The 287,553-nt window shown below is 37.0% G+C and overlaps 7 protein-coding genes across 13 annotated transcripts; 3 read left to right on the top strand and 4 right to left on the bottom strand.

The window, feature by feature from the left end:
- Window positions 1–5,738: 5,738 nt before the first annotated feature.
- LOC105254440 (transcription factor SOX-5) lies at window positions 5,739–151,867 on the top strand. 4 transcript variants are annotated; one of them, XM_025411959.1, is made up of 13 exons: window positions 5,739–6,060; window positions 7,047–7,089; window positions 49,715–49,809; window positions 51,695–51,831; window positions 52,299–52,704; window positions 116,458–117,192; window positions 123,148–123,367; window positions 145,640–145,921; window positions 146,194–146,569; window positions 147,570–147,794; window positions 148,205–148,252; window positions 148,415–148,567; window positions 148,792–151,867. In XM_025411959.1, the coding sequence occupies exons 5-13, from the start codon at window positions 52,550–52,552 to the stop codon at window positions 149,289–149,291; spliced, it is 2,694 nt and encodes an 897-aa protein (XP_025267744.1). In that variant the 5' UTR covers window positions 5,739–6,060; window positions 7,047–7,089; window positions 49,715–49,809; window positions 51,695–51,831; window positions 52,299–52,549; the 3' UTR covers window positions 149,292–151,867. The 4 variants fall into 4 exon arrangements, with proteins under 4 accessions (XP_025267744.1, XP_019884072.2, XP_011261415.2 ...); XM_020028513.2 differs by lacking the exons at window positions 51,695–51,831; window positions 52,299–52,704 and having other exon boundaries at window positions 148,792–149,291; XM_011263113.3 differs by lacking the exons at window positions 5,739–6,060; window positions 7,047–7,089; window positions 49,715–49,809 and adding an exon at window positions 51,398–51,533 and having other exon boundaries at window positions 148,792–149,291.
- A 3,239-nt stretch (window positions 151,868–155,106) lies between these two features.
- On the bottom strand, window positions 155,107–157,806 carry LOC105254441 (DNA-directed RNA polymerase III subunit RPC3). 2 transcript variants are annotated; one of them, XM_011263117.2, is made up of 8 exons: window positions 157,584–157,806; window positions 157,233–157,419; window positions 156,975–157,096; window positions 156,737–156,873; window positions 156,303–156,543; window positions 155,874–156,236; window positions 155,413–155,773; window positions 155,107–155,327 (listed from the first exon to the last, which is right to left on the bottom strand). In XM_011263117.2, exons 2-8 carry the CDS (start codon window positions 157,374–157,376, stop codon window positions 155,193–155,195), a joined length of 1,503 nt encoding a protein of 500 aa, XP_011261419.2. In that variant the 5' UTR covers window positions 157,377–157,419; window positions 157,584–157,806; the 3' UTR covers window positions 155,107–155,192. The 2 variants fall into 2 exon arrangements, with proteins under 2 accessions (XP_011261419.2, XP_011261418.2); XM_011263116.2 differs by having other exon boundaries at window positions 157,579–157,806.
- An 859-nt stretch (window positions 157,807–158,665) lies between these two features.
- Window positions 158,666–193,546, top strand: LOC105254444 (N-alpha-acetyltransferase 15, NatA auxiliary subunit). Its single transcript, XM_011263119.2, has 11 exons — window positions 158,666–158,829; window positions 159,120–159,467; window positions 159,568–159,702; window positions 159,804–159,948; window positions 160,036–160,293; window positions 160,392–160,702; window positions 160,788–161,069; window positions 162,582–162,795; window positions 191,857–192,050; window positions 192,295–192,403; window positions 192,524–193,546. Exons 1-11 carry the CDS (start codon window positions 158,773–158,775, stop codon window positions 193,030–193,032), a joined length of 2,562 nt encoding a protein of 853 aa, XP_011261421.1. The 5' UTR covers window positions 158,666–158,772; the 3' UTR covers window positions 193,033–193,546.
- On the bottom strand, window positions 163,791–177,004 carry LOC105254443. The gene is made up of 2 exons (XM_011263118.3): window positions 176,609–177,004; window positions 163,791–167,132 (listed from the first exon to the last, which is right to left on the bottom strand). The coding sequence occupies exon 2, from the start codon at window positions 167,130–167,132 to the stop codon at window positions 163,956–163,958; it is 3,177 nt and encodes a 1,058-aa protein (XP_011261420.1). The 5' UTR covers window positions 176,609–177,004; the 3' UTR covers window positions 163,791–163,955.
- Window positions 193,547–196,733: 3,187 nt separating the features above from the next.
- LOC105254445 (deoxycytidylate deaminase) lies at window positions 196,734–198,061 on the bottom strand. The gene is made up of 4 exons (XM_011263120.3): window positions 197,723–198,061; window positions 197,376–197,614; window positions 197,007–197,220; window positions 196,734–196,902 (listed from the first exon to the last, which is right to left on the bottom strand). Exons 1-4 carry the CDS (start codon window positions 197,743–197,745, stop codon window positions 196,800–196,802), a joined length of 579 nt encoding a protein of 192 aa, XP_011261422.1. The 5' UTR covers window positions 197,746–198,061; the 3' UTR covers window positions 196,734–196,799.
- A 4,587-nt stretch (window positions 198,062–202,648) lies between these two features.
- On the top strand, window positions 202,649–228,785 carry LOC105254446 (growth arrest-specific protein 2). 3 transcript variants are annotated; one of them, XM_011263124.3, is made up of 10 exons: window positions 202,649–202,879; window positions 203,419–203,745; window positions 213,573–213,960; window positions 222,596–222,720; window positions 223,000–223,141; window positions 223,672–223,912; window positions 224,788–225,049; window positions 225,812–225,937; window positions 226,208–226,294; window positions 228,256–228,785. In XM_011263124.3, the coding sequence occupies exons 3-10, from the start codon at window positions 213,741–213,743 to the stop codon at window positions 228,325–228,327; spliced, it is 1,275 nt and encodes a 424-aa protein (XP_011261426.1). In that variant the 5' UTR covers window positions 202,649–202,879; window positions 203,419–203,745; window positions 213,573–213,740; the 3' UTR covers window positions 228,328–228,785. The 3 variants fall into 3 exon arrangements, with proteins under 3 accessions (XP_011261426.1, XP_019884076.1, XP_011261425.1); XM_020028517.2 differs by lacking the exon at window positions 228,256–228,785 and having other exon boundaries at window positions 202,650–202,879; window positions 226,208–227,514; XM_011263123.3 differs by lacking the exons at window positions 203,419–203,745; window positions 228,256–228,785 and having other exon boundaries at window positions 202,650–202,879; window positions 226,208–227,514.
- A 1,255-nt stretch (window positions 228,786–230,040) lies between these two features.
- LOC105254447 (septin-2) lies at window positions 230,041–232,541 on the bottom strand. Its single transcript, XM_011263126.3, has 8 exons — window positions 232,430–232,541; window positions 231,813–231,930; window positions 231,358–231,694; window positions 231,161–231,272; window positions 230,861–231,053; window positions 230,645–230,772; window positions 230,379–230,552; window positions 230,041–230,272 (listed from the first exon to the last, which is right to left on the bottom strand). The coding sequence occupies exons 1-8, from the start codon at window positions 232,526–232,528 to the stop codon at window positions 230,099–230,101; spliced, it is 1,335 nt and encodes a 444-aa protein (XP_011261428.1). The 5' UTR covers window positions 232,529–232,541; the 3' UTR covers window positions 230,041–230,098.
- Between the last annotated feature and the right edge of the window lie 55,012 nt (window positions 232,542–287,553).

Genomic DNA, 287,553 nt, shown 5'->3' on the forward strand with positions numbered 1-287,553 from the left:
AGCGGGAAAAAAATCAACGCGGTGCTCCTCAGAAGCTGCAGCGGCCATAATTGCTCCGCTCATGTAACGTCTTACTCTCCGCGTCGATCTGAATTACTAATCGTCCTGTTCCTTGAACAAGCGAGCCAACGAATCGGCGACGGTCGAATCACGCGGGAGTCGCTTTTAAGGAGATACGCGTTAGAGGCGCGATGACGGGGTGACAGGCGAAATGGATGGCGCGTAATTGCGTGCCACGATAGCAAGAAGCGAGTAAATTTACGGACGGCCCGGCTGTAAATTGTTCGTCGGCGAATTGTGCGGATGGATGTTGGTACGTGAGAAGTGCCGGCGCGTCAACGAGGCGATTTAAACGGTGCGAGCGTAATTGCTGATTAATGGAAGAGAATCGCCGATTTCTTACTTTACATCGCTCCAATAATTCTAAATAGAAAGGTAGAGCTAGCGGAACAGTGCGGTCTACTTTTTGTTTGTCACTCAATTAAATAGATAATTCAATCTTATTTTATGTCATTTTTATGACAGTACATGCTTATTATTAATAGCAATCAATAGAAAATACCTTATCTGACAGGTTAATTATTATTAAGATTCTTTAACGTGAATCAGTTTTGAGAGGGCATTATAAACTCTATATAAAAGAGACAAAAATATTAGAAAATCCATTAAATGTATATCGCTATGTTATATTACCTTCATTTATTTGAGATATTTTTTTCTTTCTTTAAATTAAAAAATCAAAGATAGGATGATATTTACAATTCAAGATAAGCATGTTTCAATAAAATAAATCTCGTTATTTTATCAAAATATAGGTTAATAAGATCACGCCGACAATTTAAGATGCTCGAGATAAATTTAAATATTGAAAGTAATATTTAATTTCTTGCCGTAATTGTCACTCTTCTTGGAAGCAAATATCTAGATATAAATTTATCAGAGCAAGATTACACCAGTTTGAATTCGTTAATATTTTAATGTCTGAAATTTCGTTTTTCTACAAAGTATACCGTACGAAACACTACAATGCAAATAATTTACAATAGGAATCCAGGCAAACATGCACAATTTAATTTCCATCTCCATGTGCAGAAAATGACTCATATATATTCTCTCTCACATCGCCTACACGCGCGCGATATCTTGATCGTGCGTGACACTAACAATAAATAAAAAAAGCTAGCTAGCTGGATTTGACGTTCTTACTGTCAATCGTACGTAGGTGCGCCGAATGTCTGTTACTCGCAGACGAGTGCTTACGATGTTCGTGACATCCTAGCCACGATTAACATATTAATGTTATGGTAACGGATGCTTCTCGTGCGATTCTTCGAATGCATCTCTCGTTTGAAAAAAACTCTTCAAGTAACGAGCGAGAAAACCACTGATTGACGTGAAATACACGCGTATAAATCGTCGCGATAAACGATTCTTATTTATTAGATAATGATGGATAAAAAGATGCTTATCACAGCTTCATTAAAATTTAGAACTGTCTTGAAATTGTGTCACGAAAAATATATTAAACTTACACAGATATTTTCGGTTAAACAAAGCTTCTGATTTTTGGTATATTGTTTATTTTTATTTAAAAAGATATATTCGAAAATATATTATTTCATCTTTATCACGAAAGATACTTGGACGCACGAGAATTTTAAATATTTATATCGCAAATATTTTTACTGTTCCAAAATCTTGACGATTTAATCTGTATATATCAGTATCTAGTGCAACATTATTTTTACAAACATATTTTACGCCAAGATTAAAATAAAAAAGAATTTTTAAGACTCACCGGTATGATGTGTGAGGCAGCAGGAATTGTAGTACACAAATGTTAAACACAAGTTATAGATATTTAATCTGTAACAGAAAAATATACACAAATTATAAAGCAGTGTAAAAATAATTCAAATTTATTCAAAAAGTAAGTATAACTGAACTTGTTATTCAGATATTTAATAATGAAAAACTACACAGTGTTTGCGGGAGAAAAAAGAATTAAATATAAAAATTTAAACATAAAATTTTATGAAATTTTTATTTTATGAAGTTATAAATGCGCTTACCTGATGGTTGTTCCGCCATTATTCGACGTGGCTCTCGGGGCTCCTCCTCCTCTCTGATTCCTTTCATGTCACTCGCGACACATTCGCGAAAACAAAATAATTAACTACGATCGCGCGGCACTTTTCACGGCACTCCCGATATATGCGTATATATTTATAATTCATATTCGCGGAAATTAAACTTTTTTGAATAACTTTATTTTAATGTTACGCGCATGAAACTACGATTCCATAAAGTTTTCACGATGATTGTTACAAATGTTCGCATTATGGGTAGTACATATATTACTTTCCGTATGCGACGATCGCCCGACACTACTTTTTTCGACACTCCCGAAGAGAGATATACACTAGATATACTTGCTTACAGACATTTAGTTTTAGTAATTTAAAGTTATATAATTCAGATGTGATGAAATGGCAAACGATTTCTATCAATAATTGACTGTAATTCCTTTGATACTCACGATCGCGATTTTATCCGCACTGTAAGCGACGCCATGAACTTTTACCCGCACAAACGAGGCAACTAAACCTAACTTCTGACGAATCATCTTCCACTATCACTCATTAGTACCAACTGTGACATGTTAATTTTTCGAACGCTAGTTATTTTTATTGACGTGATAATAACACCCATGCAAAAAAACGTAACATTAATACATGTATATATTAAATATAGAACGCGAATATCATAAAATAGTTTTTATTACTAATTATTCCTAAGCTTTAATATATATATTTATACTTTAATATATTTATTACTTTAATATATTTATTACTTATATCTTTTAACACACACACGCACATACAATACACAATATTATATAGATTGTGTAAGTAACGCATGACACTAGCGACAGGTGTTAATTTCGCGATAATCGGGACGATACTGCGTCAAAAACTATGTATTTAGAAAAATATACATGAAAGAACGCGTGAGAAGGAGAGGGGGAAATGTTCGGAGTCTAGGCCGAGCGCTTTGTTTACAATTCACAGTGACGTCATATACCTGCTAATTCTTTCGAAGACAAGGGGAGGTAAGCCGTAAGAGGAAGGAAAGGGAGAAATTTTCAGTCTAGCCCAAACGCTTTATTTACACACACACACACACACACACACACACACACACACACACACACAATATCATTGTGGCGTAAATACAATTGCTAATCTCGAAATATGCTGACATAAATTAATACATTAAATATGTGATAATTGAAAAAGGTAAATTCTCTCTCTCTCTCTCTCTCAAACTTTTCATAAAATTGGAGAAACGTCTTTTTCTTTAAGAATGTTTCTGTCCTCTTTAAGTACATACTTATCTTTTCCTAGAAAAAAGCAACCTTCCTTCTATCTTACCTCGTTTCACAGAATTACCATGTTCGATGTATTATTTTATGCACTACATTTTTAAACGGATTAGTATTTGTACTCGCGCTACTATACATATAGTAAAAACGCCGGGCTCGCTTCCGAGAATCTCCTCGCGTTACATGCGGCACACTCGCATTTTTCAGTTTCTCGCTTAGTACTGTCTCGACTATCGCGAGGGTTAGACCGAGTTTTTCGCGTTTCTCATCGATGTTATATCCGAACGCGTTATTCACATCTATAATACAGCATCAAGAATGATAAATCAATTACCTGACAAACAGAGCAACTCATGTGTTAATGATTTGTGATAAAAGTTAATAATCGTGTTTTATATTCGGCATGTGCGTATGTTTAATAGAAATTCCCGCTCAAACGATTCATATAATGAGCTATATTCAAGTGTAAAATCTGAACGATGCAATCAGCCTATCAGAATCGGCGAATATGATGGTTGTCTATGTTTCGCACTCGTCTATGGTAGTCGTACATCGCGTCCGATAATGCGTCGTCGGAACATCGATTACAGTGCGGATTTAATCGTGTCCGAATATCGTGAGTGGTGAAAAAAAGTATCATCGTCATTATCAGTGCATCATCATAATCAATGCTGCGATTGCTGTACGATTTATTATCTTGACACGGTACGATTTATGATCATAAAATCTTGTCTCATCTCGCGCATAACCTATCTAACGGTAACTCTACTCAGTAATCGTTTTTAAGTTACTGAGAGTAAAAATTGTCTAGGGGGGTAAAGATCTTCTATGAATAAGTGTTTAGTATCGAAAATATCGAGAAAAGTATCTGAGAATTGTCGTATTATGTGTTAGATAGTATATTTCGTCGATTGTGAAAATGCGACAATTTTCTATGAAGTGAACTTCGCACGAATTCGTAATCTTGAAGCATTGCGTGTTAAAGTTTAAATTATAGAAATAATCTTTACGTCTCAAAATGTGTAATATTTTGAAAGATTTCATAAAGTTTCTTTAATCGCGGTTAAATTTACGCTCTACGCACCGCGACAATACTAAAATTTTTATTGCAAATGGTATATATATACGCGCGTATTTTAAAACAATTTTATTTTCTTTTTTTTATTTTCTTTGTTTTCCTTTTCTCTCTCTTCTTTTAGACACAAAGTAAGTAACAAAATATATAAATTAAAATAAAAAATAAATACCCGAAGAATGTTATATCCGCAAATTTATATAATTCTGCTAACTATTCGCGTAATACATTTTATAAATTACGCGTAAAATATTGCGCTTTAATTAATCGCCGATATAAACGTCAAATTTTTGCTATGCAATTGATGGATAAAAATATATATATATATATATATATATATATATATATACATTGTTTTAATTATTACTGTAATTAATTAATCGTTATTAATTAAACATGTCGCTCATTTATCATCTTACATACGTAATTTTGTCAGTGATGGAAAAATTAAAAAATCGGCAATACTTGTATCTTTAATACCGTGCGATATTATACGAGTAAGGTTAATAACTGGTTAAAGTGTGATGAATCGTTGTGCAAAAATATATACAATAATTGTAGGAAATACATAACGCATTAAATATCTCTTCGTATTTTTGTCGCATATTTAGAAAAATAAATGTGATATCGTACTATACTAGAATTGATAATAGCTAAGTAAAATACGGTTGATTGTTCGAAAAATATATAATAAAATCATAGGCAACAAATGTTTGACTTCCTACTTGTCATGCGATCGTAAATACAATAAAAAAAGTCGAGCGCCGAATTTTACGACGTTAAGCGCCTTATGTTTACATTCAGTCGCTTTGTTGTCATTCGGACGGCGGAACCCAAGTAGGCAACAGCGTGAATCGTTTCGTATCACGCAGTATCATTTTAGACGCGATCGGGACAACTATCGAACAAACAATTATATTCTTTATATATCTTAGCTTATGTATCATTTTTTTAAATTAGTTTAACATTAATTCTATATTCGTGTATATTTGTATCATAAAATTTCAAATTATTTTTTTAATTTTTCAATCATTAAAAAAACATTGCATGTGAAAGACAAATCGATTTTGCGACTTTAATTAAGTTTTATTCGTAAGCTATATTCATAGTTAACAATGTGTATTTTGATATTTTCGCGGCAATTTTTTTTGTATAATGAAAACATATTTTCGGGAATTAGATGCTTTGTGTATTTAGTTTTACTTTTTATTATCTTTAATCACTTATGTTATAACGCGAGATACAAAACATAAAATTGTCTTAAAATTGTCTTAAAATGGTCTTAAAATTAGCATATGTACATTCGTTAACAATGGAAATTTTCGCGGTAAATAATGTATGAATTTGTCTACGCGGTTTTGCATATAAGTATATCGAGTAGAATGACAATAATATTTGCCTGTCTATTGAAATATATAATAAAAAACGCGTCCATTTTCTCGGGAGTGCGCGTACGATTTTCGGGAGTGACGTACAAAGTGACACGATTGTAATAAAGTGCGTATATAAAATATTTGTCGCGAGTGTGAGTTCAAAAAAAAGATAAAGAGAAAAGGAGGAAGCTCAAGAAGGGCATCGGGCAACGATGAAGCAGCTTAAGGTGAGCAATTTATAATTTATTTTATTTTATTTTATTTGTTTATATTTTATTTGTTTATATTGCGTGTAATTTTATCGCGATTCAATTTTGATATTATTATATAACATTTACACAATATATTTATATAATACATTTAGATAATATATAATATTTACATTATATATATATTATATAATGTACATGTGTAAAGAATTGTATATCCTATATTTTATTTTAAAATATTTTATATAGTATGTCTAATAAAATTATTATTATATATTTAAAATTATTATTGATATTTTTTTATAGATACATAAAATTTCAATATTGTATTTGAAATTTATATATGTATTTATATAAACAAAAAAATAAATATAAATAAATTATTTAGATTATTTTTATATCAATAAATAAATTATTTATTGATATAAAAATATTAAATTTTTGTTTATTATATAAAAGTATATATCTAAAAGAAAAAATCTTTTATAAATTATGTAATATTTTATTAAATATCTACTTATAAATAAAAAAAATTTTAAAGCTAAGCACAATGCTAATATTTTGAAATTCTAAATTAAAGAAAGAATTGATAAATAAATATATACCGATATATCAAGGGACAGAAATTAGAATGGAAAAACGCAAAATTTAAAAAAAATTGATAAATATTATATAGCGAACTAACGTTCAAACGCGCAAGTGAGATTTCGTAATTATGTATAATGTTTATTAATTTCTTATTTTGCAACATATATAAAGTATATAATTAAGAATCGTTACATATAAACAACAATGCGCTATTTTATAAATATTATATATCGTGCAAAAATTGTTATGATATTAGTTATCTCTAAAATATTCGAATGAAAAAAATAATAAAAAGAAAAAAACACAGATACTTTAAATGTATCTAATATGTTTTAATAAAAGGATACATTCGATTAAAATATTAATTATCTTAAATAAACCGCTTTATAATTTGTATATATTTTCATGTATTACAGATTAACATCATGTATCACAACTTCGCTGTTGCGCATCGTACTGGTGAGTTCTATATTGTTTTTGTTTTTATCTCGAGATAAAATATATTTGTGAAATTTATATATCAAATATGTTTATAGAATTTTATAAGAATAAATAACACAAAAATGTATTTATTATTTATCTTTATATAAATTGTTTGATATCTGAGAGAGAAAATTTATTATTTAATATTTAATAAATAAAAATATTTAATTTTCTGTTTTTGATAATTAAATGCTTATAATTTTGAATATATTACTCAATTAGCAATTTTGCTAGAAATTTAAATAAAGAAAATAATTTGAAAATATTAGTAAAGCGAAATATTAAGTCAATATGTATAAAATTAAATATCAAATTAATATAAAGTTAAATTTTAATAAAAAGATTGTGAATAAAGAATATCAAGCAAACATGCAGTAAAAATATTCAAAATAGTTTATAATAAAATTCTATAAACAAGATTAAATTGGTTTGAAATGAGTATAATATTAACTTATTATTCATAATTATATGCATGTACTGCGGAAAATGAACGATAATAGCAGAAACTCGTTTCAGCTGAAATACTTTATGGTAGTTTTAGGATTATTGTAATTAATATTAATTACTAGAGCGCATTTTAATGTTAGTTAATATTGAATCTATTTAATTGCGTTCGGGACAGATTTCTCTCGGTACGCGCCTCGATATCATTGATTCGCGCAATCATAAAATGGCAATTAATAACATGAAATATTTGCACCCAATCTGTCGCGATAATTCGCGCTCTTTATAAACTAGTTGATTTCTTTGAATCTCTTACAATTCACGCATATCACATTATTAATAATAATCAATGTAGGAAAATTTTTTGTGCATTTTTTTTCTTCACAATGACAAGTGACGCGACAAATGACAGACATGTGTATTAAAAGAAGAGTCGGGTATTACACCTGTCTTGTCTCACCGAATGCAATAACACGGGAATTCCGATCCAACGATCGCGAAAGTATCTTCCCCTTGCGTTTCTCTTGCGACTTGTTCTACCATCGGGAACATAATGCCACGCGGAGCGGATACTCATAATGCCCGGCCAACTTGTTGAGATGTAGCCCGGATAGTGTTTCAATCGCCGGGCCCCCCCAGACCACGAGCATCGACAATGATACGTGCACATATGCAAAACGTATTACAATATTGGATAGCGGGGCTATGCATCACGATAGTCGAAATAAATCACCCGGCAACAAGTACCGACGTGTGGCTAAGGAAGTCTTAAATAATTTAGCAATTTTTCGACGCCACGACCTTAAGGTCACGTCGAGCATCGCGTAAATCCCTTTGGCTGTGGCTTTTAAGGCCCTTCGCTTTTTTCCCTCCTCGCAGCAAGTATTGCGCCGACGTACTGAAAACCGAGGGAAATCGCGTGTTTGCTCAAAAAAGCGCGTATCCCACGTACTTGTGTCCGCGATAATAAAGAGTCGTGCTTCGCGTATACCGCTGGAACGCTTCTCGCAAATCGAGCAATAAAACGTCGCGTACTGCGGCGAATATTATGTAAGCGTTTCAGCATGCAAAAATTAAACCTGTCCCTTTGCCTAGTTTACTCCTCTCGCTAAAAGCTCAAAAGCAACGAGAAAAATTTCTATCTTCTTTCACTAAAGAAATTTTAGTTCCCGGCGCGTTTCATCTTTTTTGTTTATATTAAAATTGGAGATACATAAGTTTCCATTTGCAAATGTACAGACTGCTGTCCACTTCGCTAAAATCAATATTAGCTTTTCTTCTCTGTGCGTACGTATTAACATTAATTTAAAGGTAAAGCACGCTACTATTAGGAAATTTTAGAAAATATTATATTTAGAAAGAGAGAATATAACGGTAAAAAATCAAAATTACATTTGATTGAATACCGTTGTTGATTTTCGAGCATGTAATTATCTCACGGACATATAGAATAAATAATTATCACATTGAAAAGCTATAATTTACTCGTTTATACGAGATTGCAACATGACATAACTAACATTGTGTCTAAAGACGATAAAATGCCACTTGATCTCTTGACTATCGCTCACGTGCATGTACGTATTCTGTGCTCTCTCCCTTTCTCTTCCTCTGCCTTTCTTCGCTCTCTTTCTTCTACCTACTTATAATGGCCAAACACATAATAAGGAGGGCAAAACGCGAGGCTGTGGTACGCGATATGTAGGACGGACAACAATGGAGCACACCTGAGTACGAGCCGGTGCGTTTGTGATGGCTTTGGGGAGGTAGAAGGTATCGCATGGTGCACCGGTATGAAATTTAGGGTAGGAGGAAAAAGAAAAGGAACGGGAAAAAAACGAGAGAGGGAGGGGACAGACTTGCATGGAGAAAGGCACAAGAAAAACGTAACAATGCTTTCAGCCACTCTGCTGCTGCTTCTTTTTCTCGTTTTTCTTCTTCTCTTCTTTCTCCTCCTTTCAACAACGGTTGATGCTACCCCGTGTCCCTTCTCCAGTCTTTCTTGTCGACGAGTTTGGGTGCCAATGCAACGCTCTCCGATTTGTTCGCAAAACACCGAATACAGGCGGTCACCTGGTATGCCCGGCATTGTTCAACACGCGTGTGCGTGACTTGTCTCACTTGCGTTTCTGTCTTCTCGCAGAGTCGATCTCGACAGAATGTTGCGTTCTTTTGCGGATGATTAATAGAATTCTCTGATACATATATATATATATATTTTTATAGTAATAAATGTCACTGTATTTAAGAACAAATGAAAAAATGGTCTCTTTAAATTTATACTCGTGTAGAAAATTATTTTACTAAATATAAAAGCTATAAGTACAATTTTTTTTTTGTTAAATTCATCTTGACTTCATTTATTTATATTCTTTATCTCAGGAATATCTACCTAATAGCTACGCAAGTGTAGCGTATTTAACTATATGATTCTTTAAATGTATTTGGCGTTATGTCTACAATTCTGCTTGACGCCGTTAATAACTTCCCTTTGATCAATTACTTCTCAAGTACTTTCGACATTAATGTTTTTCCACCGCTGCGAGAGATCATTAACCATTGCAGGCTCGCTGCTCCCGACATTAAAATTTAAAACGGCGGTGATATAATTACGAGCAGCGGCTGAGATTTGCTCTTGCTGAGAATTCTTCTGAATCGCCACTAATACCGTACTATGAAAAAAATTAATAGTTGCGTCTAAAAAAACTTTTATAACATACAGATACATATGTATGCATAGATATGTATGTGTATTTATTTGTGCATACATACATGCATAAATAAATACATAATGAATAAAAAATATTTTATGGGGTATATTCGATAGGATATAATATTTTTAATTGTTATTGAGATTTTTACCGTAGACAAACATTCTGATGTTTACGAAGCATGTTAAAATGTTTATGTATATCTACATTCCGCTCTTCAACAACATTGACTATGTAAGAAAAAATTCAGAGAGAAGTAGAAAAGAAAAAATGAAATATCTGCCTTCGTTCGCAAAAGAAACATCTATGTATGCATAGTCTGCAATAATATAATCATTATGCATTGGCATATCGTTGTGGCGACTATACTTAATTCTTGTAAATTATATTAATCCTGCTATTAAAGTCGCGGTGAATGAGAATTACTCGCGATGGAATGCTGTTGTAGAAGGAGAGTTCCACACATGCTCAAAGTGTACGCGGGATTCTCGGGCAAATCGTGTAAGAGAGACTGGACGTAATCTAAAGTGTACGTAACGAAAGAAGCTTTCACGCGGTATCGGATTATTGCTCGACTAAATAACTATCATCGACAAAAACGAACGTTGCTAATGAATCCGAGAGCCTTATGAAATCACGAGATATCTCAGTCATTCATAATTCGAATTCAAAAATGAGTTTTTTTTATTTGATAAAGGAGCTCAATCCAAGGAAGCTTTGATCCAGATTAAAGTAATAAAATTGTCATTGTATTTGCTTATAATATAACTTTTTATCTGCTAACGTATATTACTAGAAAACTTTGTTAGATATCGCTTACAATTGTTCTTTGCGCACGCAAGGATTATAACAAGAGAAAGGTAATCAAACCTCCAGTCTCTTAAGTGGCGCTCTTTTCCCTTCGACGGTGTCTCCTTCTTGATGCAGCGAGATAGTTATTTCCTGTCTGTCCATCCGTGCTACGTGACCCTCAAGGCCGACATGGATACGATATGAGTGATCTTGTCGGACGTAAGATGAAAATGCAGCTTCCTTCGATTAATATTTGCTTGAATTTATGATTCGAAATAAACGCACGTGTTGCGTCCGGTTACATTTTTATCGACGGAAGCTGTTATGTCATGTTATACAATGAATCTATATAAATCGCGTCGTGTACGGCTTGCAAGTACGAGTCAAGGGTTATGCGTCAACTTAAATAAGAGTCGGATCGCGTAACGGTGCTAGTTGAAAGGCTCTTCAATCCAAACGTCGTTTACAATTCTTTTTTCCATCCAGTCGTAACTTAACAGAATTTACGTTTATTTTAACTTGCGATTGTACGACGATCAATATAATCCTCGAAAAACTGCAAAGTGCAGTTACGATCGGTCGACGACACGGATTTCGTCGGTGAACAATACGCTACCACGATGCGTATATCGCGTGATGGTACGGTCATAGTTGATAGTAAAAATCGAAGCAACCTGATCCAAGGGACCAAGGGTCTGTTGTATAATGGGAAGGCTGCCCTTAACAATCATGTAAAAAGACGCCGGGCCGTTTTAGATTGAGGAATATTGAGGCATTGTGAGGCTGCACGGTCGGCATGCGTGTTCGTATGCGTGTGTACGTTACGTGCGTTGACAATGGGAAGCCCAGTGGGTGCGTTAATCCGGCGTGTGTGAGGCTGGACTGTGGGAATATTTCGTGGAGAGAGAGGAATAGAAGGAAAGAGAGAAAGAGAATGAGGGCGGCGGCGATGGGATGGGGGAGAGGAGGAGAAGGGTAAGGCGGTCTTGCCTCTATTGTTGTATCTCGGCGATACTATCTGCCGGTACACGCGATGCCTCTGTCGGCTCGCCGACAGTGTTGACTCGCGTTTAAAGTCTCGTACATTTGTGTGCGAGCACGCTCCTCTCTTTCTCTTTCTCTCTGACACGGGGCTCGGCCGGCAGTAATTGCCGCGAACGACGTACGGACCGACGAAGAGTCGAGGCAGTGATCGTCTCGCGGACAGGTCTCTCCGTTTATCAAAGTTGCGCGGCGCACCTTCATCCGGAATCGATAAACTCATTGTCTACCATAACTCGCGATCTCGACTAATGTCTAATAATGGAAGAAGGAGACTCATCGGAAGCGTCACTCGCGTGAAAAATGAAAGGAAAGGCGCGAAGACAATCGGAAGATGAACGAAGTTTGTGAGTCATTCTATGCGCATGATTTTCTCATCAATATTAAATTCTTTTCTCATCAATATTACGTTATCGATTATTTCGCGAAATGCTTTCAGCGACATATATCAAGTTATTTATGGAAATTATCGCTAAAAACGGAAGAAATATTATTTGCAGCAAAATTTTTTCTTTGAAGAGAAATTAAGTCCAAACTAAGAACTCGAACCGTCCACTTTTTTTTGTTTATTGATAATACAAATTTGAATATTAAATTTTGCATTAAAATTTCGTAGAATCTCGAATAAACGAGAGAGAAATAATTGTTTCTTGTATGCTATATAATCTTATATTTAAATGACTATATATAGTAATATAAATTTACTATCCTAGAGTAATTATTTTCCCAAATGTTTAATTTATTATTTTCATTATAATTTATCGGTGAAAAAATAATTTTATATACACGTGTGCAGTTTTTCAAGTATTAGTCTTTATTTCTTATAACTACAAGCAACTCTTGGCTCTCTTTTTCGACACCGTTTCCTTATCGAGGGTTGCAATTTCATCCTTTTGGTCGAGTGGTTTCGAAATTCCAGCTCTGACGGGCGACACCCAACGACGTCTTCGCGCCTGTTAAGAGTCTCCGTTCTAATCTCGAGAGCGGATATCGAGTCGGTGTACTATGTCGCTGGTGATCGGTCAGAGGATCGCTCTCTCGGAAAAGTGGCCGGATATTTTTGTAGCCGTTGAACGTGGGAATGATTTTGAGACAAAAGCAGCGGGTGGGAAAGGGTTGGACGAAGATGAGAGAAGAGAGGAACCGGGCACCTGGACGCCTCCCCGAGAGGCCAGTCCTCTTGATGCGCGAGCGTGCGGGCGAGAAGATCACACATACACGCGTATACAAAGCTCTCTCTCTTGTGACTGCCTACGAGGGCGCTCACGATGCAACACACGTGTCGTCTCGTGTATGCACGTTCATGCAGTTTGTAACGCGCGGAACAGGTATTCCCCCATTGAAATAAGGTAACGTCGCGAATATGAAATATACCCCCTTGTACAACTTGATAATCCGTGGTTACCATAAATCCTGAGTGATTATCCGCGTGTCTATTTATAAGCCTCATGGCGTCGCCCTCACCTTCGCAAGCCTCATCCCCCGTCTCCCTCGCCGCATACCACGCATCTCTCCCCTGTCTATCTCTTTCTTCTTTGTTCAGCTATTCTCCCGGTATTCTCGTTTTCTTCTCGACGATGTCGAGCGGGATCTCGAAAGAGTTCCAACGTTCCTACGTATGCGCGTGTCATGATTTCCATAGTGCGTGCATAAGGCTTCGGAGATACGCCCGATAGGATTAATCGGCTTACGACGAAAGCTACGTTTTCGCGTCGAGAAGCGAGAATGATTTGTTGTTGGACCGTTTGTCCGCACCTGCGACAAAAATGTTGATTGAACGAAGACGTAGCGTGAAGAAATCGTAGTGAGGGCAATAAGAAATAGACAATCATAATAGGCAATAAGAAACGGCGCGTTCTTTTCTCGTAGAATAATGCATATGTGCGCGGGGCATAAAAATACGGCCGAGATTAATTGCCCAATTCTAAAGAATACAAGTGAATTTATAGTATGAGGACAGTTAAATAGAGCTGCGAGAGGCGGATATGTCTTGGCGCGAGTTCACAATCTAGCATCACGCGAGGCTAGAGAAAATGCAAGAAAATGTATTGAGTCAGAAGATAATAAATAATTCAGTTTGATATACGAGCTCCAATATCGCGAGATCTCACCGCGTGCCGTCCGTATACGGATATGTGCGAGTGGGTTGTCGCACATTTTGCCTCGTAGACAGATATGTGCATATCGATCATTCTGGATGCATTGACAGCTTCATTCGCGAGCATATTCCGTGGAATTACACCTCCGCATCCGAGTCCCCTTGCTCTCCTTAGAGATTTCAGAATATATTAAAATACCTTCTCTTCCATAAGATGACACAAACTTATCAAAATCAAAACTGTAACAACGCTCGTTCATAGCTTCATTATTTTCTACCGTTTTATCTCTACGTGAAAGTGTGGAAAATATTGCTTGTAATGATAATTTAATTTAATTTAAATAATTTAATTTAATTTAAATTTAATTAATTTAATTTAAATAATTTAATGATAACAAGAAGTACTTGATATGTATCAATAATTTGAAAGAAATTTTATTTAAAAAAAAGAAAGAAATTAGTATTATATTAGGTTACATTTGATATCATGCAATGTAAAATTATTTTCTCGTGTTACATCGAGAGTATTTCATACTTTAATATTACAATATCTAATTCATATTCACTCAAATTGTTGAATGTGAAAAGATCGCGTAAACAAAAGAATTGCCAAGTAATTCGTTTCCATTTATGAATAATTAATTAATATGTATTTTACCGCGCGTTAAAATGCGTTAATATCCAAGATATTACAATGCGAAATTCAAATGTAACAGCGAATAGTTTGAAACGAGAGGTAATCGAGCGTCGATCTATCCGAGATAAAGACGGCGCTAAGCGCGCAGAATGATTTTCGGTTCGCGTGCGTTGAAGAGGTCAATGCTGAGAGAAGGCGAGGAAACCGGGAGTATAACATCGTCGCCATAGGCACTGTGCGGCAAGCTATTAAAAACCCAAGTTATGAATGAAAGCCGGGGCTGAAATAGAATGGCATGTCGGGTCCCGCCCACAGGAACAGGTACGAGCATCACGACTACGCACAGCCTCGGCTGAGACCAGAGTGTCAAAAGATTCCCAAATAGCTGCAGACGATTACCGAGTGTGATGCGCAAGTCGCCGCCTCGCGCGCGCAGAACCGGTAGTCGAATCTTCGGATAATTTAATTACTATGCACATGTCAAAATCAACTTGTTCACGTCAATACTCGTCGCTGGAGCTCTATAAAAAAAGATTGTACGGTAGAAATGTTTGCATAGGCGATTCATCGATGTGTTAAGAGTTCGTTATACGCTTCTTGACGCGTTTAATATTCTTCGGGAAGACAAATTTATAGAGTAGATTTATGAAGAACTTTGTAATCGAGCGTAAAATATATACACGCGCGCGTACGAAGTGTAAAATTCTTTCTAAAATAATCTCATTGGAATGTGATTATTAAATACGATATATTTAATAATCACATTTTAATTTTTTTCATTAAAGTATATTAAAAGCAACATTTTTTTTCAATTAAAGTACATTAAAAGCAAAATGTTTTTCAATTAAAACATTAAAGGCAAAATTTTTTTTCAATTAAAGCACGTTAAATTTTCAATTAAACACAAGATGAGCATTAATTCGGTGATAAATACATATAAAAATTATAAGTTGAATCGAAATTCGACGTTAAGATTTAATTTCTGGAAGGGATGCGATGTCCGACTATCTGTCACATTCTTGACGTTAGCAGCCGGTATCCGGAGAGCCGGTACTCGAGCATCCTGACGATTCAATTAGGATTCAGGCACGCCAGCGAAGGTCCGGATCTCCTCTTGCCTCTCTCACCATCTTTTTTTCGTGGTATAATCGATCGCCGATTTCACAAGAGATCCGACCGATCGTACGCGTGGCCGTTGATATATGAAGTTTAAGAATCAGATATAAGTTTGCGTAAGATATCAGCGGATTTTCAAAATAGTTTAAGTAATAAGCTCATCGAGAAAAAAATGATCTCTCATTACCCACAAATTATTAATTTTAAATATAATTCAGCTACATATCGTGAATTTTTTAATTATATCATTAATTATCTCGATAGTTTACGCGAATTTTTTTCTTTTGATTTATATCTACATGTCGTTGCAATGAAACGAACAAGCTCGATGTTACGAGGACAAAGATCTTTAATCGTTGGGGAAGGGATTCTCGCCAATTATCCCGAAGTGTTATGTTTTACGCGCGAACAATGTCGGGAGTGTTACGTTTAATCAATCGCGAGAAGAAAACCCAGTACTACTACGTCGCGCACACAGACGAGTCGCCGACGAGACTAAGGAAGTGGGACCAAAGCATCGGACCAAGGGCTGAAAGCCTCGATGAAGCCATCGTCGAGAAGCGTCGCGGGGACAATGGAGCAATCAATAGGGTAATGTGAGGACACTTTATCGAATTATCGATGCGGTCGACACTGGCGTACCTACGGTCAATGGACACGGGTACCCTGCTTTTCGAACGAACCCTTACTCGCCTCATCGTCTCTCTTCCTCTCTCTCTCTCTCTCTCTTGTCTCGCTCTCTCTTACCCGCGTCTATCTCTCTGCCTCGCTCCCTCTGGTCACCCCGTAGTCCTCTCTTTGCTGCTTTCAATCTGTCTATCCGCGTCTCTTTCTCGCTGGTTCCCGTCAATGTTCGGCGACTGATAGAGCCGGAGCATCCGCGCCGTAACAAGCTCAGTCGCCCTTGACACTTTGGGCCGTTAATGTCCGAGAAGCACGCGATAAATCCGGCCCCGAACGAAGGCGTATTTCCATCTTACCGCGGTGCTATCCCGGGAGTGTCCTTCGGTGCAGGAATGAGTGCCTCCGCGGCATATGTCATCTCTCACACTCGCTAAAGATACTGGTTTGTACGCTTGTCCTATTTCTGCACGGTATGTTCCTACCACTTGCGACTCTTGCATCAAACAAATTGCAAAGTCCTCTTTTTCTCTTTGTTTTCCTACCCTTTTAATGAAATGAAAATAATTAATAGTCGTTGCATGTGACACGTCAACCAATAAAATCGATCGATCGATTTGTAAAACTTGATTCCACAAGGTTTATCGTTTCTACTCTTCCAACACATTTGCTCATATATATAAGTTAATTCCTCTAATCTCCAATACATAAATCTATTTGTCCAATTGACAGGGAATCCGTAATGCAGAAGCGTCGCGGATGACAAGACGCAGCTAGAAAATCCGGTCATGAGTGGGCTTCGCGCCCGAGCGCGGCGAGCGTTAACAGGGACGGTAGTGGGCCGATATTTTTACGCGGACTCGGTGTCACATATTTCACGTCAGTTTGACTGGGATTTTTTCTCCGCGTCTTTGTATTGAATATCGTCTCGCGCGTATATACATGCATGCGCTTGTAATTGCTGCGGCCGGTCTTCGGTGTCCTTATCTTCTTCGCCTGGTCTCGCGTCGTCCCGCGTCGCCCCGTGTCGTGTCCCGCGAAGCACGCTCGATTGACCGCGTGTGAGAACACGATATCGCACGAATGAGTTATGATCCCTATTCGTGGATTTGCATACCGATTCATTATGCGCCGGTGGAACTGAAAATTGGAACGCAACGTGGCGCAACAGAATCGCACGCTGCATGTGGAACGTCGAAGGAGGGCGGCAGCAGAAACGATAAATCAAAGACCTCCTGCCTCGCGTGTCCCTCTCTCCCTTCCTCCGCTTCGCCTCTCCCTTTTCGCGAACCGTATGCAAATCGCGCTCACCTTAATGGCGAACGATGCAGCGGTCCAGGGAAAGAAAGGATGCATCACGCGTCCGAAAAACTTTCCGCGCATGGCTTTCCGCGCATGAGGTTATCGCTTCGAATGTGCGAATTCTCTGCTCGACGAAGGCCGTATGCACAGATGTACTAAATTACGTACAAACAAATCACTTTGGCACGATGTGCGCAAACACAGTTGCGTAACGCTTCGACGTTGGGTAATTCGATTTATATAACGGTAATGCTATTGTCGACGCACGTTGTTCTGTCTCTCAGATTTGGAGGAATATTTGATAATTGTTAGAGTATTTTGTTGCTCCGTTTTTCTTCAACGTATGTTAGCAGTTATCCACGCTATATTCTTGACCGGGAGTAGGATCGGGAAGATAAAATTTAATTTAATTATTATTACAAATTATTCTCAACACAATAGCTTCTTGTTTTCTCCAATAGTTATCTTTTGCTCCATCAAAGAAATAAAAATAGAGAGAGAGAGAGGAAGAGAATACAGAGCAATGGTAAGAATGAGAGAAGCATTTTCGAAAGACGGATGAACGGATTGTCTGAGATAAGAGGAGATGACAGGTGAAATACGTGGGCAGAGACGAGACAGATAGGCCGATACATGATGCTGTTTACGTTGATATTCTTACAGCTATATTTTCTCTTTACCGTTTATTTCTTTCATATATATATATATATATATATATATATATATATATATATATATGCTCATATTCATTTATGATTCACTAATTCTTAGAAAAATCAACAGAAAAAGCTATAAAATATACGATCATTTGTGCATCTCCTTTCAACCTGTTATATACATTATATATATGAAATGCTTGTACACAATTTCTATAAAAAAATTTACTTTGAACATTTTATAAATTTTTAATATCAATTTTCTTTTAATTAGTAATATATTTAATATATTGCACAATTGTTTATATTAAAAATAAATTAATCGAAATTATATAGATGATGAAAAATGTTATACTATTCGTTCCAACATTGTCTTGATCCAAGTCTCGTCAGTTAAACGGAAAGCATACATACAGATCAATGAGAGTACGTATCGTCCGCGAACAATTCGTCATTCTGGCCTAAACGATGGCAGCGTAGATAGAGACAGAGAGATGAGCTCGCGCGACTGCGTTAAAGCGCACGTATCCGCGGTTAAACAGCAACGGCAGCGGCATCGGCAGCAATACCAGAAGTAGCAGAAGCAGCAACGGACACCCCTCCATGACTGCAGGCTGTCTATCCTTTCGTCTCTCCTCTCTCTTCTCTTACTTCCTCTTCGTCAGCCCCGGCCCCCTTTGCTCTCTCTTGTTTTTCTCTCTGCCTCTCTCTCTCTCTCTCTCTCCCTTTCTTTCCCGGCCTCTCTCGCTCTACCTCGATCTCTCCCCGTCACCGTCTTGCTCTCTCCGTACCTTCTCTCCCGAGTCTCTTTAGTTTTGTGCGCTACCTGCCTGCCTTGTGGCTCGCTCGTATCGTATCGTATGTAAGTGAAGCGAGATGCTGTGCGCGGGACGAGACGCGGCCGGGGCCCCCAAGACGACGGGTTAGCTGTGTGTGCGGCACGGCATGGCGTTGTCTCCTCGCGTGTAGGCACACGGGTCTCTCACACGTGCTCACGCACGTACGCACATCGCGCGGCGTGGCGCGGCGCGGCGCGATATAACGGGGAAGACGAAAGCACTCTCGCGCGAGGGAGACAGCATGCCAGAGTGGACGGGTACGGGCCCGTACACCAGGCTCCAGCCGACACATACAGGTGCGTAAACGTGCTCTCCCGATTCCGCTCTCGCGATCGCGTGAGCGTAGTAGGGTACGTTGTGTGCGCGAATGAGAGAGAAAGGAAGAGAGAGCGCGTACATGTGTGTGCGTCTGGGGTACCGCGATTGTGTGCGCGGCCGGTGCACAAGAGCGTGGGCTCCCCTTCCTCCGAAGCCACACTCCACCTCCTCCTCTCGGTCTCTACCTCCTTCTTCTACCTGCCGGCCCGGCCGACACACATGTGTATGTGTACCTTGGTCTTCAGTGTAAGATCTGAACCAGCGGAGAACGCACGCTATTGTTATATCATTATCATTGTCATCGTCTGTGGCCGTTCGTTCGCGCCCGTTCCCGCCGCGGCGGTATACCGTGAATATTTCGCGTCGACGCTCGTATGGTACCGCGAGGGTGGTTGAGACGAAAATCTATTCCGATCTGCTCCAATCGGTTGGCCACGCGCGCATGTACCGGGCGCCGGGTGTGAGCCAGAGAAACGTTCCGCACGCATGAAACGTGTAGTGAGAGATCCATCGCATCTTCGATCTCGCGGCCGATACGCGGATCTCTGCAAAATCGAATGACGACATGGGATGCGTACTGGTACCGCGTTCTCTGACGGTACGTGATAGTACGTCGGAGTAAACACGTGGAAAACACGACAGCATCCGTCGATCGTCGTCATTATCATCGTCGGCATCATCGTAATCTGGAGTCTCTTGTGGAGATTTATCTGCAAGTGATTTCTTAGGAAAGGACGGCCTTTCAAATTTTATTTTCCGTTAAGAAAGTTTGTAGATTTTTTTGTTAAGAAAGCGGATTGTCGAAGAATATCGTGTGTGTTAGATCGAACACGTTCGTGTCTATCATCCGTATCCACAGAATTCACACAATGATCGTAATCTAAAACGTCTATCATCGATCGACGTTGAGTCTGTAACTAATCGACAGCGGTCGGATGTAATCGATCAAAAAGTAGATCAGGATTAGAAGGACCCGATGACGGAGAGGAAGCGGAGGAGGCTTCGAATCTTGACAGACGAGAAGGGCAGAATAGGTTGGAAGGAAACTATGGATGATGCTAATTAAAGCGATTAGACTTTGGGGTTAATTGTTCTGGAACGCCAAACTCTTGCATGATCCCACGTCGATACTGCTGTCGTGCTTGTTATCTTCGTATCCCTTGAAGCAGAACTGAAAGGGCAAACGATCCACAACCGGGCCAATTTGATGAGCCTTGAATCTTTGTTGTTACTTACACAAAGCTGATCTGACAAGATTATTTGATCGTAAACGAGACATTGGGTTTGATATCTACCCGAAAATTGTGGTGTTAATTGCCTGTGTTGTAATGCCATTAGCTTTATTGACAAGACCAACTGTCAAGAGCTTTCTATTTCGGTGGAAAACGTTATCGATCTTAAATATTTTTCTTTTCTAATAAAATAATTCTATCCAACTACTCTATTATATCTACAATTTTCTTATTTTACTATTTATATCTACAATTTTCTTATTTAATGTTAATTTTTCCTTATTTCTATAGTGATTAAATTAAAATTGTTAATAATAATTAATCTCTTAATTTTACAATAATCACTTTAAACATGATAAACGCGTAAAATCAATTCGATATATTACACAATCGATATGATCTCGATGATTGCTCAATTAGTTTTAAACGTGAGAATACATAGTGTATCGTGAAAGATTCGCCTGGTTTGTCTGGCTTTTTTGTGACCGCGCGTGATTAGTGCGAAATCTCTGATCGCCCAGAAACGTGAACTATATCTATAGTGTGGGTGAAACACCTTGACGAAAGTGCAGGAGCTTTATAAAACTTTGTGTCAGGTGCCATCAAAAAGAAACAGCAAGCTAGTGCGTTTTATTAGAAATTGATTACGCGGACGAGTAATCGTGATGACGAGTGATTCGCACAATAGATTCGCTTCGCTTGTTAGGAAATAGCCAGTTGAAACTGACGGTAAGCTGCAATTTTACTATAATAATCTGGCTTGTAATGAGAAATATTATTTTGAAAAATATCTTTATTTTGATTTAATTTCTTTTTCACTTTTTGTTAATTAATACGCGATTTCATATGCGAATAGTAATTCTATGTCTCGTTGCATCACGCATTTCGTCAAAGGTACATTACGTGAAAGATACAAGAACAGATTAATCTTCCGCGGACGTTAGTAGGAAATTCTTCGTGTCATTATGTCGGGAATAATCTCGACTCTCGTTGCGCGAAAAGGAGGCGGTCCCTCAAAAATGTCAATTAGGCGCGAAAGCAATTCGCAGAAGCAGTCGATCTCTCACGATGGCATCTCGCGCGCACGGATTCTCAGGTAATAGGATAAATGGAACGATAAATCGTCCGCGATTGACAAACATCGATAATCGATCGGCGACGCGCACCGCTGTGAAACACGGCGAAAGAGAAACGATCATTGTTCAATTCGATCGGTTATCACGCGCACGTGATCGGCGGCGGTCCGATTGATTCCCCGCCGCAAATAGCAAGAATTGCGCTCTCGCTAAAAGCGACTCGGTCACGTTTGCGATGTAGCTCGACTCATGACGCGAGACAGATCTCGATTCGCGGCAGCGTTTTTGGCGCTCGTTGATTCGTCGAAACTCGCGAATTATCGAAGTAATCGCTTAAGCGCTCTCGCGACCGCGGAATGTCGCGCAAAACGCATACGTCCGTTTCTTCATTTCCTTCAGGAGACCGTTTCTCGTTTTGGTAGACTGTGCCCGTAATGGGGCCCCTATCGTAATACGCTGCTTATTTTAATTAAGAGCACGCAACCGCTTAAACGATCGCGGCTGCTACCGTGTACGGAACAATCGTCAATGGGATTGCGGTTACGATCGCGACGATCTACGCTTCGCGTAAGTGGCTATCGGCGCATCGCGACTTTCTCGTACTTTGCGTTTGTCTCTTCCACGTGCTTGCGGTGACGCACTTAAATCAGCCGTGTCGCCGATAGACGTAGAATAAAGAAAACGATGATTACGCTCGGCAAGTTGCATCTGTCGGTTAGATTGTGTTCCTCGAAAGAACCCGTAAGAGTTTGTGCTCCTATCGTTGCATCTTCCGCGCAAATTTATTAATATTAACTTATTATTATAGCCACACGTGGAGCGCGCGAATCTTATCTCTCCGCGACCGGACACGTCTGATAGTGATCAGAAAGTACAAGAGAGAGAGATAGGCGTGAAATGTTTAGAACGAGCATACTGGCTAAGAATTATTGCGATCTTACCGATTGTTACAATGGGCGAAATGTGAGAAACGTATTAGTCTTCTTGCCGCGTGTGTGTGTGATTACATTTTATAATCCTGGCACAATAAATTATTAATCAAAGTGTTTAATTATATGTTTCTAATGCAACTAGAAATTTCCCGAGACTTAACGGTCACTGGAAATCACCTATAGCCCGTGTGTTATTATGTTCCATTACACGTACGCGGATACCCCAGATATAGAATGTGCACAATGTAGTTGCGTCGAGTTATTAAGATCCCGTATCGCAGCATTTGCAGCCGGAAATTAAGATGTCGAATGAATGTGACGACGTGGCGTTTTCATTTTACACGTGTTCTTCTTTCATAGGCGCTCATTGTTTCACTTGCCTCTGTTCGTGGCTCTCTTTTGTTCTTTTATTCTTTTTTTTTTCAATTTAAATATACAGGTAATATAGTAAATTTACGTATAACCGGATGTAGTTATCTTTGACACCTGCCGCAAGTCTCGTATGAATTTCTTCGTTGCACGTTATACCTGTTGCGAAATCGTGTTCTCTCGCGTTGCGTACAGTTGATAGCGGTCATTTTTAGTGGCCATAATTTTTACTTAAAAGGAGTAGCTGTCAGCAGTGATTTGGGTACCGCGTGAAGCGCCGCTTTTATTGTACGCACGGGAGGAGACAGTCCAATTAAGGGCACATTTGTATACTTAAGTGCACCGATATCGATGCATAAATCGGACCAGGCTCGACGATTTATAGCTCCACCGAATGTCGTAAAATGTCTACCGCGAGATACGCACACGGGGAAGCCGAACCGTCCTGTTCTTCGAATCCTGGAATGGATACAGATATTTAGGCAGAAGATGTACAGAGCGAATTGCAACGCTTCTTTGATAAATCTATTGAAAGAATGACATTTAAAAATATCTATTTAGTATTAGATAGAAAATGTTAACAATTATCTTTAATATCATGCAAATTTCCATTAAATATATCTAATAATAAATATTTCCTGCATCGGAAAAGGAGAATAGATATTTTTATATGCACGTTAAATAATAAAAAAAAATTGATTCATGTGTTGAAAAGACGCAAATGGTTTTTTTTATGATATATACTAGCTTTTAATTATCTCGCAATGGATACATCTGACAAAAAAACTGACTTTGAATATCGCTAAAGTTGTCAAGGAAACGTCTCCCGTGTTTACCGCGCGCAAAGCCAACCCCCGAAGCACGCAACGTTAAACCCTTTACGCGCTGCGTCACAAAGGAAAGCGAGTCGTTGGTAACCCTTACAAGATGATTTTCCCTCTCTCTCATTCTTCCGCGTCGAAATGTATGCGCGTGGCCGCGATGTAAAGTATATTTCCCTTGTCGTAAATCTTCTTCGCTTGTTTCTCACGTGCTCTTCAACGATCAGCGTTGAGTTACGTCGGTATTTCTGAGAGCCGTTTCGATGTGTTAGAAGCTCGTAAATGTTCAAAATGAAATCCTTTAAAGAGCGCGGCATATTCATTTTGTACGTAGCAATTTGCATGTAAATCCGCTGTGCTTGAACATAAAGACCATGGGATATCGTAATTTTCCGCATCAAGAGTGACATTTTTCATACATCGAGCAAAGATACGCCAATTTCTATTGTATGAAAAGTCTATTTCTCTGTAAAAACATTGTTTATTATAATAAATTATCTAGCGTTTTGACGTTTGGCTTAAGAGACTTTGAATATCGCCAAAAATTATCGTTTTAAACATTTTACGTTACACATTTTTTACGAAATAATAAAATCAAATGCTTTAAATTTTTTTAATATATATATAACAATCGAGAGATCTATATAATTTTTTTTTCAATACTCTTGACAGAGCTACTTTCGAATCGGATACGTTTGATCAATCATACATATCGAGATTTCTCTCCGAATCGAGCAATATTCTCATTTAAATATAGCCACGTGTCTGCGCTTCTTTGATTTGTAAAGGCGCGTGCGATTTGATGCCAAAAGCATCGACATCGAATTTTTGCGAAACAGGTGGTTTTATCCATATAACGAATACAATACGGACTCGTCGTTCGCGCAATCTGTCTTCGTAGCGAATCTTGTTCTCCTTGGCATGGAAAATACAGGCATGCCCTAATAGAGTTCTTTGTTCAAAATCGAACCCAATTGTTACGGCCGGTTATTCAGAGTGGAACAATGTCCGGTCAACCAGTTTGTCTCGAAACGCATGCGTCCTGCGTCCTGCGTCCGCTGATCGCGGTATGCATGATCTTATCTCGCAACCCGAAGCGAAATGCAAATTGAAGTTTCTTCGCATAATTGGTCCTCTTTAAGCGCTTACCTATCTGAGAAACGCGCGTGGACGAACGAATTAAGTTTGTCGTCATTTTTATCGAACGTTGACGTGAAATATAAATATTGAAATGCTCAATAATCATAACACCTTCTCAAAGTGCACGCGACAAGTTGATTATCTCGTTACATCGCATGTCCGGTCGCTATTTACTCGGGAAATTTAAACCGAAGTTGCGTGTGTTTGAGGCAGAAAGAATTGAAACGCTTTAAAATAATTATACAATTAATTCATATTTCAGTCACTTAAATTAAACAATTTTAAACGATGTAGATTGCATTGTATATAAAATATTTCGGAGAGAACGTTGAACATTATCGAAATCTGAGCGTTATGAAAAAGAAATTTAGTTTTGATAATTTTGCATGTATATGTTCATCATTTATACTTGGCGAAATGATTCGCGGCAAAGTTACCTGACCCGTTCGCCCACCCGGCCTCATCGAAATCCCCCATTCCACGAAATAAATATAAAAGATCAAAGCAATATTCACGGATTTAATGTCCGTGGGTTCGACCCATAAACGAGGCAACCGATGCTAGCTGGGAAATAAAATGAGGTGGGCATTCTCCCCGCATTCACGATAGCTTTCATATTATAGCCTAAGAGACAACACGCCCACTTGACGATTATCTGAAAACGATTCCGGTTCTCTCGTAATATCCGTATCTAAATTATATCGAGATTAGTTGTAATTAAAATTAAAGTCCTCGAAAGCGCAATTGTGTCTGATTAATGAAGCGTATTTTTTTTATCTTGATCGATGATAAAATTTTCCAGTTTGTGTTTTTATATCGAAACACGAGGCGCGCCTTTATACTCGACGAAATAATATATTTCGCAAAAAAGCGACATCATATTTTACAAAATAAAGTGCAATTTTGCACGGTGCGCGATACACAATCAAATCAGGGATCCGTGAATCTCCAAATGCATCTTCCCATTTGAGACCCCTCCAAATTTCCGTCTAACCCGATGCATCTACCTGCGCGCGCAGAACATAACCTGCAGCTGCTTACGCTATCGATGAAACGGTCATTGACCCGGCGAACAGGTACCCCTTCAGCCCTAACGAGTTTACTCCTCGGGCCCCAGAAAATGTCAACGAGAGCGAGTGTCAACGGATCGCCGATTGCGAGCGGTCATTTGTGCGGCGATCCTTAAAGGGCCACTTCCCCCTGTTCCTCCCCGTTTCCATTTTGCTCTTTGCAAAGCACGATTTTTTATAGTGGCGAATCTGGCCTCTGGAATCCCGAGGCATTTATCGGTGGAGTTAATACAGGTGAAAGAAGAGAGAGAAAGAAAGGCCGCGCACGTTTTCTCGTCGTAGTTGCCGTTGTCGTAATGAAGCGAGCTCTCCTTTCCTTTCATCTCCTCGTTCTCTTTCTCTCCTTCTTTCTCCAAATGAATGGTTGGCGTTTCTCTGCCGTTCGGCGAAACACGTTGGTTTCTCGACGAAGAGAGGTTATTCCTGATGGGTGGAAGGTCGGTATCATCGAAAGGGGTGAGAGAGGGAGGGGAAAGGCCAAAGGAAGAAGGCAGGGCGACGGTGGGCCTAATTAGTCAGGGATATATCTGGAATCTCATGGAGGCTGAGTTTTGTAGGCCTCCTTCAGTTTTATGTACGCAGGCGGATTTCTCTCGTGGATTAGCATACAAATCGATTTAAACTCGAGATAAATAGCCACTCACAGGCTCCTCACACGGAGCCGACTTCGGGCATTATCTTGTCCACCGACGAGATTAACGCTTAATGCTTTATACTTTACAGCCGGGGAGCCTCCCCGCGCTGCCTCCTGCGGGTACCACTATATACACTTAAGTACGTACCTGCGTTTTGTCATGACACCGTCGAGTGGCTCTTCATCTCTTCCTCTTTCTTTCTTTCTCCCGTCTCGGTGTCCGCCTCGCGCGTTTCACGCCAATGTTCCTTCGTTACCTCCGCGTCGCGACCGATCGGGCAAACTCGTTTCCGATTAATCGAAACGCCGGATCATCGTTTGTGCAATGACGGCACGCCAAGTGCGGCGGATCGTTTACACTTTACATCCCCGATGGATTTCACGGGAGTACCCGCGGACGTTCTTTACGCACGCACGCGTGACGATACTGCAACGTTAACGCCGATAAAATGATTCCAACACATGCTATTATCGTGTTACGCGAGTTTATGCTTTGTCGCGCCGCACTACATTATCTAGTAGACACGCGTAGCGATCGTATCGCGCTAGCCTGATTAATGTGAAGAGGAAGGATAATTTGCATATACGTCGAACAGAATTAAAATTCGACTCGTGACTACGCTTCTCGATACCCTGATCTCGAGTGTCGCGAGAACACGCGGACTTTCGCGAAGTATTATATACATTCGTTAGCATTTTATGACGGTTTTACGCCCGCTTCTGTAGCATTTACCGCTCCTAATCGCCGGCATGCTAATAGTTACATTAACGTTTCGGCGCTTTAATGATTATTATATCCTTCCACTTTCCATAAGCGGAAATACAATGTTCGTGCGCGTAAACGAGTAACGAACTTTTGTATCGCTCGTAACGAAATTATGTTATTGGATCGTATACCGTGGTTATGCGTTTCAGAAGCATTTACAATTTCAGGAGACAACGGTATTTTTTATTATTGTTCCTCGTAGCGGTTTTATTACTCGGCTGATCAAAATCGCATCAATTTTATGATTACGTTAAAATGGTCGATTTATGTATTTAGCCTTGAATGAATTATTCGTCGAGTATAATGCGAGCGTGCCGACTTTAGTGATAGAAGAGGAACGAGTTTCGATGTCGCATCCGATTTCTCCGGGATGCACAAGGTGTTCGTTGTGTTTTAGCGGAATATTTCGATTATTCATGACGATTCAAGGTTTCGAATAGCAAATGTCGTTTGGATAGTCATTAAGGAAACGCGGATACATGTGGAGATACGAGAATCGAATTTCCCATGAGATTAGTTGTATCGCCGAAGAAGAGAGAGAGAGAAAGAGAAAGAAAGTTGCTCGTTATACCTTACTCTTTTATACTAATTTATACCGTTATATCTCCTTATACTCGTACGGAACTTGTATTTTTTAATTGGCTGTTGCGTAAAAACTATAAAACTGATTCTCTTCGATCAGTATATCCATTCTTTATATATGCTGTAGCATAAATTTCCTTATAAAAAAAATTTATCGAAATGTATGTCATATGTCACCAAATCCATTATTTATTTGATTAAATTAATTTTATGGTTTCCATTTTAATTTTATGATTTCAAGATTATTATCTTCCAAATTTTTACATTAATTACAATTTTTTTTATATTGGCGATACATTTTTATTGCTTTATATCGAAAAGGCAAAAACATATTATACTTGCAATGTTAAAATATGATATTGTACGATGGTATTTTTTTGAGAAAAAATAAGCTAACATTAAGCGAGAGAGGCCGTAAAACAAATCTTCTTGTTCTAACGATTATCATAATTTAGTTAATTAAGAAGAATTATTGGAAACTGCAAATAGCCTAAAGGCTGTTTAGATGATGATATCATGCGGTTATGCTTAGTCGCCGTAACGGAGAAAGAACTTATTAAGCGATTATACCATTCCACTTGCGTATTTAACAGAAAGTAATTTTCGCTACGGGCACCACTCAACGTCGTGTTATCTCCGTTGTTTATTCATTTTGCGTTCGTCTGTTGTATCTAATAAGGTTACGATCTACAATAGAATAGCGTGCGCTTTCGCGGACGTTCGTTAGCGCAACTGTTCAATTAGCGATTACTCTGTTTGTTCCGAAATTATCATCTCGCGTGTCCCGATGAAATCATTAACGGCCGACTTTTAGCTTCGCGGCAAGCCGTCGAATCGCCCCGATTGATCTAACACGCGATCGTGTTACAAATACCGGCCGCGCACATAATAAGGACGGCGGGGCTGTATTCGGGCAATTCGCATGGCATGCGTCGACTAATGAGCTCGCGATACAAAGATTTCTAATGCGATTCCCGATAGCCGGTCTCGGGACAATAATGTCAGCCCGTCCCCGATTGCTTCGTAAAGCGCGCGAGGCAGCCGGAAAGAGAGGCGCAAGTGGGCCACTCTTGAAACGGATGAGCAGGTGAACGGGCGTAAATCAGGGTAGACTTAAGTCACGGTACGGAAGGGGAGAAGATGAGAGATGGCAGAGAGAAGAGAAGGAGAGAAAGGGAGGACAGGAAGAAACGAAGGATAAAGAAAGACGTCGAGATGCGAGACAGAGCGAGAACGACAGAGGACAGAAGGAGGAGAAAAAGACGGACAGGAGCAGAGCAGTTCTTACGCAGCGCGGAGGGGACAGCAAGATTGGAAGCGTCCGAGGCTGGATCGAGACCAGCTGCTGTCACCGACCTGCCTGGTAGACAGCCGGATTATTGCACGAAGCCTCCATGGACCATGGACGCGCGCTGGCTCCGCTACGTGTCCATAGCAGCGAGGATGCTGTGGTCGATTTTGAAAGACGACGTGGAAATCACACGCTTACTAAATCCGGATTTTACGAGTGAAAGCGTCTTTGAGAAATGTCGTAGAATTTGCATATAGAGATTGACCGAGCGTCAAAAGTAGTCTATTCGCGAATATATATTCGTTCCGGACATAAACAATTAAGGCATCTCGAGATGTATCATTTAGTAATTATCTGCAGATACCTCGTTGACAGCTTGACATAGCAATGAGATGAATATTGCATCTCGCGCTATTAACGCGCTATTAATATAAACTCTTGGGGACATCGTTAAAGCCGCGCGCCGATGTACGGTGCCGTAACGTTCGCACCTTGCCGATCGAATTGTTGATTGCCACTTGACCTCGCGGTATCTCGCATCGCTCCCGCGTCGCTAACGATACGGCTCAAAGCCGCAAGTGAGACCGAGTACTTTCAGTACAGAAATGAATGTTGAGAGAAGGCGCTAAAGCAATGGAGAAACCGTCGCGGCTAATAAATCTCTCTGCTTACATTCCCGGCACATAATGCGGCTCCGCCGCGAGAATTATGCGCGATTGATAAGACGCGGCGCAAAAGTGTAATTTACGACATCGTTCGCACGATGTAATTGACTATAAATGAAATTGTTAAGGGGAGGCTGCGTGCGGTGTCAACCCGTCTCGAAGTCGATACCCAGTCAAACGCTTTGCAAAGTTTTGCACGCGACTTTATCGGCCTGTAATTTAGCGGAGAACATTTCCTCTGACAGGCACGTATAAAATCCTTCATGCACGATAACGTATCCAAGTAGATCTCACTAATGCGAAAATATGAAGCACCGATACTATCTTCCGCACATGTGAAGGGAATATCTCGAAATATCTCTCGTGTTGTGGACCACGCTTTCGATCGGTAGCGTGTTTCTTTTCGCGTGACGAAGTTTAATTTGGAAATCCCCTTCTCGAATATGGATAATGCGCCGAATCGGTGCTAGGCGGGCAAGGTGTTGAAGCTCGAAGGGGCTCGTATTTTTGTCGCCGCCAGAACAACTCGTCGTCGTCGTCGTCGACGCGGCGTGCCCCTTTTCGGGCACGGTGGCGGTAAATCCGTATCTTTATGAAACGCCGTCGGACATTGCTGCCTATAGTGGCTTCTTTTGTTCGGTTAAATGTTCCGTAGCTCCGGGCCGGCTGCTCTCGATCTCTCTTTCGCCTCCATCCGTCGATCCGGCATGCCTTCCACCGCGTTTTCTTGTGTAGGCATTGTATTTGGACCGCGCTCTCTCCGACACTTGTATCGATCTTTTTTTCCGCAGTGCTACACGTGTTGCCAAAATTAAAATTAATTATTATTCTGAAAAAAATATGCATAATTCTTAAAAAAATAATTGAAAAAAATGTGTTTGATGTGATTTTTTTAAACGAACAGATTAGAAGATATAATAATAGGTGATCCTTATTGGACTTCCAGTGTCACTAAGGGTTAATATTCGGAGAAAGTGTATATATTTTATGTGGCATTTAGCAGTCTCGAGAAATCGCGCGCCTGTGGTCGCGAGTGTTTTGCGAGCGATTTTACGGCTGCAGATAAGAGCCGAAAGTAAATCTGACTCAACGACGTAATTATGAATATTTACGCGTTATTAATTTATTTCTAGGTGAAAGTGAACATTACGTAAACAGATGCTGGCATAACGTTAATCGAATTATCTTTATCTATCGGACTTTAAATATTCGACAGTAAATATTCTTGCTAAAGATGACATGTCATCAAAAAGAAATTACAATAATACATACAAGTAAATTTCGATCTTTCACTTACGAAAATCAACGCTAGCCCTTTGTGGAAGCTGTTATCCAGCACTTAGATATTTCGTGTATCCATGTAAAGGCCCCGACGATCCAATCTTATCGTGACGAGGGACTCTGAGTTCGGTCGGATCCCATATAAATTATTACCACGAATTTCGAAACACTCTCCATCTCCATCTCTTTTTCCTCTCTCTTTTCTCTTTCATTTCGAGGCTCGCTGTCTGTTTCTCCAACAATCTGGTAGGAATTTAACGCGTTACGATCGTCGTGGCGAGGAGACACTGGAGATGGGGGAGACGGCACCTAATCAAAGAATGGCGGTAATCACCGAAAATAATGTCCCAACATTTCGTAGACCTTTAAAGCCTACGTACACGGCCGGTTTGAGCAACCGAGACGCGATGGGCAATAAATTGTTGGCACCTACGCGCGAATGCTGCGCGCTCGTCTCTTTTCTCTCTCTTTGTCTTGTTCCGCTAAGACGATTTCCGCTTTGTCCGTCCTTCTTTCTAGCCTCGTCGGCCGATCACCGATTCGAGACACCTTAAAACAATAATGAGGGGAGAGCTCGTTGTTAATGCGTTGCCTTTTTGCGCGAGACATTTCGTGACAGATGGGGATAAATTTACGGGCGGATGTGCCGTATCGACGACGTAACTTTCTTCGCGACGATATTTCAATCGCGGGCGACATTAAACGTGCGCGACATGAAAATTACGTCAAAATCGCGCGACATAAAAAGGAAAAGAATACGGTCGGTCGAAAAAGCGTTCCTTCAATACGTCGTGTTCGAATAAAAGTTGTTTTTCGAGCAATCGTTAAATACAATATAGTTTTATTATACAAGCAATGGACAATCGTATAATGAGCACATCATGTAACGTTTTTCGAAACTGACTATTACAATGTTTTATTCTTATGCTTACAAAGAAATATGCGAAAATATATGCGCATATGAATATACGAGACGACTTGAAAAAGATGTGATATTTTATACCTAATCGGTAAAAAGCTACGTAGACCTATTGTATAAAATACGTAAATGACTCAATGTCTCAATGTCGCGCGAAATATGCATAAAATCACTCACAAAAATTGAATTTGTATTGATAATAGCATATGAGTTAAGCTGAAAATAAATATATAACTGTCAATGTTCACATTGCGTTATATTCTTTTATGCGTTTCCGCAGACAATAATGACTGGCAGACGTTTTCATGAAAACGTGTCTACAAAATTGCACATTTTGTAGACACATCTATACAAAGTAAATGCTTTGAAAGGACACATGAGACAGTCTATGGATAGAAACAATATTTCTCTTTCAGTCGCTTTCTTTAAGTCAGATCAACGCAATTGAAAACAGACATTCTGTGGCATAACATAGAAATAGCTTTGAATTCTAAATAAATTTTATCAACGTTACTGTGTGTATTATATAATCATTTATTAGAAAAAAATAAGTAAAAACTGATGTAATATTAAGAAAATATTGTATAATACTAAAATAATTTCTTTTTTATTTTTTAAGCTACATATCCGGTATCAATTAATAATATTCGTTAAATTATTTAATTTCTGTTTGTGGATTACGGCGCAAGAAAATATTAGCAATTATCCAAAGTCGTTGTCTGGAAAGGAAAGCAAATATTAGTTCCTCGTCGCATCGCCGCCACTCGAGAGACGCAATTATCGGATATTCGTAAAAAGACGAAAGAAGAGGGCAACAAGACGGGCGTTGATGCGACTGATACCGTTATAGCGCAGCCTATAATAAAGTAAATAAAGAGTCCAACCGAGAGAGAGACAACTTGACTTTCCGCTAAGGTGAATCGTACTTTTATTTTTCCCTTCGTTCAACGGAGTAGGGACGAAAAGGAATCGCACACCCTCGAACCAGTTCGGAGGCAGCGCAACCTATTCGTTCTCCACTCGTTATCCATTATCATTCTTGATATCATTTGTTGATTATGTAATTGACAGCCACATTAGCGACAGTAAAACTCTTCGTTCTTTCCTAATTTTATCGGCCACCTGCCGATTCATCACACTATTCATGTCGCTATTCCCTTTTACAAAGTTCTTTTTACACTTGAAAGAATTGTCAGCAAATATAAAGATAAAATCATTTGTGAGCACACATTTTAAATATTCCGATAGAGTTCAGGTTTCATCCCTTCTTTTAATCTTTATACCTTTAAATGTTTTAATAATTTTTTATAGAATCCGCAACATTACGAGATCCTCAAAAAAATTTACAAAAAAATGTGAAAAGATGTATAAATCCTTATTCTTAATTATAAAATCATTAAAATTGCAGGATATTGGTCGATTATTTTATTTTTCTTTATGTATCAATCTTGTGAAAAAAAACGTAATGTTTATGATACTGAAAATAATATTGCTTTTATAGAGAGATTTTCTTATATCATTTTGCCATTTTTCTTTGAAGAAAAGATATGTGAATTGCTCAATCTCACGATATCGTGTGTTTCGTATTTATATATCATTACAAAGTAAATTATTCATGAGCATTAATTTCTTGACATTTCATTGAAATCGAAGTCTTATGTGGCAGGGAAAGTAGACATTTTCGCGTTACATAAGAATCTATCAAATCTGAAAATATGACTATTTATTTTTACAGGTAATAAATTTCCGGTTTAGCAGCTATTATATTGCGAATTATTTCCTCTACTTTTCTCATTGGATGCAAATGGTTTTTTTTTATAATAGTTTTTTCTCGTGCATAAAAATACATTACGAGTAGAAACAGCGATAGAAATATACCGTTAAAATTGCTCATAAATGCGCGAAATCATTTTTATAGTGCAAATTTCGTTTTCTTTCAATCTAGTAATAGGTAAAACTATTTTTAATCACTTTTATTAATGCGAGTGTTTTGAGTATCAATATTTTTTTCACACAAGAAATTATCCGATTTCAGTTAAAAATTTGTAATATACTATATATGTATAAATTGTAATATACCATAAATGTAAATTATAATATACTATATGTAATTAAACCAATTTTATATCTAATACGATCGCTATAAAATAGTCTTAATTCGATAATTTAGATCTATAAAGAGATAAACATCTATTATGTTAATTATATTATATTACTTGATGTTTCCGGCGAAAAGGCGGAAATGATTATTACACAGTCTGAAAAAAAAAAACATTTTATCTTACACTGGCAACTATTCAGCATCTGTAATAAACATAATTAAATATTCAGAAACAGTTTATTAGTCAGGGAAAATTTTGACAAACAATGTTTAAGCTATTATATAAAATATCAAGAAGAAAGATCTATTATTTAATTTCTCTAGGCATTTTAATCAAGTATATTATTCTTGAAGACAATGTGCATTGCAATACGGTTTTTCGCGGCACGATTTATGCCAGCTGATCACGCGACGAAACCCCATCAGTATTTGCGTGCGTTAATCGCTCACGTATGCTTCGACGAGAAAGGATTATGGACATGAGAAGGCCATATCGCATGTCGTCGCTTGACGGGCGCGACAGTTACCCCGTCCAATTATCATCCAAGCCGTGACACCTGCGGCGAGTCGGGCCGATCCTTTCTAGCGAGTCAGACAGAAGCTACGCGCATTAATATCCTCACGCCCGGCGGCGCATTGTTCTCGTTAAATAGGGCGAGAGTAGTGGCTCCGCGAATCGCGATAATCACCGGCGTGGCAGCGGCGGTGCATCTGCATACAAGCTGACCAGCGCCGAGCCGAGGACGAACGAAGCGAGCGAACGGAGCGGAGCGTCCGGTGACAACGGATAAGGGGATCAGTCCGTAAATGTAAACTTGAACGAGCGGCGCAAAAAGTGCGCGACTCTTCTGCGTCGGGCGAAGGGCCGTTTGTCTGGGTAGAGGCCGGAACGAGCGGAGGCTCCTCTCTCGGGCTCTTCTCTCCCTCGTCTCGACCCCGGTGCGCGCTCTCGGCTCTTGTGCACTCGGTTCCCCGATGCTCTTCTCCGCCGCTTGTAGTGTCTTCCTCGCCTTGCTTCCCTCGCGCCGTTTCTCTTCTTCCGTCTCCCTCGCCAATTCTCCGCCCTCCTCCTCCCTTCCCCGTTGCTTCCCGTCTCCGTCGTCTCTGTGTATTTCGCTTCTTGCGCCGCTCGTACGCTCATCTCCATTCCGTCCACGCCGCTCATCCTTTTTCTCGCGGCGGTCGCCGCGATCCCGGAAAACGCGCGCGCGTCTCTGAATCGCCTTGCTCGTTCGCTCTCAGCCGCGACCGACGAGGCTTTCTCTACGAAACGTCTGTTTCGAGAGCCGTTTAAGGGATACAACGCAGAAAAGACTTTTATGAAAAACATTTCTCTCTCTCTCTCTCTCGCTCTCTCTCTCTTTCTCGATGCTGCACGCGTATACGAAGGAGAATTGAATTATGTGCGGAAATTTGGTTTTGTAGTTTTTAGTTTTAAAAAATGAAGTTGGGGAAAAAATATTATTTTATATGTGTTAATATTAATACTAAAGGAAAAATATTGAAATTGAAATATTCAACACATTTCAGTGGTTTTTCGAACCTCATTTCTTAAGCACGCGTGAATAATTAGCTCGGATAAGAAACGAGCATGTTGTCAGTCTTTTCTCTTTACACGCTTTATTAACTCTCTAGTCTAGACATACGAAGGATACGAACACAGAAGAGCTATTGTGCGTGTTGTTCGGCATTCATCTTGTATGCCTCTGTAAGCTTTTGCGAGTGGGCATTTACTCGACAGTACGCAATCTCGTTTTTAACTTATAATTATGCGTTGCACGTTATAGAAAATAATATTGCCATGGTATGTGCCTGCTAAAGCAGAATATGTCAGATCTTTTATCCATCATTAGAAACAAAATTATAAAATGTCACGGCCGTATACGACGTAATCATATTCGATATGACAATCAAATTGTCGAGAATCAGCAAATACTCTTCCATATAACCAAGTCCAGGAAACTATATCTTCGCGGTTTTTCAATATTTTATCGTAAGTTTGATTTTTTTCATTGATTCGCTCGTTGAATGTGATTTAATATCGATGTATATCCGTGACATATTCCGCGTCCCCTTCCTTGTTTTCACGTTTCTTTTTTTATACGCTACTATTTTTTACATCGTACTTCTTCCGGCGAGAAGGCAGCAAAAGGCAGCGATGCAGTCGGTGGAGGAAGAGCACATTCGGTGAATTGAATTATTTAAAGCTCGCGCAAGAACAGGCGTCTTTTATGAGTGGCTCCACACAATGCCGGCTTTGTGCCTCTCGGATACACGTGTTGCGTCCGCGCGTTCACGTACGCGGCGCGGCCGCGTCGCCCGGCATGAATGTGCTAATAATGAAGGTAAATTTGTTCCGAGGAGTCATTAATTAAAGTATTTTGTAACAAGGCGACGTCCGCCGCCGTGCGCATCGCCGCGGTCTCTCCATCCGGGCTTTCTTTCCACCCTGCGCGCGCGTTACATAACACACGGGGCGGTTGAGAGTTGCCGTTGGAGCAACCAGAATTGCCAGGGTATGCCCATCCCTCGTAACCTTCGGACAGTAGAAATAAATGAATGTACTCTCAAATGGCTACAATGAAGACACATGGAACACGATTGATGGTGATGTTTCTTTGAAAGAAAAATTATTCATATTCGCGCTTGTTTAAAGGAAAAGACCGTAACTCCGAAGCATTCTGTATATACGTATATGTACACGTGCTCGTAGGGTGTCTGTGTCGTGTGTGTATATATGCGCGCGAATAGATGAGAGCCGGTGGCACAAGAACGGCGTATAAATAAAAGTGGCGATCGTAGAATTGCTAATGTTTCAAAGAGAGATATTATTCTTTTCAGAAGATGACAGGGCGCGCGTCACAACGCGAGACTTTTCAGAAAGTCGTTAGAAACGGGATGGGGAATTGAAAAAGGGCGTAAGGATGACGGAAGAACCGCGACGATGGCTCGACGTTGGCGGTGGTGGATAGTGGGATGGCCAACATCTCGTGTTTTCTCTTTGCACGGACTTGCGTGGATACACGTGTACAAGTCCGCGCAAGCGAACTCGCACCGCCATACTTAAATATTGCTCACCGAGACATTCTGCATATATGTATCTGTATATCTATATACACAACGCACACGCGCGCACAAACGACCACAAACGAGCGAGTTTGCGTGAATACATTATATGTGTCTATACAAAACAAGCGGCCACCAGTAATTCAAAGGCCCCATTCAAGGCTCTGTCTCTATTCTTACTCTCGCGTTTGTAAACCATTTCATTTGCCCCTCGCCGAAGCGTATACTAATAACTAATAAGAAACTCTGCTCCCGGACTTTTAACCGCGCCAACAACGTATCACGGTACTGCCTTCATTATACAAATAACCAATGTGCGGCCAACAGTTGCTTTAATATTGTCTCGACCAGCCGGGAAAGCAATAAGGGAAGCGTAGGAAGTTGATTCAAAGTGTAAGACACTATTCACTTTTGCCACGCGATGTTTCATACGTAAGGGCGTTCTTGGATGGAAAAACGACAACAAGGCAATCATAATATAAAAAATTAATGAATTAATTTGATTTGTGGAGAAATATTTTGTGCACTGCTTAGATGTTGATCATCCATAGTACATTATATATAAAATAGTTTAATCCATCAAACTTTATTACAGTTTTCCAGATTGCTTTGTTTTTTTTAGTCTCCGTGATCTAGATGTGTTTCGGTATATCAAACTTAACGATATTCATTATCAATCAAAATTAAGCTTGTACTATACACACATATTTCATTTTTAACCGCTACATTAAAAATTTTTGTATTATGCCAATAATACAATATGTGCTAGAATGATCAATGTTGAAAATATAGCACAAAGAAACAATTTTAAGATAATGGTTTCATATAACTTAAATGATAAATTTTTCATATAACTTGTATAGGATATGTGTACTTATATGTGTATTTTATATGATACTACTACTTATCAGCAAGGGCGATCTATCATCGACGTCATTAAGATATCTTTTTCGCAGAAAACGCAAAACTTACGACATACATTACTGATGTTTTATTCATAAAATGATCTACAGTCTACTGGTTTTACCAAATTAAATAAATATATTTATTTAATGAATTTTGAGATAAAGAGTTTTAATAAGAAAATATCTGATCTTTTTTACAATTAATGTTATACTTGTTGGCCTAATTAAAGTATAATAATAATGTGCATTATTAGGTATCCCTATAGAATATATTTATAAATAATATTTATAAATATTTATATGTTCTTTAATTGTTAGATAAAATCGTCTATACAAATACTGAAAGCGTAATTTATATTGCCCATGTTGTTAAATTCATATTTAATTACATAGCGTATTTTATATCTTGCGTATGTTATTAAAAATGATAATAAAAAAAGTGATGGAAAAAGTATTACTTTAAGCATCGTTAAGATTAAAAAAGATTTTCGACATTTCAATAATTAAATTATTAATAAATATAAATGTAAATAATTGATTATATACAATTAATCTGTTTTCATGAAAATTGATTCTTTCTCGTAAAACTTTTGTAATCTGCTAAAATGTGGAAAGAGAAATATATACTGCGCGAGAGTAAGATTTTAATCTATTTTGCTGCCAAAGTTAATAAACGGGCGTGAAAAACGAGCTCTTGTAATTACAGACACTTAATTTGCTCTTCACGGAAGAAAGATTACGTGTCTATTTAGATGATATCACGATGAAACCATTGAGCGTCGAATATCTCGCGCTCACTTTTCGATAGATATCGACTTAGCGAGTATGCATTCATGTTCCATCGTAAGACTATGGACATCGCAAACGTGAAATCGCGCTGGTATGCGAGTTACGTCATCTGCGACGCCATCAGGTGAAGACACGCTCGGGACGACGAGGTGTCCTTGGTGGACACCTGTCGGGACTCCCCGTCGACGGGACGATTATCGAATGACGAGAGCGAGCGCAGTTACGAAAGCAGGGTTTCGGAGGAGCCGATGTGATCTGAGGCAGGTGGGGCAGAATGAGGGGAGAATCACCCTCTTGCACTCCAAGTTCGATGAAATTTCAGTCCGGGCCGAGAGAAGATCGGCCGGTAAATTGACGAAGGGCGAATGCGCCGGAGGCGCCCTCTCCAACCCCCTGCCGCTAATCCACCCCTGCCTCTCCCCCCGCCCCCGCACAGAACGCAGTAAGCCACCGACCGACTAGATTGACGTCAGACAGAGGAAACGGCTCCGCGCCTAGTGATTGTCATTTTCCGGCTTGCATCCGGACTGCATGCTTTTTCTCCGTTCGCGCTCTTTTCCTCGCGCGCCTGCTCGTTAATTATTTTTTACGATTAAGTGCGCCGCGTCGTCTATACGCCCGTTTCGGAACAGGATACTGATTGCCATCCCGCCGTAGATCGTTCTCGGCCTCGGGAATTGTCCCAAGCTCTCGAGTTCGATTTGTATTTCTTTCCTCTTTCGTTCTTTTCACGCGATTAAGTCGATTGCCGGATCGTATAAAGAGTTAAAGGGACGCGTCTCTGTTATTACAATATAATTTGTCTTAATCGTTTTCTGAGACGTTCCGTGATTAATAAAATTTATAATTATCCAAGGCGATGTCTAAAGGCAATGTCTAAAGAAAAAAAAACTGTCTTTATTCCTCGGATATAATCGTAGATTTTTATTTACCGGAAGATAAATTTATCGAGGCTTTTTTAGGGTGCTAAAAATACATTAAGCTATAATTCGAGTGCGGTCTGGCAAGACTTCCGTTGCGGAAAAAAGAATGATTCTCTTGGCCGAACGTTTGTTCTTCGTGGTAAAGGAGCAAGCAGTGATCTCTCAATGGAGAGACTCAGCTCCATAAATAACCCTCGCAACAAGGATTAGTTCCCCTTTTTCGTCCGGTTCATTGTAAATTAATTACCTGGAAATGAGAAATCTCCGGTATACATTTTTCTCGGCCGTCGACGCATTCAACGGGAGATAAAAGCCGTTCTTTGAGCCTGATCGCTTTTTCATCTATATATCGCGAAATAGTATCGTTCGCTAAGACTGAAACGGTAAGACCGAAATGTTTCGACAGAGTTGTTGACATGAGATGCACATGTGTTAGGATAAATTGATACCTTTGCATCACACAAATAGCACTTCAAAGTCTACAAACCTTTGCCGTCAAATGACGACCTACGAATTTATGTCTCTGATTGAATCAACACAACGGCAGACGCGTCATTTCTAACATCAGTCGGAGTCTATTTCGCTCGAATATTTTTTATCGTATTATCTTTGTACATTGAACCGATATTAGAGACACGAAGATACTGGGAATACATATATACGATACACAGTATACTCGTATACACAGAGAGATGAAAGAAATTGCGAAGAAAGCGCATACGCGAATCGACGACGGTCGCGACGAAAATTTGCAAGGTTCTACTAATTGAATTAGAGAACGATTGTTACCCGTCCTACGCGACGTATATACGCAGATGCATATACGGAGACGCGATTACGGAGGAGTCTCGCGCGTTTCAACGCACATATCGGCGCCTACGCAACTGCGCGCCGGCCATGGTGGAATTTTCACCTGCTCAAATAGTGCCCGGACCGTCAAGCTCGCCGTGTCATTGTGTTTGCATTATTATGTTAATCACAACGTGCGGCAGTAACAATACGTCAACCTCGATTTAGGAAGCGGCTCGAAAAGGAACATATAGCTGAACAAATATTAACTGAGCAAATCATTAGTTTCCTCCTCGCCTCCTCCTTTATGTCGGACGGCGTTTGTTCGAGGAGTCTCGAGGCACACATACATACATACATCGTGCCGTGCAATACATTGATTTCGAGAGACTCGTGAAGTAGTCGGCCCCATAATTTGCAAATTAAGCTTAGCTATTTGCGATGCTACCAAGTGCCATACCTGTGAAACCGCGGATAATACACAGCTCGGACGATTGCGCAATTGTGTAATTTACACATTTTTATTCTTGTCTATCCTTCGCGAATACAATTCAATACAAAATCAATATTTGAAAACATCGAAAACGTGCAGTACCAGGATAAAATAAGATACAGAGAATAAGATGTAGAGAAGGATATTTTTACTCTCTTGTCCGATTCGCTTAAGTTCTATTCATATACGTTGGTAAATTTAAAAAAAGGAGACAAAAATAAAATTTTTATTACACAAGAGAGCTAGAATCAATAGCAAATTCGCGAAAAATATGTTTAAAAATAGCGATAAAATCTATAGTAAACATCAATTTTTAACATGTAACAAATATAGTCGAAGATGTACATACATCCGTATAGCGGAAAACCAGCCGCTCGAATAAACACAAGCTATTAGAGCGACGTTCGAACAAATCGCGCGTGACCGGAACACCGCGGTACAATTAAACGAGGCGAAGCCGAGTCGAACGAGAAGGAAACAAGAACGTCGCATCCAACGGCGAAATGGTCCTCGACCGACTAATGACGACGCGCGGCACGCGTCGTCGATACGCCGCGAAAAAAACGATATCGATCGTGAATCCACCGATGCGAGACGCGCTCGAGAGAGACTCGTGGCCGCTAATCACGTTAGCATAGCACTGCTGATCTTTGTACGGCGGCCGAATGAAGGAGCTGAAAAGTGTACTCGGCGGTGGGTCCACTTGTCGGAAGGAGCACTCTATGCGGTACAACCCGCCGCGAATCTATTATAATACGCGAATTCCCATCGTCCGACTCTATTGGGATCGACTTTACTATGGCTAAAGCCACTGATTCGAATTCTGGCTTTGAAAGAATTTTTTATATTTATTTTTATGTAAAAAAAAACAGATAAAATTGATTCGATACAGTGAAAAAGGTATCAATTTTATTTCATTTCAAAAATAAATATTTCGTTTGTGCGATGTATCAATGTAATAATTTTCGTCAGGTATTAAGAGTGGGGAGGCATTTTAACCCTTAGGTTTCTCAATGCAGGTTGATATTATCGTACTTTTCTTTCTCATTCCAACGATAAGTCCGTTCCTCGCAAGCATCCCTCTTTTATCCCCGTCCATCCCGCTGCGACGTGTAACGCAATTACGATTGTTGTTTGAATGAACAATCAAGCACCCTCGAGGCGCGCCTCCAATCATTCAATTTCTGTTCAATCGACTTCTCTGCTCTCGCGCGCGCTGGCAGTCGGTTCCCGCGCCCCTTCCTTTCTCCTGAGAGTCATCGCCGTGTCGGAAAGAGACGGAAAGAAAGGAGAGACAGGGAAAAAGGGGTCGGCGCGTCGAAGGATAAAGAGAGAGTGGGCGACGAACGCGCTCGGTCGCGGGGAGGACTGGGGTGCGGGCCCGCGATTATTGTCGCTTTCCCGACTGACAAAGTAACTGCGCCGGAATACTTCTTATTTCCTGCCGCTGACAGGGCGCGTATTACGAGAAAAGAAAGCTAATAACAGCCACCGCGCCGCCGTCTCGTTCGGCTACCTGCATTGACAGGCGCGCCTCGCAAACCCGTCCCGGGTTACATGGCCGTCCCCGACTCCTCGGCCCCCTTGGCCCTCGCTATTGATTTGTGCTGGTGGAATCGGGTACGCGCGCGTGTGTAGCGGGGACGAGCCTGTGAAACCCGGTTATTAGTTCCCTGCGGGAGAGCGGACTTCTCTCTCTCTCTTTCTCTTTCATTTTTTTTCGATTCTTAGAAGATACCGTACGAAGCTTCTCGAATGAAGATGGAAAAAGACGGAGAGTGGTCGAGAGGCTGCCTATTATTTCATCCATGATGTCACTGCCAAAGCGTCGCGGGATGTTAACATGAATGTGACGTCGCAAATCGTCGATAGGCTATTTACGCGATGGTGCTGATATCAGCCGCGGGGAGACACGCGATTAACTTGGTCGTAAATGAAGAGCCGGTCGTAATCTCCATAAAATATGAATAATGAGAGGGAAACAATAAATTTCTTAAATAGGAAAAAACACGGACACGAGCGGTAAATTTTTTTTTTTGCTTCAATTAATCTTTCGTAATCTGTATAAAAAGATAGACATTAATCTATTAAATATTCCATTTTTATTTTTATGATATCAGTGCTAGTTTCTAGTAACGTATTAATTTAACGGGAAACTTTGTAGTCAAAGATTAAAAAGTAATTATCATATTAAAGCGAAATCGTAATACGTTTTGATGTCATACGATTTCTTTTCCGGATTCCGAGATTTATATTTCGATATACGCCGTTAATATCCGTGTCAATAAATCGAAGGTAGATCGGCCCGAAACTTGACAAACCCGTTTGAATCATGGGTTTTTATATCGCAATTTAAACAGTTAAAGAAAACTATATAGTATACATGTTGTTCAAGCTTCTACGTCATCGTGAAGCGATATGGTATAAGATATTTTTTTTCTCATTCCGATTTTACTTTTCTCACATTATATCTTTTGCGCGTTCACAATTTGTACCTCTTTAAATCTCCAGTAAACATAACGATCATAAAGTGCTAACAACGTTGCCTTAATACTAAGCGTTTCCACGCTTACCTCATAAACCTCTACGTTTCATGGATTCCACGGAACTTTTACGGTATCGTTAGTATGCCGAATTTATATACGCCTCTATATAATATTCCGCGAACAAGACACAATTTGTGTCGCGCACGGACCCACTAAACGATAAAAATAAGGTGCAAGAAGTAGCCCTCTCTCGAAGGGGATGCATCCGCATCAAAAACGAATTCTTATAAATTAAAAAAACAAAATTCTCGTTCGCGCGAGGTACAGAATGTAACGGGTTAATTATCGTGTTTACACGAGAAGTACAGTAACCAGCGATTCCTTGGAGTACAAATACCGGTAACTTGGTTAAGGCGAGCGCTCGCGTTCGGATCTAGAGCGGAGACGCCAGAGGAAGGAGAAAAGGGGGGGGGCGGACACCGAGACGGGAGGAGAAGGAGAGAGAGAAAACGGATAAGAGACGACAGTTCAGAAGAGAGGAAAAGAGATTCGCGACGTTTGTGTGTGTTGTTGTTTATATGAATACCTGTACATGCATACATGTGGCGACCGATGGCGAAGGGGCAGCCGGTAGCGAGGGGGGCGGGAGGGGCCAACGGGTGAACAGGTGAACGGCCTGCCGCGTCCTTGCGAGCCACCTGACCACACCGGCCGTGCCGCCACCACTCGGCCTCTCCAGCATCCTTCCAGCGGTTCGGACTCGCCTCTTCCAACCGGCAAACCTCGTTCGTCCTACCGGGCTTCTCTACCTGACCGATCGCATACATTTACGGCTCCCCTGTGCCGATTCCCGCGAGTTCTCCCGCGATCGCTTCTTTGAATCTTTGACATGCCATTCTGGTTACTCATGACTTGTCACAAGTTTACCGTAATCAGTATCGAACTCAAATACGGATCTCGTCGCTTGATCGATGGATTCTGAAGCTACACTATTTATAATAAATCAAGACTCATGTTATCCTTCTGAACATGTCTTTTAATTTTTATACAATTGTCCAAAATATATTTTAACATATAAATATGTATAATGTTTATCACAATTCGAGTTTAATATCTGGATGAAGATATTACAGGTATTACAATGATTTATAATGATAATTAATACTTACAATAAGTAAATTCTTATGTTTACAACATTATAAAAATTTTGATAACAATAATATACAAATATATATCAGAATAATACATATAAATCTTTACCGTAATCAGTATCGAATTCAAATGCGGATCTCGCCGCTTGATCTCGTTCATGGATTTTGAAGCTACACTATTTATAATCAATCAAGACTCATTTTATCTTTCTGAACTTGTCTTTTAATTTTTATACAATTTTCCAAAATATATTTTAACATATAAGTATGTATAATGTTTATCATAATTCGAGTTTAATATCTGGATGAAGATATTGTATTACTCATACAATGATTTATAATGATAATTAATACTTACAATAAGTAAATTCTTATGTTTACAACATTCTTATGTTTTATTGTTGTTATAAAAATTTTGATAACAACAATATACAAATATATATCGGAATAATATATATAAATCTTTAACATATTTAAAAATTTTAAAATATAAAAGTAAAATATTCGCGATGCAAAAATAATTTCATTATATTTTTGCATTCGGCAGTTTCAAGTATTTGTTTCTCGCAACTGTATCCAAAAGTTACCCATCCTTTATATCGCATGCTTCCTTATTTCCAGAATACGCGCCCACGCATTATTAGCATGTTACTGCGATATCTTACCTTTTTCGGGAACTTCATGTCTGTTCCAACTTGTTTACTTTTTTCATGTAACATACACGATACAATCTTGTATCTTTTGTATCGATTGTAACGATATTGATCAACCATTTAGCATTTATCCGTAGATATTGATTGTTAGAATCTTTTTACTTTCTAATGAGCTATTTATAAAACACATTTTATCTATCTTTACGATATTTATAAAATACATTTTATCTTACACATTTACACATACATTTTTACGATACATTTGACGTCAAGCGATTTCTACATCTCTTTACTATACATTATTTAATCCAGTATTAAATTCTTTTTTATTCTCTTTTATCTCTTTTTTATCTTAATGTTAATTATTTTATAAATACACCTGAAATTAACATAGTCTTTTTTTTATTTTATGTATTATAAATCTATGCAATGTTTCGCTCTTTCTGTTTTCATTAAAAACCATATTCTTTCTGCGTCCAATCTAAAGATATTGACAAAATCATGATAAAGTCAAATAATCTCCACTGTAAATTATTATAATTGTTCGAATCCATAATAAATATATAATCGTGAAAATTAAAAATAAAAGCGATATCTTTTTAACGATGAAGTGAGAAAGATGCTTGATAATGTCTAATAATATTGATAAAATCATGATAAAGTAAATAAAAATCATGATAAAGTATAATCTTCACTGTAAATTATTATAACTGTTCGAATCCATAATAAATATATAATCGTGAAAATTAAAAATAAAAGCGATATCTTTTTAACGAAGAAGAGAGAAAGATGCTTCATAATGTCTCTTCTTTTTACTGCTTATTATTATTAAAAATTTTATAATGTGCAGGCGCGTGTGTTGCGTATATAAAAATACAATTTACTTACATATACTAATTGCCATTGTAAGTAATTATAATATATGCTTCTAGATATTAAAGCCGATGTGGGATGGACATTATACATGTAAAAATATTTTTAAAAACTATGTAAGAATTAAAAGTTATAATTTAAAAAGATTTTATATCGTGGTATAGATACATAATTTGTTGCTTTGCGTTTTTAACACGGCGGGAAATAAACTGCGGGATATTTATGTATTCATGATAACGTCTTCTCTCTCGATATGTCGAATCTTCATTATTGCAAAACACTCGCCAAAACATCGCAAACTTTTATGCCTTCTGTGCGTTTATATCCATCCGTTTTCGCGTAATCCAAACTGATTTTATATACACTCTCGGAACGTACCGTATGTCATTGACTGCAATCTTTTCCCTCTCGCAGGCCGATGCTTCAGTACCACTTTCTTAACGGGTCGAAAGTAGTTATTTAGCGTCTTTATGGCTCCTCACTGCCTAGAAACTGTAGTGCGCCTGCGGCTGTGTGACTTCCACGCTTGCGAATTTATTAGTATGATATTAACATAGTTCGATCACTTATTCTTATCGTTATTCTTATTATTCGCCGATTATCATACATATTTTTCTACATATTTTCTACATATTTTCTACATATTTTCATACATATTTTAATCTTTTTGGTGCATATTTCTTTTCATTTAATTTGTCAGACGTATTTTACGTTTCTTTAATTTGTCACGATATAAAGAATATATAAAGAATATAAAAAGAAAAATTTTATAATCATTGAAAAATCATGAAACGTAAAGTTTTATTGTTAGGTAAACCTGCATCAATGGATTGTAGTTTATCTGACTTTTAAAGAAAATTAATTTGTATTACGATTTAGCAACGTCACGATTGCGCGAGTGTTGTTTTTATTTCACGGATGATTGAAACTCAGTTGGACGATTACACGCTTCATGATGGTATCCTTTCGAAGCATGTAACCAGTATTGGTTCGACAGAGATCGTAGGTTACGGAAAGATCCTTAGGGCTAATGATCCATCACCTCCTGATTCTAAAGTCCAAAGTGGCTACTTAACGACTTTACAGCTGCTTACTTATTCGGTAACGCCCACGTGTCACAGGTAAACCACATCGACGCGCTTGCGAACTGATCAGCCGGTCTATTAATAGAGCGGGAGCTACCTGCCTATCTTTCGGAATGAGAAATGATACGGGTCTACCTATTTTCGAGAAAAGAGCGGTTAAAAGTTAACAGCTTCCGTTCATCGAATCGCGTGATGAAATATTTTTAACGTTTTTATACGCATTATAAAATCAGATATTTTTAGTTTGCAAAAAATTTGATAGATCTACCTTTCAAATTTAATTAATATGATAGGTATTATTCAATTATTTTAAATTGATAAAAAATCGATTATGACTAGCAATTTGAAGGTTTTAAGATATAACCGCGTGATGATCATTTAATAAATATCTGACGAAACCCTTTTTGATGTCATTTTCTTTAATATTTGGTATTAAGAATTGCAATGGTATTTTTATAATGAATCACAAATTATAAAATGCTTTATTTTGCCACTATCTATGATATATGTGTACAATTAATAAATAATAATAATAATTGTAATAATTATCGTAATAATAATCGTAATAATAATCGTATAAATAATTATAATAAAGTATATATTTTATTACAATTATTTATACAATATATTTAATAAAATAATTTCAAGCATTTGTTAAATTTAAACACTTTTTTATATGATTATAAATTATGGAAGGGAGAGAGAAATGTTTAGTGAACATTATATTTTCTCAAGACTCATTTAACATCGTCGGATTCCATGCGGCGGTAGGAATGCCGACGTTTCAACTCGAAAACATTAAACCATAGAAGCCGTTCGGGAGAGAAAGAGAGAGTAGCGAAGCGGAGAAGAAAAAGACAGTGACGTAGTACCTGCGTTCGAAGGAATCTCGTGTCATCTACCAGGTTCTTCTCTCCTCCTACCTCTGAATCATCGTCCTTTGTCTTTTTCCAGAATCCTTCGTAACCTGTCAGTAACCAACCGCAGATTGCCGATCTTTTGACTTTTATAAAAATGAATTCTAGGTAGCACATTTAATAAAATGTATGTTTTTTCTCATTATGGAATGAAAGGCGTTATGAGGCCATTATGATGCAGGATACACTCGCATTATCTCATAATTGCGAAAATTCATAAATTAATGTAGTTATTGTAGTATTGCTATAAAAATGCAAATTTCTATAATTTCAGTAGAGATATTGCGGTGCTTTAATTATCCTTTCTTTACTTGCGACTGGATAGATTAAGATTGGGAAGCATTAACACATATTCATTGCTTAAATTCTTTATATCAGTTTTGTTCTTGATGAAACTTCATTTACATTTACTTATTTATATTTCCTTTTGCGAAAAAAAATCTGCAACTTATAATTCTTTTTTATTCTGTTTCTTGTTAGAACTGTACATTATCTATGTATATTACATTATCTATGTATATTTCTTTATATTTTTGAATCTTATTCTTTTTATTTTACTTTGAATAAATCCCAATCCATTTCAATTCTACAATAATGTTAAACACGAATTGATTGATTGATTTGCATTCAATGAGATGCTAATACATATCTTGAGCTTTAAGCTCTTCGATTATTCAAACACATATACTATATATATGTTAAAGATCCGTGTATAGTAATAAAAAAAATAACTAAGTTTACTTTGATATGTAAAACTCATTTGATGATTATAAAATTTAATATTCGATTATCGCGTACTATTCTTTACCGTTAATAAATTTTATTGTCAAGTCAATAGTTTAACGAAATTTGAGAAGAAGTTGTGATCACTCGCGCGAGTAATAAAAATTGTAAGAATATTAGAGAAGTAGAATTGGAAATGTATTACGCGCCAGAGATTCTATCGAAGATTAACCAGCGCGGAATGACGTTTCGCATTATTCATCAAGCTGACCAAGATTTTTTTTCTGTCCGCAGGATGGTGCGCTTCCTGATGTTCGCCATAATTGTACGACGGTGGACGGGGTCGATACGGCCGTAAACCCGATCAGCTGGAAGGAGATTCGAAGCCGGTAAGTACAAATGACACCTGCTTATTGTGCTTATTCATTCAGGATGTGGCTATCCAACCGTGTACAATGTGACTTAATGGGGAACCTATAAAGACCTTTAACATTAACTATGAAATCTATCATCGCGTACAGAGTCCAACTATATACCAATGCGATTTATCGGCGATGTAACTTATTCCCCCAGCGATGCATCTCTGCGTAGCATGTTCGTAGCGTGTTCGTACTCGCTTATCGAGCTGTTGCACTTGCATACAAACGCTTGTTACAAGCGTATTTCAATTGAAATCGTGTTAACGTAATGATATAATAGTACTTTAAAACTTTAAAAATCTCAGATACAATCTCATCAAATGGATTCTCATAGAATCTACAACATTTGACTCCGCGTCTTACATTTCTCTCCTCTCAATTTTATTTGCGTTAGACAAAAAGGATTGACATTTTATCTGTTGAAGTGTTAGGGTTATCTTATTCCGTTCTATGAAATTATTAGATAGAAAAAATCTACAAAAAATTGTCATGACATAGGGAAGAGAGAGAAAGATAGTTATGATATATCACTTCACTGTACACCTTCGGATACTGATATGCTATCGAAATGATTTATACTTTACACGATTACTCTTGCGAGCGATCGATCGAATTGTACGCGATACGCACGTTGTTTGACAATGCGAAACGTGTGAATATTAATACCTCAGGCGAAAAATAGAATTTACTACTATAAATAGAATTTACGTAGAATCGCGCACGTGGCAGTATAAATGAGCGACAGAAAAATACTCGTCATATACTTGACTTGATGTTCGAGCTAAGTACATATTCAAACATGCGTGGACAATCACGAACGATGGGACGCGATTTTGCCGGGACAATAAGTCAATCCATTTTCAAGCTGCGCAAGAATTGCCTGACAAAAAAAGAAAGACCCAAGCTGGATATAGTTATTGCGAGTGCACACGTGAACAGGTCGATCCGGTCGAGTGAGATCAAAAGAGAGATGCGGAATAAAGAATGAAAAGAGAGAGAAGAGTAGAATGGACGCGAGAAAGAAGGCAGGGGGTCTGCGATGGCGACAGGAAAGAGGGGTGGGAGGGGGGAAAACAGAAACGTATACGATGGTATCGGGGGCGATAAAGATGTGAGAGAGAGAGAGAGAAAGAGAATACCAGAGACATAGAAAGAGAAAAAGAAAGAGGTGAGGATGTCATACAATAATCGAACCCATTCGTAGCACAATGTTTACAAAAGAGCGATATCTAATCGGCGAAATGCTCGTCGAAAAGTAAACCGAGAACAGGGTGGAGCACAACGTGTCATCTCCCTTCGTCGTTCACGGCCGTTTTCGTCCATCCGTCTCGCGCTCGCGAGCGCGCGAACGGGTTATGCGCGCCGCAGAACCTCTCCTGATGGCAATACCTGCCGCGCGCGGTGAACAACACACCTCGTTCGGTGATATCTATATATATATACATATATACACGCATTACACTACTTTGTATATCAGCGTGCATGTGCACACATACTTGACGAGATGCGCGCGCGCGCGCGCACACACACACATACGCACACTCGCGCCGGTCATCGCGTATTGGCGTATATACCATCGTCGAGTATTGTATAATGCAGCCATTGATAGCCGTCCTCTCTTTCACGCACGCGATATGCTGCAGTCGTTGCAACCCGTGTCCGGTGACAGCCTCCAGTGTCCAGTCTCCCTCCCGGTGAGTGTCCACAAGATTTATTTTCCCAGGCGATATATACGGGGTGGCGAAATACGTACGCGCTCTCCCACCGCGAAAACGGAAAATTCGGCTCGCGACTCAACTCCTTCGCGTACAATCGTAAGGATCAAGCGAGAATAATGATTTGCCGCGCGTTGTAGGTTTCAGGACGCAACGAAAAGTGCGATCTAAGCGGAAGTACTATTTAGAGGTGTACTTTGTGGGTTGGATATTCTGCGTTTTCATTGTGTATCGAACATTCAGATTCTTATCTGTCATTAAGAATGGAAACGATTAGGTACGTAAAAATCATAGTTTAACTAATTAGCGCGTATTAGCAAAGATGCAAGCTGGAAAAGAAAATTAAATAATAATTATTAATTATTGCATATTGAATTTAAAATTTATTAGAAGAATTTTGTTTAAAGTCTGATGTAACATATAATGATGAAATGAAACTAAAAATTTTGTATTTTAAATTAAATTTTAAAAGAATAGACTAGTCGATAAAATAAAGTATCAGTTCTTAATTAATTTCAAGCAACTTTGCCAGCATGCATTTAATTTTACATTTAATGACAAAGATATTTAATGATGAGAATAAATTTTTACTATGAACGGATGTACCGTTCGGTCAATCAAAATTGTATGAATGAAAAATGCATTGCAAAAAATCCATCAACAACTGCAGTAATAAGCATATATTTTATACATTGCATGAAACGTTCTGGAAAACGTGTTTTTACTTTACAATTCGCTTTCCAGTCTGGCAATCTGTACTGTATTGCTCCTGTACACGATGAAGCGGAAGCGAGTTACCGTGAGCTTACGCAACGTTCAAGTTCCGTCATTGCTCGCGTAAGACCGACTTGAGGCAAGAAACGTGGCGAGAGTAAAACTCGCGGCTTTCGCCATTAATCGCGTACATCGGAGGTATCGTCGTTATTTTCTCGATCGCGATTTCGCCGTCTCTCCAGTCATCGTCTCTCTTTCCAGACTGTCTTTCTTGGGACCCCATGGTACTTAACGAGCAGATCACTTTCAGTTACGGCGATATAACCACAATCAATTTACAAGCCCAGCGAACTGCCGCGATGTCAGGCGCGGAAGATTGCGATCGCCATTGCGATGACCAGTTCGACGAGAGAATCATTCCAACGATCTTTCCTAGGTAAGTGACGAGTTATGATTTGCCGGGGAAATATTGAAAACGATCGGGAACAATCGGGACACCCGTTGAGTCGCCGATCGCTCTGCCGTTTGAAATTGCGTAAACGGAATTGAATTACCGTCCGCTGCGAGAGAACGCGAAATTCGCGTGCACGGTTCGATTTATTGGACGATCGTTGATGGATAGCCACCGAATGGTTGTCATTTTGCGGACAAAAAAAAATTGTCGACGAGATCTTCATTCGATCGCGCGCGGTGGATGATTTTATCGTATTTTGATTATCCGCGTTTGTGATTACGTACTTTGCAAGTTTTAAAAATATTTACGAATGTTATAAAATATCAAGATCACTCTCGTTTCTTTAAATCGCGGACATTTTCGTACAGTGATGTATAATGCGAATTTACAGATTTCTCGAACATCGATTTCCATTCCCGAATACGGATGTCGCATCCGGCGCGATATTGACATGCCGCTACCAATGGCGGAACGCTAAGTAAATAGCGCGCAGCTACGAGTATCGTACTGGCTATGCCAGTATCATCGTTCCATCTAGCAATTGTCAATAAACTTGTATCAGCGTATCTCCCAAGCGATGATAAAATGTTACACGGTTTAGCTCGAGATTTTCGACGGTAGGAGAGAACGCTGTTTAATCTTATCGCAGTTTTTGTGCAAATAGCACAATGATGATTACGCAATCACGCGCATCGCGAATGCCTGATGCGAATCATCGCGCTTCCGCTAATTTCGTTCCTCCATTTCTTCGAGAAGAAAAGCAGGTCGAAGCGACGAGTGCGTTAAATTGAAAGTAATTTGGGCGCGACGACACCTCAAAGACAAGTTATCTCGGTATATTCGTATAACCTTGAGCGAAAAATGATATTTTTCTCGGGATTTGTTGGTCGTAACTTTGACTCTCTCTCTTTTACGCGATTATTAAAATTGTTTCGCGTGAAAAGAGAAATCAGGAAAAAGAGAAGCGTAGGAATAATCCACATTCTATCTTGTTTGTGTCTTTGAAGAGGAAAAGAAGCGCACCGCAGAAATGCAACAAAATGCGCCGCTACACGTGTTTGCGAAACACGACGTGCACCGAAATGACACGGCGAGGGAGATCTTTATTGCAATATTTTTATTTCCGCGGACAAAAAGATATCGCGTCATTCGCGTGCTCAGAAACGCGGGTAGCCAGTCACTGTCGCCCGTTATTATCGATAACTCAAATTTTTGGCAACGACAAGTGCTTTAAGAATATCGGACCTCGATGACACATAATACATGCTCGTATGTTTGAATCTCGATCATCCGCAGATAGCGAGTTAAAATAACAACGAATTGAAGATATGCGAAGAACGCATTACGATCATATGTCGTGGATAGAACTGCAGAGACAAACGAGACAGGGAGGAAAGAAAGAAAAAGAAGTCAAGATGCGCGCTTTTGTCGGTACGTCCATTACGACATCCGGTCACCGCGTGGTCGTTAAAGTGACACAAATGGTGTTTCAAAAATATCGCAAGCAAAACATGTATTTGATTAAAAATAACATGGCGCCATCGTTATTTGCAACGTCTACAGTTTCTTGTATTCATTACATTTGAACATTTATTTCTTATCATCATGTTATTGTTGCATATGAAAACATTCTCATTGTAACTTAATAAAACAAAGATGCTAATGACAAATAATAACATGTTATCAAATAATGTCTGTATATTATATAATATTTACAATTTGCATATTATAATTTATAATTTTTATATTAAAACAATTTCTCAAATGCATATGTTGTTTACGGTGTAATGAAAGGAACTATAAAGAGCATCTTCTTAGTCTCTTCGACGAATAACAACAAGCTGTTTAGAATACCTCGCCCAGGATTAACACACTCTCGCGAGATTATGCAGATCCTGAAAAGCTTGTCTATTTAATTCTCGATTTATGCGGAACTCGCTGGTCGTTCAGCGTGTACCTCAGCGGCCGTTGTCGACTTTAATCGAGGCCTGTGTGTGCGTGGAACAGCCGATCGTGAATCTGCCGTTGATGCCGAGAAAGCCCGGCTTCTTTGACAAAAAAAAAGTAGACAAGCATAATCGTAAAGTGCGAATGTTATTCTCCGGGCGATGAGCGAGGCCGCGAAAGAAAGAGCGAAGGGGCGATATTTTTTTCGACGCGTATAATGGAACGCCATGGAATAAGAATTCCACGTTTTTCGCAGTCGCGACAAAGATCTCGAGGGATATTCGAACCGGAGCTCGAAACTATAGATACCGTTCCTGCACGAATTACGGTGATTCGCAAAGCGGCAATTAGTATCGCGTAATTAGTCGAATAAATTTCGCTATCATTCATACCGAGAATCGATACAAGAACTTATTTCATGTAATCGACGGCGAGATAATAATTCTCTCGCTTCAGCATTTTGCACGTCGGCTGCTTTCATCGTTTCTTCGTTGTACTTGTCGATAAATTCGAAGGAAAGCTAAAGATCGGCGCACCCCTCGGCTCGATGTTCGAGCGTGGCGCCGTGGATTCCATCGAGCACGTCAATTGCGAATGATGGACGAACTAAAGACGACGAAACAGGAACGAGCTCGGTCGCCCGAATTGCACAAGCGGATTATACGTTTTCCTTCGTAATAAAACACGGGAGGTCTCAAAGAGAAAATAATGTCTCCCTGATTACTCGCCTCGATTCAACTCGCTACTCTCCTTTCCCTACCCGACGCCTCTTTCGCGCTGTTTCTCTTTACAGGGATATAACTTCCCAGTCCTTTCTGTGCCTGGGACTTTGTTGAAATGGGGATTAAAACGATGTTTGCGCGAAATCCAAAAGCATTACCGACTTTATCTTTCGAATTGCACCGTATTACTTTTCCTTTTATCTCGCGACGCTTCCGTGATATTTGTTTTCTTAATTTCAATCGAGGACGACGAAGGAAGATATTCTGGGCTATAAGATTATATTTTAAAATACAAAGTCAGTTTTTACGTCAGTTAATACGCAACACGAGTCACGCAAAACGAGATTATTTTTATAACAAAAATTATATAAAAAATTTACATAAAAAAATTATATAAAAAACTTTATATAAAAAAATTATGTTTATAATATATTTAAATTTTAGAGTGTGTATTTTTTATCCAAATATCTTTCATAAATTTTGAATACATCAAATATATCATGGCTTGAATCGATGTCGCGCATTAAATAAATTGATTTCACGTAATAGCCAGTTTTTGCGAAATCTTTTATCTTTTATCTGGCACGTTTTCTTATTTATGCACAGTGACAATAATATTATAATTATTTAGATTTTTAGTATAACGACTCGAACGTTGGCCTATCGTCCAATAATCACAAACCGGTTGGACGACAATACAAAGTCCTACTTTTTAAAAATCGGTTCCAAAGAGAGAGAGAGAGAGAGAGAGAGAGAGAGAGAGAGAGAGAGAGAGAGAGAGAGAGAGATCTGTAAAATTTCATACGTCAATTCGTAAACATAAAAATCATATATAAAAAATCATATATAAATAATCATTTATATGCTCTCTACGATTTGTGAAGTAGAGATTTTTCTCTCTATCTTTTATAACAGCATGTTTATTATAAACTCACTAAAAATTCATTATTCGTGTTAATTGTGCAATGATGATAATGAAAAATATAAACGACTTATAGCCTACTAATGTAGAAATGGCTAAAATAAAAGCATATGACATTTAGCTTTAAAAATTGCGCGATTTTTAAATGTATGTATCACTTAATAAATATTACTGAAAAGTGCATTATGATTACTAACAGAAGAAGGCTGATCGGTTATTGACTAATGGCACATATATTAATAATTAAATAATAATGCTAATTAAATAATCATGAAAGACAACATATGCACATGATATACTTCGTTCAACTATCACTTTTATAATTAATAAAAATTGCAATGTCGAATTTCGCGAAACATACTCAACATTCGAGCTGTTTCCTCAAATATTTAAATGAAATGAGGTGGGAAGGACAAAAATATCGGTCCCTAATCCAGAAAGCCACGTGTAAAAAAAGAGAAAAGATGCAAGCTCAAGAACCAAACGGTCGGTCGAGGTGGATAGACGTCGCGGCGAAAGCTTGTCCATAATGTATAGAGCCCGCGCGAACATAAAATTCTCCAATTGCAAAATTGATGCGGCTTATGTTACCTCATCTGTCTCTTTCTCTCTCCTTCTTTTTCGGTGTCGCTGTATCCTCATCGGTAGTCACTTCCTCGCGACCCCGCGACAGCATCGCGTCTACGACGATGTCACGGGTCTCGCGGGTCCCTTCCTCGTTTTACTGTAAAGCAACTCCTCATATTGTACAGGGACACGTAATTCATTTTTTACCGGACTCGGCTCAATTATTTATAAATTGCTGCTCCCTCGGGGAGAGGACGGGGCCGACCTGTCGTCCCCTCTCGATGCGGCGCGTCGCGGCGCCGCGCTTCTATCTCTGATAGCAACCACACTACTGCGACGCGGAATAAAAAGGAAAAAGTGAGCGCTTTGGAAGCCCCGTATACAACCGGCCGGTAGCTACCAGACACTTGGAGCGATCGCGCGAGAGATGTAATTTGTAGTTTGGCGTGCTTTATTTCATCAAATGTATGCTGTCAGGAGGCGCGAGTTTTCATTTTTAATCCGATTTCACTTTTCGATTCGTAATTATCCGCTATGTATAATTGTTACGATATCAAGAAAAACTGCAGAAAATAGATTACTTTAATTGCTCTACAAAAAATAGTCCTATTATTGAGAACAATTACTAAAATATTACCGAAAATTATATTGAACGTGTAAATTTCTCATATAGTTTGAAAAAAGAAATTTGGAAACTCGTAGACGTATATGATTTTAATAGGTGTCTAATTCTTCGATTGCAACAATATTTAAATTAAATATATCGTCATTTCAATGTACTTACATATCAAATCTATTTGACCGAGACAACATAATTAGATTTATTCAATTCAGATTTATTTAAACGTTCTCTTTGCGCGTAAGAACTCGCTAAAGCCGCGGAGTGGACGGATAGGTCAATTAAACGCGAAGGCAACGTATGACCTCGCGCAGCACGCGCTCACGATCGTAACTTCGTAATTCACGATCTCTTTAATGACGCGCCGCTCTACATAAATTTACATATAATTGCAGGCTTTTTCGCGAACCTGGCAATTTCGAACTCAGGCGCATTAAGGCGCACGCACGCGACGCATTTGTTTAGCGGTAACACCCCCGCACTCGTGAAACAGGCTCTCAAATCTCTCTTATTATACGTTAGTTCCTAGCGGTTAGACGACCGTAACTCAATCTCACTTGTTGTATAGCGGAACTCGTTCCTTATGTGTGTTTATCGGTGAATATTTTTAAGTGTGTTACTAAATATTCACCATTTTCTAAAATAATTATATATAAAAATTATAGGCAAGACTGAAAACAAATAGAAGGATAATAATGTCCTCTTTTCACTTTTAAATGACATTGTCTTAAGAGAGATTATTCTTTAAATTATTATTCTTATTTATATTAATTCCAATTAAAGCAAGAAATTATCAAGAAATAAGAATATGATTCTCTTGTTTAGCGGTAACTTGTTATATGTAATAATTAAATTTTTAATATTAGACTATAAATGTGTATGAAAATATTTGAAATACATCTATAAGAGTGAAATGTATTATTAGAGTCCAAACGTAAATTGGTGAATTATACGACGGTAATTTCGGACCTTATTATTCTCGTCGCGTTCATAAGCAACACCGCATCGAACAACGTTCAAAGAGCATCGTTCTTGGTTTGATGCCCAGAACATCATTATAGGGACACCGTCTGCTTTGACTGTTCCCTAGAGAACACAATCTCCCTTTCTGCGTCTCTGTGCTCCATCATCCTGGTTTCCTCTCCCTTTTGACGTGCGCGCGAATGCGATTCGTTGTTTACAAAATCGACCAGAGGCCCGGGAGTTTCCTTTTTAAAGAGACCATATGTTTTTTAATTAGTCCCCTTCCGCGCTTGATTTCCTTCTATTCAAGTGAATCGCGAGAAGCATGACAAACTCATGGTTACTAAATTTTCTGAGAATATCTTTTTTAGCAAGTAATATTAGCTAAATTAAATGTCGATTAAAATATATGAAAATTTTTATAAATAAAATTCAATATCATTTTTAAAAAATATTTTTTTAAATTATTCAAAAATATTAGATTGATATAAATCCATAATTTGATCAGAACCCAACGACAGTAACACGATACAATGACATGCGATTGCTCCAACACATGATTGTTCAACTATTAATTAAACAATTCATCTCGTGATTATAAATCGCAAGTGTTGCGATAACTGACAACGTATTTCTTAATGAACAGCAAAAAAATCAGTCAAGTTGAATGTGCACCGATGTGTATGTAAATCTCATTTTTGTTAAATTATCCTATTGAAATTACATCAAGAAAAAAGTATTCGCTCGGCAATTGACAACGTCGTACAATTTGTTACATAATCATACGTACAATGTGCCAAACGTGTAAATATTTATCATGTAGATAATGATTGTATTTTTAAATAGAAATAATCGACAAGAGAAAAAAACATGTCCTTGTAGATATTAAAAGCCTCTCCGAACGAGAAAACGTTATTGGAACGATTTGTAATTATAATTAAAATTGAGCAGAAAAAGATAAAACGCTCGATTTTTACAAAAAGGAAATTATCCGTACATTTAAAAAAGAATTCGTCAATAAAATAATATAAATGACGCAAAATCATTCAGCGTGAATCCACCGTAAAAACCATTGTGCGCGATGCACACGAGGCATACGGTGCAAAATGTAACGTGTCATTAGAAAGCGCGAGGTCGTAGCTGCCGGGAGAAATCACCGGGACATCGCGGCTCTTTCCCTGCAATTCGTTAAAAAATCATCAGACGAACGTACGTACTCTGCGGAGAGCGACAAAGTCGGTCGACGTCCGCCGAGGAGCCGGCCTTATCCTTCGCCTTCGTCGGACACAATGCTGTACTCTCACGAGAGTCCGCATCGCGAAACGACAAGGAGGACAACCGCGGACGCTCAGCGGACGCGCGCGAGCGCGATCGGGGGCTACCCTTCAAACAACCTTGATATTAACCAGTTGTGGAGGGCCCATTGTCGGCTTCGGACTATGGACATTGTGCTCTTTGAGCGTTCCACAAAGAGGCAACGGGCTCGCACGCTCGGTGTGCGTGCGGTATTCAGTCAACGCGCTATCTCTGGCCCCGGGACGCCTGTGTGCGCGCGTAACACGTACACACGCATACACGCGCGCGCACTGAGTGCCGTTAGATTGCTGCTAAAAGCGCGGTGCCCGCGAGGCATTATCCATTGTGAGCGTGGCGCATCTCGAAAACATAACGTCGGTATCACAGTCGGCCACCGGTGGCAGGAACGAGAGACGAGCGATGGGGAAATGGAGAAGAGGTGATTGTAAATTTATTGGTATCGAACATTGCTCCGCGTGGCTAAGTCGAGAGAAACTACATCGATATTTTTTCCAAGGAACTTTTCGTAAAATTATGACAAATACTACAAAAATATAACGAAGCGCATTTAATAATTTCATTTTATTTCCACCTAATTTACATTTTCCAAAGATCCGTGTACGCTCTATACAAATTCTCGTCAAACGGACAAATATAGGCACAGGTATCAATCTTCAAAGACGCGAGTCGAAGAAAGACGTCACAATAGAACCGCCGTTTAAGGTGCGAAGAATTTCCGACGGCGGAGATTAATTGATCGCGAGAGGTCGCACGACAACGAGCGATCCAAATTCGACGATATAGCGGATCTCTCTTGCGTATAATCGGACACACGTGCATCTCGAGAGATTTACCGGAGGGGGTGGGGGAGGGATAGCGCACATCGGCGGTCGCCTACGGTCGCACGAAGCTCGTCTTAAGGCCCTAAGCTCCTTGTCGGAGGACGCGACTACGCATGCATGCCAAGGACTAACGCACCAGCGGCGGCACAATGCCGCCGCGATGAATGTGGGCATTAAACGATTATAGTCAGGGATTTGTATGAACAAATGGATGACAATGGCGTACGCGAATGGCCGCGCGGGCACGGAGCGGCCGGCGACGAGAACCGGCCTCTTGTTCCGCTCCTTCCTCTTTCGAGATTCAATGAGAGGCTAATTGGAGGCTGCGTCGTGTGTGTGGCGTTGGCTGCGTGCAAGCACGGTAGCGCTCCTTGTATCTCTTATATACGCGCATATTATTCTTCGCCTGACCGTCCGCGCTATTACGCAAATTGCGCTCGTCGATAAACGCGCTCCTATTATTTTAATCTTCGTTGTTTAATGCGTATTAATGCGAGATGGATACAGATATACGATACATAGTTACCTGATATCTCTCGCGCACCGTCATTGTATATACATATCGCATATATTATTCTAGATATCGTCGCATTTTCTTCGTTTTCCGTCTGAAAATATTGCGAAATTGGTAGAATTCCGAAAAATATCGCTCGCGTGATAAGCGAAAAGATAAAACATTCTTACGGATTATTTCGGCGCTATCGTATGAAATATCAAAAACACTCGTGTCTATCAATAGATGCCACTTACTCTTCGCGTCGTGTAAATCATATCGGTTCCATAAATCACTGGCTAAAAGGGATCTCTCGAAAAATCGCTTCGCGATTGAAGAAGCCTTATTGGTCCACAATAAGGCGTGACGCATATCGGTGAACACTCCCGGCCAGATGTCTCGCAGAAGGTCTTTTTTGGCCGATAAAACCCACGCCGAAATATATGATACATCGAGAAACGCGACATCGTCGAGTCGACACAAACCTCGAATTTCCGCGTACTTTTCTCTGCTTCCGCGAATCGCACGAGTCAAGTCGATAGCGACAAATCTCTAAACCGCGAGCGCGAAAGAGAAGAATCAGGGTCCAGAATCCAGAAGAAAGAGCGTCGGAATCGGCGGTGCCGGCCGGTCGGTCGGTTGATCCAGCAGCTACCATCTATCATGCAGCTGTTGCTTCCATTGTGTTGTTAGTCTTACGTTACGCGTCGCGACGAGAGAAGTCAAAGACAGAGAGAAAGAGAGAGAGAGAGAGACTCTCTTCGCGAGCGAAGGAGCCAGCAGCAGCCGGCGAGTGTGCAACATGTGTTTGTCCCGCGCCCTCTTCCCTCCTTCTCCTCCGCCTCTGTTTCTATTTCTCTAGATCTCCCTTTTTTTGTTGCGTTATAATATTATTCTTTCGACCTAACTGAGAAGACATTGAGAACTGTGAACATGGTACACGAGGAATGTACAGTCACGCGAGCCAAACAATGAATTAAATCTGTTCCTTTTAGTTACATTTTTACGTACATTTTTATGTTTGTTTCTTTACCTTCTTCATTTTACAATCATCGCGTTATGTTTTTCATTAAATCAGTGGGCAGTAATACGAAACACATAATTATTTTTACAACGTATCAACAACAATCTCTTCCATGGAATTCGTATTATGAGAAAAAAAATCTTTGCGCAGGTAACTTACCATAACGACATTCTTTCGCGTAGATTGCAAGAAAGCGATGTATTAATTTTACGTAATGGACTAGCGGCGTATCAACCGATGCATTCTGTATCAAGGAGTCCGAGAGTAATTTATAAATGGTCATCTCTCGGAACCCCAAAGCCACGCGCGCGGCTTGAAGAGAAAGAGGCGACGGAAGGATGGGGAGCGCGGGGCGAAAGGACGAGGAAACGAAGGAGAGAATCGTCGGGGGATACAGAGAGCGAGCTAGGCAGAGAAAGGGCGTAAAGGCCACGGAAAAGGGGCAGAGGGAGGGAGAGCGAGCCCGTGAAACAAGGAGAGAGAGAGAGAGAGAGAGAATGGCAAAGAGGGAGAGAAAGAGAGAGACCGAGACAGGCAGAAAGATAAGTCTTTGATGTCTAGCGGAGATATGATGATAATCATGATGAAGGCTTCCGCTTGCACGCTACAGTGGAATCCGCGCCTTCTACCTCCCCCTCCCCGCCATAAGCCGTCGTGTGCGCGCGCGTGGTTTCAGACCAGGTATCTTGTGTTCTCGCAATCAATATAACGGACGTACCTCCGAGACGTTGATATACTCGCGGGTGACCTTACGTTAGCGCGTTACGCCCAAGTGGGATTCCAGATATGCAATGAGTCCGCCGTACAGGTGTGCGAACGGGTTTCGCCGCCGCGGCGCGGCGCACATATACCACCTTTTAACAAGAGGCAGTAGCGCGAAATGAGCGCCAATTAGCGTTAAAATGTTTCATGCATAACATCGGAGAATTATACGCTCGGTGCGCAAAGACAAATAGTGCTGAGTCGTGAGCTTGATCATTAGTAGCTCCAACACAATGAATAATATAGCGAAATTAAGTATGTAGATAGAGCGTTCGAACGATCGAGCGATGAGATTTTAAATTGTAAATAACCGATAATTATCTACAATTTAGTTCCATTGAAAAAATTTTAAATCGATAAAATTGACATGATTTTCGAAAAAAACATCGGTATTAAAATAGATCAGTATAAAAATAGATGTAATGATAGCAAGAGCTTCCCGACCTTTGCTACATACGCGATAAAGTCTTTCCTTTAAATTTGGAAAGAGGTAAAACCCTTGGATGGTTACATGGATGTATCAGCCTGTCTGGTCAAGGAAACACAACGGAAAGTAGATACGTACAATGAAGACGATGACTCGCGTTGCGAGTATGCGCGCGTATACAAGAAGTGCGTCCTGCTTTCACGACAATCCAATGCGGGCGCGAGAAAGTAGTCGGTCCATCCGCCTTTATACATACCAATCGAATAGAAAGCCAGATAAGCTTTATAGTTCGATCGAAATCGTAAAACGGCTGGACGGTGGAGTTTTAACGATATACAATATATACATTGCATCGTGACAGTTCGTGCCTCGCTACGTGCGCAATACGCTCCCTGGATGATCGGCGGAATTGCGGTCTTCTCGTTCCGGCGATTCCGTGAGAACGATGTGGCACCTTTTAAACGAGCCGAGTCCACGACTAATAATAGATCTCATCGTAAAATCTCGAGAATACTTCGAGTCTCGCGTAATCCGAGTAGAAACGGGCAAATTGATTCGCGGCACGGTTGTCTACCGGCGCGAAATAAATTCTTTCATCAGGGAACAGCGGACCGCGAAACGGACATTTTCATCAAATCAATGCTCCGTGCCCGGCTATTTGCATATGTATGGCCGATATATTCTCCGATTGAATATTGCTTGCTTTCTCGTACAAGATTATTCGGTTTGTACACGATGTTTTGCCACGAGTTTCTCCGATATAAAGATTAATATATATTATATGTACCAGCGATAGTCTTATTCGCGTGCGGTATTTGCCGAAAAGAATCGTATATTGTGAGAATATGGTATACGAATACAATTGGTGATATAACAGAGATATACATTTGTATATCGCAAAAACATATCGGGTAAAATAATTTAGCGGCGAATCTTTTTGGCCAATTTAGAATCAATTTTTTATAAATTTTTCATCCAAATCATATTGAAATTGAATACATGTGTCAATTATGTAAATTATTTTTCAAAGTAGCACATTCGTTGTATCGATATTACATGCCGTGAAAACGAATTCTTTTCCGTCACATTGCATCGAGAAACGAATTTACTTTTAAGTCATTCGACATATTCTCCGATGCACGTGACCCCGGTGGCTGCTCTCCGGAGGGTTTTACCCACGAAATTTTATACCGTAAACCAGAAGAACGACTCCGACAGGGATAGGCGCACGTGCGCCGGACATCGTTACTAAAACATTAGGTGGCGCCGATAAATGGCCGCAATAATCCTGCGGTTCGACTCGCAAGCCGATTGTAGAGTAAAAAGCGACGGAGACTCTTGGCGGAGAGCCTCCACCCCGCCGACATAAATGATCGCCCTTCTTTCTTGGCTGCGTCTCTATACTCCATGGGCCGATAAATACAGGTTCGCCATAGGGCGGAGGCGAGGCTTGGCCCACGAATTATAGACGTTTTAAAAATATTGTTCCATCACTTATTCAAGGCTCGGCTAAAGTATCGCTTTCCAATAGTATCCTTCGATCACAATTTCCCACCGGCTGTATTATTGAAGCTTACCCCAAAAAGTCGAGCAGTCTAGGTGCTATGCGGCGGATCGTCTACTTTGTAGGAATAGGTTGAGCGGATAAAAGGATGATGTACGATTATGGCAGCCCGCGAGAGAAGCTGCTTTCTATTTTGGAACATTTTAGCGTCGATCTCCATGAATCGAATATCGCGTTTACGTTTCCTTTGAAATATTATAATGACATGTGTGGGTTCTATATTGCTCTTGTATTGCGTGTAATTAAATATTATTTATTTAGATACTACTTTTCAAAATTGAGATTAGAATCTATTCTCAATGCTGTTTAAAATCGCTGATGTAAGCCGAATTTGATTGCGATTTTAAACCGATTGGGAAACGCGTATCGATTATGTCTATGATATTTCGTGCAATTTGATCCGTATTGCTAAATGTGCCGGGGATTATCTTGCAATCTGTCACCGAAAGTTTTGATGATTTCATTAAAACCTTAAGATTCTCTAAAATTATAACAATCGTATATATAAGTATCATATGGAATTTGGAAATTTCAATATTTAGGATTTCTTGATGAAATCTTTCCGATAAAGAAAACAGTTTATATAAGAAAAAAGCTTTAATTGCTATAAAAAATTTTTAAAGAAATTTACAATCTTAAAATAATTAATTTGATTATATTGTATCATAAAATAGATATGTATTTGAAAAAATAGAATATTATTAAATAGAGTTCCTCGTTAAATTTGCTCTACATATTTATATTTTTTATTGCATCAAATTTAATATCCACATTAAGCACATTTTATACATATCTAGCTTTAAAAAAAAAACATTTTTACACAATTCATATTTCCTCACTTTAATAAAGCGAATTTCACAATTTAAGGGGGACGAATGATGATACAATTTATTTATTTATTTATTTATTTATCTTTGCGTAAAGAGAACAAGAAAAAGGGACAAAACATGAGGTCTACATGTGTGTTCACGGAAACTGCCGTACCACATTACGCTGCCCCCTCGCCAATACTCGTCGATTATAGGCTCCGTCCCTCCATTCTCGACCGAGCCGGCCGTTCCAGGCGTTAATGAGGACAGGCGGTCGGCCCCGAGGCATTACGCATACATTAGGAACCGCCGATCAACGAACGAGAGATGCGATCGGCGGGATCGCGACTGCATTCCGCGGGCGTAACGTTAATCGGCGTGCGGCGTCAAGAGCGGTTGTAAGAGCCGACGGCGTCGACGGCAGAAGCCGCCGGGAATGGGAACGAGAAGCTCAAGTGGCGGCGCTTTCAATTATTCTCGCCGAACAATCTCACCGCTTGTTTCCTTCGGCGATTACATCTCCGGGTATTTATTCGCCTCCCCGGTCTCCTCCCCCCCCCCCGCGCGCGCGCGCGCGCGGCTTCCATCGTTCCGCCATATCTATCCGCTCGCTATCCCTTTGCTCTCTCTGCTCCCGCGATATGCCCTTGCTCGCTGTTCTTCCCTCGTTTCGAAGTGATCTTTACGTAAAAGCTACGGGAAGAGCGCGACGTTGATCGATCAGGCTTGTCGAGTCGGTTACCGCAAAGCTTTCCGAAGTTCGCGGAATGTAATTGCATCGCTGTGCAAACAAATACGTAAATTATTCAAAGAGAGTAAAGTGCATTCGGTTGCAACTCTATATTTGCAGATGACAAAGTTACACATTTAAGAAAGAGTATGCCAGAAAGGGAGAAATTACTAATACCTCGTAATTAAAAATGAATAATGTGCATGTGAAAATTTATTAAGAAAAATAATAGAAAAGGATAACTTTTTTGGTAGTGCAGTATATACGACAGATTCGTCATGAAACAATCATTGCAGATATAATCATGCCATTAGAAAACTTGTGAAATTTGAGTTTAGACGAATTTGTTCTGGTCGCCGCTTTTGGTGATTTACATGTGTTGGTTTTAGGTTTAAAGCATCTGGCCGACAGCCTAATCGTTTAAGTAATTTCTATAATAATAACGTTCGCTGCCTTCATGTATTCGCGCGCAAAAATTACGAGATCGTATCCAACGATTTATGGTATTCGGTAACAGTGTTATGAGCATACACCTCGCATATTAGAGAGATGATTAAAAATACGAGCCGTTCGAGTAACAGGCAGAGAATCTTGTAGTCGTTAGCTTGCAACAAAAGCGAGGAGAAATTGTGAGTCTCGACTTCCAATGTAATCATTGCTCTTTAAAGCAACCCATTAAGGAATTGTTCTCCATTCTCCTGTCTGCCTGGCTCGCATCACGAACCATTGGACTTGCCCGAAGATCCGAAACTGTGATTACACGCGCACGAATTATCGAGAGTTAATTGTAATCTTAATTAAGGTCTATACAACGCGACTGTCGGATAAGCTGCTCGATAATTTCTCTCAAGAGATAAATAAATAAATACATAAGGGCGGGATACTTGATGTGTATTTCGACCTGCTATCTGTTATCTTTTCGATTCTTTATTTAATTAAACTTATGTTACAAAACATATATTTGAATAAATATATCGAGTCATAATTTTTGCTAGGTATAACAATTCGTAAAGTAATAAAAAGTAATTCTAAACTAAATTTTTAATAGTAGCAGTTTTAGTCTTTGTTTATTACGTGTGTAACAGCGGCGGCATTCATAATTATCTCAAACTAAAAACGCAACCGGAAGTATGTGTTGTCAACTCTACCATTATCTCTGAAAGCAGAATACCGATCTTAGGGCGCAACTGCTTCACATTAAGTGCGAAGGTATAATCGAACAGCCTCGTGGCTCAAATGCCTGTTATGTCTATCTATCCTTGAGTTTTCTTCGGGAGCACGTATGGCTCACACGTGTTTAAATTATTATTGTCTGAAATATATGCGTGTATATATAGGTACAAAAGCGACCGTTTGAAACGTTGCTCATGGTTTAGAATTCATTATCTTTTCTACAGCGAGATATATCGCCATCTTACCAGGAGAATTCATTAAAACGATGTGACAATAAATTGGACGCATGAGCAATGTCATGAAATCACGGGTACATTAATAAATAGCAATATAATCTCACAATTATTTTGTCAAATGCAATTGTGATTTTATACTCTGTTAACAGTTTCATCTTTAACAAAATTGTGCTACACAGAGCATTGTGTGATACGCATAACTTATGCGAATCATCGCAAACGATGATTGCAAAATTTGTTGGCTACATTTATATTTTGGAAATAATATTATATGAGACATTATTTATTACGCGCACAATTAATACATACAAATTCATGTACAAATGTCGAGTTTGTCGTATGTCGTAGATTCGGTCATTGCTTCTTCAAAACGATGGCCCTGACCTAGCTCAATCCGCTAGTCACTCGGGTTTCTAATTTCGAGCCGGTCGCATCCTTTGCCGGAAATAGCGCACGTGTGCAAGGGCTACTGACAGATTCCGGAAGAGGGAGGGGAAGAAGGGGCAGGCAGAACATGTCATCGACACATGGATAATTAAGGGCAAGCATAGGGATTCGTCGCGATTCGTCGATAACGTCGCGTGGCGGCCGAAATTTTTCGTCCCCCGACACGTAGAACGCGAGGATCCGATGACGTACCGGATGTCATCGCGTCGAGTCCATACGACGGACGCTATGCGGGTGCATTTATTATGTTAGCAGCGCGGGACCGGTGCGCTCGCTTATGCCATCTCGGAGACGGATGCGCTGGCGCGCTCGCAATCGCTCACTCGTACGCGTGCAAACGCACTCCTACATCCGCGGCTCGTCCATCATGCGCGTATCGTTGCATTGCGCTGAAAGCTAAATTTACATTGTTAAATTGTGCCACCGCTTCCGTCAAGCTTCGCGCGACTTACCACTTATTTGTATACTTGGTCGCCAAAGTTACAGATGCGTCCTCAGTCTCGCTATTTATCTCGCGCTCCTCTCCTCATTTTGATATACGCTATTAAATTTATTTCGCGTCGCGAGCGGCTGAGAAATTCAGCGAGGATGAAACAAAATTGTTGAAATTGCTTCCATCAATCGCGCGATCGCGGATATTAATCATCATAAACTCGGCTCTTTATTATATTCAATACGTAATATTATATAAATCCGGCTTTTCTTAAACTGCTCAAAAATTATTCATATCTCGTAATTATATGTTGCTGCTCTAACGGAATATGAAATCAAGTCATTAGTTACGAGTGGATAAACTCGTAAGGTACACTTATAAGATTGCTATTCCATCATTATCACAATTTAAATATTTCTACACTCGATTACTCGAATGCCGGCAACACCTTCAATCTCTCTTCAATTTTCATTAATAGCGCGTAATTTCTGCGTGCGAATTTTTAGCAGCATTCCGATTCGCGATATTAAAATATTGCCGGTGTAAAAGCCGACACATCGTTTTACCGTTATCGATCACCGTATATGCGTATAAAGACCGCTAAGTGTCTCGATTGCACCGCGTCGATTTTCCAATTATCTACGCACGCGTTCCACATTACGCTTATCGAACAACGGTATACACGCGGCAGCAATGAGGAAATGTCTTCGTAGCACCGAGCACTATCATTATCGTACGCTGTGCGCGCGGAAATGATGATTTCCGTCAGTACGACCTTGGACATGAAAGAAAGTATCGATGCCATAACGAAAGACGAAAAAGGAACAACGTTGTGGCTTTGCGGATTCTCTCCCAAGCTCTCACTTGCGAGCTACAGGCGCAATATTGCGCCGCATAGCGAATAAATCAAACTGTTGACGGTACTTAATGATTGGACGTTGAAGTTTATCGATAACGAAAATATTGTTAATCGGATGCACTTTCACGAGAGAAAGATCTTTCGATGCAATTTAAAATAGGTTGATTAAAGAACATTTTATTTGTAATTATATTATTGCTAAGAATCGTGTAATAATGATGTATCTCTAGTGTGACAGGCTTTCCAGCTAATTAATAATGAGAATGATGCAGATAAAATACAAAGACTAGATATTAATTTATAAATTTAAAAAATGCTTTTTGTGTAAAGAAATATTATACATTCGTTTTCCTTATAAATTTTTCTTTAAATTAAAAGTCTTTATATTAAAAAAAAATAATTAAAAAACATCACTGTCAATCCATCGTTACGTAACTTTGCATGTGCGCGAGAGGATTCGCGGTAAATGAAATCACTCCAAAAATAGCGATTGGCAGAGAATCAGGTGCTCTGCTGTTAACGAGATGGAGGAAAGCGATTCTGCTAGATCGGTGCGCTTTCACGACATAATTTCCTAAGTGAAACGTACATTCAAGCGATTCACACAAAAATCATCGCTAGCACGGCATCTATTTTTCTTCCGAGGTGCTTGACCTTACGAGGAAGCAGAGACAGAGAGAAAGATCCCTGTCGTGTAACCGGAGCTTCCATGCATAGTTAACAGCGCGCAATAGGAGATTCTCTGTCCCCCGAAGCAGATCTCTAAACGATAGTCGTGATTTTCATAACTAGGAGCGCGTCATAGCGGTAGGAAGATGAAAAGAAAGATATTGTAATGGCCGCCTGGTGGCTACGAAAGCGACAGCCTACGCGAGAAAGAGAGGACCGGAATGGAACAAAGAAATGGGAGAGAACGTCTCGTCGAGGATGGCACCGCGAATGGCAAAGCGAATGGAGACACGACCGAAGATATGGACGAACCGCGCGCGAATACTCGAAGGTGTGAGATTTAATACCTCATCTCTCTTACGCGCGCGAGCGGTGCTTTAACGAGCGATCGTCAAATTAAATTAAACGACACGGGAATCGTTGACACGGAAAACGACGGTCGCAGCGACACCGGCTGATCCGCCGCGGGCGGCCGATGACGTTTCCTCGTCTCGTTCCTGCGTCCACGGATGCTGCGAGATGCTGACGTGTCATCGCTGCTGTCTGTTGCCGCGCGACCGATGACTCGCACATATCTGAGACGGGGGAAATAAATCGTGTCGCTTTCGCGAATGTCGCTACGCCTTAAATAAGTCAATTACATCGACAATTCGCGAAGAAATGAAACGTGCATCGCATCCTAACGACGCGGAGCGAAATCCTCGATTGTAATCTTGTAAGACGAGTTTTATATCGTAAGTCATTCTAAAATCTTAGCTATTACGTGATCATAATTTATTACAATATTATCTTTTTATACATAGCTTTAAAAAAACAGCTAGCTTTACAATTTTTCAAGATTACGTGTTAACGATTGTTATATGTCATCGGTAGTAAATCATTTGTGTCGTTTCTTCAAAACTTAATAATGTATTACCGTTGATGAATAATTGATGATTAATAATTTCGCGATGCGAGAAACAAAGTTGCGAGTACGAAAACGTATATACCATAATTTGACAATGTTGAGAGGAGACAGTCCATGATAAGTGTGCGAGCACAGAAGCGTTGTGCAATTTATACGTACTTACATACTCATATGGGATGTTTTGTGGCGGCAATTAATAGTAGATTAGCGGCTCGTGTATGGTGTGCAAAGAGGAGGATGATGAGAGGGTGAGCGCGGATCAAGCGTATTGGGAACGCGCGGCAGGGGATGGGAAACAGAGTCCGGGGAAAGGTCGAAACGGGGGTTGCCGAAGGGCCATGGGACTAACTCGAGGAGAGCGAATCTTGGGGATGGGAATGGGGGAGGGATGAGATTACACACGCCGCCTCGGGGATTACCACACTCTGATTCTTCGATAAGAATGTCAAAATAAGCTGCCTCTCACCGTGCCACGTGTAATCTCTCTTCCCGCCCGCTTCCCTCCCCCTTGTCGTTCCATCCGCTCGGTGAACGCTTACGAGCCGCGTAATTACGTTGTAACGAGCCCGGTCGTTCTCTCTACGGCGCTCTGATCCGTCGAAACGATCGTCCTTGCTACGACGAAGCCGTGAACCGTCGTCACGATTCACGTCTCACCATCGGTGATGACTCAAAACACTTCGTATAACTCGCGGACAGGTTCAATGTCTGGACACATGTATAAAACACGCTCGTATATCAGTATCAGATATAAGCGGCACATTTACGCGTCTCAAGAAATAAATTAATTTCTTCAAGAATGAAATATGCATGCAAATTTACTTTATTTATAAAACGCACGTTTGCTTATATAATAATATAGAGCGAAACTTGTAAAGATTTTCCATTTGCCCATATTATTTGTGATTTAATGTTTAATTTCAATTTATTGTAGATTCAACGCGGCAGTAATAATGCATTTGTCTTTTCGCGATACAATGAATTCGATTCTAAGGAAGCTAAAAGCATAAATTACGCTTAACGCACACGCGCGTTCGCTCGTTCGTACGCACTGTCGTGTAAATCAGTCGGCCGACACGAAGGCAACGTACGTCATTGGAATTCTAAGTATCTTCCGAATACCAAAAGGCTCTGTTCAGAGTACGGATATATCGCCGGACAATCCGGAGAGCGTTTGACCACGCGTGTGGACCGGCGAGAGCGTAACGCATAAATTACGGCTTCGGATCTTCACACTAGCGAGGACGTGCTACTTTTCACGGGGCTCCGTCTAACGGTCGCGCCAACAATCCGGACGCGCGAATAAAAGTGAGGAAGAATGGGATCGGTCTGAAGGATTAGCCGCCTTTCAGGCCGACGTTGAAGAAGTACCGCGTCTTCGCCATACGAGGATTAATTCACGACTCTTTCGTGCCGCGGAAGAGAGAAAATCTCAAATGGCGAGCGTCACGGTTAGTCCGTTTACCATATCCGTAACACACAACTCTCACACCACGTAAATAACACACTTGGCGATTCTACCGCGTATCGTTATCTAAATACAATAAATTATTAAACATGAGTTGTTCTCTTGGTAGATTTTAAAATAAATTCCATTCGCGAAAACTGCAATTTCATAGATTAAAATCGTAGAAAATGTAAATGTTACATGAATTTCTCGTTTAGCTTTATACGCATAATAACAAAAATACACATCGACATGCGAGAAATTCTACTTGTCGAACGCAATAAATAGTTATAATGGCGCGAACATATATGCACATACGTTATGGATGCGCACACGATCTTCAGCCAGGGGCTTTCATAAGGAAACGATACAATAGTCGGGGAATGACGATTATTCAAGTCGGGGTGGATTATGAGACATTTATTGAGGCTAGCTCTCTCTCCTGTCCCCCAACGGATAGATAGGTGGAAAGGGGAAAGGAGGGAGCCGTCTTTTTACGCGCGTATGCGCCAACGCAGTATTCAAGTGCGGGAGGGAGGATGTTGACACTGGCAGATCTGCTCGTGGATTAAAGCTTTGTGTCGTACAAAGCACCGCCACAATGCACCCCCTGTCATTGTGTACGCGACCTCATATACTTTCGTCGATGCGACACTCTGCAGGGATGTAATAACTCGATCGATTCCCCATTAAGGTTTCAGGCGGACTCGTGAGACACGAGTGTATCTAGTGTAGTTGGAGAAGAGAAAGAGAGACGAATCTCGCTTCGAGCGCTCTCTCGCTTCCCTTCTTCAGTCAGTTGCTTCAGAAAGCCCGTAGAAGTTTCGAAGCTAGAGTCGAGCTGATTTCGCGAATGTCTTACTGTATCGAATGCTTAGTTGCGTCAAATACGCATTCGCTCGAATATTAACTGAAAGACGCATACGGAAATTTCTTCGTCTTCGATCGTTATACAGAACTTACACAATTTCTGGCAAATATTTTACGAGCCGCAAAAGTTGTACGTCATGAATAATTGCGTCTTATAAGCGATACGCATTTTCACATTGTTTCTAAAAGACAATAAAATCTGTCAACGATGATATTCTAATAAAGAACGATGACCGATTGATCGCAACAGCATTGATTTAAACTAATAAGAATAAGTCTTGATGTTTACATACAAGTATATATAATGCATGTATTTTTAATGATGGGAATTATAAAGTAGATCTCTCGACCTCGCTTCCTAGATAGATAAGTAGAGGAAAAACGTAACAATTTCTACGACGAGACAAAGTAATATCTCATTTCAACGGACATATAACACCCCGAGTTTACGAGTTTTCTGCGCGTAGTGTGCCCATTTTAATCTCAATCAACGTGAAATCCACGGTCTCCTCGTCCTTCACTTAAATTGCGTTAGTGTAGACCCTCTACGAAGCGAAGACAGCTTACGTCGAGCGTGTTGATCGCCGCTCACCCTCACGACGGGGTGATCTCCGTGTTTCTGTGTTTTTAGTATTTCCCGAAATGAAGTTGCGAAAAGTGAGATGGTCGGACTACGGCGGTAGCGCTACGACGATGGTTGCGCCCGGTGTTGGCGGTAGATAGGTAGGTAGCTAGGTAATATCTTCGTAAGCTCCGTCTTTTATGACAGGACTGGAGCGCCTCTCAAGGATATTGGTAATCTTCGAGCTGGCTGTAGTAATATCGGCGCCGCAGTGATCTCTCGCCCCGAAGACCCCCATCCACGTGACCCCCTCCGCCATCGCCTCTTTCACCACGTTCAACCCTACCCTCCCTTCTCTCCCTTTATTTCCCTTCCCTCCTCTGGCTCTGCGCGCTACAAGTCCACCAACCATCCTTTCCGTATGAGAACGAAGACTTCGAAGAACCGTCTCTATACCTCTCTCCTTGCCGTTCTGCAACCATCTCTTGCAGTTCTTCCTCTCTTCTCCTCTCCCTCTTTTTCTCTCTCTCTCCCCCTCTATCTTTCTCTTTTTCTCTCTATTTCGTTGCAAGGGCGGATGTATTGACGCGGCTTTGCAGCCACATTCCGAGATAAGAACGTACAATATATACCCATTTCTTCTTCTTGCCGATTTTGTTTTCTTATATTTTCTTGTCTTCTCGTCGTATAACATAATCGATATCTATGATGTTTAATCTTACCGAAATTTTGCTCGTATATTTCGAGCAATTATGATGTCAGTTTTATCGCAAGATGAATTTAAATTCTATTATGTAATTGAATTTTCAGGAACATATATACAGTGTTTGATTTATCACTCGATTTTACATCGCAGATATATGTCTATTAATATATGATATGTTATAAATAGATACTTCAAAATTTATTTCGATTTATGCAACATCACTCATGTCACTATTTGTGAACAGCTATTTGCGATCGGATCAGAAATAATCTGTAAAATATTTTTAATTAATGATTTAAGTGACTTATAAGATCACATCTTTTGACATAAATTCGTCACGCGATCATCGCGAGGAATATATTCGCGTTGAAGCGAACACGCGAATACGGTTGCGGGGAATTATTTCTAACGCTTTCTAATCTTAAGCATCGCATAATATCGCGCCACTCCGTGAAGCATATACAAATGCGCTTAGCAATTCATTCTAGCGACGTTATTGCAGACAAGAGTTATGGTTCGGACATAACGAGCCGTCGATCGGTTCGTTACGTGGCCAGCTCTCGGGCGAGCCGAAGATAATTGGATAGCGTTCGATGAATTGCTCGTGCAACAATGGGACAGCAGCAAGATAAATCGCACTTCGGTACTTGCGTTATCTTATACGACGACACAGAGGTGAGCCGCCTCGACGACTACCTCGATTCATTTTGTCATATTCAATACTCCAATTCTTTTTATACATGCACACACTCGTATACAACAAATATGTTATATTTTTAAATTCTATAAAATATTTTAAAATGATCAAATATCACTTTTTTGTATAGTATATTGAAAATAATAGATGCATTGAAATATGAAATCAACGTTTCCATCGAAAAAAGCTTAGTTCTGTATGGAGTGAAAAATCCATTATAATACGTTTGTTTGTTATTGTACAATATTGAGATATAAATAAACTTGGCGATAAGCTCTAACCATTTATAAAAATTTGTGCAACTGCTATGAGAATCAAAAATAAATTAATCGGCAATAATGATATTTATTATTTCGCTGAAAAATAAAAGCGTATTAACAGCGCGACCTAAATATTTGTGTAATTACGACCCTAGGTCTTTCAAGGATATTTATTCTCATTAATAAGTTTGCCGTCCGCCAACTTGTCATAGTTGTTACTTTTAAATCTCCGCAGATTTAGATTTCCACAAAAGTCTTTTCGTTAGCATTCTCCCTTGGGACGGACAGGAGTCGCGACGCTTAATTATAAAAATTAACGCCGGCGCAATATTACTTCTCAGACAATTGTTGAAAACTAATTAGAATAACCATTTTAATGCGACGCGTATAATGATCTCGTTCATTTCGTTTGACGCTGGCGCAAGTAGTACGAGTCCATTACGACATATCCTTTTTTTTAATCTTGTGTCCGGCTTTTCTCTGTGACCGTACAGCTTCTTCTCGTCGTATTTGGTGCGCGAGCACCGAGTATATAAGCCGGAACGACCTGGCTCCGGTATCGCCCGCGAGAGATTAACGCGCGAGTAAAATAAAGGCCATTGAAATCCCCACGGCTCTACGAACAAAAATAGCCGCCAATGAGAAAGGGAACCTTACAGTTCCTCTTTTCAGGGCTTTCATAAAAATTTCTGAAAACTAATTTTCCTCTTACATACCGGGCGCCAGGCGGAGTAAAGCGCAGGCGGCGAGAGCGCGCTATATAAGGAACGTGGCCTTCGTCTCGGTTCTCTCACCCCTCGCTCACCCTTCGACGTTCGCCACCTCTGGTGTGCTTTCTCTCTCTCTTTTCTCCGCTATATGCGGTTATGTCGGTACATCTCTCTCCTTCAATACCCCTCCTAATATCCACTTCTACCACCGTCGTCGACGTCATCTCTATAGCCTTACTCCCCGGTTCTCTGTTCGCGCTACAGCACTTTTATACGAGGTGCTAATCTTCCAGACAAGCCCCCGCCACCCACGCCACTTCCATCTCTCCGTTCTTGCGATCTTTTTCTCTCGCTCTCTTTTCGCCGGTCTTACAAGCAGATCCCCGCCGCTCTCCTCGTCGAAGTCAGTGCCGGGATTATAATATAATATCGCGTTTTTGCGAGGGGTGAGCGTCGTCGCATCCCAGCATCAATGACGTTGCATTTCAACGTCAACGTACGATTGTGTCAATAATCTCTCGATAATATCTGCCAGTTTTTTTTCCTTGCACGAAGCTTATTATCATTTTCATTTACACAATTTGTTACATCGAAGAATATAAACGCGAAATTTCGCCACAAATTGTATGATATCGGTTATAATTATAAATATTTGAGAAAATGGTATATAATATTAACATATGTAATTCGCTCTATGTGTATATGTATACAAAACGGATAATAATTCAACATCAATTTTAGTATATTGTATTTAAAACATTAAATATTTTTAAGAATTTTGAAAATTTGTTTTTAAAAAAATTATTTGATTTTTCTACAACAAATTTTAGACGTACAACATTCTCCTATCATGATATTTGTCTCTAAGATAAAAATTACTTGAAAAAAAGAGAGATTTTCTTGCAGGATATAAATAATTAAAACGATCAAAGAGAAATAATTGCAAAAATTGTTACGTATATAAAAAATCAAGAGAATTGAACAATAATTTTTTTTAAATAAATACATGATAATGTATACATTGTATACGTAAATATATGTATATACAGCATAAAACGGCATTACCGCTTCTAAAGGAACGAAAGGCATTGCCATTTGGAATAAGTTGCTCGATAAAAATTTCATTTCCTCGTCGCTCGGGGAAATTCGCATCGCTCCGAGAGCGTGACGCTATTCCGTCGTTCATTATCGCCCGGGTCGCATAACTCGCGGCTGCACCGTCCCACGGGAAAGCGGCGGACGCGCGGGGGAACAATGTGACCGTCTTCTGAATTATTCCCTTTGATTGCTCGCTTTCGTCCCGCTTCGTTCGATCCGATCTGACTCGTTGCGACCCCGCGATAAAGAGTTTTCGTGGCCCCGGCGCTCGTAGTAACACGACTCCCGTCGAACCTTGATGCACGGATCGCGGGGGTTGACACCGATTACACTCCCATCTCCCTTTCCCTCTCCACTATCGTTCGTGGTGAAGGGTATAGTGGGGAAAGCCGGGGACGGACAGATGAACGGATGGACGGACGGATGGATGGATGGATGGATGGATAGATGGATGGATGGATGGATGGATGGATGGATGGATGGCACGGCAATCAAACTCCCGTTAATACGGCTAAGTGGAAACGAACCTCCGCTGCGTACGCCGGCGCATACTCGTATATATCTGTTTACTCGTTCCCGCCGTGGAAAATTCATCAACCGGCCGATTGTCGACGGTATTGCAACGCGAAGTCACGTTCAACGTCCAATCGTAACGGAAATACAAGACGGTAGTATTTAATAACCCATCATTGTTCCTTTTCTAATCAAAATCAATTTTTAAAGCTTACTTTTAGCTTAAAGCTTTAATTATAATGAGATACACTTAAATGTTTCACAGAGCATTTGCTAATTATAATTACGAATATATAGTAAAAAGAAATGCAGAAAAGCATTATAAATATAGAATCAGGTTCGATCTAAAGTGCCCCACGTGCGTTAAATTTACACGTGCAAACCGAAACCGTCAATCGCGACGGCAGACCACTCCGTCATACGGGCCACAAAAAGACCTTTATTGGCTGACACTGAACGTACCTATTATATTAGGTACGCGCGATCCATCTCTTGAGGACAGCTCAACAATAGCACGATAAGGCTCTAACATTCGAACGGACGGCGTCCGCTTACGCGGGGTGAATTGATAGAGGCCAAAGATGCAAACGCGGCTCAGTAGCACATTATTTGTATCTTGCAGATTTTCATTGATTTTCCGTCTCATTTTCTCTCTCTCTCTTTCTTTCTCGCTTTCGGCAAATTGCGACGTCGCGATGCGAAAACCTTAAGCCGAGGGGAGGGAACTGATTGAGGAGCGTCCGTCAGATAAGCGCGTAATAAATACGAGCTTCGTGAGTAAGCTGAAAACGCCGCGGGTGAGTCAGCCTTTCATCAAGTTGCCGAGATTTAACACGTTATCTATCGCAGATTGTTCTTTTCTCTCTTGTGCCTCGCAATAATAAGCAAGCAAACTTCTTTTATACACGTCTAGCGTAAAATAATTTACATTATTTTGCATTATACCTCTCGGAGAAGAGCGTATTTTAATTTCGCATGAGACAAAAGCGCAAATCGAATAATTTTTTTTCGCGAGAAAAAACACGAGATAAAAGGTGAGAATTCGATTCTGTAAATTTGACGCGACGTCGAGGCACCTGAATCAGACCGGAGATGTCGGTTCGCCTCGCGGTGAAAGCGTTTATACGATATTTATTGAATGTTGTTGCCATAGGCGTTCTGACAGTTCGTGAATGGGGAATGAACTGAACGGCGCGAAGGGAGATAAAGGCATGCGACGGAGGGAGGGGGAGAGAAGTGACGAGAGAACGGGGAATAGGGGAAGCCGGGAGCGAGAGAGCAAGTGAAAGCATACGGTCCGGGCATAGCGCGAATAGGCGAATCAATCATCCCGCGACTCATTAGCCACGCTGGTATACTTTTCCCTCTTCTTCCCGAGCCCCTTGACTCGCTCTGTCCCTCGTTCGCTCCGTTCCGTTCAGCCTCATCTTGCCTTCTCGCGCCAAGAGAGTTCTGTTCTGCTGTTTCTCTCGACAGCATTTCTCTCTCGTCGCACCCGTTACGAGAAGACGCTCTCCGCTCGTATTGTATAAAGCCTCTATCACGCTCACAATGCGTGCCAACTTTTAAATCTCCTGCGCGTCAGGTAACAAAAAATTACGAAATGGACGGAGAACTATAGCCAAGTATCTTTATATCCTAGAACATTATCGATTGCCAATTTTGATGCTAATTGTATTCTTTAAAAAAGAATACAATTTTTAATTGTATTCTTTAAAAAAGAATACAATTAAAAAAGAATACAATTAACACCGTCCGATTAATTACTCTACACATACGCATATATATTTGCATATTTCTGCGAGATGTTCTGCTTATGTTTTTATTGCTATCATCTCTAGCTCAAGGATCAGAACAAATGTTAAAAGAATGAAAGATTAAGAAAAGAAAAGTCTCGAATCGCGAACAACGTGAAAGATCTTTGCATCAGACGAGCCCGCTGATCGTTGGTTTAATAAAACGTTAATTAAGGGGGAAAGACCGCGCGCGTGAAAGTAGAGATCTTCGCTTCTCGCAATTAATGCTACGGTACATCTACCACTGACCGCGGCGCGGTTCGGCAACGATTTGCCTTCCGCAAGATGAAACGAGTCCTGGCAATACACATACACATACATACACGTAGGTGATTACACCTGCGTTACGTAACGCGTTAAGTTCGACCCGTTATTCCGCGGCGATTTGATCGAGCGAACCGTTTATCGCAAAACCGGTAATTTGCCCTTCTTGCCCCCTTTTCGCCTTTATCATCTCGCTCCCCCCCCCCCCCTCTTTTTTTGTCAGCCTTTCTCGTTCTCTTTTCTCAATCAATTTCTGGAAATCATACATAACGAACTGACGTTTTGTTCCTATGGGTGCACATACTTGGTCGTTTTGTCAACATCGTATATATTTCCGTGTGTGTTTTTATATCGTGTCTTTACGAAGAAACCTGTGTTGCCTGTCGAGTTTAACGCTTACTTTGTAATCACTAAAGTAGCAACTAAAAATGAGTAACATTTCGAACTAATTATCCATTGCACAATATTCGAGGTATAATGTATTGTTTTTCCGTGAATAATGATATTTTCTTTTTACGTAACGATTGTATAATCATACATCGACGTTGGAACCGTTTACGTAATTTACAGGTGTGTTCGAGTAAAAAAATTTTTTTTGTGACGTAAAATAATAAACGATAAAGTAAAATAATAATTTGCTGAATTTTATCCAGCGCGCGCTTGGAACGGTTTAAACATGATCGAGATTATCGCGTGCGACTCCGCATAGACTCGACAATAACTGCCAATATGCAGCGTTGCATAATACATCGCGTATGACGCGCGTCAAAGCCGCTTCTCTTGGCGTCGAAGTTCCTTCCCCGACATACAGGGACCGGACCCATTAGCAGGATATATCGAGTCCCGTAGGATTAGCCGGGTTGGCCCGCGGCGCCTGCCCCATCAGCTCAAAGGACAAACATAACTACTTTAGTCCCGGCCGCAAACTCAAGGGTTAAGCGAGCCTCCGTTACGCTTTACGCGAGCCCTCCGCACGCACCCCTCTCAGAACACTAAATTCTCAAATCTGCCTCTCGGTCTCTCCAACAGTCCTTCCTCACCTCTCTTCCTCCGCTCTTATTCGGCCCCTCTGCGAGTCTGCCTCTCCGCCTCTCGTCCATCCCGAGTAGCACAGTCAGGATTGATTCCGCTTGAATATTTCATAGCCATCCAAACCCGAACTTGTTGCCCCTAAAGCCTTCCTCCCCCGTGTAGTTCATTAACGTCATTATTCCATGATGAATTTATCGTCCATCGTTGCCCTTGATGATGTCTGCCATATGGGTTTGCCAAACTTAATGAGCGATCGCTTCGCGATCACTAACGACTTGCTCGGCCATGTACAACTACATTTCGTTATTGATTTTCACCAGATATATACATATGTTTTCTTTGGTTTACTCACTTTTTTTTCCTAAGAACTATACGAGAAATATTAATACTTGCATTATTGTAATTATAGTTGCATAGCCGCTCGAAAATGACGATCGAAAATTATCTCAGAGATTTCTAGATTAATGCTTATATTATTTGCTTCGTATATCTATTTCTATTTGCGCGAATGCAATAGCAAATTAGCGTGATAGATGAGGTAAATTTACAAGGAAGCTCCTGAAGAGCCACAGGATTATTGCGTATTCATTCGAATGTCTCGCGTCATATTAGCGCGGCATTAGTAGCATCTATGGTTATCTTAGCCTGTTCAATTAATCACAACGACGGTACGATTTGGGACACCATGCCAAATAGCGACCTTTAACTGCATTATCATAGTCGTTTACTATTGGCTACTATATTCATACTAGACAACGTTATACAGACCTAAATATGTAACTTGACGCGATTTGATTCGGTCGACATCGGCGCTCGTACAAGAAAAGGGAATACAAAGTATCGCAAAGATTACAATTGACAGGTAATCGCGTGGCGATGAAAACACGTTATCTCTTACGTTTCTCCCGCTTGATTATGATAGATATTAACGATCGTAATTACAGGAATCAGACATATCGTGTCGCTATATGTATAACGGAAGACGTCGATTATTTCGTATCGCCATGTCGATCGAGCTCCGCAACTCGCTGTTCTAATCAATAGAGTAGACGGTTGCCAGGGTATGGAACGTATAGCTCTGCGATGTCGTAATTATAATTATTAGGTAAACACACAGAGCGGCGTGGCTTGCACGCTGTGTTACACAGATGTATCGTACATGCATGTACTCTCTCTATCGCTCTCTCTATCTCTCTTTCTATCTTCTCTCTCTCTCTCCCTCACTCTTTCTCTTTCTCTCTCTCTCTCTCTCGTTCCCTGTGTGCGCCAAGCGTGGTTTTGGTGTGCCGTGTGACTGCAATATATCCCAGCTATGCATTATGCACGGAATCCTCTCATTGGCTCGTAGCGTGCAGTCGATACTCTGCATTCAATGGATGTCTACAGGCCCAGACCTCGCCCGATTCCACTGCGTTTGTTGCGATCGATTAAGCGAAAATATTCGCTTCGCGAATGCCGGTTCAAATATCAGAATTATATTGGTGCAAACATATGGAATCTATGCGAAAATCAACTACGCACGGTTTCCTATTATTAAAACAAATGGCGACTTCAATATATGCGGAAATTACAGAATTTTCATTTTTTCTTTCCTCTCGTTTCTCCTTATTAATTAGATGTTTCGAAAAGTAAGCATATTTTATTTCGCTTTACTCGTCATGTTTATAAAGATTGAGTGTCGTTTTATTTAATCCGTTAAAAGCAAACGTGCGGTCATTGACGATTGATGAACATACGCGAGTCTTATCGCAGAGTTATAATTTCTCTAGCTAGATGTGTGTGAGTATATATATATATATATATATATATATATATATATATATTCCACTATAAATGGCTTTCCAATCGCGCGCGAGAAAATTGCCGTCGCTTCTCGATGGCAAATTACAAGAGTTTCGGAATGCGAGCCGCGATAGGAAAAAGAACGCGATCAGCAGGGAGCGTTAAACTTGCGGCGTACTCAATTTCAAAATGGCCAATAAGAGCGCTCGTCGTCATTTCTTAGGGGGTTTGCCGGTGTAGTCGAAACCAAATATAGCGCAGCTTTTCTCATTAATTTTTTATTTCGCAAGCACGAAAACTCTCGCCGCATGCGAAAGTTCATCCAGCGTCTCGTCTACCTCCCTCGCCACATTTTCCCGTCCCTCCCATCGTACCTGGGTTCTTAAAAAAAAGTGCGCGGACGGAGGCAGATTTCCGACGATGTCGGAGAAACAAATGCGCGGAGATCAAAGTGCGCCCCGGGCTCATCGGACGGGACTGATTATTTTTATGACATTACGTCACAGGCGCGGGGTTGTCCAGGAGATGAGATGCCTCCTTCCCATCGATGATGTAACGAATCTTCCTCGGGAAAGAGAGCGCGCGATTCAACCCTCCTTGTGTTACTGACAACGACCTGTCACCCCGTGACCGGAATACATCCTGTCGCCTTTTATTTCTCGTCCTTCTTACCTTATTACTTACTGCGAGATAGACGACTCGGCGAATTAATGGACGTGGACATTATGAACGAAAGAGGGCACGGAAAAGGGGATGATGGCGATGATAAAGAAGAAATGTTCATGAGATATATATTGAACCATAGAACGTGATTCGAGTAAATAATTTCTACGTTATTTTATATCCGTTTTTGAGCAGATCGTTAATTATAAGTATTCCCTGAATGGAAGTTTCTGTTGTAACTTTTGGAAAGTGGAAGAAATTTGGAAGGTGAAGAATTTGATTTTACGAGGTAAAAAATTTTATTTCTCGTTTGAAGCAGAAGAGATGTCTATTTTCAGCGGTTTTACAATTTTTGTGGTGCAGGCCACGTGTACATATATATTTTTCAAGCTGTCAGTTTGAGACTAGGTCGTTTCGCGTCGATACGTGTGCCTTGTCTCGTTACACAATAATAGAACATTCGACAGGAACAAAGGGCGCCGACAGTGACGGGAATTAAGAGGCCGGGTATTATCGCGCAATGCGCCGTGCGACAGATTGACGGTGTTATTCTTAACCAAATGAGAAACGCGTCGACGAAGCGCGCATGTATATTATGTGCGCTATGCGAGGATTTTTCATTTCGGTTCTCTCGTGTGTGGCCGCTCGCTTCCTTCGGTACTGACAAAAAACCACCAGACTTCGAGATATGTGGTAACACTTTGGGGTAATATATACACCTGTACGCAATCGACCGCGAACAAAATGTGAAAGCACCGACAAATAAAGGAAAAATACTCTATTATTTACGCCGACAATTACCGACAAATTAATCTTTAATTATTCCGATTAAATTCATACGATATAATAAATAAATGATGCTACGATTAACAACTTGGAAAGTAACGTCAATTCTACTCTTTTCGTTACAGAGAAAATTACTTGTCTTACAATGAACAACGGAAAATAATTGTACATGAAGTTATGAAGTCATTAGAAAGACAATAATTACTTCCCCGTAATCTTCTATGCTGTTAATGTTCGCTAATTGTCTACTATTGTTAATCTGTGCGAGCTTAAAGGCCGCTTGCCAGACTTGTAAGAAGCATCTATCAATCTACCACGTGTGAACGTATGTGCAATATGAGAGACAAAAGAGCAGACACATACGAGGTATTATTAACGTCAAGATTGAATTATGTAATCGGGACAGAGGCCGCTTTTAATGCCTCCTAACGTCGACTCGCGAAGAGGCATTTGTTAGCTCATAATTTTGCTCATTCGACAAAGTCGTGCGAGATTCTTTCTATCATCAACGAAATCAGATAAGACGGAAAAAATCAAATAATAAATTAAGAAAAAAATCAGATAATAAATTAAGAGCATAATTTTTTCATTTTTTAAAAAATTTTATTTATATTTTTTATAATAAAACAGGAAGTGCGATTATAAAATTGCAAATAAAAAGTATGTTAATTGAATTCTTCATTTATCAACTCTATGCAAGTGTCATTATTTTTTTAGCATTTTTTATCTGAAAATTATACTGTTTATTGAAATGTTGAATGATCGTGTTTGTCGCATTAGATTTAAAAAAACTGAGAAAATTCAGACGGACATGATTGACAAAAATGACTTAAATGATGGGTTAGGAGGCGAATAAATTAACAGTGTTATCTCAACATTTGGAGAAAAGAGAGAAAGATAGGGAGAAAGGAGGAAAAGAAAAAGAGAGAAAAATGAGTTGTGCTTTTCAATGCCGTGCCACAGCATCTCGATGTAGATAGGTACCTCGTATGCTTATTCGTGGTTGCCCTGTGTCATTTCTGAAACGAAAATAACGTGCGATATTTATAGTTGTTTTGTATGTGAAAAACTTGAGTGCTTGTCGTAAGATTACATCAAGAATACATGCTAACTTAACAATCTGTTTCTCACAAAAAATATGTCAACTAAAAAATAAATTTTTTTTTTAAATTACGATACGAATCTCTAGCATTTTAACTCAGATGTTAACTCAGATGTTAACTCAGATTTTAACTCAGATATAGATATTAATTTAAAAATCACTCGATCCTTTTTAATAAAAATTTGTACATCAATTACATATTGCATTTATATATCTATCTAAGCATAAAAACATTTTTTGTCAATAAATACTGACGCACTAAGAAAGTCGATGTATCGAATTATGTTTCTTTGATTAACATAATTTGATATATCATAATTATATATGCGAATGATATAATATAATATAAAATTATATATACGATATCCAATTTTCGATCGTCAGCAATTTATACGATATCAAATTATGTTTTTTCTTAAGATACTATTCGGGTAAAACTCATGCAACTTTATAAGATTGTATAAAATGATATATGAGCGAAGTATTCACAGAGAGTCAATCAGTGATTAAAATCGCTGTAATTTTAATCAATTTAATTCTTGATGCTAGTACTAATACTTAGTTATTCAACAGATGATTATTAATTGCTAGGTTAGTGTTTCACGATGTTCTAATTAGAGTAATCATATTTACTTACGATGTTCTTCCTCACTTCTTTTAAATATATATTTTATCTTTCAAAAAAACAATTTAATGTTTTCAACATATTTTATATACATAGAAACATCCTCTATATTACATGTACATGAAAATTATATATTGCAGTTCATATATTTTATATATCTCGTTAATAAAAAAAAACTGAACTTATTTCTAAGCTCACTTTTTTTTATAATCTATATTATTATCGATAAAATCATAGACATTATTTTCACTTATGTACAACATATCGAATTGACCGAAATTATATTATATCTCAATGCCCGATTTTAAATACGCGTAGACGTGGAAAGAGATCACAGAGATCCGATACGCATTGTAACACCGCTTACATACGCGCAATATAATTACAAAGTATATCGCACGCATCCACACTCAGCTTCGTTTTCTTTACGGATCCCCAACAAGACGTGCTTTATACACGCTTTCCTCTCCCTTTCTTAACGACAAAAGAAAAGGCATACTCGCACCCTCCGGTCATTTCTTCTTCCGCTGCCTTCTTCACGCCCATTTACAGTGTGTAAGCCATTCCCCCACAAATATATTCACGTATATGTAATGCGCTAATGTGGGAAATTTTAATCGTAAACGTTGTTGTAATTAATTTATGCGTCTTATCTATCGATCAGTAAAGAGAATTAATAAACTGACGAGATTCTAATCTAATTTCTTAAAGCTGTACTTTTACAAAGAATACTATCACAAAGTGTAGATTAGAGAACGTAAAAATTATACTGAGGTTGTACTCGTCGTATCATTCAACCGTATAAATTTTCGCGTCGATCATCATATTTGACATACGAAAGAAAAAGGAAACGATGCATGATCGAAGCGCTGATGTAATTGAGCCTGGTCACTCGAGTCAGCCGTCTCGTTTTCCGAGGTCCTCTTCCGCCAAGCATACCCATTTCAGCCGACCATTATTCGTCGCTGCCACTAATATGGACCACGTGTTTTGAATGGCGACTCTACGAAAGACGACCATGGTTTCTCTCTCTCCCCGGAAAGGGACTGTCGAGTGTCGCGCTCCAATGGGCCTGCCGGTTGAATCAGCGTATGCAAATCTTCTCTGACCTTCGGCATCCTCCTCCACTTCCTCGCGCTTCACTTGGAACCATCATCCCGACGGCCATCAGCCTTTCCACGTCAAACAACAGTCTCATTGTGACTGGTCTGTGATTTACATACTCGTACATCGGTGCGCATGTGTGTGCGTGTGCGTACATACTGAAGCAAATGCATACTTAATCAAGTTATCACGCGCCTTATTAATCGCAGTGTACGTGTGATTGTCATGCTTGTGCGCGAGGAGAGAATGGTCCATAGTGTAACAGTGTCGAGCGAGTCTGTAAACGCGACGTTGAAATACAAAGTAGTTGAAATAAGATCTGAATCATTGGTTTAAAATATATATTGATATCGCGTCATTAATTGATAAGCAATTTATTTATCTAAATATTGATGCACGTATTACATTAATTGCATTTTCGTAATTATATTAAAGATTAATGCAAATTTGTCATACAGTACATAAAATTAGCAGTGATTGTTTTACCTAATATTGAATAATTGGGCAAGCATTGTAACACCGAGCCTTCCTCGCGATTGCATAAAAGAGGGCACTCCCTTTTAGATGAGAGAGGTACGACCTTTATCTACCTAAGTCGAAGACAGATAGGAAAAGGGGAAATTATTTCTATAGAAACGTTAATAATAATAATCATAATAATTCTCTTCTCTTTTCACGACGTCTGTTCGACGCAGTCTTTTCATCGGAACGTGAATGGGTCGAACGAGTTGAGCCACATCCTCTTCGAGCTCCCTTTTTCCTACCTCCTCCACAACTCCAGCTTCACTACCATCTACCCCACCCCATGCTTTTCCCCTCTCGTCTAAACCCTCTCCCCCATCTCCTCGCAAGGAACATCCATTGGAGACCGCGGTACCGATTGTGCGCTTCTCGTCGATCTAGTAAGTCATGTATGAATAGAGCCAGTTTCCGCGACGTTCCTCGGTGCTCTTATGTGCCAAGAAAAACGCAAATTTGTGGTAGCCGATCGCATAACCAATTCGATACGGTCTATTCAAGTTTTATTCAGACTCACATCATTATAATACATTTTTAATATAATATATATTTATTTTTATTAGCTTTAATTTTAATTGAAATAAGTTAATTGAAAGAGAAAGAGACAGAGAGGGAATATTAAAATTTCATGTCTCTTTTGTTAACCAAATTAAAGAAAAAACTAGATTCATTGATTAAATTAAAATTAATCTTAATGAAAGCAATCATTGAAGAAGAGAAAATGTCAAGTTTTAAGATATTAATCAAGTTATTAATCCGAGAATAAAACTTGTGTACAGCACAAGAAAATCTTACATCTCAATTATTATATCTACTATAATGTTTTATCCTGTTGATAAAAGTATACACTTAGAAAAAATATATAATAATCTTAGTTTTCACCTGGAAAGATGAATTTAATAATGCCAAACATCGGTCGTGCGACAACGAATTCCTAATTTTCTGTGGAAATAAAATTGTAAAAGAGCTTTAATCATTTTCAGCACTATCTAATGTACTATTAATTTCCTATCTTTTCGATAATTAAATTAACTTGAGCATTAAATTATCATACAGCGAGCGACACATTTATAATTTCATTTTGTATGATAAATTGTTAATTTGTTCATTTTGTATGATAAGTGTTAATATCATAACATAATAAGTATATATAACATCTTATAACGTTTAATCCGTTTAATTACAGAGAAATTTGCAATCGATGGAGAGATATGAAAGAGGACATGTAAAAAGAAGGGAATTGGCATAAAAAGAGTCGCTTCTCGAAATCTACCATGTGCCGGCGTTTCCTTTTCATAGCGATTTGTCTATTGATACATTCTTGTCGACGTATATATCTGTATACAAATTAGTCGCGTGTACGCGCAAGTGCATATATATTGCACGCAAATATTATAGCGCGCACTCCAAGTATGCGTTACATAGATCGCTCGACTCGCGCAGTATGATCCAATCAAATGCTAAAGTGGATACCAACAAAAAGCTATGCGATGATTTCTATCGTTGGCCCAACGAATTTCAATATGGCCTGGCATGCCCGATGAAAGGCGCGATCGCGAAATGATATGAATACCGCGAGCAGCGAGTGCATAGTCGTCTTTTCGAATAGATTCATCGGTGCATCCTCTTCAAAGTATTTTATTCTACCCGCGTATCGCAATATAATAAAGTGACAAACAGTAAGATCGTGTCAAAATTGCTAATGTTTCAATTTCACGCTTTTATTATGTCTTGTTAAAACGCGGTTTTATTACGACGCGATTCTAAATGTCGCATTGTTTAATATCGGAATGATATTTGTAACAATTTACATATGCTAATCACCCGTTACTTTTCATACGTCAACGTACGAAAGTAATTTGCATGGTTATAGGCTATACATTCTCGCTTCGCATTCTCACGATACATGCTGTTATATCGCATTCGTTTTTCCCGCGAGTGATCTCGCAGATCAGAATCATTTGTAATATCTAGTATCATTTATAATCATTAACTTGTCGCATCCGTACTTCGGCAACGATCGTATCTCGACGATGATCGTGCATTCACATACGTCGCGGACAGCGACAAGGCATAGATCTTTTTTTTTGATGTGTAAGTGAAGATAATGTAATTAATATTCAGGAGGACGAGAACAATCAAGATTATTGATTAACATTCGCGATTAACATGTGTCCTCGACGTTTCGCTTGATTAAAAACTCAATTTATTTGAGACTTATCTTTAAACTCACTTCGCAATACCAAAAAGATGCGGAAAGTTCGATAGCCTTGTCGAATGGAAAAAGGGGATTGCCTATTTAGAAAACTGATGGCCTAAGGTAGGTAGCGTCACGGAAGGAAAAAGACGGCGCTTAAAGAAATACGTAAAGCGACAGTAGAACGAGCAAGAAAATGGGTAGAAAGAACAGATAGGCGGAAAGAGGAGGCAGGTACGATCTTTAGGGGATGACGAAGATGTGTTTTTGTCGGCGCAACTGGGAGGGCGAAAAGAGATCGCTTTTTCTTCTTCGTCCTTCTTGAGCAAGCTCTGTCTTCGTTTTTTTCATCGCTTTTCTTTCTCTTTCAAGCTGGCGCGTTTAAGAAAGTCCCACCCTGTCGTCCCTCCTTTCGATCTTTCTCTCGCCTTTTCTTCTCTTTTATCGCTTGCACCGACGACGCCATCGTCCGCCATCCTCTTGATTCACCCCGAAGAACACCGAGAGTGCGAGAACGAGACGGAGGTTCCATGGATGAGAAACGTGTTTGTCAATAGCCTGTTAATGCGCTAAGCCATTAATCATTGCGAGCGCTCGCTCCTGTCACCGCGAACTTAAACCATCCCCCAAACTTCAACGTTGGTAGAGAAGAAGCGAGAGTAAGAGCACGGGGGTGGCTGAGCAAAATACCAAGAACCGACTTGTGCGGTTCTTTCCGAGATCTCATTTCTGGCATTTGGCCCCTCTCCATCCTCTTCTCATCGCTCGCCGATAAACAGTATTTAACTCCAAAACATTTTTAATCAAATTAGATTTATCGACTCTTAATGAGATGCGAAATGTCAGATGCGTTTTAATAGTAAGATTCTATATGCCTTAAGTACTCTTGTTTCATTTATATGCTTAATCTGTAGTTCGAAATATTTACGATTGTCGGAAACATATATCATAACGTTCGTTTTGTGTGAGTACAACATAAATGTCTTGCGTGTCGCGCAGCGGTGACATAAGCACATCGTCCCAGTTAAATATATTTACGACAATATAGAGTTTGAATATATTTTACAATTAAAGCGGATACTCAAAAGAATGACATTCGGCAATCTAATCCATGTAATTTCATTAACAATCCAATGCAGGTATTTTCGATCTTTAATTTTTCAGTAAAAAAATGATATTGTTTCTCACGCGACCTTATATATAATTAATTCATTATAATAATTCTCAGACATTATACATAATTAATTCTTTATAATAATTCTTTTGTAAAATTTTGCCCACATATTGTATACTAAATAATGGCGGATAATTTAAAATTGGACATTTAACTGCGCGAAGGGACATTCCGGTGGACATCCAAGAATATCCATGTTGTGAGGCGGGACGAGATGCGCGAAATGTAGCCAGGGATTGACCTTTTCATTGCGACCCGAGTCGTCGCTCTTAATTTCTGTGCATTTTCGCAGAGCGCGGATGGCGCATCGGCGGCAACGGAACGCAGCGCGATACACGCTCGTCTTGTCATATCGGAAGGATCTCTGCGCGCGTTAATGTACCGCCACGTAATAATATCTCTCTAGCAACGTGCGAGAGAGCGGAGATTCGCTCTCTGAAATAACCGCGCGTTTGCGGCCGGCGTGCACGCGCGGGCGTAGAGTTTGTGGAGATGATGATCGGAGCGCTTCTGTAGAATGCAATAGAAAAGAGGAGGACGAGGAGGAGAAGAAGAAACAGCGCAAAGAGAGAGGAAGAGAGGAAGAGCGAGCGAAATTCGAGCGCGAAAGGAAGAAAGAGACAGCGAAAAGGAGAGAAGATAAAGCGAGAGCGGAGGATGGAGATGGAGCATTCCTATTTATAGCGTTCTATTCGTTTCGGGTAGCTTGGGATGCTGCACGGATCTGCCATGGCGGAAGGCATTATTATGGTAAACGAACGCACGACGCTCCGTTTATTATCTCCAAGTTTATTGTGCTTTCGCGGCCGATTAACTCGTCTAGTCTCGAGATCGGAACCGCTCGCAAGAGCTCGTGCGCGTAGAGAATCACACGCATGACGCTTCTCGTGCGTGCACCTCGTGCCGGTATCTTTCGTTCACCGGAGTTTCTCCAAACGTATCGCTCATTTAGAAATAATGATATAGCTTCCTTCATAGTGCAGTCTATAACGAATATAAAGTGGCACATGCTCGATGAATAAAATATGTGAGTAAACTTGGTTCAGCATTAATAATAAATAAATTAATAAGATAAATTAATGACAAATAATAAATAATAAAATAAATTAATAATAAATAATAAATAATATAAAGATAATATAAAGATAAATTAATAATAAAATATATAAAATGTGGATGACAAAATAATGAAAGATATAAAGAAAACATTTTTCTAAATAACAGTTTAATCTTAAATTCAAATCGGCAATTCATTATGCGTGCAATGAGCAATTTTTATTTTATTATCACTCGTGTGACGCTTTGCATAATTGTAATTTGAGTTCTAGCGTTGAAGATTAGACGCTCGGTAACGAACCGCGGATAATAAACGTTTAGCGTTTAACGAGTACAGACACTATAATTCGCTTCGTGAGACCTGTAAATGAGCGGCTATAACGAGAAATTTGCTCTCTCGCTCCGACGCGTACATAAATTAACGTTAACAAGACGCAGTATATACGTTAATAGACATGTAACAATACCGTTCAGGTACAACCTATATAAGAATTAACGGCGACCGAGCCTCGTAAAACTACCGATTAGAAATCGCGCAAAGGCGAACGTATGTTCCCTTAAAGGTCAGATATCGGAAAGATATTGAATTAATGAAATGATTATCATTTCTAATTGCACAGCTCTATCTCTACTAGCCTATCAGCTGTTCTCGCTTACCATTCATTCGTTCATTCACTGTTCCAATGAAACGAGAGACACGAGGCTTTGGCGAGGTTTTCTTCCATTCAATTTTACGAGTCCCTACAAATATTAATTAAAATTGGGCGCGGTTTTACCCTCGTCTCTTTCTCGAATCACGCTTAATAATACGAAAGAACAGACTCTCTCGAGGAGGAAGAGTCGAACGCGAGTTAACTTCAACTAATCGCCATGTGGGAACTGCTCGTGTCGTTCGCGCAGTACGTCGAGGATACGCGATACATCACCACCGAGTGCACACACAATGTGCTTTCCCAAGTACAAACTGCTTATTGTTTCTCGAGCGTCGCGCGCGCGCTCGCTCGTTGCTGCGAGGGCTGAGAAGAAGCCGAGAGAGACGATAATAATAGCCATGCGCGCGGCCTCCTCGCTGCCGCGCCACTCACGAGAGCGGGGCCGTTTCCTCGCTCCGGCTTTATGAAATATCCTCGCCATTCTTTCGCGCCTGACTCATTCCTTCGTCCGTGCCGCGCTCCATTCATGATCCGCGCTGTGCAACCACACGTCGCTTTAATTGCGCGTGTACGTACACGTGCCGTCTACAACGGAGGAGATACTTACGCTCCTTTCTGTCGCGTCGACCTTTCTCCCCCTGACAAACGTTCTTGTTTCTCCAATTTTGTGTAAATACGCAACAGTCTAATTAAATTGAACGTTAATGTTTTCTTCAATTCGATCTTTCATGTAATTTTATACCGACGTCGGTTTCTGTATAGCTTTTTTTCTTATATAATATTAGTATTATTTCCGGAAGAGAATTCTGAATCTCCAGAAACAATTGACATTGATCCAGAGATTGATCTCGAATTCCACGGGACGTGAGTTCGCACGATGCGCGTACGTTGAGCGCATTGTAATTTCAAATGTCCAATACAAATGTGCGCACGTGCATTGTCGGTCCCGAGTGAGAATCCTATTGTCTTGACGGGTATCGTTACGAGCAGCGCGTGTTCCCGCAACCGGTTGCGTGCGCAAGAAATCGTCGTTTCGTAGTTATTAGTAATTAAGATTTCGAGCCGCGATGGGAACGGATGCCGTAACGTGAAAAAAAGGAGGAAAAACAAAGGAGGTTCTTTTCATACTAATTTTCTGCTAAGTGGATGATGGGAAGGCCGCTATTATCGACCGCTGTTTGCGCTCGTTATTTCAATACAGAAGTTAATGATACAGTTCTACTAGGTTGTTTAAGTCGCGTCGTCAATCATATCCCGCGATTAAACGAGATTTCGCTTGCCGTTGCCGCAAATAGTTTAAATTATATTGTTTAACGCATACATTGTTACGATGTTTGAAATGTTACATAAATCTGCAAGTCTTGGAATATTTATAACAATTTTAATCTTACGAAAGAGATATTTCGATTAGATAATATGGCTGAAAATATCTTACTATAACGGATAATTATTCCGTTATACTATTATTTTGAATATTTATAGTACTAGTTAAATATTATAATTTATTGTGACGTAGATTTCAATAAAATTACTTTAATAGATATTACAAAAAACGGTATATAGTATACACATATATTAAAATTAAATTAAAAAACAATTTACTAATTACAATAATAATCATACAAAATGCATGCTCCAGTTTGCCAAGTCGGATATGAAATTCAGGTTTTGTCGCATTCTAACAAGTTATAGTTACATTTACGCATAAGAGTGGCTATTTCGAAATCGCTTCTTATTGTTAGTCATTCCCACTATGCGGGATTATAGAGTACACGTTTCGCAATCGCAGATCGATCATCGTACGGTGTCCCTGAGTGCGAAGCACGGCGACAATGCCAGCGCGTTCTCCGTTGTTTGTTGGCCGCGCGCGTCATAATTCACGCCCACGCACGTGCGCGCACATCTTTGACGCGCGAGAGAGGAGCACGTAAAACGTCACCCGCGGGAAACCCATCGCCGTCGTTTCTCCTCGCCGCGTGCATAAGCGTGCGGTGGCCTATTACGGGCGCGACCGCGCATACGCGGATTTTAATTATTCTCCGGCCCGGACACCTGTCACGTCGCAAGCGCGCACGCGTGCGCGCTCTATTTATACGCCGTGCGTGCTTAACGGTCAGCGTTATTTCGCCACGCCACGCCACGCCATGCCACGCATCCGCGAGAGGCGAGAGAGAGGACGCGGATCTCTCGCGAGGAGGCCCGGAGGAACGCGCCGGCGCGGGACGAGTGTCGGCGCGTGTGTACGCACGCGGTCACTCGCGCGCGGGCACGCGCCCGGCTTTTCAGCCGTGTGGTCATTTTCTGCCTGCCTCCCCCACTCCTCGCCCACCTCCTTCTTCCCCATCGCTCTCCGCATCTTATCTTCTCACGCCGAAGTCTCCTCGATGCAACGACTCGGTGCAGTGCGATGCGGTCGTTCGATGGCAACAAATGCGTCGATTGAATTGCACGATTAATTCTCTCGATCTATTTCAATTCATTTACTTCCTCTCAAAGTCTAATACGTTTTGCGAAGATAGCTTTCAAGCGCAAGATATTTAAGAAATATATTTCTAGATATGAAGAATTGTAATTTGACGCGGCAGAAATTATGTTAGGGTTTAAATAAGAATAATACTGCGTCTCGAAGAAGCGGTAGGCGGTCGTCAACGTCTCTTTTCGAGGCTTCTCGGCCCATTATATTCAGAATCTCTTATCCCACGCAACAGTTATTACTTTAGCCTAGCTCACGGCAATGTAAGTGTGAACGGTTTAAGTCAAGAGTTTAGAAAATTAATAGACAACTTAATACTGCCGAGCAATTTGCAGCGTGATAAATGCTGGAGCAAATCGGAGCAACTGGAAAAACCAATAAATATGGGGGTGATCTTTCTTCAAGTTTTAAATAGGAGATTGTCAATAAATGTTATTAATAAATATCTATTCTAATCTATTATTTCCTTCGGATTTTAATATGCAAACGAGAATTTAGGAACAATTGCACATTGAAAAATTGTTGTTTGCGTAAGCGAATTATTGAAAACCGCGCAAAACCCTCGAGGCATCACCGCCAAATGGAGATGCGGAGGCGATGAGGAGATGGAAGTATAAAGAAAAGCGTCCGACAAAGGTTACTATTTATAATCGGCACGGTGTACGCCGCCGGATGAGCGGGCGGCAGTGACGCTCGAGAAAGAAGAAGAAGAAGAAGAGAGCCACGAAGAAGAAACAGGGCAGAAGAGCGGGCGGTCAGGCACGAAGACGACGATATATTAATAATGGGAGCAACAAAGCGGGGAGGAAGAGAGGAATAAAGGAGCGAAGGAAGTATAAAAAAAAGGACACTCGTGTGGAGCAAGGGGAAAGAGGGGGAGAGTGAGCGATCGTGGCTTCGTTCCCTTCGTTCTCTCAGTTCCTGATCTAAATTCGTCCCAGGCCCCGTTGCGACCGTTTGGCTTAAGGCTAACGGTCCGTCCAGCCTCCTCTCTCTGTCATTCCTTCGTCCTTCTTCGTCCACTTTGCTCGGCACGCTCTACCTCTCTCTCTCTTTCTCTGTCGCGAGATTGCTACTCGATGACTCTCATTCATGAGAAGAGAAGGACGCGAATAGATAGAGGCCCGATCGGAGTGAAGCTACTGTACGAGGGACAGGACGGGAGGGAGAACGGGGCGAAATGAGAGAAATTGCGAAGAAGGAAGAGAGACGGAGAGATGGAGAGCGGCCGGAAACGCCGCTCGCAAGCCAATGTTCATTCACAAGCCACGGCTGCGTTGTCATCCTCGTCGTGTTTTTCCCTTTTCTCTACTTCGGCCTCGCGCGTTCCCTCCTGTCCTCTTCCTCCTCCTACACGCAGACTCTCTCATCCGCGCTTCTCCTTCGTTGTCGTCGTCGTCGCCGTCGTAGTCGCCGACAACCACGACGACGATTACGACTACGACGGCGACGTCCAGCAGCGCGAGCAAAACGTTGCGACGCCACCGACGCCGCCGCCTCGCATAAATCTCGCTTCTCTTTCTTTTACCCTCTTTCCCTGTCTCTCTCTCGCGATCCCAATCGCCTCTCTCTATCTCTCTTTCCCTCTCTTCTACACCCACTATAGTGCCTGGCATACTCTGTAAGAGGATACACGAGCAATACGCGGAACGCGTACAACACTCATTGTTCTTGTCGGCTCCCGCACCCGCGACCGGGTACCGGAATAGCATGGTATCTCGCGTGCCACCGCGTTAATATCGCTCTCGTGCAACGCATAACGATGGCCCATCTCGCGTCTCTGCGTTAAACTAACCGCGCCCGCCCGCGGTGGAAAATGTGTGGATTCTGATCTCGGTTTAAACATGAGATGAAAACGGCTTGCGCACCGTTTCATCCAATAATGCGCAATATTTTACTGTGCTAATATCATTTTACCGAGTGAAACATCGCAACACGCATTTCTGAGGTTTGAGATTATAAAGTTATGTATCGCATTGATTTAATTTGACATGATAAGTTGATATGATAATTGCTCAAGATATCTCCTTAAAATACGCGAAAAAAAATGCCAATGCAAATTTTATTCCTCAATATTTTCCACTTTGTTTTCTACTTTGATTTTTGTATCAAGCAGATGTAAATTATTTCTTATTATTTTTTTATAGTGCTATAATTTTTATAGTGCTATATTTTCCACTTTGTTTTTTACTTTGATTTTTATATCAAGCAGATGTAAATTATTTCTTATTATTTTTTTATAGTGCTATATAATTTTTTTTATCATATTAACAACTAGAAAATTTGCATTTCGCACGTCATTTGAAATCCTTATTCAAAAATGTAATGCAATAGAAGCAAAGCAATAGAAGCAAAAAATTTTACGAAATTATGCAAAACGTAAAATGTTATGTTGATTATGACTGCAATGTGAATACTGTGTTTTTATTCTGCTTCGAAATCATACGGTACATTATTCATTTCTCTATCCTGTCACGAAGAGGAAATTATCATGCGGAGTAATTACTTACGAGAACGGCATAAATTGACGCTGAACCGCAATCGATCTTAATTGAGAGGAAAAGAACATCGATTTGCGGTCTAACGCGGAAAGGGTCAGACGGGACGCAACGGATGGACGAATTACGCGGTAGCCCCGGCAAAGTACGCTCGGGGGGATGCTAAGAGACTCTAGTTAAGGGTGCGCTGGGATATTGAGGATACGAAAAAGAAGGGTGAAAGGAAAACATGAAAGAGATACGACCCAATGTCATTCTCTCATACGTTTCTTTCTACGGACAACAGTCGGGGGTTGCGAGGAACGCGATGACGCATATATCGACATGTGTAACAATGGCGAGTGATGAAAGATTCAAAATTCTGTCAAACTGAAAAGTGCAATTTTTGCAATCTACATTCTTATTAAATTTCCAAGTTATTCTTCGATTTGCAGCGCGACAAGTTTATCAATTTAACTACGACTGAGGTAGTAAGATTTATACCTGGTGCTCGTATTCGCGCTCGTTACGCAATTGCGTAACATAATGGCGATAAAATGCGTTGATCTCTTCCCGTTTTGGGACCGTCTCGAGGATTTCTACCTGGGCGAGAGAACGCAGGGACGATCGGCAAACCCGTGGTGGAAGATGTGGGCGGACAGACCGACGACAACAATGAGCATTGTGATCTGCGCGGGTGTGCCTCGCGCCCCATTGGTCGATTCTCACCACCTCCACGAATCCCCGTCCCCGAGCTGTAAGCGAGCATGCCGGCAGAGGGTTGTGCCGCCGCCTCCGAACCGAACAATACACAATGCGCGCAGCGAACCACCTGAGGCTGACATTGTCGGTGATAGCGACTTCATGACTCGGCGATCTCTGTATTTCTGTATTACTTGAATAATACCGTTTTTTTTACGTTGTATTCCTTTAGAGTGATACGATCACTTTTCTGCAGTAGCCAATTGATAAACAATATTATCGAGTATAACAAATTATTATTTCGAAGAAAGAGGAAAGGTAGTAAGTGAATCGTAATCTGACAAAACATTAATTAATCATAATAATTTTTTTGAAAACTAAGACTCAATTTCAAAGATTATATTTTAAATTGAAAACTACATATTTAAATTAAACTTGACAGTACGCTCCTGTATCTTGACGCGTAAAAAAAAAAAGATTGACGCAGAATAATCACTGATGCAAATTTAAGCTGAATTCATTTTAATTGAGAAAAAAACATCGATTTATGAAGAAAAAAAAAGTCACACGTGCAATCGAGAGATCCAATAAATGTGTGTGAATTTTGATATTTCATTTTAATTCAATTTACAGAGACATCAATGAAATTAAATATTTAAGCTCTAAAATTAAAATTAAGATTAATTAACTGCTTGTATCGTTTTTATTTTTTTTTTCTACTTGACAATTTTAACCAAGTAATAATAGAATAAAAAAATATCGCGAGCGCGAAATGCGTGAAAATAATTACAATGCGTCGCGTATTTCGCGCATAGATGTTATTTGCGCTCGACCGCAGGTCATTTTGAAACGAATAAAAACGTTGTAGCTGCACGGCAGTACCGACAGACTGGTGCACTTTCGCGGAGTTTTCGCGAAACGAGATGCATCCATTGAGTCGGTGCGCTACGCTTCGCTCCGATATCGCGGCGACGTATATACCGCATTCTTGTGCGCAGCGCGTCACGTGGCGCGTTAATCTCGTTCTCCATCCGCTTGCCCCCATTGAGCGAGACGCGAGATATCCCGGGAAGGGTGGTTCGGGAGAGAGGGGGGGGGGACAAAAAGGGGAAACAAGCGCAGCTACCGTAACGCGCATAACTGGCCCATCCACGGTGCTACTACTACGCCCAACTACGAGTTGGCAGTGCCTTAGGATGGAGGAAAGAGGCCGGGGGCAGATGCACGATAGATTCTACCAAGCGCGCGCACACAGCCGAACGATCCGTCGGCGGCGTCAACAAAGACGACGAGGACGAGGACGTCGGCAAGGACAACGTTGGGAGTCGGCGGCTGGTGGAGGCAACCGGTGACAGTGGTGGTGGTGGTGCTGGTGGCAGTGGCGGGCAAAGCACATCTCGGCGTGGGTGTCGGGAGAAAGGAGGCGGCGACTAGGCTCAAAAAGAGGCGTGGTATGCATGGCGGGATTCGCCGCCACGTACAAACGAGACGAGGCGCCTCCGCAACGACGGTGAGATGAAGAGGTGACGGGAGAACGGCCGAAGGGGAGGGAGAACAGAGAGCGGGAGAACGAGAACAAGAGCGCGAGGGAACAAGAGGAGGGAAGGAGAGGCCCGATAGCGGTCGCTCGGTGGAATAGAGGGAGACGGAGCGTGCCGGTAACAACGGCAAAAGAGAGAGGGCTCGAGAAAGGGTGCGAGCGGGACGCGAGAGAACAGTAGCGGGGCGCGAAAGCGGTGCGGCGCGCGGGCGCCGAAGCGCCAGCCGCCGCCGCCGCCGCCGCTGCCGCCGCCGCCGCCGCCAGGCAGCGCCTTCCGAATCTTATCCCGGTCGGTCCTCGGGGGCTTCAGTCAGTCAGCCGACGCTCCGAGACGCGGTGATTATTTCCATTGTATGCTCGCCGTTCTCTTCGGGGGGGAGGAAGGGGGAGGTTTCCCACCGCACTCTCGCGTTACCTCGCTCCCTCTTCCGCGTCTCTCTTTTTCTCGCCCTGACCTCTCCGCTCCCGCTCCCTCGTTTCGTCGCGCGTTACGCCGGAGCAGCCTCCGCGCGTCTCCTTCTCGCCCCCACTGACACGGACCCACTGACGCGACCGCCGAAGCCTTTCCGTCGTGTTGCAGAGCGCCTCGTAGCTCGCGGTAGTGATACGCGAAGCGGAGCATCGCGCCGTTATCGTGATCGAAATACCCGTTACATCTGTTCGCCGTGCGATTCGGCGGCCGGAGATCTCCGCTCGCTCGCTCGCTCGCTCGCTCGCTCGTCCGCGCGCGTGCATCGTCTGTCCGTGATTGGAGTGTTGCAGTGCGCGACCGGTACTGACGTAACCGGGTCGTCAAGTAGCGTGGAGGAATCGGTGCAGCTTGTCTTGGTGAACGCGACTTGGGTCGTGTCGATCGTGTCCGCCCGCGTGCGAGTGTTGGAGCTACCGAGCTCGCTTGTTGTGAGTTACCGAGTGCTGAGAGAGAAAACCGGTCGGTTCCGAGAGAGCGGGTCCGATCGTCGCGCTAGCTGTCGATCTTTCTGAATTTGTCAGTGGCGGTTCTACTCATTGTGCGGAGGTGCGTTCTTTTGATACGTGACAAGTGTTCCGTCGATGGCAACGGGGTAGTCCAGGCTACCAGCGCGCAGCCAGGATGATATGAGCACGCTTGGCAGGTGAGTGAATCGAGCTAGCGTGTGCCCGTAGAATCGAACCACGTGGTTCTCTCGAAGCACGATGCGGGGATCGAGAAGCGCCGGTGAAATTATATCCCAACGTTTTACGTAATCGCACGTGCAAATTTGTCACGAGACACGATCGCTGGATCGAGAATTGATTTAAATTAACATTTCATTTTCGAATTTTTTATCTGTAAATATTTGCAATTTATATTCGTACATTCTTGGACGCGCAATTGCCAAGCTATAAATCGTACGATTTATGAAAATCTCCCCTAGCGACATGAACCGTGAAAAAATCATATAATCTGCAAAAGTCGAATCGAATTTTAATTAATCCAGTCTTGTTAATGCGATTTAAAACACTTTTTAAACACCACGTACATATTATCAGAATTACATAGGTTGAAGAAAATTACGATTATGTAAGCACGAAAATTATACGATAAATTTTTTGCTAATCCAGCGTTGTTGCTACCGATTCGGGATGACGGTGGCGCGTGCAACGAGCGAAACGGCACGCGCGTGTGCTCGTGTAACGTGAATTACGATCTGTTATGAGCGAATGATACGCGTGTCTATCGGTGCGACAACCGTAAGGCTTCTTCGGTCTCGCAGCGTCCGCGCCAGGACCGAGCCAGCCGCCGACGCGACTCGAAACGCGGAATTACGCTTACACGAGCTACAATGATCACGCGTATGAGGAGTTCTCGCCGGTATGTAATTGGAGTCGCGTCGCAACATTGTACCTCGCGATACGCGACCGCCGACGTGATAGCGCGAGGGCGATCGGAATGTATGTGCAACGTATGCGACGACTTGTGCGATACGTGCGTGTGCGTGAGTCGTGCTCGGGCGACCGGGTCGTAGGCCTGTATACACATACGGGGCCATGTGTTCGGTACGCGAAGAAGAAAGAGAGCCGCTTCGCATCGGAGGGTTGACGAGAGAGACGAAGAGAGGAGAGGAAATGTAACGAACGAGGGTTGAGAGAGAGAAAGAGAGAGAAGGGAATGTGCTCTTTACGCATCTGACCCAGTGACCCTCCCCGTTGCCTCTTCCCCTCGGCTCTTCTCGTGCTTCTCTCTATGGGGTTCCGTCTCTCCGCAGGCTTCCCTCTATCGCGGTATATCCCTCTACGCGACCCCTCTTGAAATCCGACGACAAATTCCTTCTTCCTTCGCGCGAACGATGCGGGAAAGAGCGACCACTTGATGCCCAGCTCGATCAATTAAAGAATACGACATATGGGACGAATTCTTTCAGGTCACGAAACGATAAGGCAGAAGTTTTTGTCGATTAGGCGTGTGTACAAAATGGATTTCGTAATGTGACCGGAAAGAGTATCTTAATCTGCAATAATGTTTACGAAAATTGTTTCTAGTAACGAATAACTCGAATGATGTAAGACGTTACAAGCGAGTTGTATAATTGTTGTATCAGTTATTACTTCATCGGAGTAAAATACGTTCGCTTACATGTTGCATTAAGTGAAACATGATTTCGCAGTTTTTATCCCATAGGAGAAAATTCCGTCAATCGGTTATCTAAAGCGAACGCGATTAGGGATTTCGTTTGCAAATATGTACTTCCGCGTGCAATGTCTCCTTCAATTAGTGGCTCTCGGCATAAATCCTTCCCACAAGTACGACTTGATAACGTGGAGGGTTGCCGAGTACGCGTTCGCGCGGAAAAAAATATCGAATTGCACCTCGAGGACCTGATAATAAGCGCGAGCGTACGGATTCCCGAAGGAATCGCAACCGCCCGATGCGGAATTGACACGTAGAAGACTGTATGCATGCATTTGCGTAACAAGAGCGCGTATCACCGAGCGATACGGAATCGAGAGACGGGGCGTTATCGAATTAACGAGCGAACGTTCGCCGCTCGAAGAGAGCATCCGCTTTATTTTTTACCGATTTCCCTGGAGCATAGCGGTCGTTTTGCTTCGGGATTTTGAAAACGAACGATTTTACAGACAAAATTATAATTTGCAACGTTTGTCGGACACGAGATCGATTTTTTTAGTTACTTTGACCACCGAAGCTATTTAAATTAATCGACAGCGCTAAAAACCAGCGAAAGTTGACTAAATTGCGAGAGTAAATTAAAATATATAATTGATGGTTAATCATGAGGTTTTTGGGGAGATTTCCAACGGAGAGAATTAACGTCACGCGAATATCTCTTTTCGTGAACGTTTAAAGAAATTTGCTTTTTTTCTTATAATATCTTTAATATGATTTTATTAATAAAAATATATTATTTATCGTATACATTTCTACTAAAGATTTTTTTTCATCATATATGCTATACTCTGAGTGGCTGAAATATGAAAAATGCTATGTACTTGTTAAATTTACAAGAATACATTCGTCGGCTTCATAGAATTCCACGTCTTTGACGAGATAATTAAAACGAAGATAGAGTATACATAAAAGTGTTTTGTAGCTAAAGGTGCAGCGTGGGTCATTATATATTATATTTCCGCTAGAGAGAGAGAGAAAGAGATAATAAATTATTTCGAACGAGGTTACATCCCCTCGCTCCCTCCCTCTCTTTCTCTCTTTCTCTCAACTATAAATACAATATGCATTATATCGCATCGCGCTGCGTAAAGATATTTCATATAACAATGCAATATCTGTCCGCGGTATTTTATTAAAGTCACAATTGCTTTCTAAGTATAAATCCAGTCGCTTGCTCAACGTGTTAGTGCGGTGTGACTCGAAATACCGGCACGACCTCGGCTGATATATGCAGACAACCCTATAATTGCGCGTGACACCGCTCGCTACGAAATGAATTCGGGTACGCGTGCATAAAGTCGACAATGGAGACATACTGCGCGCTTTGATTGCGTCATTAAACTGCGTGTTAGCGCACAGAGACAAAGCACGATTCTAAAGTGTCAAAACACGAGACGGTCAAGTTCCGACATTCCGACTCATTGGCGAAAAAGAGCGATAGTCTGATTCGCGCGTGTTATATCGAATAAGAGTTTAAGTAACCGACGTGTATTGCGCAATCTCTAACAATATAAACGACACTGATAAAACTTTAATACTTCCCACGCGTGGTTTCAAACTTCATCTAAATGTAAACAGATTAATTATACAGTTTTATAATGTATATTATCAGAACACACACACACACACACACACGTATATATATATATATATATATATATATATATATATATATATATATCATATATAAGTATCATTGTAAATTGTAATTTTATCAGAGTATACATATATATACATCATATATAAGTATCATTGCAAATTATAATTTTTAAAGCGTCTGCTTGATTATTTGTCTAACATTCCAGAATCACGGTTACGTTCACGGCCATTTTTTAATTGTGAAAAATCATATCTAAAATTTTCCGTGTAATTCTTCTCTAACATAATTCTTCTCTAATATACTTGCGCGTCAACAATTGCGATCTAATACCGCTTACATCAACGAAATTGACATACATGAGTTATATCGTTCTAATGATGCTTTCCTATATAACCACGATATCGTACTTGACTTTGACCGATCTAACAAACGACAGGATGTGAACTGCATTTGCATTAGAAAAAGAAAATCTTTACTCATCAATGTGATTGCATATCCGTTAAGGTCAATCAACAAGTCATCAAAATGATAATATGAAAATAAATACGAATGCTTTCTTTTTGTATTCTTTCGCGTCCATAAATTCTCCATCTTGTTTTCATTTACCGCTGGGAGATATTAAAATCCGAAAAAAATTTCGAAAAATCTTGACTCATTAAATAATATAATGTATTTTTAATTATCGAAAAGCGTAACAAGATATGTGGCAACAAGATACGGTAAATTAGATTGCTCAGCAAATTATGAATTACTAACTAGCGAACGTGCACACATCACGCGTACACGTTATCATTCATAGAAATGTTACGAAAATCTCTAATTTCCAGATATAAATTCGTTAAAAAATTTAATGGATAACAATGGATGATAAGCGTTGGATTTGACACTAACAGTTCTCTCCAAATTTTTTCAGATATGATCTCATAACGTTACATTAATCTTGAGTTTGATCAATCATACATAATGATTATACATACATACATATATATTGTGATATTTCTACAATTATTTTCAAACAAGTTTACCCAAAAATAGCTACAATTTTTATCGTATAATTTTTGTTTGTTGATAATTTTGTATTTTCTCTTAGAATTATTTATTGCGTAAATTTTATGACTAATGCAACATTGTTTTCTAATTTTTTTTTTCAAAATATTTCTATATATATCGATGTTTTGTGCTAATTTGTAGAATTATTGCAACAAAAAACTGCGAGATTGCAAAACAAACTGGCACTGGAAATAGATGATAATAAATTATCTTGTTTTCGTTATAATGATATAATAATGTCCGTTTATACTAACTGTACGATATACTTGGTGATAAGATCTACTTCAAGGTTCGACAGCGCGCAAGTACGACACGTGAACTTTTTATAAACAAGCTCTAAATAGATGAAGATACAATCGTATGACTTCCGGTCATTATAATCACGTGTTCCTTAAAATATGGCAATAGACAAAAATGTTAGAATCGCTCTATTTATTAGCATCCCGCGATTCTACTTGCTAATTGGGATACAGAAAGAAACTTTGTAGTAGGAAACTTTGTAGTAGGAAATTACAGTGGCAATTAAGCAGTAACTTATAGTAATGTACGGTCCGAGAAATAAACAGAGATGCAAAATATATTATCCGCTGATCGGGCAGAACGAGAATATATTGTAGAAATTATCGATCATCAGGCCATCCTCTGATTCCAGGCTTTCCATGTAACTTTTTTATTGTGTTATTTTAAGCGAATGAAACATTATTAAATATGTAAGTTATTATTTTAAGCGAATGAATATTATTAAATATGTAAGTTATAAATATTAAATTTTAAAGCCGTAAACACCTCTAGGTGTCTATCTAAATTTTGTCGTTTTCTGGCATATGTAAAAAACAAAGAAAAATACAATGAAAAAGAACAGAGATCTTATTATTGCACCACCAGGGTTGGCTTCCACCCCGAGAAAGCCGAGTTCTCGAGTTCGAGGATCGTCGGGGATCCCGCTATTCGCAAACCACACAATGCCCGTATCCCGCCGCGAGAACAACGAGAGAACAACGAGAATTCACGGCGCGACCGGGATTCATCAAGACAGATGAATAGCAGATAGCCGAAGTATGTACGCGGACCATCGCGCTATCGCGCGTGGTCTTTCGCGCACAGGTCCGCGCTTTGTTCGATGCGATGTATAGGGATCGTGTACGCGTTTGAATCCGGGGATGGCGGGCCACGAGAGAGATACAAGCGTGTAACGCACACGGTGGAGATGTCCATGTGTTTTTCGGGGTGGCGCGCCGTCGCGCGTACTCCACGAGCTGTTCTCCTCTTCTCTATCGTCTGGCCTTCCTCTCCTCGTAATCCTCACACTCTCCTCCCTTCTTCTTAGCATTTCTCCGTCGGTTCCTCTCTCAAAAGAACGTGCTTTTCCTCGTGCGTGCCAGTGTACGTGACAATCCGTGCGTGGGGACGGTTGCGGAGAACTAACGCGTTCCAGATGCTGCGCGCTTTGTTCTCATCGACGCGAGATGCCTACAACTTCTCTCTTTCGACCGAAATCTTGATAAACGCGTACGGCGCTTATTTACATTCGAATGCGTATAAATCTTGTTTTTACTCTAAATTAACGTCCAAATAAATATGTAAACAAGATAAGAGGGATTTTTTAATTACAACCGCGCTCAAGTAGATTAGATTGTTTCAAGACTTTATTGTAAAGAAGCAAAAAACATTCTTTTTTTATTCCTTAGTATTCATCTTTCGATTTGTTTATTGTAGCAAAGAAATGTATTCAGTTAACGTGCACAAATCCTCTAAATGTCGCCGTTTTTCGTTAGTTTTATAAACATCGGCCTGTTGTTATTTAACTCCAGACGACTATTTGCGTCTTTTGTCTACTTTAGTAGTCTCCCTCGAGAACGCCAAATAAATTTCTTTCGTCTTGCTTCATCTCTCTCTTCCTTTCAGCCGACCCTTTTTCCTTCGATCTCGTTTATCCGTCTTCCCTTCTGTCTTTCTCTCTCTTTCTCTCTCCCTCACGGGACGGTATATGTATACGCGCATAGGAACGCGCGGCGGGTGCAACGCCTGTAACACGCTCCCTATCTTCTCCCTAACGAACGCCGTTATAATGCGGAGGAGGATCGAGGAAGCGATCTAAGGTCCGAGCAACTTGACACTGAACACATGGCCCCACTTCTCCTTAAACCCACACTCGGTCAAAAAACTCTCCCCCATTTCTATCCGTCTAGCTCTCTCGTCTCTTCAACAGCCTCATGTCCTATTCTCTCTTCCTCTGCTCTTTTTCCTTTTTTTCTTTTATACGTCTCTTGTTCGAGGTCTTGCTTGATTAATCATGCGCTCGTAATCCACATCGATTTAATTTTTAACGAGTTTATAACGATTATGATATTGTAGAAATTATTATGAATTGTTTTTTTTTTAATATGAGATAGAGGGAATGTAATGAACTCATTATTATTATTTTGGACGTAAAAACTAAGTATCCAGTATTCGTTATACATCGTGAAGTCAAATATGGTATTATTCTCAGTCATTTCATCTCAAATTATTCGCAACACACAATAAAAATAAAATTGTATAAAAAGCATTGTAAGCCTCCGGAAATTTCTTTATCACATCATTGCGAAAGTGTTCAATAAGTCACTTCTTTACGCAATAGTTAATCCGTTAAATATACATATAAACATATAAAAAGAAAAGATATAAATTCTGCTTCGCAGAAATAAGAGGAAAGTACAAAGTGACTGTCACAACGGTGAAAGGTCGAACTGATTTGCTAGTATCCGCTATTTCTGGGATTCACTTATCAGCAGGCGTCAAGTGGTTTTTTTCATTGGCACCTAGCTGCATTGAGCAGCTGATCGCTGTGACGCGCACAGACTCTCTGATGTGTATAAGTCTCGATTGAACGGCGACGAATCTTGCAAACTAAACGTTCGTTTCTTTTGATCTTATTTCTCTCTGGAACCCAAGTTCAGTGGTACGCCGTTGCCGCTCTCGTAATCAAGTTACGACGATATTAATTACTCGACGGCTCGATGCGGCGCGTCTGCGGATTAATAATCCGACTTCACTTTCGTTCATTGATTTGCTTTGGCGCAATACGATAGCCTGCATTTTGTCGCTAGGATTGAAAAAATAGGATGTATCGCTGAATGAAAGTTTAACTTTTGCATTATTCATATATTGAAAAAATGATTTGCGTCAGTAAATTATGGTATCTGCTATTAAATTACTAGTACTAACATTTACACTTGATAATTTCAATTTTAATATATGCAAAAATATTTTTAGATTATATGTTAGAGGAATAATAAAGAAATTAAAGAGTTTGTTCAAGAAAAACGTTCACGATTCGCATATTGTGTGAATGTTTGTCGCATTTTGTGATATTTGCGTTGTATCATTATGCGATAAAAATTTCGTCTTTAATTTGTTGTTTTGATATATGCGTAAATAAATCCGACGATATAAGTTTATCCGCGTACTTTCCCTGACTTATCCAAAAATTAATTATAATCTGCGTTATATACTTTGAATTTATCGAAGGATGTTTTTAAGATGCTATTTTTAATAAGAGGAAAAAACAAAAATAATTTTTTTTTTTTCGATATTCTACACTTGGAATATTGAAATTCTAAAAAATACATAAAAATATGTACAAATAAACTATATTTGTATACTTTTTTCTCTAACTTATATAAATATCTTTATTTTTTTTTTATAAATAACAATTTTGGATTTTTTCCAAGAGTCTTAATTTTCACCAAGTGCAAAGTTTTATATTACCATACTTCAAAGCGAAAGCCTCGAGTCTCATAGATAAAAGCGTACGTGAGAGGAACGGCAAAAAAAAAGATTCGCGGCAAGAGAAGCGATGTTGAGAGGCAAAGACGGCAACGGGAGAAGGGCACCGGAAATAGTATAAAGGGTTAGAACAACTGCGAGACCAAGAAACGGCTTTCCTTGACCTCTCCGCTGATAACGTATTCTAGAAGGCAGAAAAAGAGCAAGAAGAAAAAGAGAGGACCGATGGAAGATTGCTTTTACAGTCCGTGCGACGCGACGCACGCCGAGACGGACTGTCGGTCCCCTGTAAATGTGTTCGGTCTAGAATCGCGGCTTACGCTTCTGTCTCGCGTCGCGATGCAAAGGAGAACCGGAGGATTGGACGCGCGAGAAGGACCACTACTCTCTGGGACAGCTGCTATCTCCGGTGGGTGACGGTGGGGCCGTTACGTTGCGGGCGGGTGGTTGTGCGGGGTCCGCGCCCGCTCATACATAAACAAGAGATCGGCCGAGAGGTAGCATCAAAAGAAGAGACGCCGGTACCGGGACTCCATTATGTAGAGCGTATCCCACGGCGGTCCTATAAAGAATACTAACGACGCGGCGCTTTCTCTTACCACGTCCAAGATTTTCTCGCGCAGGATCGCGGGTTGAAAATAGAAACAGCTATCGATATTTAGATTTTGAAAGCTCTCTCTCTTTCTATATTTAATTATTTTGAACTTTCCTTTAAATATTAAACGCTGGAGATGATATTTTAACGTGACATGCTGTGAGAAATATCAATTAATCGTATGTGTGATCTAAAGTTGTATTTTTTATTTTCTCTGTCTTATTTTTTCTTTTCCGATCCTTTTTATTATTTATTGTTACCGTCTATGATATAATATTGGTGATAACATTGACGGAATATTACAGTGTAGCTATCAGCGTGTCTCAAGGTGCCTGTGTAACATGAATTGTATAATAAAGTATTGATGATAAAAGTGTTTAATGATAAAAATTTGGCAGGATCATCGTGTTTTTTTGTATTTGATCTCTCTTACAACAGCTTCCAAAAATGTATGAAGATGATAATGAGAAAAAAGAAAATGAAGAACTGTACATTAATGATTTCTTATCGACGTTAAACATTTTAACCAAGGCTAGTGATATAAATTTAGTTAATAATGTATATCTGCTTTTTTTCGCATCGTATAATCACATTGAAAATACTTAATTCGTTTAATTGCCTGTTAATAAAAATCGAAATGCGATAAATTTATATACATTACGATAGGTTGTTATGATTTATAATCTTTCGTTTACTTCTAATTAATAAGAAAAAAACACTTTTATTAATAATTTATTTATTTCAATTTTTATATACAAATCTTATTGATATTTCGTTAAATTAATTATGAAATTGATTTCATCGTAAAAAAAGTAGTGTAAGAGAATGCTTGAATTAATGATTCCGAATTATTAATGATTTATTGTTAATAGCCATAAAAATTCCATCTAAAATTCTATTATAAATCTCTTTTATATAACATCTTTTTAAGATCAAAATTATGTACGACATAAATTTAATCAAATTTTTTTGTTACTATAAGCATATTATTTAATATAAAAGTTTTAATTAAATTGCCTATAATCCATCCAGCATGTCTGAGGGCCCATTTTTCTCTAAAAATTTCGTCTGTTTCTCACATCTGTTTCTCACAGTGGACCACTCGAAACATAGGTCTCGCCCGTCCTATTTGCGTGCGCACTGACGGAAGTCGTAGCTCGCAATATCGGGCCAACTTTCCCACCCCGACACTGAAACGCCACCCCTGCTTTGCTACTTGAGCCCGAACAGATGCCGCATCCCTAAAAAAAACCAGATTCCTATTGTGCCACTAATAGAAAGTCAAGCGTTGGCTCACACCCGCGTGGACGCGTGTCATTATGCGTGTAACTCTAGTTGTTGCTCGTGTAAAGATTTGTGACATTTCGATCATGATCTACGGGAAAAGACCGCAAAATAATCGACAATTTTTTTTATCTAGGAACCTGTTGTAAGTTAAATTAATTGAATTCTACATTTTTATGAATCACGATTTTTTGAAAGAAAGAATGTAAATAAAATACATATGTTTTATAAATGTTAACAGTTTAAATTATTTTGTATGTCGTGATAAATTTAAATATAGTTATCACATTGGTTTCAATGATATTTTATCTGTGAAGTAAATGTAATAATTGGGATGTTCGACCTTCCCGATAAGCAATGGCGGTCAAAGTTAATGTGTGGCATACAGATAATTGTATCGAACTCTTCGGTGCGTTTATTTTGTGCCTCGAATGTCATAATTTTACGACTTGCATGCGATAATATGCCGCGTTAATTACAGCGTTTCAAACGTATACATAACGTTTTACGCAGCACAGAAGTGATTTAAAATTTGCAATTTTTGTAAATCGTTGATAATTCTATCGCCGATGAGCCTTCTGAAATTGATTCTAAATTAGATTCTAATACGTTCTATTCATATCATATCATATACGATATTTTTTTTACGTTACATTATACATATATGTTCACAATATACGCGTAACATTGTATAGATTATTGTTATAAAGAGTAAAATATCATGTGATTCTCTCATGCATGTAACATGAATTTTTTGCGGATAAGAAGTATATCATGTTGCGCTGCTTAACAAAGTTTTCGATCCACTGACCTTATCAGCAACTTTTCATGATAATAAAATGTATGAGAATTTAATTGAAGTTCGAGAAGACTCGACGTCGACGATAGAATTATCAACGATTTATAATAATCACGATTCGCATAGTGGGAGATCGTTGCGGCGCGTGCGCACGAAAGAAAGAAACAAAAAAATGCTTGCGTAATTACTTATCTTATGAACTTAATGAATCAATAACTGAATGAATAGATATATGAATAGATCATTGCGTGGGTGCGCGTGAAATGCTCATACAGCTGGGGGAGAAAGACTTTTGTTGTCGATTTATCTCGTTTTAACGAATTTGCGTGCTATCGATATCGATGGTACATTATCGAGCACGAGCGAGAGGTCAACCATTACTTAAAAAATGTATAGTGATTATCATTTTTGGCAATAATATACATTTTATTTATAACACTACATAATTATAAATATTGTCATTGTAATGCTTTTGTATCGTTAATAATATTCGTATTATCATTTTATTATTTTACTGTCAGTATTGCCAGTACTGCTGCAGAATTAAAAAGTATTTCTAGTGCATATTACTTTTTTTCTCTTATATCGCTAATATTATTTCAATAGTTATTTTTCTAAATCATGTATTTCCTAAAATTATATTTACTATACTGCCGCAATATACGTATTTCTAATGAAATGTACAATATAATTGCCATAGTGATTGACTCGAACTTTGAACTATATTTTCGCCAATTTTCTTCTGAAAGTTTACAAATCTCGAGATACGTAATCTCGCTCTGAATTCCTTTCTGGTTGTGTATACGCTTGTGCTCGTACAAATCCAAATTATTTTTTTTTTTTTTCGTCATACAATTAATGAATCATTCGAGGCACGCGTTATATAGTATTCGCAGGAAGGGAACCCATCACCACCCGCGCATTCCTGCACTGTCACTGGCGTTGATGATCTTTCGCTATCCTCGTCTGTGATTTCAGTCGGCCGGACACGGTGGCATCTGGCGGTTAAAAATATATTTCTTCCGTGGACGTTTCGCAGGCGCGCGCGCTTTTTGTTCGGTTGTCTCAGTAAGCGAGGCTATAGTCGCGAATCTGTGCGCTTCGCGAAGTAATTATGCCGGGCGGCAAGTCTAGAGACAGAAATACTTCGCGTACCGAGAGCACGGTGAGAGTTCGCGCCGCAACACCAAGAACCGGCGACGGCGTGTACGTGTATACGTACAATGTCGAGACGTAGACAATAGAAATAGAAAAGCGGCACGATAAACTCGGTATACGTTCTAGAAAAGAGAAAGAGAAAGAGAAAGAAATGTACAAAGAGAAAGAGCAACGGACTCTGTCGGCGAGATTTCTTCGCGCCCGATTGGACGTTTGTTGTACACTGACTGATGGCCACGACTGACAATCGTGACTTATGAGATTACTATTTAGAATGCGTAGTTATGCCGGGAACATATCTTTGCTAAGTACGTGTTAAGCTTATTTTAGCAGGCCTCGCCAAACTGAAGTTTATTTTTCGCGAGATTGTCAAAAGCATTGGAAGTATCCTGTTTTTTCCTTGCCTCTATAAGAGCTTTTAGAGAGACAGTATCTTAAAAAATGTTACGATTAGAAAATTATTTTTGTAAAACGTTTTGACTTTACTTCTTGTCGTTTGAAAGATAGTAAAAATAATTCAATAATAATCTATGTGTAATCCTAAGAATAAATAAATGTCGAATTCTTTATAAAATTCTGAGACACGTTACGAAAGAAAAATTAGACGTTCCTCGACTTTATCTGCGGGGTCATACGGCACGTGATAGACTTCCGATTGTAAAATGGCTCTTCCTCGGCTAGACGGAAAGTGAGTCGCGTCAAAATTCGCATCAAAATCAAATCGCGCGTCGCGATTTATCGTGCTCCGATCTTGCGCTCGTATCGTCAGTGCATAGCACTGCTGACACACGTTCGCGACATGTGCGCTCATGGCAGGCCACAGCACGTGGTCCTCGGCGAGTCCCGATCCGCCGCGACTCGCGATTCGCGCGAGTGCTGCACGTGTGCATGTGCATGTGCACCGAGCGCGACCGCACGTGCTTACACAATCTCAGCGCGCGCGGGACGTATTGCGCGAGTTCGCGCGTCGCAAAAAATGCGCTCGAAGGCGGCATGGATATTAATTGTTACGGCTATTGTAATACGCGCCGCGTTTGTACGCTTCCTCCCACGTTATCAGTCTGCTGACCGTTTCGCTCGGTGCTTTTTTGCACATGCGCATAATAGACTACGATAAGGCGTATCAAACACGACCAGAGAGAGAGGCGCCAGATTAAGTAATTCTGACTCTCTTAAATTCGACGCATAAATTAAGAGCGACGATATTTTTTCTCGTAAAACAAGGATTATTAATTTGTATAAGTATAAATCTATATATTTATATCATTTGTTATTACCTATAAAAAAAGTTTGTATGTATACGCTTTAAATGAAATAAGAAAATATGCGTATACATCCTCAAATACCTCACGAAACGCACGATCAATCTTATATCACACACTATCAATCTTATATAAATATTCTGTTTATTTTCACAAATATTATTTTTGTCTTAGGTTAGGTTAGGTTTTTTTTCTTTAAATAGATTTGATCTGGAAATGAAAAGTTAGCTCATACTGATTGAAACTAACGAAACAATCCCATTAAAATTTCCTGATGCTTTTTTTATATTATTGGCTAAAAAATATATTAAAATATATAATAAAAAATATATTAATATTCTTGTCCAAAATATATTGATTCTTATAGATTAAATCATGGACCAATCTAAATTAATGCATATATTGTTAGATACTGTTTATATTTAATATGTCTCTTGAAGGATTAATCGATCGATTAAGCCACATGTATTGTAACGAAGGATCATATAGATCTTTTTAACGCATAACGCATCACATAAATATTATCTTTATCCTCGCGATACAGTTACAGCAGGCGTCCAAAGTGACAGCCGATGACAGCCACGATATCGCATTATATATTTCATAACTTTATGATATATTGCTCCTATGTTCCGAGAAGATGCATGCGGCATTCTTAGTACTGTAAATCGTTTTCCATTATATGACTAACAAATGTCCGCGTAACGCGCAGTAATAAATCTCTCCCTGTAATTATACACATCACGAGACGATTTTGAACGCAAAGCGACATACGAAGCACGTTTCCGTGGGTTGAAAAGCCGTTTATGTCTAAAAGTCGTTATCTTTGACATGTATACGTAATGCGCACTTTACCTCTGCACATCAATCGTACAGCTTAAAAATGTAAATCGAACACATTAATTAACAGACATTGACGGGTTATCGAAGAAAGTCCTTGACTGTTTTAGAAACTAATACAAATTTTACACTTTCAGTACACACGATATTTCATAAACTTGAAAATTAAAAGACGATTTGGGGAAAGAAATGTTTCAAGAAAAACACGGAAAAATCAGGAATTTAACAGCATTAGTTTCTTCCATCAAACAGATTACTTTCGTTGGAAATGAAGTGCTTTTGCCCGTTAAAGTCTGTATACGGCCCGAAATGCGGTTAAGGTTCATCTCACTCTTCATGACCACCGATAAACGAAACCGCATTCGTTTCTGACCTGACAATCTCGCTCGCATTCGCCAGTAGATAATCAACCAACATAGTTTTCTCTCTTGCTCCCCCTTCCTCTTTCTTTCTTCTTTTTCTTTCTTTCTTCATTCTGCGCATTCTTGATCGAAAATGCGCGTCTCTCGCGCATTTTCGATCAATCGATTAATAAAATCTCGGCAAGCGAAAGACTCGGGTTCGATTCCCGATTCAGCGACTTCGCCCCGTTATTTTTCTCGTCTACATCTCTTCAGGGGGGTAGAGAGGGTTTATAGAATTCTCAAAAATGAGAATCTATATCTTGGTAAATGCACCAAGTAAAACATATGCATATGGCTCGTGCACGTTTAAATTTTCGCGAACAATTAATCTTTAAGAAAAATTTACACATCCGCGGTGGCTCTTATTTGCTAGTTTCTTATCCTGTTGTTTAAATACATATAGAGCCTAATTCTTTTCAATTTAATAAAATCTCGTTTTAATTTCAATGATTATCGCGACACAACAATAATTCCCGCCCGATAATTGCGCTTTATTATTATCTTCGTGTCTGATTATGTAACTGTCCATTCCTTGGTTTGCCGATATCAACAACGACGTTGCCGCCGAATCGGCGGACGATTGGTCGATCGCGCGATTTGGATTTAGATTTGGTAATTTGTAGACGGAAATGAATGGACGAACTTGGGATAGTCCGTGTCTAAATTAACTCCGCGCCAGATGGCAGATAGTTTAGACGTCGCGCCCGCCGGGGACGTCCGGATGACGTAAGGAACAACGTCGCGTCGCCTCATCGCTCGCTCTGATCTTTCACCTGAAGATAGTAGTTTATTCCATTATTCTTTCGCGTCGCCAATAAAAGAAAAATCGATGAACTGCAATAAGTGTGTACGTTCGATAAATAAAATCTGACATTTTAGATAATTTTTTTAATGTGTAAAAAACCAAGTTGTATCATCAAGTGTAAAAATCATTTGAAGACTGACGTTTTTAACGCCAATAATCCTCCCCCCGCCCTTGCTTCCTAGTATACCGCAATCAAGCAATGGCTGTTCACGCTACGAAAAAGAAAAAAAAAACAAAAAAAAAAACAAAAATAGAAAGCAAAAAGATGAAAAAACTCAGCAGTCTCTTGCTTGTGTTGCAGACTGAGGATGTCCTCAAAGAGGAAGTCGCCACCAACGAAGCTATCGGAGGGCGGGGGCGGTGCGGGTACAGTGGCAGGCGCTAACGAGGAGGAGGAAGACACGACCTCGCCGGTGGCCGGTTCCGGTGGTGAGGCAACCGTCGGTGAGGAGGGTGCCGCCACCCCCGTCGACATCGAAGAGTGCTACTCCCATCAGAGAGGCGGCGAGTGTGAGTCGTCCGGCTGTTCGTCACCGGCGACCACCAGCGAGCCGGATCTACGCGACTCGCCGTCGCCCTCGTTGAATTCCCTGCGGACGGCCAAGCGGCAGAGGCTGCTGTTCCTGTCGAGCCAGGACACCCTCGCGCCGTACCACCACCCTCATCATCACCATCACCACCACCATCATCACCATCACCACACGAACACGTCGTCATCGTCGGGCGGTGTATTGGAACCGGCGAGTTCCTCAGAGTGCGGCTCGCCGCCCACCCTCCTCTCCGTCGACTCTTACTATCCTCATCATCCTCATCACAACAATAATAACAATACCGTCACCCAAAACAATAATAACAACAACAATAACGGCAGCGGCACCGCCGCTGCGGGCAGCAAGAGATCCATGGATGACGTTCTCAAAAGGTTAACGTGCAAGATGAACAGTGAGTCTCTGTCTATTCAGGACGATACCACTAATAGCAGGCGAACGTCACCGCCGCTGTCCTCGACACCAACTGGCCACCACAATGCACATAGGTTAGTCCAGGTGATATTATATACTGAGATATAGAGATTCTAGGGCAATATACTGAGATTCTTGTTTCACCCTATTCTTAATTGTTCAAATGAATTAAAAGAAAAAAAAAACATTTTTTATCGCACAGCTTTAAGCAAGAATGAAGGAAGACAAATGTAATATAGCTCTCTCGTTATATTCGGTAAAATATTTGGATATTAATTTACTATTGGATATAAATTTACATTTGTATAACTGTTGAGTTTATTATACATTGTTATACAATTTGTATTAAAAAAATATATATATTTCTCTCTCTCATTCTTATTCCAATAAATACGAAAGAAAATTACTTTTATTTTTAAATTAGAATTTTGGAGTACTTTAATTACTTTTAAATCTTTTAATCGTAAAAAAGAAGTTCAAATTATTTTACGACTCGCGACCTTCTTCTTCCATTTAATATTGGTCCAACTTTTATTAACATAGTTAAGAAATATTCGAATGATAGAAAATGATAGAGCATGTTACTTTTAAAAACTTCTTTCTATTTTCCCGGTTGTTCAGTTTCCAACGATTAATGTAATTCATGCGACGTATCTCGATAAGCGTCTCTTACGCAACTTAGTATATGCCATGTTAATTATATTCGATACTTGTTCGATCGACATTGTAACAGTGCACTATTCTGTTGCAATATCATAATGCGCCACCATGTCGCCGAGGTTATCATATCTCTCCCACTTTACATAACTGATTAACATAATATAACGGCAAATCTCAGAAGCAAATGTGGCTTTTTGCAAGCGAGCTACAATTTTTACTTTCGACTAATGTAATTGCTACCAATTATATAATCGAATAATGTAGATATTCATTTAAGTTTTTAATTCACTATAATCTTGATTTTAACAAAGAAAATATATTTGCAAATGCAATTATATAAATTAGTTTATAAAACAACTTTACATTATATTACTGCTTTACATACAATGTCATCTTTATGATTTAATAAGAATATTTGGAACATAGTAATTGAGTACATTTGTTGAGTACATTTCGATTTTTAATCAAATATATTTAAATAAAAAAACTGTATATTTTTGTGTGTGCATTAAAAATATAAATTAAAATCTCTCGGATTAAAAGTTGCATATTTAAGTAATACTTTGAAGAAAAAAAAGAATTGTTGAATTTAGTTTTAATATTTGAATATAACTTACAATAATGTTTCACATTCTCCATCCTATGATATTATTGCCGGAAATTAGAACGGCTATAATTTTATTTTCTGAAAGAAAAGACCACTGTGTCGGTTCTTGCTTCAACATTCTCAAGGCCTGGTATCTTGAATACGGTAACGTGCAACTAACGATCGGGCGGGTCCTAAAAGGGACTATTGTCCCGAAACCATAAGGCCAATCTAGCGGTCTTTTGAAATTGATCTCTATTGCCATACATTCAGTTGACAATGACCAGTAACTCCAACCAGTAAGTGAACAAAAAACAGCATAACGTCAGCGATAAAACAGTTCAAAATGATTATTATCAAATGAAAAATGAAAGTGATCAATTTTCAATTTTTATGCTTTGAGCTTAATGAAAACTATTGTACACTGTCTCTACAATTCATGAACAATTAATCTTTTTAGAATATTTTTAATATATTTTCCATCGACGCGTATGATATATTTTTTATCGATGATTCTACAATATGTTTAAACATTATGCGGATTAAATATCTTGGAAAAATTTACAATATGTATGCAGGTGCACGCATATTTTGCATTTTAACGATCATTTTACATCAATAATAACTCTAGATAATCGGTTTGAATTGATTCGTTATGTTGACTTATTGATAATGTCAGACAATTTTTTTTAATTTTAAGTGAACAAATCAATCACACATCAATCACAATGTACAAAGTCGAGAATATAGAGTCGAGAATATAGAGTAAATTGTTTGCGCGTGACTAATTGCGATCATTATATTGCGTCATAAACGATGGCATGATAGTATTATGATAGTGAATTATAACATTATACTTTTACATTTGCTATTATTCCGCATTATTATTGCAACGCATGTATTATACATTGTAGAGGTTTGAATTAGCTGTTTTAATAAAGCATTTACGCCAATCGTTTGTGACATAATCGCGATCAAATTGTATTACATACATCCATGTTATTTTTCCTCAATCAGGATTGTCATTATTCACACAAAAAGTTCACATATCTAGTTCGCTGTTACGACAGCAGGTTCGCGTGGAATAATACCTGGCAAAATTACACGGAGAATAAATAACAATAGAATAGCAGAATCATCTTTGCAAAAAGTATCGGACTAGATAATATGCAACGCGGCACGTCTTATGTTGACACGAAGTCATTGAAAGCAAACGAGTGAACTTGGCAACGTGGAAAAGCGATAGCACAAGAATTGTGCCAGTCTGCTGCCCACAACCGAGCAGAGAAACGGCGGGCCAAAATTCTTCAAAAATTCAGCCAACAGTACAACGTGCACTTACGTTGACGTTCACCTTCTTTTTGGAGCACGTTCAATCTGACTTTGCGTACATCGAAATAACACGAGTGATTTAAAAATAAACGGCCAATACTCACGATGTTATTATCATGACACATAATTGTATCCGTATAGTATACATGATATACGTATAATATCAAATCAACTCTTGATTAATATTCGACATTAATTTTCATTTTATTGTCTAACAATAAACTAGATATGAATCTCTGACAAATATCAATTTTCTTTTTCGCGAAGCTAATTTAGATGTCGAGAAGTAAGACTAAGATATAGCTCGACGATGCGTTCAATTCGTACAAATTTGCGCATTTGCAACATATTTAGCGGAACGTACAAACAACTGCAACAACATTGTTACATAAAACGTCTCGTACATCGTATATGCATCACTGACGTATCGCGCGCGCGAATCGTATTATGAACACGCACGAGCAACATTCGGAGATACGAGTGAGTAACAAGTAAAGTTATAGGGTGGACGAAAATATCGAGCATGTACATTAGCTCTCGGCTATTCTAAATATAGCCGGCTATTGGATAAAAACTCGTGGAGTAACCATTATGGAAATCGCATTATAGACCGGCGATAACTTCGAGATACATAAAAACTGATATTTTTGGTAACGAAGAGATCGACGACGTGTCGGTAAAAACTTTCATCGGCAGTGAGCTTAATAGCGTAATGCTATTAAGGCGCGGATAACCGACCAAGGTATAAAAATCTAGAATCTTTTTTTTTAGAAGTTAGAAACACAATAAATGTATTATTACATCTATTGAGAATTTAATCGAAATAGGAAGGCTTTTTATTTATTTTTTACTTTAAATAAAAATCGTGGCAAAAACAGAAATAAAATATAAACAGATAATTTATTAATTTACACATATCGTAGGATGATTGATTGCATCAACTGATTCTTGCATCAAACATATAATTATCGACAGTCATATTTAATGATCAATTGGAGTTTTGATAAAGTAGTACTATAAATCGAATGAGTTTCTCATCAAGATCTCACGTGTGAGTCCTTGCGGGGAATGAGGTGCGAAAATTCTTTATTCTTATTGATCTCATCTATGATCCATATGCCATTAATTTATCATACATTCCGTGTCCGTTAGTCTGCGTATATACATAAGAGCGGATTGTGTACGTAGAATGTAACACAAAAGAGATGAGGCGATCATTTATCTTGGCACGCTCATGAAATTAAACCCTTCAAATGTCTTAATATATGATAATAATAACAAGGAGAAAGCTCTTTTTATTTTTAAAACCACTAACACAAACAAAATCCGAGTTGTATTATCATGATCAGACTGAAAAAAGTTCGTGTGGAATTAAAGTTTTCCGTGGAAGCCGGATGCGCGTATTCGTTGACTGTCCATTGCACAAAATAGAGAGAACAGAGAAGAGAAAAAAAGATTTAAATGCTCAAGAAATATTTAAATATTACAATTTAATTAGTTTTATGTAGGATTGTCTTTCAAATTAAATTAAGTTAATATTTTATTATATATATTTTTCTATCTTAATACCGTGACATTAATCATCGGAGGAAAAATTTATTAATATACATGACGAATTTGATATTTAATATATTAAAACATCATATTTTAATTATTTAAATAAAACGCAAGTCCTAGTCTGGAGAAATTCAGGCAACATTTATTGAAAATCGGAAAACATTAGTTGACCAAAAATCTTTGTTGATTGTTGTGAATAAAGAAAAAATATATATCAGATTTTCCTGGAAATGGATGACTTAAACACTTGCTTTGTATCAGGTATATTGTATAACTTTAATCATTGATCCTTGCCACGAGAATAATCATGCTAAAGCCCGCTGGAGATGCTGGCCTATATTTTTCGCAGCGCAAACTTTCTCGTTGTCAACATGGTTAACCCTCGTCCACCTCCTCGTTCGCGCAGTCTTTGTCCGACTTGTGGTCTCCTAAGCGCCGCACAATAGGCCTGTATCACTTATTCGCGGACCATTTTCTCCGACATAAAAGCGCAGAGGCTCGAGGCTGGTTCCAGGCGAGCGCTCGAAGGCCGGGATGCGAACGGAAGAACGGGGAGGAGGGGGATTGATGGCACCGGGATATCCCATCACGGACGCAAACACTCGCCCTGTCGAGATTGCGCGGCCGCGACTCATCTATTATTCACCTGGCTTCTAGCATCGCGTACGCGACCATCACCATCCGGTTCTGTCTTAATATTGAAAGCCATTTCCTTCTCGTTCTCTCTCTCTCACGTGACGGTCTAGAAACATCTTTTACACGTCAGCGAATATTTCTAATCGATATCTATTTTGGATTTTCTCTTTTATATTAGAAAAAAATATAATAAATATAATAATTATTAATAATATATAGAGAACATTTTTTTAAATATATTAAGTCAGTTCTTATATTGATTAAAATATATACATAGGCGGAAAGATTTTTGCCTTACTGGCTTCTACCTATTTATTTTAGTAGTTCCAAATACAGATTTTTTTCATTTGTTTGGATAATACTTAATACTTGATTACTTATGTTACTATCATTAGAATAATTTTTTAATTCTCATAATGTTCGAAATAGAAAAAAGTCATTAGAATTTTATTACAATCAGATTCACATATTTTTTGAAAATTAATATAAGTATTTCATTGAATTCAGAAATAACCTTCCTTTAAAACATTCTCGACTTTTCTGTTGGTAACTCAATCGCTCTCTTTTTTTGTAAGAAACATATATAAACACTCTATCAAAACAAAATCAACCGTCAATAGAATAAACGCAACTGGTATGCGCGACCGCGCTACGCAATCGGCTGATCGCCAATCAGCTGATTGAAAATCATATCGCGCAACTTCAAAATTTGAAACGTCAGATCTCATTGGCAGCTTATCATACGCGCCGCCCTGAGATCACCGCTAAATTTCAAATTTATTGGACCACGTGGAAAAGAACCTCCGCGAAATCGCGCTTAATAAAAGGGGGATGAAAATCCATTCACTAATCGCACTCATACTCTCAGTCTCACGGTTTTAGTTACACCACTAGAGAATCTTGGTAAAACCGCTTAATTCTTTTCGACGCCTCTCATTCATTTGTGCACAGATTCTCTCATACTTATTTTATATTGGAATTTGTGACTTCTTTAATAAACTTATTTCTACACAATTAATACTATGTGACTAAGACTTTATTCGCGTACACATTTCCTCAACATTTGCCGCTGTTGCGGTATACCGCTGTCTCTCGCGAACACGTAATCTTTTTGTATATTTCTTATACTTATTTTGCAATCGCACTTTTTAAACGCTTAAGAAAATATTATCTCAGAACGCCAAATATAAATATATTGCCTTCTCTATCTTTTTGATCGAACAAAATTAACCATGATTCAAATGCATGTACATTACAGCGGAGTCCCAACATCCGTGGCAAATAACGTAGCACTTTCGTCCCCGGATGCCGGAAGGATAGCAAACACGGAGGCACAGGTACAACAAGACGGCGTAGCGGCCCTTCATAGGGTCCTGTGCGCCGAGAGTTTTGCTGAGAAGGAACGCCGATTATCGGAGATGATCCTGCAGCTACAATTAATCAGGGAGCAACTGCTACAACAGCAGGATCAGTCAAAGGTAAGCAAACTTTATGATATATAGAAGACGTAATCGAATCATATTTATAAATACCGGATTATTATAAGATTATACTGAGTGTCCCAAAAAATTTATCGCGCTACTTTTTTCTACGAATATTTTTTAAAACATTATTTTTAATAAAAATGTTGAAGTATGCCAAGATATATCGAGTTATAATTAAAATGAATATTTACAAATTTTCACGGATTAAGCTACAAGAGGACTTTAAAAACTAATAAGGTTATATATTTCTATTTATTGCGGAATGTAATCAAATAGGAAGTAATGATCGAATGATAGAAGTTGTCGCAACGTACATTATGATACAATTGTGACAGGTGCGCCAATCAACGTTACATCACGTCATGCGAGATATCGTTTACGATTAATAAGGAAAAAAAATAGAACGCGTGCCGTACGCGGCTATAACGGTGACGAAATAGAGAACGATGGATCGAGCTGTGTCTCAATACAAATCGTTAGCTAGCGCATGTTGATTGACGAGGGAAAGTGCATCGATTACTGTGGAATCGTAATTACGCGGTTGAATCGCGGTCGTACAGGTATCACGAGCAACGGCAGAAAAATGAGAAACCCGAGTTTCCTCGAGACGCGATGCGATCGGTAAATGCCGTTACTACTTTAACGTTTTTTCCCGTTTAAAAGGATGCGCGATGAAGCGAAGTATGACCACCTCGCGACTTCTAGAGAATCATCGAATAATTCATAATGTTCGCTAATGCACGATGCTGTGCCTTTCTCTACAAACAACTTAAAAATTTTACGTGCGTTTCTTCCCGCGTCATTGGAATGTCGGGCCGTATTCTTCCGCTTAAAAGCATCCCTGCGATGTTCCTGACAATAACGTCAAGACCTCCTTCTTTCTCTCTTTCTCTCTCCCTGCGATATTACCGTACTAATAGCGGCGAGTCCGTTGCACCTTCGCGAGTAACAGTACACCTTTGATGCGTCTGCATCACGCTAGAATGCAATTCGCGATCGCGCCATCGGACACAAGCGTTGCGGCACAATGGGATCTCATTGAAATCGCTCCGGTCTGCGTATCGGATTCGATAACCGCATCGAGATTAGTATCGTCTTCGCGGCGATGACTCGATACTCTTCGCGCGATCTCAAAAAGCGTGGGTCATCGCGTGGCTGCGGCGAAACACAACAGCCGCAACCACGCCGCTGTCTCCGTCGCCGCTCCAAGGAATCGCGGGAGACCGGAGGAACCTGTCTGCCCGCAAAAATGCGAGCGCGTGCAGATAATGCCCAACGTGTATTACCGTTATTATGCCAGTCATTTACGTGCTGCGGAAAAGATGTTTCTTCCACGATGTCCCGCTAAATTCGCCCGCCGGCGAAATTCTACGAATGCATTCCTGTAAATATCCGTCATGTGCGCGCGGCAGGTAAAGAGGCCCACATACTTGTACATTAATATACGGAATTCGGGAGCGGTAACAACATCCGTGGAGCGTAAACAACAGATATTATTGCGATTTTGCAGACGGCCCAACATACATGTCACGATTCATGAGGAAGACAGATCGATGACACGTGTATTATATTTATGTGTATACAAGAGAAATGAAGATGTACACAACAATAAAATTAAAAATGCGTGGATTTTTTTCCCGACAGACTGGCTATTATATTGATATATGAATCAAGAATTCTTTGGAATTTTTTCAAAATAAAAAGATTAATGATACGATAATAAATTTCTTTTGTACTAGCAAATTATTCTACCAAAAAAAATAAAGTAATTTTTTAATTAGAGATAGATTAATTACAAAAGTTAATAAATCTAATATATTCAACATTAAAATTCTTATTTTTATGAATTTTTTGTGTAGTTATTATAAAATTTTCATGTTATAATCACTAAAAAAAGTTAAATTCGATATAAAATAATATACGATTTTGAGATTAAATTTATTCTACAAGATAAATCTTTATTTTAACTTATACACAAATTTATTAATTTTATATTTATTTATTAGTTTTTTTTATTTTAAAAGGCTAAAACTGCTTTGCACAATGTTAAAAATTCATGAATCTTAAAATATATTAGATTTATTAATTTTTGACGTAGTAATTGATCCGGTTCTTCTTTAATAAAATTTGATAAAATTTAGTTCTCTTGTAAAATGTTTTTTTGAGTTATTTTAAACATGCTTGGTCACAATATATTATACATTTAACACCATAATTTTTTTAAAAGAGCAAATTCTTGTAAAAGAGAAAATATTTATGAGAATCTAAAATGTATCAATATTCCATTTTTATAGAATCTACGATCAATAATTGAAATTATTTCAATTATATTTGCTATAGTTAATATAGCTTATGTAAGAACATCGTTATAGATAATTAAACACGCAAGAAAAAAAGTAAGGAAGATAACGGAATCATTACGATCATCTGCAATTACACTAATAATTGAAATCCGCAATCGAGAGATGCATTTTAATGATATGAAAGAGGAAAGCTAAAGGAAGATCGAGAAAGAACTTTTATCCGTGTGAAAAACAATCAATATTCTGATAATGAGGTTTCCCTTTTCACATTTTCTTGTGATTGATATATTTTGATTATTATACAACAGATTGAATTAAAAATTTTTAATATCCGGAAAAGATTTCCGAGTGAATTTGCAATTTGTCTATTCATATAATAATCAACTAATATATCTAATTATACGATAATTAAAATATATTGATTATGTCGGGATCGACCATTAAACGTAGATAGATTTGTAAAAGATATTATTCGGATGAAAGATCGACTTGATCAATCTTAACAAGAATGTCTTAGACGAATCCATGGTGGAGAACATTCTTTCGTCCGCCATTTCATCGGCGCGGAGTGAAAATGCGTTTGTGTCGGCGGCGTTTGCGCGCCAGGCGCCTCGAGTTAGTCGACGTTAAAGCGGAAGTGCATCGGAGGCACTGTGGACAAGCGTAAAGCGGAGGGAAGAGGGACAAGAGAGGTGGGAAGGAAAGAAGAGATGCGGAGGCGGCAGGGACGGGCAGGAGAAGCTTAGGAACGAGCGTGCGAGATAGAAGCGAAAAAGAGGGAGAGGTAGATAGACAAATAGAGTAAAAAGGTGATAGAAGAGAGATAGAGAGACCACGAGAAAACGTAGGAGGAAGGCGGTAGTCTCGATGTTCTCCTCCTCTTGGATCGCGGAGGGCGTATAGTAATGTTCGAGTTGGCAGACTCGGGGTCGAGTGGGGATCTCCCTCTCCCCCTCGCTCTCTCTTTCTCTCTCTTTCTCGTCCTCTCCTCCCGGTGTGTCTCTCCGTTACCTTTCCACCTGTTATGCGACGCCGTGCTACGTTGGCACAGGTGTGCGCGATCGCGTAGCCAGCGACAGAACCCACACGCTCTCTTCAGTCTCCTCAGGTTCTAGTCTCCCTCTTTGCCGCCTTTCTCTTCTACTTTTTTGTACTTTATGCGTGTTAGTCTCTCTCTTCCTCCCATATATGTATACATATATGCATATATATACATATATACATGTCTCCTTTTATTCGACGCGTCTTGTTTTCTGGCGAACAAGGAGACCGATCGCGCGTGGGCGGCGAGGATCCTGTTCCCCTCTATCCTGAGGCACTTTCACAATCCTACCTGTGCGTCTGGTTGCACCTGCAACAGCAGCAGGGATATACTGTCACGCCCAGTAGTTTGATCGCAGTCGATTTGCTGTACCGCGAACTTTCTCCCCTCGGACGCATTCTTTTACGTCGAAGAAGGTGGTAGTTTGGGTTGCGTTTTCGCGTAATCCACGTGTGTCGGCATTTTGCTACTTATCGACAAAATACATTTTCATTAAACGAGCGATAATGAACGATAAATGATGCGTATATCTGTATATAAGAGCCACTCGCGAATGAAAACAATAGTTTTTATTTCACCTGGTTAAAAATATTTGTGAGTAGCAGTCTCTTTTTGAGAACGAAATTTATCCTTCTGCGGGTGTACGCAGAAAGCAAATTATCTCCTCTGGCGTATATTTCTCTGAAATAAATTTTCGTTTCTCATAAATTACCAACCTGCCAAACACGCGACGCAGCTGCGCGTAAAATTAGTACATTAATATATTTCACTGTACTACCTTTATACGTTTTAATCAGGATTATGTGGTTGGCGTGTACTGTCAATGAAATATTCACGTTAAATTCGTGCGAAAATCTTTGTGATTTGAAAAAAAAAAATGTTTGCAAATTTTATTTCTCAATCTTAACAGTTTGTTTATCAAAAGTGATTTGTCCTTTTTCGAAAACTTGACCACATTTAATTTTGAATTCTCTTACGCAGCAATTTACGTGCATTTTTATATGCAGATAAGAGTGTATTTAGCGAATTAATTATGTATTTACTTGATAAAAACAAAGTATTCTTTAAAAATTCAAGGAGGATCAGTGACGATAACATATAATCGTGCCGATTAAAAAGGGCGTGTGCATAGGATGATTAATGATATAATTGTATTGGGAACATATTCTCGTGTTATACATATATATATCTCATTAGGATATAGAAAAATGTATAATTATGTAAATGTGGACTTGTAATTATTATCTACGCCAACGATTCTAGACCGTGACATAAAGCAACATGTTTGTTAAATTCATTCAACCCGAGACTCGTCCGACCGAACAATCTATCGAGGACAATATTACATAAATGTGTAACAGTGAACAAAGTCCACCGATAAATGGGCGTTTTTTTTTTTAATCGCGATATAATTTTAGAGAAAATCATATGTAGTGATATACAGTAACCTGTATTGTAAGATATTCATGTACGCGTACTGTAAAGATATGCATGTATATATTCATGTATATTTATATATACACACCCACGCATATTTCAATTAACAACAATATCGTTATTACGCGCGACAACATGGTCTACAAAGGCGGGGCAAAGCTATACGCGCAGGAGTATCTCGTTTCGCGCATCAAGAGCGACGGGGGTGACGGGGAAGAACGTGCGTGCGCTGCAGTGTTCCGCGCGTGCATGTGTACGTCCATATCCGTTTGTCCATTTGCGTATCGGCCGGCGCTTTATGGGAATTAGCAGTGCATTGTGGACCGTCGGTGGGCGGGCTGTGTGTGCACCGGTGCACGAGACGCAACCGCAGGCACGACCACCCCCGCGATTCGGCGGGGAGGATTGTGGCGGAATAGCCGAAGGGGATGGCGCGAGATAAAGAGAGGTAGGCGGGAGACACAACGATTATGGATAGTAGAAATAAGAGGGAATTGCCGTGATCCGGGGAGGAGGAGAGGAGGTATTGGGGGATGATTCTTTGTGTATCTCTCTCTTTCTCTCGCTTTCTCTCTCTCTCTTTTTCCCTTTCTCTTTGCGTACCACTGTTTGTCAATACGCGAGCGATATGATCACCAAGTATAATCACCGGCGGACCCGAGAGAGCGCCGGGCTTTCTGTCAATAGAATGTTACTTTGTGTGACCTCCCGCGCGCCATCGACCTCCGCACCCCTGCTCCTCTTCCTTCTCTACCCTTGTTGTCGCCCCCTTTCCGCGCATCTCACCGCTTATATATTGTATCAAACGCATCCGAGCGTCCGCCCTCTGAAACACATCGCATCGCCGCTCGTAAAATCCGTATCGACCACGAAGCCAGTAATGTGTGTACGCGTATTCACATGCCAACATATACACGAAGATGCATAGACATGCACGAAAGCCTGTGGAAACTGCGTGGACCGTACCGACGAACAAAAGTGTGTCCTCCGTTCTGCATATTTGCGTAACGTGTGTTTTTGTTGCCGTTATATGCATGCACCCCCGGCTCCATTTGTTTGTTTTTTTTGCTCGCGAATCTACCTCTTGCGCGAGTGGCTACAAAGAGAATCGCACGATAGTATCGCGACTATTGCGATCGGGATACGCATATTACGGCTATATATGGAAAAACGAGAAAATCAATACAAAATTATTATATGTGCGCTTATCCGATAATTACGATATAAACCATCTTGCTATACCTAACTAGCGATTATTGCTGATAACGGAGTGTTTAATCTTTAAAAGTCACATACGTATATGGAGTGTTTAATCTTTAAAAGTCACATACGTATATGGATTATTTTGATGAATATTCCGAAGGTTTTAATCAATAAAAAATATACTTAAAATTTATATTTAAAATTTATTTATTTAACTTTTATTTATTTATTAAAATTTATTTATTTAACTTTTATTAATTGCACACCATGTTGTGATCATTTTCTACAGATATCAAGGAAGGTATATAAATTTTTTTCAAGCATTTTGAATAGTTAAAGCCGCGACAAGATATTGTGATTCATATGTGACGAAGAACGCAGCAAAAAATGTGTGACAAGTGTCTGATTAGTTTGCATATCATTAGATACTTTGTTACATGTTTTATTAATGACAAATAATTCGTTTGGATTCTTAAAAAATTAATGAAATACGTCACGCTATGACGACAATCACACGGAAATCGCAAAAAAACCCACTTGATTTGTATTACAAAGTAGAAAATAATTTTGCAGACGTGAAATAAGAAAAATTCCGTGTTTAAAAGACATTACTTTTATAATATTTTAATAGAAAATATGAGAGAAGAAGAAGAGAGAGGGAGAGAAAGGACTGTTTGATTACTTTTTTATCAATTTATTGTATATTTAGCAGATTACCGTCATTATCCCATCATTAATCCGATGACGCTTACAATGCATCCTTCGTTAACAAAGCTTCCGCAAAGTGCGCATTATCACCATGTCGCATCGTCGATTTTTGCAGAGCGCGATTCGGTCTACCGTTAAACAAGCTAAATGAGCGCGGTGGTGTTTCCGCTTTTGCTTCTTCGTTCGCTTTTTGAGCGAGAGACGCCGACTTACGCGAGCATCCGCGCGCGAATACCTATCTTCCTTCCGTTCAGTTCACCCCCGCCTGATTCTTTCGCGCGGGAGAGAGGCCGTGCCGCCGCGTCGGTCTGGTCGGTGTATCTTTTCGAGCGATCAAAGAATTACCGCACTCGAGTGGCAGGCCGACGGTGTTTGCCGTTTGATCATCGGGCAACGACGCGTAACTTTGCCCGCCCGTGTTACTTGACGTAGTGCTGCGCTTCGAGACTGGCTTCGGTTGAGCACCACGAGACAAACTTGCAAGCATTCTTTCTATTCTGAAACAGACAAAATAAATTTATTGTATTCATCTAGAGAAATTCACTCGAAACAAGCAAAAATGTACAGCAAATTATCTCTGTACAAAATTTATTATACAAATTAAAATTCTTTCGCGAAATTATAGATACAAAAATAGTGTTAAAAAGAAAAATATATTATATATATATATATATATATATATATATATATATATATATATATATATACATTTTTAATAAAATGCTACTTTCTAATTGTAAAATTAACGATAAATTTTAACTAAACTTTAATTGCAATTAATTGTTTTTTTTTTCAATTTTAATAAATATCTAAATATATTTATAAACAATTCTATAGTTTACTATAAATTTATTTATCTATATACTAAAATATGTATCAAAGTTATTAAATGTGAATTCGAAATGGGAATTTTGTAATTTATAATGGTTAGATTTTTTATTGTTTCCCAATAAAATTTTTCTAAAATCTAATGCTTGCATTTGTGTAGGAATATCCATACAATGTCAGACACTATGTTGTAGTGTAGATATGTTGAGTGTTAACGTATTTTTCAGGTATATTCTTTTCTTTCTACTTTTGTTTCTTCTGTTTCTTCTCTGTTCTTGTATCACTCTTTACTTTCTAACAGTCTTTTTCTGTCACCTCCTCTGATACATTTAATATCTCTTTCGGAGACTATATCCTCTTTGTCATATCGTACTAATGCTTATATAATTACATTTAATGTCATTAAATCTGGTCGATGGCATTCTTTAATTTAAATCTCTTCCGGTTACTCTTCCGGTTATCTCGATTTTTTGTAGTAGCTTTTTTCTTTTTTTCTGTATTTTTTCTACATTTCTTAATCCTCGATATTATATTAAATGCTACTCAAATTGTTTTTCGGGATGATAAAGCATTCACAAAAGAATTAAATTATTAAAATTTATAAACTGTACTTTTGGAAAATTACATAAAACTATCGATCTATATTTCGGTCTTGAAAAAATGCAATGTTGAAGGATTTACGCATAACTGGGAGAATACGCGAATGAATGATATCCAGGTTGAATTCAGGAATATGCGGCTAACGTAAAAATTGAAAATGCCGATGCTGCAATAATTGAAGGTTTCAATCGAGTTTTACTGGCGCCAAAAGCGCGCATTCGGTATCGGATAAAATTGAATTACAGCTTGATAGAAAAAAAAAGAACGACACTCTTGTAACCCGATCGCTACGTTCTAGGTATCGAAAGCTGATCGGGACCATCGGCGTAAAACGCGTTCAATCAGCTCCGTACACGTGCATTCGAATACTCGGCATATCGGAAGTAATACTGCACTCCAAAAATCGACGATACGATTACGCGCCCGTATACCGTACATGTTTTCGTATTTTTTAACCGTAAATGCAGCGACCCGACCCGTTATTCAACGTTCGATTGAATGACCGTAACAAGGTGTAATCTCGTTTTACTTTTCAATACGTTGCTGTATATGGTATCTCTTTCGCATAAAACAGTCTAGATGCGATCAATGTTATTATCAATATAAATGTCAGATATATGTCAGTATTCTCCGGTGATATCGATTAACACACTGTTTTTCCCTTAGTTATAATCGTCACCGTCACATCGGTGGTAGCCATTTCGCATCTTTGTTGGAGTTGTACTAATCCAAGGATTATAATTAAATATTAAAGTTCTGTAATTAATGTAAAAATAATATGTCGCTAAATATAAATATAACGATAATAATTAATTTTGATTAGAGGAAAATTGGAAATACGAAATGGCAGCCTATCTTTAGCTGTGTCTAGATGTCTCTTTTTCTTCGTCATTTTTTAATATAAATATCATTGACATGCCATATTTAGTACAATTATATTTTTATATGATTCTTTCTTATGATTTTCAAATCACTGCGATTTTTAATAGCAGTGTCCCTTTTTTAAGTTTAGAAAATTTTAATATTTCAAGCATGTGATGCATCGTTTGTCACGTGTATTTGTGATATTAATACAACAGATTCTTCTTTTCAGCTTTTGTTTTCAGCTTCAGCTTTTGTTTCATAAAACTGAAAATTTATCAAATGCAAAATAATCCACAAGACAATCCGTAAAAACGTAATTATAAATTTTTAATTATTTCAATTTTCAATATTCTTCATTTTCTGTTCTTCTATTAAAAGCGACATCCATGGCGTCTTTAACGGGACGGTTAAACGCGAGCGAGCAAACATTTAAATTACGTGAGTTATTATTAAGTACGCATGCTAAAAGCGTTTTTCTCTTGCACGTTCCTTGGGAATTGCTTATACCCTTTTGATATTTCCGTTGAGTACTTCTAATCAGGTGACGACTGTTATATTAATTACGAAATAATTATATTGCCGGACGGCTTTAAAGCTGCGCCTTGTGTGAAATGTAAGAAACAGCGGACTAATGCATTCAAACAGTCCGTCTGGACCACTCGACTATAACATTACGCGAACCCTCTTACGTGATATTTTTCTTCTTGGCCGTTGCTGTGCCAGCTTCTCAACCTCTGATTTTCCAGCGACAGAGAAGAGAAAGATCTCTCGTAATTATTTTTCTCATTAATGCGCCCCATTGTTCACGCGCGTAGCAGCGGTATCGGTAACTACCACCGCGTCTTAATTAAATCCCCACGCGTGAAACGAAGCGTTAATCTAAAGGCGAAATTTCGTGGACGTTTCGTGATTAATGAGCGCGGTGAGATCAATATAATCATTACGGATAATAATGTCTATCTGTTCAAAAAGAATTGTCGTATAACGTACTATTATCAAAATTATGAATATGAAGTAAGAATTTTTTTCTGGAGTAATAGTTTTGATTCTCTTCGCGAAATCATAATTTCGTAATAAGAACAGAAATTTACATTTTACTAATAATAGGCGAACATAAAAAGTTCTCTCGCTCGATATGTAATCCTGTTAGAGAGAGAGTAATAAAACGCATATCGTCATAAGCGGATATGATAATATAAATGAATAATTATCTACGCCGGTTCCTGCTTTTAGATTGTATAAAATCTTCGCGTTGAAGAGAATGTATACCGGAAATATCGGTGGATGATTCGAACGAATCGTCGCGCCTCCGCAGCCTCCGTCATCCTTATCTAAAGGCGGCCCCCACATTGGCGACACGGATTGTTAACTGAATCCGGGAGCCGGCATTGTTCGAGGGTACCGAGCGCGTAACAGTGGCCCATTGTATTCTCTCGAACACATCCATCGGCTTTTCTTTCTCTCTGTCTCCGATAGATTTTTCTCTCATTTCACGATCCGTCACCGTCGCGACTGATTGTCTCTCTCTCTCTCGAGTCTTCACCGCAACTTCATGGCTCGCGCGTATTGTTGTCGCGACTGCAATTATCGGGCAACGCAATCTCTTTGTGAAAAGTTTTACCATCGCCTATTTCAGTTCGTTTCCCGTTGTTCGCGCGTGTGCTTATCAATACTATCGGTCTCCTTCGCGAGTGAGCAGACGCGCTTTTAAGGCCCAAGCTCGCTTGAGGTCGTGATGAGCGAATATAACGCGCGTTTCGGCTTCGCGGTGCCGAGAATAGTTCAAAGTAAATACCGTGCTGAGAGAGAGTAGTGCCTTCTAATCTTTTTTCACGGGCGATATTCCGATTGCATTATGACCTAGCTTCGAACAGACGCTTCTCGAGGGGGATATTCTACGCTGATGTAATGCCTGGGGATTGTCATTGATGGTAAGCGTTAGTATCTGGTCAATCGGTTTGTCTCGCGAACGTCATCATGCCGTCAATTACGTGAACCGAAAGTACCGGAGGATTTTTCGACAATGAGGCATCACGAAATTTTGTAAAGAAGTAAACGATTTTTTATATATTAAAAAATTTATACAAAAATATATATACATATTGCTTGAAATAACAATTGAGTAGGTTCATCAGATTCTGCACTGATATAATTGAAGATTATCTAAAAGTTTTTCCTAGAATTTTTGAAGAAAGTAAAGTCAAAGATATTCTTAATTTTTGTCGATTTATCATTTTCTGCCTAGAATTTAAATTAACTTTCAAATTATTATTCTCTAATAATCTAGAATCTACTTTATTACTTTTAAAATATTATTTTAATCGTCATTCATCTTCAATTACGATGTATTTAAATTTCCTTATCGTTATTATTTTGTTCATTATCATATCTTCGATATTTATTTTTTAAATGCAAAGTTTACTTGTTGATCTAATCGGGAAGCAAGCAACAATTGTAGAAGCATAATTTAAACGCATTCGCTGAGATACTTCAGGAACAGAGTAATTGAGCGCGCGACAATAAGTGGGGATTTCGGCCGCAATATTTGAATCTAGATATATCCTCGCAGCGATTGCGAGGACTACAGAATGAAGTGGAAGTAGGTACCCGGCGAACATTGAGAGTGCGGGTTATACTTGTAACTTGGACGGCGACCCCGTAAGAAGGAGAGAGAGAGAGAAAGAGGAGGAGAGTGAGCGAGGAGAGCAGCCGCGGGCGCTGCAGAGTAGTAAGAATTCTGCCGCGCGCGGATGTGAATGAGCCCCGCAGCTGCCACATTCCTGTGTGCCATCACCGCGATTTCCTTCCATTTTCTTTACCCTCTTCCCTGAATATTCCGCTTAGGTCTCGCAAAGGAGAGTCTAGATTGTGAATTGCGCTCAAATCTCAAGTTTGCCCGAATCCCACTCGGTCGTACGACATAATTTTCATTGCAATTCTGAATGAGCGAAAATCTTATCGTATCTTAAATGATCAAAGAGTTGCACATGTATGCATTATATTATCGCAAGAGCGATATTTGGCTGTATCGAATATAGAAAACTCGATATAGCTTTGTATTGCTGAAATTAGGATATACGTTAATTATATTAAATAATACAAAATATGTATATTATAAAAACGGGATATATCACTGAAATTTATATTTCCTGATTTATTGTCTTTTATCTTACTTAATTATTTTTAATAATATGCGACTAACAATATAGATGAACTGCATGAGATGTGAAAAGATCAATGACCGTACATTAATTAAATGCTCTATATACAGAATGTTATTTATGCAACGGCTGTGCGCCAACTCAATTATTCCAATTTCCAATCGGAAGCTTATTTCTAGTCGATCTTACCGATGTGAATTAATTTTAATCGCAATTAGCTTACTTTTCGTCTCTTCTCAGTTCTGAAAAGATGGAAAATATCAAATTAAAATTAAAAATAGGGCGAACTCTTAAATTAAAAAGATAAGAAATATAACGCTTTATATTTAATCAATGTATCTGCAAAATAGAATAATATACTTTTTAGTAGCTAATACTACCTTGTTGTTGTATATGCGAATGTGTTGTTATCCATAATTAGTGTATATTTAATTAGTGTATATTTTTGTGGAACAAGATTAATGTGGTAGGTTTTCGATCTCTGCGTATTTCTGATGTGTCGCGCGCCTCTTGTGTGTCGTCCGAATCTTTATTTCGGTTCTCACGTTTCGGCGCATGCATGGGAACGCGAGATGCAGCGAGAGTGCAGCGTAAGAGCGCCGGGATAAATATTGCACACTTCTGGAACGCGCACTGCGCCGTGAAGGTACCGATATCAGCTTACGGTACGTACACGCACTGCGTAAACGAGCCGTTTCGGGGCACGCGAGCGTGCAACTTATTCGGTCTCTGATTTAAATTCAGGTTGTCTTGTTTTATTATCGCACTAAACGAGTGGCAACTAAACCTAAAACATACATTGCACGTCGTATTACGTTACATTAAAGTTTGCGCATATAATTAAAACGTCGTAACTATTTATTTAAAAATATTAAAAACACGCGACATAAATATGAATAACCCCTGGTCTACAATGGCCGTAGCATAAGGTTATAAGGTTGTAAGCGAAATGAACGAAATCCATTTCCTACGGATTTCGTGCGTTTTACGGCGGTCACGCATACGCAGTATTTTCACGGAAGAATTCTGCGTTCTTAATTCTGATTGCGCGTCCGCCGCGTAGAACATATATAGTAGCTGTAAGAAATGGATTTGGTTCATTTCGCTTACAACCTTACAACCTTATGCTACGACCATTGTAGATCCGGCTTAAAATTTTCCTATGTACTTACGCGTTTCCGTATATCTCTATTTGTTTCATACAGATGATGATCGATAATTTATCGGTTAAAATATATATCGTTTGCTGCAATTCTTGATATATGCCATTCCTGCAGATTAATGATTTTATGAATTAGATAATGTAATAAGAATTAATAAACGATTTAATTTGCCTCGTAATGAGTCTTCGTGACACATAAATCTTTATACGTCACGAGCTGTATAAAATATAATTAAATATAATTTTTAAAAATACATATATACATATTTATCTATTTTTTATCTAGTACACTTATCTAGTACTTGTAACAATTAAATCCTTGTTGCGCAACACGGCTGTAATTAGATATAAAAACGTATATAACTCGTAACATAAGATTCACTGCACATCAGCATATGTGCTTCTTGTATGTATATTTACGTAAATTTATTCCGCTAAAATTGTATTCAACAGTATTCATCAATGTGGCACATAATTCTTCCTCCGCAACAAAGAAGTTGAGAAGAATTTCCTTTAGTTCGGAATAGCCCGAGCTAAAGAACGTCCCCACGATTTTATTAATTGCCGTAGAATAACTGGATTCCACATCGTGCATTTTATAATTTTATGTGCATGTCATCTTGGATTCCAAGAACAGTTTTTTATCTTTCATCTGCGAATTTCTCAACATATAATACATATAACAAACAAGAGAAAATAGTATATGATAGATATCAGGTTACATATTATCATGGGATAAAAAATGTAATTAATTCGTATTAAAATTATGCAAGATTTATTTCCGGGAAGAGATATTCATTGACAGAGATGTTTTATTGCTGTTTTATCTAAAGTTTCTAAAAATTCTTTTCCTTTTTTCTTTCATTAATATTTAATTTGTGCAAATTGCACGAGTTAATTATTATATTTTTTTCGCAAAAAATATACTTAAGATTGTAAATTATTGACCAACTTTTTTTAATTTATTATTTTTTTTTAACACAATTATGAATTTTATCAGAATTTAAGTTGTTATGAGCATTCCTCTTTGACAATAAAAATTTTGCACAATCGTATTCACTCGCAATCGGTGGCTAACGCAATGAATTAGAATCGCGGTTGCATCCTTCAAACAAGAGAGCAGAGATGAGGGGTCGCGCCGTGGCACGTGCATCGCGCGCATTATTCTCGTTTCTCGAGTGGTCGGGTCTCGGGCCTCTCTGCAAAGCGAGCGCAGAAGAAAAAAGTGGATTGGAATGAACAGGAGGATACGACCGGCACGTGCAAGACTGAGACCGCAAGAAGAAAACGAGATCTTTTGTTATGTGTATGTGTGTCTCATAATATATAATTAATTAATATAAAATTAATTAAAGTCAACGGGGACGCGAAGGAAACAACTTATTGTACTTATCCCGATTTGGAGAGCATGGCGATTTTATGTATGGGGTAAGGTAGAGAGATATATGTATTAGAGATATAGTATTGCTATTGCAGTAAAGCTTGTCGAGCTTCCATTTTACCTGCATTTTTTTTCTTTTTTTTTCCGTTACATTATTTCTTATTGGGATCATCAATCAGTGAATTGCGATCGGGCCGGTGTCCAGCTTGACTTGTTAAAAATTAATGATGAATTAATACACACGAACATATGCTTACATTCTTTCATGTTACCGCAGACAGGATGATTTTAGCCGACGATCGATTATGCGACTTGAAGATTTGTAAGAAAATTAATGCGCTAATGCGTTTGACATATGAACGCGACGAAAACGATATTCTTTCATCTCACGAGCTAGAAACGTTCACACCGCCGCAGTATAAACCAATCGAGGTGTCGAAATGGTACGATGACAGTGTGTCGCGGTTGTCGACTGCCATGCACTACAGATAGAGGGGTCGCCAAGGGATCTTCTCTCGAGAGGGGTGATCGTTGATGGGAACGCCGACAACCGCGATAGAGACAAAGAGAAGAACACGTCAGACGGATAGACTGTGTACCCGTGAAATGAAAGAGGAGGATGTGAGAGGAACATATCTGTCTCTGTCGCTGAAAGAGAGAATCGAGCCGAAGGAAGCGACGCGAGAAAAGAAGATACGTCGGCAGGAAAGTAAGAGGGAACCGGAGGAGACAGCGGCGCGATTGCCCTCTTGCTTGCTTCAAAGTTGACGGGGGTTGCTTCGGACGCATCCCGACGTTCCCCCGGGGTCCCCGGGGATAGTCGCACACCACCTCAACTTACCACACACGATCCTCGCGGAAAGAACTCCCGGCGGGCGTAAGAAGCCGAGGACAATAATCCTGCTGACAGCCGGCTCATCGTCGCAGCTTATTTCGATCCCACGGTGGGCGCTGAGCCGCTAAGAGAAAAGCTGTCTGCGTCTCGATGGTGTATGCTGTCATACATGTAATATCAAGGTTTAATGCCATTAACGCACATTCGCGACGAATCGAAGACTCGTAAATGTATCGACTGAAGAAAGACTAAGAAGAATACACTGAAGCTCTTTTGTTATCTCTAGCTGTGCGGAAAGATTATTTGCTAGACGCGGAATAAATCTGCAGTAATAGCATTTTATTTTGATCAAAGAAAAATACCAGATGGTCGCAACTATATAATTATTAGTAATATAGTTACTGCAATATATGCACAGAGGTCAAGAGAGATATTTAACGTAGTTGTGAGCAAAGAGATAACGATATCTTCTTGGGAAAAAAAAGAATGGTCATATACGAAAATAAAATTGCTTACGCGAAAGTTTAAGATCTTTCAAGTTTAATAATGCAATGTTGTATTCGATATTTATATGTATATATTTGCATTCATGGCAAAAATTATTTCATTTTGTGCACTGTAAGCGCGCTGCAAGAGATTTATATTTAAAAAAAAAAACCGACAAAAAACTTTAATCTCTTCTTTCTCGCTCCCTGAGGGTCTTATGCGGAGGGAGGGGGGGAGAGGACACCCAACGTTTCGATAACGGGACATTCATATGGCTGCGGGCTATATGTGTTAATGGCAAGAAATTCACCGTATTTACGACCGATGCATCGTCACGTGCATCGCGGTCGAATATTGTGCACGAAGAACTTTCATCATCGTTAACATTCCCATTGAGAAAAGAAGCAAATTTATGTATATGTGACACGAAGATATCATTTTTACTTATAAGGAGATTAAACTATCTGACGGTGTATTTTCTAATTGATCATTTATAGATGCAACTATCTTAATCTCTCTCTTTTGGATTCGCACGAATATGATCAATGTTGCGTTAGATATGTAAATTGTTATGGATGTAGAAGAGAGGAAGGTGCATCGTAAAAGATGGAGAAAGACCTGTCGTCGAGCATCGAATGAAGGTTACTGTGCAATTTAGGGTGACGAAATGCGCTTGCTTATAGAGCATTTCCGAGGCCGTTAATGTCGCACCGCATATGAACTGCTAATGCTTTCATATGCACTGGTTGTCTTACGTTTACGAACTTGTTAAAATGCGTGAAGATTCCGATATGTTTAATTAGCATATCGATCGCAACTGATAATCATTAATCTCTGAGAGAAAAAAATCAATTTATGTGACGTGAAGATATTATTGGTAAGTCAAGAAGGTTTAAACCGTCTGACAGTGTATATTTCCTCTAATTGATCGTCTATCAATGCAACTATCTTAATCTCTTTCTCGGAAGGAGAATTGTTGAACAATGATCTAACTATTGATCAATGAGAAACTAATGGCAGCGTGTTTATACGAAACTTACGACTAGTAGAAGCCTTACATAGTTAGGCATTATCACAATTGCTCGCGGAAGCGATGACGCGAGTCGGCTGGTAAAAGGAACAAAGTCGTCTTTGTGATCGAACAGGATCGAGACGTACGCACAGAAAATGTTGGCCGATAGTGGGCCGTTCATTCGAATAATGTCGGCGAACGATATCGGTTAGGTAGACGAGTGAAAGGAATTATTAATATTAGCGCTTTTGCGAGAAACCGACCCCGATGATCGGCCGATTTGTTTATCTGCCGACGTGGAATATCAAAAGGATTAGAGGCGGCGAACAGATAATAAACATCGGCCAATAAAGATAGCCGAAAATAACGTGCTGTGCAACGCGTCTGTGTCTCTACACGAGTCCACCCGGACCGGTCTGATCTATGATTATGGATTCCGCGAGGTCGATACGGCAAACTTGTGTCTTTTGACGATCGCGCGAAATGTCTGCTCTGCCTTCTGCAGTTCCAGGTAGAAAAATCGTATATGATTTTGCACGATACATGCCGTTGAGACGCACAATATATTATTGTTTTGAATTTCCTTGTGTTGAGTCCTCAAACCAAAATATAGCTATATTTAAAATAAGAAAAATATTAGAAGAACAAATTCTGTGAAAATAAATTATGTATTTCTTCTATGACAAGCAATCTATCTGCTACGCGAAAATTAAAATTGACTTAGTAATTGATTTGATTTTTAATAGTTTGGAAAGCAATAATTCAAGGTAGAATTATATATATATTGAATAAGATAGTACATATGATAATATGTTTTACATGATCTACATTTTAATATCTTTCGTACATATAATTTGATTTGATATACATAATCTTAATTGTATAATATATAAAAAAGCAATGATTTTTATTTTAACTTAGATTACATATATAATGATAGTTTACGTGCAGATGATTTTGTCCTTGTTTATTCATTACAAATACTTAGCGAGAGAGGAAACTTATCATGATACACGTGGCATAATGAGATTTAATTACGAGAATATAAATAACACACATCAAGATCTATCAGATTACTATATTGCGAAAGGAAAGATGATAATCTCGCGTGGATTAATATATACAGTGTTCCATGAAGAAAAATTCATATTTTAACACTAGATGATAATAACATTTCTCTATGAGTTTTAATTTAACAAAAATAGTTATTTATAAGCTTATTAAGATGCGGATTATTGATGAATATTTATTTCAATTGGGAAAAAAATCGCTTTATACGTCGTAAAATCTATCGTAAAATTAATGTGAAGATTTAGGGTAGGGATATTTTGTATATAGAAAATCTAACACACATACAAAATGATGCTTATCCCAATTTATCTGCACGATCTATGCCGATCCGATCCTTGCATTATATAGCATCGTAGTCGCCAGCACGATATAGTTTGCGATGAAAGAGACGATGGACGAAAAAGACGGCCGCCTTCCGGCCGTGCATCCGCACGATGGACCATACCCCTTCGCTACACTCGAAAGGCGCCACGAAAATACCGCTTCCGGTTGCCCTAGATTCCCGCAATTCACGGGTCCCTCCCTCTCTCGCTCTCTTTCTTCTATCATTGCGGCATCATATGGGACGAGCGCGAATCCCGTTCAAAGCGCTCCAAATAATTTATGTATGCACAGGTCGCCCCCTCTTGTGTACGTCGTCGGGGAGGCCCGTCTCTCCTTTAAAATTCCATTAAAGAGTGCAGCGACCTTTTTTTTGTTCCTCGACTTCTTGTTTCGCGTACTGACCGCGAGAAGGACCGGTTTGTCCTCTTTCTTCTTCTCCTTCTGCTCCTCTCGATCATTTATTTATGAATTTCATAACGCGATATATTTTAGACGGTCGTGGTAAAATTGATATTTGGAGGCAGGAAGAGGTGAAGGGCCTTAATCCTATCTACGTGCGCTGTTCATGTCGGAGTGGTTCGCTCTTAGCAGCGCGACATAATTTTAGACAGTACCCGCAGTGACAGTCTTTATAACGCACGTGAAGTATGAACCACTTCCGGTGGATCTACGTCATCCGGCATGTCCCCTTGCACTCTCACTCCAGTGGCTCCGATTCTAAATCTAGACAAGCAAATCTCGTGGCCTTTAGCCTCGCATCTCGCGCGGCGCGTGTCGCGCTCACAAAAATCTGCTCTTCTTCGTGACGCAATGTTGCAAAACGCGCATTGTCCATGTTTGCCGTTAATCACGTGATGCCGTTAATCGTGAAAATAAAGATTATATAATTATTTACTTTCATTAGTTTTACATTATGTCTTATTCAAACATGATGCTTTCTTGTTCGCTCTCCAGATTCTGTATCAGATCGATGATCTACGATAGATAATCGGTCGAAGAGCGATTATAGTGGCAGATAGGTATGTTTCGGTAATTGCGTGGCTAAGTTTAGGCGGTGCAGTTGGCGTCAATGCGAGGATGCATATTCAGAACGGAGCTCCTCATATTCTTATGCTCACTTACTAAACCGCCGCGTCGCGTGTGGATGTGAATGTGAATGGAACTTGCTGGCACCCCGCCTGTTTATATTTAGCCACTGTGGGCGGTATAGCTGTCACGGATACGTATCATCGGCATAACTGAACTGTGCAAATGAATAATGAAGTTCCAGTTGTCCCTTTCTCTGTCTTTCTCCTTTCTATCCCTTCGCTTCTATGCCGGCCTATTATAGGTGCCGTGAACCGAGGACGTTACCCGAATTGGCATTACCCGGTCGCGTCTCATTGTCTCTCGGTGGACAATCTCTTCGCGCCACCGAAGCGAACGCGACACATGTGGTCTCAATGAACGCACATGCGTGTACGCTCGCAGGAACATAAACGCACAGTTCGGCAGCCTTTGAGCGGGGTTCGCTGTACCGACGCATCGTAAAAGATTGTAACGTCAACGAATACAGAGAATGAAGAATAGTAATACGATACTCTTAATCCTATAATGACTGCCCTGTTAGTTCCGTGCGGTTTAATGCGACGTTAAAACAACATATATATACTTGATTCCTTGTACATCGAATGTCATTTCTGTAAATTATTAAAAGGAGAAAACGCACTTAATATAATCAACATTAACAATATAGATAAATAAGTACGTGCAGTAATTAATTTTTATTAAAATGTAATTTCGTAACAAGCAGAATTTTTTTCTTGTAATTTCTCGATTTGTTGTTCCTTCTTAGATCATAATTTTAATTATAATGTGAAGAAGGAAAAATTAATTTTTTTTAAATTAATCTTGAATAGCATTAAATATTGTTGCAACGTTTTTTTATGCAGTTTCTGATATGACTGAAAAGTATATTGCATTGTAATCATTTTGCGCGTCAATATCTACTAGAAAATGCTGCTTCTACATCTTTTCTTACGCTATCGTTTTTAACAATCCGCAAAGGCCAATAAGAAGTACTCGCGCAATGGCCAATTGACGCGGTAGGTCACGCTTATCATCGCGCGTGCAACGCTGCATGTTTTGCATGGATTTTTAAGTCGCAAACTTACCCTGCAGTTTTTATTCCCCCCGCAACTATTTATAAGCCGATCTATAGGCTGATCTCCTACGTCGATTCTACGCCTCGTAATAAAATTCCGAGAGCAAGTCGTGTCACTCGTAGATTGTTTTCCGCGAGGCATCGGATGTCGCGAAATTAATAATCGCGCGATTCGCGGGGAAGGGTGACACGGACGCATCCAGCGTCGCGCGCGCGCGCGCGTGACGTCTCAGCTGGTGCACAGGCTGGATGAATAAACGTCTTCCTTATCGTCTAAAATAAACTGCACGTATCTGGATCGTAGCCAGGATGTAGGAAAGTACAATGATATTCGTCGCGTAAATTGTTGCGTTCCTATGGAGAGTAGATTGGACATATTCGCTCGTCTAAATCTGTAACCGGCTTTATTTAACCAGTTAACCACACATATGCTTTAATGCTATTAATATATAATATATATGCATTGAAAAATTTGCGCTGGTGATGCATTTGGCCGTGATCTGTTCGATCGTGTTGTTACCACAGTCAGACGTACGTAATCAGAATTTTAATATATTATTCACATGTTTACGTGATCTAACATCGTGATATGCAATATATTTCATATTCAAAACGACAATGTCGATAATTTAAAATTTATTAGTGCTTAAAAAACCTTTACGTATATATTTTATGTTTATACATTAACATGAAAATATATGATGATAATAAAAATTAGAAAAAAATTTTCCAATAAGTACTTATCACTGATACATCACTCTAATTGAGTAAAAAGTATTTAAAATAACTGCAACTGTAAGCTGAACATAGATTTTGTTCACAATTCGTATTATAATATTGATAAAAATTAAAATGCAATACAAAAATATTTTTTTTTTATTTAACTAGACAACGCAAAGCGCGCGCCATTTATTCCCTTTCATTATACATTTCTCACTGTCACACAAGCTGTCAAAATTTGTAATAATCGCAAATGACAGCTGCTCACAACATGAATTGAGCGCAATAAAAGAACCAATCGCGCAAAAAGAAGCAACAATACTTCGAGACTTTCGAGAATCGATTTAACATGCACTTTTTAGAAAGGGATTTAAGTAAAAAAAGTGAAGTTTATATAAAATTAAAGTTAATAAACAATCTCTTCAGATGTTTCAGAATTATTAACTGTGTTCAACTGAAACATAGACTAAGAGTTTTATATTTTTATTTATTAATAATTCTTTTAGTCCACGATTCAATTGAAAATATCTAATATTTGTCAAATAATTGTTGCATTTGTGCATTGTATTTAAAACAATAAATTATCCATCTACAATATTTTTGGATATGTCAAAGGGATGAGAAATAAAAATGATTCCTTTTCACTGCACAATCTATTTCATTGAAATATCCATCTAAATATTAAAACATTCAAAAAATATATTTTATTCGAGAATATAGTATGTTTCGTGTACATTCAATCGAGATAAAACGAATGAGAGTTTGAAACGAAGTCCTTACACATCAAGTTAGCAACATAAAATGGCAATCATACGTCGCATAATTTGTTTCATGCATTGTCCTGGCAACGTGTTCGGTGTATTTCATTTGCGGACAAACCACCGAATTGTCCTTTGCAATAGTTTCACGAATTTTCGCTATCATGTTCCTCGCTATAATAACGATGCACAGCGGAGCTTTAATTAGTGGTCCATGTGCCTTTACAGTATCCCGCTCACATGACGGTCGACTCGCAGAAGCAAATCGAGATGCAGCGGCTGCAAACGGAACACTTGAAGCGACAGCAAGAGCACATTATGCAACATAACATCCAGGAGTTACAGGCTCAGATGACAAAGAATCAGCTGAGCATGTCGGGACCGCAGTCGTTGATGTTCCTGCCGTTTCTCGAACAACTCAGAGGGTTGCCTGTGCAGTCACCCATGCCTCCGCCGCCAGCAACGTCGACCGCCACCACCGGCAACAAGCACATCAATTCCATCGCCAATGTATGTGATCCGTCTGATTATCGCAATTTTCGACCAGTTCCGTATAAATATAATCGATGTTTTGCAAAATTTCAATATCACATTTCACTTTCATGACACTGGTCATTTTAAATGTATTTACTCGTTTTGGGGAAAAGATATCGAGAGAATTATTTAATTGACAAAATTTAAAGAGAGAATGATCTGATTTCCTCCAAAAATATCGCTCTTGATATTATTTCGATGAGTATAATGACGATTTGCTGAGCATTATCGGGATGTTTCGTTCACAGATGATTAGCAGTCATCGGGAAGGTCCGAGCTGGGCGACCGCGCATCTCGCGCAGATGACCACGCAAATGGAGAAGGAATCGCCGTCACCGGCGCCAACCTCGTCCGCTGTAGCGCCGACGGCCCCGCCACTTCAGGATCTCGACGCGCCGTTGAACCTTACCAAACCCAAGTCCACGTCCTCGGGCGCAACGGCATCCTCATCACCCGGCAGTGATTCGCACTCGACTGGTGCCGGAAGTAGCGGTCAGCAAGAACAGCCGTTGGCGGCGACCGCGCCAAAGCTCTTCCCGCCAGGACTACCGATACCGCGAAATTATCTGCCGACGCTTCCTTACGCCGGCCTACCGCCGCATCTCAGCACACTATCTTCGCCAAGTGAGTGAGACATTTATGATCGTTTGCTTTAACGTTGGTGAAATCATAAACTGAAATTATTTTCGCTCTCAAGCATACGATATCGTGCCAAAACATCACGGATGCTTCGTGAAATTGTTGCTATTTATAAGGATTAAGCATCCTGCGATGTTGTTACGCTATGCTTCGGAATTACATTTGATATTTTCCTCAAATTAAATGTTATCAGAACTCGCTGTTCTGCTAAGCCGGCTATGCAACGCGTTCATCTCGCGGAACAAATGTAAATTAGCGATTGCCGCAAATGGATTCCAGAGAAAAGCACAGTCCATACGCTCCGGAATAGCGATTTCATGCCGGTGATTATATTTAATCATCTTTAAATAGACCAGTTGATCTTCCTGCTAAAATTCTCTGTGGCTAGAATTTTTTCTCCTATTGTTTGTTTCGAAGAACCCATTTCACTTGTCATGGTTTTTGCGTGAATGCCAACGTGTCCATAATCAATGACGCATAACGCGATTCTTCCTAAGAAGACCGCAACAAGATTTGCACAAGCGAAGAAGGAAAAAAAATCATCGGGATTTTTAAATTATTATAACGTCGAGGACGAATCTCAATCTCTTAATCCATGATATTTACATGGGATGCTGAAAAACATGTGGTTTTTAGAATTGTATTTAGAAATATCAAAAAAGATTCTGGCAAATATAGTTCAAAAAACAATTTTTAAATTATATATAATTGAAAATAATGAAACTTTAACTTTCTTGAAATTGAACTTAAAAAATTTAATTAGCATTTTTAATTGATATTTAGCATTGAAATTTAATAGGATATTTAAAAAAAAAGCGTCAAATAAAATTATCACTAAACCAAGATCGATCTTAAATGGAACATACAAAATTCGAGTATCATGTATGTGTTTTTCAACATCTTGCACAACTCAATTAGATTGTAATTTCTCCTATCTTTTCTCCGTCGCGCGTTTTTTACGCCGTTTCTTCGTGATTCGTTACAGTGGGCAAAGTAATGGCCAAAGATGAGGCCGGCGGAGGTGGTGGATCCGCTGCAGCCGCTGCAGTCGCTGCTGTAGAAAAGCATTTCGCGATGCATGGGCTGTACGGATTACCACCGAATGCAGGTGCGATGCCACCATCGACCCAATCTCAAAGACCGATCAAACATTCTAGTTCCCGAGAAGAAACGCCTCAGGAGGAACAGGACTATCTTTCGACGCCTCACAGTAAGCGAATATTGGAATGAAGGAGCGCGTTAGTCGAAACGAATGTGCACTATAAAAAAGAAGATTGTTTAATATATATAATATTAATATATATATCGACTTTTACTTATATTAATTTTCTTTGACAAGTATGTATAAGTTTATTTTATTTTGTTAGGGGATCAATGTGATTCTAAATAGAATCTATATAGATTAAATTAAAATTTGATGAGATTAAATGCATGCATATAATATATAACAATTTTACTTAAACTTGTAAGAGAATTTCTATTGTTTCGATATGGAAAAAGATTATATTGAATTTGATATTATATTGAATAGTGCTTTCTATAACGATTCTATGCTAATATTATAAAGCATGTATATAATTGCTCTTACCTCGTGTATATGATTCTGTTTCGAAATTGCAGTGTGGCGAGATCCGGCATATAAAGTAGCGGAAGACATAACGGAAAAAGGTAAGCAGTTCTATGAGCAATGATTAGGCTAATATTACGATCTTGTTTTTGAGAGCGCCAAGTGACGCCCTCACGAAATCAGATTCGTTTCTCACGATAGTATCGTGAATCACGACGACGGCGTGACATCTAACGCCTCTGTCTTTCTCTTTCTTTCTTCAGCTAAAATGGTGAGGCAGCAGAAAAGGGAGAATGAGAATAAGCCACATATCAAGCGACCGATGAATGCATTCATGGTATGGGCTAAGGATGAACGTAGAAAGATTTTGAAAGCCTGTCCAGATATGCATAATTCGAACATATCAAAAATTCTCGGTAAGCACCTAATCCATATCGCCTTTTTCACATCCGATTATAATCGGTTCATCCTATCTAGTAAATTTATTCCAATTTCGATTATTATTTGTACATAAAATTTCATGTAAAAAAATATGTACTTAACTCAATAATATTACACATTTGTAATCAAGAATATAGTGAAAAATAACAATAAAAATCACGAAAGAACGCAAAATTATTTTCTTCATCGTCGGTTATAGGTGCCCGATGGAAGGCGATGTCAAACTCGGAGAAGCAGCCGTATTACGAAGAACAATCACGGCTGTCGAAGCTACACATGGAGAAGCACCCTGACTATAGGTATCGGCCGCGACCCAAGCGTACGTGCATCGTGGACGGCAAGAAAATGCGCATCTCCGAGTACAAGTCGCTGATGCGACAGCGGCGGCAGGAGATGCGACAGCTGTGGTGCCGCGACGGCAGTAGTGAGATGACCTTTTTGTCACCGGTCAGCGCCGATTTGAGCAGTGGCACGCAGCATCATCCAGGAGCGAGTGCCGGTCCGTCGGCGCGACCGTCGGTTTCACCGCCGGCGACGATGCTCAATGGCAGTGGTGGTGCTGGCCCGAGCTCGGATCATCCCTCGTTCTACTATCCACAAGACAGCCTCTCGCCGACGGACATGATGAATTTCTCACCCGAGAATTCCGGCTCGATCGGCGGCTACGACGCGAGTCCGCGGCATCACGACGAGGATTGAACCGTGGCTCCGGGTCAGCCACTTTGGCCGCCCGGAGCATCATCGTCATCATCGTCGGCAGCAGCTGTAGCGGCAGCAGCCGCAGCGGCCGCAGCAGCGGCGTCCACGTCGAGACTCGCCCATGAGCTCTTCTGGTAAGAGGAATCGTCTGACTCGGTGTATCTTGAGTCATAAAACGTCGCGAGTCAATGTGCTCGAAACCGCGCTTTTACGCGAGCTGGAAGAGAATGCTATTACAAAAGAAAAGTTGGGTGTCTTGAAACCTCATTGGAGGTTGTGATATATAATCTCTATCTCTGTGCCATCGTACACGAAACGCGAGGGACCTATTTCGCGAAGCAAAGGCGCGAGAGCGTGTTCACCTGATTGAATCCGTCGTCGTGACGTCGCTCGATCGTCGGTCGTTCTTGTTCTTCGGTACATTTATCGAAAGGATAGTCACAAATCACATCAGTACAATCCTTCAGTCAATTAGTTCGTTTGATTTATGTGAAAAAATGTTTATCCGAATATCTCAATAGCAATGTATTGTGCGATTAATATAAATCAATAGGCAATAGAACACATTCAGATTCGCATCAAATTATTTTGGCAGATAACATTATCTGGTTTCGGAAAGAAAAAGAGAGAGATTTCAATTAAATTGTCTTTTATACAGGGTGATTCAAGATAAACCTATTGTTCTTGAAATGACACATTCTTGAGTCAATTCTAAGATGATTTTTCCTTTGACAAAGTATTGTCCGAAGCTTAGTTTTTGAATTATTAAGAGAAGTAGTTAACTTATTATCGGATCGGATACAAGAGGCAGGTAAGAGCTACGCGATTCACCATCAGACGCGGGTGCTTACGCTCCGCTTGTTTCGATCAGCTGGTCGCTATATACGATATACAGACACATACACACATGTAATTACATACATTCTTATTCTTTCTCTCTCTTTCCCTCTCTCTGTCTCTCTTATTTACTCACTCACTTGTAGTCATTATTACTTATACTGATTATTACTACTTTTTTTAACTTTACTAATTATTATATCTTTCTTTTACGAGAGAGGAAAAAATGCATTTTATGCATATCTATCGTCTGACTCAGTGAGTTATGTTGGGATTCGAGTATCAAGTCGAATTATTAACTCGGTATCCACTAAAAACCCCTCTCTTTTTGTGAATTTTTTCTGACACTGTCTATTTAACATCTTGAAATCTGTTTTCACACAAACAGATCTCGAGATGTTAAATAGATAGTGTCAAAGAAAATCACGAAAAAGACGGTTTTTAGTGTGTAGAGAGTACCGAGTTGGTAATTCGACTTGATATTCGAGTCACCGGGTCAGCCGATGGATATGCATTTGGATAAAATGCATTTTCCTCTCTTTCGTTAAAAAAATATATAATAACTAGTCAAATTAAAAAAGTAGTAATAAATAGTAAAAGTAATGATGACTACAAGTAAGTGAGCAAATGAGAGAAAGAGAGAGAGTGAGAGAGAATAAGAATGTATGTAATCATATGTGTATGTGTCTGTATATCGTATGTAGCGATCAGCTGATCGCAGCAGGTGCCCCGCGTAAGTACGCGTCTGACGATGAATCAGGCCGCCCTTGTCTGTCTCTTGTATCCGACCCGTAATAAGTTAACTACTTTTCTTAATAATTCAAAAACTAACCTTCGGACGAAATTTTGTCAAAGGAAAAATCGTCTTAGAATTGATTCAAAAATGTGTCATTTCAAGGACAATAGATTATTTCGAATCACTCTCTGTATATATCAGCTACAACCAGAATCTTGCACTTGTATTATTTCGCATCACAATTTTCGCAGTTTTTCTATGGCTGCGCAATACAACGCTATTTCAAGACAATTGTAGGTGTGTCCGTTTACAGAGGCAATTTTCTCGGCGGCCGCGATCCATAAAACTTCCTTGTGCACAAACATATTTTCGTTATTCAGACATTTTTAAGAGAATGAGATACTTTTCCAAATATATTTTAAAATCTGCTCAGTTTAAACTGAAACAGTATAAGAGATATTTAAAGAACGTCGTAAAGCCAGCTGTCTGATAAATATTTCAATCTATCTAATCATGAACATGAAACGTTTTTTTTTGGTAACGTCTTTCTTTCGAGAAACGACGAAGAATGGCGTTTTATACGCACGTCGGCGGTATTCTTTGCATTCTATTGTATATCTTATAATCAAAACTGCAGTTTTCACGAAATTCGATATCATCGGTAGCTAACGTGTAGAGGTACAATTAACCGGCGTTGAACTAACAGCCAAAATACACTCGTTGCACATTCAATATACATACGCAAAGTGAGACGAAATGCGGAGGTATGCGCGCATTCGCATAATTTTTATAAAACAATCGCGTGTCGCTTTGGCGTGTCGATTCGGATCCGCAAATTTATGCCGATCTCCTTATGAGGACTTGAATACGTAACAAATATATCACATACGCGTTGTGACACGATGCATGGCCAAAAAGTCTTGTTCCTATTCCTTCTAGTGTGTGTGTGTGTGTCTATGATACGCCATTCCGATCGGTCGTATCGAGAAAAACAAAAAAAAAAGATGAATGAATAAAAAAACTGGTCTTTTAAAAAAAAAAGTTACAGCATCTCTCGCAACGATCGTGCGTGACCACAAACACGTAAACCCACACGTGGCAATCTTATCTTGCGACCGCCCCAGTCAGAGTTGTCTATAATGTGTACCATCGTATATAAAACGACCACGTTCGATGCGCTGAACGATAGGTCGGAACAGAGTGAGAAAAAGTTAGAGAATAATCGCTCGCGCGATTAAATCCCGGTGCGTAGAGGTGTAATGGTTTCGCTTAATATAAATGCGTAGTACTTATAGTATTTTCATCATTAATTTATTGACCCTATATATAGAAATGGCGATAACTAAGGGAGGTAATAATTGACTGAGCATAGCGAGAAGGGAAAGTGCAACAAGAGGTGACATAAGATAGACATGAGAAGCGCGAAATGTCGATATATTAGTACAACGTTATGATAAAAGGAACGGAAGAGAGATTAGTGTTATTTATCGAAAAATTAGCATGCATTCAGCGATCGAATCGTGGCGTGCGACACGTTGCATCTATTTCGGGGTGCGATGCAATGGTGCATTACATACGCGTATTATGTTTCTTCGGTGTCGAATTATATTGCGAATGTAGAAAGGATCAGAGGAGGAGAGAGGAGAGATTAGTAGATTAGGAACCCAGGGGATGGGGTCGATGGAAAGATAATTACGGTATCGTATAAACCTGCTAAAAGCGAACACGGTTGTAACGGTAGTCTGTGAGGCGATTGAACAGGGCGATGTATAATGATTTGGAGCTCGATGTGATAATATTTATGTGCCAAATAGCGTTTTCGCGGATGGGGGTTAATCGAATAGGAGCCCCTAATCCCGTGTCGCCTCGTTGGCTAGACGTGAAAAGCGAATTTTTGCGTCTCTCTTTTTTTCACGTTTTTTTTTTCTTTTGTTATTTATAATCAGTGCAATTACATACACACAGTACCTAATATAATTTTATAAAGAGAGCCAGTATCCTCGATATATCTGCACCCGTTTCGTTGGGGCTCGACCGGCGTCAGATTAGGATTTAGCTTAATGTTGATAATAATTTATTTTATGTATATAATGGATTTGTACACACACACAAATGTGTCGGGAGATAATCATTGATCACGTGATCCGACATGAGCGTCAATATTATTAATGTACAGTGTAACTATATTGTGATGTATCTACGTAGATATATATGTAATTATTCGAAGTATGTAGATTAATAATGTTAAACAGTACGTATTCTTATTTTCATTGTCATTATCTTGATTATTATTATTATCGATGACACTCATTATATCATTATCATTATTATTATAAATATTACAGTTATTAATATCATCGTTGCTTATTTAGTACTATTATTTAAGTAATGGCCTTATTATTTTTAGTAGCAAAAAAGGTTGTACGTGCCAGTTTAAACAATAACGGCAAATAAAAGTTCGTTGTTCGTTAATGCTCGAATACTCAATCAAATATTTTAATATGTCATATTTCTATATATTACACATTTTCTTTCTCTGAGCTATTTTTTGCATCTGTGATTTCGAAATATCGCAAGAATTTCAACTTATATCACATTCGTAAATTATATGAAGTTTATTTGAAGTTTAATATTTTGAAATGTGGTTTTAAAAGCATTCTTTTTTGTCGCAAATTAAATTTTCAAAGATAAGCTTGATATATAAAAGAAAAAAAATTTCTTTTAATTATTTTACTATTTATATGCTATTATAGCAATTTTTTATTCATAACAAAGATAGTAAATATTTCGGGTGAAAGAGGTCTGCCTATCTTGCATTTTTTCCCAATTGTGCCATATCTTTTCATTATCGTGAGCATTAAAAAATTTGTTTTAATGTTTGAAAAATTTTATATAAAATATTTGAGCTATATATATATATATATATATTTAAAATGGCAAAATTACGCGTATAACAAAGCCCAGCCCGTATTTTTTTTTTCAAAATCGTTTTATTTTTCACATGTTTGGTTTAATAAAAATCGGTTCTGCATTCCATCGATTGCGATTTTTATTTATCTGATCATTTAAATTAACAGCGTTAATTATAACATATTTAGTTCGTAGCAATCGTCTTAATTTTGGATATCACGATACGCAATAATCTCAATACACGATTATTATATTTACTGGCCTTTATATGCAACCAATGCGAATGCAAACTGTAAGAATAGTAAATTGTAAATCGAATTACACACTACTAATATTATAGTATATTTAACGTAAAGAAAAAAAGTGAACATTAACACCCGCTCTCAATATTCCAAGCATTCACTTCATTTACATGTACGTTGTTGTTAATGATATAAAAAAATATAATAAAATAACGCTTTACCGAAATTCAATCTTAGTTTTAGGAGTATACTATTTCTAGCTGAAACTTGTATGTATGAAGAATGTATATATAGTTATGCAATACAAGTGCATATGGTGGAAGGGAGATATAGTGAGCAAGAGAGAGAGAAAGAGAATGAATGATAAAGATATACAAAGTCAGATGCATGTGTGAATGAAATAAAATGCTCACGATCATCTTAATACTACTCGTGTCGTGATTATAGTGTACTATTGGTATCAATAGCGTAAAATCAAAATAAATATTTAGGATGGTGGGTAAATCGCTACTGATAATAACTACTTTAAATTTTATTTATTGATACATACTCGTAATGGAATAGTCTGTTTTCATCGCGGTAGTGTTAAGATGAACGTACAAAGCATACGGTAGAACAAAGGAAAAGTCATACTTTGGAACACACACAGCAGTGTATAATTGTCTACAAATAGAGTACTTTGCACCGAAGAAAATATTTGTATGGAGACTTTTTTTTTTATTGAATACAATTGAAGATTTTAATAGAATATTTCTTATCAAGAACGTACCACAAGTTGGCTGTGAGTCACAGAACTAACTTTCCTTCCATATTTCATTTTTTAAAAGCATATTATTGCTTAAGTAAAAAATATATGAATAAATATTAATAAATTGCAATTATTCATTTATGTTAATGTCACCCAAGATGACTTTTCCTCATAGATAGAAACATCAAACGCACTGTATCACAATAGAGAGCAGTACACTATTATAAAAATATATAAATATATGATTATATTTATTATAATAATTTGAAAGCTAGGTACTCTTTGTTGTTTGTATTTTACAAGCGTAATCATTATTATATATAAATAAATATAAACTATATAAATGAATAAATGAAGGAGTCTCATTTTTATATGCACACATCTTATAAAAAAAGGAAAAGATATTAAAAAAGTAATGGTTTTTTTATTTAATGATATCGTAAATATATCGTTAGTAAGAACAAAGTTTCATCTATTTGTAGCTCTGTTACATTCAGTTTTTTAATCGCATTTTGCGCCTTCTCAAGCTGCTGAGTTTCAGATGGTGTCATCATTTCTGCAATCTGTAAAGAAAAAACATTTTATTTAATCATTATTAATTTATAATTTTCTTTTTATTTCTATAATATAAATATATATCGATATTACATCAGCCAATTGTTGTTCTGTAGCGCCATGTTCTTTCATATTGGAAGAAAGTATCTGTACTCTTAATTGTTTTTCTATCATGCGCTTATTATTACTTAATTCATGGTCTCGCCTTTTTATAATATTATACAATGCTTGACAACAATGTTCAATTTCCATTTGAACAATTTTAGTCAGATCAATGTAAAAATGGAAAGGTCCTTTTGTTGGTGCTGCTAAAGTTCCAGCTTTTTTTATCTCTTGCATCTGTATGAAATTTTCTTGTGCCAAAATATATGTTAAGCATTTAGCTTCTTTTGCTGGAATCATTGCCAACTGTTGAATCTGATCTAGGTTAACATTTTTTTCAATACGCACTAATCTAAAAAATGGAAAAAAAAAAAGTAATTATATAAAAGTATATATATTTTGCTCTTTTTTATGATGAAGTAAAACTTTGAATATTAGATCTTTATTTTTACCTGAAAATTCTTGCAGCCTTGGAACCAAATCTTTCAGCTACAATACTTTCTATCGTTGCCCATACTAATTGTTTAAATGCATTTTTCATGTTAACACTATATTGCCCTCCACCAGAATCACCAACTCGTTTAATAAATTGACTACTGTCTTCTTCTATAAGTCTTAGATACTGATCAAGATATTGTTCAAGCTCTAAAAAAGTCAATTTTTTCACTTCCTCTTTTATTTCAGTATATGGAATTGGATTCGATGTAGCTGTCCATGGTGCGGTACGCAAATACATCAAATTAATCAATTGTCTCATTAATTCTCCAGCATTTATGTCAAATCTCTGAGTCATGGCTGATACCATAATTTTATCCCTAATATAAATTATAAATAAGTTATTGACATTTTCAATAATAATTGAGACTTAGAGGCAATCTTACCTGAAATCTTGTGTAAATCTGTCAAAATTGACCTTCCAATATAATTTATTATCTCCAGGATCAGCATTTTGTCCTTGTAATATATTAGAAATGGCTGTCATATTAAGATGTGGTAAATTGTATTCAGGTTTTTCAATATTTTCTTTCATTGTATTAAAGGATATACTATGCATTAAAAATTGGTTTTTTACTAATAACTCGAATGTATTTTTTAAATTTGCAACGGAAAGTTGTTCAGCACCTGAAAATATATTTAGATTGTTAATACAATACACAATACAAGTCTAGATTGTTAATACAGATTCTGTTTATAAATATTATCATATTATAAAACTAAGAAAATAATTTGAAAATAAAAAGTTATAAGAAAAATAATTATATTGTAAGAAAAAAAATTATATTGTACATATTTACTTTATTTAAATTATACATACATTTAGAAGGAGTTTCCTCAAGTCGTTTGTATGTTTTTATTATGACTTCAGAAGCTGTGATATATCCATGTTTTAATACTTCTTCTAACATAATTTCACCTTCATCTCTGCAGTAAGTTTTTGCAAATAGCATATACCTGTAATATATATAAATGTTTTTCATAAATAATGTATATTTTGAATATTAAACAAATCGTATTTATAAAGGAGATAAAAATTTATTCAACTTGATAAATACCTTGGATAACGTAGAAGCATAATAATTTTCTCACAATGTAGGACATAGTGAACACTACCTTTTTCATCTTGTTGATAAGTGACAAAACCATATTTTATAAGGACACATAGTCCTTCTTTTACCTAAATATAATAAAATTATTTTTTGATAAATACAAAATATTAATAAATATAAAAAAGATAATTTAAGATAATATAATTTTATATAGCAATAATTTCATCAAATCAGTATATAATATTTCATAAAAGTTTACTGTACCTTAATTAACGGTAAATTTGTATGAAGTCGTATAACATCTAATGTTTTTCTGCTATGTAATAAACTGTTCCCTATACACTGTACAATATTTCCAAAGTATTCTTCTAATAATAACATACATAACTTGCTTTGAAAATCCTTCATCTTTATAATAATTTAAACAAGCTTCTCGTATACTCACAAACACCTATAAACAAGAAATAAATACACATATTACATATTGCTTTAGGTATATTCCAGTATATTGTATTTAGCATTAAATAAATTATGATAAGTCAATTAAAAAAAAGGGAGATAAAGAGATTAAGAATTATAACAATACATATTTCATTTTCAAAATTCCTACCTAACCTATTCTTATATATTATCCGTCTCTCAATTGAAAAGAACGCTCATGCTCGTAAAAATGTAGCAATCTTAATTTTAGTTTTATCCGTTTTGTTTAAATTTTCTCAAATTTTTTGCTCTTTTCTTCTTCAATTTTTTGTTGTCAACAAGAAGGGAATAGTTTTCTGCTCACGCTGTTATGACTCAGATTAAACAAAGAGCTCAATATGACGGGTGCACATGTGTGCACTGATTTTAACAGTACTGGCACAAACAATGTAGGAGCACGTGATCTTTTGGATTCCTGTACTCAGAACGCGGCAATTCGTTAGCGAATCGTGTGACAAAAGGCAACGCGATAGCCAATCGATTTATATCTAGTCTGTAAGAGCCAAAGATTGATTGGCGTACATCTCACATATTTTAGACTGCTTCGAGTGTGTTCGAAAATCCTACTTATGGTCCCGGGAGGAGCAAGGTGGGGAGAATGGAGTATAAAGTAGCATTTAATTGACCAATCGGAACAAAAGGAGCAAAGATTCTGTGTCTTGATTGGTTAGTTAAATACTACTTTATCCTAATGGCCATTTCCACAAATATAGATTAATTTTGATTTCGATTAAACTTACTTTTCGTTCTTTTTAATTTTTAGAATTAAAAAACATGAAAAATAAATTAAACTAAGACTCAAAATTAATCTACATTAGTGAAAGTGGGCAGAGTAAAGACTTGCTTAAGAGGTCCGTAACTGTTAACTTATGCCAGAACCGGTAAATTTCAATTCTGAGATGAATTTAAAATTTATTATAAACGAGAGCATTGAAATCCCAATATTGAACTTTACCGGTTCGAACATAAATTAAAAGTTACGAGCCTTTATAAACGAGCCTTAAAATTTCTAAGTGTTTCTTGCAAGGAAATAATTTTCAAACATGTTTATATATACAATAGTACATAGGAGGATATTTGATAAAAGATGTCGAGTGTAGGATGTCGAGTGTAGGATATTCGAATAGATGGAAGAAAAATTGAAAAAAAATGATGACCATTTGAAATCTGCGGTACCGTGTAAGCAGCACTTCCGGCGGAACAGCATTGTCGCAGATGATCACGTGATCGAAGATCGACTTCTTCGTTTGTGGCCACGAGGTTTTGTGGTGAAAATTAAGTTTACCGGGTGGAAAAAGCCCCCTATTTTTGTAGTTATACAAAAATGCCCTCCAGCAACCCATTGCCACCAAAAGAAAATGCCTTGTTTAAGCGAATTCTGGTGAGTAACGGCCGATGAAAATATTCTGTTTTGGACCCCACTCTCCGGCTAATAGGGTGCACTCTCATCATGCTCTAATGATAAAGCACTCTTCGGGAAAAACGGGAAAAACTCACTGGCGATCGCGAAACGCGGCGCCGTGCTTGACGTTACGAATGAAAAGTCGTTTCGCTCGGCGACAACCCGCGACGATCGGTGCACCGATTTTGCACGAAATACAAAATAAAACTCTTCAAATATCCCTTTTAACCCTGCGTTATATATTTTCACACCACGCATATTTCTTACAGAGATGCTATGAACACAAGCAATACAAAAATGGGTTGAAGTTTGCAAAGCAAATCCTGTCAAATCCCAAGTTCAGCGAACATGGAGAGACCTTGGCGATGAAAGGTCTCACTCTGAACTGCTTAGGCCGCAAAGATGAAGCTTATGATCATGTACGTCGAGGCCTCAGAAATGACCTACAGTCCCATGTTTGCTGGCATGTCTATGGTCTCCTACAGCGCTCTGACAAGAAGTACGATGAGGCTATTAAATGTTATAGAAATGCACTCAAATGGGATAAGGACAATATTCAAATTCTTAGGGATCTATCGTTGCTTCAAATTCAAATGCGGGATCTGGAGGGCTATAAAGTAAGAAACTTCAAAGAACATATTATTTTGTTTATTATTTTATAGTACACTGTATGTAGTACAATTGTATGTTTTAATCGATTCTTTTTCTTGCTTCTAGGATACTAGATACCAGTTGTTCATGTTACGTCCTACTCAACGAGCCTCTTGGATTGGTTTTGCTATTTCATATCATTTGTTGAAAGATTATGAGATGGCATTGAAAATTTTAGACACTTTTCGAAATTCTCCAATGGTATGTATAATATATATAATATATATAATATGTAACAATTTTTATATAAATTTAATGACTAATTTTATGCAGTAAAGAAAATATAATAAAAATTTGTGCAGATTTGTTATGATTATGAACACAGTGAATTGTTATTGTATCAAAATATGGTCATCCAAGAATCAGGAGAATGTGAACAAGCGTTAAAACATTTAGACAAGTATAGTGATCAAATTTGTGACAAGGTCACTGTAAAAGAGACTTATGGTATATTGCAATATGATTTTTTATAAAATTTTCTTAATATTTATTATCTATAAACAAATTTTCTGTAATTTTTTCCTTGTTTTTCAGGTAAACTAAGACTTCAATTAAAGCAGTATGCAGAAGCAGAACAAGTATACAAGGAGTTATTAGATATTAACCCCGAAAACACAACATATTATACTAGGCTAGCAGAGGCTGAAAGACATACCTCACCAAGAGACACATTGCATATGCTCCAAAGATATGAAGAGCTCTTCCCTCGAGCGTTAGCACCGCGCCGTTTACAACTCAATTATGCAATAGGAGATGAATTTAAAGTTTTAGTTGATCGATATTTACGGAAAGGTAATTTTCTTTTTATATAAAGCTATATAACTTTTGTAACTTACATGATGTATATTTAATTAATTTTATTTAATTAAATTTATTTATTTTTTCTGCAGGGCTTCATAAAGGTGTGCCACCGTTATTTGTGAACCTTCGTTTATTATATACTGATAAAGAAAAGGTCGAAATCATATCATCTTTACTTATACAATATAAAGAGGCGTTAAAACTTCACGGCCATTTTAGTGATCAAGAAAAAGATAACCCAAGAGAACCAGCATCTGCTTTATTGTGGACATACTATTATCTAGCGCAACATTATGATTATCTCGGTGATACAGAAAAGGCATTAATTGAAATTGACGCTGCCATTGATCATACTCCTACACTTATAGAACTTTTTGTTACCAAAGGACGCATTTATAAAGTAAGATTTTATATACTTGATTACATATTTTAATTGTAAGAAATAATATAGGAAATGTATAATCTACAAAAATGTTTGTTGATAGCATGCAGGAAATGTTCAAGAAGCTTACAAGTGGCTTGATGAGGCGCAAGGGTTAGATACAGCAGATCGATATATTAACTCTAAATGTGCCAAGTACATGCTTCGTGCGAATCTTATTAAAGAAGCGGAAGAGACTTGCGGAAAATTCACGAGAGAAGGCGTTTTAGCTATGGAAAACTTAAATGAGATGCAGTGCATGTGGATTCAAACGGAAGCAGCAAATGCATACAAACGCCTTGGAAAATATGGAGAGGCATTAAAGAAATGTCATGAAGTTGATAGGGTAAGTTGTATAATATACAGGGTCTACCAAAAGTGTGGAAACCCCTAAATATCTCGGAAAATATACGTTTTACAGAAAAGTGTTTCCAACAAAAGTTGTAGGGTTTAAGAAGATCTATATACTGATTCTATCAGTTTGACCTTGGATGGCGTCGTCAAGGTCAGGTCAAGGTCACATTGACTTTTTTAAATGACACCCCCTACATTTGATTGCATATTCTTATAGCTTAATTCAAGAGCTTTCCAAAACACTATAATAATGTTCATTTTTATTAAGTACTTTGCGAGTTATGAGGGTTGAATGATAGAGTAGCGCCGGTATTAACATTATCCAAGGTGTACTACATGGAGGTTACTCGCTCGGATTTGCATCTGTTGTGTGTGTGATCCAGCTAACTAAGGCAAGATCGGTCGTGGATCCAGTCAGCAAAAGCAAAGACCCAACCAAATTACAATCGAGCATTTAAAGACCTGGAAAGCAATCGACATAGTAAACAGTAAATAAATTTGTGGATGCTCATTTATCATAATAATTGTTCGAAATGTGTGCGTGTGCGTGCGTGCGGTGCGTGTATACAGAGATCAGGTTAGGTTGCACCAAACGATTGCAAATGTGTTTCAATGTGTTAAAGTAAATGCTGAAAGTGGCTGCCATTTACTTCCTGACAATATGCTAATCTTTGGTAGAATGTAGAAATGACTTTACGATTCGTTTCAAAAGGTATCAAAGCCATTTCATCCCTTATTCGCTGTATCAATTCGTGAATGGTTTTAGGTTTTGTTCTGTAAACCTTACTCTTCAGATATCCCCATAGATAATAATCAAGAGGAGTTAGATCTGGTGACCGAGGTGGCCAATCCTCTCCTCCCTCATTTCCGTTCCTTCTTCCTATCCACCGTAGCGGAAAAGTCTCATTTAAAATACGACGTGGTCCTGCACCAAAATGAGCAGGAGCTCCATCATGCTGAAACCATATTACTTGGAAATTGTTTCATACACGTTTTATGGAGCAATTTTTTGGCAATTTGACTTCAGCGAAATATAAGGATATATTGAGGAATCGATCTTGCCTTAGTTAGCTGGATCACACACACAACAGATGCAAATCCGAGCGAGTAACCTCCATGTAGTACACCTTGGATAATGTTAATACCGGCGCTACTCTATCATTCAACCCTCATAACTCGCAAAGTACTTAATAAAAATGAACATTATTATAGTGTTTTGGAAAGCTCTTGAATTAAGCTATAAGAATATGCAATCAAATGTAGGGGGTGTCATTTAAAAAAGTCAATGTGACCTTGGCCTGACCTTGACGACGCCATCCAAGGTCAAACTGATAGAATCAGTATATAGATCTTCTTAAACCCTACAACTTTTGTTGGAAACACTTTTCTGTAAAACGTATATTTTCCGAGATATTTAGGGGTTTCCACACTTTTGGTAGACCCTGTATATTTGAGATTTACATACATCATATATACGTTATTACGATATTGCTATTATTTGCAGCATTTTTCGGAAATCATAGAGGACCAATTCGACTTTCATACATATTGTATGCGGAAGATGACGTTACGATCTTATGTGGGTCTACTGAGGCTAGAGGATGTTCTTCGAGCTCATCCCTTTTACTTTAAAGCAGCGAAATGTGCAATGGAAGTTTATCTACGACTTCATGATTACCCTTTGCCAGATCCAGCACAGACACAAGAAATCGACACTGGTGAGTTTTATTATTTATTAATATTAAGTATCTTTTTTTATTTTAAGCATTATAATTTTGCTTCTTTGCTTACCATTAATAAATTAAATTTATAAATTAAATATCAGAGAGATATATATCTTTTAATTATAGTATTAACATTAGAAGAGTTGAAATTATATTTATATCGCTATATCACTTTTTGAATGGTCGACATATTTTATATAAACATTCAATCAAAATTATAAGAATTAATATTTGTGCTATATAAGACCACTCAATACTATATAAGAGCACGCATTAATTTTATAGAAAGTACAAAAATATATTGCTGATATATTTGCAGCTTTTAATATTTATAATAATAAAAATCGTATACATGTAAAGTTTTTTTAATATTGTAATTGAATGTTGTAATTGAATATTGTGATTTTTATTGGCATAATTTATTATTGGTACAATAATTTTCAAAAATATCTTAAATGATACTTAAAGTTTCAAATAATATTAATATGATATAATTTATAGAACATATTAATATATTTTTTCGGGATTATATATATTAATCCATAAAAAATTCTTTAAGATTCTCAATTTTTTTTTGCATCGAATAGAGAGAAATTCGCGTCAATATTTTTTATTTTATATATCTATTTTATTTATTTTTATTCTATTTTATTTATTTTTATTTGAGAACAAAAAAATTCGGAAAAAAAAATTCGCAAAACAGCGCTATTATCTGTATATATATATATATATATATATATATATATATATATATATATATATATATATATATATATATATAATAGCGCCATTATTATAAAGTGCATGCATTAGACGATTGACTAATATAGATATATGTACATGTAATATTTCACCTCTATTTCATCATTAATCACAGACAGTGTGAAAATACGCGAAGATGCGCATAACACAATTAGCATACGCAAATGCGATCACATACCTATATTGTTCTAGGGCGGGAGAATCGGGTTACAATAATAAATTAAGCATTTTTCGTAAAACAGCGTAACTATAATTATCTAACTTAGTCACAATTCGTATTTACAGATATAATAAATATGTTAATACACGTGCGATGATAACATCGCATTGGACATCCGCGAGATTATGGCATCAATGCGATTGCCGTTGAAAACGCACGAAGAAATGCGCACTCAGACGTTAGCTTGGCGCCGTCTTCGTTTCAATAATCTCCGTCCTCTTGGCTTTGGATATACGTATCCATTGTTTTGATCTTGCCGTTGCGTGATCGCCCGCGGTGTCAGGAAGTAAAAGTGACCAACATCGCCGGGTAATCGGTACGCGAAGTACGTGTTCGGATCGTCCGAATGATTGTCCTGCAGCGAAACAGGATCGATGAATTCAGCATCGGGATTTATAGGCGGGCGTGGATTCCTATAGTTGACCTCTATGTCGTCCAGCAACGACACGGGCTCCTGAATGTCTTCTAACTCCTCCCGGGACTCGGAGAGAGGCACAAAATTGTTGGTATTTCCATTGGTCGGCTGTATTGTATTTTGCACTCTGTAACGAGAGGTCGGTCCGTGCTGTTGCCCTCCTTGATTTTGCAATCGGTAGTTATCCGTTTGCAATTCGTAGTTCGCTAACGGCGACGACTGTTTCGGTTGATGTTTAGGCTCGATTATCTCAATAAACTCACTGTCCGAATTTATCGGTGGCAAGGGCCTTCGATAATTCACGAGGATATCGTCTTTGAGAGAGTAAGGTCGCTGCGACTGATCTCCATAGTGAACTTTGACATTGGGCGCTTTATAAGTCACTGGTCGATCAGTCTTATAAACGTTTGACACATAAGCGTTGTGGCCTGGTTTCTCCGTGATACTGCTCGACTTTCCATAGATCGGAGTCGTATTCGGTACTTCGGCCGATAATTTCTTGCCAAAGATCGTAAAATATTCTTTCGTAACATCATCCAACAATTTCTCGTCCTGCGACGTAAAATACGCGTGTTGCGGATTGGACGTCGTGTCTACGATCGGATAAGCGGTACTCGTAGAATAGACTGGATGTTGTATTTTATATGGTATGCGTTTCTGCTGTGGTCGTGATGGCAAATCAATATTTTCGTAATCATACTCTTGATTCGACTTGATGTTCTGATACTTGTTGTATGCGTTCTGTTCTTCTCTACTATGGTACGGTGCTCTCTGATTGCCACCGCGTTTCGAATAATCCGCCACTTGGAAACTATATTGATAGATGGGCTTAGACTTCATGCTTTGACGATAATACGTTTGAGGCTTCGGAGTCGTGTAGTACGTTTGCAGCGGACGTGCAGATACGGGTTGATAATATACAGGCGCTTCGTCGGCTAACATATGTTGGCTCTGATCCCGCGGCGAGTTGGCATCGAATTTCGAAGACGTGACTTCTGAACTGTCAGTATATTGGAACGTGTGCGAATTCTTCACGATGTTACCGATGAGTTTCGTTTTGTAATCTTTCGGGGTCTCGTCCGCCGTGATCGCCTCAACGGTGTAATAATGCTTCTTTTGCTCAGTCTGTCGAGGTCGTGACGTCTCCGTGTCATAGTATGGCGATTTTATAGTAGTAGTCTCGTAATAAATAGGCGATGATCTTGCAGAATTTTCGTCAGATTCCTCGTAGAAATAATAGGACGCATGATTACGAGATCGACCGGGTTGACTAGTAGTGATAATGCTCTTTATAGAAGCCGGAGTCACTTCCACTGGTCGATCCAATTTTAGTGACGACTGCGTGGTCGAAGGATAATACGCGAGAACCGGCACTGTCTTGCTGGTTACTAAAGTGGACCAATCTTTCTGCTGGGTCGTCGCTTCAGATACTTGATTTCCGTTTACAGAATTGATGGTGTATATCTCGGTGTTTTCGAGAGTGTGCGGCTTCCCAGCTCCTGTTGTAACTTTTGCATTAGATGTGGTTTTTTGTTTAGGTGTAAAAGTGTCCGATACATTCCTATTCTTTACACGACCGAAAGACACCTTTGTGGTTATCGATGAAGAAGAAGTTGTCTTGGTTATCGAGGTTGGTAATATGGACGAAGCTTTATATTGTTTAGTTGTGAACTTTCTCGGTGGCAAATAGGTTGGTCTCGGCGAAGTTGTGGTCGTCGGCCGCTTCGTGTACTTCTTCGTAGTCGTCTTCTTGTCATCTAGAGCGGAAAAGAAGTCAGGTGGTGGCGGCAATATAATGCCGGGTACTAGCGGTCCTGGCGGTACAGCTGTCGTATTATCTTGTGGATAATAGAAGCTATATGGCGGCGGATAATAAATGGACTGATCTTCCTCGTCGTAATCCGACTGATTACCTGGCGGTGCCACAAAGACCGCTCCAGGCGGTAGAGTGTGATAGTACGGCGGTTCAGGTTCCTCGGATTTTATTCCCTGGTCATTTTTACCTCTAATCGACTTCTCCTCAATGGAGAAGTTTTGCGGGGGCCCGAAATCCGGGGTGAATATTGTTCCATTCGCAGTGATAGCAAAGAACGGGCCTTCTCCCGGTAATAATCCCTTCGTGTAGAGAGGATCGGTGCTGTAATCGAGGGTGCCGTTGCTAATCTCCTCCGCGGTGCCGTTCGGCCTGATGATCTGTACTGGTTCTCCATCCGCGAGTTGTACCGGAAAGGGCGGCGGTACCTTGGGCCGCGTTGGTATTTTGACCTGCCGTTTGGGCGCCTTGTAATCATCGATAGGCGGCCACTTCGACTGCGTGCTATCACCGTTTTGTTGACCGTCTTGTTCATGTTCAGGAAATTTCCCGCCTCTCAACACTAGCACGTGATTCTCAGCCAGCCAGATCTCCTCTTCGTCGAGACCACCTAGGTTGTCGATCGTATCTTTCGGCACTTCAGGATTGCCGAGGTAGCTAATGATGCCGGGCCGTTTCGGCCGATTGCTGTAAATCTCGTTCTGTATGAGGCCGTACTTGCCCTCCTTGACCTGTTGGGAGAGCGTTTTTTTCTCGTCCTCGTCATCGCCGCTGTTGCCGCGAGTGTTTTTCCCCTCCTTGCCGTTGCCGGCCGCCGACATGAGAATTCCATCGTCCCATAGTGATTCGCCGCCGTCACCGTGTTTCGTATCGGTTCTTAGATGACCCCCAATCAGACGGTGAGACACTTTCCTTCCGGGTTCCGCGGTAATCTCGTTCGTCGTGCTGCTCGATAATCTCGTACTCCGATCGCTTGATGCGTCTTTGACCGATCCATGACTAGATTCTTCGATACCAACATGTCTCCTCTCCCTACTTGTCGACGATTCCGTTATCGCCGCGCATGCCGCTATCAGTATTAGAGCTAGTGGCAGCCTCCGTGGAAATATCAGACGCGTCATCTGAAAATAAAACGCACTTGTATTATTCATCTCGCTTTTTTTTTACATATGTGTATTTATTTCTGGAACACGATCAGAAAATATTTTTATTCCTCGATTAGAGAATAGTTATTTCTATTCCGCGCGCGGAATAATATAACGGGAAAGTACGTAATCTTGTGTACACCTTGAAATGCATTTTATTATTCAGACTTGATGCGCTAATTAAATAACGCGCTTAATTCTTCATGCTGCGTGAAATGACTTTTGCGTTTAATAGGTCAGTAAAAAGACTCGCACACACGATGCAAGCAGTTTGTTATTCACAATGACCGGAATTGCACATAGATATAACGCGCGCTTTCCAACGTATGTCAAGGATCTAATTGCGTAACAATGCCAATTAAGTCATGAACAAAGTATATATTTATTCGCGTTCTAGCCAGATTACTACTGTCCTGCAATTTAATTTCATGGGAACACAGGAATATGATTCTCTATTATTATTTGAAATTGTGTCGCCAGAAATTTTTAAAATATTCCGACTATCTTGTTGATAGAGAATATTAAGATATATTTTAACAAATTAAACAAAATTATTAAAATATTGTGAATGATTCAAAATTTATTAGATGAATAATTTAAAATGTTAGCGAGTTACTGTCGCGAGATAAATTTCTTGCAAATCGCACGAGACTTCTTAATCTTCCGAGACTTTGTTCGTGCATTCGGAGAATTCGTTAATTCCGCCGATTGCAGTGATATGAGAATGCGATATTGTGGAGGGAGGAGGGAGGGTGCCACGCCTTTCCCTAGCGAATAGATCGGTGAACGGTCGACAAACATTCACGGGTCACCGGAGTAGATCAGCCAACTCTTGTAATGACTTGCGACTGAGTAACGAATCGGAGCATGAGCAACGTAGGTTTCAACGTAGGTATATATGTTGTATGCTCGGTTAGCCAGATGCATTAGTGGCATGTATGAGCGCATTGCCGCAACATTGCAACGTGGTCGTGCAAATTTGCGGAAGTAACGCCAGCGTGAGCAACACGATAATGCACTTCCGACAGTTTCGCGGACGTCGCACTTTGCCTATCTTGATACTTTTCTGAAAATTTCTAGTTTCCTCTGACGACTCGTTTATCCGCGACCCAAGGATGCGTCCTACGCTATTTTGATACACATCCAATCAATTACACTGTAGAATTGTTATAAATAGAAAGTTGTTATATAAACAATGTTATGTACGTAATACAATTAAAATATAAATTCGTAATAGTAGTATAAAGTATTGCGCATTAATCTTGAATTTAAATATTAATCAGTAATTGATGTAATCTTTAATTTTAATTTTCATAATTGCTATAACTTTTCAAATTTATATCTGCGATTTTGATTTTCTTATTAATTCTAATTAAATCATATTTATTTAATAAACGCGAAAATTAAATTGTACCTTTCTCCCCGCATCCGGAATGACAAACATTTACCAGGATTTCTGGTATGTCGTTGAATTGCTGTAATTGAACTGTCACATGCAATAATACGCTTCTTCCGAGAACTCGCAAGGTGGCTAGTCCATACGATAGAGACATAAAACACCTTACGTGAGTTCACTACTCGATTTCTCCCCGCAAATAACTACTTAATCTACGCGAACTATGTGACGGAACATCGGCGTTTATCCATGCAAGAAGAATGAAAACACAAAATATTCGATCACTAATGTACGTGATCAAAGTCGTTAACATATCCTTAACATTTATGAAAAGAATTTATCACGTGATTTATCATGAACATTATAACATAAATAGTATAAAATATTAGATATATAATATTTATCGACGATTTTTTACCAATATAATTTTATAATCACACTTTGTTAGAATATCAGTCTTAATTTTCAATGAATGTTCTAATCATTCAAACTCTTGGATTAGTTAAAATCTCAGAAAGTAGACGCGATTTTAAAGTTGTACAAATATATTAAAACTTTTTATTTCATTTTTATTCGTTTTGCATCACACTTTGATTGATTCTGTAATTTAATATATTCACTTTCTGGTATTTAATCGACACTATCCACATTACGAACGAATAATTAAAGTTTTATATATTTTATCAAAAATCGCGTCATGATATATTTCATGGATTTTCGATTGTTCTTAATCAGCTCGCGACACGCAATTTCGACATGCATCGTGCAGATAAGTCACGTAAAGTGATTTTCCCACGTTTGAATAAATCTTCCAATTAATGTCCTTCAATATAAAGGCGCGTATAAATTGATCGTCGATTCTACACCCTGACAAGCGACCACGTGCGTTTTTGATCGGTGGGCGATTCGACTGAAAAAACGTGTCGGACTTTGACAGAACCGCGGTATAACCGTTCGTAGCGGCATGGTACACGTGACTGATGGATTTTCATCACCCTTTCTCGGTGTACTGGACCCCTCCAAGGACGTTCGTCGGGGAAGGTGGCATTTCCAAGCAGTAGCGATACGTGTACGCGGCTCGTGTACAATGGAAAGGAGGAAGCCGTAGTCGATTCGTACGATTAACGATCATAATTAGATCGTTGCTTAGTATCTATCTAGCATTATTTCAGCGTCGCTGGTTACACTGTCTTTGCGCGGGGGAGGGCCACGTAACTTCGAAAAGTACAATAAACGCGTAATATCGCGGAATCCTTTCACTTTTGTATCGGGAATCCAACTTATTCGACTTGCTTACTTTTTAGAGCGGTACTCACGTGACAGACGGCGAAAGAATTGCGTGCATTTGCTCGGATTATCCACGCGATTGCCTAACCATCCGGTAACAAAAATTTTTTGTACCGGTAATAAGTGCGCTTTGCTCATAAATCACACCCACAATGTATATTCCGCTTCGCTGTCTAGTTTCGCTATCGGCGCAACACGCGATTCTCCTTTATAAAAGTTCGTATGAATAGGCAATTCTTGATTCATTCACCGAAATTGCGTTCTTGAATCAGTTCACCGACTTCAACGCCCAGATCTGATATTAACTTAGAGTTTTGTTGGCATATTCGAATTGTGTGAGAGAACTTTGAATAATCTTTTTGTTGCTCTGCCTCGTGTATTTCACATAACATTCCTGGCAGAGCGTGTAATGGCTTTGTAAATGAGATTTATTGCAAATGAATAGAGATCATACACGTCGTCAAAATAAAGGCGACCTGGTTTCACGAGATGAAAGTTGAATGATTTTCGAGACATGATGCAAGCCTGCTGCGATCTCTGCTGGCTGGCAGGTGCCATTATATATATTATCTTTACGAGACCTGCTTTAGTAAACGTTTGGAATCAGATTATTATAGTCGCCGTGTCGACCAGTAGAGAGAGTAGATCGTTTCGGAAAAAGTCGGAAACTAGTTAGTAGACGTAATAATTATGTTATAATTATCTTGTCACGCGATAGCTTGAAAATTCGAAAAAAGAAGAATATATATTTTTCTCGATTAGAAATTATTTCTTTATTATAAAATTTATTGTAACTTTATACATATGTAATAACTAATATATTTATTATGTTATTGTTTTATTTGTCTCTACGAAATATTAATCATTTTTGCTGAAAAATTCATATTTCATTAATTCATTGACGTACGCAAATCAAATTGTTCAAACATGGAATTTCCCCTGGCATAAATTAATATCCCGAGAATATAACGGAAGTCGGCCTTGGACGCGGACCATCGAAGCTGAGTATTCCATGATAAAACGACATTGAGCCATCGCACTAGTTCCGCGAGAGTGAAAGGTCGGGATGGCGGAACAAGATCTCTTTGCGAAAGAACTTCAAGTTGATTCATCAGATAGTTATCATTGGTTTTGTTAGGCCAATCGTACCGATTGTAACATGATTCACAGCTACAGTGTTATTTTAGCATCAAGTACCGGAAACATTTCTAGTTGTGTTACTATTAAAAGCACGATTATCTTCGTATATTTTATGATATCTGGAAAATATGATATTGATTTTTTTATTAGTCGTATAACTAATATTAATCGACGAGTATCTTGTAACATGAACTTATACACGGACATCATGTAAGAGCCGCGGATCTATCCGTTATTTAATCGAATTTACGCTTTCAGTTACTTTCCTTTTTGTTTCGCGTTGTGCTCGCTGAGCAGGATTAATTTCTCGACGCAACGTCGAGTGATTTTCGGCACGTCGTTCGCTCGCTCGCACAATGATTTTACAACCACGCATAGAAACTTTTGGGGCACGAAATCGGTCAGACACACCTTTTTGCTTACAGGAAATCAATAATTGACTTTAACATCCTGTGCGACACGCCCCTTTGGGATACTTCTTTATTTAACCATCTTCTATCAGCAATTTATAATTACTTTATTTATATCTCGAATATTTTATTCATCACTCGATAAATTATACGATAGATTATTGATAGATAAATAATTTATGTTTTTTCCTTCTAAACTCCCGCGCATTAAAGCGATAAAATCGGAGAAAGCTAAAACGAATGCGTAAAGTGCTTTGATATAAAGAAAATTATACCCATCACTTAGAGAGGCAAGGATAAGTCTGATTATCCGTGTTACCTAGACACTCAAATAGATACGCTGCACTTGATGCCATATATTAATGTGTCGCTTCAAGCTATGAGACTCGTGAATTAAATTACCATGTTGTGGATATGTCATTAATCCACTTTCTTCTCTGTATATATGTATAAATTATATTCTTAGATTATTTTATTATACCTCTAAACCGATGCAAAATATATAAATTTAACATCTTATTTGTTGTTCGCGTTGCATGAATTATTTTTAACGTATCAATGACGTGATGTCAATGTCGTATCAATTATATCAGTTTTATATTATTTTTATTAAAAATTAAGTTTTGCTTCTAATGAAAAAATATTAAGTTCATTTACGTATTATCCTAATAATATTCCATTACTTAGCAAATATAATTGTGTGATTGTTCGCACGGGGATTAACACATCGCGCGGTAAAATATTCAATCTACGAATACGCTGTGTCACGTAGCATTCACGTAGCATCGTATTTAATGATGATTATCGGCGCGTATCGTTCGTTAGAGGTGAATCCCCCGGCTCCATGGCGCAGAAGAAATCAGCGCCGTAGAAATGACAGGGAAGAAGTAACACCCGGAGTGGAATACCTTGGCATTGACCGGCTTGCTTCGCCGAGGCAGACCGCGCGCGCTTGCATAATCTGCTCGTCTCGTCTCGCTCATCCTGGAGCACCTCTCACAACGGATTACGGCATCGACCGCATCTCGCAGTAGGCGGCGAGCATCTCGCTCTTGAGATGGCTCTTACCGGTAATTGTTCGCGCAGCGGGATAATCCTAACGGCGTGTATAAATACCCGAATGCAAAACGCGCACGAACGGTATTCCTTCGGGTCGACGACTGGAATTGCGTTGCAAATGAATTCCTCTTCCGTTTATCGGCGGAAAATCTAGAGACGGAACGACGGACGCGCGATGTCTTTCTCCGTTATTACAAATTTCGAGGACTCAAAGAAGTATTATATAAGTTAATTATAACTCTTTTTCTCTGCAAAGCAATTTCATTTCTTTATTTTGGTCTTATTTATTTGGATGTGATTGTATGATCTATTCTTCAGTATGGAATTATAATCAAGGCGGGTCGGAAGTTTCCTTAAAGAAAACACTCTGAGATAAATTATTCTTTATTGCTCGTTAAAATAATTATTTATATAGTAATCTTGTATATATAGATAAAATATTATAGTGGGATGACATTTGGAGCAGATATATGATGTTGCGAATCGTATAAAGTAGTAAAATAATATATTTTGCCATTTTGGCAAATTATTTGCATTTTTTTAATGGCATTTGATCACTGCTTGTATTTTGCACGTTACCGAGAAGTATATAATTTTCATTTTTTGTTCGTCATGAAATTTGCTTGACATCGATAGTCCTTCGATATAATCTTATACGCATATAAATCTTTATAATATATTGTGCAAGAGTGGCAGAATATATAGAGTGCAATATATAGTTGATGGTGAATATGGATAATACCGGTTTACGTTCGTACCTGTCGTTCGATAAGGTTAACGGTCCAATTTCGAGCCACAAAACGATTTCCAACGATTCTTGCCTTGATACTTTCCGATAAACGTAATATTGAAAACTTTGGAATGGAAACTTGAATCGCATATCAAACGATCTTGTTAGGTTGTATTTAAAAATCTAGCATAGTATGTATCGACACATACAAATCTCATAAATATTATTGATAAAATCTCATTTTTTACCACAAGAAATTACGCGAAATAATCACAAATCGATAGATTTCTGCAAAAAATTTCATTTTCCAGCTTTCACTTTTTAAGAAAAAATTAGGTAGATCATCAATATTCTTAAGTCTATAAAAATCTGCCAAAAGTATTCTCAATTTTTAACAGTAATGTTCCCTTTGAAGAATTTTTTGTGTAATCATGATGACCTTCATGTCTTGAGGCAACAGATGACCAAACTTGATCGGAGAAAAACTCAAAGAAACAGGTCAAACCGCAAGTCCTCGAGCGCTAAAGCTCAGAGAATAGCCGCAAACCTTCGTGGCGTAATAATTCGTATAATAAATACGTCTGTGCTAATCTCATCAGTTGGTTAGTCCCGTGTGTTTTCAATTCGCCATTGGTCCGATCGTTCACCTTCAGGATAGATAAGAACTGTAAATCTTGCAACACTTTCGAATGTACTTTGCGTTGCAAAATTATTATTTGCGTTCTTTTAAAAATAAAAAAAATTGAGCATGTGAAAAATCATTTTACATCTCTCCATTTTTTAAATTAAAATGACGATCCCGAATTTATAATTGAACAGTCAAAATAAAATAAAGAAGGTCTCTAATTTTGAAAAAAATGTTTTAATCTCTGGAATTTTCATATCTGATTCCACTCGGGAAGAATATAATTAGAAGATTATAATTAGATATATTTCTCCAGTGATAGGTTCACTTTTCGATCGATCGCTTTAACATTGTTTAATTAGCACGTGCGTGTCGCGATTTTATCATGTTTGCAAAACAGTCGGGCGATGAAACATGATCATCGGAATTCGCATCGTCGTCATTCGGGATTCCTGTCGATTGTTCTCTCGTGTTAATCGGCTCGTTTCTGACGCTAATCGCACGCCGGATTTCAAATTCGAACAGGTTTATCCCACGTGGTGAATCACAGTTTGAGCATCCAGACGAATATGATCGTGTGTTGTACATCGTCTATTGCGACTCTTTTATCCGCATTCTTCTACTCGCGTTTCGCACTCGCCTTCATTTCCCACGCTTGCGTCAATCTCTTTCATTCGCTACAAGTTAGACATTACCTACAATTAAGAATGAAAGGGGAAGCTGACCTGTGCAAGGTCGCGTCCAAGGTTCCGTTTGACGATCCTGTTCGTCATTTATTTGCTCTTCTTGTCGAAGGTCCATGATCAAAATGCACTCGTGAAAAAGACACTGTGCAAGATATTTTATATTTGGGCATGTGTCTTTTAAATCCTTTTTGTCTTTGTGAAAGTAGCGCGAGGTTTATGCGCAAGCCTTTAATTTATAATAATGATTATATTATTTCTTTCTCGCTCGTGAGATGTTTATAGCGTTTTATAAAAGAAGCATTCAATGCGAATATGATTATTTGCTTTCTCCGATTGCGCTTTACAATCAATAGCTTTCATATTATTCCGTATGAAATGCTCGATTATTTGCCGCAATACGAATAATACGTTATATTTACGTCAATTTTTGCTCAAACCGTACTTATACTTTGATACTTCGTATTCTCAGCGAGGAATCGAAAAGTTACCATTAGTGATCTCGTTAAATATGCGACTTTCTCTGTATGGTTACTGTTTTTTTGTTCGATAATTTCACGATTTATACACGAATTGCATAATTTGATAAGCTACAACGCTAGAAATATTGTGCAATCAATACGATGCATTCGACCTCTAATATCTGCGATCAAATTTTCGACCTAAAGAAAAATATATTTTTTGCAGAAAAAGATTTAAATGTTCATTTTGCATCACGATTATTTTTATCTTTGCTTCGCCATTATTTACGCATTCGCGAAATTATATAACATTCTCGTAAATGCAAGATAATGCTCTGACCGGTCTTAATAATAAATTGTAAATCATTATGTGCGAAGATTATAAAAATTACTTCTACCGGTTATATTCTTTTCTTTTGTCGAAAAAAGACGTGCATTAAATGTATAATTAAATAATATCGACACATCTTGAGCCAATTTGATATCGATCTTTAAATTTCCTAAGAACATATCATTGCGATCGAAAGAAATGATTCGTTGATCCGTCTTGGATTGTATTTAACTTCGAATATTTTTTTTTAGGCAGACATGTCAAAGTGAAAGCGATCAGCTATTGACAGTACGTTATAATTATAAGCCGAGATGAAAGCAATTAAACACGCGTTATGTTATTGCCGCGGTAAAGTCACCGGAAGTTCTAACTTTCGCAAGAGCGTGCTTGACCGGATATTCTGAGAGCCTGGAGCGAAATACGCGAGTACCGCGGGAACCATCAACGGCACCTTCTATTTCGTGCCACGATATAAGCTCGATTAATGTAATTCCGCATATACAAGTACAGAAGACGGTAGAAAGTCATAAAAAAAAAAAAAAAATTTCGAGAATATTTTTTTCATAATTGTGGACATCTTTTGTATATAAAATACATATACACGACTCTTTTATATTGAATATAAAATTTTATATGAAATATAAATTATAGATACGCACACACAATATTTAAGAGTTATGCTTTTCATACACAGACATTAGAGAACCGTCCTCTCTATGGGTGACGATGGATATGCAATAATGACCGACATCCTGGCGCGCATGATGACCGTGCACGTTATAATTAATATTTCTCGGAAGACCTAAACCTTCGTATCGTTTAGATAAATGGCACAGTTACGCATATTAAGTATAAATGTGGATACATTGAATCAACTATGCATTATCGAGAATATCGTGTAGTTGGAGAACAGATCATCAATTTTGAAAATTTTTATCTATGAGATATACGTAAATATTGTTCTGCAATAACTACTTTTTCAATCCTAAATCATACAAATGAATATATTTCTAGACATCTTCCTCAATATTTTGAAAGGCAAATTTAATTTTTTTTTTAAAAGAAAAATAATGATATTATTATCTTATTATTTTTAAAAATCATCAAATTAAAAAGAAATATATATTCTCAAATCTAATTGCTTCGCTTGAAAAATAAACACGATTTTATTGTTTATTTAGAATTTTATCTCACACGTGATTAAGTAAGCTACATAAGACTAAACAATTATTATAATGATTCCTAACACTGAATCTTTCAAGTCGAATATTTTCTTATTGTATGTCAGAAAAATTTTTTTCTCGCGACAACTGCATGAATATGCACTCACGATCGTCTACAATGCCGTATATCGGCGTCCTCGGCTAGAATCTCCCTCGATGCGCTCCGAAACGATAACTGGCTGGTTTAGGCACATGTATCGACAAGTGTACGCGCGGAAGAGATCTCAATGATGAAGACTCGCTTCGGCATATATCCCTTCTCCCATAACACACTCTGCTGCTGCGAGTTGTACGTGTCGCGAGATGCATCCACTACACTTGGACGACGATGCACGATAGCTTCCTGCGCCGCGTGACCAGTGATCTTTATATCAGTGGATCCTACTGGCCCTGCGCCAGAGTGTCGTCCCACTCTCTGTGGTCCCGCGATGCGACGCAACCGACGCGATGCGACGCGACGTTTGCGACTCGACAGCCGACACCGGTGCACACCTATGCACCTCACTACTATGTTACCCACGGTCTGTTGCGTGCCTCGCCGAAGGAAGGGAACGTGCCGCGTGTGCAATGTCGCCGGTCGTGCTTACGACTGCCGGCCAAGCCATCGTCCTGTTCCGTTCGCAGACCTCGCCCTTCCTTTTTCATGTCGGATTCGCGGTCCTCCCCATGTCTCTCGCTCAGTTTCACCTGCCCGAATCAGCGGACGCGATTGCGGGAGAGATCCCTTTCGTTACCCACTCTCAGAACCGATAGTCCTCTAGATTGCGCATCACGCTCGCGATGAGCCTGATTGGAGACGATCAATTTCGCGATGCTACGCATTCCGATGATTCGAGATCATAGATTAATGGATATATCATTGACCTATACTCTCCAATAAAACGCTATCGTGTTGAATTACTCGCCAATTTTATTTCGTTCTCTATTTGTGTTTCCTTCTCGAGACATCTGATCATATAGCGTTCGCACAGAAAAATAAAATTAAATATAATAAACGTGTATATATTAGGCATCATCAGAAAAAGATATTCCTGAGGTGTATGTAGATATTTATTGCCAAACGATCGTTTAAGCTATAAATATGCATAGATAATTTATTGCTTACACATATTATGCTTGTAAAAATCAAGGTCTCAAGGTTTTTGAACAGTTCTAGACGCTTTATATTATTTTGATGATTATTCGGACAGATGCGTGGTAATTTTTACTCTTCTACGCGAGCAATACGATCGGTCTGCTCGAGACGGAAATGGAAACGGGAAAACCTACTTCTTACCGGATGACGCCGTCTGCGCAAAAAATTGCGTTACGAGCTTAGCTAAAGGAATTTGCTAGGAATTTTATCTCGCTCTCTTGTTTGAATTTTTATCTCCAATTAATTTTTTACTCTTATCAATTCTCAATAAACGAGATTTTTTTATAGAATAATAAAAAATATTTGTTTAGAATGTATAAGTAAGTGAGAAATATCACTTGTATTATGTCATAATTTATTCATTTAATGTATTTATTTAATGCACATATATGTTATAACTTTTAATTTACTATCTGTTATATATTACATAATGATTATTTGATATAAATCGTTTGATGAGATGTACATTTAAATAAAAACTTTCTCAGCTTTCACCAAGAAGTCATGGTCCATTAATAGAAAGTAATTTGTACGTACAGCCCTTTTTAATAATAATAGGTAAACGAATTTATAATTATGCGCATATTACAATTTTATGTATATTTAATTCTTTAATATTCAATACGAGTATCGTATCTAAATTTTGTCCACAAGCTGATAATGAGCATAGAAACAGGTACAACGAATTTCTGAGTAATGATGTCAGTCATAAGTAATCACCTTGTGTGAACGTGATTTGCACCGATCGCATATCAATTGTCGCTAAAAGAATATTGATATCAAGTTAATTATAAATTACATTTTTACATATTAATATCTACATTAATCATAACAACAATTGATCATAGAACATAAGATAGCAGATAGAATAAATCTCTATATTAAAGAACATTATATGATATTGATTTTTTAATGATTCGATAATTTCAATTTGTCTGCTTTATTCGATCGTTTTTTCATGCTATACAATATTTATGTACATTTATTCAAAAAATTTATTTGATTTTTTACAATACCGAAAAATAATTATTCGTTGCTTGTATACAAAAATATGATATCTCTTCTTCTGAAATTTTTGCTTGAAGAATCTTATTGGATATTTAAAGCGAAATCGAGACATTTATAGTAAAATATGAGCCTGTTTGCATATAAAGAACTAAGAAACGATACTTTGTCATTCTAGTCACACGCGACAAATATGGATATGCACGAAAGTTTGATCGGGTCATATGCTAATCATAAAAATTTCAGACTGACCAATATAAAATCGATTGATACTTGCAAAAATTGTGTAGCTAATATATTTTTGTCATACAAAATATATACATATATTTAAATATATGTATTTAAATATAAATATAAATAAATAAATAAATAAATAAATATATATATATATATATATATATATATATATATATGTATAAGAAAGAAAAGATTGTTCCTATTATATGGTTATTATGTTTTTATTTATTTCTATTGTGCTTCTTGATATAATGCCATATCTTTTAGATTGAGCAAACCAAATCAAATCGATTTGCTTTGCTCGACCGCCGACGATTATTTGCTGTCAATGCTGCATCTAATGCTTTAATTAATCCTTTCACGCGACCAAATTTGTAGAACAGATCGTTCAGCGAGACAGATCGTGTAGCGAGATCGAGCTTTTCTTGATGACCAATTATGATTCCTTCTTTTGCGGTTGTTTTACGACGTCATCATTATATTCTCGGACTATGACGGAGTCATTCAAATGTGAGTCGTCACTGTGACGTCTTTTCTGATGCATCTGTCGGTCATATCCTTCCATGATGAAAAGATATTTTTAAGATATACGTTCATTCAAACGTGCATGTTTTTTTTCCCCTACGAACGCTTTGACTCAGCGAACAAGGTCGTCCGCGAAAGATTCGTCCTGAAAAGAGTTCATCTGCACTTCGAAGAAAAATTGCCACCGTGATCATTGAAAATTCTACGTAAATGAACGACGACGCGTTTATTTCGGACCGTCTGACCGCACGTGACTCATCGAAAGAAGAAATCCGTGGCATTATCAAGGTTGACATATGTCGTCCTTCGCCTTACAAATTTTTAGGCGCCGCTTCATATATTATAAGATCTCCGGACGCAATTTCTTTGCATTCTCAGGAGAACGCAAACATATATTAATCAGAGAGATCCTATTTGGAAAAAAGATGAGAGAGTATATAAAAAAATCATCTTATTATGATCGTAATCAATCATTTATTTCTTTAATATACTTCATTTTATAATTTAATCCTGTGCTGCAAAATAATCTATATTTAGAAATATTTTAAAGAATAATTAATTATCAAATTTTTATACATAATTTTATTAACAATGCTAATTGCTTGATGCTGCTTCTATATTTGTGCTTTCATCATCTTGAATATTCTCGTTGCTGTTAAACTATATTCGATAGAACTTTCTAAAATGGGTAACGTCGATATTAAACGAGACATTTAAATCAGGGCATTGGTCAAAAGAAGTATTCTTTTATCACTCAATCGTGAGATCAAAGAGATGTTATATATCCAGTTAATTTGTTCAATACAGTTCGCTGAATATGGTTTTGAGGTTCACTAACATTTCATGGTTACATTGCTATAGGAGATTTATATGCATATAACGTAAATAACTTTATTGAAGAGTTGTTAGTCTTTATTAAAACGCATAAACGAGAGACACAAGCATAAACTTTGAAGAAGTATAGATATAATCTCCCTATTGTTCCAGTCAACCTTAATTTCGTACTTATTAACACTCGAGGGAAACAATTTCGCTGATGCGCAATCTCGTCGAATTAACTTCACCTTCTAACGTTCCATTGTATTTAATATGATTTATATCGACTTTCCGATCTTAAATTTTAGACTAGAAGCAGAATGCGCTTGGAAAGTGCAAATGGAAATCGCGAGAGAAAATCATTCGAAAGATTTTCTTTTCAAGTACTTCCTGAGAATCGGGTTGGGATATGACACTTCAAGATCATAGTGAAATCGTGACTTTCAATGTCTTCACTTCCCACACCGTCGCGTTTTGACGCGATCATAATTCCTAATAGGTTAATACGCTATTAATTTAATTATAATATTTAACTTGATCCATAGCAAAATGTGAGCTGTATTATATACATATCCGTACATATTCGATTTGTATCAATTCTGCATGGTTATACGAAATGCATTGCATACAAATATAACGAATACGTAATCGTTATGCAACTAAACGTTATACAACTAAAATTATATAGCATAATAGCATAACGTTTGACACACACACACACGATTTTTCTATTTTCTGTGTTTTTTTTCGCTTTTTACTGTATACCAGATTGTATATAATTAAGTTATGAAAAAAATGCATACTTTACCCCCTTTTTATTATTAAAATAATTATAATCTTGATATTTATTAAAAATTATTAAATTATTAAATCATAATTTGCAAATGACTCTTTTCCTTTCAAACTTGGAAAGATATTATTGCTTGTTGTAAATCTATGCACTTTACTCGTTTCGGACGGTATAACACTATACGTTGTATGCTTTCAAACAAGCAATCTGTATTTTTTTGCCGGACATGTATGGCCTATTGTTCGTCATCACGGGCGTCATGCGCCTTTATTTTCCCGCGATTTTACAAGAAAGTGAGAAGGCGTTTTCTCGCGCTTTTTAATGAGCTCTGCTGGGAAGTGGGTCGAATTAACTTCAAGATCACGGCGAAAAGGTTGCTCCTTGTAATCGTGTGCCGTATGTCTAATGTAAGGTCTTCAATCGAAGCTTTACATCTCTGCGTTATTTATTTGAGACGTCGAAATATAAAATGAGCATGCACTCTCTTCACGTTCGTTTTTATTCATAAAGACTTCATGCAAGAAACGAGATCAGCGAGTTTTCACATTTATCTAGCGCTGCAATTAACGCTACATGCTGCTCTGGTTTATCTGTTTCATATAAAAATCGCGTTCAAGAGATACTATTTATGTTCGATGCTAAAGTAGATGTTGCGATAAGGCTAACATTTCAAGTACATTATTATCGAGAGAATTTTTTATGAGAACTATGCTATCTTTAAATTTCTAATAATTATTTACTACATAAACAAGTGGCATCTAATTAAATGATTTTTTGATTTCTGACTTTCTAATGGAACGATTTGAGAATTAGCGACTATGAAAACTATGAAAAGTATGTCGTTTAAATTTTCTAACAAGTAGCTAAATCTTGAATTATTACGACACTGCAACGACACTAGTTAAATCGCAGTTAATCGATTTCAGTAATAATCTTACGATTCGTTAGTTAGCAATTGTAAAACTAATTGACCTGTTTAGTCACATGAAAATATAGTTATTGTTTTATTACTGTCTCGATTAGGATAGAAGGTTGCCATTTGCGGTATCAATTTATTAAAATATAATGTTCGCTCATCATTGTTCATTCTTGCGGTGAAGTCACACGTGCCTTTTATGCATTTCTCGAACGATTAGTATTCGCGCAATTATGCGAAATGTGTTTAGAAGAATTCTCGGTAATTGTAATAAGATTAAAGGATGGTGCAATATCGGTTTCAACAATTTACTGTGACGTGTGTTTCTATATAGTCTATACAATTTACTATAACGTGTATTTCTATGTAATCGTAATACATGTAGTGGAATATCTATTTAGAATATTATACATAAGCAATAATTATGCAATAATTATGGACAAAATGTTACGTCTGCGGCGTGACACGTGCATCTATTATTTCTGTGACACGATTGATAGCGCAAAGTTCGGTTATCAAGCATCACGTTTCTATGATTTCGAAATAGAAATGCGATTCGATTATCAAGCATTATTTAGGTTAACACCAGGTCGTGCTATTTTTTATCTTGAAAATAGCAACGGATGTCATTAATACACATGTAGGTCATTTCTTTATATTTATATGCACCTTTTATATGTGTAAATCCAATCGATTTATCGAAAAGTTTCATGCTTGTCACGCTCTCAGAGAGAAATGTTTAAGAAATAGACATTCTTCAAACTCTCATCGATTTCTTTTCTTTAGTTTTTTTAAACATTTTAAATATTTTTGTGTTATATTTTAGGGTATATCAATAAAAATATTAATTGATAGATTTTATTTTTATTTTTATTTAAATTATTAAAAGGCTGAGTCTGATTATGATAATATGTTAAGTTCCGTTCTGTAAGAAGAAGCAACTTTTGGATTCCTTCCAGAAATTCCGAATTGCAAATTTCATGTAGAAATTCCGAAATTGCATGCTCATCGTTAGCATCGTAAATTTCCTACGGTCGATTTTCCCTTTCGCTCGTGGAATTAGAAATTCGAGTTAAACGTGGCCCGTTTTGTATTCCGCTATTCATTACGAATTCTAGCTGCGCATTGCCAGTATTTTTACACGTACAATGACCTTCTATAGGGAGAAGAGCATACAGCGAAAGTGTCATCGCCGTCGACACGCTGCACATCGCTGTCACGTTCGTCGCTTTCCCCGTGATTTCCTGTGGAATTGGTCCTATTCATTTAACTCTCATATTTTTCTCAGAAATTTACGCGTTGATGTACCTACGAGGAGAATCATCTTCGCGTGCTCCGGAGAAACTGCAATTCTCCATGGTCTTTGTTACCTTGTAACGGTGTCCTTAATCGGAATTCTTTTTTTCCAACGGAAGTTGATTTTATAAATCTATAAATCATTAATTGCAAAATTTTGTGATAAAATGAGTAACAAAAAATGTTATTAAATTAATTCAAAACGTTAGTACAATCTTCACTAATTCATATTGCGATGACTTTACGGAATTTTATAGGAGAATTCATTTCGTGTAACGTTGCAAAAATACAAGTTCCAGAAGAGAAGTCGTTACGTTAACCGCAATGGGAGAAAAAAAAACCCGTTACCGGGGAAAATTGATTCATCATCGATATCCCGTTGTTGAAGTAACTGTTAAAGAAGTTATTGTCACTTGCGGAGGCGAGTAAGTGCTATGCCTACTATATAAGAAATGTTATTGTGCAGAGATTTGTTAGCTAGTAGTGATTCGAAGTCAAAGTATCTCATAAATTTTGTTAAATCGCCTTATTTTTAAACGTTAAATCGACTTTTTTCGACATAATAATAGAACTTTATGGCGAGAGAACCATCCTTATAAAACAATAGACAAACAGAGAAAAAGAAATGCAATTTTGTTTTCCAACATCACTTTTTTGGATTGTAATAAAATATTTTTTTTATAATTTGGATGAGTTTAGAATATATAAGCCAGATAAAAACGTAGATAAAAACTTCTTTTCAATGAGCTTAAAACTTTTATTATTATATAAATTTATTATTTTAGTTGCCCTACTTTTTATTGAAATATATTTATATAACAATTATTTCATGTTATTTATAAGATGTAAATTATACTCAATAGTTAAAGAATTAAGAATATATACTAAATTTAATTAATTAGTATGCTTTATACATATTTTAAATTTTATGTATCCTATATTTTTTATGAAGTATTATTTATAAAAATAATTATTTTCGTCTCTTTTATCTATTAGTTTCAATTATACACTTATTCTTCCAAATAAGACAAAATTGGATTTTTTTGTTGAACCATCTGACGGATTATTTGTTACCGGTAATCATTGTGTCATTTCGTAATACTCATTTGGTCGATGTTTTTGTTGCTGACAAACAGGAAACAGAGGAGAGCGCACGTGTAATGCGAGGTAACACTTCGAAGAAAATGTACACTATGTTCGCATTTATAGTTTGATATTCGTATCGCGTAACCAGACTGCGGATATTAATATTCCAACAAGCTCTTTTTCATCTTCTTTCCGGTAAAATATACTAAGAAAAACATTATGTAGTCTGAGTGAAGAGTGAAATATGGACTATAAATGATCTGATAGACATCCGGAAATATTTTGTCCGGATATTAATCTAATCCACAAGTACATACCGTGAAGCAGTGTTTTAACAATTTGCAATTCTCTTGAATCGTTGAGTCACCGCGATATTCTCGACGATCGTAAAATAAAATTTTGGCGCATGTCCGAGACGCGAGCTCGATTATTCCCGAATCTATAAAGATGGAATCAACCCCGGGATAAAACCGGCGCGAATAAATTAAAAAGAATGTCGCGGATGAATTTTAAAGAGGCGGTTCGTCCTGTAATGCCAGATCCGGATTCCCGATCGCGGCGTCTTTGATGCGGTAACCGCCAAAAGGCGAAGCCTCCTTGCGAATATATTTTTCGTTTGGGGGCCTGGCTCGCGAGCTCCTCGCCATGGGAAGTTAGCATTCCGGTGCCGGCGTGTTCGGGCGATGTAAAGCCTTTCCAGTCATCGATATATAGACAGACATAGGAGTGTAACGAGCACGTACCGGCAAAGTGTTGCGGGCACACGGTCCCTTTCTTATTTCTCCAGCCACGCCTAGCCCGTTTGCCCCGTGCAACATTTGCGCGCACCCTTCACTGCAACTTGTACAACCGCCACACACGCTTAGACAGGAAACGTGGGCGAGAGAAAGAGAGATAGAAGGAGAGACTTTGGCATATCGATGTGTAACTCGACCGCCGATGGTATCGCTCGTTCGGGCGCAAAAGGAGCGATTTTAGCCGCATTCGTTTCAGCCGATTCCCCGCATCGACGAACGCGCGAAGGCAACAATTTCAGCTTTGCCCGCGTAAGATCGCGCGCGCGATAATACACATATTGCGGAAAATGCAACGAAAGAGCTATCGCACACATTCGCCGGAATGTTATCATTAATACAGCCTGCGCCTGTTCAACGGAGGTATGAATTAGCAATTAGGCGGTTTCGCTAGCGCGCAACTTATGTAACGCATCGCGCACGATGTTTAATGATGTTCCGGTATTCGGGAGAGTTAAAAAAAAACTTTCGTACGGCAGGGTAATGATATGTTTACACGTGTCAAAAGTAAAACGCATGCGATTCTCTTATATGATTTTAATGTTCAAAGTATAGGATTTTTCCAGGTGAAAAAGCAATAGCTTTCCGAGCTGTCTCTCTCTCTTTCTCTCTTGTCCGATTATTAGTTTTCGCTCCATTTCCCGTTTTCACTGTCTTGGTTTCATTAGACCGAGTAGTTTTCTCTGTCTAACGAATACTTGGACGTTGATTGTTGCTTCAAAAAATTTAGTAGAAATCGAAATGTTTTAATGTAAAAAAATGATGCTGTAATTGCAATCGTTTTGATTCTGTTTTGAAAATTGTAAATAAATACGAATATTAATACGAACGTAAATATAAGTTTCAGGAAACATATCGTAAAAAATGCATATTATTCTTTTATTAATATGCATTTTAATGCGATTATTTTAATATAATGCAATTCTAATATGCATTTTAATGCAATTATTTTAATATAATGCAATTCTAATATGCATTTTAATGCGATTATTTTAATATAATGCAATTCTTGAATCTCGAAAATATATAAAATATAAATAGTGTATTTTTATATATTCGAAACATTTTAGATAACATTCCAAATATTTTGGAGCTAGAAATGATTTTTGCTAAGAATTTGCATATATGAAGCCAGAAACACAACGACGAATGAGTCACTGATTCTTATTTAAGCAGAGCTCTTTCGTGGAAACACGCGTGTGACAGTTATAAATAAATCAGCTTTTGTTTTTATATGTCATCAATATTTTATAAAGTAACGTTGATATTTTTACATTTTATTTTTCAATCAGAGAAGCAGTGCTATAAAAATAACAATGGATTTATTCTGATATAATACTATTTCCAAAGTTGTTGATCGACAATCGACGATAGTTCTATTGCGTTTTTTATGCAGAGATAACTGGCTATAGTCTATATTTACTCGACGGCTCTCTGATCTCGACCCAGGATATTGCGACAATGATCTCCATTTATCATGCACAGGAAATATGGGGTCTATATATACACATACTTAATCGTATTCAGATTTTCGAAAGAGTCAAATTTCTTCTGAAATCTATACTTAATCATTCTTGGATTACATTGAAATGAATCTGTAAACGTATCGAAATAAAATCAAAATTAAAAATAATTGTGGATTTGTGAGTCACATTTTTGACTGAACGATCTGAAAATGATCGGGTATGGCTCGACATGATAAATAGAGACAGTCGATAAACCATAGATATACTCGATGCTGCTCGCGTGTCGTGTGTAGGCGTACGTGAAGAAATTGTTCTCTGTACCGCGCCTTTATCAATTAACTATGCATCTTGAGAATAATCTAAACTCTATAAAAAATGCGGCACCCTTGATATACCGTATAATGGACTAACGGAATATTTTGCAGCGTTAGAATTTATGGATCAATTTCTTCCGCGTTTTTTATTGCAAATCAGATATCTGTTAGCTATTACTTTCCACTTTGTTCTCTCGTGAATGGTCAATGTAGTATAAATGTGTCTCGATGAAAGAAATCTTTACAATGCTTCGAAGTAGAATGATGAAAGTATCTCTATTGCTTAAAATACGATGTCATGATTATTACAAAATTTAAGATGATAATAGAATAAGAATGTAAAAAAAAAAATATTTTTTTCTTTTTGTGGTGCTTTGATATAGAATAAATTTTAGATATTTCTATAAATAACTTCTTAAGAAAAGAACTTATTATTTTTAAATTCGAGAAAAAGATAATTAGAGTCTACAAATATATTCTTTTAATGAAACTAGTGATTTTTTTTTTAAAAAGATGCAAATCCAGCTTTTCGAGAAATTAACATGAAACGAGCGAATTTGATTGTCGAAGCACAAAATACTAGTCTGTCAAGTTTTACGTAATCATTATAAACGTGACTCGCGCGCGCGGGTAATAATAGCGATCGGACTCTTTGATGTAGTAAAAGAGCAAAGACGGTCTCGTATTTTTAATAGCTTGATTGAATTGTAGTGACATGTTAGCATGCGTGGCATATCATCCTTACGACTGTCCGCTCATTAAGATGACGTAAGAAGCATTAAAGAGTTCGCGATCGATGATCATCGGGAGAATCAAAGCGTTTCATCAAGCGAGATATCGCTTTTCTACGGTATATTCTCATATAGATATTCTTTTGTGCTGTAAAAATAGTCGATGTCACGAAGGATCATTTACGTTTCGCAGCTATTCGCTAGAAAAATGGCAATTATACTGGTACATAACTCCTTTTTTACGATTGCAGCCATTGCTAGTATTATTGTCGATTATTCTGGCATTATTAATATCATATCAGCTAATAAAATATCCGCTTGTACAATTATAAGCTGATTGATTATATCCTATTATACGATAAAAAATTATATTTTGCCAAATTGCAAATATTATTATATTTGCTAATTATCATATTCTACTCATTTAATAAAACAGTTGTGTAATATTTATACTATTCAGTGTAATTAATCAACCGATGATTCTTCCTGTTATGCACGTTGTTTTTTACATTGCCATCGAAAGAATGTAATCTATCGATGAAAAAGTGGAATTTTTGCGAATGATCTCATCGTAAAATACATTGTGAAGGGATTGAACGCGGAACTGTAGATTGTATATGGCTATGGTAATAAATCGATACGATTCATGTTGCGACGATTTCATGTTGTGAAAACGGTTTCTTGGATGCACTTGTTGAATTTCTGGTTGCCGACTTGCTCGAAGAAATTTCGTTGACCAATATCACGTAATATAACAATACATATGTACATTCAATTCACTCATTGATATATACGTGAAACGTTCTTGAACTTTCGCTTGTTTAACGATTGAATCCAGGCGTATCGAAAATTTTGATAAAAAAAGAAAACATAAAAATTGAATCATTTTATTCAACATATATTCGCATATATATTTATATATGTATTTATATATCAACGTGTTGATAAATTTTCTGATCTTCTGTATTGTTTGAGTTTATTATTTATCGATTTATTTTACATACTCGCATTCGCCAATTTTCTGCAGTTTATGTTTTACGTACCAAGTAATATTAATAAGATCAAGGGTATAACGATTATCTCAATTTTTTCGCCGCTATATTTATTGCGCATCTTTATCACACATGTTTCTAATTCAATGACAAGTTCTAAATGCACTGCAAGAGGAAGGTTTTTTTCCGCAAGATTAGCATGAGAAAGGACTCACTTTGCGAAATTGAAATGCATTCGAGTTTCCTGCGTGTTCAATTAAAAGACAGCGTCGGCGGTAGATGTCATTTGCACGCTTTTTCTTTGTCTTTGCGTTCTAATGACGGCGTTTGAAGCGTGGCATCCTTTTCCAGTGTGCCGTCCTTGCCGCCCCCGTCATTTCTGCAACCCTTACGTAATCACAATTGTTTTACGCGGTAAATCCGGCTGAATTTGTTGCACGAAGCCGGTGCATCTTTTGTGCCGACCTCGGCTCGCAAATCGTGCCTTTGTTGAAAAAAAATCTCCGACGACTCATCTCGCGTGGGCGAGATGATAATGACTGCGGGTCGCAAAAACAGGCAATATCTCTGCACGCGATTTCCACATGGAGAACACTTTTGTTTCGAATGTGCGATGAAAAACAATACGATTTACACGCTGCGAATATCTCGGATAGATGAATTTAACAGGATCCATTTGTCATGACGTGATGTGATATGGGCTACATAGCAATGTATCGGGAAGACTACAACAGATTACGTAAATTACTCTGTGGGTGTCATAGAGAAATCATCGATTTCTGCAATGTATTATTATATTTATAAATGAGTTGAACGTCTCTCGAGTTTCTTTCAAGAACTACACATCAGCATTTATTTCTATTCAATAAAAAATTACGATTAAGTGTTTTTAGAAGTCATTTAAGTTGGATACTATAACTTATAAGCTGTTTGTATCTTAAAGATTATTTCTACATTATAAAATATGAATCTTGTAGATTATTTCTCCATTAAAATACGAAAAAAGAAAATAAATTATAGAAAAATTAGAAACATAATATTTTCGTCATAACATAATAATTTCGATAATTTATTTATCTCGTTTTTAAATCGAATGAGCAATTATTAGCAGCGCGTATTGTGAATATATTGTTCACGTAATTGCCCCAGCAATTGCATAGGAGTACAAATCATCATTCATGGGACATAACGGTACACGTAAAGGTGCAGTTACACATTGAAGGCGATCGAGGAACCGATTTAATTTTTCGCATGTTACATTGAAAGACCATACAAAAGTGCATTATGTCGCTTATAAATCAGAAACAGTACATCTTGCTTTGCATCGCGCTTTCAAACGTGACTGAAATTATTTGCTAAATTCGTTACACATAAATTACTGAATGGACAACATTGCAAGGAACAAACTTAAGGTATCTTAAGGCTGCAATTATTCCAAGAGCACGAGATTGAATCCAGTTTTGTAGATAATTGCAAGGATTTGCGGAAATCTGATCAATGACATGATGATTGAATTTTCATAATAATCGCGAATGATTTTAACGATGGCAAGGCCGACGCATTTAATTGTGCACGCATGCGAGTTCATAGAGGGATGCAATTTGCATGAAAGACTTGCACGCCCGTTGCTCCACATTCCTGAGCATACTCGTAACAGGCGTGCAAGGTCCTTCTTTTTATTTTATCAAGGATGAAAAATCCATCGTTGATCCTTGTATATTTAATTAATAATGAAGGTTATTGCCCCACTATTAATCAAAGTTTTATTGAGTGAACATTAATTATAGGACATTACAAAGTGTTTTTGATAAGTTTATATTGCAAGTTCTATACGTCCTCATCTATTAAAATAAGATAAGATAATAGTATTATCATAAAGAAAGATGTATAATAATTTCTACAAAAAATATAAATATTTTTTTCGTATATATATATAAATTAATTATATGAATAATATCATGGGTTATATGTAGGATAATAGCGATTTGAAATCGTATAAATCTTGCGCACAAATTACAATATGTATATCCAATGCCGAAATAGCATGTAAATAATTCTTATGTAAGAGATAAGATGGAATCGCCTTTCAAAGAATCATGTGAATCCTTTCTGAGGTAACACCTACGCTATTTGCGAATTTACGAAGCATAGCAACAATTCTCTACCGCGTTCTAATAAAGCATCGACTAGCCCTTACATAATTGGAAAGCGCTCGTGATATTTTTGCGCTATCATATTAAATTAATAAAGGTAATTAAAACGTTAATGCCTACTGAGCAAGCTAAATGTTTGCAGATTAGCGCAACAATCAAAACTTTTTGTCTCACTTTTCTTCATAATGACTAATCATCAAGGCAATTGATGAATGGAAATGTTGGAAAATATTAAAAAGGTTTTTTTTTCATCTCTTTCTGATTTTCTTCTATCTTTATATATTCCAAGAATAATAAATCATTTATTATGAAATACTTAAAAATATTTTCAGTTGAATAATTTTATAATAATAGAGAGAAAACAGAGCGAAAGAAAGTGAAACTTGTGGCATTATTTTTAAAGTATATATTGCGTAAGAAGAATTTAAGATAACCTTCTCTAAGAATGCAGGATAAAGCTCTGAGAAATCTTTTGTATTGATAAAGGGCATCCTGCATTATCTTTTAAAGTTCAACAAAAGTGACCCTAACTTATCCGCCTGTCTTGTCATTACGTTTTACCGCTGTCTTACTCAATTACTGGCAGAAAGCCGACGTGATCATTTCCTCGGTAATCGTTTTTCGCGAAATGCCTGGATATATTTACGGTTTTCGGCGAGCGATTACGCAGCTTTGGCGCAAGGGGCTCCTTTCTACTTCTACTACCCGTCCCACGGTATCCGCCAGGCGTGCACGTGACTAAGGAGCACGCGAGGCACGTGCACGCATGCCAGACTTACTGAATAACTATCAATAAGCCTAGCCACGACCGAAGGCGAGGAAAAGTGGAAAAAAAAGATAGAAAAACCGGCCAGACCGTATATTTTATCAACCATATCGTGAAATACCATATACAACCTTGTAAAGTACGTCAGCAAAACCGAAGAGATTACGCTGATATTTAAAAGCGGCGGAAATTATGTTGAAACTGATCTCTCCTTCGTTTTTTTAAAAGTACCGTATACAATCTTATAAAATACGTCAGCAAAAGCGAAGAGATAGAGAGCGAAGAGGGGGATTTTTATTAGAAATATAATGTTGTTTTTTTGCTGTGTTACAGAAAACTTGGCGCCATCCGAATTGAAGAAGCTAAGAAACAAACAGAGAAAACAACGCAGAAAGGCAGAATTGGAACGACAACAAGCCGCTCAAGCTCAGGAAAAAAGAGAGCAGCACAACAAATCTCGACAACAAAATGATCCTGATCTCGAACAACCTACACTAGACGAATTAATTCCGGAAAAGCTGGAAAGGGTTAATATCTTATAAATGATATATAGAATAAGTGTAATTTCTTTAAATCTAACAAGTGTCACAAATCGACGTTATTATTTAAGCGTCGATGATACTATTTAAACGTTGACGATTTTTATGGCAATTTATAAGTAATAAAAATGGAAAATCTCTTCAAAAAAGAAATGAATCAGTAAAATTGACTTCATATGCATAATTTACTAAACATGCATAACTTAAATTTATTTTTATATATATTTTTCAGGTCGAAGATCCTCTGGAACAAGCAATAAAGTTTCTGCAGCCGTTGCAAGAACTGGCGTCGAATCGAATAGAAACACATCTTATGGCTTTCGAAATATATATTCGCAAAGGTACTTTAGGAATATGTTCAATAGTGCATGCACAAGTCGAATCAATCATTGACGAAAATAATTTTGCAGAATTGATTCTTGTTTGACGCGCAAGATAGTAAATGGCTATTTCTTTTACAGGTCGCACTCTTCTCATGCTACGCTCCATAAAACGCGCTCATAGACTGGATGCGAACAATCCAGATTTGCATACGTGTTTGGTGCGTTTTCTATTGCATACCAGCAAGGTGCCGTTGGAAGGAGCAGTAGGTGAAGTAGTAAAACGTCAGACTGTCGGAATCTTCTCCAGTACAAAGCCGGCTCAATTAAACTCCGAATACTTGAAGAAGAGTAGGAATTCGCTGGCGCATCTGTTGCAAGCCGCCAGGATGTTATATGTCCTGGACCCGTCCGCACAGGCGAGAGCGCTATCCCTTGTGACTAACATCGAGAATTTGGAAGGCGTGACATTGCAGAACTGCACAAAGGTGCTCGAGGCATTGCGTAACGGCGACTTTGGACACTGCGACGATACGATAGCCGATTACATGGCGAAATGTCACGTGCGGTTCCCATTCGCTACCGCGTTTCGGCCGCCTGAGCCGAAAACCAACAATCATCAAGAAAAAGAGAACTCGATTAAAAACTGATCCAGGCACGCGCTATTGCAGCGTCACTGAATCGCTATCGTAGTTAGCGAGTCAATGAAAAGCAGGTGTGCGAAGCGTCCTAATCTGCGTTAGAGAACTTAAAATCATATTTTAGGTGTCGTGACAAAAAGAAATGAAGCGAAATTGGCGAAATAACCAATCGAGTAAAACATGTGTTATACAAGAACTGGTTCCTCGAGAGTATTTCGCACTACGTGCGAACAGTGCTAGAACAATGCTGGATAAACAATCTTAATAAATTACAATACGACGCGGACCCATCTATGATTTTTAATGTGGTCCGAAATGTTATGAGGATAAAAAAGGGAAAAGAGGTGACGACTTAGCTAAATATTAGTTAACAATCGAGATCAACTATTAATTTGATTCACGTTCTACTTATTGTGGGTGGCAACGCTAAACGCGAAGAGAGGAATGGAGATCAGAACGGGAGGGATGTAGTCGACAAAAGTGCGGATTGTTTTGTGTACGAGACGTGCAGTGTGTAAAATAACGCGTGCGAGACTAACACATTGGTACAAAAAGACAAGACTTGTATACATACATACGCGCGTTCTATGCGAATATTTCTACTCGAGGTTAAGGTGTACAATTTCCAGCGATGCCTACATAATACTCTACTATGTAGAGGCAAAATGATCATCGAGCATCGAGTACTATACCGTGCATGTCCGTCGCCGCATTTGAATGGACTTTATTCCCACATCGTGTACTAACTTCTGATTCGTCTCACCCATAAACTTTTGATTTGAATGAACAAAATGACCTAACGCTTTTCCTCCTAGATACAGATATTTTATTCTTGCGTTTTTGCTCAGGGTAATAATCTACGTTTGGATTGGAGCCCTGATATTCCATCGAGAAGTCAATAAATAAGTAGTGTCCGTTTGCGAAAGTCTCCGTGAAAGTTATTATAGAAACGATAAACTGCGTATTGTATACGCCAACTACCAAAGTATATCTTAAATCGAAAAGTCGTTAGTGTGCTGATAACGATTATCATCATACATGTATACATCGACGGATTGCGGAAATTTTAATGAACATTAAAGGTTTAAAGCCTATTGGTACAAGTCAAGGGATATTATAATTACCTCATTTAATTTTCGGAAATAATGTGCTATTTATAAGTTTTCAGTTTTTTTCGTAAAAACATTTTCGATACGAAATGACCATAGGTACTACCGAGCTATTAATAATGTTTGTACATATTTCAAATACTATAAGTGTATATGTCTTACGACTTTCTTTCAATGAGCGACGAGTGAAATTTGCCGCTGATGAATATTATCTGAATGTTAATCACCTACTCAAACACGTCATAACAATAATCATAAACATATAATAGGTATCTATATTTTATTGTATTAGTTATATTTACCTTCTTATTTACTCGCAAAGTATATGCCGGTTATTATCGTAAAATCAGAAGTCGAAAATCGATGGAATAGTTTCATTGAAATAAGATTATATTGGCAATTTATTTCTAAAATATGATACAAATTTTATATATATATATATATATATATATATATTTACAAATTTTATATATATATATATAATTTTATATATATATATATTTACAAATTTTATATATATATATATATATATATATATATATAATTTAATATATATATATATAATATATATATATAATTTAATATATATATATATATATATATATATATATATATATATATATAATTTAATATATATTTATATATCCACAAAAATTTCATTAAAAAACGCAATTAGACATCATGACCATGTGTGTATCTGTATCGAAAATTTTAATCTTTTTAAATTTGTTTTATTTAAATTTTTTTTTCTACAATGAAGAGTATTGAACTCTGATTCCAAGTGTTCTTGAAATAGCTTACATATTAATTGCTCCAATCTTTACCGGAGGTTGTTACCTCGATATAAAAACTTTGATCACGTGCATAGACACAAACATCAAAACATAGAAAATAAATAGTGCTAATTACGAATTATATTCGAATTTGTCAAGAGCTGAATCTAGATTTGTCTTTTAATCCCCAAACATAATATTGTACTAGCTTGGGTTATTCTCTAGACAATATCTTCTCTCTTTCACTCTCACTCTCTCTCTTTCATCTCTAAGAGAATATAATTGAATTCATCACACAGAATTTTTTAATTATTAATAATCTTTATTAAATATGTGACTCGTGCACTTTTTGCGCGCATACATATTTGATTTCATTATTACAATAAATAATTGAACATAAAATTTGTCATGTTATTCTATTTTTCGATATCACAAAATAGTCTACATAGATATATCTTTAGAATTTATTCAAATATTTTGTTTCATTAAACAAAAAGTGATTGAAAAAAAGTCACATAATCGATAAAATGATATAATCACAATATAATGATTGATATTATATAATGTCAAATATATATCAAAAGTGCAAAAGTACTGATATAAAACAATATTGACATTTTAATGACATAACAAATAATATTTTAAATATTCATTGATTTGACGATTCATGATGTATTATGCTGATATGTAATTTTGATATGTAATTTCAATTTTCTGTAATACGAAAAACATTTCTATGTGATGAATTTTCAGATTCCGTAATATAATCATGCTCATGTCTCTAACTTTCCTCACATTATATTCACTGAGGAATAAATGGAATAGCATTTTAATTGAACGAATTCGAATGTATAGTATGTACATAAAATACATATTAACATACACACACATATATATATATATATATATATATATATATATATATATATATTTATATATATATCAAGTATCCTTATGTTTAACCGTTTCTTTTTATTATATTACATCACCATAATATTATATCATGTAAAACTAATCTATCATACTCCGCTTAATTCAAAGAGAAAATAAACATTGTTACATATTTCTTATTACATTATGCCATAAGAAAATTATCACTAATTACATTTGTACAGCAGGTAAAATGCATAAAGAGAGAGTTGTGTCATATACTTAATTCTATTTTACAAGAGAAAGCTCAGAACTCAACTTTATCAATTTTGAAGCTTATGACTATAAAAATGAATTTTACTTGAGTCTAACAATATTTTTATTCACTTTATAATCCTGTCAAGTTTCTTCAAAATTGATAGGGTTTAATTCCGTGCTTTTTCTTGTTAATCTCACTGCAATTGTTTTATTCTTTCTGTATATTATTTTATTTATTTTCTGCATGATCATCTTGTTAAGGCTACAAAAACGAGACTTATCAAATCTGTAAAGTTTGAAAAAAAAGAGCAGGTTTGCTTTGCCTGCATTTGTACCTACTCTTAATTAACTTTTATATGTAAATATTAATGTTTGATCTTTCAGAAAAATCAATATCCAATAAATACAATCACAAGTTGTACTTTTACGTGCTATCTGGTGATTAACATTACTTGGAAAGATTCAACTTATGAAATGTCAAATGAAAAAATAAATAAATGAATAGAAACATGAATAGAAAGACAATTTGTTTACTGTACATGCAACCATTATGCATACTAATAGAAGAAACCTAATTTTTGTGTTATTCACAATTCTAAGAGGACTATATATTTTTATGTTTTGTAGATGTAATAAATTTGTCTAGATAAAATATATATTCTATAAAGGAATATATAAAACATAAAAATAAGATATAATTTCTGTTATTCTCTCTCTTCCTCTTTCATATATAATACAATTGATTTGTTTTTGTATTTTTCTTTTTTTAATCTTCTTGTTTTATTGGAGTTTGTGGTAATTGACTCATCTGATTCCAATTAATATCACTAAAGTTAATTTCTATTTTTTGATTTTTTGGGATATATTGTCTAAAAAGAAATTAATTATTATTATAAATTTTTGCTGTAAAAGAAAATGCAAGATCTTGCAATTGTAGTAGTAAATTAATGACAGCCATTCCAATTAACAATACCTATACTTTATACCAGCAGCATCAAACATTTTCTTTGCAGCTATTGTCTCGACTTTATGACCATTTTTATCGGACATGTATATTATTGTTTTTATGCCAGATTGTATTACTACTTTTGCGCATTCGTTGCATGGAAACAAACCAACATACATTGTACAGTCCTTAACGTCACTTGAATTCTTGTTTAAAACTGCGTTAATTTCTGCGTGACATACTATAATCCAATGCCATAATGAATAGTTAAATAATATTTTTATTTTATTATTTAGTTTATTAATATTATTAATATTTTAATTTATTATATATATATATATATATATATATATATATATATGTATTTTTTTGTATAAAAAATATCATATATGGTACCATAAAGATATTTTGTATCTAAATCTCTGTTATGAGAGCCTTTTCCCCATGGAAATTTATCATCATCACATCCCATGGGCATTCCATTATATCCAATGCCAACAATTCGTTTATCATTATTAACAATACAAGCACCGACCTGGGTACAGGGATCTTTGCTGCGTTTTGCGGAAAGGAACGCTATAGCCATAAAATATTCATCCCAATCAATGTAGGATGTTCTCTTAGAATTAAGATCTCTATATATAAATAAATAAAATAAGGTATTATAAATGATCGAGTATGCTCTATTAATAAAAATTGAGCGTCTCTATATTATAAATATATGCAACAAAAATTTTTGATACCGTTTGGACGATATTTCCGTCATTGCCAACTAATCTTTACTAGCTTCACCGAAACACAGAGATTAGAGAATGTTATCAATTATTTAAATAACTTTACGCTTACGTTTAAATATTACTAAACTTAAATATTACATGAATAATAAAAGTCAAAGCAAAAGCAATCACAACGGTCTAACCTTTAAAACTTGAAATCCATACAACGATTTCATTCCATCTACTTTTGAGAGCTGGAATTATTTAGCCAGAGATATTTTGCAGCTGTTGATAAAATCACCATTTGGTGCGCATCCGTGCTAATAGCAGACATACACCAAATAGCTTTGTCGGTATTACCAAATACTGATGAACTCGTCACATAAATGATGTGCAGGTGAATAAACATAAATGAGCTTTATTTGATTCAGAAACATTTATTGTATTCATAGTCCTTCCATATATAATTCATAGCTCTGAAAATGCTTGACACCGTGACAAATATTGGACCGTGTAATAGCTGAGCGCTTTTCTAATTCGTTTGATTTTAATATTTCATATTTCTATTATAATTGCGGAAATTATAAAGCGGTATAAGATCTTTTTGTTCAATATACTGCGCTCTACCTCCTTACAAGCTCTTGTATATATAGTGTTCTGGGACATCCTGTATAATATGCGATGATGTAAATGTAAAATATACAAAATATATCTCTTTATTATTATTCTGGAATATTTATTTACATAAAATATCAGGAAACAATTATTTTGATTTCTATTATCGCAAAACAATGCGACCAGTACTCCTATTCTGTACCTTTTAACGATACGAACATCCCATATTATAACGCATCCTTGCACTTATTTCCGATATGTTTTAATTACAATGTGTCTAAATAAGTATTAATATATATTTATTCTGGCAAATTAATATTAATAATTAAAATTAATATTAATATAATACATAGTATATATGTAATATATAATAATGCGTGTTAAAATAATTAATTAAATAGATAAATAGAGAGAAGGAAATTATTATGATGATTAGTTGTAGATTATTTCAATAAAATAATTTAAATGATCACATTAATTTAATTAATCACATTGTTGATATTAATAAGAAGTAATGTAATATTTTTTTAATTGCTTGTAAACAATACTATAAATAATTAATAGTACAATTGCATTTTACATATTGACTAATTCCATGTCAATTTTATTCTAGAAATAAAAAACCTTGCAGTAACTTATTATGATGAGAAATAGAAATAAGATAATGCTTAAATATTAATAAATATTAATAAATTGTATTTTGACATTTTAATTACATAACATTATACTCCAGATGTAATATAAAAAATAATAAAATGTAACAAATGTAAGAAAAATAAAATTAGACTTAATTAAATAAAATTAGACTTAAAACTAGACTTAACAGTTATATATGCTTCAATAGTCAATTAATTAAGTCAAAGACAACACATGTAAAATAAAATAATACATCCTTATGAAGAAGAAAAGAAAGAATCAATTTATCTTGAAATTTTTATGCTTTCTTACTTATAACAAAATTCTTTACATGCACGATATAACATATGAAATCCTTTACGTGCACCATATAACAAATAAAATATTTTACAAATATTGTAACATTTACAAATTTTGCAAAATCGTTGTATTAAATTTCAATAATTTTAATCGTCTTACTTCACAAGTGTTTGATTCTAACAAATCTGTATTAAATCTATCGATTATAACTTGTTTCAAAATTCACTGTCTTGAGTGAATTCTTGAATCAACCATCTATAATTGATAAATTTAAGATTTATTCGTGAGCATATTGCGTCATTGTAGAAACAGTTTGACATATGAAAATGAATTCTATGTGTGTGTATGCGTGTGTATATAGATTAATATAATTCTGTCAACTTATCGAGTTTCTGGGGATAAGATATCAAAAATAGAAGCATGGTACAATCGATATATGCTGTAATAATCAGAGCATGGCAGAGCTTAGGACCGAATCTTTAGGCACGCCAACTGGTGACTCCTGGTACCGGTTCATTTTTATCGCATTTTTTAGTTTTTATCCGTAAACTTGAATGCTTTTCCAATGTAGAATCATTATTTAGGGTAAAAGAATACTCTTATTCAAAATAATGAATAGTATACACATAGTATTATTGAGAAAACATGCGAGATAAAAATTATTATAATATTTTTTAAATAAATTTGGAAGAGTATAATATTGAGAGAAAAAGAGATAATGTGTTCTGCAATGTGTGTGTCACAGAATAAGATATCTAAAATACATTGCAGAATAAGATATCTAAAAATATTTCGATTATTGAGAGAGAAAGACTTCTTTCTTTTGTGGAGTGTGTTCCAATTATACCGTTGTTTGACATTGTGATGCCACGATATTATGATTTTCCGCGTATGCACATTTTATCATTCCGCTATTTTGTATCCAGAGTCCATGCAATTTCATGATATATATACATGTTATTATTTATGATTATAGAGAAAACGCTTTGTTAGCGGAAGAAGGCGTCTCTATCTTTCTGTGAAATGTAGTAACCTTACATTCCGCATCGAGCATATTTTTCGTATGTCCGTTTTTTTATGCAACAGTCCTTTTTTTATAGAGATACAATTATATCTTTCATATTTCGATTCTATTTTGGTCATTGCTACGAATGCAACTTTGTCTGGTACTTCTCTAGTCTGATATGTATTAAAATGCATAACGATGCATGCATACGTGGCGTATGCTTATAAAGATACATACAGACCAGGGAAAATAATGCATGTATGCATTGTGACTAACTGATCCACTTCCTGTTTTATGAGCAGCGTCGTGACAACCGTTCAGGAAACAATCGAAAACTAGAAATTTGTCTCGTAAATAGAAAACATTCATGGAATAACAGCTAATACTTAGCAATCGGCTTCCGAGTTCCGATTATGCTGCATGTATTTGCGGAAGGAAAAGATGTGTGATCGCATGGAAGTTCAATATTACACGGCATTTGACGGGCTGTTCTAAGACAGTTATAAGGAAGCGAAAAGAAATCTTTCACGTCGAACTCGTCCTCGTCATCTAACCTACATTCGAGGTATTTTTTATGTTCATATAAATTATATAATATTACATTAAATATTAATTTTTTATAATCGAATTGAATCAATATTTAATTTAATAGAATTCAATTTTTACGTAAAAAATTAATATATAAAGTTTAAAATAAGAAACATATTTAGGAACATATCTATTAAAAAACTATATTAAAAATATATCCAATATTTCCAATATTAATAAAATCAATAGTGCATAGTCTTTTTCTAGCAAATTTTATATTGATTACTTTATGATTATTTTCATGTCAATTAACTAACGGTGAATTCTACGAATGTATTTAAATCAAAAAGGTCTAACATCTTTTGCACAATCATAAATGCAATTTCTTATAATATTCACATAATTATGCGCATAGCAAAGATTCATTGCTATTGACATACATGCGAAAGACATATGAAGCTATATGTTTAAGATATTTAAATCTTAGACCCTTCACCTACGTGATCTTTAAACTGCTGACGATTCTGCGTAGCTTATTAAATACTCATAAACGAATATGTGTGGGCGCGGCATCGTGGGCACGTTTTACAGCTGTATCCGATATTGGTAGGAAAAGGGACCGATAAACGGGTAGCCAATCATAAAACCAGCATGCAATCAACAGGCATTAGCGATGACTATCGATTTCAAATTATTATCTGATCAGTCGTGAGAAAAGTTTTGCCTATGGCAATCGCGTCTGAAATCGTTTTATTTGCGTACAAAGTCTATATTGCATTGCCATTTTTAGGAAAAAAAATTTGATGAATATTTTATATATAATTTATAATTATATATATATATATATATATATATATATATATATATACATAATTATAAATCGCAATTATAGACATATATAATAGTATTGTACTTTATATTATTTTACAATATAAATTTCAATTAATTAATGTTTCTAATAAAAATCTCTATCATTAATTTTTTGAGGAATCAGTAATCAATAATTGCTTGTATTTTATTACTAGCATTTAATTGAGGTCGCCACTCGTGAAATCAATGCTTTCTGCACATTTTTCTCCTGCCAACAACATGTTCTTCGTAATAGAAAAGGGTCTTCAATATGAAATAATCCCCTAATCCCCTTTATCCAAAGATTTTTTAATCGGGAAAAAAATCGCTTTCTATATAAAAATGAGATAAAATATTTTGATATTTTCTTTTCAATATTTTTTAATATTTGTTATAAACACAAAATTGTCTTTATAATAATACATTGGAATAATATATATGGAATTCTTTTTTTTTTTAATATAACATAATGTGAGCATTTTCATCTTGTTTCTTTGAAATAAATAAAAAAATGATATGTTTCAGAGTTGACTTTCCCTTCACAATTTCATACAATCGATCGATGTAAAAATAGAATGACACAGCTTGGCACTTTTTCGCGCAACGTTCTGTAGTTACATGGACCGTGGCGTCGAATTATTTATCTCTCGACGCGTTGCACACATACAAATCGCCTTTTACACCGACGTCTCGGCGGTTCTTTTGTCTCGACGTATATACATCCTATCCTATTACGAAACTTGCGCGCGGTCCAGAGAGGAGGACCGTGAGGATATTCATGGTCGACGCGGAGGAAGTCGAGTATTGATCAAGGGGGTACGCGCGTCGGGAGGAATTTCTCTCCTCGCGGGTCGGGGCGTCGTCGCTTTTCGTCGCGATCGTGAATGCACGGGGATGAATGGGCGCGGTGGGGGTCGCCGTTTGCGCGACGAGGGAACCCGAGGGGAATTCCGGGGAGAGAGCGGAATGCACGCATCGAATGCGTCTGCGCTCTGTGCGCGCACGCAGTGCTCCGATGCGCTTGGCTCGAGACGCGCACCGGGTATATTTACGGTTCGCGGTTGCCGGGTCGGTGACGGCACGCACGTGGGTATCTGTCGGCGAGGGAGGCAACGAGGAACGGCGTGAGACAAGATAAAACTGACGAGGGAGAATTGGCAGTCCCGGAGGATTCGCGATGCCGATTGATACACTCGACGCGTCGTTAGCCACCGGCGTGTCACTACCCTTCGAAAGGGACTCACTGTAGCGTGAGTAATCGCACGTACTTTACATCCTCTCTGGTTTCCAATATTCGTTATTATAATACTTTTGTTATTATCTCGTAGAATAAAGTGCTACGAGTATCAATATTACTCTGCACTTCGAGAAGATACTTGAGACGTAGTTGCCGCGATATCAAATAAGCTAAGATAGCGGCAGCTTATTATAACATTTCTAGCTAATCTGGACTCCTTTAAATTCTCTCTCATATTTTTTGTTCTTAATCATTTATTAATATTTGCTTTAATTAATTTTCTATTTAATCTTTTTTGCTTAATTATTATTTTTAAAATTATCGAACAAAATATCGAAAGTTTGTTAATTTTAATTTTTAAGTGAAAAAGTTCTTTTGAGATAGATTTTTGTTACACAAGATTTCTCGAACCATTAGTTTTAAAACTAAAAAAATAATTCAAAAAATAGCTACGGACAATGCTCAGCTCCCAAAAATTCGAGCTATGCTACTGTAATCCAATATTTCAGGTATAAAATACAGTAGGGGTTCAAGCGATTCTCTTATTTTAAGGATAAAGTATTTCTAGCCAGCCTGATCCGTCTTGCGTTTTCGTGCGAGTCCTGTGCGTACAATAGCGGTTGTCAGAATTGCTTTCCGAGCGCGACGAGGTAGGGGCAGAGATCTCTGCCGACGATATCTCCCTCTCCGTCTTTCTCGTTCACGAGTTCGCTCTCTTGAAGCGCCGGCATTGAAGGGCTGCAGTCGTGATCGGATGCTCAGCGTGTACGGATCGGAGCACAAGGTGCTCGATTATCAAGTGAATGAGAAAGAATTCGGAGCAGTGAATTCGCGAACAAACGACGCCGATGAGCAATGTTCCTCACGAGTGTTCCTCAGGTAAGCGACCTGCTATTTTCGCAGAAATTGTGAAATTTTGGTAGTGTTATTTGCGACTCGCGATCTGTTTATTGACATTAGACGGTACACGTAGAACTTATGCACATGATAAGCGAGACTTGTTAGCAAGAATAATGATAACGTTTTTAAAAAGGCATTCGCGTCAAGAGTAGATTCTCGCACAAACAATTGTGTATAAAAATATGAAAGATTTTTAACATTCTACGATAAAGTAGAATTATATAAATTATTAACAGATATGAATTATTGAATATTGGAAAAGATGTATCTTTCGAGAAAAAGAGCTAATTTAAGTTTAAATAAAAATCTTAGATTGTTGCTTATATTATTGGAGCATTTCTTTCGTACTTTGTATATTACTACAAGTAAACTTCGACATGTGTACTATTCAATGTTATTGAGAGGCAGTATGTCATCTTGAAGTTAATTCGGAAATAATTCCTAGCAATGTTTCTGCGATTTATGCGTGGCTATTATATTTAATTTACGTATCAATAACTTGATACATAAATTAAGATATTAATTCGTTGTACGTTGTATCATTCTATATATATCTTGGTTTCGTAATCGAATCAATATTTGTATCTCTGCACGTTGCGGGGAATTAAGTATCTCTCGATTCTGCGAAAACGATTGATAAGTAGCAGAAGTTGATGAATAATAAAATCATATAATGAATTTTAATTATCGCTTTTACAAACATTCGCATTTCTGTCTCTGTAAGCATAACAAGCGTGGACTTATTGCAACATGATGTATAATAATTTTAAATATATTGCGAAATTAAATTGTTTGTGAAATATATTACATAATCGTCACATTTTTGTCATATTTTTTTTAATTTTAGAAGTATATTTAAGAATCGGGAACTATTTGTTTATTCTTATTAATTTGAGAAAGTGACAAGTCATGTATTTTAGTAACTAGTATGTGTATTGTTTGGTACTTCCTTATGTTCCTTTAGAGAGTTAATTACTTCGAATATAGTAAAGTTCATTATTCTTCGCAGCCAGTTTATCACTTTCATAATAAAAGTGGAAATAATATTCAATGACATGAGACACTATTCGAAACATGTAGTTGAAAAAGCATGCCAAGTTCTTAGACATTGTACACTTTCTCTCGATTATAGACTCTATCGTGAATTTTTTTCCTCAATCAAAATTGAAGACTGTGATTTATCTCTTTCTTAACTTCTTCATTTTCATTATTAACTACCTTGGCAATTAATTATTAAGGAACTTGTAACAAGGCAATTAAATCCTTATAAAAGGCTATCTCTAAAATCAAAATTAATTAAAATCAAGATTTTTTTTTATATGTATATTTTTAATTCTTAAGTGTTAAATTTAAAAAATTTATAATAATAAATAATTTTTTGCAACTTTTAATGTATGTCGAGATATTAAAATAAAAATATAAATTATTATAAAATATAAACATATATAAATTATCATTTTTCTATGATCACCAATTATGAAGAAGGCGTTTTCTAAATTCTGCATCCTTTTAAAATCCTTACAATTGCGATAAAAATTTCATGACGATCTCTTTTTTTATTGATACGGTTTTATTGATATTCTCTTTGATGTAGTTGTTCTTCTTTCTCTTGACATTTTGACGGACAATTGGTGGGCTCTCTCGCAAAACGAAGCTTAAATGACATGTCTCAATGTGCACATATTGCGATATAAAGTCATTAAAGAATTTCTAAGGCGTCAGGCAACAGCCTGCCTCCACGAAACTCATTAGCCAGATGTAGACGAGAGTATATCTGCTATTATACTTCGTGTGTATATATACAATGCGACTCTTCTTTGTCATCTTTGCCGCAATTAAGCTTGCCCTTAAAGTGCGTGCGACGTATGTATGACTTGGAGAAAAATTAGATATCTAAAAACGACAGTGATAAATGTTTGATAATCTATCGCCGAATTAGATAATCACTATGATAATTTGAAAAAATCACGGTTCAAAAAACATTTGTTTTCAAGATTGTCTAAAGTTCGACTTGTAGAAAGATCTTTTATTTTCAATTGTTCATAAGTGAAGAAGGAAGTTTTCCTCAGGCCTCGTTTTCTTTATTTATGAGCCGCTTATTGCCACGAGCCCGTTAAAACGTATTAAGTACGGTCATTATCTCCTGTAACAGCTGGTAATAATATTACGAAGTGCGAAACCTGTAATGATATCAACGACGATAATATCGAAGGAGCGAATCGTGCCAGATGTATTTTCATTTGCGTGTACAATTTTAAAATCATTTCCCGGAAGAGATGTACCATGTGAGCATTAAAGTGCATCAGCGGTTTTACTAACATTAAATCGCATACGGTGCATTTAATGAATTGCATCGCATTGCTATAGATCGTCGTGACCTAGTTTGTAAAAATATGTTTTATTTTGATTAAAAATAAATATATTTTTAATCAAATGTATGAAATGCATTTTTTTATGATATGTAATTATATATCACGCAAACGTATACGTTAGAAGCATACTTACGAAGCATACTTAGTTTAAACTACGTGGTGCTTCGTATTAGTCTTTTTACCGGCTTCGGTATTAATGCTTACGGTGCTCTAATAATATTAATATCTATCTCCTGATGCTGAAATTTTTATTCAAAGGCAAATTATTATTATTATCGATTCAGTCGATTAGTCATCAGCTGATTTATACCAGGCGCTATCGCTGTCGAATATTTTAATCGCGAACGGAAATAAACACGCGGCAATCGAATGATTCGGCGAGATTTCCGCGCTATCGCGATCATCATCGCTATCTTATTCATGATTCCACGTGACTGATGCGAGAAGTAAAGCGAAAACAAGAGCGCGCGCGGCATCCCCTCGCGTGGCTTTCTCTCGCCGGAAATGCATGGCGTTGAAGACTTCCCGTTATCGCGTCTGCTTATGCTAATCCGCAAACTTTCGCGCCGACGGCGGAACATACGTCGAATTTCGTTTGCGGAGAACCTCCGGTGCATCGCACGCGTCTATCTCGCCTCTCTCGACGCGGCTCGCGCGCGCGTGATTTTATTACCTGTGGAACGTCATGCATGCGACGCACATATGTACAAACACTCCTACGCGCGATGGTCACGCTCCAAAACGATCACTTATTACCTCAATCTTATTACCGCTAACGGCGCATTACCGCGTCTCGAGGGAATCGTTTCTTTTAATCTATGTGGATTGCCGCTCTCGGAAACGCGTTGAAAGGGATCACCAAGAGCCCCGCCTCTAGAAATACGCGCTCGTAAGAGGTAACTTCCCGTTCGCACAATCGTAAAAGCGCAAAACAACTGTTCTTTATTAGTGCAATAATTGGAGCGTAAAATATTTTATCGCCATCCGTTTCCTAGGCTTGATGACATTTATTCTGACGTGTCGTCGTAATTAAACAAATAAGTAAATTGCCGAGTTAATGTACGATCGTGGTATAGAAAGTTATGTTTGCTCTATGTCGAAGGACCAAAGTTCAAATGCAGCAAACATCGAACTTATTCGATTGCTATACCTCTCGGAAAGCAATGACGATCACTAAGAGAGTGTGGCTCTTGTCAAGAGGACCCCTCTAATCTAAACCTGTTTGGAAACAGCGTAAACTGTCGATTTCCAATATATTTGCAGGACTTATAAAAGGACGCATTGCAGACATGTAAATATAGAGAGGTCACCATCCTCTGATAAGAGGTACGAATTGAAGAAAATATATACAGATATATAGATATGCTAGTTTTCATGTCTTTAAAAATTACAAAAAAAGCTCTAGAAATTTTTTCTAGAAGTTTACGATGTCACACTAGAACTTCTCGATTCAGAGTCAAATATTCTTTTATATTTTTGGTTACAAATTAATTAATATAAAAGAGTATTTGACTCTGAATTAAAAAGATCTAATGTGATATGCTCATTGTAAATTTTTAGAAAACCTGCTTTTATTTTTTTTATAATTTTTAAGAACATGGAAACTGACATATCAACTCGTATCTTCTCTTATAAATTCATTAATGAATTCAAATTTTTACCGTAAACTTATAGAAAACTTGTTCTTATTTTTAATTTTTTAAGAATAAAAATTATCAAGTAAACATTCATCATAACGTCGTCGATCAATTTCATAAAACGTTCTGTATAGGCATTTAATCAGTAAAATATTATATGCTAACTGTGAATGAAGCTTTTGATGATATTTTTAAATGAAAATCGATGAATCTATTTCATACATACGAATATCGGTTACGATCGACACATGTCTGAGACGTGTGTAAAAAGAAAGATGCTTCATTAATCTTTCTTCAAAATATAAAATCCATTCCCTGTAACCGTATGACACATTCATCATTCGTTAAGTGCCACGTGTGTGCAAATATATGCGTGTAATTATGATTAAAGGCAGTGAAAGCCGACGTTACGGTTGTACGGTTGCGTATGAATTTGACTCTCTTATCGATCGAAGGCTTTCTCGTTTATTTCATCGCAAAGCTGTGTGACCCACATGCTGGACTTATTCTAGCTTACATTTGTTTTCCCGCATCTTTCGTACAGAGGGAAATCTGTTGTCTCTCGGCATTCTTTAATTGACTTTGTAGGGCAAACGAATGAAACTCAACTCGCGACAGTACTTTTTAAGTGCGTTGGACAAACCAGCCATAGACATATATTCTTCGAGAACCGTAATTGGACGGGCACGCTCTGTTTGTGCGCTTTAATTAACTCGCGATGCACTGCCGACTATATTTTTATACATCCTTTTCATCTCTTTCCTACGATTGCTATTGAAACGAAAAGTTCCTCCAGTATGATCATTTTTGACTAATTATTTTATGGATTTTTATGAATTTTATGGATTCATAATTTTGATGCGATAAAATACCGTCAATTTCTTTCAATAAAATGTTTGTTAATGGATCTAAATATATATGTTATGAGATATTAAAAATTCCTTTCTCGTGTTAAATGTGTTTAGGAAATCGTTAATATAAATATGACATTTACGAAAGATCTTGTGAGATTATCGTTAACGAGACAAATGCAGGGAAATTCCTATAAATTGTACAAGAAATTTTTGAAACTATCTATATTCGAAAGTTCGAAAGGAAATGGTCAAGATATTGACGCGGTCCGCTGCATTCGATGACATTCACTATGCTAATTTTAAAAACATCTATTCAATATTTTCTCGTAACGAAGAATCTTTAATTAGAACCAGTGCAAGCAGTTCCATAAAGTTACTTTCTATCTGATAGGAAAAGAGTAACAGTTGTGCGTACAATTGCGATTACTAATGAATAATTTTGTAGACGCTGCACATACTCATATAAAACATTTGGAATCTGTTAGGTTCGATATTCAATAGAAATAATTGACAGAATACGTATGTGAGACATTGGACATCGATTTTCATTAAGTGAAAACCTATGTATGACATATATAATCTAATATATGGAAGCACGCATTGATAAGAATAGGTATATATTCTACATGTCATGTGTAATTAAATATAATATAATATCGAAAGTTCGTTTACGTTATACATATAATAATTTATTATTTATTTTAAGGTTTTTAATTAAAGGAAAAAAAAAATATATATATATATATATATATATGTGTATATCTGCATATATATATGAAATTTCTGTAATCTGACCAACACAACTGATGTTGCTTTTTCTCTTTATGATGCTAGTGACCGCGACTTTATCGGCTCCTTTTAAGGAACATTTTATGACAGTACGTTCTCGCGCGTAACGATCACCTACACGCAGCATTGAGCCATGTGCAAAAAGTAAAACGACTAGAGAAACGCGCCAGAGCTGACCTAGCAAATCTTTCTCTCTTTCTGTGCAAATTTCGCGTAAATTATGTCGGAACTGTAGCTTACTAACGCGATCAGAAAATAATTAAGTATTCATTTAAAAAATAATTATCATAATGTTCACGTATGATGAAATATTAATGATAAGAAATTAGCTTTTATACAGTAATTAAAGATAATTGAATGACTTCTGTTGTTAATCAATGCCTTGACAGATCATTAAACTAACGATCGTAAATGAGGCATTGGTGATTAATATCGATAATCAAAAACGAATAAACAAACGGATATAACACTAATATCATTGACGCATGGCAGACAGATAAACTGTTTGAAATATTATTCGAAATTGTCCATGAGATCTGTCGAGGATCATCGTCGAGAGATTGTCACGCGATGTCAGTGTGTTACACGTGTCTTCTCGTAATGAGCAAACGCCCACGCGCTCGCGAGCCGGACGCGCGTTGATGGACGCCAGCTTTTGCCACACAGTTAATCTAGCGCGGTTATATGTATGTGAGGTCTCTAATGGCGATCCAATTCGCCGCTCATCCTCCGATTAAACTCGATTGTTGTCGACGGTCGTTGACTTCGGGCACGTACTTCGACGCATAATGCGTCAATTCGATTTTTTCCAGATCGGGTAATGGACCATGTCGCAGTTCATTATTATTTTATTAACTTCCTTTCACGTACGACTGCATTTTCTCATTCCGATGGCTCCCACTCGTGTTATCGATTTGATAGCTGCGATCAAAAAATGAGACAAATTTTTGAAAACTTGTGGAAATTAATACAAAATGTACAGTCTCGTGTATTAATTTAACGTGAAATAGACCGTATTTTTTTTAATGAAGATTTTTATATCATAGCAATGCAGCAAGATATACTTAACTGGTGGCAAACTTTGAAATGCTAACTGAGAGTGTATTCATAAATATTTTCTCAAATTATGTGCAACATACGTCAATTAAAATAATCTTGTCAATCAATTCTTAAAGTCGCGGTCTATAAATTGAATGATATTTTTTTTATTAAAATAAACTCTACAGAGCGTTACATATTGTTCGTATATCATTTGCGTGTATTATTTTTATCAAAATGAAAAACACTATCGACAGTTGCTCCTTGAAATTGATATGGTAATTTTCGAGGTAGGTGTAAAATAACGTTATGTCTGCGATAAGTATGTAATTATTTCAAACTGTTGGATACGTCGAGAGATCAATACAACTGTGTTCACAAATTAATGCAAAGGTCAGAAACGTATAAAATGATGAAGTTATGTCATCCTGTAGGCGAGCGTTACGTATCCAGAGAAAAATAAGAGCTTGATTAATAGTATCCACGCATCAGTCTCTATCATTTAGTTTTTTAAGCGATGATGAAAGGCTCTTATTAATCTGATCGATTAATTTTAGAGCGCAATTAAATTACTATTATATATCTCTATCTGCAATGTTATATATTTACTATAAAATAATAATAAAATACTTAACATTATATGTATTTACATACATTTTTATTTTTATTTTTATTTTTATATTAACATACCATTGCAAAATATCTTGCAAGTTGACTAAATCATTCGTTTAATCGTATACTAATAATTGCAATTGCTGGCTTCATGAATGATGTCTTTGAGAGCATCAATGAAACCGGGAAGTGGAGAAGTTTTAAATCATTCGATAGATCTTATAATCAACGAAATTAGTATGTACTATGTGCTTAAAGGCACGCTTCAGGAAAATAAACTTGTCCAGATTTGGCAGCGGGCTTGTTACCTATATGGGTAGACAAATCTTTAGTCAAGGATAACCATGTGTACGTTGCGTTTTCTTGTTGGCTGGTGCGTATAAACAGCGTTCGACTTAAGGAACTCGAGATGCTCAAAGTCTGTAACGCATACCGCTATATTAGTGGTCTTTGAGCTCGTCATGTTGTATACCGTATATAGGAATCTTTACGCAAGGGTTCTTTCTCTGTCCGTTTTTTTTGCGAAAGATTACGTAAATCTGACTGACACAATAAATCGATCCACTCGAAAGACGCTAATAAAGATTTTAGCTTGAGACGTTAAATAGATTCGTATATATTTTCAGCTTCTCCTTTCGAAAGCGGATGTAATTGTAGTGATTATAGTAAATATATTGAGTTGCTACTTGAGAAACATTGTCTTGCGTAATTTACAACCTCATATCGATCGAATATCGATTGGTTTATTAAAAGTTATTGATATACATTTTCTCTTTGATTTATCACATTGTCATAGTTATTTATAATATATAAAGCAGCGCTAATTATTTAAGTTTTAATTCTTGAAAAGATTTTAAATATTAAAATATGTAATAAATATATAATAAACGATTGTTATATTATTATAGCAATCTTATAATGTTAAGATAGATATAATGTTTATGTCAGAAATTAATAGAAGCTTTGTTGAGATCTTAAAAAGAATTGTTTAGCATCCGTTTTATTTGACATAACTATAATGAAAATACCATTAATAGAAAAATCCAAAGGATTGATTTATCGATCAGCGTGTGTTCGCGATTTATGAGGATGTCTACTGTGACGTATTTGAGAAGATATTTCGCGCCCACGTGCCACATGCTGATTACAAGCATCAAGCGCAGTGACAATCTCATCTGTCGATTGCACGCTGAGTTTCACCGGTTTCGCAAACTTGTCATTTCGTCTCGCTAGAAATTTCGATAAGAAAGTCGTCTCTCCTCGAGTGAATTGCTCTTAATACCCACGAATCTAAGAAACGCGTACATATTTCAATGGTGGTAATGCATTACGTTACGGTAACAGGATAGAGATAGCTCAAGATATATCGAAGGACGTTCGTAGATTTGTCCGTGAACATCATGTTGGGCAGTGATTTGTTTTCTTACGAATACGAGAGATGCTGATGCATATCTCTTACATTAGCATTTTGACATTGATGACGCGATTAATAATTATGATCCTCGATCTCTTGTTCTTGTCGTTTAAAATATTTAAATATACATAGTTGAATGTATAGATTTTAACTTTAACATATGTATGTGTCATACTTTAATATATTAATTTTAATATAAAACACAAATCGCGCAAATGTATACAGTAATTGGAGATATTACCATATCATTAAAAAAAATGTTTTTTCTCATTGCAAAAACATGGAAAGGCACCTAATTAATTATTGGTGCGTGAGTTGCTAATCATTCTACGTTTCGAGGTGATATGTTCCTTTGGAAGCGGAAAATAATATTAGCCCCATTCAAAAGATGCTATGTGCTAATATTTTACAGAATCCAAAATGGTATCCACTTCATTGTATCTTTTAATACAGATGATAGTTCATATTCAGTATTCAGATTTTTTTTTATTCTTTAACTACTTGATTTTTACATTTTATTATATAGCTCCTTCATAGAATCGAAGCACGTGATAGTAACAATAAATATTACAAATCATTACATATGCAGACTTTATCCTTGTAAAATAATATAATTTTCTAACTAATAATGGATTATAAGACAATTTTTCTCATTATGTATAATTATATTATTTATCTTTTTGATTTAGTTTTATTTTTACACATAATCGCTTGATCATACGTTATATTTTCATGACTGCTATAAAGTATATATATCTTTAAAGCGTTTAAAGCGATATTTTTCAAGCTATCTTGAATCTTAAATTTATAACTCTGAGGATAGCAGACACTTAAAGAAGAGCCCTTAGTCAAAGGAAATGAAATCTCATCGTTATGGCTTCCCAGAGAAATCGTAGAGAATTCATGCACGCATAAATGTGAAGCGTGTTTATCATTTGTGTATCTCAATTTTTCTTTTTTCTTCCAAGAAGAGTCTTGTATTACATCTTATCATCGCATTCTCACCTAACCTTCTACTAGCTTTCTCGGATGTCTAGTTTTCGAAAGCGACTCCAACTTGTGATAACGATAATCTCTTCTCGTTTCTCAGGCGCCACTTGATCGCGAGGCGTACGTTCCTGCACGAAGTCGCTCTTAAATAAGCTAGGAACTGTCGAAGAGAGTGAAGTGGGTCCTGGAAGAGGACCCGGATAGAGTGAGGAGAGAAACGTCGAAGGATCCGACGTGCAACGCCAGGACCTTCTACAGGACAGACTCCATGATGTCGTACGCCAACCGATTCCCGTCCTCGCAGCACATTCGTTATCGCAGTAGCTGGGGCCCGTCCTCGGTTTCTGTTTTCAATCGTGCCGATGTGCCGCGACCCTCGCCGGAAGAGGAAGAGTTCGAGTTCTATCACGAGCGACTGCACTCGGCGCAAAGTCGTCAGCTGATACCGCTTCAGGAAGATCTGGCCGATTGGATAAACAAGACGTTAAGTGAGTACATACGTCGTTTTATTATAGATAGAGCATATTTCTGCGAGATCAATATCGATCAGCAAGAAACTTTTACTTGAATGAGCTCGTGACATCGTCAAGGTCGGCGAGCATCGTTTCGTGAGAAATTTCGATAACCATTAGATATTAGTTTCGCTGATTTATGAGGAAAGCGAATAGCTTTTGCGAATCTATAGCATGCGAACTTGCAGGCCGAAATCAGAGCATGAGTCAGAGTATTATATCGACTTTTTCAATAGAATGCAAAATTAAACTTGACATCAATTGCTTCTTTCTAATTAATTTCGCATTTGCGTTTCGATGTCCGTATCATGCAAACTTTGTTGTGACAGGACAATGTATTGCGTGTTATCTTTAAAATATTATTTTCATGCAAAGTTATCAAGAGTTTTATTTTTGCATTTAATCATTATTTGAGAAAACTGATAAGTATTTCGGGAATTTCAAATATTTATTATCAAATATTTATTTGAATATATCAAAAATTAAAACGCATATTTAAAAGTAATATATTAATTTTTTTTATATATTTATTCTATTGTATGTATTTATTCTTTCTTATCTATTATATATATTTTTTCGAAAGAATTTAAATAAATTTTTTCGCATATTTCAAAAATTTATTTACGTTCTCAATATTTAAAAAAATTAAATTGAGTACACGAGAGAACGTCACATAAAGCGTATTAGAATTCTAATCTTGCTACTTTTTCCATTTAACTCGATCATGAATGCCACGTAGGTGGTAAGGTGCAAAAAGAAATCAACGTGGCGTAATGTCGTGTAACGATTGTACTTTCGCGCTGTTCTTGGCCATCCACCTTTTTTCACGTTGCTGATGTAAAGTCATTTTAAAAAGAACCGGCCTATGTTATACCACAGGATGTGGCGTGCATGTGCATGCCTTACACTTTGATATGTAATAACCACACGAAAGTTAGCATCTGGCGCGACGTGGGAAAGGATATTCATAATATTTCGTTTTATATCTCATCGCGTGTTGATCAAACGGCCTTACAAAAATGTGTATGCCATATGCTTAAAATTTAGCGAAGCTTATATTGACGAGACAAAAATTTTCAAGGACGGTGCCAAATAACAGTATATTATTTTACAAAAAATTTCATTACTCTAATCCATTTGACAAGCCATATGAAGGATGACTACATAATGATTTAAAAAATAACTGTAAAAGGAAGAGCTGAGATTGATAAGCAATTAATTTATTTCATTGTGTTACGGGTATCTAAAGTAACAAGCCGCATAAAAATTGTGACATATTTCTTTCAGGAAAACATATTTTATCGATACTAAATTTGAGGAATTTAAAATAGGTGAAATTTCCACAACTTAAATTACATATGAAGATCGCACTAATTGGATTCCCGAAACGAATCTACAAGGTTAATGCTGTAAAAGTTTCCATCCGAAACTATCTAATCAAGGAATTATTGATAGATGGTTCTTCAATTTTACCGTTTCGTACTATTCATGACTGAAACTTGTTAGTCGCTTCAATTTGAAATTAAAATTAATCATTTTTATCGTTATTGTAATAATGCATTTTATATCATCATACATTTATATTAATATATTCTATGATTTTATGAGTTATCAAATAGTAAGTGTAATATTGCACAAATATATGGCATCATATTTTTTTAAATATTTATTTGTATTTAAAGGTAGTTTATCTGCCAATGCTTTAAGAACCTTTAATTATTAAATGCAAGCACAACAAAAAAAAAGTTGAATGACGAAAAGAGCAGTAGTCCGTGATTCTTTTTCTACGAGGAACTGGAAATCGTCCGATGGCTATCTAATTCTAGGCGTGCATATGACCGCCTTTCTGAACTGCTAGTTTCCTAATACGGTACGAATACGAGTTGATGCGTAAAATAGAACTGCTACGGTGTACTGAACGTCGCAGAAAGTAGCAATTTCGACGCTACGCGGTGTTTCACGTAACAAATATTCGCGACGCAGGCTTTTCACTGAACTACCATCGATTCTCAACTCTGACTTTACACTTTTGACGAATAATATTGAAAATTGTCACGTATATCTCTCGCGAAAATTAGTTTTGATATTAGAACATGCCATGGATAAAGAGGATAAAATATTAATATTGTTAGATCGTATGTAATTAAATTGTATCGTGAACGAAAATTAATAATAAAAGCATTTATTGGATTCGTTTCTACATAATTTGATTCACTTGCGGTTGCAATACTTTCGCCCCTGATTGCACATTGTTTCGTGTATGCAATTAAGCATATGAATGATCAAAGAAAATATATATAAACTGTATATAAAGTACACCGCTGATATAGTTTGGCAAAGGGAATGTGCGAAAACGAGTGTGGTCTTTCACGCAGCCTCGAATAATCCAACTCCAAAATGTGGACCACCCTGAGAGATTGCGACACGAGTGAGATGCAGGAAAAACGAATGATACGTAAACGAACATCCAACGTGTACGTATAATTAGCCACAAAAGAACAAGGTGATACACGAGTATGATTTACGAGATTCGCTTACATTATGTCGCTTAAAATACATCGACTTTGACAGAGATTGTCAGAGATGCTCAATAATATTAAATTAATGTCAAATGATACGTGTATCGTTTTTATAATATAATTTTAGTTTGGTAAATACAAAGCTGATGTATTAAATGTTTTAAGATTTTCCAGACATTTTCTTTTAAATGTTGGATGACAATGAAAAAATTGAATTCATTTATTCACTTGAACACGAATATGAATATTAATGATATTTAAAGACAAGAGATTTTATTATACATCAAAGATGCGCGAAGAAACCATATTCCTTCACACATATTATGCGAATGTAATGTGTGCACATAATGTATGCGGTGTAATTTTGCAAATTGTTTTCCTTTTCTTTAGCTGGTATATAATTTTAGAGTTCACTCGAGAGAACTTTCCCTTTACCAAAGTATGAATTTATGTATATATTCATATGTATAATCTGCGACAATATCGATTATTTGCACTTTAAGTGTACAAATTAGACAGCTGAAAATTGGGTCCTAAAACGTTTTGCTTTCTTTTTATGAATATCGTTAACGAAAAAAAATTTAATATGTTTTTATTGCTAAATCATTTACGTGCGGTATTGTATCCAATAAGAAGCGTAGTTTTGAAAAGATACTTTTAACGAGGCGTGAGATCGTAAAAGAAAAAAGACATTTAATGAGTTTCCAAAGACGGTGGGAAAGGTTGAAATTTGCTTGATCGTTCTTAAGGTGTTTGCTCATTTGAGTTTGTTTGCCGAACAGATTTGCTCGCGCAAATTTTTTTTTTTTTAAACTCTAGGAAGATCAGAATTTAAAATAAGCGATATATGTGTAGAAAATAATTGTTTAACTTTAAAATATAACTAATATATGATTGATCATATATATATATATATATATATATATATATGATTACTCGCGTATTTTGTATATATTTGATATAAATATTTTACTTATAATGTATATTGAATATACATTATAAGCATTTTACATGTATATTAATATTTGATATATTTGGTGTAAATATTTGATATAAATCAAAGTAAGATTGAATGCTCGATATAATGTTATTATAATTTATAATTTACATTCCTATAGCTACATATCAGACGAGTTCTTTCTAAGGAATTTATATAAAATGAAGAGAGAGAGAGAGAAACTTCTTTCATTGAAGCTTCTCATTGACATTCAAAGGTTGCCAAAGTATGATTGGCGACGTGAAAAAAATAAAACGAGAGTCTTTCGTTACCCACGCGCGCCCTGCGGCTCTTGACAGTTGCAAAGCCTCTGTGACTCAACCGGAAGCTAGCCGGGCACCCCTCTTCCTTTCTTGCCACTTCTTCTCTACTCCCTTCATCACGGGGCACCCAAAGCCGCATTACGCATAATGGGCGTATGCCTTCCTAATACATTTGCGCATCCGCACGGACAACAACGATCGTCGATGTGAGACGTCTTTTAAAGCGCGGAAATATTGCCGTGGCACGCGCTGCGGATGTTCAACCAGCCGTAAATCAGAAAGCGAAACCTCTGGATCGCATCGCGCTAATTTATCGTTGCCGATTATTCCGTCGATATGAACGACGTAGAGGTGATCGCGTTCACGGTTGTGGACTCGGTCGGATTTATCGTGGGATCCGGATTGCGATATGCACCGTTTGAGCGGCACGCTTCCGAGCAAATCGTGATCGAGCTTCGTGCCGTTTTATCTTGCCGCCGCTATATTGCGTAGCAAATAGTTAAAAAATGTCCGTTATACCCTCGCTTAGCTCGCCCTATGACACGAGTGAACGGAATAGATACGTGTGTTTCGGTGTAATCGTTCTTCGAGAACAATTAGAAAATAAATGCGAAAGTATTGCCCTTAAAAGAAGTCAGTTCGCTATTAAAATAAAACGACAGTGTCATCAAGGATTTAACGAAAATACGGGTCACGGTGCACAATAATTACGTGAAGCCTCAAGTGTTAAGCAATCGTGTGAGGATGAAGGGCGGACGTCAGTACTAATAAAAGTCGAAGGAAGTCCTTCCTTTCGCCGCGTCGGTTATAAACTCGTCGCGAAATTTATGCGCAACCTGAGCAGAGGTTGAACCGTATATCTTTATTCGAGCCAGAGATGCAACATACCTTATTATACTCGCTCGAAACCCAATGATCGATAACTGTGCCGATCAATACCGTGTAACTATCATCGCAAATCGATGTGCCGGAAAATCATGGTCGATACGATCTGAGGAAGGCTGTAAAGTTTAAAATAGAAAAGAACCGTAAGGCGATTATAATTGACTTAAAATTATTAAAAAATAATTCTAATGTATATAATAAACTTATTTAAAAAAAATATATATATATATGTATATATACACTTGCGAGCTTTATCAACTTTTAATTTTTAATTCTCAAATTTTAATCTTCGACTTTTTACAAAGACTCAGCTCTTAACTCACGATCTTGTACTTTGAGAGGATTCTCAATTCGCACTTTATATTATCGCACGAAAATAATGCAAATAACAATGGAAAATGTAAATCGATGGAGAGACTAACGAGCCTTGGATAGCTCTTGTTACAATATCGAAGAAACTGTCTCATATTGAGAGCACAACGATCTGCCTATTGTATGTATAGAGTTTATTATCCTGTAACGCGAAACAAACGAGCAATTCTCCGCGATATATAAGTACATCCGAGATATTGTCGAAGCTACATTTGATCATAACTTTTACGTTTAGATATTCGAGGGGAGTTTCTTTGACAACGAGATATCGCGAGCAATTCGCCGCGAAATCGTTTCCTCGATCCCATATGCGAATTCACGTATTGCATACGATTCTTACGGATATTGACCTCAGATCCGTTTGGGCGACGCTTTGGAAAACGATGTTCTAAACTTGCATCGCAGACAGGTAACGACATAATGCTACAGACATGTATCTCAGCCCGGTGACGGGGAACATGGTCGCTTTACGTAGTTCCGGGTGACCGAGTTCTCGCACGGCGGGAACTCTTCGCGCATCCATGCACGTGCTCGAGAGTCCGAGTCTGCTCAATCAATAATTTTTAACCAGTAAAAGTCACCTTCTGCCCAGCGAAAATAATTCATTTAAAAATCTATGAAAAAATAATTTGATAAAGGATTTTATGTATGATCGTATGTAGTCTGGATAGACTACATAAATAAAAAAAAAGAACAATTTTACGCGGTATCTTCCATATCAATTATTTCTGATATTTTAAATAATTTTTAAATAATTATATAAAACAGAAAAAGAGAGAGAAAAGGATGCGTATATCTTTTCAATTATGGAGAATCAATTCTTAAGATCTGAGATTTAAAAATTGGTAAAAATATTATTAAAAAAAAGATATTTCATAATTAATCTTTTTAAATTATTTTATACTTATCAAATTACTTTATTTTTACGGAGAATCGAGATATCGATCCCCTATTCCTATGACTTATTGGCAATCCCGATGCACGTGGTGCCACGTGATGGATTCTGTGCCACGGACCCGCGTTCTTTTCGTCATGCTCTTGGTGCCAACCCTATTGTTGTTACCAGATCGAGTCACGAGTCTGCGCTTGCGGGTTCTCATTACCATTTATATCTACGAAACACTATCGCTACGTCGGGGCCCAACCTAGTTCCTATTTCCCATCGTGCCCGCTCTATATCTATATAGATGTCTATGAAATCGTGTCGCGGTGACCCTGCGAGTTTTCCTTAGATCCGTTTATCGATCGGTGATTCTATATTGGAAGAGAAACCAAAGATTGAGAGAGATATTCAGGTTAATTAAGAGTCGATTCACACTATCGATCCACTCACGGTCCGATCACGGTCCGATCAAATATTTTTCCATTGTTTATAAATGTATGTATTTATACTATGGATAATGCTCAGGTCCGATAGCCCATAATGCGAATTCATAAACGATGAATAGAAACAATGAAAAAATATTTGATCGGACCGTGATTGAATTGTGAGCGGAGCGATAGTGTGAATCGACTCTAAAGTGCCTTTAAAGTCGGGCATTATGAATTATATCATATATATATAGAACATAAGTATTTTTTTAAAAGTATAACACTGCATAGTTTAAATATTATTCTTAATATTGCACAATTATTATTCGTTTGTATACTAAATCTCTATAATTATAAAAAAATTTTTTTCTAGTTATAAAAAAGCGTTTCTCTGATATGTTCTGTTTTGATGAACTTTTGCTTGTAATTTTCTATAATACATTCACGTTTCAAGCTAAAAAATTTCAAATTATGAATGATGAGTAATAAAAATAAATCACGTAGATACACGTGACACGAGAAGAAGAAAAAACTACGGAGTATTTTGCGAAAGGAATGATTTGCTTATAATTCGAGTCCTGCTTTATAACCGGTGAAATTCAATTGCTCTAGTATCTTCAGTATGATAGATATGTAATCAATATCTCATGCATGATAGATATATAATCAGATCACAACGATCGTAATGTTACTACAATCATTTATACCCTGAAGACAGAAGATAACGGATCGAAACAGGAGTTGATAATAGATAACGGTTGATGGTGAACGTAAATCGGCGCGCACATATGCTTACTTTATCATTTATGTGTGTGGCTGCATTCATGCATCAACTACTAAAGAATAATGAATGCACACTAGAGATGATAACGCAGATTGTAATAGATAGCATAGGCTCGGATTAATGTATATATGATTAACGAACATGTTAAAACCGAAGAATAGAAGAATAGAAATAGAAGCGCACGCCTCGTAGAGAAAATTAAATAATTTTCTAGAATAGATGAAAATTCTCTTGTTAAAATCTGTTTTGTAAGATGTATGACATGTATGAGGAGAAGAGACAAGTTATAAGGACGATAGTTAATAGTAACTAATCATCATGAGCACCAATGGATTGATACACGTAATCAATGTTAAATAAAGAGGCTAAAAATAGAGTTGTGTAGAAAAAATTGAATAATTTATCTAATTTAAAGGTGAATAAGAATCTTTGTTAGAATTTGTTCTGGAGCAAAAAAAATCAGTTGGTTCATTCCCAGAGAAAGTCAGAGAATTTTTTCATTAAATATCTGTCAGAATATCTCATCTCTTTCCATTTCAAATGAATATTGGAAAGTCTTATTATTTGGAAAAGTGGAACGTGTGTCCTTGATCTGCTAATATCTACACACGGCAGTGAACGAAACTAAAATGATTTTACAGTTACGCATGATTCGATCTATCGTGAGAGAATCGGGACCTGACTGCTTTTCGCTTGACCCGCCGTGTCAGATCGACATTCTTGATGCGCTTTCAAAGTATCACCTTTTTTCGGAAATCGTGGGACGTGATGAAAGTCGAGATCAGAATCTTGCAAAAGATGAGTCAGCTTAAGCCGTTGTCTCATTGTTTTCTCAGTCGTTTTGTCTCAGTTGCGATCGCTGATTTTAAACGCGTCGTCCTTGAGGATTGCATGCTATTGATTTATTGCACGATTATTCGAGGTAAATTTGTTTCTTTAAACAGGCCTCTCTTCGACCGATTAAACCGGCTGGCTGATCGATATCTGATATATAGAATCTGAACGAATCATCATTGCACATCATTACACTTACTATAATAATACTACAATTATGTAGCTTATCGATTGTATCGAATGATTGTTTTTTGCAAATTTCCAAAAAATTGTCGACTATCGATGTAATTCTAGTTTTATGAATTTTACTATAAAAACTTGTTTACTGTTATTATAAAATATAATTATAAAATACAAAATATTATAAGTAGCGCATTATAATTATAACGATTAAGAAAATAAATAAAACGTAAAATATAATAATTTGCAAGTGCAGTTTGATAGAGACTGAATAAGATTGAACGATGGATAATTCTTCTCGTTATAATGTATCACTTTATTGAGCCACTTGAGTGTGTCATTGAAAGCTACTCGTGTAGTTTATGTCGAGAGTTATATTATCGTGAATGTGCGTGTCTGGATTATTACAGATGTGACAAGAGGAAGAGAAAGAAACAGACTTAATTCTGCAATTTTCGAATTTCAGATGTGGATTATATAACGGGTGACAATTTCTTCGATGTGCTCGATAATGGCGTGATTGTCTGTCGACTGGCAAGGGTTATCCAGGAAAAAGCGAGATCCGCGATAGAAGCTGGACGAGCTAAAGGAGTAAGTATATTACTAGTCATACGCTCATAATTTTATAGACCAATATTTTTCCGAGCACATATATTTTTCAGTAATTATCTTTTTGCATCAAAACGCAAAATGTATTCGTCATAAACAAAACTTCTTTCTTCGATATTATTTTATATGCAATAATATTAAATTATTCCTAAAAATCTGTATCGTCAGAATTTGTGATTGGAGAAAATATGTTTCGATACAATAAAAATTCTAAACTCTTTCTATTTTGCAAAAAAAAACATGGAGAAACTATTGTTGCAGTCGGTACCAGTAATACGTGGCCGTTGCTGGGAAAATGCCGCACGTCGCAGCTTCTTTTCCCGCGACAATATGGAGAACTTTATACAATTCTGTCGGCGGCTGGGCGTCCACGAGAATCTCCTCTTCGAAAGTGACGATCTCGGTAAAGTTCGGCACAATTAATTTTAATGCATGCGAATTAAGTAGAGACTCATCGCCGCGTGTCGCTGTTCATTTTATCGAGCAACTTTCAACGAGACACAATTTAAACGCGTACTCGCTTTTAAGTTGATGGGTGGTAATTAGGAAAAACACTGTAATCGACTCGCGCAATCCTGCGGTGGACGTGCATGTCGCATAAATTATGATCCAGAGGTATGCAAATCCGGAGCGATCGTGAAGCGAGAGTAATCGCCGCGTTGATTGCGCGCGATTTTGAGGAAAGTGGAACGGATTCACGCTTCTTTGAAGATCAGAACGCTTTCTCACTCGATCAGCTTTAATTGTCATCGAAAACAATGCAATTGCATAAATGACATAATAGTGTAATCAATAAATAGCATAGCAAGAAGGTCGCCTTTGAAACGAAAGCTCATGCATCTTATTGTATTATTGCGGTGACTTGAATATAATAATAAATAATTAATAAGGATATATGTTAAATATTGTCATTTTATACTAATCTTTTTACAGTTTTACACGGTCAACCACGGAATGTAGTGCTATGTTTATTGGAAGTCGCACGACTGGCGGCTAAATATTCTCTAGAACCACCTGGACTCGTGCAACTCGAGAGGGAAATCGCGGCGGAGCAAGAAAGGGATCTTCACTGTTTGTCTGACAGCGGTATATCTCACAGCAGCCTCTCTTGGCAACTTCAATCACCGTCACCGACCGCTACGCCCAGACCGCCGGAGAAGATCAAACACAGCAGGTAAATAAATTGTATATTTCAAGCCCATATATAGCTGAAATTTTCGAATATCATTGCTTGATCATTCTAGTATGTAATCCGACAATCTCGCAACCGATCCCATCACGTATCTTCAACATGTTGCGTACAACGGTAACGGTCGACAAAGCGATGAGAAACCGAAACTTAACCGTTACAGCATGTATAAGTTATTCGTTCGCATAATTTCTGTTTCGCTTACGCGCACCGCATTTGAAATGACGTCCAATACTTCGAGATATATATTCCGTTCGTTTACGATAATAGATTTCTTCGTCATGTTAACACCACTGTCTGGGCAATTTTGCGAGGTGTGAGGAGAAGACGGATTCGCCGTAATGCAATTCCATAGGAGTGGCTGAATTTTATAGCATGCAAAATATTTTATGATACCAACGTCAAAAGTTGCGATAAAAGTTGCCACATTATGCTTGACTGAATAATCAGAATTAATATTCATTCTATTGAATTGTTTCTTCCATATTGGAAAGATAAATTCTATTTAAACAATTTAATAAAATTAATTTTGATATATATAATCTCATCATATCATCATCTCATTATATTTCATAGATGGCTATAATTGCGATTTATTTTTTACAAATGACATTTCAACTATCGTCGTTTTTTTTACAAAATCTGTCTATAAAATATACTATCTCTTATCGTTTATATTTTTATTTGATTTTTCTCTAACTCTCAAATCATGTGCGATTAATGAACCAATCATTGCGATTTTTATAAATAAAACATAAAAAGATATTCTTGAATTTATTGCCTATATTATGGGACAATTTGAATATTCTGTGGAAGCATTTGAGAGTTTTTTTTTTATTGTGGATCGTAATGTCTTCCAGCTCGGCGTCCGAAGTCGCGACGACGGCCACGCGATGGTTGGATCCCGTGACCGGTGCCACGCACGAACCTGAAATGCGAAGGTCCGTTAGCGACAATGGTCCGACTGGAAGCGATGGCGTGCCGAGTGACACAACCGAGGACGACTGGTCCCGCGGCAGCGCCGAGGATCCGGACGAAGTTCCATCGCCGTCGAGTTCGCCGTCACCTTCGCCGGCCGAGCCACCGGAGCACACTGGCCCGATAACAGAGCTCGATCGCAAGGTATCATAAGCAAAATGTTCTACTTTCACATGGAAGTTTCAATGGCAGACACTTTGAGAATTTTAAGTTTCAAGCTACAACTCTCTCTGTTTTCTCTATTCGATATTATCTTATCATCGGGACTCTACGTATCGCGTTTATTATATCTATAATAGTTTTCAATAAGAGTACCTCACGAATGAATAATATTAATTTTTTCCTCGGAAATAAAATTCCGATATTCAAAGATTAATGCGATATATTATACGAGATGATGCTTCCTTCACGAAGGAAAATGCACGCAGGTAAAATTGAATAATTTATATCTTCCTTATTAATGTTAATGTTACTTCTCTAACGTCCTCGCACGTTGTTTCACTTATATGCTCGCGTATCTCGTGCGTGTCGTTGAGAAAATCTTGGTTCTACGAGTTGTTATACTCTCGTATCGCGCTGCATTATAATTATTATCGTGCGAGAGGAAAAAATGCACAGTTGAAGGAAGGTTTCTCGCATAGTTCTCCATGCACACGTTTTCCATGCACGCGTGTCAAATACCTTCATGCCTAGCAGCGGAAGTTCCACTACGTATCTTTGACTCTTTTTACTCCTCGATGACACGTCGAAGCGATTTATCTCGCGTGACATGATCAATCGTTCTTCGTCCTTACAACGAAGGCCTGATGAACAGAAACGATCGTCTAAATATACTCTGTATCTCTTCATTTTAAATTCAGTATCTTCGGTATCGCATGCTTCTCTTTTTTTTCTTTTCGTCTACAGGTGCGAAGAGCTACCGAGGCCATCCAGAGACTCTGTCAATGCCCATCAGGAAAATGCTCCAAATTGAAAGTGCGCAAAGTCGGCGAAGGTCGCTATCACATCGCGGGACGTAACGTCTTCATCAGAGTACGTATATATCTTTTGACATTTTATAAATATAAATCATAATTTTATAATATTAAAAAATTACTGAAAAAATCGAGAAATTACTATAACAACAATATAACAATTTATAAACTATTTTTATTCAAGGCGAATTTTACTTCTTCTCGAGTAGCCTCTCGTTATTTAAGAACTGTAGCCCGAAAATCTCTCTCTTCTCTTTCTTTATTCATAACACGTCGCGGTGATCCTATAAACCTGCCGTTAACGACCACGACGCTGACGTGTTCGCAGCTTCTCAAGGGGAGACACATGATGGTGAGAGTGGGCGGCGGATGGGATACCCTGGAACATTTCCTGGCGAGGCACGACCCCTGTCAGGTGAGGGTTCTTAACCGCGAGAGCACGCCGCCTCCCGCCCGTGGCACCAAGCACGACAGCTTCCTGCACATTCGGGCCAAGTATCGCAGCCCGCCGTTGGAGCCAAGCCTCTCACGTCGGTCGCTGGCCTAAGAGCACGTAGTGCCTAATCATGCGATCACGCGACCCCTCGGGCTGCTCGCACGCGTGGCGCACATGCGAAATTGATATCGTGGTTTCCGGCACTCAGCTATCGCATCTTGCCGCGTACATACCATATAAGAGCACTCGATATTCTCAACTCTGATGAACACGTCGATCACTCGGCGTGTTAAATGATGCGACGAAACGTGGCAGCTCGTGTATTACCGTAATAAGAAGGCAATTCACGTGGTTTTCGCGCACGATACATTCCTTTTTTCCAGCACTACGCTCGACGACCCGAAAGAGATGAGGGAAGAAAGACGCCGCGGATCGTCTCAAGAGCTTGCGGTTGTTCTCATGCACATTCCGATATTCATGTATGCTATTTGCGAGGTATCTTTGCAGGCCGAATCTCTCACCGGTATCGTTCACGCCAGTTTACACAATGCGATACCTCTTTTATCCTCGTATTTACTATACATCTTCAATTGTGTCACGTGCATATATTTGTCACGCATGTATGTACGCGTTATTTGTAGGTCACGGTGTAAGAGCGCACACGAATCACACTATTTTTATTGTACATTGTGCCAGGTGTTTGAAAAGCGTGTCGAAATATATCCTCGCTGATACGCTGCTGGTTTTTGAAGATGGCAGTGTGATTATGAATAATCAAAGTTTTATATCCAAGATTGTATAATTCCATAACTCGGGATACTTTGATTATTCAATATTTATCAACGAATATATATTATATGTGCTTCCATCTTTTGAATCACTTCTCTTCAGGTACTAACATAATTAACGTCTATATCTGGAAATTCTTCGACAAAGTCTAGAAAGTGTGTTGCACTCGGTAATAATAATGTTAAGAACGCAATGACCAAATTTTATTTTTAGAACTATGTCACATCATGATGTAATCATTATAATAATAATAATAATAATAAAATAGTGATTTGAATAAATATCCATTTAAGCTCAAACATTGTGCCCTTGTACGTGCAATAAAAAAAACAAAAGTGCAATTAAAGTCTCAGGTAGATAATCGTCTATATAAATGTATCACGCCTTAAAAAAGATCGATAAATTTTTTTCTCGATCAAGTTTCTTTTTGCAATATTACTACAGTATTTTTCTTTAAATAATTGTACGAATTTTACAAAATTCTTATAATCATGCTAAGTTGTAAATTTTAATTATTAATAACGTAGTTTTCTTGACATTCAATCCTCTTCGGCTTTCAACTTTGGTCATTGCTCTATACTAATATATTCTTATAATGCACTGTCATATTTTGCGACGAGCACGCAAAATCAGACACTTATACATCGTAACAATCACACAGAATCGGCTAAATTTTTTTTATATATTAGATTTAATATCTCGAATGTTTATAAGAATTGCTATTATATCTAAAGTAGTATATTACTAGTATAACTAGTATATTAAACTCGATAAATGAATTTTGCGTTATTATAAGCTGACATTTTGATAAAATTATATAATTATATGATTATGTCTATTAACACATTTGTATTCCAAATTTTTTAAAATGTACTTACTTCCTTCTTTCTTTTTATTTAGATATAATAATCAGTAATCAACTTACAAATCTTATTTTAGCCGATTCTGAAATTTATTGATACACTTTAGTATTTAATTAATATCTAATACAACTTGTATCGCCTAACACGTAAAATGCTTAATTGCCTAAAACGTATATGTTTTGTACTTTTATAAAATATTTAGAAAAAATAAGGAATATAATATATATATATATACACCGGCGCATTTTCTGCCGAATTAATTAAATAGTATAATTATTCCACTTACAGAAGTGCAAGAGCACAGTATGCAAAGGAATACCAAAGCAGAGAAACACGCGACGAGTAATGTCAGCTCGTTGAAGCTAATTAAGTTGTGATTCGTTTATTTGTTGCGCTGAAAGATTGTAATTGTGTGTTTCACAAATCAATATCCTTTATGAATTATAAATAATCAATTCTCTCACTGCGTTCAATTATCCTTTGCGAAGCAGAATCAGTTAAATTGTGATTTGCACTATAAAGTAATAAGCTTAGAATTTAGCGAGCTATTACAGGGCCTTACGTTACATAATATAATTATGTTATATAAACATAATTATACTTGCGAAGTTATTTCTTATGCGTAATTAAATCGCCCTGCCTAATTAAACTAATTTCGCCATATTATGTAATTGTAAATAATTGCCCCGACATATCGATAAATAGCTGATTTAAGTTAATCGTACCTGCTTTATACTACGTATGTATATTAACGGATAAGTTACATGTTCTATATATTTAATAAGTTGTTTATATATGTTGTCAATGTCTTTTTATTAAAAACTACGTTATAGACATTCGATTTTTTCATTAAATACATGTACTTCGATGATGTAAAAGAATATTATATAAATTTAGTTGGGGAAATTATTCTTTACAATAAGATGTTGAAACGATCTAACTGATAAATGTTATTTTAAAACAAGTTATAGTCTGTGTCAGTACGGCTTCGTAATTATTTGGCTATTAATCAGCATTGTAATAATATTATAGTGTATTAATGTAGACTTTGTTTTCATAATTGTATTAGGCTTTTGTTAAAAAAATTTTAATATTTTGTCTAATATGTATACATTGTATACCACATATTATCTTAATCTATTCAACTAATTTGAAGCTACTATGTCGGTTGTTATATTTTGTTGAACAATAAAATATCTGACTGATATAAATCTGAAAATTACATGATTAATAAATTATCAACCACTATTTGAGTCAATTTCGTATAATGCTATTCTTTTCTAAGCAATCACATGGCGTAATTCAAGAAATATAAAATTATAAATGGTTATAATGGTTTTATTTTATATTGTTTATTGATATATTGAGTCAATATAGTAAGTTTTATTTTTTGATAATGATTATTGATGATTATCTGGATAATTATATATGAAATTTTCTTTATTTTGTTCAAGTCTTTATTATACTTTAAAATTACTTATAATTAGTTATTGGGAGATATATTTTACTTGTGTACTAAATATACATTTCATACAAATTCTATCAAATTTATTACAAATTAATTTGCGAACAAACGTTTGATTAAATATTTTCTTCTTATTGAAATTATTTCTACATAATAGAAAACATGTGATTCGTATAATCCTTGGAAAAATTTTTGGTATGTATCATATAATATATAGACGTATAATATATATATAGCGCGCGTTCCCTCCCTCTCCTTTGTTTCGATAATATGAAATTTTAGAAAGCGAATGCTTATGTTTATGATAGTTTCCTTTTTGTCTAACGACCTGGCAGGGAAAAGAAGTCGATCAAGCCATATGGCAATGGCCATATTGAATTTTTGTCCCACTCTAGGTATTGACAAAGAAACTAACACCATGAAAACATGTTGTCTCTTTCTAGAATTTGTACAACTTTTTAGCCTTTTAGCCACGAAGTCTATATATTATACATCTATGGTATGTATTTGATTAAATATACTATAAAATATAATAAAATTCAATGATATATAAAATATTTCAGTTATATAGTAATTAAAGTAATAATACTATTATTGAATAATACAATTAAAATGAATAATTATATTCAAGTGGTATAAAAAGATGTGTTTGTGATCAAATACTCTTTACTTCTTTTTGCTTTTGCCTAACGTTAACGTATGATGTTGGGGTTGCTGCGCAAATTGCGCTTTTCGTCTATTAAATTCTAGTATATCATCCTCGAGTTTCTTACGATTTTCTTCTAATTTCTTTTTGTCTTCTGCATGATCTTTCTTTAACTTATCAAATCTACTGTGCAGCTAAAATATAATATGAGAAAAATTAGGAAAAAATATAACAATTAGCAGTTGTATTAAGATAATAAATATAATTTGGTGTATACTAATTTAATTAAAAATTTGCTACCTCTTTCTCTGCCTCTTTTAATTCAGCTTCTTTTTCCCTGACTCGAACAACAAACATCTGTCGCATTTCATCTTCTTTTTGTTGCAATTCTTGTAAATGAATGGATCTTTTTGCTTCACATGTCTGTTGAAAACTTACTGGTTTGTTATCACTATCAACGTCGCTGAAACCCATCTAAAAATTCATAACAAGCGGCAATAAGAAAATGTTTTCAATTAAAAATTTTAATGTTTTCAACAAACTTTTCAATAAACAATATAACATACTTGTTCTAATCTCTTTTTTCGATAAAGTTCATAATGGCGACAGTGAGTTTTTTCACGCATATCTTCCATATTAGTACTTATCAGCATCTCGCGAAGTTTTACAAAATCACAGTGAGATTCGTTTTCAACTGTAATGTTATATAAAGTGTTAATATATAGACATTTCTAATTTTTTCTTAAAAGTATAGACACTGTGAATAAAATTTATTGCTTTACCTTGAACTGTACCCCATGGATATTGACGGGAACGCATCATTTTATTTCCTACGCGAACGAAATCGGTGCTGCCAACAACGGCAAATGGTACATGAGCGTTCATGGTGGTATTTATATCTGATACAGTCTCATCATCAATTGGAAATTGATAAATGTGTATTCCATTATTTTGCAATTCAGATATGATTTTGCTCTGAAATATAAATGAAAGATTATAGTTTGCTTTGAAATTTAATAGAAGATTATAGTACAAATAGAATTAAAATAATCAAAATAATCTCGATGAAAATGCAACAATACCTTAAATTTCTGTAATTCAGTCTTTGATATTGTATCTGCTTTAGCAATAATTGGAATGATATTAACTTTGGTATCCAATTTTTTCATACATACTAAATCAATGGATTTCAGGCTAAAAATATAAGTACATATATGAGATTAAAATAATCCATAATTTATTAATAATAAACCAATTTATGTAAGATTAATAAACTTACCCATGACCGGTAGGACATATGAAATAAAGGCAAACATGGATACGACTATCATGATAAGTTGCAAGATTACGCTTGATTTTTAATTCTTCTTGCAAATAAGCTTCAAATTGTGCATCTATATAATCAACAACTGCCTTGAAACTATCCTCTTTATTGATTTGATCACCATAACCAACTGTGTCAACAATAGTTAGCTTCAGTCTAACATTACTTTCTTGCAACTCATAGGTATGTGCTTTAAGCTTTACTGATGGCAAATTATGAGGGCTAGGACTAGATTCAAAGCTTGTATTAAAGAGGGAATCCATAAGTGTGGATTTTCCAAGCCCAGTTTCACCTATTGGAATATATAAATTAATTCTAAATATATATATTATACATTATTAAATAGACCTATATTAAATTAAATAAACATATAATAGAAATTATTAAAATCAAATTAACATTTGTCATACCAATACAAAGAATATTGAATAGAAATCCATTTTGTACTGATTTATTCACCAACTGACTGGGTAAACTGTCAAATCCAACATGACCTGATAATTTTAGAGTACGCAGCATAGACTCCATCTAATAATTGAAATTACATGTCATTATTATATTGCAAAGAAGTAGAGAAAAATAGAAAGAGAGACAGAGAGAAAAAGAAAGTGTATCCATAAATAGAATGAAATAAATGCATTGAAGGAATGCTCAACTTGATGTACAGTTATGATATGATTCCAAAGAGAGCCAACACCCCTGAATTTATGACACACAGCCTTGTATAGATCTAGATATCCTGTTATAGTTACATATAACAATATTAAACATGCTTCAACAAAATGACTGTGTAGAAAAAAAATAAAAATAAATTTTAATTTTAATTAAGAGATATGGATATCATTCTTTTAAGTACTCTTAATACGAAAATGTATTAAATGAGGAACAATTGCTTGATAGATCACAAACATCGACATGACAGTCACAGATACACTCGACTCGATTATTTAACGAAATAATATAATGCTATGTTTGTAGCATTGGCAGAAGGAGGCTCGATGAAAAGATGAGAAAATCTTCGTAGTACCTTAGCACGGTCAATATCCTCTGTCGCCATTTTTCCTGGGGGTTCGTTGCGAACACGACGCGAATGAGTATGGGCAGAAAGAAGCCTGAGAGCGGCCATTCCGGAGCACCCCAGAGATATTTATCAAATCTCGTTTAATACCGCCATCTACATCTATTTCGGAGGCCATGTAGAATTACGTAACCGAAGTTACTTTTCGACACTATCGGTAAAATCATTGTTCGATCTATCAGGATCTATATAGCACGGATTCGTACCAAAAAATGATCTTACCAGCAATCTCGAAGAGCTATCCTAGTTACATAATTCCACGAGGATGTAGATGGCAATAATAAATGAGACTTGGCAAAATGACTGCTCTTGGCTACTTTTGACTGACATCGCGACTCACAACTAGTTCCAATTTGAAGTACGCATGCTCTTACTGCAGCTTGTCGACGCGAATTATCAATAGGGCGTAGAGTATTTGTTTAGCGGTAATTAAAGTGGAGTGCGTAAATTGGTTTGATTCGGTTTGATTTGCGCATCATAAATTCCATACATCTACGATTTCTTGCCACGAGTGATAAATAATAGCCCGAGATCATTATCGGACTAATTTGCAATTTAATTGTAGCATGAATCTAATGAAAAAATATACATATATTTGAATTTCTCATGTTGAAGAAAGTTTAAAAGCGTGACTTTCGTGATTATTATATTATCAGAGATCTTTCCTCTTTTTTCTTATATATTATACATATAAACAAATTAAAATATTTCTTGCAGAAAAGATTCTACTTCAGATATGCTAATATAATAAGTATAATAATAGTGTGATAATATAATGTAATATATAAATAGAATGTAATATATAAATATTCTTTTCAATTTCAGACAGACATGCACGATGAATTAAATTTCAATTCAATAAATATCTTATCACTACTGCAAGTAATTATGACATCGACTCGAGTCTATCGCTTTCTTCATAATTCTCACAATCTGCAATTAAATTTCAATTAGCCTCGAGACGTTCGTTAACGTTTTCCTAGTACTCTGATTTCTACACCGAGATGCGAGTTTGTATATTCCGCCGACGTGAGACCGCGCGCGCGCGACGCGCGTCGCGGCGCCGAACGTTGGTATCGCCGGCATGCGCGCGTGTGTGCAGCGGTGTCCGCGGTGTCGCTGCCTAGGAACATTCGGGCCGGCGTGGCTGGCAGACCCCTCACAACAGTGCCCACTTTCTAACATGGCAGATCAATTTGTGTTGTATTATCATGTGACGGCGAAACGCTCCCGTTGATAGGACTGTAACCTCGTGCGAGAAGCGATCGTAGTCGACCGGTTAGCTCGCGAGTGTTGACGCGCGACGCGACGCGGTCGCGTTAAACGCCGTCGCGATGGCGGACCTCAAGAGCCCGCCGTTTAGTGACATCAAGCGGCCCGAGGAGGTGGTTGCGATGGCGATGAACGACAGCCTCAAGTTCGCCGTGCTGATCGGCCTGATCGAGGTGGGACAGGTGTCGAATCGGGAGGTTGTCAACACCGTGCTGCACCTGGTGAGTTGGAGTAAGCGCGTCGACGGACGAAGCGGCGCGGGATGCACCCGGTGCCGTCGTCGTCGTCGTCGTCGTCGCAGCAGTCGACGTCAACGTCGACGCCGACCTCGGCACCGCGGCTTCGCCCTGGCCGCGATTCCCGCCGCCTCGTCGCCGTCGTGACGACCAATCGGCAGCGAGTGACAGCGGGCGAACTGTCAAACGCTTGCCCCCCGCGCTTGCGATCGTTCGCGGCGACGATCCGCTTCTCCGGAGAGAATCGTTCTCTTCGATCGGGAAACCGCGGCTTCGATATATGCTCTTGGCCGCGTGTTTTTCCGATTTACCTTATATGTATGTCATTTATAATACGTCGATCGCGTCAGCAGCCAGCAGACCTTGGAAGTTTATTAGCATAGTTTCACCTTTACATTACGTCGATGACGTGAAACTTTTTTCTTTTTAATCCTGCTTCGATTTTATATTTGGGAGAAATATTGTCATTAAGTCTCTACATTTTGGCAGTACATTTGATAATGAATATTTGTTTAATATTTTAATATTATATACATCGTTAATATATGTTTATTGCGATAGCGAAGGGAACTTGGGGTTAATAATTAAAGCGGTAACTTAATGCAAACACTGAAACCCGATGTATTATTCCACCTGAGCGAAGGACCATATTCCGTCACTGCATCGCACATTAAGCCTCAAAATGTGCCGTATGATAATCGATTGTCATAATGGGCAAACATATGCTAGAATTGGCGGTTGCGTTTGCTAAATATGGGAAATGTGTACGGATTCGCATTCGCAACGAGACAAGGACGTCGTACATAATTACGCAAGCGTAATTATCATCGCATTTGCAAATGGATGGATGAGTTGGGAATTCGCGGAAGTATACGACACGCTTGTGTCGATTCATCCTACGTTGTTGCCTCGCCTATAACTTGTCGATTTTTTGCGGAGAATGATGACATATGTACCTGTCATTAAAGAAAATGCCTGGGACTGCGGATCTCCGGAGGATGAATCGAGGCGTGAATCTTGGTCGTTTTTTTTTTCCTTTTTATTGCCGAGAGCGATCGCGCGCTTTATTCGCGTCGCGTCGCGTATATTGCCTCGCATTTATTTCAACGGCGTTGCGCGATCACGCTTACGTGGATTTTTACGTGGCCACGTAGAACGACGTGTTCTTATCAGCGCCGCTCGTCAATCGTCCTTCGCGAGTCGGACACGATATACTATCGAGTATTATTATCGAGAGATCGCGCGCCTGTTAAATTGCTCGCGACGAATCGCGCAAGTTTATCCATGTGAGAGTCGAATCACTCGTCGATGAGCACTTGTGGAAAGATCGGAGCAACGCATAAACGAGCGTACGCGTGAACCCGCGGAACATCCACTCGTCCGCAAATATCTCGCACGTGGCGTCGATTAACGACTGACGTCGGCTCTCTACGAGCTGCATTTAAAGTCACTTATGCTACCATCAGGACTGCCGTTGTTGAGCACGCGTTTCTTCTCTCGAACTTATAGAGCCTCCCGTAATTTTTATACTTATATTTAATTTCGTTCGATGTATGTAGCCTCTCTTGTGAGCGCTTGGAAGGACGTACACATCGTTCGCGTGAACTGGAACACTCTCCTCTTTGAGGGAATACCCGTGTAAAATATACAAAAAGAATCTCCATTTACTTTTTATCGCGGTTTAATTTTAAAATGTTGCCATTTTTACGTAGCTTTTATTAAATTTAACGATGTTTAATTTGCAAGATTAATAACGTTAAAGAATGTTGGGTCGCGTAATTTTGTAGGTATTTGCTCGCTTCGAATAGATATTGTTATCGTTATCGGTAAATTAAAATTGATTCCAACTATTTCGAATAAGTACACATAACTATTCATTCAAATTGCAAATGTATAAATTGTAATGTACGATGATAATAACGCGTGAGGAATACCTCTGGTAAATTTACTACATTATATCTATTATATGCGCTCGTATATTTCTAAATTGTATATTACAAATGGAATATATGTATTTCATTTGCAATTTGTATTCTCGCAAACATTCGTATTTCAACATCAGTTGAATATTCCATATTATCGATTTCGGTTATATTGTTATTCTCTCCTCCTCTCCTCTCTCTCTCTGTCTCTCTTTCTTTTACCTTAAACATTTTTGAGTGTAAGCAAAAATTGATTTCCTATCATAATACATCGTCATCATTTAATAACGTTGTTGTCGTGATTATTAACGATCAGACAGGCATGACCATCAAGGCTAATATCAAACAGCAAGTTTCGAATTCGTTCGATCGAATTGGTTAGCAGTTGTCCGCAATCGCGCGGATTAATATCTATTGTGTAAGCTGTGGTATTTAATCTTTGCGCGAATATATTTAGAGATTGTAATCGTTACATATGCAACATCTACTTGAAAAGCTATGAAATATTTATATTGATATATAATCGATCATTTTATTACATTTCATGTAAAAATTATATAGCTCTTTTACAGTTTTAAAGTAATACAGAATTGTTTCTCAAAAATTTTACTTTAATTTTGTAATATTGTCATTCAAGTTTTGCATGTTACAGCAATTTAAAAACTGAAAAAATTTGAATGATATTTCTTTATCATATATATATATACGTGTGTGTGTAACGCTGTAGAAACTTAAATTCTATATTTATAGAATAAATTATTTTATCGGGAAGATTAATATTAGCATCTTAAATTTAATATTTCAGTTTCATTATATATTGTATACTTTTCTTAAATGATTTAAAATACTCTCTTTTAAAACATAAATTTTTTTAAATTTATGAATGTAATGATTTAAAGCTTGATATATTAACGATATATTAATATCAAATTACTATGTGAGTTTATGTTCGCAGTTTGTAATAGTTATTAATGTGAACTGTGATACATACAAACATATTGATATGACTTTAAAACGTGATATGTATGTAAAAATACCGTCAGGAGATTAAATAAATTTAGACTTTGCCGTAAATATTTTTGATAAATGTTTTAGCTTTTTTAATGCTTCTTTGAGCTGTAACATTTGACTAGGTTTCGTTATACTTGTGAGAGTATTTATATATAAATAATTTATACGTGAAGCAAAACATGTTAGCAAATATTAATTATGATATATATATATATATATATATATATATATATATATATATAGAGTATATCAATTGTGATAAAAAAATTGTATAATAATGATCTATTTTATTTTAAAAAACTCATTTTGTTGCAAAATGGCACGGATTTTTCCTGAATCTTATTTTTTTATCTGATGAAAATTCTTAATAGGTCATTGTGCCATCAATTGACAATAGCTTCTACAATTGGAAATCGAAGCAATGCGTTTACATAGGCGTTTACATATTTGGCATCGATCGATATGATGAATGTCCATGCAATAATCAGGTGCAAATTTGCGATTCCAATTCATCACCTGACATTATTCATACTAGCTCGATTGTGTTCTATATCATTGTTCCACATTACTTTATAAACCACTTGGAGTAGTCTCACTTTTTACAAAATATTTTATTTATACTTATGACATAGTTTTGTGCTGTGTGCGCGTAGCTTTGACTATGTAGTGTAGTCGGTGTTAATCGATTTGACTGCACATATCGTCTACATGCAAGCTTATTTTCAACCTCGGTGGGGTTCGTATCGGTAGCTTCTATTTATTTCCCTCGATTTACCTTTAGCGAAACGTTTTACGCACGATATTCACTTTTGTGTTATAAAATATAAGCGCATTGTATGCACGATAAATTTTTTTTACTACAAATAATTAAAAATTTTACTCTAATTAAATATTTGAATTGTGAAAATAAAGTTATGACATTAGTATTTTGGAGTATTTTCATAAATTTGTTTGAAGAAATAGAGAGAACGAGAATAAATGTTTTCGATATTATATTTACGGTTATATATATTTTAAAATTTATATTATATGTAACATTTCAAAATATTATATATTTCATTATATATTTCATTATTATATGTATATTTCAATATTAAACAAAATGAAAAAGAGATAAAAATAATATCAGATTAATAATGTTTTTCGTTTATATGAATATCCTCTAAATTTTTGATGTTTATTGCGTTTCGTTAAAAAAATAAAATAAAATAAAAATAGATAATTTGTACATCCAACATTTTTGCTTGTTTATGATATCTCCAGTATCGCTCCACATCTTGGCATAATTTTTATATCTTGTTTCCTTTCATATTCATTATTTCTTTTAATTAATTGAACGATAACGAACCGCACAGGTTGCTTGTTTGTTCAGTCCGCGTTTTTCGAATCTCTTAACGTCGAAGCAATGTATTATTTGCGACGGTATTAATCGTTTTACATTCGCCTACCGCCGTAATCTTCCGCGATAATAGATTGCACAGGTTGTTGTAGAGAAGTAGTTCCTCGGTCGAATAAGCGATAACCGTGATTTCACGTGCCGCCGATAGTCCGTTGCTAATTGATCGAACAAAAGCGTGATTTTGCAATTTCCATATAAATCGAAATGTAGATTTCGATGCAAGAGCGAGAATACACGATCTATTACCATTGCCTGTTTCTACTTGTATATCGGATGCGATCTATATATTTATCGATCACGGATTTCATTCATGCATGCAATGCGACGGACATGCACGCGTTATGCTCGTGTACCGGTTGACGCAATTGTCCAATGGGTGTAAATGGTAGAGAAAGATAAATAGAGAAAGAGAGATAAAAGTGTAAATAATGTGCTAAATTTTCAAAATTTTATTTTACGCGAAAATGAAAAAGCGGCCACAGATGCTATAGATACAGACAGAAAAGAACGATATTTTATCCGTGAAGTGGCAAAATATAATGAAATTTTATGATTTAAAAATATAAAATAAAATATAAAATTAGCACAAGTTGATACAATCTTATCTTTTATGAAATAATACATCAAGTGCTTTGATAATGTAATATAATTCCTGCGTCTGTTTTAACATACATTTCTTTTTTAATACGCGGTACGTAATTACATTTGTGCACCTGTAGAATCTCATTTAAAAGCGATTTAAAAAAATATATGAAATATATATCAGTTAAATAAACGTTCGTTTCGTATATGTGCATGTAAGTATATTTTAAAAGTATAATAGCACGATATAATAACGTAATATAATTATATATTGTTATATTATTACGATTTAATGAATATTGCAATATGTTAAATTCTTAAAAGAATACGTGGAATTTATTGATTCTTTGCAGTTCTGATACAATGCCATGATAAATGTTATTAATGTCATTAATATATTTATTGTAGGGACTTTACTAGATCGATTTTTATCGATCGGTTTTATCGAAGCTTCAGATATTTGATGAGCGTTTGCACAATCTCGTTCGCTTGATATTATTTTTCCTCGTTGGACATGTCTGATAGAAGAGCGTTAATTGACGTACGGTCAACGAATAATGTCGATTCAAACACTATCGTCAAATGCACACTGCGCATAATTGAATGCCTGTCTGACCGCTGTATCATTAAGCTCTGTATACACCTCTGGCCGATTCAATTCGCGCAATTTGACCAATACTCATCCTAATCGTCATTTTGCGGCAACACTTTACGTATCTATGTAACATTAATATATTTTGTGACTCTGATGAATCTTTAGTTAATTCGTCAGAATGGTTATTAATTGATTTGAAGGCACGTTTTTATTTATCTCTCGCAACACGAAACGATCGACAAGCACAGTGGGCAAACATCGGCGTGGGCTGAAGTATCGATAAGAGGAATGTATTTTTTTTTAGTTTCTACAATTATATAATATATATATATATATATATATATATATATATATATTATATATCTTATGATAAGATACCTTACGATAAGAATAGCACTTATTCGTTTGACGTTTTAAACATTTGACACTTGATTAAACTGTACTATAAAATAATACGTGTTACGTGAAAGTTTTGAAAAAATGATTGCCTAAATCTTGAATAAATACATTTCTTTTCTCCCATTTTTTCACGTCGTTTCTCGAGCTCGATTCAAGCAAATATTATGTGATATCCAAGCGACATTCACTCTCATATCTGCGGGATATACGATATTTGCCTCCGTCCTATGCGCGTGGCTGTGACTTGCGTGTCACACACCTATTGATTATCTCATTCGGATCCATCGCGGATAGCATCAATTATGAAGTATTAAAAACGCGCGCGTACGAAATGTTTGGAGAACGTATTAGGTGCCGATGGTATCGGTATAGGAGCAAACAACGAAGGGCGAGTACCGCCTAACGAGTTAGTCTGTAAATTAAATTTTCCTTCGTTCTCTCGTTTTATGATGCGCCTTTGTCGACGTGAAACTGCAGTGAATTCGTTTATATAACGAATAATACTATTACAATGGACCTGAAAATAAAGTAACATACACGTGTAACATTATTTTGCGTATTGAAGAAAAAAAATGCGCTTTTTATTTTTAATTATACCTTAATTCATCAGTCATCATTATTTGACCGGGCGATTGATAAATATTGCTGCATCGAGACGAGTTAGAATATCTGGAGCACGGAAGCACATCGCGTCAGTTAATTAGGTATCGCCAAGAAAAGCGAAACGCGCGGCACGTGCATGCAGTCAGTGACATGACTGGTGTTGGAATGGCGATGACATAACTGCGTCTTAACTTGATAAATTAATTGTGGTTGCGGTAACAGGTTGCATAGCGGACGCCGGCCGTGACTCTGTATTCGCAGCGCATACGTCTATACAGGCATTAAGCCATTATCAAATCATAAGCGTCGCGTAACTATAGTTTGGCAATGCCCTTGTTTGTCGAGACAATACTGCCGAGATGTCAACACGCTATACGCATTTCATATGTAAAGTTAGCTATATCGCCAGTTTTCTGCGCAATGGCGGCAGACAATGGCATGATAAATAATAGCTAATAATAGTTAAGTTAATGCGCCGCGGTCGGAATAACGATAAACAAAGTTATAGTTATATAAGTAATTATATAATATATCTTTTTTTCCTTATATAAAGTTTCCTTATTAAAGTTTCTTTAAAGATCGTTTTAGAGAGCGCGTAATATTTTTTCACAATAAATATTGCTACGAGTACGCATTTTCGATATGAATGTACTTTATAGGTAAAAATTTAATTCGCAGACAAGGTAAGCCTTCTACTCTGATAAAGAATTATTATCAAGCGTGTTTTTTTGCCACAGCCATTCGCAAAGGACCCGTACGATGTGATTAATGAAAGGTATTATTTCCGTCCATTAATTTTCATCCCGCATGTGTATTTGTAGAAGCGCCATTCCAACAATCGCGTTTGCCATAGCGCGAATCATTAATTACGATTTAACGACAACGAATCGTATTTTAGTACGCGACGAGATATCGATAATGGCTGCTCTTATATCGGTGCGTATCTCCCCGGAGGGACGTTGAATGATAAGCAAAGTTGTTATCGACACGATAATCGCGATAAATCCCGCGGGACTTAGCGTTGCACGTATACTTATTTTTCGATTTCGTGCAACCGTCCCATTGATAGAGTTAATGCCTAAATATATCATCCTTCTTCGTATGCACTCATCTATTTGTATCATTATGTTTATGTACTTATTCACATGTGTATGGGATGACGAAGATTTGCTCATGCAAATTAAGCGCTTAAGAAAGAGTCAATTGTCTACATGAGAGAACGAATACGTATTAATGGCACCTCATGTTTTTGTAAAAATTAATAATTAATTAATGATTAATTACATGAAAATTGAGATTGAAAATTAATGATTAATTAGTTGAAAATACAGATGGAAAATTAAGATTGATTAGAGAGAAATTATTATTTTCCATTAATTTGCAGTTGATTTGTGTAAAAACATAATGAATTATTAAGTATTTTTAGTAACGCGCCATGTAATTAATTAGATCGTTCTTTTCTTATTATTAATCGTACAAAAATCACGTAATATCGATTCTATCGACATGTGAGCACTAGTACGATTAATGGTTCAAGTTATATTGACGGCAATCGATTAAACCATCATTGTTTTTGTTCTTTTGTTCTCATTTGTAAAATATGTTATAATATCACTTTACAGTTTGTAAGATCGGCGACAAAAAAGCGGACGGTTGCAGTTCTTCAAGGAGTTTCTTGAGACACAGAGAGAAGCTCGTTGAACCTCTGCAATTTCCGGCAACATTCGCCGATTATATCAGCGAATATCCTAATAATATCGGTGCCGTCTGCTCGAGGAGGCAGGAAAACTCTCAACGAACGAGAGATAGCAAGCGCGCGGGGATGTAAACGTCTCTGCCTCTCATTGTCGAGAGCGAAAGGGGACGGTGGTAGTTAGTTGCGAAGAGATGAAAGGACTATTGAACGTTCAGCCTCAGCTTTTCAAAGCCGAGAGGCTATTGGCATTACGCGAAACGAGATATCCAATAACTTCGTTTTTTACAATTAACGAAGCGAACGTATCAAAGGATGGCCGGTGATGCGTAAGCTTCATTGATGACGATACTCGCGAGCCAATGTTCAATAACGTGCCATTACTCGAGAACTCGATTCTGTTGTTTCAACGCTCGAAATGCTATAGCAACGTCGCGTATATCTGAAAATTATATGTACGCTGTAAACGCCAACACGTTATTGTATAAAACTAAAATTTTGGCAGTAATGTTTTTTTATCGAAATGTATCTTTTTTTATTTTAGGTTATTTCTAAATTATGCGGGACGAATAAATAATTATATTTTCTTTTGTATTTATGTGATAACTCGAGCACTTATAAAAGGAGTTTTTAAATATTGGGACGAGAAGAGAGTGAATATTATGAATCAACTTATATGTTTATTTCAACACGCTTGTTCGCGACAGAGGAAATAGATTTTATTGCTCCAAAAATATATACATGTTTTTTTAAATATTTCGATATAAATTGTTCAACAATTTTATTTATTTTTAAAAGAATATATATTGAAGTTTATAGGATTTAGATAGAAAAATTGTCAGAGAAATAACAGTGCGGAAGATTTTGGCACCGGTCCATCTGCATTTACTGTGGACCTTTCATCGTTTAGGCCAACGGCTGCAAGGCTCATCAGTAGATATATGCGCAACGATGCATCATTGTGCAATGCGGTTTAGTTCGAATTGCCAGAAGCAATTTTTTCAAGCACTCCAGGTTCGAGCTTAATAGACATTTCGACCGAAGAGCCGCCTTTAAAGCTTCAAAACCATTCCATTCTCCATTCCCGCAGAATCCCGAAATGTTTACTGTGGATGACAGTATTCCGCAGGACAAAAATGTGCTCTACCTTAGATTGCTAGATATCGTAGAGCATCGATAGATGCTCTTATTAAAAAAGTTACATTCGATATCATTGCAACAGTGGAAGTGTTTGGCACACTTCCAGATGAACTTCCTCCTCACTGAAACTTTTCCTCGCTTGTGCGTTTGCATGAAAATTTCAAGGGTTCTTTGCCGTGTCATAATCTTTGAAAAATCGCTTCTCTCATTTTATTCGATTAATCTGCACCACTCGTTGTACATTATAGTCTTCAAGAGGAAATGCTAATAATATTATTCATAAGAGTATTAATACCGAAAAGATTATTAAGAATTAAACCACTTTTTCGATGTTTACGAAATCGATATAACAAGAGGCAAGAAATTTCTATTTTCTCGCTATTACATGTTCCTGAATTAACAGCAAAGAGGTCGTCATCATCATAGCAGATTTTTCCAAGATAATTTTGCGGCGATTCCATCGCGTTTTTCTCATAGTTCGTGTAATGCAAAAACGGGAATCAAAGTCAATGACGCACAACTTCGAGTGGTCATTATCTATCTCGAAAAGATTTCGTAAGAAGATGCGTATGTCCGAGCATGATATAGCGAGCACTTCTAATTCTCATAAGATCGCAAAGCATCTTGGAAGATCATAAGAATACTTGAGCTTTTAATTAAATCTTATTATTTCTTTTAATTATACTAAAAGTAATTATAATATAAAACTGTTTTGAATTATGAAGAAAACAAAAGGAAGAACCATTATACTCTTTTACTTCTCGACACTTTAATTGGTCAGATGAATCGCTTAATCATGCCATACTTTCTTTTTTCATAATATAAGCTTTTTATTAAAATTTTTTACATGCAGATCGCACTTTGATTCGATAATATTTTTAAAACTATCATGAAAATTTTTGACACCGCTACATATGCGGTGTTCTTTATGCGTACACATTATCTCCGCATACACATTAATGCCTCGATTATGTTAACGGATGAAACATGTCTGATGGAATAAAAAGGTATTACATTTTATGCCATTTACATACAAATAAAAGATAATCCATTCGAGAATATCAATGGAATCTACGATATGGATTCTGATATCTTTATGTTTTATATCTTGTCGTAATTTCTTGTCTGGTTAAATCGAGGACATTAATAATATAGTATTATATGAAAGACGTTGCGCGCGGAAAAAAGATATCAAACACATAGAAATGAATTATAAGTCTTATTGCGAATTATGGAAGCACCATTTAGTTTTCTCAGACATTATTTATTGCTAGGATTTAATCCACGAGTCATTGCATTGTTGGATATTATAGAAAATAATTGCAGAGCTCAGTATGATAGCGGATATTTTTCTAGAAATGTGTTAATACGCACGCATTCGTGCAGCTATAAACTTATCTTTGGTATTCCATTCGTTCTAAAATTATTTGATTATAAATCTCTCATATTCAGGTTGCATCATGAAAGAGTAATCAGTGCTGATATTTATATATTATAATTGTTAAAATGAGTATTTTTTTCGCATCGATATCACTAACGCCGTTTTTCGAATATTCGTATTGCATGTGTGGATAATAATTTATTCAGATCATACGCCAACCTTCCATCAATTTGACGTATCCAGCGTATTCAATTAATCATTTTAATGAATTTATTGAAAAACGACATGTCGGTATGTGAAAATATTTATTTGGCATATTCGCGCATCCTAACGCGATACACAGATGAATTTCATAAAACAGTATTAAAATCTGGCTGAGCAAAAGAATTCCAGGCTCAATAATTTACAGCATTTTGCAAGTTATCCAGAAACTGCTGCTTGGAAACAGGGCTCTCGTGAATTATAGCGCGGATATGCTATGCGCTAATTTTTTAAACGATAATTTACTTCTTTCGCGATTTTTATTACGGTTAGAAAGAATTATAAGACGCGCCTAGCATCGTTATTTTTATATCTTTCCGGATCGTAACTTTTGCAGTTAGAAATTGCCGATGATGAAATGCTTTTGTATCGTTCCACGACATTGTGATATTGCACATTCTTCGCAATCAAAATTTCGACGATAATGTCCCGTGGCGTAATATATAAAATAATATAAAATATTATATCTCATAGCGCGCGAAAGTCGAAGAAGAGAAAAATGATCAGACTTAGAGAAGATTCGCTTCTTCATCTCTAAATCACGGAATCATATCCATTATCCTCTGCTTTCAAAGATGTCGATATTATAACAACTAAAGTATTAGTAGCACTAAAATATTACATTGAATGACATTGAAAGTTTTAAATCATTTTTTTTATACTCTCGGGAAAATATTAAATAAAAATTGCTTCTCGCAATGGCGTAGTTAGTCAAATACAATATCTTGATATAACTCCCGAGAGAAATCGTAATCGCTTTCCGAGTGCGGAGTCGACTCTTGATGTCATGCGGAAGCAGCTTGACGATACGCATACTTCCGGTGGGATATACTTCACATTCGATATACGATGTAAGGAGATTCCGATGTCGCGCGCATAGCATCAGACTGATGTATGCGATGCACCGGCTGTTGCTTGGATAATATTTCGAGAGAAAGAGAGAGACGTGTAAGAAAAGTGATGTGTGGAGGGACAAATATTCTAGTCGCTGCATATGCACGCAGAATAACGGAATGCAAAATTATTGGCACTGCTGTAATCGCTTATATATACACGAAATGCAAGACTGTTTCTATGACCTATTTTTCTAAAAAAGCGAATACGAAATATATTTTTCATGTTTGATGTTGAGATATTTCTCTTTTATGAAAAGTTTGAAGGAACAACGAAGCGGAAATGGTTGGGATTTAATTTCAAAGATCAAATGTGAAAAGGTAAAACTCTCTCTCTCTCTCTCTCTCTTTCTCTCTCGCTCGGTAATTTTTCGCATAAAGCCAGGACTTGTTAAGTCGCATCCCCTAAATAAGCCTCTTGCGTCTGCATAAATCCGGCGTGGGATCGCGAACACGCTAAGAAAGCGTAAGTGAACTCGTTCTCGAAGTGATTGTTGCTTATCTAAGATACGTCAGCCACTCTTTGCTATTTATAGACGATTGCTATCAATTATTTATATAAATATTTAAAAGATATACGGTTATCTCTTACGTATAAGTAAAAATGAGCTATAAACTTCTAAAAAAACAGTAATAATATTTTACAAAATACGACAAATATTTAATGTTGCTTTCTATTTTTGAATATCCTTTATGGTTTTTAACATGTTTTATATTTAAAAGCCATTTGGTATTACATTCCATCGCACATGATAAAAGGTACGTTTAATTAAACATTCTGCGATGCTTTCTCGAAGTTTGATCAGCTAATGATGCACGCTAATTAAATATCCTGTACACAAATAAGGGGGTATTGACCAAAACGTGCTTAGAAACGATGTGATATGACTGAAAGCGAATTTTGCATGTGGAATGCTGCGCTGTAGATACGAGGCTAGTCAGGCGGATACCGGAGGAACATACACGTTTCGTGTGTACACATTAAACTCGCTACAGCGGTTGATCGATCGTCAAGGCACACACGGAACGGAACTGACCGTTGATGTTGGCTGAATGACAAGACGCCCGTTTCATCCGTTGCCAGTTGTAAAGGGCCCGTGATGGTCCTTTGAAGCGCGGAAATTCCAATTTCACGCTGCAATGCCGTCGTATCGCGACATCCTGGACTGCGTTTGTGACGACAATGTCAAAAAAACGGCAATGGCGACATATTTCGTTCTTCGGTATGCTCGCGTTTTCGCGAAGGTACATCCGTTGACGTAGAAAATCTCGTTGCACACAAACGTATGCAATGTTGCATCTCGTGAATAAGTTTTTAAACGGCACGTTGCGTTATTTATGTGCGCTATTTATGTACTGCAATTGTCTATTGACAAGTAAAGTAAAAGTTTGATACTTCCCGTGTAGAATCGCGATAGACGTGGCTTTTAGTTCAATAAAATACACGACATATTTCTTAGATCGTTAGGAAACGGAATGAAAAATCATGCGCGAAGTGCACGCCAGTCGCTGGATCACTAGGAAAGAGATGTGGCCTGAAAACGAAAAGCACCGTCTAAATAAATAAATCCGCGTTTCGTTCGACTAAAACTTTCACGTACACAATTTTATCTCGAAATTTTATCAGAATCGATTCTCAATTCTCGGCTGGAATTTGCGACATATATGTGGAACCGCAAGTTATATCTATCGGTGCCACATTGCCGCGGAAAAAAATGGATCGATATAAATGTAATGTAAAAGCTATTATGAAAATTGAAGAAAAATAAACAAGCAAGGAATCGTGATCGATACTTAATGAAAAAAATATTCTTCATTTGCATTTTCTTTATGAATAATGTTCCTTTTTTTATGTTAAAGTCATGAGAAATATTTCGCAGTATCATGATGATTGGTAAGTTTAGCAAATTGCATAATTTTATCATTAATGGAACTGTTTAATCCTTATGTAATTTTTCAATTTCTTGAATATATAAATTTGCTATTGATGTTACTTTCATGAACGTATCATAGCTTTTTGTTTTAAGAAAATCAATCGCGTGCAGTCTGAGTACATCTGCAATTCATACATGCAGGAATATCATAATTATAATTCCGACCATTCGCCAATGAAACTAACGGGTATTCGTTTTTTAGCATCGAATAGAGCAGATACTGGCTACATTCGTGGCGTTCTTGCAGGTGCCAGGTGTAGTTTTCAGCAAAAAGTAATTTATATGTGGCATAATGCAAACTTTAGCCGTGCCGAGAGGATTTCATTTATGCGCGCGTGTACAATTTTGCATTTTGCATTGTATGTAATTATTGAGGCCGTCATACTGCGTGTCTCATACAGCATCTGATATAAAAAAATAATAATTCTAATATGGTATTTTTTTTTGTAAAATAACAATTTTAATATGATATTTTTTTTTGTAAAATAACAATTTTAATATGATATATTTTTTGATGATAGCATCAAATGTGTGTTTAATGCAAATTGATATTTATAAAGAATTTGATAAAACAAATTTTCTAAAAGGGAGGAAAAGGGAAACTTTTATAATCAATCTTATTTGTCAAAATTTAAAAAATTTTTGTTTGTTCTAGAATAGAATTGAATGGAATTCTAATTATAAAAAAGTTATGATTAAATTATGACTAAAATTATAGTTAAATGAATGTAGGTTGCTCGAAATGGTCTCTGTCCAAAGTTATAAATGTTCTAAATGTAACGTGTGTTAATATTTATGTATAGCTTTACATGTAAACTTTTTGAATGAATTGTACATCATGTGCGCATATAAACTAATTAATCATGAAATTTGACTTTTTTTATTGATTTTATAATTAAAGCCATAATTTTGCTCTTATAAAATAATCAATAACATAGGCTTAAAAGTCTACACCGTTAATTCCGAGCGTTATCGTTAAATGACTTCAAAGAATGTGGTAGACAGCTACAAATATTGGAAAGTTAATAGTCGTAAAACAAATTAAGGAAATGAGGCAAACGTTATAATTTAGTAACAAGTGATTATGATTATCACTTACTTATGATTAATTCATGTCGAAGTGAATAAGACTATTAAAATATAATATCGTATGCTAAAGACTACTAAAATATAATATCGTACGTTAAGGACCACTGAATAAATTCCAGCATATAAATATTTGAAGCTTTTCAATATTAATTTACTGTATTCGTACTGCTAATTGATTTTTAATGTAAGCATCTATCTTCATAATATTTTTCATAATACATTCTTTGATAACGCATACACATAAGAGCGTATCTATTTTTAGAAAATGATAAAAATTTCCTACAAATTATATCTGTGAATCTGATATTTGAAATTTAATAACATTTATATCACATTAAAAATAATAATGTCTATATTATGATAGGGTTTGATCGTGCAGAAATCTGTATGCAGAATTCGCTCCTCTGTGATTATTTATGCGCGTGTATTGGTTACGTGCTCTATATACTAAGCGGTTCAATATAAACCATACTAGGGAGCGGCCAAGCCCTATTGATTCCGAGTGAAACCGGTCAATCAGAGGGGACATTTCTTTGGCGCAAAGCAACCCCTTTGCATTGCTTTATAAAATTGTTGAAGCGTACAAAATAATTTTCATGTTCGTGTATTTTTCAATGGAATATTTTGACTTTATATATGCAATTCGAAACGTAAATATTTAATAAATATTTATAAAATAATGAATGAGAAAAAAAAATTCTGTAACATGGCAAAAAAATTGAAGATGTATTTAGGATTTATCTCGTATAATACATTGAGATAATTTTAATATCCAACAGTTTCTCTCGTATTTTTCATCAGCGCTTTTAATTGCTATTAATTTATTTATTATTTCTTAGTATTTTAAAATATATGGCATTTTTTAATGTTATTTAGTTATTTTTAATGTTATTAGTTTTAAAAATTCAACGTCAAGTCTTGCACCTCTATGATGCAAACCATACTCTTTTCACTATTTTCTCTCGGATTCAACTTCATTTCTTCGTTTTCCGGAAGCGAACGAGGTGGGGCGATGGAAAATGCGTTACCGGTATAAATTCGATGAAGTGGGAAAGATAGGAATAGAGATAGAGAGGTAAAAAAAGAGTGAAAGAGAAAGAGAGAAAGGAGGAAGGGCTGCATGTCACGATCTGTACAACGTTATTTCGACCGCCAATGCGGAAAGCTGTTATAAAATCCATCCGCCTGTAGGGTCCTCATCGCGCCATGCCTTCGATTTTCTACAATAATGTTACTACCAAAAAATTGGAGCTTAAACGTTCGTATTTGCGAATAATTCATACAACATCGGGATAATTTTAGTAAATCGATATATGAACTTTGAAGGAGATATAAATTTAGAAATGTTATATTTTCAATTGCAATTGGTCCTTCTTTCAATAATTGATTCTTTATGTTTTATTTCATACATGTACGTTTTTATTACAGATTGACACTTTTTTTTTATTAATTTTACTTAATAAGCATTAATTTTACTTTTAAATTAATAGAAATCATATAATGTAATAATTAAGTATTTCTTTTCTAATCCTTTCTTTTCCAACATTTTTTAAAATTTACGTAAAAGTAAATTATCAACAAAGGCTTTTAATCTGATTAAAAGTTAAGTACAGGAGAACGATGTTACGAGAGACCAGGAAGAAACCGCACTCTCCCACGCTGAAGTCGTACGTGCGATCACAAATTTTCTGTTAATTTTTCATCACGTTTTTTTTTCTACAAAAAATTTGATATCAAATAAAATTTATCAAATTTTATCGAATTTATCGAATAGTTTTACAAATGTATTAAGAGATTTATTTCATTTACAAATTATTTCACACATTTCGATAATTATATGTTAATATTTTACAACGTTTCTTCTCATGCTTAAAGACGTTGTATTATAGACGTTATGACTGTCATATCCTTAAAGGCGAGAAGTAGAACATTTTCGCTGCCAGATATTAGAAATATTTTCTTTTGACGATGTCTTGGCGTAGAAAGCACTTGTTCAAGTGCTTATGTATCGTACTTTTGCGAAAGCCAGTTGAGAGCTCACAAGATGGCTTTAAAAAGTAGCTTTAAGCTTCCGTAAAGCGTAGAAACTCTTATGTACGTACTCACGACGCGCTGAATGCGAAACAATACTCTGTTGAATTTATTCTGGATATTTCGTGATTTCTTGCTTGTCTGCGAATGTATGAGTTCCGGAAGAAGGGGCGGTACTCGAGAGAATTTCCGACTGCATTTCACTATTTGCGATTGTAACAACCTCCACGGATCGATGCATAATCTTAACTTCTCCTGCGCTGCGAGAAGGCGCGATGTAGAAGGATTTGTTAATGTAAGGAGTCCCAGGAGAAGAATTCCGCCTGACGATCGAAGCACCGTACCTACTGCCAGGACGGTAAAGCTCTCGGAAAGACTCTTTAATGAACTCCATTTTTCTGACCCTGTTCTATTCGACGCTAAATATTTAGCAAGCGGCACTCAAGTTTTCTCAAAGACACGGTGACGGATAATGAAAAATAACGAGTAATATTTTAAGATGCTTGATGTATAACGTCAATAAAAATTTTCATGACAAATTTTCAGCGATGCACTCGCAGCGTGACGTATAATGTATGATTTTTCATGAAGAAAGCTTTTACATCGAATATTACTATCGTGACAATAATAAAAGTCCGATTGCATACATAGCTCCTTCGCAATTTTTATATTTAGCGTTAGCTTTTCACAAATCATATTTTTGAACGAAAATACGAATGAGATAAACAATGTACTTTATTAAATAGCGTGAATCTCTGAAAAAGTGCACAGTTTAATATTCATTTGCTAGAATCGTTGGCTATTATATTTATAAAGCATGTGCTTACCTATATAAATATTTTTTTCACAACTTTGTCATGTAAACTTTTTGCTTGCCGCACGCTCTAAGGATCAAAGTAAGCATCTATGAGCGCGCAATCTTCTTCGAATATAAAAATGTAGTCTTTCCACAAAATTCCTCGCGTAGCGAAGAACGACAGAAGCAAAACGAAGGAGATAAAAATTGCATTTACATATGTGCGTGTGTGTGTATGTATACACGATAATCTTGTGTCGCCATATTAAATTCTCTTTCCTTTTCTAAAGAACGCGAACGTTCTTTATTATTGATATGCGTTATTGTTATGAACGAAGGGGAATTCCAGCTTCTATATTTCGATATATTCGACTCCGATGAGATAACTGTCGATATATCCGACGCCCAGGTGTCCTGTACAGGAGCCAGCTCTCGACATTATATCTATTCGATATTCCGGCGGGAATGCGGGCCGCATTTGCATATTTCTGCAGCTAGAAGGCGGTTTAATGTCGGTGTGTTGCACTGACTGTGTGGGTCAGTGGCTGTTCTTCCCTTAACACGACACGCTGGGGTGTCGGTTCCCGGTAATCGCATTTACGGTGTTTATATAGAGAACGCGGCGCAAGAATATCGCGGTGGAGAACGGAATAAAAGCGTCGCGGACGTAAAAAAAAAAAAAGTCGGCCGTAACCGACTTTTCCTTCGCGCCTTATCGGTTTAGCTTCGCGCATCGGCTCGATAAAGGGCGATCGATCTATCGCTCTTCTCGTTCTCGGTATTGAAACGTTTAATGCGCCGCGCTTCGTCGCTCTCGCAGAAAAATATCCTTCGCCGATGCTGCCCTTTGAACTCGCCAAACGATTTAGCTCCCTTTGAGTTTACTCTCTCATGACTTTACCGCGGTGGATTTTATCAAAATTCGTCCGGCTTCATTGTTATTACCGCTTGTCAAAACACGAACAATTTAAAACCTAGTAAAAATTTTAAAATTTAAAAATTTCTGTGACACTCCGAATGAAGTAAACGTCGACAGTTTAAATATTATTTCAGAATTATGTGGATGTTTCGATACATATATAATAAAAATTATTTATTATTTAGTATGTTATTAAAAATAGGAATGAGCTTCCAGATGTCGAATGTAAGATCGTTTTCCCTGTGTTTTCTCAGATTATCAATTTTTATCTTTTTTCATTTTCGCTCGTAAAATTTTGGTGCTTTGTCTTGCTTTTCTTCATACTCGATTGTCGGCAATACGACTGTTTGTCTTGTATTAAAATGTCATTCCTTTCACGACATGTGGCTTCTACTGAGAGAATAAGATGAAAATTTGCGGATGTGCATCCTTGGGATTATAAAGCAATCGGGGTGACAACGTGCTGCTGCTTTATGCATCACGTTTCTTAATCGAGGGAAACGAGAGAGCAATCTGTTCTTTGATATTCGTTTATAATTACAATTTCTGCCATTCAAATTCCATAGATGGGATTCTTGGAGCGATCAGAGATTTGATTCATGTTTCATATAATCGAAAACGAATGGATGCTGACGTGCAAGTTTGATGGAAAGCTGTTTCAAAACAATGTTTTTTCGCATCAGATTCGCTTAACCGAGTCGCATCGTTATCCTCGCGCAATTGTGATAGCGTCGAATACAACGAATCCACTCGATCTTGTCGGCCAAAACTGTCTGTCTGTTGTTCGCGATATCCGTTTATTTCCTATTCGGATACTTAGAATTGATATCAAGCGCGACGACACGAGTTTCAATTCCACTCACCGCGTGTACGTTATTACGTTTGCCGCTTTGAGGGAATATCGCGCAATGCTGCACACCGCAATTGAATCATAATACGCAATTAGAACAAATGAAAAGCAATAAGCAAGGTTTATTGATGGTCTTTGAGAGCTTTTAATGGCGGCCATGTAATCAACAGTGCCGCCATTGAACCGCCATTGCCAGTCTACGCACTGTGAGCGAAATGTGTTACGGTGTACAGAAAAAGCACCCATCGCAAGCGATCGTCGTGCGAGCTTATTCAAAATCGCAGCAGCGATCTGACGTGAATCCACGCACTCTTTACTCGTGCAGGATTTCTTCGTTTTTCCCCGTTGCTGCTCCTATTTCACGTAGTCTACGAGACGGTTGTAAAATATGGCATCGAGCTGCATGAAATGTTATAAGAGTATGATCAATGCATTTTTGAGAAAAAGCGCTTTAATACTCATCCGACTGAGATGGATGGTAACCTCGCCTCGTTGTAAAATTGTTCAAGAGCCTGGAAGCGATGGCAGGTATATCTCGCGATAATGAGTTTACTTTAAAGCGGCAAAGGCAATAAGGAACTTTATTGAAAATTTCATGATTTTCGACATCTCAAACATCTGTTCTCTGCAAATGTTTCGAATGAGATTGCAATTTATGATAATTTCTCTCGTCGCTTTTCCTAATATATATTTTTTACACGAGATCTTTCCAATCAAATTGCTATGATATCAAGATAATTGATGCAAGATCCATCGTTCATTTCAGGGATTTTTGAAGCTATTGATTTATATGTAGACGGTGAAGCTATTAATTTCATTCAAAGTCTTACGTTACCGTCTTATGCGACCCTCGATGGAAATTTCATCTTGGAAATGAAAGGGCTGTCCCTGTGAAAAGACGAGCTGAGGAAGCCTTCGGTTACGATGACGGATAATGCAAGCACCGGAGCGTCCCGATTGTATGTTCCTCTTCGCTTCGGTCGTCACATACGGACTATGACTAATAGCTTCGGGTGGGATGATCCTGTACTTCCGCCTTCCAACGATGTGTCCACCACGGCGACATGCATCTTGCACTCGACGTGATTAATTCGAGCACTGAGCAGACTTTGCAGGAAAATTGTAACTCGCGTCTTGGGAAAATCTGTTTACTTTCGAGCTGTTCGCCGTGAAAATCCTTCGTTCTCGTGTACGTCGAAGCGCTACTAATCCGATGTTGTTGACCGAGATGCGGGTTTCACGATATTAATAATCATCACGAATTTTATCATTTATTGGCGCTATTATAATTTCGCTGGATCATGTTTTGATAATTAGTATCTACGAATCTTGGAAGGAAGGTCTGAGAAATTTTTCTTCGAATTCGTACCATATATACATTCATATCTATTCAATGTGCAGCTTATCTTCCCGGCTCTTCTAAAGAGAGTTGCAGAGTAAGCTGCTAAGATTAATTTGGAACGTTCGCCTTTTCTCTTCGTGACTGTACAATTTGATTAACGCGGCACGATAACGCCAATATTTTCTCAAAAGCACGTAGAACGGTCGGTTTCAATATCTAGGGACCTATGCTTGCTCTGGAATACAAAGGAGTGAAAAGAGAAAAAAACTATCTTTGATGAGAATTCTTTCTACAGTACATTGATGCAGTGAACTTTGTTTTCGAATTTCAAAGGTAAAAAGCGACTACTAAAGTTGCGTCCGTAGCTCGGTAAAAACATGAAGTATCTGCGTCAAACAAATGTGTAGGAAAGACAATAGCGAGAGATGACGTTTGTTTAAAAATCATTAGACGGATGTGCAATCGAGATGCTAAGTTTTGTGCCATCTTTCATGATTACAGTAATTCTTCCTTTCTTGTCATTAGTGTGATGCTTCTTGTATAGTAAGTATTCGAACATATGCAGGCTGAGTCAGACGCCATCATGTCAAGTCAGTTACTTCCTTGGAGGTATAATCATGCGATAACGACTTGAGAGAAAGGCAAGGATGCAACGTATTCTCGTAATTAACAGCGTAAATTAAATGGTTTCGTATGTATTGTCGCTGTTTAAAGTCTTGACAGTAATTATGCGAGAGTTTCAATCTCTCGACATATTATTGAGAAAGATAATTATTTTGCATAATAGATTTGAAAAAAATTATGAGATTGATAAAAGAAAAATTTATTTTCTTTTTCTTAAGAGATTGTTAAATGTCGATTATTTACTTGAAATGTGATAGCGTGCATCGAAGTACATTATGACATATTATACTGTAGGGTGCCATTTGTTACATCCCACGAGATACATATGCGTAATTACACAGCCGCTACATTTGTACAATGAAATGTGTCATAACCATGAAACATTGCAGACAGGTTTAAGGCTTATAAAAAGAAATATTCTCAAACTCTCGATATTAATTTTAATGACGGATTTTTTGATAAATTTAAAATAGATATTTTTGGAAATAATTTCGGAGTAATATAACAATTTTTGGATTGAAATGGAAAGAAAAAATTCTGATTTTTGCCGTTTTTAGATTATCATACAATTTATATCACATGCGAATATTGTATGGTTTTTAAATAACTTCATATTAAATTACCGATTCTTAAGGTCCTCTCTCTCTTCTTCGCGTGAATAATATATACATACATGACAGACACCATTCTCTCTTCCCTGGTTATTCGTATGTCGACATGCCCTCTTTGTTGTACAACTTCATCGTATAATTTTAAGTGTTCTCGCTACAGAAAGCCGACAAAAGGCCGACAGGCATTTTTTCAACGAAGAGAAATACATCTTCGAAAAGAATATTCACGAGTTTCTTCGAAGCCTTCTTCTTTCATCTTAGCTATATCGGATAAAATTAATGGAAGTGGAAACTCGGAACATGAGGGAGCCGAGCAAAGTTTGATACTGCCAAAACTTTAATTTTACGATACGTGATAGTACGTGTATCAGGTGTCGTTATAACTCTAGCATATCTACCCCTTTTATCGTCTACATTATTAATCACTTTTTCCAATATTGCTAGAAATTTATTTTTAATAGACTATTGATTTTCTGTTTCAGTGGCAACTGGCACATATATATATGTACGTGTGTGTGTGTTTGCCTGTGTGTATATATTAATTAATAATGTCGGTTTAATAAGTATTATATAGTCATTATTATATGTATTATAGAATTAGGACATACACATTAAATTAAAATTAAAATATAATCGTAAGAAAAAAACTTTTTTTCGTTAATTTAATCATCGGGCAATAATTATTTAACTCAAGATTTTTTTACTTTAATAAAGAGTGATAAATACAGAGTGGTAAAATGGACAATCTCTCATGGACATGTATAAAGCAAGTAAAAATAATTCCATAAGTTCATATAAATATAAAATTTTTTTCTACAACGTATCTCTACTAAAATATTTGTCTTTAAATTTAAAATTTGAGTAGCATTTTTCTTAAATAACTTTTATATTTTTCTATAAATTTTAATAATTTATAATAATTATTTTTATGTTATGTAAAGATCTTTAAAATAGCGTGATAAATTTCTTGATATCACGTCAGAGGCGGATCATCTACAAGCTTTCCTTTAAAATTTAAAATTAGCAGGTTTCTCTTATACATATATATTTTAAATATGTTTCTAGATTTCTATATCTTTTCTTAAAAAAAAGGATATTTTTACTTTATTTTGTCAAAATTAACTGTTTTCGAGAAAAACACATTTGATCGATAGAAAATGATGATGATCACAGAAGAAAATTTTATAAGAATTTATACGCGATTATTTTTACCTGTTCTATATCCACAAAAGATTGCCTATCTTTGCCTCGAAAGAGAGACATCGTATAATACCAATTGTCTAAAAAAATATTCGTGACATTCAAATTCTGTCCGCCTATTCTATTCCTTCTTTGAGAAAATGCTTTATACTTACTTAACTATTTGCAGATATATGTTTCGAAGATTATAAATCATATTATCGATATTTGGGTGCAATCGGAGAGTCATGACCGGAATCGCCAATTCCGCGGGATGAATACCGGATTGGCGTGATAGATAAGCGAGACGGTCGGGAACCATCTTCGGCAAGCGCCGATTCTTTTTCACCTCTGTTTGCTCGGATCGCCCCCGTCGGGACCGCCAGTTACCGCTGTGCTCGCACACGGAATCATTTATATGGAAGATGTATGTGCCCACGTCGGCGCCCATTCTCCGACGCATGTATCTTTCATGGAAGTAAGGTCCCGCGCGCGGAGGCGACTTCGCGTTTCTCTCGATTTCGAGCACGGAGAGCTTTTTCGAGTAATAATATTGATCTATGGCATGTCGAAATATCCAGCATCGTCTTGGGTTAGGCGAACGTATGACGTCCACTGTCTTCCCCGATTCCGAAGCCGCAAAGAACTTTATCCGATGAAAATCCCCGTCTCCGTTCGCTCCTAGATGGAAGGACTTTGATAAGTCCTTTTCGCGGCTCCTATCGGAGCAGATTCCGGGATCCGCAAACACTAATCTCGCGTAGTTCGTTCACGAAATTTGCCATGTGAGAGAAAGAAGGTGATCCCCTCCGAGGAAACGAATTCGATCGGCTGTGCTATAATCTCCGATGTTTGCAGACATTTTCCTGGAACCTGTTAAACGTCACGTCTCTTCGTGTGCTTTACGTAATTTTCACGATGTAATTATATTAACAAGCGACGTAGTACTTTATCCTTTGAGTAAGAGGAGAGAGAAGTATGAATTATTACTCTCCTCGTAATTTAAAATTAATAGTCACTATATATTTAGATGCAGGATTATTAAATGAACGAATTCATCGCGCTGACCCATTTCAAATCGAGGTCTAAATAATTCCACTTGATCTCATACTTATTGAACCATTTTTTATGGCAAAACACGAATTGGAATCCTCGAATGTCGTTTCGTATAAGTAGGAGATTCGAATTGCAGCTATATGCTTTGCATACTATGTGTTATTATGAACATAGCGAGAGCACATACGGAATGAGGTAATTCGCAGAGAGGCACCGGATTGGTTTGTATAATCTCGGATGCATGAGTTAATTAAGACGGTGCTAATACACCTGGGCACAAGAGACAGTCGTCCGTATATACTATTTGCCCGAAGGCGTGACCGCTCGCGCTAGTGTGAATATCATTAAACGGTAGGCGTTATGTTTGTTGGGCTTGGCTTAATCTTTAAATTATAGAATGCCTTATCCGTGTTCTGACCCAATTACGGCAAACCTCTATCTTCCGCATAAATCTGTCACGATTACATCGCTGTAACTCTCTCATTATCGATTTTTTGAATATATGTCGTCGATAAAATCTATTCGCTGATCTTTACTCAAAAGCAACGTGGCATTTAGCGAAAAGCTCTGGCCTGAATTTCAGAAGAAAATTGAATTAAAATTCGTCGTTATATGTCGATAATTTACAAATTTAATATAAAAATGCCATTTCCATGCAGAGATATTTAATTATTCGCGCAAAAGTGACGCCAAAGAACTCGCGTTAAATTGAAATTCAGAGAGACGCGATAAGGACAATGTAATTGCCATTTGGAGTGCAGCTTAACAACGTTGTTTGTTGCTTGTTTTAGACGTTAATTGCAGCGCGCAGTGTGTTAATTTCTCGGGTCCACCGTATCGCGTTGAAAATTTAAAACTGTCAAAGGACGCTCCTCTTTAAACATCTTGCGGAGAAACCTTGGCGTTCTTACATGACGCTCGGCTGGCGCGAATGAAGATAGGCCGCTCCAATTAGCGTCCCGTATTTGTGATCTTCGCGAGTTCTGCAAAACTCAGACGGCGGATTGCATCCGCGTACAATTATCTAGCTCTCTTTTACGAGGAAACCTGGAGTTACTACATCTTTCGTATTAAGACGACTTGTCCAATCTCACGCTGAATAATTCGCTGCGGTGAGAATTCTACCATCTCGCGGTCTTACGTAAACTTGGCAAAGTTAACACAAGTCGAATATCAAATAGCAATCCTGCTTTGATAAAATTGTAATTTAGCGATTGTTTACTCAAATAAATGGCATATATAAAGAGATGTTTTAATAACTTAAAAAAAATTATTTATTGTTAAATAGCGATATTACACTAAATCATCTCTGATTAAATAATACTTTAACAAATTTCAGGAAAAAAAGTGCAGTCGACCAAACTAGCCAGAAATTTTGTTGGTCGACTACACTTTTTTTCAATGATCCTTTGATTATCGACTAGCGACATTAAGTTATTTTATAATTTTTAACAAATTTCATTAATGATTTTACTTTGTGCTTTAATTCTTTAATTACTCTTTGCCATAAATTCGATTAAAATTACCTGAAGAATGAAATTTGATAAACTTTTGAAGCTTGATGCTAAACTATTCGATTATAAAATTCTACGTAAAGAAATATATCGTAGAAATTTTCTTTGTAAAATTTTTACGTTAAAGTTCTCATGGATCAAATAATGCTCGTATTAAAATATTTTCTTTTTACGTTTCATTTTTATATATTTTTATACTTTCCCATTTTAAACAGCCTTAAAATTCTCCTCACAAACTAGGTCTCGAAAAGTTGGTGCAATATTAATATAGAAACGAGATGTCTTTTTTAGGGGTTAATAAAAACTATGCTGTAATAAAGTAATCAGTTTATACTCCAGTTCTTTTCTCGGCTCTCTTTTCTGAAATATGAGAATATAACAAAGCCAATTCGTTCGGTACGATCGGTTTAGCACTTGCTCAAGTAACTGGGAATCTTATTGGAATGCTGTCGTTGCGTTGGAGTATAAAATTGTAGTGATTTTCACCGAGCTACATCGACTTTAAGTGAGAAACGAGCTAAATGACCAGGTGTTATATCACGTATTTCTTCACGCTTGGACGAGATCGCGCACATTGAAGAATACACGCGATGTAGACTCGAAAAAAAAATAAAACGAACCACGTTACCACGTTTCCCGCGGCTCGGTGCAGTAAATAAACAAGCCGACGACCGCTGGAGGTTTTAATGCATCTAGCGGAGATCGAATTCGGTTCGTTTTCGAAACGTCAAAAAGGCTCGTATCGCGCCATTACGAGTGCCCTAACTGGGCTCCAGGTTTTTATCCCCGGGTCTCGTCAAAACACTCGAAATATCGGAATTAATGTTTCGATGTCACTATGCGTAACGTCGAAGCGAGACTGCCTAGGTACTTCCGCCGGAAAGTTTGAATTCGCTTCGCGATTTCAAACTCACGGCAAATATGATGCTGCCTTTTCCACGCGTTACTGGTGCCTCTCTTTGACACGTTCATCGTAACACGAATATTCGATTTCCATGGAAATATGGCGACAAGTGGTTTTCCATTCGCGCAGCTATATGTTACATTTGAACAATAATCCTGAATATATTTTTAGCGAATCAATCATATAATTTTATCTTGCCATATATATTTCATCCCGATTTAGTTTAGGTTTATTCTATTACGAAACTTGAAATAATATTTTACCTAATATATTTTCCATTTCGCTTAAGCAAATTTTAAAAGTAATGAGTTTAATGTTAAGACCTAAATACATTACTTACCTAGGAGAAATGGATACTTCATTATGATTTCACCGAGCACAATGTAAGCTCCCATCATACAATATTCAGTAAAACGTTCGTGCTGTTATTTCGAGCATTCTACTTTGGGAATTTACAGAATTCATGACGAACATTAATTTCAGCGTAAGAAAATTTCCTCCCGTTTCCTATTGCGCGTGACACTTTGAAATACCTCTCAAACTTCCATCTCATTCTTCTTTGGTAGAAGAATCAACGTCTCCTGAAACGGGAAAACTTTGGAATTTTTCGTTAAAAACTTACAACGATGGCTCCACGTGGCCGACCGTGTATGACGACTTTCCATGTCGCTGGATATTCTCCTTGTGTCTTGTCATTTTTTATTGAAACACTAGGGAAGAAAAGGGACACTATTTTTATAAATTATTTATTATATTTACCTCTTTTTCCAAAAAATCGCTGAAGATTGTTGCAAAGTTCCAGATCTAAATCTCGTTTTTAATTGAAGGATTTGCGTGTTTTAATAGACAATCAAAGATCGATATGTCTTTCACCGCATTCTGATATAAATAGAGAAAAACGAAAAATGATAGGAACTTTCAAGTTACTAACATAGGTACTCTTTGAAGACAAGATTTTCTTTGTTATTTTCCGCGCAGTATTTTACAGATCCGATATTTTATGCCGTGTTCACCAGAGAAGCTTTCACAGGCTCCAAGTATATAGTCGCGATGTTGCTCTTTCATTCGTTACCAAAAGTACAAAGTTTCGTAGCTCCACGAGAGAGGCGATGGAAAGAAATAGATAAAGAGAGATAGAGACTGAGAGAGAGAGAGAGAGAGAGAGAGAGAGAGAGAGAGAGAGAGAGAGAGAGAGAGAGAGAGAGAGAAAGAGACAGAGTCAGTGAACTAACGAATGAAGAACTTGCAGCTTTATGCAATGCAATCTCGGCATGATGATGCCAGCGTAGAATCTAGTTTTCTCATTTTCTATCGAAAACGAGATTAAGAATTGAGAAATTTAACATTTTATCAGTAAATTCGCTACGATTACGTTGCCGATGAAAAATTAGTACTGGAATTTTATTACATGCTTATCACAGTTGATTTTTACAGTCTAAAATTTCTACGTCGGTACAATTATCTGCTATTGCCTCTGATATCTTGCATTCCACAGTAAATGAATTTATATGCTTCTTCCCTTTCTGTGTTCGCGTTTATGTAAATCACGCAATTAAGGCATTGAATTACTTCTTTAATTGCATCCAATAATTTTCTCCGGTTATTTAAATCCTTTCTAATAAAAGTAGTTATATGGAAATTAGGACGTTTAAATATGTGATTTTTATTTCAATTCATATATATATATATATATATATATATATATATATATATATATACAGGATGTCCCAGTTATCTTCTGTCATCTTTCAAAGACAGATTCCTGGGATCATTTGAAGACGATTTTTCCTCAACGAAAATGTCGAGGCACTAATAATTTTCGAATTATAAGTGATTGGAAATAAGGGGTTTTTCGTAAACTAAGCTTTGTAGAAATAAAATATTAACAAAATCACGTTTTTCGATTAATTTTAAATAGAGTTTACTTTAGTTGAGTTTTAATTTAAGACTTAATTGCAAAGATGACAAAAATCGGGAACATGCCAAAAATGATGGCCTTCATTGACATTTTCGCTGAGAAAAAATCGTCTTCAAATGATCCCAGGAATCTGTCTTTGAAAGATGACGGAAGATAACTGGGACACCCTCTATATAGATATATATAATATATACATGTATTGAATAAAAATATTTTATACGATTTTATACGAATATTTTATACGATTTATTTCTTACCATTCACAGTTATAGTTAATAAATTATTTGCGTTATATTTCGAGATTGGAAGACTATTTTCGATATTATCCAAGACAAAAAGTGGATTTCGAGGTACACATTTTTAACTCTCAATCATAAATGATCTAATCTGGCCTACATTCTGAGACTTCCTAAACGAGTATCTTACGGTAATCGAATATCCGAGAATATCCCCCCGTCGAATTGCGAGAAATTAGTATGCGGGAAACGTCCACGGTTTCGCAATATTACAGTCTTTTTTACAGCTATGTCGTTTCGTCTTCGCGCTCACTCTTTCCCCCTATTTCCCTTCTCCATTTTTGTGCGCTGTGCAACGCAACGTGCGCTGGGAAATGAATATTTACGATGCGCATCCCTAAGGCCGGGAGTCCCCGCGAGAAAACCACCCCTGTACCGAATTCACGGCGTTCTCTTGCGCCGCAGTAACTCGCTACGTATAAAGTTACAAATTTACAATACTGCCGTGCCGTGCCGCGCGTGCACATCGCGTTCTCCATGAATGAGAACTGGCCAGTCGGCCGTATCGTCGGCCTGCGCCATGTTTCGTGCACGAGAACTAAATTCGTACGCCTTCAAGGAAGCCCATGGACATTGATTACTCCGTCTACTCTCTCAGAGCCCGATCTCAGATCTTGGAAACTATGCGCTACCACTTTAGGATTGATGGAGCGACGTTTATATCGATATAAGGGGATTTCAAACGTTGAATTTCCTCCATATTGGGTGAACTTGTGTACATAAGAGATTGAAGCGCAGTACCAACGTGATTATTTGCTTATGAGGGAACTGCTAATCGAGGCAAAATGTATTAATAAACGATATATAAATAGACTTTATAGAATCTATTGTTATAAATTTACAAGATTTTCAATTCTATATTTTCATATTATATTATATAATATAATATATAATATAGTATTATATTATATATTTATATAATATATTTAATTTAAAAAAATTATCATCATCATCACACATCATATGTATATACGATATCAATAAAGAAGCACGAGATAAAGAGAGAAATCTGAGAGATAAATTCTATGCTTTTTAATCTTCTATACATTCGAGAAAGTATCACGTACATAAAATGAATCGCACTAAAATTACCGTGGTGCAAATAATTTTTGAGATAATATCCAAATAATATTTGTAAGAAAACATTTTGTTCTCTTGCACATTAGTACGTATGCGATACATTGCGTGTAATAAAAAGTACACTATTCCGTTTCTTTGCGTGTAATAAAAAGTATACTATTCCGCATTTATCAGAATTTTTATTGGATTCACTACGTCGTTACTTCTGATTTCTTGTCGTACGCGTTTCTCATGCGCTGCTTTCTATCGCGTTCGAAAAGGCTTCGCGTTTATGAAAACTTATGCGTGAGACGTGGTTTCAGGTTACCTTACTTGTCCTTTTGCCAACCGTGCATAAGGCCAAGTGGTAACGGACCTCGGATTACGTCGAGCGTATTTTCTACCTTCCAAAGGCTTTACGTATTGATGATTGCATTATGTAATCGAAGTTACGTGTCACGTGTCGGCCAATCGAACCTCGCATGAGCGATATTGCAAAAGATTGTTTGTGATATGCTATTAGTAACTTTATATTAGTAATATTATCTATATCCTTGCACACACTACTTGTCTGAATCTCGCAAATATTTCTCATATCGGGCGTCGTTACGATGTGCATCTTGCATTACAAGTTACATGACACCAGGTTTCCAGTTGCACCTTTCGATCGATGATATTACGATGTTACGAATCACAACTATGGATGCGTTATAAATGGTTTATTTATTTTTTCTACTCGAATGTATTAATTTCTCGCGAACAATACAGCTATTCGAGTAATGTTTTTCAAGTTTCATAAATTTATATTCAGCTTCTCTCTCGTTGAACGTTTGTGAATTTCGTTGAATTTGTGAATGTGCAAATCAATCAAATATATATCTTAGAAACGCCGATTCTGCCATGTAGCGATAATGTTATGCCATTTTGCAGCAACGAGGTCACGGTGTGAGTGTAGTGTTGTTTGCCATTCATGCACACGAGTTTGGGACCAAGAGGAGCGTATATCAAACTTCCGGATATTTGCGTTTCCACATATAACATTTAAATGCCGAGGTAAATCCTACGACATTTCAGATGCGCATCTTTTTGTCGTGGTATCGCTATATGTGTGCATCATGTTAAAAGATTAAAAAGAAGCACATAAGAATTTTCATCACTTACGAAGTGAAATGCATATTTCTCGGATTTTGTTCCAATATTTTATATTTAAAGAATTTACGTTTTGAAACTAATGAATATCATGATAAAGCATTCGATACGATATTTGAAATGGTATCTCCAATGCTCGAACACATACGACGAGATAAATGCATTTAATGGCGAGTGCAGCGAATGAGATACCGAAATGTAATAATGCGAGAGCATTGGGCGTAGTCAAATTTTCACTTTTGCGACTTAAGTGACAGAGGTTGCTTTAATACGAATTAAATTGTACGGTATGTTCAAAGACCCATTTCACACGTACATAATATACAAGTTTCTCAAACTATTGTCACTCGTGCGACGAGACCGCTAGTTATAATTTATTCCGTACAGTTTGGCGAGAATGACGACGACAACGACGCGCCAACGATGCCGAAGTAAACGAGTGTCCCGTAACGCGTTCCGTAATTCGCCTTATCGGTTGTATCAAGTGCTCTCCTCGGGGCCACTTGTTTCCCTCTCTCGCATTGAATATCGGCGGAGTCATCCGGATCAAAAGCGCATCCAAGGGGTGTCGAGGGTGAGTTGCGCGCACCGCGCTTGTGTCGCACTTATGCGATTCCGGACGGTGCTTGAGTCTACTCGGATGAACCTCGTCTCGGCTGCGGAGGCTGCAGTCGAGGAGACCAAGCTCAATAACCGATGCCGGCGGAACGAAGGACAGTAAGGGAGCGCTAAGAGAGCGAGAAAGAGGCGGACGACCGCCACCGCTGTAATAGCACCGCTACTGTGTGTCCGCACTGTTGGTACGTATGAACGGTGGGACGAAGAGCGGATGAGGGGCAGACAGTACGAGGGGCGAGTCGGTCGATACGCGCCCCTTCGACGCGACGGCGGTGTGGCTCATCCTCCCCACCTGGAGAGGGAATATTCTACTCCCGTTACCGCTCTTATGTCTTTCTCTCTCTCTCTCTCTCTCTTTCTCTATCTATCTATCTATCTGTCTATGTATCTATCTATCTATGTTTGTCTATCTATTATCTACCTACGTTATGTTTCGCTTTCTCTTTCGGTCTCTCTTCATAACCCGTTGGGATTACCCTTCATCTTGTCTTCATTAGCTTCAATGTCTGTGTGATGTATGCGACACTGTCGGGATTTTAGTGAATGTTGATAGCATGCGGCTAATTGGCCCACTACAAACTCTATCCATCAAAGATGCACGCGCGATTGACCAGAGTATGTTAATGTTTAACATCAGTATCCAATTCGGCTAATTAACGTCTCGAGGGGTGTGAACGCATCATTTGCGACCACACGCGAGTTATATCTATAGAGTTATATCTTTGTAACATTCGATATTATCGATATTACCTCGTTATGCTGTTATACTGTCAATTTGTATCTTGTTACACATTATTTCTTACGTTCATGTTACGCGCGTATATCCTGGTATTTTGCTTTCATTAGAGACAATTCCAATACATACATGTATGTGCTCATACATGTACTCGCTCATTTGCATTAGAAAATCATATTTGGCATGTCTAGCGTCGGCAAAGCCGTTGATATACTTCGTTACATAATCTCCGGATCCACACATACGGTACCAACCTCTCATCCAGCAGTATCTTCTGTCTCTGTCTCTCGCTCATTTAATTCCTCGACGTACTACACTGCTATGTCGAGAGCTTTGTCACTATCGATTATGAAAGTTCAACAAATTAATGTGCCACGATATTTTTGATATACTACTCAATTATATATACCATTCATACTATCGATTTTAGCTATCGAGTGCTCTAGAGTCCTTGCACTTTTATAGCGTATTCGAAAAATCTCGGCGTGCATCCTATAAATACCACATATATTTCCTCTCAAATAGCTTGTGCACTCAATGTTACGTGTATACGTCGTATGCTAAACAGCCTAAATGTTCTTCATGTCATCCCCCTATACACACGTCACGACGCATATGAAGTTTTACAATACTTCAAACGTACGCTCGATGTATTGATCCGTCCTGTCAAACTTTCGAATAGAGCCACTATTGGATATGTGCATACACTCGTATGATTATGTACTAAAAAATAACACAATCATGATTCCTATATTCTGTCGTTACTAATTTTTACGCTTTAATGATTCTTTGTTAACTGTAAAAATTTTTTGCAAACTACATATTATGTGTTACATTTTTGTTTTGTTTTTCTTCCACTCGATTCTTCTTTATATCACGCGCGATGTGTTGTATTTATTTATGCCAATATCTTTTTAACGTATTTTTTGCTTTAATAAATATACGCGGCGCTATACATATTTATATAAACAGGAGATGTATAGAGAAAATTTTATATGCCGTGATCTCCCTCCCTATTGTGCGCGTCAACATGCCACCCTTCCGTTCATCAACCCTTCTTTCAAGGGTTCTCCTCCTCCAAGGTCCGACGGAGATGTCGCAGTACATTTTCTCATTATCGATTCATCTTAATTAGCAACTTTACGCTCTTCAAAGTTGCGTACGTAATTTTACGACCATTTAACACTTCGAGAGAAATTGTCGCGATACTTCGTTCGCAGATGCGCTACTACTTCCGTAGTCGCAATCAAGCGAATATATATGGTGTACCGTGTGTTTCATATCACATTTTACTCACGAACTTTTTAATCCGACTTTGTGCAATAGGATTGTTTATGCAACTCAAGCGCAATTTAACAGCAAAACTCGTTAATGTACTTGCGCATTCAATCGCAATATGGGAAATAAGTTGTATAAAATAAAGATACGTAAAATGTTAAAATCACTCTTAAACATTACTTTTCATGTTTTGACAAAAATTGCAATATTTATGCCCGAAATATGACCTGCGTGATACATATAAAATTTAACAGCAATTTGTCATGTTTGCGGCAAATATTCTTTAATCACGGACGAACTTTATTAAAATCCTCTGCCGACAATTCTCCGCAAGAACAGTCCATTACGTGCAGAAATTTCCTCTTCGTCTCTTTACGACTTCTGATCGTAATCTGCGGATTCGAGAAAAGAGAGGCGGCAGTGCGGGGAGCGACAGGCGCGACGAGAGATTGGAGTAATGCCGACCCCGCTTCTCCACTCGCTGGAAATTCTATCTTACAGTTAGATTGGTTGTTTGCCTGCTTTTCCCACGGTCGACTTTTAAACAGATTCCGGGTGACCGTAACTTCGTATCGATTCCTTACTCACGTTGCATTATTTCACTGTCTCTTTTTCTTTCTCTCTCGTCTCATCGGCCATTCTCATTGTTGACCATCTTTTTAATCCTTCCTCGCTTATCATGATTTCCCTCCTCTTTTTCTCTCACATATTCTCTTTTTCTCTGTCTCTTGTCAATACGGTTTACAATGGATTAGTGTTTTATCCGAGAATTGCGAGATTGTTTGCTGATTAGCGAGGTACAAACGCGGATGTTACTTAAGCTGAAAGGAAAGAAAATTGCCAAAGAACAAAAATTCCGAACAAGGGAAATGCGTTGTTTTCCTGTCACGTTATACTAACGGTTTCATACGTCATCCATTTTACTGGAAAAACAGAGTACACGGCTTCATACGGTAGTTATTAAGGAAAATGTGATGATGAACAAGAAGATAATATGTCTTTGACACTTTGCAAGGTCTGAAGAAAATACGTTACATCCGTGCGCGAACATTTGATTACACAATATCATTTTTTTGTCTGATAGTTTTTAATTTATCCTATAGACATTTTATAAATATCTTTCTTGATAAAAAAAATATGAATAATGTGATATTTTCATCATAATTTTCTTACGCTAATGTAATTACCAATATTTTTAATATTTTTCCGTGAAAAAAGAGCTGTTTACTCTTTAATAATTGAAAAAATTTTTCTTAGAAGACGTATATATTTAACTCAGCAAAGAAAAGAGCCAGCAATCTTGGGAGAGACTATTGTAAATCAACCAGTTAATTTATACATTAATCAAACGGCTTTTTTATTGCGAATGTCAAATGAATTTATGTCAAACAGGATGAAGTGAGTTTTGATGATTCAAGAAACTTGTTTTATACAGGCGTCAAAGATTTAAATGGCGGCTGTTAACTGCGCGAAATCAATTACTCATATGGTTTATTGTCTGACTTGATCCGCCTTATTAAACTCGCCCTATTAGATCAAAGTTTTGACAACGCACGCATTGTCTTAATTCTATGTCGCTTCTATTGCGGCGCTAAGCCGATTGGGAACTCCTGCTGTAATACGCGAGTTGCTCGTTTGCAGTGCCATTACAATAATTGTGCGCTGCCTAAGCCATTAAGCCACTTGCCCTGAAATCAAGTGAGTTTGTACCAATTAACAGAAAATATATTCGAAATGTGTAGGGGACACGAACCCATTACATTATCATTATCTTAAGCTACACACTTCTGTAGTGTATAAATATCAAATATTCGACTTCATTTAACACATTTCCTATTTAGCTCTATTTAAAGATCACACAGACTTGTTAATAACACTAATAAATACAGCATATATATTATTTTTCTTCGAGCTATATATGTGTATCAACGTTAAAGAGATTAACGATAAGCAAGGTCGTTCTTTATCATCTTGAATAACCAGATGGCTGAATGCTTCCAAAGTGCTTTCTAAGTTAGTGTAATTCATTAATTCATGGAGATCTCTGTTTAGATCTTTGTATGAATTTCAAAGAATTTTTCTTCATTATTACTGGAGGATAGAAACATAATTTGCGATATTGTTACGACATGTAATAAGATGCATGCAACTGAAATATTGCATATCATACGAAAGAGAAAATGCGACATGTTTCTTGTTTCCTTTTCTCGTTATTACCACTGTCAGATTAAGTTTCTGCGGCTTTTCTAGTTCCTAGTATCTATACGGACCTTTTTGCATCTGTTGACTTACAGTACTTACCAAACGTGTTTTCTATCGTTACGCGAACGCTCTCGTTTTCTCGCGACGTAATTGACCGATGCGAGACATGTAGTTTCCTTTTTTCTTATTACTTTATCATATATGTATATGTGTTGATAGTCGCGTTTAATTGTGTGTGCTCGCAAAAGGATTTTAAACAACATCTACGAGAGAAATGATTCATCGTTTATATTGAAACGTTGGATATTACGGCGATTTTCATGGAGAACCCTTGTATAGACCGCGCACTCTTAGCCCGGCAAGGAAAATTAATTAGTCGAAACTCACCGGATCGTTACCGGCTCAGACAGGAATAGAGTGGGTGCTCACCGGTTATCCTTTAATCACTTTTCTTTTCCTTCAGCGCCAGATGATATCTTTATCCGTGCACATTTTCCGCTTTTTATCTCAGTTTCTCGATCTCTTTGTCGTCCGTGCGCGCACACAATACCTGTCGCTTCTGTTCCTCTATTGGGACCATCTCATTCCTTTATGATATGAAGAATATTAATTCGCGATTGAAATTTTTACCCGACGAAAACAAGCTACGATCGTTATAGACGCATTCTAAAGAGAATCTTTTCTGATGAGATGGAAATGAAACTATCCAGGAGGCAATTTTAAATTAATCTGCTGTTGCCTCACAATTGTGAAATGGTGGAAAATCTATTAAACGATGAATAAACGTCGACGGATTTAATTCACTTCATTATTTTTCGTGTCGCGCGAAATTAATGCTCAAAAAAATGAGAAAAAGATCGATTATGGAGAAGTCTAGCTACTGATTACTTCGCAACCTGTTTTGTATTCATTAAACGTTAATTTGATCGGTTTTATTAGATATACGTGATCGAGAGCCTCTGCATCGTCGAAGTCACTTGAAACGATCGTCAATAGGGAAAGAGAATGCCTTTTCGATACGTAAAAAGCGATCGATAGAAAGGACAAAAAAAAGATAAAAGGAAAAAAAAATGAGAGTAAGAAAATACAACGAAAGCAATTGGGGCGATCGGGAATGCACAAGGCAGTATTTGCGCAAATAAATTGCGCTCATGCGACTTCATTGCTTTTTCCATTTTCTCCAACGTGGGAGAGGAGGAGATTCGAGATACCGCGCAACCTCTTATCAATTCGATCGCACGGATATTACAATCGTATCGCGTGGAGTGTTCGCGAACGTTGTATTTGAATTTTTCAATCAAAAGATATTTATGATTTTAACGTATATCCTTCTTTCCTCGTAGCGTAATAGTTTTCAAAGATACTAAAATGAAATGCATGTGGGCTTGTTTTTGCAAAATATTTGTAGTTGCAATATAATATAGCTGAAGGTTTGTTACATACACATACACATAACGTTGGAATCTCATATATTTTCCATCAATCCCATGATACTCGACTCTTGTAAGATTCAGATGCCAGCATTCCGGACATAGTTATGCTCTTTCTAGCGAATCTGACATTGTAAGCTTTATCCTTTGCAAGAGCTTTTGCAGATGTCCTCAGGAAAGACAGGCCCACGAAGGGTCTGATATCACAGACGTTGTATGAAGATAAATGGCTTTCTTCCTCGTCTATATTGTCATTGTTACACACGAGTAGAGAAAATGCATTTTCTATTCTTATCTTTCATCATAATCGGAGGAATTTCTATTGTATATTATAGAACGCGTTCATGAAAGAAAATTTTTACTCTTCTATATTAAAAAAATTGTACACAATAGCAAAGAATTAAGTTAAAATGAAAATTAAGAGATTAATTAAAAATAATAAAAATATTCAATTTTCTCGATTACGTTAAAAGTGTTTTGTCGAGTACTTTTTGAACTCATACTATCAAATTTCTGAATTTATTATCTCATTTCTACGAGATATTAAAGAGACGCGTCCTGGGTTGGTTGTGCTTGAGGCTTGTCTTTATGTTACGAGTTTTCTCGTCTTGCACGGTTTTCTCAGAAACTGAAGCTGCTTATTTTACACAAGCTTGTTCTTTCCTAGATATACAAGCTTACTTCTCTATCAACCGTTATCGCATACGCCTATTTATTTTCGCAGTAACCTATTTTCAATTTTTCTGCTACTTTTCATCTGAGAACATCTCGTACCGCGGACTTGAGTTTTCCCATTAAAATTGAATGTCTTCCGGGTAACGGAGTTGTGTCGCGCGATTGCGCTATTTCCATCGTGGTGGTTGCGAAGTAATCTCGTGTTATCGGATGCTGCATTGTTATGATGTACTTTGGTGGAGAAGCGAAAAATGCTTTTTGGTATCGAGGAAATGAATCATTTTATCGATGCACTTTCTTGTACTATTGGCAAAAGTTTAAACATCTCGTTACTGCCAACGCAGCACTTCTTGATTATTTCTTTTAATATTTATGATCTCCCTTCTTGTTTTTTTTTTTTTTACGAAGTGAGAAAATCGTAAAATTAATTGCAGTGTAGGAGTTACAACAATTAATTAGATAAGAAATTGAAATCAAGAATGTTACGTATTTAAATTGGCTTATATGAAGCATGGCATTTTGACATTTCCATTAATGTCAATTGTCTGGCTTTGTGCCCGAATCGTTTGAATTCATTCTGCTCGGTAATGTTAAAACACATTGAATTTGATTATTTACTCAATTAATCGAAATAGAGAAAAGCAAAGCTTTGCGAACAAATTATGATTACAATGAGAGTAGATTGTAACATGTGATTATTACATTTATATCAATAGATAATTGCTCAAAAATATATCTTTTAATTCATGATATAATCTCAATGTTTCATAACAGTTTCCAGTAATATTACATAGTAAAAATATATTATCAAAAAGTAATAATATAGAAAACTGGACTTATAAATATTTTATCTAATTATCGTATCGTAATAAAAGTGCTAATTTTTAAAACAATATTATAATTGTGTGTGTGACATTTATATACATATACTGACATTTACATTTATCGTTATATTTATTTATTCAATTTTATGCCAATTTTTTATGTCAATTTGAAATCATTTGAACTTCTCTTGACCACAGTTTCATAAACATCATTTTACTATCTCGAATCTTACGCAATATTCCATAATATGATAATAATGATAAAATAATGATAAAACTATGACGTGCTGTAGAAAAACGTGGTGAGCATAAAAAAGCGTGCTTCCTACGCACATCGCGCGTCCGGTGTTCGACAACTTTCCCTGTATTAAATTTTGGAGTTCGTAAAGTTGTATCTCCACGAGCGGGGAATAAAGTGCGGGCCGCCATCGTTCGAGCTATCTCGCGCAAGAAGCACGTCTTAGGAAGAGCTAAAGCGCGTAATTTCACTATTCTTCGTAAAGAAACTAAACTCCGAAGTCGTTAAGATCCTTCGTAACTTTACGCGCGCGTAATCCTGGCAAAATGAAATGCGAAAGATTTAAGCCGCCATCGCTACCGCGTTTGTATCGAGCAGATACGAAGCGTGGCTGCCATGCGTTCCGATGCGATCTCATGTATATATATTTATTCGGAAAATATAATCCGTCGTGCATCTGTATGCATCGCGCAATGTAATCTGTGATGAATTGTATTCATGGGGACAATATAACTAGCGTGGCACGAAGTTGCGATATGAGCTGATGTCGCTGCGTGGCCGGCTTGCAAAAACATTAGCGCGATATATACAATATTTTGGCCTTTACAGCATTTTCAACGTGTTAGTACGCTTCACAGTCGTATCTGACTTTTATTACGGAAAATGGATTGCCTCTATTCTTCACGTTCTGCTTTAATTAAAACAGAATCATAGATGTGGCGTGAGAGAGAGAGAGAGAGGAGGGGGAGAGAGAGAGAGAGAGAAGAGTGAGAGAGAGAGAGGAAGAAGAGCAACAATGTTTTCAACAACTATCTTTAGCAAAAACGTTCATCAGAGATAGGAAGAATATTTTTATAAAGATATTTTCAAATATGTTTTCCAATACATTAAATGATTAAAAAATCTTACACATTTGTTAATATAATATTCTATTAATATGTATATTCGATATAAACGTGTCATTACATTTTCCGCTTTGTGCGCCAGAAAAGACAACTGAACATTAATATTGTGTTTTATATTATTGCATTTTTTACTGGCCGCATTGAGGAGAGAAACATGTACATATATGTATGTTGGTCATTAAATGAAATCCTTCGTAAGTGAAACAACATAGGTTCATAGGACAATGACTCTACACTTACAGATAAAACCGTGTTAGAAACGTTTCCATGATATTCCATGCCACCATTTGGCATCAAATATTCACGGATTCTCGTTTGCCAGTAATACTTTTTATCCAAGTAAATTCCGGCAAACTGTTTAATAAATCATACAATGTAATGATTTTAGTATAGGAAATTAAAATTTTTTTTACGTAAATATTTTTAATTTTTGTGTGTTTAAAAGTTTATATTTTATAATATTTATACGTCTGGTTAATATTGTAAATTATTATATTGGTGAGAGATATTTAAAAAATTGAATTAAATTGATAAGAAATTCACAATGATAAGAAATTAATTATTGTCTCATAAATTAAATATATAAAATCATCAATAATAATATAAGCAATAATAATATTATATAAAAATATTAAATTAAAACAGTCTTTTCTGATTTTATTAGGATAATTCAATAAGTAAAATAATATTAACAACTATACGCATATAACATGTTTTGTTATTTTATTAAATTGTCCTCGTATAAAACACAATTTATCATATCTTCTTATAATAAAAAATTTGAAATATATGTATTAATTTGTCTAATAATATTTTTGCGCTTATATCAAATATCTTGTTGATTTTTCAAAAAAATTTCTTGATCCTTCTATAGAAATACGTATTAGCGAAATATGCTCATTAGGAAGAATTTGTACGTAATAATTGCTCCTCCGTACTGTGATGTATGCTCGCATTAGCAGTAGAAATGTAGCGCTTTAATTTTGAGTAGATCGCGAGTGTGCTCAATGAATATAGCTCGCATTGAAGGGGGTTCTTGAATTCTATTCATCCGTCTCGCTTTTTTTACACTCGTCCTTTCTACTTTGCTTTTCCTTTTCATCCTTCTTGATCTTTTTTCCCTTTTTCCCCCAGTCCGTATACTTTCTGTTATCGCAGGTCGTTATTACGCGAACAATAGTATATCGATGGTAATAAAGATGATTGGTGCTTATATGCGAACCAATGAAATTTTTTATTTTTTTGCTCATACGCGTTGTCTATATACATTTGAATTTATTAATTAATAACTCGTGGTTTTTTCTATTGAAACAGAGATTTTTTTTCAGAGAATATTTATAATTGAATACAATATGACAAGTTTGATATTTCAAATAATTTATGCTTTTATTTTAATTATATTGTAACTGATTAAAGCTTTATTATAAAATGTTTTCATCATCTGTTAAAATTTTTCTGCATATAAAACAGAAAAGATATTCTTAGTCAGTAAAAATTTTGCTGTTTCTATAAAACTCTTACAATTAGTGTATTTCATGCCGATTACGTCAGAGTTGTGTATAGCGTTGCGGTCACCTTAGACCGCATTGCATCTCACAAGGAAAGGGTCGGAAGTGTCCCCCTCCGATTTTAATGAGCTTTGAATATGTTGTAGTCTAGATCAAAATAGGAGACACGTATTTTTTTATAAGTGCTGAGTCGGCCGTTAAGGGGGTGAAACACCTTCTTGAAAAAAATCGATTTTTTCATTTCTCAGCGGATACCGTCGAAGCGATAAGAGATATAAACAAAAGTTTCAAATAAAAGTTTTATGGTCTTTAATGTACTTCAAAATCATGTAATCAGATTTGTCGAAAATGTCATATTTTTCTAAATCCCCCCCCTCCCTTTTAATGTTTGAAAATTTTTAAATTTGTCTCATAACAAAACTTATAGCTCATTTAACGACAAATTCAATCATATATAATAAAGTTGTATTCCGAAGTCACATTTTTCAGAAATAAATTAAAAATATCCCTATACACTACTATACGCCCGCTTTATCCGCCTTATGACGCTCGTTATTCACAGCGACAGTCATTTTTCTTCGCAAACTCACAGAGGCAACCATAAATTAGCAATAAATAATTTATGAGAATATATTTTTATAAATTATAGAAATTATATTTATAAATATAATTATAAATTATATAATAATTATAATTATAATATATGTCTATATTATGTGACAATAAATATACATATAATTTATATGGAAAAGTAATGTTTTTAATGCATGAAAAATAAAACTAGTCGGACAAGGAAAATTATTGATCAGATGCCGATGTTAATAGATTCAATTCTATGAATAAACAGATGTCGCATTCGCGAAATGAGTTGGTGCAATATATTATTTTATTAACAACTGCGTGCAGTGGAACACATATTACTATTAAAGCGTCTATCGAATATACGCGAGCGCGATAGTAAATATATTTATATATATAAGAAAATAATTAAAAGGATTATAACTTATAAAGCGAGCGAAAAAATGCGTCGCGATAAGAAAGTCAGCTGCCCGAAGTGCTGATACAGCCAGTATCACACGGCCAAGTCATCAAACAGAGGAAGAAATCACTCTCGAAATAGCGCTGAATTGCAATAAAATGCGAGGAAGTCTTCGGACTTCCTTCGCTTGCATTTTGATCACGCCACTTTAGAAATAACCAATGATTTTATTTGGTCATGCCACCGCGCGATCCTCCTCCGATAATCGTTCAGAACCGGAGGCGTTAAAAGCCACCGCCTAGAAGCGGCGGACAGTCACAAATCAGTTATCAAATAATTAACAAGTGCTCGAGTTAATTAACAAGACTAGCCGTTATCCTGAAAAAACAATTGTGCCCCACGCACACAACAATACAGTATGTATGTACTTTTTCGATTTTTAAAACTTTTATAGTTTTTTGCTTTTACTTACACTTCATTCAAAATTGCGGTTTATCTGTTTTGTTTTAATGTATTTAAATTATAATTAATATTTTATTACTTTATTTAAGTTATGTGATAAAACTGTTCTATTTTTCATGAAACTCGGAAAACGTAACAAATTATTAATACGCATTAAATAATAAAATATTTTTGTTGCTAATAAGTATTTTTTTGCTAATATTTATAAAACAAATATACATAATGTTAATAATTTTTTTAGATAATGTTTAATCCAAGAAATGTAGCAGTACTGCTATACACTGCACTGTATATGACTGGGGAATTCCCAGAAAGTCCTGTTACAACAGATGAAAATGAAACAAAAGACATGATGGAAAATATGCTTCGATCAATGTATGAAGAAGCGTTTGAAGTTTATGAAGAATCATCATTAGATTTTCAAAACGAATTTGATATACCTGAAGTAGAACCTGTAATTGATGAAGAAAGAGAAGAAGACACATATTTTGTAAAAGAAATTGAATGTGTTGCGGATTCTGTACCAATAGAATATAAAAGAAATGCAGTAGAGTTATGGAGAAGTGGAACAAAAAAGTCAAGAACTCTTGCATCTATAAGAAATAGATTTCGGAAAGTCACGTCATTACGTCAATTAAGAAGATGGGAGCAGCAAGTAAATCAAGGTGGCAACAGATTTGATAAACTGAAAGAAATTTCAACATATACGTTAAATAAATTCCATGAAGGTATTGAAAAGGGAATAATTATTCATGACATTGATATTGCTCGATGGGCTCTTCGCGCACAGAAGGAAGTAAATCTACTTGGGTTTACAGCATCATTATCATGGGTAAAAAGGTTTAAGCTTGCACATAATATCGTATCTAGAAAAATTACAAAATTTATAACAAAAAAAAATTTAGCGTCAGACAAAGATTTAGAAGCACGAAGCAAGTCATTTATCGAAAATGTTAAATCTTCTATTATACAATATGGAATTGAAAATGTATATAATTCGGACCAAAGTGGATTTCAATTAGAATTTCATTCCGGTCGTTCACTATCACCTATTGGTATTAAAAAAGTAGAGCGCATAGTACAATCCATATCAGCAACTACACATAGTTATACTATACAACCTATTGTTTCAGCTGATGGTAGATTATTATCGCCTCTGTTTATTGTTTTAAAAGAACCTACTGGAACATTTGGTCCAATAGTAAAAGAAACAATGTTTAAAGATAATAATATCTTTGTCATGGCATCAAAATCTGGAAAATTAACATCGCATCATTTTGAGATCTGGATAAAAGAAGTGTTTTTTCCAAATGTTGGACCAAAATCAGTGTTATTATTAGATTCTTGGACTGGTCATTGTCCTGATATAATTCAAAGAAACAAACCAGATTTTATAGACAATATTAATTTGTTAACTATACCAGCTGGAGCAACGGGAAAAATACAACCTTTAGATGTATTCGGTTTTCGTTTATGGAAAAATTTTGTTAGACATTTTTCAGATACCATCATGCTTTTAGATCTTGACGTCAAGCTTCATTCAAGAAACAATATTTTAAAATTACAATCATTAACACATAATCAATTTTCATCACCAAGGTTTAAAAATTTATTCAAATATGCATGGTATAAAAGTGGTTATTTAGAAAAGAAACCAGAAGAATTTGATACACCAGTAGATTTTTGTTTCAAAACTAATTTAAAACCAACATGTGATATTTGCGGTGAAATTGCTGTAATTTCTTGCGCATGGTGTAAAAAATCCCTTTGTATAAATCATTTCTTTCATGATCATCATCTTTGTAACCGATATCAACCATGAATATTTGTTATTCTTGTATGCAATAATTATGTACGGTATTTTATGTAATATTTCCATATACATATATATAATGACTTCGGAATACAACTTTATTATATATGATTGAATTTGTCGTTAAATGAGCTATAAGTTTTGTTATGAGACAAATTTAAAAATTTTCAAACATTAAAAGGGAGGGGGGGGGATTTCGAAAAATATGACATTTTCGACAAATCTGATTACATGATTTTGAAGTACATTAAAGACCATAAAACTTTTATTTGAAACTTTTGTTTATATCTCTTATCGCTTCGACGGTATCCGCTGAGAAATGAAAAAATCGATTTTTTTCAAGAAGGTGTTTCACCCCCTTAACGGCCGACTCAGCACTTATAAAAAAATACGTGTCTCCTATTTTGATCTAGACTACAACATATTCAAAGCTCATTAAAATCGGAGGGGGACACTTCCGACCCTTTCCTTGTCAGTGAAACGTGCAGGTATTTTCGCTTCAGCAAGTTACATTGAATAACTAACATTCGTGGTCGTCTATTTATTTCGCGGATTGTTATGTAACATATTAAAAGCGAGTAACCAGAATGGAGACTGATGGTTTTTTTTTAGTTATTTTACAGATACGTATTGATGTATATCCTGTGGCAAATAAGAGAATTATTTTTGGCAGTAGAAACAGTAATTACGTATATATTACTGTGACAGATCAATATTTGGTGATAATACGACCTATGGGATTACTGACAATTTGTCGATCCAGCCAGCAATGACTGTTTGATATCTATCCATGATATATGTTATGCACTCGTCCAGTCTATGTTTTGCCTCGCACCGAAATATAATTATCGGAAATATAAGAGCATATGGAAATTTTTTCGAAAAATTTCCGCAGCTGCGTGCTCGATGATAAATGGCTTTACTTCATGGCAATTCAGCAATCATTACCGCACGTCGCTACTCGGCATTGCTATAAGATAAATTTTTATTGCCGATAAAATTTAACTACATACACGCGAAATATACGATGAATAACAGAAATGTGAAGTAATAACGTTGAGGTGTAAAAATGCTACGGTTTACTTTGCAATTTACATTCTGTATATAGTAGTCCTAATAATATCGTTTTTAAATTTATAATTTCTTATAAGACAAATTTACGCGTAATATTTCAATAAGTCGATAAAGTTGATGAATATGTCTTCGCTCCAAAAGAATTGAGTCTTCGAAGTGTCGTGGGGGATTCAAGTGTTCGTCAGCATTATCGACTAAATCCAGAGAATCAGAGAACTCGCTAACAAGTTCGATGTAACTCTTCAAGCGTGAACGCGTTACATCACGCCTCTCTATAGAGGAAACGCGATAAGCTGCTGCCCGTAAACCAGCGCCCTATCGAGAAGGACATATCAAGGGCGAAGTTGGACGAATTTCACAGGTGATATTGGTAATTTGTAAGCTGAAATTCTCGTACGTCCTTGCAGTCGAACGGCTGCGAGTTTCCCGAGGGTGGGCCAATAAATTTTCGGAAATCCCAGCTATTAGCCTGAAACAGGCGTCGAGCTACGCCCGTTACGTTGGGATAATTTGGCATAAGAGCAACCGAGAAGGAGGAATACGCGAGAGAAAGAGAGATGATGACAAGCCCCTGGAGGGTGAGAGAACGACCGACTCAACCCGGAAGAGCAAAAGAGAGAATTTCGGGTTCTTGCGAAAGTGTAGCTACTCGTACCGCCAAAAGCCAATGGGATTCTGCGGACAGAGTGCCGGCGGAATGTAACGAGGATACGAGGATTGGGTGGCTAGGAACGAAGGAGAGAATGAAGTAATCCAGGGTGTTGCCGCCGAGAACGGAAACGAGAGGAAAAAGGGGTGGTGGCCGAGCGTGAATAGCGTGGTGCATTCGGAGGTTGCGTTTCGGCGAAATTTACCTGAGCCAAGATCGTTGCAGCCGGAATCATGGTTCGAGGAACAAAAAAGTTTTGCTGGAAATTAATTCGCTCTAATATCTACCCTTTGTTTCATTTCTAATTGGTTCGCGAAGGAATTAAAGTACGCCATGTGTTCAGGGGGAAATTCGCGACCTGCTAATTGCATGTAGAAAGGCATTCTCTGCCAAAAAATAAACATTTTAGTGATTTTCAGTTGAATTCAAGAGTGATCTTCGTACGATGTTCGTTCTAAGCGCACACAAAATGCACTTTTATCTATTTCGTATAAAATCTCATACGGTGACGCAAATACGTTTCTTCGTGTTTACGTTCTATGTGCTTTGTCTATTTATTCGAACATATTTTGATTTATTCACAGCCGATTCTACGATTATTATTGCAGAATAATCGCACGCGATGCGAACCGCAAGATCGATCATATTGAAATAGAATTTCTGGCAATAAATTTGTATTTTATTTTATTTTGCAAATCAAAATTTTGTACTGTGTGTCTTGTTATATTTTAGAATCTGATTTATCGTCAAGATCATTAAAGATTGAAATATATTTAGGAATGCATTTAGAAATGGATATTAAGAATTATTAATTTGGAATTATTATTAGACTGCGAGTTTCTAAAAATATTGAGAAAAATATCATTTTTATTTTTGATATTTTCTTTTCAAGAAATTTTATCAAATTTTGCTAAATATGAATGCATTAATTTTGATACTATTATCGTTCAATTTGCATTAAAATTGTATCAAAATAGTCTTTGTTGATAGAGACAAGTGCGTGAAATTTTTATGTACGTTGCGTGTCATTAATTTTGATTACACCATCAATGACGAAAAGAGTGTTTTATGAAGGTCGACATTCACACTCGCGAAAGAATTGCATTGATTTTACGGCCGATTTCTATTCACACTATGGGCACGTTGGTCTTTCATTTCGACGTGTCGCGATGATGGATACCGATTTAATCTCCAAAGCGTCGCGATAGGATTGTCTTACAAAAGTATGTATATTTCCATTGATTATTTTGTCTAACTCTCTTTTCTCGTTCTTTTGTTCGTGCTGCAATATCGAAATGATTATCCGATATCAAACATCGGCATTAATCTTTTACATCCGAGCTAAACAATTCTGTTTCATCGTTGCCTTTATTTACACTTTAAGTTTATTGCAGAAACATTAATAAAAGCATTATTAATGTAGTTTAGTAATATTTCACTAGCTTTGTTTATATTTAAACTGAAGCATTATTGGTTCACATATGTAAATCCTCGTATGGAAATCCGTCCAGTTTTTATTTAATTGTCTGAACTCGTTGAAGATAGAGAGAGAGAGAGAGAGAAAGAAAGAAAATAACTTTCTTTCGATATACATACACTTCATCAGACATTTCTGCTTCATAGCAGAATTCTTATATTCTATCGAATGTTTTCTCATTCGCCGTCCATCGAGAAACCATAAAATATTCAGTGGTTTTCTTTTTCGTCAGGATAAAAGCGGATCTTCGTTAGTTGAAATTGTCCCATTTTTGTGGCAATCTCTTTCTCATCATTCGCGTCGTAAGTCTTCCTAAGAAGCGTGGATATACCGGTAAGATACCATATCTCTTCTTTACCAAGTAATCGATTGACCTTAAATCTCTCAACCTGTCTCTTATATATCGAAAATCGATCTTGAACGAAAGAAATAGATTTTCGACAGTGTGTTGCAAGTGATATCATGATCATGATGAGCAGACAATCGTTATTCCCAGCCTGCAATTACATCTTTATATTTCTTAAAAATATACATGACATAATGTGATGCTTTCAAAGATTTAATTATGTTTAGCTTAAATTAAATCGAACGATTGTTTTGTCAACTTGAAAATATTCTATCAAGCTTTATTATTTTATTGTAATAATTCCGATTGCATATCATCCAATCTTTTGAATTAATTATAGATTGTATGTGTACTATTTTTTTAAGTATACATGAGATAAAGAAGATAAAATGCTTGAATAATATCATTTCACTGAAAATATAGAAATATCGTCTCGAAATTATATTCTTCTTATATTCGTCAGAAGTATATGGCGTTCTTACATTTATTCATCTTCGGAAAAGCTCTATCGTGCATTTTCTGTCACATGAATAACTAGCAACAAGTAGAACAGACTTCTTTTCCTCGTGTTTTTATTTTTATATGATACATTGATTATGATTGATTATGATATTAAAGCGCGAATTATTGTTAAAACAGGAAAATTCATAATAGTGAAAAGAAGATCAGTGAAATAACAAATGCAATTGTCAATGGGCACAATTAAATATCAAAATTCAAAAATATGAAAAAACCGTCCACTTCGCATTCTTTTCAATGTTTAAAAAACTGTTTATTTTTGAGCTGTTGAGGAGAAATGAAGTGGAATGAAACGCGATTTTATATTAAAGAGCCACTCTTTTTTTCACTTTTTAAATTAAAAATATTTTCGTTCTAATTTTACGAGATACTTGCTCGCGCGCTTGCGTTATGTAAAAGATAATGAAAAGCCAATACTATGTAATGAAAGGTCAACACAAATGCGAAACATATATATCATTTATAGTTCTGGATAAAGTTAAGGTTAGCAATGTTTCAAAATAATAGTAACATTTGCCGATTGCGAATGGTAACGCGATGTCCAGATCATACTTCGAAACTATCGCGTTTCAAGGATATTCTAGGCAAATTCTGAACAAATGGCAGTCGGTGGTGACACTTCGCGGTTACACCATTTTTTAGCTACCGCGGAGCATCGGCGGACATTTAGGCTAATTGCTACACTGCCAAAATGGTGTATCCTATCGACTATTGCGATCGTAGGGATGGATATCCGGTGATTCGCAATTCCATACAAGCGTATGGACTCGCATACACACACATATACACACACACACACACACACACACACACACACACAAAATATATATCTTGCAGAACGGCGGTGGTAGCAGAGCGTAATAGGACCCCTTTCAGAATTGCAACGCTTGTTCGAGTATCCCTGTCTCGCTAAAATTATTTTCTTGCTCTCCGAAAATGTCTTTTGAAGGGCGACAGCAGCAACCTAACTGCAAGACGAACTTTCGTGAAGACAAGGCTTCTAAAGCACGCTCTAAACCATGTCGCCACGTTTTACGACGAGCTATATTTTTTTCCAGCAGCGAAACCTACAACCTCGATAAAATATTTCCATACATAGGAAATCCATAGAGAAATACCACGGAAATTCAGAATGGTAGTGCTACATTTTGTGATAATAACCGGAATTTTATTCTATTCGCCAAGCGTTCTATTTCTATTGTAATGTTATCATGAGTTATTTTAGCTGACTTAATGCTAAGATCGTGCCGTTGCTTGCATTGCACGATTACTTAAATTAGCGTTTTCAAATAAATTCTTTATTATATAAATTCGTTATTATTGTGTTTTTAAATCAAGTTACAATTATTGAATTATGATTAAAATTGTAGCTATTTTTTTACGACGCAGAAAGTACTTTCGTGGTATTCAACATAATAACTTTTATACATTTGTGAATTCGATAGATATAACAAATTGACATATTAATTTAAATACATTGCAATTCAATTAGAGTACAAATTTTCTCTTTAACGAATCGACTAATGGCAAAATAGTTGTCAGATTTTACGCTTTAGTATACAAATCGTCATGTAAACTTCGATGTTGTCGACCGCAAATAAGTATGATAATTCCAAGGGTGCTGCACGTGCGAACTTACATCGGTTTGAACATACGAACACCCTCTATCGCAGCTAATATTACACATCGCGTTTCTGAACATGTCTGTTATCTAGATCATCGATGCACGCGATTCAGATCGATGGCCCTTTTCCTATCACGTTGAGTGCCTTGTTTATGAGCACTCTGTCCGCCCTTGAATCTCGTTAGCTCGGATATTACCGCGGCGATAATGTAAAGTGTCTTACAGTAAAGTTATGTATATCAGTATCTCGGAAGCACACAATACTGTCCCGTAAGCACTTCCGATCGCTTAACTTTTGATACACATATCTTACTGACTAATGGATTCCACGTTCGCATTATTTCGGATCAATACAATTGGGCGAATATAATATTGCATTAACTGCAAAACTCGACTAAATGCACCACGATGTACTATTACATATTCCATCACAAATCTTTTAATGTTTGATCATTTCAAATATAAATAATAATATAAATGGAATATAAATTTGCAACCGTTCATTACTATGAACCGTACATTACTATGATATTAATAAATAAAGACTATCTTTTAACAGATTATATATTTATAAAGAAATAGTAATAATAATTTTATAATAATATTGAAAGTGTATAAAGCGATTTTATAGCTTTTTGTTGCACAATTTTTAATTGCATCCATATTTTTGTAACGCCATGTGATTTGCAAATATTGGAAATAAATTTCAACTGTGCCCTTGTCTAATATAATATTAAATTGGGTTTTTATTCTTGCGATAAAGTCGCAAGTAAATCGAAAGATCCTCGGGCTACTCTCTCCGCGCTACTGCCAAAAGCTACGAGAATATAATTAGATTCATTAAAACTAACTCTACAGGATTGCTCATAACCGTAATATTCTAAAGACTGACAGTTCATTCTTTAGGGAAATGGAATTAGATCAACGTAAGTAATTGAGTAGACAACTTTCACTATTAATAGTACTTTTCTTAGTACTGCACAAAGAATATATTATCGCAAAACTGCATTTTTTATATATACATATTACTTATTATTTAATGATACATTTGTTTCGTATTGTGTGTGTGTGGCTACATATATATACACATATATAGTATTCATATTTCTTGCTTTAATTTGTGTATATATATTATAACATATTAATAAAAATTAATAAAAATTACTTAATAAACATTAATAAAAAGAACTAATTTAGAAGTTATATTATTATAAGAAGTTATTTAGAAGTTATATTATCATTATGTTTGTTTTATATTTTCAACAGCACGATTTAATCTACAATAATTAATTATTCAAAATTATTCATCAATTAATTATTCAGTGTGTGTGAGAAACATTAATTAAAATATTATTTAAAATACTGATTCAATTAAATCAGATTTTTAAAATAGACACAAATATAATAGCAAATGTGTAATTAAAAATGTAATTGATTTAAATTAAATTAAAAAACGTTTGGAGAAATTAGTTTTTATAAATGAGATACAGTTTGATTGATTGAGGTATCTCGAATGATAAAAGAGATGAATTTTTTGATTAATCTTTCTTCAATAAATATTAAAATTCAGATCTTTCTATTATCATTTTATATCATTAATATATTTGATACTATTAGAATATTATTAACGTAAGTGACATAAGTTGTGATGAAGACAATGCTATTGAGCAAACAGAATTCAAAGGAATAAATAGAATTTAAAAAATGTGTTGATATTTTCTTATTTTTGTACTACTTGCATTTCATTAAGTGAAATAAAAGCGATTAATTTTAAATTCCTGCATTCAAGCTATTGTATTCAAACTTTCTTTCTTTTTAGATTATAAAGAAAATTCCGAATCTATAGTAACTATTTTAAAAATAAATTATTTAATACAATTTCGAAAGTATCTTATATGAATATAATATTGCAAAAAGCCAATGAACAAGAAAATTTATTAGAAAAATAACGAGGATAATAAAAAAATATATGTATGCTTGTATATTTGTACAATTTTACCTGGTTATGTAAATGCGAATCTAATTTATCAAAAAAACCTTCTTGTCAATCAAATATTAAACCTATGTGTGGTTCGCAAAAATATTTAAGCACTTTTATTTAGTCTGTAAATATATCATCAAATAGTTTTTGAATAATTAAAACGCTGTATTGTGTTTACATAAGTATAACGAAGTAATATAATTTATACATTTATAATTTATAATCAGTATAATTTATATTAAGTAATTCAGGAATTGAATAAAATCCATTTAAGAGATTATAAATATTCTATGTAGACATATAATGTGCATATTTCATACTTTAAATCGTGTTTTAAATTTATTATGGGATTATGTAACTGCCGTTGAAAAGAGCAAGATAAGCATACACGTATACAAACATATAGTTTTCAATGAGAGCTTTCTCGCAAAACAATGCAATCAGATATGAGAGAATGCAAGTTATATTTGATTATCTCGTTTATTTATTCTGCACTTATTAAGATGATTGAGATATATCCATTGAGATGAGAGAAATGACGAATACACGCAAATAACGCTATTTTTTTATTTTATGTAATCTCTTATAATTAATATTTTATAATTAAAGAATAATTTAAAAAAATGTTCTATTGTATTATTATTGTATATACGCATATATTTGTGATAATCTATTATTATTATGAAATATTATAAATGCAATCTAGATATGTTGATTGAAGTAATACAAATTTTGATATAATTTGCAGATATGTCAGTCATGGAATTTATTACGCAAATGGAAATTCTAAACCAAATTAGATTTTGAAACTAGAATTGAATAGGATTTTGCCTGAAGGGATTGCCTTGTTAATTACAATAAATCAAGTTACATCACGCTTTAACGAATTATAATTATATCGCGATCAAAATTTATTGGTTTAACATTCAATACGCAAAATAAATTTAATGAAAAATAAGAATATTGTGCGATATTGTCATTTAATTTAATCAAATATTTGCTATAAAATATACGTTTAATTTCTGTCTTTGACGTATTTCCCCTCAAGAGTTGCCTTCGATAAATTGCGTAGAGAAA

This window comes from Camponotus floridanus, unplaced genomic scaffold, assembly GCF_003227725.1.
Source record: "Camponotus floridanus strain SB8 unplaced genomic scaffold, Cflo_v7.5 scaffold46, whole genome shotgun sequence".
Lineage (NCBI taxonomy): Eukaryota > Metazoa > Arthropoda > Insecta > Hymenoptera > Formicidae > Camponotus > Camponotus floridanus.

What these genes read in the sequence shown, in the direction of transcription:
- LOC105254440 (XM_025411959.1), top strand. Translation starts at nt 52,550, where the DNA reads ATGGTACTTAACGAGCAGATCACTTTCAGTTACGGCGATATAACCACA. An exon ending in CAGCACACTATCTTCGCCAA is followed by an intron (nt 146,570 to 147,569) that starts GTGAGTGAGACA and finishes GATTCGTTACAG; the next exon opens with TGGGCAAAGTAATGGCCAAA. An exon ending in CTATCTTTCGACGCCTCACA is followed by an intron (nt 147,795 to 148,204) that starts GTAAGCGAATAT and finishes TCGAAATTGCAG; the next exon opens with TGTGGCGAGATCCGGCATAT.
- LOC105254441 (XM_011263117.2), bottom strand. Translation starts at nt 157,376, where the DNA reads ATGAAGGATTTTCAAAGCAAGTTATGTATGTTATTATTAGAAGAATAC. An exon ending in TGAGGAAACTCCTTCTAAAT is followed by an intron (nt 156,544 to 156,736) that starts GTATGTATAATT and finishes ATATATTTTCAG; the next exon opens with GTGCTGAACAACTTTCCGTT. An exon ending in AGATTTACACAAGATTTCAG is followed by an intron (nt 156,237 to 156,302) that starts GTAAGATTGCCT and finishes AATTTATATTAG; the next exon opens with GGATAAAATTATGGTATCAG.
- LOC105254444 (XM_011263119.2), top strand. Translation starts at nt 158,773, where the DNA reads ATGCCCTCCAGCAACCCATTGCCACCAAAAGAAAATGCCTTGTTTAAG. An exon ending in CCAAAGGACGCATTTATAAA is followed by an intron (nt 160,703 to 160,787) that starts GTAAGATTTTAT and finishes GTTTGTTGATAG; the next exon opens with CATGCAGGAAATGTTCAAGA. An exon ending in CGAAATATATATTCGCAAAG is followed by an intron (nt 192,404 to 192,523) that starts GTACTTTAGGAA and finishes TTTCTTTTACAG; the next exon opens with GTCGCACTCTTCTCATGCTA.
- LOC105254443 (XM_011263118.3), bottom strand. Translation starts at nt 167,132, where the DNA reads ATGACGCGTCTGATATTTCCACGGAGGCTGCCACTAGCTCTAATACTG.
- LOC105254445 (XM_011263120.3), bottom strand. Translation starts at nt 197,745, where the DNA reads ATGACGGAAATATCGTCCAAACG. An exon ending in ACGGAAATATCGTCCAAACG is followed by an intron (nt 197,615 to 197,722) that starts GTATCAAAAATT and finishes ATTTATATATAG; the next exon opens with AGATCTTAATTCTAAGAGAA. An exon ending in AGATACAAAATATCTTTATG is followed by an intron (nt 197,221 to 197,375) that starts GTACCATATATG and finishes ATTGGATTATAG; the next exon opens with TATGTCACGCAGAAATTAAC.
- LOC105254446 (XM_020028517.2), top strand. Translation starts at nt 213,741, where the DNA reads ATGATGTCGTACGCCAACCGATTCCCGTCCTCGCAGCACATTCGTTAT. An exon ending in AAGCTGGACGAGCTAAAGGA is followed by an intron (nt 222,721 to 222,999) that starts GTAAGTATATTA and finishes CTATTGTTGCAG; the next exon opens with TCGGTACCAGTAATACGTGG. An exon ending in GACGTAACGTCTTCATCAGA is followed by an intron (nt 225,938 to 226,207) that starts GTACGTATATAT and finishes ACGTGTTCGCAG; the next exon opens with CTTCTCAAGGGGAGACACAT.
- LOC105254447 (XM_011263126.3), bottom strand. Translation starts at nt 232,528, where the DNA reads ATGGCCGCTCTCAGGCTTCTTTCTGCCCATACTCATTCGCGTCGTGTT. An exon ending in AGGATATTGACCGTGCTAAG is followed by an intron (nt 231,931 to 232,429) that starts GTACTACGAAGA and finishes TTCAATTATTAG; the next exon opens with ATGGAGTCTATGCTGCGTAC. An exon ending in CTGAATTACAGAAATTTAAG is followed by an intron (nt 231,054 to 231,160) that starts GTATTGTTGCAT and finishes TTTATATTTCAG; the next exon opens with AGCAAAATCATATCTGAATT.